Source organism: Toxotes jaculatrix, chromosome 16, assembly GCF_017976425.1.
Source record: "Toxotes jaculatrix isolate fToxJac2 chromosome 16, fToxJac2.pri, whole genome shotgun sequence".
NCBI lineage: Eukaryota > Metazoa > Chordata > Actinopteri > Toxotidae > Toxotes > Toxotes jaculatrix.
In genome coordinates, this window is record NC_054409.1 from 7607298 (window position 1) to 7895655 (window position 288358).

The 288358-nt window shown below is 40.4% G+C and overlaps 12 protein-coding genes across 18 annotated transcripts; 5 read left to right on the plus strand and 7 right to left on the minus strand.

Annotated features, from left to right (window-relative positions):
- Positions 1-87077: 87077 nt before the first annotated feature.
- LOC121196006 (gastrula zinc finger protein XlCGF26.1-like) lies at positions 87078-91374 on the minus strand. 3 transcript variants are annotated; one of them, XM_041059772.1, is made up of 5 exons: positions 91104-91373; positions 89996-90925; positions 89685-89871; positions 89508-89573; positions 87078-89375 (listed from the first exon to the last, which is right to left on the minus strand). In XM_041059772.1, the coding sequence occupies exons 2-5, from the start codon at positions 90227-90229 to the stop codon at positions 88078-88080; spliced, it is 1785 nt and encodes a 594-aa protein (XP_040915706.1). In that variant the 5' UTR covers positions 90230-90925; positions 91104-91373; the 3' UTR covers positions 87078-88077. The 3 variants fall into 3 exon arrangements, with proteins under 3 accessions (XP_040915706.1, XP_040915707.1, XP_040915705.1); XM_041059773.1 differs by having other exon boundaries at positions 89508-89567; positions 89996-91374; XM_041059771.1 differs by having other exon boundaries at positions 89996-91373.
- An 8983-nt stretch (positions 91375-100357) lies between these two features.
- On the plus strand, positions 100358-102901 carry LOC121195721. 2 transcript variants are annotated; one of them, XM_041059358.1, is made up of 4 exons: positions 100358-100765; positions 101382-101597; positions 101810-101920; positions 102592-102901. In XM_041059358.1, exons 1-4 carry the CDS (start codon positions 100460-100462, stop codon positions 102628-102630), a joined length of 672 nt encoding a protein of 223 aa, XP_040915292.1. In that variant the 5' UTR covers positions 100358-100459; the 3' UTR covers positions 102631-102901. The 2 variants fall into 2 exon arrangements, with proteins under 2 accessions (XP_040915292.1, XP_040915293.1); XM_041059359.1 differs by having other exon boundaries at positions 101397-101597.
- A 3398-nt stretch (positions 102902-106299) lies between these two features.
- Positions 106300-119582, plus strand: pip5k1ba (phosphatidylinositol-4-phosphate 5-kinase, type I, beta a). Of its 2 annotated transcripts, XM_041059375.1 has the most exons (15): positions 106300-106437; positions 109218-109386; positions 110355-110485; positions 110568-110685; positions 110816-110968; positions 112086-112382; positions 113792-113976; positions 114462-114542; positions 114939-114987; positions 115104-115188; positions 115281-115421; positions 115530-115619; positions 116077-116173; positions 116792-116863; positions 118494-119582. In XM_041059375.1, exons 2-15 carry the CDS (start codon positions 109321-109323, stop codon positions 118504-118506), a joined length of 1578 nt encoding a protein of 525 aa, XP_040915309.1. In that variant the 5' UTR covers positions 106300-106437; positions 109218-109320; the 3' UTR covers positions 118507-119582. The 2 variants fall into 2 exon arrangements, with proteins under 2 accessions (XP_040915309.1, XP_040915311.1); XM_041059377.1 differs by lacking the exon at positions 116792-116863 and having other exon boundaries at positions 115530-115620.
- A 1850-nt stretch (positions 119583-121432) lies between these two features.
- tjp2a (tight junction protein 2a (zona occludens 2)) lies at positions 121433-180296 on the plus strand. Of its 2 annotated transcripts, XM_041058700.1 has the most exons (25): positions 121433-121606; positions 129718-129847; positions 136418-136471; positions 139600-139724; positions 140309-140411; positions 141040-141832; positions 142374-142477; positions 142768-142921; positions 144193-144304; positions 144824-144954; positions 145042-145126; positions 145218-145368; positions 174259-174367; positions 174833-175052; positions 175152-175339; positions 175462-175557; positions 175672-175751; positions 175841-176051; positions 176213-176313; positions 176563-176787; positions 176993-177097; positions 177356-177559; positions 177979-178056; positions 178232-178317; positions 178432-180296. In XM_041058700.1, the coding sequence occupies exons 2-25, from the start codon at positions 129842-129844 to the stop codon at positions 178586-178588; spliced, it is 3678 nt and encodes a 1225-aa protein (XP_040914634.1). In that variant the 5' UTR covers positions 121433-121606; positions 129718-129841; the 3' UTR covers positions 178589-180296. The 2 variants fall into 2 exon arrangements, with proteins under 2 accessions (XP_040914634.1, XP_040914633.1); XM_041058699.1 differs by lacking the exons at positions 121433-121606; positions 129718-129847 and adding an exon at positions 132099-132377.
- A 134-nt stretch (positions 180297-180430) lies between these two features.
- Positions 180431-196641, minus strand: LOC121195304 (amyloid-beta A4 precursor protein-binding family A member 1-like). The gene is made up of 13 exons (XM_041058701.1): positions 196543-196641; positions 190764-192744; positions 189117-189500; positions 188676-188715; positions 188247-188392; positions 185772-185804; positions 185287-185373; positions 184823-185023; positions 183242-183421; positions 182312-182524; positions 181360-181479; positions 181017-181157; positions 180431-180908 (listed from the first exon to the last, which is right to left on the minus strand). The coding sequence occupies exons 2-13, from the start codon at positions 192666-192668 to the stop codon at positions 180837-180839; spliced, it is 3522 nt and encodes a 1173-aa protein (XP_040914635.1). The 5' UTR covers positions 192669-192744; positions 196543-196641; the 3' UTR covers positions 180431-180836.
- Positions 196642-201227: 4586 nt separating this feature from the next.
- LOC121195017 (MAM domain-containing protein 2-like) lies at positions 201228-212665 on the plus strand. Its single transcript, XM_041058167.1, has 15 exons — positions 201228-201416; positions 201555-201665; positions 203977-204266; positions 205409-205493; positions 205736-205873; positions 206191-206468; positions 207355-207448; positions 208239-208385; positions 208872-208991; positions 209147-209295; positions 210209-210305; positions 210404-210562; positions 210663-210916; positions 212080-212164; positions 212285-212665. The coding sequence occupies exons 1-15, from the start codon at positions 201326-201328 to the stop codon at positions 212329-212331; spliced, it is 2145 nt and encodes a 714-aa protein (XP_040914101.1). The 5' UTR covers positions 201228-201325; the 3' UTR covers positions 212332-212665.
- Positions 212666-213541: 876 nt separating this feature from the next.
- slc30a5 (solute carrier family 30 member 5) lies at positions 213542-220062 on the minus strand. The gene is made up of 16 exons (XM_041059589.1): positions 219538-220062; positions 218878-219000; positions 218677-218743; positions 218353-218438; positions 218094-218181; positions 217881-217968; positions 217679-217755; positions 217392-217562; positions 216442-216730; positions 216089-216297; positions 215719-215876; positions 215453-215582; positions 214922-215156; positions 214596-214822; positions 214005-214133; positions 213542-213814 (listed from the first exon to the last, which is right to left on the minus strand). Exons 1-16 carry the CDS (start codon positions 219606-219608, stop codon positions 213644-213646), a joined length of 2319 nt encoding a protein of 772 aa, XP_040915523.1. The 5' UTR covers positions 219609-220062; the 3' UTR covers positions 213542-213643.
- A 14109-nt stretch (positions 220063-234171) lies between these two features.
- LOC121195744 (annexin A1-like) lies at positions 234172-239698 on the minus strand. Of its 2 annotated transcripts, none has more exons than XM_041059402.1 (12): positions 239552-239698; positions 239345-239423; positions 238907-239012; positions 238702-238796; positions 238249-238362; positions 237668-237758; positions 237239-237375; positions 236757-236850; positions 236116-236211; positions 235435-235493; positions 234750-234872; positions 234172-234595 (listed from the first exon to the last, which is right to left on the minus strand). In XM_041059402.1, the coding sequence occupies exons 2-12, from the start codon at positions 239411-239413 to the stop codon at positions 234539-234541; spliced, it is 1041 nt and encodes a 346-aa protein (XP_040915336.1). In that variant the 5' UTR covers positions 239414-239423; positions 239552-239698; the 3' UTR covers positions 234172-234538. The 2 variants fall into 2 exon arrangements, with proteins under 2 accessions (XP_040915336.1, XP_040915335.1); XM_041059401.1 differs by having other exon boundaries at positions 239345-239447; positions 239552-239695.
- A 514-nt stretch (positions 239699-240212) lies between these two features.
- Positions 240213-248740, minus strand: tmc2a (transmembrane channel-like 2a). The gene is made up of 20 exons (XM_041059466.1): positions 248704-248740; positions 247767-247805; positions 247208-247661; positions 246908-247060; positions 246636-246726; positions 246464-246545; positions 246260-246366; positions 245957-246055; positions 245339-245481; positions 244972-245119; positions 244667-244855; positions 244393-244572; positions 244007-244165; positions 243499-243627; positions 243003-243070; positions 242397-242636; positions 242157-242282; positions 241990-242068; positions 241606-241726; positions 240213-241357 (listed from the first exon to the last, which is right to left on the minus strand). The coding sequence occupies exons 1-20, from the start codon at positions 248738-248740 to the stop codon at positions 241158-241160; spliced, it is 2844 nt and encodes a 947-aa protein (XP_040915400.1). The 3' UTR covers positions 240213-241157.
- Positions 248741-253604: 4864 nt separating this feature from the next.
- Positions 253605-258792, minus strand: LOC121195824 (AN1-type zinc finger protein 5-like). The gene is made up of 6 exons (XM_041059492.1): positions 258573-258792; positions 255201-255385; positions 254909-255056; positions 254422-254525; positions 254091-254219; positions 253605-253886 (listed from the first exon to the last, which is right to left on the minus strand). Exons 2-6 carry the CDS (start codon positions 255355-255357, stop codon positions 253738-253740), a joined length of 687 nt encoding a protein of 228 aa, XP_040915426.1. The 5' UTR covers positions 255358-255385; positions 258573-258792; the 3' UTR covers positions 253605-253737.
- A 1714-nt stretch (positions 258793-260506) lies between these two features.
- ccnb1 (cyclin B1) lies at positions 260507-263934 on the plus strand. The gene is made up of 9 exons (XM_041059751.1): positions 260507-260591; positions 260848-260976; positions 261433-261549; positions 261652-261840; positions 261946-262104; positions 262203-262439; positions 262546-262686; positions 262809-262919; positions 263102-263934. The coding sequence occupies exons 1-9, from the start codon at positions 260571-260573 to the stop codon at positions 263204-263206; spliced, it is 1209 nt and encodes a 402-aa protein (XP_040915685.1). The 5' UTR covers positions 260507-260570; the 3' UTR covers positions 263207-263934.
- Positions 263935-281375: 17441 nt separating this feature from the next.
- pmchl (pro-melanin-concentrating hormone, like) lies at positions 281376-281783 on the minus strand. The gene has a single exon (XM_041059246.1). The coding sequence runs from the start codon at positions 281781-281783 to the stop codon at positions 281376-281378; it is 408 nt and encodes a 135-aa protein (XP_040915180.1).
- Positions 281784-288358: the final 6575 nt, after the last annotated feature.

A 288358-nucleotide genomic window follows, 5' to 3' on the forward strand; every position in this document is an offset into this window, starting at 1 on the left:
AATGCAAATGAACAGATTTTATGAATTTATTACAAATGTATTACTCTTCCATTGTTCGTGCCTTCAGCTGTATTTCTACTACTGTGTTTTTAGCCGGAAGAAAATGCCCTGAAACCGGTGTGTATGACAACTATCTGAGCTGGCAGTGTTTTCTCTTGCTTTGGGGTAAACAATATTTCCTTTACTGCAATAATGAGCCAAGAATAGCCCCGCATTTTATTGTCAGCACAAAAAAAGCCAAGCAGCTTTCATATTCTCAGCATTTTTATTGGCCACACATTCATCTAACAGACATAAAACTTTGTCTCCCGCCGGTTTCAGAGCTGCAGATCTGCAGTGTGCTGTGCAGTCGTTTGGGTTCATGGCTCAGTGCGCCACATAGTGGCTGTCATGGGAAAGCCGTCATATTTGTCTGAGGATCCACATTGTGTCTTTTGTGGGAATTCAATACACTGCTCGTTAAAGAAGAGGCAGCTTTAACTGTTCCTCTGCTGGGTGGTAAAATTTAAAAACAAAAAAAAAGTGTGGAGATTGTCAATTAGTGAGTCAGTGCAGAGACACACAGAGCTCAGCCTGATGGTTGAACTAATCCTCCTCGTAACAACCGTACCACTGAGGAAGCTGGCCTGGGCTCCAACAGGAGGACCGTAAACTTTACTGAGACACTGAACAGTCTCCTCAGACGCCGGCTTCTGTTCACAAACAGCCTGATTTATTCCACCTGAACAGGCACGATGAACTCCATCTTGCCTCTTTAAGAGTTTCTCGCCATCCTTTTGGCCCCTGATACCCCAGCGTCGTGCACCTACTTTAAAACTGCTGGGTCTCTCAGAGCACAAAATGAAATAGCTTTTATAAAAGCAACAGTTAAAGGGACGAGTAGGAATACTTTTTCACACGATGGGTGTTTTTTTTTTGTTTTGTTTTTAAATTTAACCAGGATACAAGCTCTGAGGTGAGCGCCTGCAAAATGAAAATGAATGAATGAAAAGTGAAATAGAAAGGGCACTGGGTTGATATCACATCAAATGCTTTATATATATATCATATCAATGCTTTATTTCCTGTGACTGAGCAGCACAGTGGCTAAGAGGTGCTTCAGCGGGTTTGTATCCAACAAGGACTTATAGAGTTTAAATGTGCAGCTGTTGCACGTTCAGGCTTTTTAGTTGCTAGATGTTTGCTAACTATGCGTGATCAGGTAGTGTACAGTGAGTTCATCGTAGCTTGATTCTTTGTTAATATGAAAAAAAAAAAAGGACTCGTGGAGTTTAACAGATCCATAAATGTGTTATGGTGAAAAAAAGTGTTTGTTGTCAATAAAAGCTAAGGGGTGTTTCATAAAGCTGGACCAGAAACGCAGGGTTTATTGTGAAAACATTAACAAACCGAAGCAGGATTAAACAGCTTTGTTAAGAGCTGATGAGATCAGGGTGCGTCTGGTTCATTTCATGACTTTGAAACACAAGCCTGAACCATGAAGCACTGATCAAATCCATACATAGAGAAATAAAATGGACATGTAAAACCTGTGATGTTCACTGCCCCAGAGAAACACACATTAAACATATAATATGAAGAGTAGCGTATTTAAGATTGTTCAATTTACAAAAGTGAAGTTTTAGTGGATTGTGTAAATCAACAGTGAGCTCAGTCGTGACAGTTTAGTTGATGTGAAGCTAAGCCTGAAAACTAGCAATATGAACCCAAAGTCAACAGCATCACAATCATCTTCCAGCGGGCTCTGTTTTTCTTTTTCTTTTTCAAACGGTAAATCCACCATACACCGTGTTTGTTTGGGTGTCATGATGAGGTCTTTGTGCGTGTGCGTGCATATGTGTGTTCTGTAAATGTATTTATGTGTATATACAACCCTGCAGGTCTGAGGGTTTTGCATGTGGGCTTGTGAGTGCATGCTTCTTTTGTGCAAGTGTGTGTGTGTGTGTGTGTGTGTGTGTGCACATCAGACCGATCATCCGCCTCACACAGGCAGACTAATCCACGAGCTATAATCACCTCATCTCACCAGCTAAAGTGTCTGTCCTACTTCGTTTATGCCTGATATATGTCTCTGTCCCCCAAGACAATGGAGTCATTATAAATTAGGGTCAGTGGGGCTGCCAGCACAACACACACAGCCATGCATTCTAATGTTTCTCATGGCCTTATGAGTCCAATGTCACACACAAGGAGGAACGAGAGCTCTATATGAAGAGTCTATCATGAGCAGAGTGAGAGCCGCAACAAGAGCTGCAGGTTGTTCTGACCCCCCCCCCCCCCCCCCCCCCCCCCCACACACACACACACTTTGTTGTTTATGAATGCAATCTGTAATACAGCAGCACCATCAAAGTACCACTGAGTGTTTATGTTGTGGCACAGGCATTACAACCTCTCAGTCCTCTTCCATTAGCAGTTGGTAAACAGACTGTAATGACGTTCGGCTCTGCAAAGAAAATCCATTTCAATATTCCTACCTTGTACCGAGTACAAAACAAATTGTTTCTTTTTCTACAAACACCAGTTAAATATCTGTTGTGACCACTTTAGTTGTTCATATTATGTGGATTAATTTGAGGGCTGTCAAGATTTCACCCAGAGATTTTTTGTTTTTTTAGTGTTCCACTTGGTATTGTAATATGATGTGCAGAAATCATTCTCTGTCCAAAGACCAGATACTGCTCACTGCAGGTTCAGGTGGGGAAATCAGGAGATCTCATTGTTTAAACAGTACAGAGGATGAACAGAGTCAAGTGGAAAAGGATAACGAAACGAATAAATCCAAGAATATTTTCTTAAAATATATCATACTTGAGTGCTTTTTTTCTAAATTTTGATTTGGAAAATCAATAATAATAATAATGAAGAATTAAGAGCTGGGACCTGAATGGCGCTTAAAAATTTCTGTGGCACTCTCCCAGAAGTTGTGACCTCCATCAAGGAAGTTGTGTTTTCACCCGTGCCTGTTTGTTGGGTTTGTTTGTGTGTGTGTCAGCAGGATTACACAAAAAACTACTGAACTGATTTGCACCAAACTTGGTGGAGGGATGGGACATGGGCCAGCAAAGACCCCATTAAATTTTGGAGTGGATCCAATTAAAGGGGCAGATCTGTTTTCTGAGTATAATAGAAAAATACTAATAAATACTAAGTATTTGGAAGTTGTTTTTTATTACTTCGACTAAATAAAAGTTTTTTTCCCCACATTTTAAAATTGTTAATAATTTAGTTTAGTCTCTTGCTTAGAATTTATAACTGAACCGACCAAATGTTTAATCAAAATTTGCCCCACATAATACTAAATATCCATAACACTTCCAAATTAATCGATCAAATACATCATTTTCCATTCCCTTTAGAGCAACATGTAGAAGAGGTTTCTGATCTAATGTCGATATCAGCAAGCAGACATGGCTTCCCTGTGTCATATGCTGGGTCATGGGGGCTGCAGATGAAGCATGCACCTTTAATCATGTGATTACAGACAACAGCATACCTCACCCTGTCTCCTAAAAAAGAATTTTAATTTGCAACTAACAAAAGATCTTTTTTTTTTATTTGGTTCTGTTTGAGGAAACTCAAAGCACCTGGTTAAAAAAAAGTAGGCTAGCTTAAAAAGTCAGCGCCGACATGATGAATGAGACATGACGTGTTTACTTTTTCAGTGTTTAACTAAAACCACCATCCTTCTCCAACCAGAGTGTTTTTGTAGCCTAAACCAAATCACATGCACATCATCCCAGTCTGTGGTGTTAAAGGCCTGTGCTTCATACACCCACCATCCAGGGAACATTAATGCTGTCTGGCTTGTTTTTTTTTATCCTAGTGAACGTTATTCTGTTCTGTCTGATCACCACTTGTTTTGATGTTGCAAACACCTTGTGAGCAAAGCACTATGTTGATTCATTATCACTTCCTTCCATTCCAAAAAAAAAAGAAGAAAAAACATAAGTGAACTCTATTCACATGTATTACATTAACACATTTTAGTATACAGCCATAATGAGCATCTCCATAACCACATCACTCACTAATTATTTAGCTCTAAATGTAAAATATACATTTGTAAATGTAACTTCACTGAAAGCTCATAGAGAGTGCTGGTAAAGTTTCTATTGACTAATGTTTCTGGTGCTTATCAGATGTAAAAAATTGCAATCAATCTCTGCAGTGTCTGATGAGATCAGGCCAAATTGATATTTCAGTTTATCATTTAAAACCAATCATAGCTGGCCCTGTTTCTTGTCTCTTGTTCAAAGCCCACAGTGTGTTCTGCTAACCTACCCGAACAGCAGATTAATGCCAGGTAGTGGTTATGGTCACTTAACATTCTACAATCCCTGCTCTGCTAGTCTTCAAAAGGTTTTTGTAAAAAAAAAAAAAAAAAAAAAAAAGTCAGGTCAGGCACTGTTATTGAAATATACTGTGCATTAGATACAGACTGATGAGTCATGTACTTCCCTCTCCATCTGACTCTTCTACTCTCACCATCCATTTGACTTCGCTTTACTTCCTTCTCTTTCTTTCGTTTCCAACTGCGTGTAATGCTATCACCATCCCCTCATGGAAAAGTAAATGTTTATCTCTCCCCCGAGGGAGCGATCTATTCCTCTCTCTCCGTCTTCATCGCTCTGTCTAAAACTCCAGTGTGAACCTTCCCAGCTGGCCTTGTATTCAACCCTGTACAGGACGTAGGTGTTGAGGTTTGAAGAAGAATAGCTCCTAATAAAAGATTTGGCCGTGATGAAAAATATACAAATTAAAGTGAAATAGGAGTTGAGAAAGGGGGGTGGGGGTGTGTGTGAGGAAGACGCACGATGACAAGCCGATGCAGACGTGGGAGGTCTGAGTTATTCCTGTTGGATCTGCACTTGTAGGTCTGTGTGTGGCACCTGGTCGAACTCTTTTTGTATACATGACCTCTGCAAACACAAATACGCAAGCTCACACTTGCACACAAAAGCCTGAGAGTGTGTGGAGGCTCACACAGACACGCACGTATACACTTTCATGGAGGAAAAAAAAAACCCCTCCTCTCTATCCATGTTTTCATAGTGATGTTTCCTTGCATGTAGGTAAGTAATGTCTGTGACCCACGGAGCCTGCCCTGCTTAAAGTCATTCAAACTGAGGGCTGCTGACACTGGAATGCTAACTATGTTAGTGGGGGGAGGTTCTCACCAGATTTGTACATTTATACCAGTGGCGTGCTCAGAGGGTGGTGGTGGGATGAAGTGGCCCCTCTTTGTAGCCTTTATATTCCACAGCAAATGGCTTTGTCCTAATGGAACAGTTTCATGCTTCATTTTTGACCTATTGTCGTACCAAAAGTGTTCTTGGGTTGCCCCAAATGCCTTTCTGATTCACCGGGGAGCAACTCTGCTCTACCAATTACCCCCAAGTTCCCCTTTATTTGCCCCAAGTACCGATCCTGTCACACAAAGTACCCCTGTGATCAACAAAAGGGCCTTGAAGTGCACCTGTGGCCTGCCTTCCGCTCAGTCCAAACGCCCCTAAATACAAGTCTCCCTGTGGTCAGTCAAGTTGCTCGTCTCTGGTTGACCAACATTTCCCCTCAAAAACACCTCTGGTAAACACAAGCGCCCTCTAGTCAGCCAAAGTTCCCCTGTGGTTATCTCACAGGCATTTTTGTGACAACGACACAAAACAAGAAAAAAGAGAAGTGCCCCTTTATAATTCCTCCCTTGGACCTCACAAAATTTGTGCACAGCAGTGATTCGTACAGTTCATGGGGAGGTGAGCAGGGCTGACCCAGGATCAGATCTCTGCAGCCTCAATCGAAAGCCAGGAAGAGACATAGCTGTGGGTGACCGCCTCAAAGACTAAATGACAGGGTGTCATCCGAATCAAAGCCAAATCTGCCTCAGGGAGTCACACACTGTGGAGCTGAAGGTCCAGAGCTCATCTGCTCATTGATTGGCCCTTATTGCCCTTTCAATCAATCCACTCACTCCCATTCTCATAACACAATTTTGTCAGCCTGAAATTAGCTTATTTCTAAAACCGCAGGAGTCCAGATTAGATTTGGGGGAGAGGAATAAAGACAGAATGGAAAATTGCATGAGAGATTTACATATACAGAGCCGTATTTTGTCCCAGTGCCCGGGCCTCAGCCCCTCTTGAAAAACAGAAAAACATCCTGTACAGTATGTGGGATCTGTAAACAAAAGCAGAACTAGACTTGGCAAGAAATGACCCTTTGAAGTAGCTCTTTGAGTTAATCTCTATCAAAGAGATTAATCATACATGCAGCACTCACACCTTTTAGTTCATGGAATGAAAAGGGCTGGAAATTAGCTTAGCCAGCTTTTATTCATTAGCCTTTGATCTGAGGCATTTTAAGCTGAAGTGGGTACTTGATCATAACAGGACATTGGGGAGCCGTGAATCGGCCTGGTAGAGCAAAATCGCTCCAAGCACTGTAAAATTGATCTGAAGCCAATGATCGAAAGGACTCATGTGTCTCTGTGGGATGAATGAGGCGGCGGGATCATGCGTTGGCAGGTCAAGATCTCGACCTGACAGGGTCCTGGGAGGGGCGGGGGCTGGTGGGCTATGGCAGGGTAGGAGGGAATACATTGTCTGGCTCTGCTTCCGACAGATATCTGATCCCCCTCTGGGAAGGTCTGTGTGAAAATGAAACAGACACTTTTCAATAAAGCTGGTGGCCTTTAACACAGGTTTCGAAAATAAATGACTTGTGCTTCGGTCAGCTTGAGGAAGAGCCCCCCACCCCCCCAAAAAAAACAAATTAAAATAAAAACATCTTATACTTTGAGGAACAATTTCAGAGAAGAGCATGCAAAAACACTCAATAATACAAATAAATTACTGAGCTATGGTGTGTTGATGTAAGTACATGATATTTTTAATATAAATGACATGAGATTTAAACATAAGTAGGCCAGCCACTGGGAAACTGATTGTCCTTACAAGAATTCGTTGCTCCGGGGCTGCAACCAGGATTTATTTTCATTATCTGTTCATCTCATTATTACTTCCTCCATTAATTTGGTCTATAAAAGTAAAAAATGAAAATTAGAAAGTTGTGGTAAAGCACCAGTCCCAGTTTTCTGAAGCCCAAGCAGACATTTTCAAACTGTTTGTGTGCTTTAACAATCCAAAACCCAAAAGTAAGGAACACAACAAATATTTACGTTCTAGGACTACTTTTCTGTACAGCAAGTAATTGGAATAATGCTTTTCAAATAAAATGACAAAAGATTCAAACATCAGAGCGGAAACCAGCCTAAAAATGAGACATGTCAAAACATACTTTATTTAACTGTAATTGAAAATTAATTAATTGTATTTGCGAACCAATAATTTAAGTTCCCTGGATTTTTCGTACATGTTTTAGTCAGTGCCTCTAAGAAAACACCTGCTTTGTACAGAAATTCACACTAAGAAATATACTGGACACCCCTTTTCACCTGCTTTAATAAACTTTTGGTCTAGGGCTGTTTTTCATTATTTGGGATTCTCAGTTGGGATTCTCAGGGACAACAGCATGCTTCCAACTTTTGGAAAAGTTTGCATTTGTCAGTTTTCCATTTCAACACAACAGTGCCCCCACTTACAAAGCCAGGTCCATAAAGACTGGCCTGCACTGAGTCCTGATCTGAAACCCTTTGAGATGAACTGGAACAGAAATTGCAAGCCAGGCCTTATCACCCAACAACAACAGTGAATGGCCTCACTATAGGACTTGGGGCTTAATGGAAGCAAATCCCTGCACCCAGGTAAAAAAAAAATGCAGTGGAAGACCTTCTCAGAAGAGTGGAGGTTGTTATAGCAGCATATTAATGAGGAAGAGCGGTTTTGGAATTCTATCGTATGTGGGTGTAGTGTCCACATACTTTTGACTATGTAGTGTAAGCGAAGCCCTGAAGTATTGATGACTCTGTTTCACCTGCAGTGAGGAGAAGTGTGAGTGTCAGAAGCTGATACTGGAGCTGTAGCATCACATCATAACCTACATAATGATGTCAGGAGCCCAGTGTCCTGCATCGCTATCAATGCTGAAAGCACACATCGAAAAGAAGCTGACCAATTAGCATCCAGCTGATCCTGAACAGCAACTTGCAGTGTCACGTACACACACTGCATGTTGCCTTAGAGGAAAATATATCGATTTAAAAAAAATGCTCATGTAGTTCATATATAACACACAGCTGACTAGCCCTAATGTGGTTTGAAACACGATCTGTGGCTCTCAGAGTTTGGCCCGGCATCAAGAATCCATGCACAGCATCCTGCGATTCAATCAAATCATCATGAAACTGTCAAACGGCCAACAGCAACCAGCTGACAGGTGTAGCGATGGTGACATTTCAGCAATTGGTGAGACATGTGGTAACACCAGTGTGTGGGCGACACAGATGATGTCACTCCAAAGATCACCTGAAAGCAGTCGTCAACGTTTACTGACATTTCTCTGCTCTGCGGGGAAATGCACTGATTTGTGGCAGGAGGTGTGTTGACATGCCCACTTGTGTCCACTCCTCATACAAAAACACAGCCTCATGTGCATAAAATTTACAAATATGTGATGTATGTCTTATATGCAATGGTTCTTGGACCCCGAAAAGAGTTTTAGAAATTAACATAATTTGGCATCTTCTTCGTGGCTTTCAGCTCAAGTTATCTGCTAGATTAAACTTTTACATTTAATTTTAATTGTGTGCTTTTTTTTTTTTTTCTCCAGTGGAAGTTATGTCTTTTTTGGACAAAACTTTTGATATAACGGCATATTTAAACATCCCCTCACTGGGCTAAATCTAAAATATCACTGCTCCATGTTGAGCGCACATGCATAACTTGTAGATGTTATTACACCGCAGCTACTTCACAACTCTCTGCTTCTCCTAATTAGCAGACAGCCTGCAGAGAAGCGTGGGGCTGAGGTGACTCTGCATTGGCTGTGGCTGGTAATGATGGATCACAGCTGCTCTGCTGGGCTGGCGTCTCTGCCAGCCCAGCAGAGCAGCACAGCCAGGACTCAGTGGAGAGAGCTGCAAAATATCTGCATGTTAGCTACTGATTCTATCTTGTAGTGGGTCAAGGAATCTCCGTAGCTATCCTAGACTTTTAAAGGGAGAAATCTGAATGCAAGAAACATACAGGATGTTATTGTTTCCAATATATACAAACACACACACATGTATGGATATAAATGGATATGAAGGACTGCATATCCTGTCAGACAGACTCCTGGAGAGAGTTCATAGACCATCTGTATGATAGATCTTGTAGCTGGCCATTGATCTAAAATCTGCAGGTTCAGAACTTTCTGCAAATCATGCCTCATGTGGACCTGTTTTGATCAAAGCATCAGATTATAAAATCTTTGTGCTGGTCTTGTACAACCAGAAACTTTCAAAGACACACATTATGTATGTTGGCTCCTCTGGATTTGGTAATTTTCTGTTATACAGTGCAATGTTACATTGTACGAGCAGGCACTTACTGCCTTAATTAGTGTCTGAACACTAATAGCACTATTTTCCAATTACCTCCAACAATGTGTGAAACCAAATCTAAGTATTGTTAGATTTTTATTCTTGTAGCATTTGAATGCCTGTAATCACCCTGTCATTCATATGAAGCAGAATGTAGTTTGCTGGAACAAGTTATGTTTCTTTGTTTATTTCTCCAAGTTATGCTTCAGAATATTTAATCAGCGCAAAAAAGTCCTGTTAAGACAAAAGCAAACGATTCCAACTCAATGTCGACCTGTGAGGGGGCCTGTGAAGGCAGACTGTTGCTAAACTCCCACAGGAAATGTGTTTTGAGTCTCTACAGTGGACAATACTGGGGAAAAGAAACTAAAAAAAAAGTGATACAGGTATGTGTGACTGTGAAAACAAATAAGCTTAGACAAGAAGGACAACAGAAGGTGCGGAAGGCCGGGCAACTATTCTGTTTGCCTCAAGCCTCCAAAACATACTTTCTTAACGGTCATAAAGTCCTCAACGGCAAAATTATCTTTACTTTTCAACTCAACGCTCCCCCTGGAGGTCCAGATGCCAAGGTACGGGCACTCTTTTATTCATTTCACTGTTATTTTCCAGGGTTTCAGAGCACTTTACAAAGCCAAATAAAGACTTTGTTTTCATAAATTGCCCAAGAAAGGTCATGCAAACCCGAGGAGTGGAAGCCCCTGGCAGCAAATCACAGTTTTTTTTCAGGTTTTGCTCAAGGACACTTCAACAGTGAGTGACACATCGATTGCTGTAAAGATGAAATGTGTGATTTCCAAGTCACAGGATGCCCTCAGTAGCTATCAGATCACCCTGCTGTCACAAACGGACACCTTGGTCTCATTCATGGTCTTTATTTCCCTGCACAGAGACTCATCTCTCACCGGTCTCCTTGAAGAGAGATTTAGCCTCCAAAGGTGATGTATTTGTTTAGTTAATCTCCTTTACAATCCTGAAAGCCCTCGCCGGTGAATTGTCAGCAAGGATTATTGGGTAAATCTGTGAGGGGCTGCTCGAAGTGAAAGCAGGGGTCACATTTTTTCGAGGAGGAGGTGGTCTCTTCACCACAATCTTGACGATTTTATCTTTCATGCTTAAACTGGACAATTACAATCAAGAGTACAAAACATTTTCACCACCTTTGTGCTCCAGAAAGCACTGACATTGACATTTACTTGACAGCAGGAATCCACAAAGTGTGTAAATTCCTCTCAGTGCCTGGTTTGTGTCACACAATGGATGCAGCTGAAGAGATTCATGTGAGGTTGAATGGGAGCAGCGGTGATAGCTCAAGGTAATCAGCAATTCACTGACTGAGGTGCCTGGTTATTGTAACCCTGTCATGAAAAAACAAAAGATTCTCATAATGGGCTGAACTGAGCTGGGTTACGGTGAACAGAACTCAATCTATCTCATCTACAAAGGAAGGTGAGCTGTGTGAAAATATCAGAGCAGCAACTTTTTGTGCTTCCAGAGTGAAAGCTTTTTTTTTTTTTTTTTTTTTTTTTTTTTGTGGAGTGATGAGGATGAGGTCAAGGCACGACCCAGCGGTGATGATGATGATTAAACTGACTGGAATTACTCTCTTTTGTCACCTTTGTGGAAACAAAGGACCAAATTAGTCCTCTTTCCTGGCACAGCTTCACATGTATTATTTGTCTTTATGCATAAGCTGTGGTACGTTCTTTGTCTGTCTGTAACTGGAGGACCCAGCTGTGTCTCCATTGCACCCTTTTTCACAGTAAAGAAACTGCAGTAGGGCTGAATGACTGTTGGTCTTTCTATTGAAATTTCAGAGAGTGTTGAAGCGGCTAAAGTGCTGCACTCTAATCCATATCACACATTAGTCAGCCCTATATCAAATCAATCAAGTTTTACTGAAGATGATTTTTATATATATATTTTTAATGCCCATTGAAAAGACTTTCAAAAGACTTTATTTCACAGTGTCACTTTTCATAATACAACACATTCAGCCCTGTGTTGTAGTGTAGTATTTAGGGCTGTAACAAATTATTATATAGAATATCCAATTTTGTTTTGAATATTTTTTAATACATAACAACATATTGACAAAAAAAAAGCCCATCACAAGTATCTAGAACCCAAGAAGACATCTTCAAATGATAAAGTAACTGACACAGTTTCATGATTTGTAGTGTCAGTGTACACTCTGAAAATCACTGGGTAAAAACTGAACCAATCTGAACCACAGTGCTGGGTTAACTTAACCAAGTACCCATTGGTTAGAAAGCAACCCAAGCCATGGAGCTGTTAAGACCCAGAGTTAGTGTTAATTTTCATATTACTGTTTCTTTGGTTATTTAACTAAAGATATGATATGGTTAAAGATACGGTATGGTTACACACTATTATGTACTGTAACTGTATCATTATTTGTGAATGATTGTTAGGAAAATGTGTATCCTTTACAGTTTTGACAAGAAATGTGTGAATAATGACCATGAACCATGAGAATGATCTTTCCTGAACCCAAACTAAGTAGTTTTAGTAACATAAGCTTACCCACACTTTAGCCATTAAGGAGGCTGAAAGGTTGACATGGACTGTTGTTCAGTCACACAGATGGTTTTTGAAGGCATGTCTGAGAACTTTATGCAACTTTTCAGGAGGTAAAATTACACTGAGACGCAAAATAGTTTTGAATTGTTTTTTTTCTGGGCTTGTGGTGTTTATCTAGTACTTATGAGACCATGAAAACATTAAATTCAAGAAAAAAAAAAAAACACCCAAGCTGGATTTCACAACATTTCATCTATCAGGATAATTCTATGATTTTCTGCAAACATTAAAGCCAGTTCTCAGCAATAGTGTGTCCTTGAGAGTCTATTACAGCAGTGAAACAATAAGCCCTGCTGCGCTAACAGAGCCATTAGCTTTGTACTGCCTCTGCCTCTTATTGCCACTTTATGAATATGGCTTGTATTTCATCTGCCAATTTGATCAATGAATAAAATTACAATAAGCAGTTTTATTGTTTCTCTGCCTCCCGACAAACTGTGATGGAACGCGACTGCTCTGATCTCCATCAGGCTGGGTGATGGTACATGGTCACATTATTTTATTTATTTATTTATTTTTTCTGTAACATTATGGCCTCATCATGTTGTAAGTGTGTGCATGGATATGATCATGAATACACACATTCATTGTTTTTTTATGATAATATGACCATTACATTGTCATGTGGCTCCTCTGTTATTACATCTGATGGTATCACTGGTACTGAAATGATCCTTCACTTGCCCCACTGGCAGGTCCAACTGCTGTGTCAGCAGCACTAATGAGGCCGTTACTGGGGATTCAGTGTACATGGTACATGACACAGCAGGGTGGATTCTTGTAGGTGTCTAAAAATACAGAGGAATAATTCCAAGTTGTGTATTATTGTTTATACAGAATAAATTAGGTCGTTTGGATACGGACTGCATTTATTTAGCGCTTTTATCCGCTTTTGATTTTTGTGGCAGCAGCAGTAAAGCTGTGTCTATGCAGGCTGTGTAGTGACAGCAGAGGCAGCAACCTCAGTCCTCTGTCACAGTGTCTACACAAGATGTGTTCAGATGCAGTGCTTAAAAAAACACCTTAGTGTCGGGACAGATTCAAATCTATTCTGTGCACGTGCATGAGATGGATGACTGAAAAACACAGCTGAAATGTCTCTTATGTAGACATTTGTGGCAACAGCAGTAGCAGCGGTTGTAATATCAGTAGTAGTAGTATTAGTAGTCGTGTCATGGTCATCGTGGTTGTCACTGTCCTGCTGATTAGTTGCTGAACATCAAGAAGGCGGGTCTTATCGAATATGAGCCAGTCAGAGGCAGACGCTGCGAGAGATGAAGGAAGGAAAAACACCAACACAAGAAAGTTGACAGGCTGCTGAGTAGCAAGAGACTCCTTTTATCAAGACTGTGATTGACAATGAATAATAACCATCAGCCCAAGGGAAGCGACGCCGCAGGAGATAAGTCTAACTCAACCAGGGTTCTGGTAAGACCTCCGCATCCTTTCTTTGGCATCAGTGGCACTCAGAGCCATCATAGGATGAGTGCAGGAGGAAGCTGAGAGTTTGAAATGGTGATATCACCACACAGCAGTGGTGGTTATGTCAAAATTATAACTACAGTATCAATTATTGATATTAGTATTAACAGTAGTGGGTTGGTACATATTGTATAAGGGTTTTAATTAGTGTCTTGTGTGTTGCTTGTGTGTATGTTGTTTGTATTCAAGACAGAATGCCAGCATGTTTTCACAACCTGGCATTAGCATGTCATCCTATTAGGTACGGCTTTAATTCAACAAAGAGTTTCAAAAATAGGAAGCGACTGGTTCAGAGATGAGTCAACTAATCTGTTTTTGCCTCTGTGACTCTGCATCACTCTGTGAAGCTTTTTCTATTGCCACCTTCTCTTCGACCATTTTCCTGTTTAAGGGTGACAGATAAGAGAGGAGCAAATGAAAGATGATGATGATTAAAATAATACGCCTCTTATCGCAGAGGAGAAAGTCTCTCTGTGGCCACTGAAGAGCCTGTTTCAGATGGTCGATATTGCCTCTGTGTTAAAAATGAAAAGTATTGATCGTTTTTTACCTCAAGCCGCTCAGCTGATTGAGCCTGAGAAAATCTGTATCAGCTGCCAACCCTCACAAGCAGGCCCGAGAATGATAAACCAGACGAAACGCCTCGGAGTTCATCTGAGGGAACCGCATTTCCTGTCAATATGATTTCAGGGAGCAGAGCTGAGTCGCTTGTCCCGTCCAGTCCTGTAAGTCACACTGATAACAGCTTTATCTCTGAGACGCCTCTGTCCTCAGTCACACCTGGACATCCTCCAGGTTTCAGATAGACTTACGCTGTGCGATGTGTTTGGGAGGGCAAGCGTGACCTCTTGTTTACTCTTACACGCCTAACTGGAGCTGCTGAGGTGTCTAAACTGAAGCAAAGGTTGCTCACTCCCACAGCAATCAGTCTGGGAAACAGCCACGAGCTATCAGAGTCAGCCCAGACACAGCTTGTCATTGAGCAAAAGGTAACGTGTTGACAGACTGAGGTCTGTGTTCACCAGGACTACAGTCTCTCTCATAAACACCTGCTCACTGAGCTCACAGCTGGATGATTAGATTAGTGTGACCTGTAATCCAATGAAGGGTCCGGTGACACACACACACACAGACACACACACATAAACAAACACACCGCAGTGGGTGATTTCTGCCCTTTCCCTCTATATCACAACATCACATGCACATACCAGCACACTCAAATATGTCGGATGAAGCTGGAGCATGAACACAAACACAGATCTCCTCAGTGAATACTTCCCATCACTGTGTCCATGAGCTTGCTCATACTGACAATACTGAAAATAAAAAAAGATGTGTGTGGGGGACGGGGGGTGAGACAGACAGGCAGAGATCACCTGCTCCATACTAATGAGGGACACTGATCGCAGAATGCTACTTTTGATCTGTTAGCAGCTGACTGATTTGGATCCAAAATGAGATGATCTGCCATGATTTGTCAAATAGTCCTTTTCCAAGCACAAAACTGCTGTTGGTGGCTTCAAGTTCTCAAACGTGGGAATACCAGTGAAAGATAGTGTAAGTTCCAAAATTCCAAATTTCAAAAAGCACACGTTAACACCGCTATAATAAGGCAAACCGCTCGCTTTCAGAAGGCATGACATTTTGTTTTATGTTCTCATCCCATTTGCTTTTAAGTAGGTGTTTTCAACAGACACTTAAATGATGACAGATTGAGCATTAATACATGTGGTCTGATTACGTGGGGAAAAGAGGGGGAAGAAAACAAGGCGCAAGTGACAGAGAATCATTACTGTTGAGAGAGGATGAGGAATTGAAATGAGAAGGAGCAGCAAGAGGTGAGAGAGTTAAGAAGGGGGTGAGGGGAAGGGAGTATAGGGAGGGGAATGGGTATAGACAAAGGAGGAGAAGGTTAAACGGAGAAAGAGGAGAAGCACCAGAAGGTGGAAAAGAAAGAGATTTTGCGAAATCTGAGGAGCAGGAGGACAAAGACATGTCAGAGTAAGAGGAGGACAAGGAACATGAGAACGAAAAGCAAAAGATAGATGGAAAAAGCAAGGTGCTCAAGTAGGAGGAGGTGAATGAGGGTAGAAGAGAAGGATGAGGAGGAGATGACTGACAAGGAGTAGGAGGAGTATCTGACTGGCACTGAGGGTCCAGGCTGCATCGGCAGGCCTGCCTGCAGGTCATGAAGGCCACAGCTGAATCCACAGATGTTCCTCAGTCAGGAGGATCTGATGGTGACCTCCTCCATGAAAGAGGAGGTGATTTATCATTTAGGCCATAAATCAGCATGTCTGAACTCCCCTGCACACAGTTCACGCCCTGGACTGTTTGCTCTGCCGCCCCAGCTATCCATTATGTGGCAACTGTCAAATTCAGCAGCAGCAGACACACTGATGATACACTGGTCAGAGTCATCCTGAGATAGACTGCTTTGTGTGCCACGCACTCTGAGAGGACAGGAGGACTACAATGTGAAGCTATAACTCTGTCTCCTAAGAATTAGGTTGTCAAAAACAATGCCAAAAATGCTGGCAACGAATTATCTGTGTGGGTGAGAGAGCACTGATCTGTATGTGTGAGAGAGCAGCATCAGTTACAGCCTGTGAACACAGAAAAACTTTTGTCCCACTCATAGTTCATGAATACAAGTAATTCATGTGCTGAGTCAGCATTTACTTTTCTGAAAAATAAAAAAAATGTCCCAGTCTGAACACGACATGTTGAACTGACTGTGTTCTATGTTCATGTTTCCTTGACTATGTGCTGCTGTCTTTGTATGTCACTGGAGGATTCCCCTCTCTGTCTCTGCTGGTGTCCCACTGTGTGAGTTTAGATAAGCTAACCTCACACACTTAAATTAATCAACCTTAATTATCTGCAAACTGGAGAATGTTAACAGTGACTTATCTCATGGCTGAAGGTGGACTGGGTTTGCTTTCAGGTTGTGATTTTGTGTCCCTGCTATCACCAGTAAACACTCCTCAGCTTTTACACAACAGAATAATCAAGATGTTAGAAATCATGTTTCACCCCTCAGTGTTTTCCCTTGTGGCTTATGGAGGGATTAAGATATTCATTTTGTTCCATGCATCAATTTATTGTATTTTATTTTCAAAAGCTGCTACTACACAGCGAAATCTGTCTAATGTGACCCATATTCAGAACCACGTTGGAATACTTGGTGCCAACACCATACAGCATCAGATGTCAGTCAATCAAACAAAATTCATTCTCCACCTACATAATGATTTAGTTCAGCCTTTGTTATTGTTCTTTACTCTTGTACATTACAAATTTTAAAAGTTCAAGTTTTTCCATTTTAAGTTTCTACTCAGTTGACTTAAGACTTGCTCAAGAATGTAATTTACACTGAAGGGTCGTGTTAGATTTCACACAATTTAGCAAGATTTGTCAGCCTCCTTTACAGTATAAAGTATCTCAGTATTACAGTACAGTATTTTTCACCTGTTGCTTCGACAGATTTTTTTTAAAGCTCTGTTCGTTATCTGATGTTCTGACAAGCTGCATATTAAAGTGCTTAGAGAATGACTCCAGCTGACAAATGCCCCTCGGATTATCATTTTTAGATTATCATTAAAGTGCTTTTCTGTGAGGTGTTTACACTGTTTAGCTTTCCCCTGTAATTTCATGCAGCTAACTGTACTGTATTTATTTTACTTTTTTCCAGTAGTAGAGCATAGCATCTATAATTCTGTCACTGTTTTTTTAATCTATTTATTTTCTATTTATTTTCAATATTTCATGGGACATTGAGAATGGATATCATTATTTGTCATTTTTGTCTTAAAATTGTGAGCCTGGTCAAATGTCTGAGCCTCCTGTGTGTGACCATGTGCAATAATTGCCATGTGACTGTTTGTGTTGTCCCCAGGTGGTAATATACTGTGTGCTTTTTTTTTTCTTTTTCAGCTAAGCCGAGCTTGTCAGGAGTTCAGTCTCTAGGTTTTCACATTCAAATGCTCTTTCTCAGAGGCCACGGTGTCATTGTTCTCCTCTTAGTTTGTTCCCTTCGGTTTCATTAACCAGGAAATGACCTCTAATTTGCATACTCTAACAGTATTTAACTGTTTCTGCTTCAGCTACAATCACTGGAAGCGTCAGGGCATGTAAATGTCATGAAGATGACCACGTAACATGTTCATGCCTCATAGCTCTGTTAGATGATGATAAAATCCTCTGCTCATGACATGTGTTACAAGATAATAACAGTGGACAGCGAAGACCGTTTATATCTATAATTTCCCTCAGAGCCATGTGAGCTCTCAAATAACAACAGAACTTATGGACAGTTGGCATCATATTAACCACAACGGAAGTAATAGAGCCCATATGACCTGTAGCACCTCCTGGTGCCTGAATGTCGGCAGCACAGGGTGGTATGAGTTCACAGGAAGATGAACTGTAATCAAATAACCACGATGAGATACTTGGAATCCAGTTAGTTCATATCAGCACAGGCAGATAGCAGCCACATTCAGGTGGAGAAAATTAAATCATAACCATACGAGGTCTGCAACTGCACATGTGGGTGCATCCAGCCACGCGTGCACTCCCTCCACACAAATGTACACATGAAAATAAGTACGCAGACATACATGAACAGAGTGCACTAGCTTTATGATGCAGTTTTTATGATCACGTACTTTACAACCACAACTTCAATCAAGCTCTTGTCCCGGTTAAAAGAAAACCAAAAACCCTGAAGCTCATACAAGCCAAGAGAGATTGTGTTGTTCATTGCACCCTTCAGTGCAAATGTGTTTGTATATAACAAGAAAAATGCAGCTGGTTTTTACAGTTTGTAATGCTGGCACCATGCATAGAAAATCCATGGGAGGATTGAAATTTAAAAAGTGTATTGCCTCAGAAGCATCTTCCCTTTGATCATGAAAATTTTAAGTGTCTGAAAACTTGGTTTAAAATCTTAAGCAGTTCTCTTTAACATTAAAAATCCATAACTAAATAAGCAACAGTTACAGCTGGGTAAAAAAAAAACACCTGAGTTTAAGCTCAGCTAATCTGCTTCATTAGGACTGCATGGGTCTGGTCTGATAAAATCTGATCAACCACCAACTGCCATCAGATACAGATTCAAATGTTTCCCACTTCTGATTTGTGCAAAGATGTTTACGATATCACCTTTTCCCCATTTTCTAACTGAGCCCCACCCTCTTAACAAACTCAAATAGTAAGAATTTAGGGTCTGTTTTCTGTATATGGGCATATATATATTTGTTGCAGCACTCCTTACAGCTGTTTTTAATGAGCTAAACCCTTAACTGGATTCGCCGACACATACACACCCACTAAATGCCTGAAGTGCAGTGTGTAATGTAATGTAATGTCACCTTATCCTGCATCACGAGAGCTTGTGGTGCTATCTTCTCCCAGGGCACATGAGTAATCCACATTCCACAGACCTAGCTGTCCTCGGACATTCAGACAGGGGTCCTCATTAGCAATGACCTCGCTGTTAATAGCTCTTAATTTCACATGAGCGTGGCGACCTATAGCACACCGGGGTCAGAGGTCGTGGCCTGGCTCTCGTTAGCTCCGTGAGAGGACACTGGTTACATTTTATATCCTGGTGATTGAACCCAAGGATGTGGCTCCTTGTGTTCAATCGTCCCCATTTCAAAAGAGCCTATTCTCCCTGTGAGTTTACCCAACCCTAACACTCTGCTCTGTTTAAAGCCAAAGAGCTTTCAGAGAGAGGGATGTGACCCCACACCTAAACTGGGCGCCTTGAAGAAATTGAAACAGAGCAACTGACAAAAGAAAATGCAAATGAATGTGCATTTCCATCCATCCATCCTCCCCAGAGGAAAAAAAAAGGATAAATTAACAAAAAATATATTCCTAAAATAAAAATAAATATCTTTTTTGTAAATGCAATGGTGACATATCATCACCTTTTAAGCTGATATGTTCAACTTGGTAGCAAACAGTCATTTCTTTACGCATCCATCAGATAATGAGCTACGTGATCATTTATTTGGACTTGTGTTTCTGGCCACCTCCAATATTAACTCTTCTTTTAGCTCTCTTTTTGGTCTCCACCAACTCCTGGGGGACATATCAGGTTGTTTACTGGCTAACCACTAACTGTCTCTGTCTGCTGTGGTTTCTATAGTCTTTTCACTGAAAAAGTCTCCCCTCCTACCGCTGGAAACAAAGCTATGAGAGGAATGAGAATGAACCTAAAAAGGTTGCAGGGAAAAAGAACAGCACAACAGTTCATGTTGTATGTTTTAAAGAGGATGTCATTCTTGAGCCAGGGTTTTTTAGTAAGTTCATGAATGAATTCCATATCTCTTCACAGTACTTCAGAGTACCCTGAATTTTTTTTTCTTCAGTATACTCACTTCTTTTAACATCCTTTTTCAGTCTTTTTTTATTGTGTCTTATGATTATGTTTATTAGTGGGGTTTTTTGTATTACAGGTTATTCATTAAATCGGGCTATTTCTATCTTCGTTTTTGTTAAGACATTTGTAACCTTGTTTTGAAAAGTGCTATATACAGTATATGAGGTGAATCATTATCGTTATTATTTTTACTATATAGAAAAAGTTTTTTTTTGCAGTTCTGTTTTTTTGTTTTTTCCATGAACAGAAATTATGTTTTTGGCACACGAAAAAAAAAAAAAATCCCAACAGACTACAAACTTTAACCTGCCAAAAAAGGCTAGAGACACTGAGGGATGAAACTCTTTAACCCTGAGGTACATTTTCTCATCAAGGCTGATGAGCCCTCAGCTTCAGTGAGAGATCTGATCTGTGCTGCTGCACACCCTTGTGTTGTTGACTGTTAAGAAAATCCTGAGATGAGTATTCACTGGATGATGCCATTATTTGGGAAGCTAGTTGGGATTTTTCCACTTGAGGTCACCACAAAGGCTCATGGGTGTAACGGCAGAATCTGCAAAGGTGGAGACCAGACCAAACAGAGCTTTTTACAACCAAGTAGTACAAAGAATGTAAATGCAAAGATTGAGTTACTGAAAACAAGCAAGCAGCACGGCACAGGCTTTTGTAAAATAAACCTTTCCTTGGAATTTATTAATGTTTCTGCTGTGATTTGATTTTTAAAAAAATGGCAGATTGAGTTCAGCAGGGAGAGAGAAGAGAACGACAATATCAAGTTGAGTCAAACTTGATTATACTGGTCCTTTGATAAAGTGACTTTACATACCAAGACGAGACAAGAGACAAGATTGTAAAATGCAAGAGGGAAAGAAAATATCAGTCCAGTGGAACTAAGTGCAGCACCCAAATCCTGCCATTCAGTTATATGTACTTGAGTTAAATATTCATAGGTTTACTATGCAGAAGGTCTTGCAATTAAAGACCTTTGGGTTGTTTAGTTTTTTAATATTAATTAAATATGATTAAATGCGATTAAATAAAGGATTAAATATGAAACTCTGGGTAGTTCCATTTCTCCTCCCTACCAGACCTTGTTTAGAAAAATTTTGAATCAAAGATAAAAGAAGAAAACGGCTAAAAAGGAACTCAAGGGTAATAAAAGAGAAAAGAGTAAATTAGTATTATAATCAAAAGGATCTGGCATTTAATCACAAATGAGCATTCCTTTAATTTCCCTGCTTTCTACATAACATCTTTTTATTATTGAATTTATTATTATTATCTTCTTATCCTGTCTTTTCTTATTGTCTTACTATACTCTTACTCACTTTCTTGTCAAGAGTTAAATGAAAAGACTGACACCTCTCTAATGTTTGCACGGTAAATGTGAAGAATGTGAAAATACTGCAGGCAGCCAGTTAGCTGTCATTTAGAGCAGCATAAGGACCCAGAATTGGGGGAAACAGCAATATAAGCCTACTAGCACCTCTAAAACTCACTAATGAGCATGCCATTTCTCATTTGAAAATGTTAATTCACCTTCTTACAGGGGGGTTATGTGAAGGACTATTTCTTGGCTGGGGCCAGTTGCCAGGTAACCAGCGGAGACTCCAGGAAGTCACTCTGAGCAAAAAAAAAATGGTATAGTTATATAATGAGTCCAATATTCTCTTTAGGTACCTACATGCAACACTGTACAGCATAACTGGCCCTTTTTAGTGTATTCAAGTGGAAAAAAGCAAGCAAGATGGTCATGTTTACCCTGCAATGGCTTGGGCTTGAGAGAAACTGTTTACTAAAGGCAGATAAAAACCACAATATGAAATCATTTCTTAATTATGTACCATCTAAGTCTAGACCAATGGAGTGAATCATACAACATAATGTCGAGCAAGGTCATTTTGTAAGGCTGAATTTTTGGTTATTCAGATTATTACAATGTCAGTGTGGGTCTGAATGAGGTTTTCCTTCCCTGAAACAGAAACAAATATGGTTCTGGTTTAATTTTTTTTCTCTCTGTTGGTGATTAAAAACAAAGACTGAAAAGCAGATTGAGAGGGAGTGGGTAGATGATGTCTAACTACAAATGTACACAAATACTAAAACAACATCACATCGATCACCCTGAGGTGATCGGTGTGATGTTGATGTCACAGCAAACATAAGCTGTTTTCACATATGTAAACATATATGGATATTGTTCATAGGAACATGTGAATAATGTCAGGAGAATCAGGTCCAGACATTGTCTGGTGTTGCCCTTTCACACATGCAGCACACAACTGGAGACACTGTGTGCGTGTGTGTGGAAATACTCTGTTTGGTTGAAGCGAGGGTTGGCTGCTGGGTAGAGCATACAGGAGGCAGGATAAAAACATCAACACGCACCACTCGCTTGCTGTGAATTCTCCGGACAGTGACCTGCTCTATTCACACATCGGCTCAGTCTTCTTTGTGCTGGGGAGCTGGCAGGTTAAAGTCTGTTTAATGTCCGGTCCTACTGATTCAGACATTTGCGTTCTCACATACAGCTCCTCTGGGTAATGTCTAGAAAAGTTCAGGGTTGTAGTGCATGTGTGAAAGCAGCTTTATTGAGTTCTCTACCAAGGCCTAATGATAAACAAAGGCTTACACACACACACACAGTGAGACTTGGGGATTGATGCTGACAGTGGATGTGAGTCTCAGCTGGTGGTGTGAAGAGAGACAACACACTGTTCAGAGACAGATAGAGAACATGGTTTTGCATACTCACTAGTGATATTAGGCAGCGTCTCCTAACACCTCAGCACAGCAGGCAAATAACACCACTAATGATTTTTGCAAATGCAAGTGGCAAAAATCATTAAATATTGTGACAAATAATGTTTGTTCTATTTAATGCGTATGCATCAGATATTATTGTTATTATTTTTAGGAATTGTTTTCGCCTCAAACTGTTTTTGGGATGAGAAAGATAATGGGATCAGATGATTTGTAATTAATGAGATTGCAATCACAGTTAAATACACTGGACTGGTGATATCAGGTTGATACTAATGATTAATTTGTAACAGGTAAGAAATAAACAGGGAAGCGTGAAGACTCCAAAAAATGGAGAGTCACCCCTTTCATCAAGAATGAGAGCAGGAAAGACAACTGCTGGAGCCGTTTTCTAAAATCATCCATTTTGTCTTGCTAACAGGGTCTGACATTCTGTCCGTTTATCCATCTAACACATTGCCCATGTTTCCTTGAACTTATGTTTATATTATACATAACTAATTTCCAACCTCAAATATGTTTGATGAAACCATTATGGTGTGATGATACTAATAATAATAATAAGCCAAGCTTTATTATGTTGCCACTTTAATAATGTAGAAGCACTTTAATAATTAAAGAAATTATTATTTCATATTTAGGATAAGCAATCCTGTGCAAATGAAGGAGAGTAGGGAATAAAACAGCACGTGGAACATTTAGCACTGTAGTCGTCTCTCTCCAACTGCGGACCAACTTCCTGTTCCTGTCAGATTCACCTGGAGAAAGACACGAGTGGTCCAGTGTTTCTTGCTCAGAGGCTCTACTTTTATTTCACAGGTCAGTACTTGCTTAAAATGAACGCAGGTGAAAGCGTGAAGTTAGTAAAACCACTGTACTAGCTAACGAAGATGTTGTGATAATTTGAGTAGTTTGAAGCTGGTTTGGAAGAAGTTAAGTCGCGGCAGGTATTAGCGGCTAGCCGAGTCGCGAGTAATCTCGTCGTTATCGCGAGACTCCCGCTGTTTATTTCATCGTAACGTTTTGTGATAAGCTCATGTATTCCGTGTATGTTGCGCCCATTAATTTTGAAAGCCTCCTGATATGTAGTTATGAGTGTTTTGAGAACACAAAATGCAGTATTGTTGTCCGGTTAGCTCAGTTGGTAGAGCATGAGCCTCAACCTCTCAGGGTCGTGGGTTTGAATCCCACTCCGGGTGACACCACCTCCCATGGGCTCACCACCCGTGTAGTTGCCATGGGACTTCGGTGCATTGTGAATTGGGTGGGAGCTGCCCCCGCGACCTGGGCCTGGACCCAGATAAGTGGCAGATGATGACATGACAAAATGCAGTATTAGTTTTATAAAAGTTGGAAGTACTGTAATGTTGATAAGAGTGAGAGTATTATATATATTCTTTTGTTATGGTTTTGCACAAGAACGCTAAAGATAATTCATACACATTCTAAGGTGCTAAGTCCCAGCTGAAGTGATGCAGATACATCTTTTTTTTTTTTTTTTTCTAAGTCTATATTGTATGGTGGACAATGAGTGCACTGGATGTAAACTTGTAAATATTTTAAAAGAATTTAAAGAGATGCAACAGAGGCTCAGAGGCGCCACTTTTATTTCACAGGTTATTATTTTTGATATTTGCGGTCTCCGAACCAAGGGCCTGTAACAATGGCACCCATATGACATTTCCTATTGAGGGAATATTGTTAATTTATGTATTTGGTAAGTTGCAAAACTTAAAACTGACAATCTGTATGAAGTTTGACAAAGTCCGACAAAGTATAAAGTTTATTTATATTCTGACAAAATATCTGCTCTTTCAATTCAGTATACAGAATTATCCATCTTTTATGGTTGTGTTTAGGGACTCACAGCAGTTAGTAAAAGTTAGTAAAATTTTGGTTGATTACAGAAAAGTAAAAAATTCCCAGTACTTTTGTTGCCTAAACCTAAACCTAACCACAAAGACTGGCAGAGAGTCCTGCCTTTCACCATCCACTCCAACCATGTCCCTGTGACTTTTACATGATGTCGAAAATTTAGCATGTCGTTCACTCAAAACGAATGAAAACACACATATAAGTGCTATATATATAAGTGCTGTGGATATTCAGTTGACAGAGGACAAGTTGTAAGGATTTCTGTGACCCCTTAATATTTCTGTCTTTTTAAATTTTGTGGTTCAGGTCCTGTCAACAGAACAGGAATTATTTTGTCTCAGTCAGTGGCTATGTATCCCAGCAGATCAACATGTTTGGAGTTCACCAAGACTGTATGAACAGCCAAATCTTTATCATGTTCTTCTCGTATCTTTCTTATTTATGTATTTATATTTATTTTTCACTGTATCTCAGCAAACCAAAATATCTTATTGCACGCAGGTTTTGATGTACACTGAAGATATTTTTATGTTTTGATTTGACATTTTGTCAGTTTTAATGGCCTGAGATAAATATTTCCGTCAGCTGAATTTTCTGATGGTTGAAATGACGTATAAGCACAAAGTTTAAACTTGATTTAATGATTATTGTGAAAAAACAATAATAATGGAAAAGAAGACATAAAGGCAAGAGAGCCAAGTGAGTAAATTATTTCCATCTCAGACCAATGACAGCATTCATTTACCCACCATTGTGTTGTAATGATTAAAATTACTCTGCATCTACTGGCAACACAATAAAAACATGTTTTCTCCTCTTTGTAAGTGTTTCCAACCATTATGCAAAATAATGTCAGTGTGGTCTTTAAAGGAAGTTGGAACATCATATGACTGATTACAGCTGTGCTGCAGGGAAATACCCGAGCAAAGGAAAGCAGAAAAGCACATGAGCTCAGGAATTCTTTCACAAGTAGAACAACGGCTTTGGGATTTACTGTGGGCACAAAACACCACTGCAAATCTTTCCTTCTTTGTGAGGCACTCAACATAGTTTTGGGTCAAACCATTTTATAAGTAAAGAGGAAAAACGGTAATGACAGTAGAAAATTTCATGTGAACCCAACGTCGTGGAGGCTTTAGAACTAAGTAATCATGACCAAGTTTGAAATTTCCGCCACTTATCGGCCAGCATACACACCAATACAGATATGATCTACACACACACGTGCCCAATTCCCATGATATACACACATGCTCGGATCGAAATATATGAAGCTGGTTAGACAGTCGACAAAGTTAAGGCACTGTTTACAGCTAGTCAGACACAAACACCGATTCCAAACTGTGAAAGACCGCTCACCCTGGCTCTATTGCTGTGAAAGTTGAGAGCACTTGCCCCATGTTTTAGATTTAAAGCTGCAAATGTGAACCTGATTAGTTGCTAGACTAGACTAGGTGCTAGCTAGATTGTGAAACGACACCTTCGGACAGTACTCTAACTGACAGTAAATCAGTGTCACTCTTTATTACAGCCACATGAGCCCTTGTACCATATAAAGGTGTATACATCATAAAAAAATAATCATTCTAGCAGAGGAAATTATAAAAATGTACTCATTTTCAGAGGGAGAAATCATAACAACGCAAAAAACATCTCATCCTGCTGCATCTCTTATAGTGTATCTGGACAGTTTTTCGCATTCCACCCACTAGAGTTTGCTCTGTCCCTGCATGTTAAGAAGAGGTGTAATAAAGCTACCTTTACGGAGTGACTCGCCACAGGTGTGGACTGACTCCATAAAGGAAGACAGCATGTGTCCTGATTACTGAGGCAATAATCCAAATCTTACCTTATTTCTCGTCATTCTCTAAATTTAATCTTCCAGACATTCAATATGTCATATGTTTGAAATTAAAACTAAAGGCAAATTATTAGTCGACAAGCTCCACCATGTGTCAGGATGTCAGGAAATAAAACTGACGTGGTGAATAACAAAAACACAGTGAGCACACTCTACAGTCATTTATGTATTTTCAGGTGTGTGTGTATGTGTGTGTGTGTATGTATATGGTTTCTGACATGCTTGTGCAAATATACCTTTGCCTGCTGTTAACACCATCATCACAGTGTAACTTAATGATATCACATGTATGTGCATTTATAAATACACGTGTGTACATAATGCATGTAAGACTAATGAGCAAGGAGAAAGGATGCTGTATGCATACATGTACCTGTGTGTACTTCTGTGCAGGTCTGTGTGTGCGTGCACATGTGTAATGAATGACCTCCACCTCACAGCTGTCAGCAGATTTTCTTATTGATAATCCTGCTGTTTCTCCACAGGCCCCCCTCTGCAGGTGCACAGGGATTTAGAGCCGGCTCTGTTGAGTGTGCTCCAATGTTTCTCACATGCTTCATGCCTGGGAGTATCCTCAGGCCAGCCTGCATGTAAACCAGGGCAGGTATGTGTTTACACTCCATAATCCCTACAGTGCACCCACACCTAGAGCTCACCAGCTACAACCTCACATTTCAGCTTCAGGCATGTACGTTTTCAGCTGCTTATTTTTTATTTAAAGCTCCACTAAACAATGTTTTCATATGCAGAATGGATCAAAACACTATATGTCAAATGAATTACTTGAAGTAGCAAGAGAATTTTCACCCACTCTGCAGGTCTGCTGAACTTTTTAGCCTTTTTTATGTCATAGTTTTGTTTTTACAGGACATTTACTGTATAGCTTAGTTTCAGCACTCTCACTGACTTTATTTCCAACAACAGCACTCAGCTGTTTTCAGTAAATAAACTCTAATAAAAACTGAAAGTTACTTACATGCAGCCTAGAGCTTGTGCCAGCCTTCAGGATCTGGTGGAAACAGACATAAAGGGAGAGTGAATATTGGATTTACATTTGTCAGGTGGTCTGAAACAAATTAAAGCTAATTTTGGTGTTTAAATAGACAGTTGTTTGCCAACATGTTAGCCATTTTACATTATACTGTTATAAAGCAATGGTTTGTAAGCTTGTTATTAAGCCAATGTTAGTAACTAAGCACAGCTTTAAATACAGCATCTTCTATCTTCCATGTGCCATGTAGATATTATTCAATTGTACATATTTAGACTAATATCCACAGCCTCTGGGTCATAAACACATTCTTGTGTGCCATAAGATCCTGTCCTTCCACCTTGTGTGACATTATTATACTCTGTGAAGCCCTATTCGGTTTCAGGTCTTTGCCAGTACAAACTCTTAAACAGTTTTTGATGGCTGAAGCAATTCTGACCATCATAATATCACGTTCCCTGAGGGAAAACAAAGAGAACTTGATCTTTCTTTTTTGGCCACTTTGTTTTATTATCAAGGGCTCTATTCATTTTTAGAAGTACTGACTGTTAAAACACACACGGTGTACTGAAAGAGATATGTTGGTTAGGGAATATTACTTCTGTCCTGAGTCAAACAAAGTCCTGACTGCCTTTTCTTAAGTCTTCATTTCCTTTAAAGGTATGAGATTAGCAATCAGCTAGATTTGTGTAGGCTTGGACAACTGGCTGTATGGATGGTCGGACTAAGCTGCTCTTTTCCTTAGACTTTAGACTTTATTCCACGATGACCCCTCCAGTTGGTACAGTGCATGTGTAAGAAAAACAAAAGAAACGGAAACAGCGGAGGTGGACGTTGTGCCGAGCAGCACGACCATTTGTGTTTGACAAGCCGTTCAATTGAAGCATACTGGTGCCTTTGTGGCTTAAAAACACAAAGCAGCTCTCTGCCTTTAAGTCTGGAAACCCGCACTGAATCTTTGAGACCATCCATCTATTGTGAAGAGGAAACAAGTTAGTTAGCTAACAAACTTTAGATGTCTGCCAAACAAAAGCTGTGCAGAACACCTCCGACTCTCTGAAAGCAATTATTAAAAGGTCTGTCCTGCTGCCAGAAATGTGACAGCTATCCCTTTCAGACTTTATTCAATACACACACTTCCTTGTTATACTCTAGCGGGGTCAGCTCACATGGTTGATTATTCTGTAAAGCCGCGGGAACAGGTCAGGCTCCGTGTTTTGCTGAAGGACAGAGACAAAGACAGGGTCAACGCTGTGATTTTGGAGCGATGGGACGCTCTCTCAAACTGCCAGGACACCCTCCTGCATATTTTCGTCAGCCAAGTCTCCATTCTTCACTGCCGCAACTGTGTTCTTGACCCCTGGTCATGTCCTTGTTGATGTTCAGTGTGAGCCATGTTTGCAGAGGTATTTTGTCTTTGTTTTAGAATGAAAACCGCTGCATTCACATGACAACTGACCTTCGGATGATTGTTCTATTTGGCCCTCCATCCCATCCAGACTTTTTTTTTTTTTTTACCTCTTCTCTCCCTGGTGCCCCTCCCTTGAATTGTGACTCCACTGGCCTCACTGTCCCAGAAGCCCCGACGAGGAAGGCAATCAAATCCTGAACAGGAAACCAGTCAGCCTGTTATTGCTGGCAGCCAATGGAGCGGCTGTGTTTTAATATTTATCCACCAAACCCCTCGTACCACATAAATGAGGGGTGTAGAGGGGCAATACTAGACCTTACCCACTGTTACAAAAACCACAAACGTCCTAGGACAGGAGGAAAAGGTAAATAGTTGAGCAGACTGGCGGACAGGAAGGGATCAGCAGTGGCAACATGGAAATGGAGTTGGTACATTGATAAATAAGGAAAGAGAAATTAAGAACTTTCCTGTACAAGAAAAATTAAGATAAAGATGTTCTGTTCTCGATTAAGACTAATCAGAATGACATTTTCTTCAAGTCCCAAGGATAATAAATGACAACAGTTTGCCTTCATGACATTCTAGCAGACATAAAGACAGCTGACTATACATAAATTATATGTAATTATTCAACATAAACATCTGCCAGTACGTGCAGGTTTCCTGATACGTCAAGCTATGAAGAAATATGGTTTTGCTTGGAAATAATTTGATCTATTCATTTGTTTTGGGGATTTTATAGCATTTCACTTGTCATATGACATACAGCATAACTAATGTGTTTCTGTGTAAGTTCCTCTTGTGAGCCTCACATAGTGTACATAATCACATTTCAACAAACGGGCCAGGCTGAAAAGGCAGCCAGGAGCAACATTCCCAGAGGAGGTTCGGGGTTCAGCTTTTAGTTCACTGAAACTCTGGCTGTTGTTGGATTCAAACCTGTGAACTTCTGGGTGTCACAGTTACACAGCGTGATAGCAGGATAAAGCCGCAGTGGAATAAATCTTGATTAATTAATCATCAGTCATTATCTGCGGTGCGTCCTCACCCAAGTCCACCTCATCATCTGACTCCCAGGCTGAAACTGACAGCTGGATTCTGTCCGTCACTCCCAAAGCCAAGGCCAAAATCCAGAGCAGGCGCGTAGTTAATCCGGCTGGGCTAACAAATTGGCTCTTATCTCTCCTCCGAGGAATCAACTTGTCAGATCTCGCAGATAGTGCTTGTGCAATGAAATGGTACTGTGCACACCGTTAAAACACATAAAGCCATTAGCGTGTCATGTTGGAACTTTGCAGGTCCCTGGGTCCTATAAACCCAGTTTCAGTCAGGCATAGGGATCAGCGGCCTTGGACGCATAAACCGGCGCCCCGACATGGATCCTGTCACCAGCTAATATGTCAGTCGTCGTTTTTTTAATCCCACACTTAACACGAGGGAAAACACTCAAGCCATTCAATTCTGACAGACCCTCAAGAAGGTGCTTTTTCTGCAGAAACAGCCAGATCTCCAGTTCAGAGCGAGGCCAGCATATCAGAAAATCCCCAGAAGCACACAAATATTGTGTTACACAGCATAATTGACAAAAGGTACAGGCTTTATACGTTTTCAGTTTTGCTCTTATATACATCGTAATTTTACTTAGGAGCAGGGACGAAGGTGTGCGGAAACACGGTTCAGATTTCCCTCATAAACTCTCGGCTTGGTGAACACCAGGACATTCGTGCATATCTCAGCCAATGGAAAAGCTCAAAGTTGTTTCTAGGTGTCCTTAAAGCCCAGTGTCAAGGGGAGTATCTGGTGTCAGGTACGCGGCACATGCTCAGCTCTCCTCCCTTTTATAGAAAGCCCAGATGTTTATAAGAAGATTTATAAGCAGTTGAACTGCAGCGTGGAGCTGATGTGCTGTGTAGCAGAGCATAGCTTTTAGCCTGGCTCTCTGTTATTGCAGGTTGCTAATTCATTCAGGAGCGTGCAGTTTGAAGAGGAGGTATACGGGGCTGAGAAAAGTAACAGCACCCAAGGGGCTGATAAAGTCAAAAGCAGCCTTGATCAAACCTGCACTGAGACACTGGGAGTCTTTTTTTTTTTTAGTTTGTTGTTTGTTCTGAAGTAGGAACATGAGGTATTCAATATGTTGCTAGTTTGCCTGCTTCTTCATCTGTGTGTGAACAGGCAACCTCTTGAGGACTTTTATCTGTGTAATTTTGTTAGCAAAAGCAAGATATAAAGAAACAGAGCAGACGAGAAAAGCAGAGATTAACCGACACTGTAGATACGAGGAGAGGAAGGAGAAACGATACGTTTACACCCCGTAAACACAAAAATATACTAATGTAATATTATTTATTTATATAGACAAGGGCGTATCTGAATGACAGCTCTCCCCTGACATTTTTGAGGACTGCATTGACCATGTGAATTCATATTTAAAAGAACAGTCTGTGCCTATCACAAGTTTATGTGAATATTGTGATTAGAACAACTAATGCTGCAGTTGAACACACCAGATTATTCCAGTGGTTTGTTTTAAACCACTGGCATCTCTTCGTGGTTCTGTCTCTATATTCCTGTATCCCTTACTGTATATCCTGAAATCAATTTAACACGTAGCGTTGAAATAACTGCATCTTTTCACCAGGAAATCAATGGTTGCAGTTACATGGACACCGTACTCTGATCTTAATCAGACACAGGGGTGGACAACACCAGTTTTTCATGAAACATAAAACAGCTCAAGACAAGCTAACACAAGCAAATTTTCTAACACAGTCTCTTCTTAACCTTGTTTTGTATCAGCAGGACACTTGCTCATTTTTGCTTGTCAGCTGTTAAATGTTTCATGGCAAAACTGGTGTTGTACACTCATATCTTAATCTGATTACGACTGGAGTATTGCTGTCCATGTAAGTGTAGTCATTCACACAAGATGCAGTTATCCTATAGTCCATTACTAAGAGACTTGCACTTGGCTCTCTGTGTGCTCTACTAAATTCCATTATAGTTTATATTCCACTTTCTCACCTGATCGTTTCCATCTCCGGAGCACGTCCTTGTGTGGCCACTGCTTTCAGCCTCTCTCTCTCTCTCTCTCTCTCTCTCTCTCTCTCTCTCTCTCTCTCTCTCTCTCTCTCTCTCTCTCTCTCTCTCTTCCTGGCTCTCCGTGTTGCCTGCGTTGTGACCAGATACCTTTATTATTCTACCAGAGGAACAATGACTGAGCTTGATTTAACGTTTGGCATTTTAATTTGATTGTTCTGCTTGTATTACTAGTTTGACTTACTTTTACTGTTACCATGCTGTTTTCTCAGCAGATCCTTTATCTAAGTAAAAGTACTATTACAACAGTGTAAAAAATACTCTGTTACAATTACTGCATGAAAAATCACAAGTATTGGAAGCAAAATGTAGTTAAAGTATTAAAGTGAAAAGTACTGGTTGGGTCCCCCTGACTGATATAGTATTAGGCCTATATCAGATGATCATTAGCTGATTAATAGCGAAGCTTGTTACTGTTGTAGCTGCTGAACTAGTTTGAACTACTTTATATACAGTTTTATAAACAGGGACACCAGATAAACCTGAGGGGCTGTGAGATAATTAATGGGAGAGGAAATGAAAAAAAAAATCAAAATTCTGATTCACTGATTTGTTTTCAGGTTTTTTGATTTTTTTTTTTCCTCTGACCTTTGATGAGATATTGGATCATTTGAACAGTTATTGAAATTAAACCGTGTGAGAAGTTTAGTGGGAAAAATCACTGTTTGGTGTTTAACAACTGTTAACAACTCATAGACATTAGATGTGACCTGACTACACACTGTACTTGGTAAGAAGTCAAAAAGGCTAGAAAACTTTAACAGCTTGTTACATTATCCATTGTGCCAAATCTAGTAAGTAACCAATAACTAAAGCAAATAAAAGTAGAGGAGAAGAAAGTAAAATATTTCCCTCTGAAATGTACAGGTACCTGAAACGGGAGCTATTGCCTTATTTACTTGGCTAATGTTACTTATTCAGCTGTCTGGCTACGTACTGTCTGCCGGTCCTTCTTTCTACGTTTTTCAGCCGTTATTTCCTCCAGTTGTTCGCCTCCGCTGACTGACTGAATGTAAAGATCCGTCAAATTACCACCACAGGACAAATCAACGTGCTAAACCAGATAACCGAGTTGTCGGTGCTAGCTAGCTAACCATGCCAGCTAACTTGGGCACAGCCAAGTGCTCATTGGGAGGGGGGAGTCATACACTTCTGATTTCCTTAGCAAACAGAGATTAATTGATAAAAGGGAAATGACAAACAAGCAATAGAGTCACACACAGAACAGAACAAAGAGCTATATACAGTACAACAATTTACACCACTGCACATTAATATACTTATGTTACTAATAACATTAATAATGGCCCTATTTTATTTATGTGTCCCATGATAAGTGTAAGCCATGACACTGAGTCAAGTCTCACAACAGTCAAGTCTTAAGTCTCAAATCCACTTCACTTGTTTCACTTGTGTTTTTCACACCTTAAACCACATCTACCCATATATGAATTTATCTTTTCATATGCATATAAATTTCATGTCATATGAATATATTTACCCCATGATAAATTCACATGTGCTTTTGTAGAAGTTATGTCCATCTATCTATGTTTATATCTATCTAGACAACATAATTCAGAAAAGATACAAAAGAGAGGAGAATAGAGAAGAGATAAAGAAGGAGAGAGCTGGACCAGGAGACAAAAAGAGAGCAACTGGAGGAGGACAGAAGAGTCATTCTGGTCTCATTCACTATGAGACCAGTTATTAAGTCTCTAGGTCTGATATTGTCCTTTATTGTCCCTCATGTCCCTTTTGTCTTTTTAAATACTGAAAAAGTTGACAGGTCAAATTAAAATGTGAAAAGTTTAGATTACATGTTATTCATCAGGGTTTGAGGCATGAGTCCATATCCATAGCTCCAGACAAAATAAATCTTTAAAATTTCTTAATTATTTGAATTTTCATGTTTCTTTGTTATTCAGTTAAACTGTTCACATATATTCAGTTATAAAGATAATAAATATGATCTCCCAACATGAAACACTGTTTCGAAGCTTTTGCCAAACAGGAAGATACCAAATCCTTCAATTATGTACTTGTTTGATGGCTGAAATGTAGTCAAATTTAAAAAATAAAAAAAATAGAAGGGTATTACTGATGTGTCAGATGGTGAATATGACACCAGAATGGGCCTAACTATACTTCTGATTCAGCGGGCTGCCCCTAGTCCAAAGCTAGCCCCAGTGCTGCAAACTCGAGCAGATTCTTGACCCAGTTTGCCTCATGTCCCAAAACCAAGCCAAATCTTACCACAATCTTTGGGCTAAAGAGCTGAAAAACTGCTGTTAGTGACTGAAACCTAAATAACAATGTAGACTGCACAGTATTACCAACCCTTTCACATAACAGGGAGGCATTTCAATCAGGGCCTGTGCCAAAATATAATATTGTGGACATTTAATAATCAAGTACGTAAGGGTAAAGCAGAGTTATCTAAGGCTTTTATGCTAAAAAAAAATATCTGACAGATTCTGAATATTTCAATGTCAAGTGGCCATTTATTCTGCTCCATGTCTCCAGTACATAACAATCAAACCTTGCCATCATGGAAACTTCAAGTTCAGGTTCAAATTTCTTCCATCCCTGCACTTTCTCCCTGCTTTGTCACCAAATGAAACTGCTTTTAACAGCTTTATCTTTTGTCCGACTCATTCACACCACTGCTCTTTGTCGTCCCCTCCAATCTCTGTTCACATCGGCCCTTTCCCTTCTCGACTCCTTCTCCAAAGTTCAGTTGCATTCCCCCTATCCCATTATCAAAACCATTTTACCATGCAGAGGCAGCTTGCTGCTTCCTCCCTGAGACGAAGAGCCTGCCTTTCATAGAAAGGTGCTCTCTCTCCCATGAATACATGGTAATAATAGCATCTCCCTAGCATGCAGCTTTCACTGCAGTCTCACAAATGGAAATGTTTTGTAGGAAGGTGTACTTCTCAAAAAAATCTCTCAAAAGGAGTCAGAGTAAGTGCCACACCACTGGCACTATTTTTTTTTTTTAGGCTATGGCTGAATTATTGATCACATTAGTCAAAAAGACTGGCAGCTCACTGATCAATAGCGAGCCCTTAAGGTTCCATTAGCTCCATTGTTCAATAACGACTGGTTCTTTTGCAATGCATTTAACTGGCAGTAATGCCTCCTCAGAAGCCACATTCCCCATTAACTCCATTCAACCTATATGAGTCCCTGTCCAACGCAGAGGCATGACATATGACACAATGGCCAGGCTGGTGCCAACAGCTTCTAGCAGTCGATTGAATTTCAGCTTTATTGAATAGACATGGTATATTTAGGTCGTTTGATGTGGCAAAAAGCAAAACCAGCTGACAGCCACACATCACATTATAAATGTGTTAAAACTAACATGTTATAATAAAAGAAAATTGTATTTAGATATGCAGTCAGGGGCCTCGTGCATCCAATTTTTCAGAGGGGGTACAGACTCAACAGGAACAGTTCCACCTCACCACGAAGCTCATCATTTATCATAGATGATAAAACATCTAATATTTATCTGGGTGGCCTGGCCCCACATATATATATTTATTTTTTTCTGTTTAAATTAAGCCTGTGCCATTTAAGGAGACACTAAACATAACCACTCTCTAATAAACAGCAGCAATAGTAATAATACAGCATTCTACTGTACCATAAGTTACTTACACTGCTGCTCATTATGCACAGAGAGGAATTTATGCTAAGCTGATGTTTTTGTTCCTCAAATACACTGCAGCCTGTGTTTGAAGGGTCAGTTCACTCAAATTTCCAATAAAGAAATCTCTGACAGATGTAATCATCATTTAAAAGTTATTAACACACACAGTAAAAACAAAGGAAAGGATTTAAATGAAGACATCAGTGCCACTCTCTCCTAAAACATTTCCTATAGCATTACGTGACAACATCATAAAGTCTTGTATTTCCTGTTTACTGTTTCTGTTTTAATTAACATTGCATTGTGTGGTTACACTGAACTGACATTGATTTGACTGGTCTATTTAAATGCTGCTTTACAGAAGGAAGAAAAAAGAAAACAAAAAAACATGAAATGGACTCTTGAACAATTTTCTGTCTATTTAGTTTTAGATTACTGAAAATGAGATTTGATTGTGTTTTTATGTTTGATTTTCCTCTCCCACATGAAGATAGACGACTCTTTCTTACACCCACTCACTCTTAATCTCTTTGAAGTTAGGTTTTTCCCCAACCTTACTGTCATGTTTGTGGGTCCTTTGGAATAATGAACCCTAAAGCATTAAAAAAAAAGTTGTTTTTTTACCACAGAAAAGACAAAACATGATTTTCGTTCCATATTTGTTTTTATTTTGTTAATTTATGAGTAAGTTTGGAGGAAAACAAAGCCAAATACAAGTTTGTTTTATTTTGTGGAGGCAACAACTCAAACTGCTTTGAAGCAGCAGACGCTATAAGGACAAACTAAAGCACCTCACATATACAGTAATCTGTGGGAAAAAAATTGACTCTTTTTTGTGTGTGTTTGCTTGTTTGTTTTTTGCATTATAGGTGCCCTGTAGTACCCAAACTAAGTCATGTTTACGCCATATCACAGTGTGTGTATCCTTCAGGCCTAACACACATTCCTCAAGAAACATTTACAAATCTGATTTTTAAAGATACTTTAATGCTTGCATTGTTTACACCCATGTTTTGTGACAGTGCTCTTCTTCACTACCTTTGCATGCATACTGCAACACACTTCATTGAGCATTTCTGCCTTGGCCACCGGCCCATACAGGTACACGCCCATGCACAATACAAACAAAACAGAGACCCACACATACAAGCATTGCTCTGCAGCAGTACTAAACTACACAGTGTTTCTTTAATCTAGAATTTTAAAACTGCGCCGTCACAAGCTATGTGATTAAAAAAGAAAATGAAATAAGGAAGACAACTAGCAACCGTGATTATTGTCATAAGGATAATGTAAATTTAATAGCTTCATCCATTCGAATAAGTGCTAAAAGAAGGACAGATTCCAGTGTTTGTGACTTGTAAGTTCTCTCAACATTGGATCACAAGATGGTTGTGTGATTGCAGAGGTGTTTGAGTGAGGGTTAAATAAATACTGTGCAATGACAATGAAGCTCTATATCCAATAAACTTGGGTTAAATTAACTGTGGGGTTTTTGCTGATGTGAGGAATCATTATTTCTTTGTTGGACACATAAGAGCCTAAAGAAAAGTCAGTCATGACCTGGATGTTTATTTGAACAGACTTTACAAGTTAAAAACTGGTAATTAGAACATTAGAGCACTGACAGCACCAGAAGGAAATAGTTCACACAAGATTCATGGCTCTTTGTGCTTTTGTGAAAAATGTGGTGTTAACAAATACTGATCTGGACAGTGGTCCAATCTGGACACTGAGATTTATTTTATTACTCCTATTATTAGAAGGAGACCAGCAGGATATTCAGTTGTCAGAATGACACCCTCATTTAGTAGGTGCTGTGATTTCCAGGAGGCTCCTAATTTAAGTGTCAGGCTTGCCTCTGTCTGAGAGTGATCAGTGAGCTCTACAGGTAGGGGTACAGGTAGAGAAGTATCTACCTTTATTCTTGTTGGTCACATGACTTCTTTGGACTGACACCTGGCAATCGACTGCTACCTGTTCTTGTAACATCACACATGATGATTTCTATCCATGACCAGTGTGGTGTTTCTTTACCCCTCTAGCAACTGCATACTGTTTATGGGTGTTTTTTTTTTCATATTGTGTCCATTCATAAACTTTTTTTATTTTTAACATGACATTCCAGTTACACTCTGTAATCACATTTAATGGGCTGCACTGATGATTTTTTTGCAGCAGAACTACTTCACCCTTTTCCATGGACCACTGACTGTGACTATCACAGTAGCCGGAAAATCTTCAGGGTTGTAATGAGCTAAAAACTAACAGAGAAGGGGCAGCAGATATGGTGTCACCATGGTCTGTGGCTTTAGCTCGGTCTCCAGTTCAAATCCCTCAGCCATGGTGAGGACATCTTTGGCTAGTAAGCAGGTTATTTAGAACCACAACGGACCACCACTACCAGAGGAAAGTCCTGTACCTCAAAAAAATCATGGAAAAAACTCTGGTTTTGTAGCATTGACCTGCACAGTAATGCATGACCCATTTGCCCCATCATTTATCTTTTCCTTTTTTTTGAGAGTATCCCTCTCTTTGGTTAGAGAATAATAAAAAAAGGATTTGGGGGCTCAGGTGCTCCAGCTGCACATTGACTGAAACACAAAGCATCAGTCCAACAAGGCATGAGTGCAGAACGCATCTCATCATGTCTGTGTGTGTGCCACCTTAATTGCGTGAATGGATAACATTTTTCTTAAATGGGCGCAAGAAAACAAACCCCCGTTTCTGATTTCATATTTGTGGCTGACATTTGTTCAGGAATAGTCCTTCAGTGTATTTGCATTCTGTAAAGTAATCATGTTTTTATTTAGTAGGTTTCCTTGTTATTAGAATCCATCTTTGTCTGGGTCCAGAGAGGATGCGCCCCAGTACTGTTGTTCTCCATGCAGGTATATATGAAACAAGCTAGCTGACTTCCTGTTGGCTCCCCACACACATGAAAGGATTTAATCATATGACTTGCCTAGATTTTCTTAACATTATTGGACAGAATGGGTCAGAGTTTGCGTGGCTTGTGATGCCACTGGTTCACTGTTGCTGATTTTCCAGTGATTGTGTTTGGGAAAAATGCATTTTGGGCCAGTCAGTCTCGTGTGATGAATGTGAAACTTGTAGAAAACTGGTCTGGCAACTATGCCAAAATCATTCCACGGCCCAGCTCTGTTCTTGGGGGACTTGGCCTCCACCCACACCTCCTTTGTGCTGTTAGATCAGGAGGCGCACAAGGGAGTGAATGAATAAATAAGATCTCCACACTTTTAACCAAAGTTTTAGCCAGTGGATATCTAAGTACACACCTCTGCATGTGAGTCATTGACCCTCTCAGTCATCATGTGAGTAGTTAGGATTACATGAGTCACGGTGTGAATGGGTGTTAAGTTGGCTGGGGAGGGATCTCTGCATTGTGAGTGGCTGATGAGTGGTCCTCTCTGGCCAAAATGTGAACATTGCTGTCCTCAGATAAGTGTTCCTTGTCCTTCAGATTAAGGTGGACTGCTGAGTCCTGACCTGAGGAGATGGCTCTCCTGTGCTGTGCCATGCACTTGTGAAGCGGTTGTTTTTTCCCCTCATATACAAGTCTGTGTTTTCCTCACTGCATTGAACTGCACAGACTACATTGCTCTAATTATATCTTTTGTCCTTGGGGTGGACAGTCATCTGCCTCAGTGTGTCGTCCTTTCCCTTTCTGTCTGTTCTGTGTCTTTTTGTGGTTTTGGGTAACCCCACATTTTAAGTGCTTCCCCAATGTGACTTTGCTCCTTCTCCTCCCCCTCTGTCTTTGTGGGCAAGTTCTGAGCCAAGTTCAGTCACCACCATAAAGCACTTACAGGAGTTTTACAGGAAGATAATATAGAGGAATTTAGACATTAAAACTGTCAACAATTATTAACTTTTTAACACATCTTTGGTATAAACAAGAGACAACTGACAAATTAACACAGCTACAGGGACTTGGAAAAAGTTTTGAAGATTTAACTTTAAATCTCAAAAACTGTTAAATTAAAATTACTGGACCAGACTTGAGCATGGTTGTTCCTTCTTAACCTTGGGACTAATATATGTTATAAAATAATCTAAAATCAAGGTTCACTAAATGTCTTTGTCAGAGCATGTATGTATAACAGACCTGTGCCAGTTAGTACGTGAGCCTTGAGTCCTAAATACAAGGGTTTGGACCAAATAGGTCACCAACAGGTGTTGAAACTGAACTAACTGAACAACTTTTAAATACATATAAGAAATTATACACTGCATAACATCATAACATATTCAGAACAGAAATCTCCAAGCTCTTCCTCCTTCCAGCGCTTCTGACCCTATTAAATATCTATGTATAGTAAAGATTTCCTGAAATGAAGGAATAAGAGCAATAATTCTGCTTGTATTTCAGCAATAAATGTTTAATAGAAAAGCATAAGGACACGTGAAGGAAAACAGACAGGAAATGACTTGCAGAGGAATAGAGAAGCTAAAGGAATAAAAGATTGGATAAAGGGTAAGGAGAAAAAAAAACCAGGAGCAAATAAACAAGTGAAGGTCATTTTATAAGAGAGGGCACTTAGAAGGCAAAACCTGGGAGACAAAACAGTTAAAAGCATGAATGTGTGTGTAGTTCTCCCAGCCAGGCAGCAGGTGCTGGTTTGGTCCCTGCTCCAGTGAGCTGTGTCTGGGTGTCTGGGTGGCTCCACTCCCAGCTGGGGCACAAGTTTTGGAGACTGTGTGTGTGTGTGTGTGTGAGAGAGAGAGATGAGGTGAGGGGACGTGAGCTGCCATGTGGAGGACGTGATTAGATTAGCAGCATCTGAGACCCGGGTGCTTCGCCGGGTGTCTGTCAGAGGGTCAGGGCTCGTCTCTCACTGTACTTTCAGCCGCTCTGTGATTAGCCACTGATGGGCGAAGTCACCCAAAACTTACACCGGAGCCAACTTTTCTTCTTGGTAAACAAGTAAACAAGGTGACTGTGTTCCACATTTGCCAACGTGTCTCTGCTTATCGAAAATTAATGAGCTCGCAGCTGTGGGTTTCTTGGCTGATGATGATATATCAGTTATGTGTACACACAGAAAGACTGGACGGTCAGCTGGCAATTTGCTGTGATTCATCTGCAGATTTGTTTTTTCTTTTTTTACATTTGTGCTGATTATGACTATTTTTGACCCCATACAGACAGGTACTAAAATTAAGTTCACTGATGGTTCATTCATTTTGTTTTACAACTTGTGAAAAGGAAAATTAGGCAAAATGAATCAAAGGCAGATTAAAAAGCGGTGGCTCGGTTTGAAAGGAAGGCACACACAGAGGTGGCAGGAAGTTCACCTGCTGCTTCACATTAAAAGGTTTCTGCTGATAAGCCAGCGTGAGGATTTTATGTGAAGTGGTTATGGGAAATGCTGAGTAATTGTCACTTCACAGAACAATTGTTAGTCAAACTATTCTTTGATAACAAATTGGTCCAAACCAATTGGTCAGCAGATCAGGTCTGAATATTCCAGGGGGGGGGGGTAAAAGAAGAAATAGCCAGATGACAATGGGGAAAAAATGCAGAATACATTGTGATTACTAATATTTTTATGAACTGGACCCAAATGCAGAAACCAGAATCCAAAGACTGGTAACTGTTCAAAAGTTTATTCACAAAATAATAGGGAATGTGTCAGTCGAGTCCAGGTGGGAGTCTCCACAGTCAAAGGTGCTGAACAGAGCGTGAGGGGATTAGGCAGATCAGGAATCAGATAATCCAGGGGTAGGGAGAGGTGGCTGATGATCCTTCAAACACAGCGGGAAAAGACGTGAGTTTCTCGTAAGAAACCAGGTTTGAGTTATCTGTACAGCAACTGCAAAAATCAACACTACATTGTTCCAGTACATGAACTGAACCGACAAGTAGTCGAGAGCAGGACTGGTCTGATGTAGTCACAGTGGCAGGTGGCGTGATGATTGGATTAATAGTGGGTGTGGTGTGCAGGTAGGTAGGCGGGAAGAGAAGTGCCCCCACGCACTGTCCAAACCAAGACAAAGACACAGACGCACATAGACAAACAGGGACAAACCACACACACCATGAAGGGGAAACACAGGAGACAAGGGGAGGGTCCCTGCCTAAGCCTGACAAGACATGATAAGACAAGACAACAGCAGCCATTATGTTTTTCTTTATAAATTTCTGAATGAAGGTGTGATATTTGAGTAGGTGGTGGACAGGAGACATGCGTCTCTTAATTTATATGTTTGAAGACCGAACACAAGCTTGTTTAAGTTGTATGGTTATTGTTTGTGTTCCACAAGGTTCTGATCAGTGGTGATGATTAAATGTGGTCAGACCCACTGTGGTGACGTCTGAGATGTTTTCATGTTGTTGTGCTGTTTGTAATGTGGGTGCACATGGTTTGTTCGATCAGGAAAAGTGAAAACAGGCGTGCATTATTCAGTCCTCTTGGCAGTGAGGGACTGGACTATGAAGTTGTGGGAGGAAGGGTAAAGTTGCAGTGAATGAGTGAATTCATTAAAAGTTAGTGCACTCACAGATGTCCATGTGAGCCTATAGGTAAACTCTAACATTCAGCAGTAATTGAGGAATCTTAAAGTCATGCCTCTCTTTTTGCCACTGGTCAGTAGTAAGGGAGGATGTGGTAATATTCTGTGAGGCTGTAGGTTCTGCTCATTTTGTCCTGAGCTTTAAAGGTTCTACGTGTAACATGCAGAAAACCCCTGCTACTAATGACACCTGTAAAGAATAAACTTTATGTCTGCAGATTCAGTTTCTAAGCTAACAATAACTAGTGTTGCACACTGTTTGCGCAGTAGGGGAGCAGTAGGTAAGGCACTTAGGTACGAATGTAAATATCACATCCTGTGGATTTTCCCAGAAAATTCACCCCAAGTTGTTTACATAGAAATCAGTCCACAGGCTGTTATAGGCAGGAGAGGTGTCATTTTTTAGTTACAGTACGTTACAGTCTGTTCCAACACTGGCAATTCAAAAACAATTCATACATATAAATTGTTTCAAATTCTTACACATAGTACGTTTAAGATTTGTTTGTCTCCATGCTGGTGGCGTGGCTCTAGAGTTGGCAGTGTAAATCGATTCACCGTATCAGTCCAGAAAAAAACTTCCGAATTGCCATGGAATTTCGTAGAGGTTCATGTCCTCCACAGTGTGAATCCTTGTAACTTTGGTGATTTCCTTGACTTGTCCTCTAGCCCCATTATGAGGTTATCATTGTTGTTTTTATGAACTGTCTCAGCTTTTTAGTGTATTTCAATTAAATGTGGTTCATACATGTCTTCTCTCACCTCCCACTCAGGTTGAATTATACAGTTCAGAGATCCCTCTTAACAAGTCATGTTATCTTCATGTCACTCATTGTCATGAGTCTTTAAATCAATTCAGTTTCACTTATAAAATTAAATCAGCCAGTTAACTTTGCTTTAAACCGAGAGTAACTTGAAATGAGGTGCATTACTTCACTTAACAATGAAAAATGCTTTACTGGTTTCTCTTATTACAGTTAAATAGCTCATAAAATCCAGATGTAAGTTTTTACAATATGCAGCAAAGATGTGCTCGTCCAGTCCAAAGCTACAGAGGTAATCAGTGGTGCATCTGGATTCATTAACAGCAGTCATCTTTCTTGCTGATAAACAACCATGACACGAAAGCAACATGCGGCTCAGACAGCAACATACTGTAGTTATCAAAATGGATTTTCAGAAAACACATGGATGGAGACACAAGAGAGACGAGGCCTTTAGTACCAATTATTACTAATTTCCCCTGTTTTATGAGCACATTGTATTATATTATGGTAAAAGGCCGCCCTCTCTTCTGATCCGCTCCTGGTTTGCTGATGCAAACTCAACGCTCCCTCCGTGTTTTACTAAATTAAGTATAATGGACATTTCCACAGCACTAATGCCATCAGTACAACAACAGAGTCATTGCCATCGCCACCACTCTGCTGCTCCCAGTTCATTTTTGTTTTGTGTCACTAATTATTTCCGGTCACTTCCATTTTGCTGTTCTTCACTTAGCGTCAGTAACTTTAAAGTATTGCAAAGGGTCAAAGAGCAAAACCCATCTCAAACAGTGTATGTTTCATGTATGAAAAATGCCTCTGGAAAACATTTTTTCTGTGAAAAATAAACTCAGTACAGCAGAGTAGTGAGTATAACATGATAAAACTAATTTTCCCATGTCAAAAAACATTCTCTGCCCTTTACATGGGGCAGCAGGACCACACATCTCTATTATAATGGTGGTCTACTGGGAAAATCTATCAGGGATCTTTTGCTGCAAAACCACAGTTTGCAACTGAGACAAAATGGCAGCAAGGGTGATACCCCCCACCATGTCCAGCTGTTTTAATACATCCACTTTTGCAGACTCCACCCTGATTGTTCCATCAGAAAGCCCTCTAAGTTGAATTAAGTGTCTGAATGCTGAAAGCTGTAGCAGTAGAGCTGTCTGCGTACACCAATCACTAAGGCTTACTGACTAGATTTACAGAATATTCCTTTAATCCTACAATCTGTGCCAAAAAGCTTTGTGGCTTGTGACCAAATTCCCCCCTCAAACAAACTTTTCTCCTATGTCCTTTTTCTGTCTTTGGTTTGTTGCTGCATATGCATCGCCTGCAAATCGCCTCTTATTAGGCAGGTTTCACCTTACAAGCTACTTAAGTCTGACTGTCTGTCACACATCCATATTCAACGTCCTCCATCCATCTTCAGTAATCTCTTTTGAACCTCAGCCTCTCTGAGCGATGCTCGTCTCTCTGTCCCTCTCCTTGGCACTCGGTTTGGCTGGTGCGGCTGGTGCAGTCAGGGTACCCAGGTGTGGTGCTAGGGGTACCCAGCTGTGAGGCCACCAGCCCAGGCATGACTCGTAACAGCGTCCCCCTGTCATCCTGTCAGTCACGGCTGACAGAGGCCTCAGCAGGACACACAGCATGGAGGGTGACAGGGTGTCTGATGGCAAGTTTGAAATGTGAGAGGCCATGTGATTTTTGTATATGTGTGTGTGTGTGTGTGTGTGTGTGTGTGTGTGTGTGTGTGTGTGTGTGTGTGTGTGTGTGTGTGTGTGTGCGTGCGTGCGTGTGTGCGTGTGTGCGTGTGTGTGGCTTTGGCTGTGGTCCAAAAGGTACATTCAGGATGTCTTGTGCGTGACTCAGTGCAGAAGTGTGGCATCACTGTCCGTAGAGGTGTGTGTCTCCAGACCTGCAGTGCATTAGGCCTCATGGTTGTGAAGTACACAATTGATGCGTAACCAGGGATGGAGAGAAATTGTCTGGTCACTCTCAGCATGAACAGTTCTGTCTCCTGCTCTTGTCCTCCTACTGTTTCAGCACAGCAGAGCTCACGTGTGTTCAGTATTTTAGGAGGATAACTCTGTGCTCAGTAGTCTAAGGCGACAGGTTTGACAGCATAAAACTGAATTTTACTGTAATATATAAACCTCCGGCTCATTACAAAACAGCTGCATTAGTTACCATGGAGTCAGTTTGATGTTGCAAGTTTGTTTTTTTGAGAAATCTTGTTTTATTTCTTGCCTGTTTATCTCGTGAATTTGTCAGATACGATGGTTTATTTAAACTAATGACATTTCTATCATCTCCAACATAAACATTTAGCTGATGTTAGCATGCTAACAACATAACATGTCCCTCAGAAAAAACAATAGTAGGTTTGTCGAACCACAAAAAATTGATTAGCAAGATTTTGATAATCATTTGATTGTTAAATTAAGTATTAAATAAAGGTTTGATTTGTAAGTCGGTGCTCAGGCTGTCACTGACTTACCTGATTTCAACCATTTTATAATCTAAATAAATATTTGAACAATTTAATCAAAATGTTTAGAAAATAAACTTAAAATAATGGGCTTTGCATAAAACTAAAGTTTTAACATCCATTTAATGTGCTTGCCTGACCCTTGTGTTTTCTTTCTTTACCATCATCCTTCCACTGCTCCTCCACCTATATCACACCCTCTCTGTCTCATTCATTGTGTCCAGCCATGTGGAAGTGATGATCTGTGAGCCCAGCTCTAAATGCATGTACTGTGGGAATGACCCATTATTCCACGCTCGGGCAAGCAGCACGAGACCGTATGAATAAAAGACTTATCCCACTGACACCAGAGGTTCACACCTCCTCCTCTCTTCACCTCTTTATTTCCTGGTCCCCAACCACCTCCTCTCATTCTTACCACTCTTCCAGAACAACACCACAGAAATCCCTCTTAAGGAGTCATGCATTGTTCATGTTACTCATGGTCATGAGTCTTTACATGAATGTAATTTCACTTATAAAATTAACTCAGCCAATTAACTTTTCTCTAGACATCTAGACACAAAGTAATTTGTAATTAGATGTATTGCTTCATTTAACAATAAAAGATCCTTTGCTGGCTGCTCTGATTACAGTTGAATAGCTCTTAAAATCCAGATGTAAGTTTTTACAATACGCAGCAAAGATGTGGTTGTCCAGTCCAAAGCCACAGAGGTAATAAGAGGTGCTTTTGGATTCATTACCATAAGTGATCTTTGGTGCAAATAAACTACCATGAAACAAAAGCAACATCTGACTCAGACAACAACATACTGTAGTTATCAAAATGGATTTTCAGAGAACTAAAAAATTAATGATTTGGTAAAAATAGAGACACAGACTTTAGTACTAATTATTACTCGTACTTATCTTTTCCTGTACTAATTATTAGTACAGGAAATAGTTATTCTGCTCTCTGTTTCTCTTTGACAAAAACCATTTTCATTCAGTATTTCTTTCAAATGCCTTTCATTTTACCATTATGCGATCACTGTCATATGCTGTCAATGAAACTAAACACTTCTGTCAGAGAAATACCACCTTAAAAACCTTCCAGCAGCTCAAAGAGCATAATCTTGTTCCTTGTAGGCTTTTATCAGTAGTGGTAGGAGTATTCATATGCTTTACTTAACAGTAGTGATACCACATGGTAAAATCATCTGTTAGAAGTAAAAGTCCTGTGTTCTACTTGAACAGAAGTAGGAGTGCTGTTGTGATCATTTTTGTTTGATTCATTTTTTTTTCTTTTTAGTGTCTTTTCTGTTTTATTTTGAAGTTGCAGTACTTCTGTATCAGTTGTTGTGTTACTTCCTGTCTTTGTGTTTTCCCACCTTTGTGATTGTCTGCCCCGCCCTGATGTGATTCACCTGTTCCCTATTACCTTTGTCTCCGTTGTGTATTTAAGTCTCTGTGTTCCCTTCTTCTGTATTTGTTCACCCTCGTTTCTGTGCATTTGCCTCCCTCGTAGTTTTGTTCATGAAGGAGTTAGGACGCCACACATAGGCTGACAGCACGCTCACCATGAATATTAGGATTTACGACAACAAGCAGTTACAGGGATTTGGGCTATTAGCACAAAATGTTAATCTAATTACGGTTGCCCATTATCTACCAGGTAATCCAAGAGCAAACCCGTCCCCAACTGTGAGAAGCCACAGACGGCACAGTGCACAAGAAAATAAGGTTTCAAGAGGCTTCTTTGTTAAGTGCACTGCTTGTTGCATCTGGAGAGGCTGTTTGGAAAAAGAAATTATAATCCTGAGGTGGGTTTGGAGGATATGAATTTGCACAAGATACTTTCCTCCTATTTTTTTTTTTCTTACTTGAGGCCTCATAGACAGGAAAATTAATTATGAGTAGAAGGTTGTGCCTGCTCATTGCACTTTGATTTTATTGTCCTACAGAGCCCCATTACAGATAGACGGATGGATTCTTGGATTTGCAGATGGAAAACAAGGTTTCCACATTTAGAAAGGAAAAAAAACCACACACACATGCATGCCTGTGTTACTATATTTTTGGGGACCCAGCATTGACCTAATGCATTTCCTAGCCCTTTACCCTAGCCTTATACATTACAACTGAATGCCTAACCCCAACTCTTACTCTAACCCACCTAAACTGTATTCTAACCTGAAACCTAACATGAGGTGTTAACCTTCAAACAGTCCTCTAAAGTTGTGGGGCTCAGCATTTTGGTCCCTACAAAACTGGCAAAACTCCTCCTGCTCCTGGGAGGCTTTTAATATGAAACATCATCTGAAACCGCCTCTTCTCTGCCTTTTGATGGCACACATTGCGTGTTAAAGCAAAAATGTCCACTGTGTGTCGTTCCAACCAGCTCAAACTCCACCTTCTGAGTGTGCCATTAGGCCTGTGTGACTGCAATATCTTTCACCACAACAACAGCTTTGGGGCGCCATGTTACCACATACCACATGATCACATAGTGCACAGCTCCATTCATAGCCATCATCCTTTGTTTTGCCAAATAATAATGTGATGGTGATCGACAGATGAACTTGTATTTTGCTTGTCTGTTTGTTGCTCCCTTGTGCCACAGATGCTGTGGACTTTACATTACACTGAATGCTACTAAATTTAGCTTGTCGCACTCATGGACTGTGTAAATTTATATATTCTGAACTATATACAGCAGAGGTAGAGTAGATCTTCATATGAAACCGTGCAGAGCGGCCCACCTCGGTTTTGGTAAAAGGTTGTTGAGAAAGCAGTTAAACCTCTAATCTGACACAGCTCCAACCAACAAAAACACTGAAACGCTTTCCAGTTTATCAACACCCGCACTCCTTAGTCACGCTCTGCTTCTTCCTGCCCTCACAGAACCAGCTGGATCTACCCAATGGTGAATATTTATTTTGGAACATTAGTTTTGGTTTTTCAGGTTTTTTTTTTTAGTTTTCAGTTCTTGCCATTTTAATTGCTAAGTGTTAGAGCCTTTAGCCTATCCCAGATGCAACAAACGAATAGCATCCTGCTCCAGTGTGGGACATAACCACTGAGTGTGTTTGAATGTAAAGTTAGAATGCAAACCACAGTATCGACCTAATGCAGTACTAGCCCACCAGGATTCCTCTGGATCCTGCAGACTGCTGTGCCTTTCTTCTTTTTGCTCTGTTGCCAAAGTGTATGCTGTAGCACAGAGTACTGCTAAGAAGCTACACTGCTCTGTCCCCTGTAACCTTTTGTACTTTTCAGCAGGAACAGCTGGGAAACCTCAGATGTGTTAAGAAATACTTTTTATTGTTGTTGTTGTTTTGGTTGTGCGGTTGTTATGGTAACTTATCTATTGCCATGATGTATATATGAATAATGTTCCCATTGTAGTTCGGAAAGGTCAGCGTGCCATACTTTTCAAGTTCTGCACATCAGCTGTCATCCTCTGACTGCTGGAGCAGTATTTGTAGAAGTGGAGGGGGGAGGAGGGGGGAGGAGGGGGGAGAAAGGGGGATCTTAGTGTACAGGAAGATGTTTGAGAGAGGTCTCTCTCTCTCTCTCTCTCTCTCTCTCTCTCTCTCTCTCTCTCTCTCTCTCTCTCTCTCTCTCTTTCAATACACATCTCAACCTGGAATCAGTAATTTGATGCACTTAAGATACATCTCAATCAATGATCAATACCAGTGAATTCATATCCGTGTCAATGAAAAATTGTGTGTGTGTGTGTGTGTGTGTGCAATTCAATCATACAAATCCCAAGATGGAATCTACAGAAAAACTGTATCTGCACTGCAAATTTGAAAACACAAATTTAGCACCCTTAGAGTTGAAATTAACACTTAGTCAGAGTTTATATGGGAACCACTAGTACCGTGTAACACTTTTAAAAATGTTACATTATTAACACTATGACAGTGTTACCACTCCTGTAGTGTTATTTGACAAACTCATATGGTATCAAATATTAACACCGATGTAGAAAAAACAAAAGACACCAATTAACACTGCAGGACTGATCAGTAACATTTTGTAGTGTAAAATGTACAACTAACTGGTGTTTACTGTGCTTTTGAAAAATAAAAATGACATGGCCCACTGGTATTGAACCTCTGAGAGTTAAAATGTACAGCGTGCTACAACCATCTACCACTGTGCAATATTCACTCCAACAATTACTGTATCAAAAAGTTTTATTTTTCCTTTAACAAGGAACATTGAATTTCATAACATGCAGGGTACACAACAGCTTATGATCTGCAATGGCCTTGTATAATACTGCTTACAACATGAATGCCGCTTACCTTATACAATACAGCTGTCTGGCACAACATAGAAGAATGAGTCTGTACCATAAGACATGTGGACATCAAAAGGCTTGACGTGTCTCAAGTCATGAGGTGTAGCAACTGAAACATTATGCACATTAACATGAAATGCATGGAAATGCTCTACAAACGTAGTCTCCTTTTCAGATACTGAAAACCAGACTTTATTTCTAAGAAAGATGCAAACAATCTTATTAAACACTGGCACCTCATTAGCAAAGACCAGTGTGATATTCAATACCATTATGTTTAACACAAGATGTCACACTTATTTCACTTGACATATCAATCTGAAAATGCTCAGAAAAAAAAAAAAAATTGGCATTCTCGACATCAGACAGTAATTTCAGTGTTACAGGCTCAGACTCAATACATTTTGCAGACAATGATAGGCAACCGCAATTTGGTGTTTCTTCGCAAGTTTTTTTATGCTGGACTTCAAAAATTGTGTTTTGCTTCATAACTCAGAGTCCAAACATGAACTAAAGAACCAATTTGGTCATTTACATACACATAGCTATGTTTATATATGTACCATGGCTCTGGTCATTTTCTGTTTTCTGGTTGAGTGGAGGATGACCAGTCATTTTGTTGTTGGCATGTTTAAGTTTTTCGAAATGATCTTAAATCCCTAACAGGTCAACACTTGTAGATTGTAGCTGTTTAGTGCATTTGTCTGTTCTGTCCCATCTTGTACATGGACCATATAGAATTTGGTTTTCTATGTGGTGAAGGGACACATGACATGAATCTCCAATTCACAGAAATCTCCATCAGTATTTCATCTGTGGTTCCCTCGTAGCTTTAGGCTCATTCATAAGACTGGAGTCAATACAGCTTTATCTCAGACGTTAAGCCTGGTGCGTCAATTCAAATCAGTGAGTCATTACACTCCTAGATCATAGCAAAGCAGCAACAAAATATAATATGACCATCTTTAGATTCAGAGGATCGGTGAAAAGAGAAGTCCTAGGATAGAGTGATCTGTTGGCGTATTTGTGACAGTTTGGGCTCACCATCTTCTTACAACATTCTTGGCCATGCGACAGATAACTGTTTCATTTTTGCACTAAAACTATTGGCACATTCCTCTTTTATTTTTAGAAGCAAACTGTAAAGCAAGAATCTGAAAAACACTGTAGATTACAGTGAACTGGACTGAGAGGAAACTCAAAAGCATAAAACCTCAACGTCAAGCTACTCGCTTTTCTCTGAGCTTTGACCCACACCTCATGGCCTTCCTCAGTGGACAGAGCTTACTCAATTCAACTCCAACTCCTTGACCTAGTAATGTAAAGGCTAGGCTGTAATGCAACAACCACTATTTGCTCTATTATTTGATGTTTTGTCCTTAAACATAAGACGAACCAAACATTTTCAAACAATTTCCAGAAAAAAATGTTTTATAGTCGTTAGGCTACTTATGCCACTTTGTTGCATTCATTTGAAGCTGCCGTCATCCAAATGCCAAATGTCAATAGCATATGGATATTTTTATCAGACTGCTGAGATCAATAAAGTTTGAGACTCTGAGTGTCTCTCACTTTGAACTTCAGTCCCCAGTAAGACCAGAGCCAATGGGATTTTTTTATTTTATTCTTTTTACTGATGTATTTCTTTTCAGAGGACTGACAAACCGTCCTCAAAGTCAGACTGTGGATGACGTGAGCTACCAGCTCTGTGCATTCATGTCTCTGTTAAAGTGTATGGTAATATGTAACATATATATCTATATATACTATATATATTATTAGTTTTGCAAGCTTTTAAATGTGCTACAGCGCTGTAGCTGGCTGAAAAACTAACTAGCAAGCTCACATTTGCCCACTGAATGTTTTCTGTGAGACATTAGTTAGGATGTTCGTGTGTCCTGCAGTTCAGTGCGTGGCTCTTGTGCGTCATATTGCAGGCTGGTATATGTAAAGAAAGGATGTGCTGTCGTGAGAGACCTTCAAATATATATATATTTTTTTTTTTTCTCTCAAAATACAACAGTGCATGTAATTAACAGACATTTATCCTGTAGCAGGAGAACAAACTTAAACAAAGGCTTTAAAATGATTTTCTGGTTTGGACAAAGATTTATGAGGAAGGATGTTGTTGATTTATGAACACTGTTGAAATAAGGGCAGTGATTTGTTAGTTCTTGGGAGGTTGTTTCCCTGTGACAGGGCGCTGTCTGTGTGTTCTCTCCTAACCACGATGGCACTGACATGTTGTATCTGACAGGGACAGAAATCTGTGTTTGTTTGAAAATCTGGTGATGATCATAGTGTGTGGGAATTTTGGCAGAGATTTGGGTTGCTAATGAAAGTCATCTGTTGGACTGAGATAACCCCTCCAAATGTCTGTGGCTGCCTCTACATGAGAAATAGAGAGAAGGCTGTGGAATAAGTGAGCGTATGACAAAGAAAAAAAGACTTAATCGAGTTTAAATTCATGCCTTGAGCTGGAAAAAAAGTGTCATGTTGTTGTGTGACTCTTGACAGTACTGACACTCTCTGCATGTTTGCAGTGTGAGTTGTTTTCTTCCAGTATTGTAGCTCACATTTACCAAATTACTCTTATCATGTAAAAGTCTAAAACAGTTTCAGAGCAGCAGTGCACTTTCACCGTGTAACACACTTACCAGCAGTGTGTGCTGCAGTACAGAATGTCAACACGTGATGGTGAAGACGCACTGAACGCATTGCATCAAAGTTCGTTTCCCATAGGATGCAAGTAAGTTGCCGCTCAAAGCATTGTGGGATAGCAGGCAACAAAAAAGGGATGTGCGAACAGAAATTCACCTTGAAGCTTTTTAATAATTAAAAAAAAAATGAAAAAGAATAAGTAGTGTAACAGGAAGGTTAAGTTTTACCAGGCGTAGACAAATACTGTTTACTGGTTTCTCTGATCTCCCTTAAGATTACAGAGAAAAAAGTTAATGAGGTGCTGTTCGGCACAACGTCACATAAATTGCTGGATAAAGTCGTAGGTTGTTTATTTACACAACGTTTGAAACAAGCTCGCCAACCACCCACAGTAACACGGGAGAAGTGGCAGAGGTGATGCCACATGATTTATTTGCTTCCAGTGAGCTATAAAATGCTGTGTTTTATAGTATTATATTTTACAGTATCATAATGCCTTTCAGATAATTCTGGAGGAAAACAGTGCTGTTTGCTGCAGTGGCTTGTTTCATCCTACCCGTAAGTTGGAAACACTCCACATAGTTTCTATTGAATTTTCTTTATAAAACCCAGAATTGTGACAGTTACAGAATTAAAAAAAAAAAAAAAAGTTTATGCTCCATTTTAGTAAAGATGGGAATTGCTGTTCTCATCACTTGGTTGCTTGTAACAGAAACTTGTAACTGTTACTGTGTTGACTTTGGTCTTTAAAGAAAAGGTACCTGACATGAATCCAATGCACCACTTCAAAGCAGAAGGTAGAGCAATAAAACCCCTCCAGCAAAGAGCAGCTGAGAATAATAATCTGTGAGTTGCCTCTCCACAGATTTGTGTGAGACTGGTATCATCCATGCGCAGGAGAACCGAGTCTGTCATCAAAAACAAAGACATACAAAATATTAAAAATAATAATAATAATAAAAGAATGGAAGCTCACTGATGAATTTAGGTCTTTGATGTGGACCTTTCATTGCAGTTTAATTGGTCAAACATTTCTGTTTTTCAAATTAAATGGCTTCATTCTTTGTTTTAAAAGAAAGAAAATAATTTTAAATGGACAGGATTTGTGATTACTATATACAGTATCTCAGCAATATTAACCAGGGGTGTGCTCAGTGTTGCTGTATACTGTAAGTTGGTGCAACAGGCTGCTCAACCTCAAAGTGTATTACTTGAAAGCAGAAAAAGCTGAGGTACAGTAGCTGGGAGGCAGATGCATCGCCTGCATGCTGTTTGCTCATCATGTAACAGTTGAACAGTTGCCTTTCTTTAGTTTGGGGTGTGAAAAGTGGGACCAGGTGTGGCCAAGAATTGTCACTGTATGGAGCCAATTTCTGCCTGCTCTTGTGGCTTTTGCTGTGCCGTCCTTTTCCTGACTCAGGTGTTTGTCGCGCTCTCAAAACCACACGGCGGTTTTCACTTTGCTTCCTTCTGTTCTCTAGTAAGCGTAGGAGGATGTGTTTTTCTGTTCAGAAATCAATTTGTCCACTGCTGCAATCTTCCCATCCCCCTGCTGTCCTCATTAAACCCTGCTTTTACTGTGGAGCAGTTAATAGTTGTAATTAAGCCATTTTTGTGAGCAGAAAGAAAAGTAGAGTTTGGGATGAAAATTCTCAGGCGTGGAAGTGGTTTTAAAAATGACCATAAAAGGTGCTCATACCAGGAAGAGGAAAAAAAAAAAAATCCTCAGTGATTTGCATTTCTTGTTCCCGTGCATGTCACTATCTTTTGTTTCACTGCCTTAAGCTAATCTTTAAATGAGAAAATAAACTATGAAATCACAGTGAGCTGTTACACATGCAGTATTCAGAGATTTTCAGGTTAGAGGAAAAGCCTTTGGCAAACATCTGGCTTTCTGCACGGATCTTTAAAGCTTGAAAGCACGGGGAGTTATTCAAATAAGACCTGCACTCTGTGTTTCTGGCAGCGGAGGGTTGGGGGGGGGGCGCGGCAGAGGAGCAGCCTCCGTCTTTGTGCTGCGACTGAATGTGAGCCGTACTGTCATTAGAAAGCACTCACCTCCTCATCATCGTTCGAGGACGGAGCCACCCCTGCAGCTGAAGGCGACACACGGGTCCATCTTTGACATTCCCGTGGACGCTCTGTGCCCCCTAGTTCTAGAGACAAGATGGAGGAAAGGTAGCGCCGGGTAACATCAGAAGGAATTACTGAAGGGAAGAGCCACAGAGGTGGAGTGTCACCTTATTATAACCTGACCCTAGGGCACTGGATTCCTACCAGCAAGAGCTCATGAGCTGGTCACTCTGTAGTCTAATACTCACACATGCGCACACGCAAAATACATGAATCTGTGAACGAGAGAGGAAAACCTGTTTGGGAAAAATAAAAAAGTGAGCTGCTCTTAAGCAAGGCACTGAACTCCAGGCTGTTGAAAGTTAGAGGAAGGATTCGAAATGCTGTGAATGTAAAGTGAAGGAGGTGAAGGAGGACAGGCCCAAAAATCAGTAATTCCCAATTAAAATTCCCTGTAAGTTACTAATACCTCCTGTCGTTTTTTCCCTGGGTACTTTAGTACTTTACCTCAAGTAGTTAATTTGATGATTACTCTTACTTCAAACTGAGAACTTGTTTTTTTTTTTTTTTGCCGTATTAATGTCCTGCAAGGACATCAGCTAAAAATAATAAATGAAAAGGCAGTGCTCCAAGTAACAAAAGCTGCACAAGGACTTTTGAAAGGTGAAATTATCTTTGATTATATGAGTGTGGAGCAGGCTTTAAGAATAGAATGACATTCATCGGTCTGGAGAGCAACGCTGAATGAAGAATGAGAGAAACTCTGAGCGAGAGCGCTGAGTGCAAATCCCTCAAAATACCTGAAAACCCTCCTTTTTCTCTCCTCTCTAATCTCTGGTTCTTCTCCTTAAACAACAATAACTTGTAACCACCGAATCACACACAGACACACACAACAACAACATGTGTCGACACTCAAAAGACACTGTAAATGCATGGACACATACAAGCACAATTTCCTATCACTTAGCCGCGTTTCTTGCTATTAATCTTAGCCCTGCATGCCTCATCGTTCCCTCCAGCCCCCGTGTCTGAATGACAACCAGCTCGTGTGCCGCAATAAGACCGAGGCTTTGAGCCCAGAGGCCCCTGAGCTTTATCTCTGGTCTGAGAGAGACTCAGGCAGCAGTGCTGATAAACCCAGACCTTAAAAAGCGTGCATGTGCACACAGATCTGCACACAAACAGATCTAACACGTGCACGCTCACAGAAACATAATGGAATAAATTCACCATGGCTGTGCAGGGTGAAATTATGAAGTAACATGCATGGCCCAGTGCATAGCTACAATGGAAAGATAATAGCGCATTTCTTCTTCTTCTTCTTCTTCTTCTTCTCTGCTGGTGATTTACGATCACGCTGGGGACTCTCTCAGGGCTGCCGAGGGCCAAGGCATGTTTGTTTGACAATGCTGTTTTATTTTCATTAGACTGTCAAAACCGAAGAGGACTCCGGACATGTGTTCACACACACACACACACAGAATACCAACAACGGGCAAACATTCATTTCCGTAAAAGAAAACCCGGGTGTGCACCGTGTTTGACATGATGATGAATTGCAGATGAAATGGCCATGCTGCCGTTTCCAGTTCACCGGCACCCATCAGATGAGGTAAACTCTGGATGGGAAATTCACATTCTGTCCACTCATGCACTAACACCAGAGTCCATATGAATAGTTGCACTGAAATGAGAAAAGGGAAAGTTGCATTTGGAGGAAAATAGCAGTTGCTCTCATTTCTTCCGTAAGCGTCACATGTCATCAACCCGTTTGAATATATTTCTTCACCCAGAGAAAGCAGTCAGGAGAAATTACAACACCAGGGCTGTCTTTTCTACTTCTACATATCCTGAGGTGCATGTAGGTAATTGCAACTCTTGTTCCTGCTTTTATGTGAGTAATAAGAGACTCAAGTAATTTCTTTTCCGCTCTTGCTCCCTGACTCTAACGCGCAGTCATGAGGGATACGGCAGCTCCTTGTCATTAGTCATGTAATCTGCCTGAAAGGCTGACGGAAACGGAGCAGACTCTGTGGTTTCAGGGAGGACCCAGTGGACAGCAGGACCGGCCAACACCAGCAGGATGTGGAACCTGGTTCATGAGGTGTTGCTGGACGGGGACAACAGGCCTCTGCTCATGAGGTCACCCCCCTCCCCCTGATCACAACTGTGTCCTCAGCGGTCGGGCTGAGAAATCTTGGCGATGGGTTTGTGGTTACAAGTGGTCCCGGTCTTGGAAATGGGTGCATACATGACTTTTCCACCTTGCTGGTATTTCATGATTAAGCTGAAATGGTCCCCTGAGGTACATGTGGGAGTCTTTTTTTTTTTACCATAAAGGAACCTCAGCCTCTAAATCACCCAGTAAAGCAGGGGTGGTTGTACAGGGGGGACATGAGCAGCAGCCACCCTTACTACGAAGGGGTCTGCCCCTTCCAGCTCAGCACTGCACCAAACGTGCACAGTGGAGGTGAAGTCAGAGTTTCTCAAACCTCTTCAGGAGCTCATGTGACTGTGATTAGCTGGAGTCAATATGTGAATTATCATAAAATATTAAGTTTATTACATCTCAGTAATGTTGAGGAAATGCTGAGGTTGACATGTCATTCTTATGGAGTAGGGTTTGGTAAAGGTTTTGTCAGGGTTGCTGTAGATAAGATTGGATAGAGAAGACATATTGTTTGGTTGCAGCTTCTTTTATATCTTGACTGTTAAAATGGCCAGTCCAGAGAAGAGTGTGAATCTTGAGCAAAAGTGCCAATAAAGGTCAAGCTTTGGAGACACAATCTTGAAGACTGGGAAGGAGGAAGAGCTGGTGGAAGAGGTGGAGAAGCTCAGAGCAAGAGGCAGGAGAGACAAGAAGCAAGGACGGCAGATGACAAACTCATAGAGGGAAGAGACAAGGAAAGGAGAGAAGGAGAAGAGGGAGATAGAAAAGAACCGAAAATGAGGGAGGAAGAACTGGGTGAGGAAGATGGGAGAGAATCTGTATCGGATTTCATTTACTTTCTTTGATCTGTTTTTATTTAGGTATTTTAAAACTTCCTTATGATGAATGAATGTACACAGAGTGAGAGAATCTGATGGAAAACAAGCTGAACCACTGAAGTTCCTGGTAATGTTTCAGCCTCAGTTTTGACTCTGGGCTATTAAACAGAGAGTTGCTGTGAGTTATTAGACTAAGGCCTGATTTGTCACGAACATGTGCAATTTGTAGCTAATAAACACCGAGTGGAAAAAGGCTTCAGCGGACAATTTTATGATTTATGATTCAGTCTGAAAGCACCTCAAATACAGAAGCTTCGCTCAAAAAGCACAAATCATTTTTAAAAGTTATGTCTATTCTTTTTTTACCATACAAATTGCTTAATGGTCCTTTAAAAAAAAAAAAAACTCTTTGCAAACAAAAGAAAAGTCTTCCGTCAGCAGGTGTCTCATAGGCCGCGGCGCTGTGTTATGACATAATGTACTGTATGTATACGTCTCCGTCCTAATCTTGTGTCATTGTTCTCCTGCTCTACAATGACATTTCAGTACAAAGAAGGTTGTCACTCCGCTCTGAACGCTGAAAACGTCTCAAAGACTTTCCATCCGAGTTGTGACATTTTTTTTGCTGCATAAACGCTGCAAACAAATACGCTTTTGTCTTCGAAATGAAAATAAACAGTAACATAAAACAAAAGGGAGAATTCCAGCCTGCACAAAAGTCAATAAAAGAGACGCTGAATAAAACATGAGTGAGGAAAAACAATGTGGGTTTGTGACAGCAGTCACTGAAAAGTAAATCAAAGGAAATTATTATTAGTATTATTATTATTTGGTAATATGTTTTGTCAGACGACATTGTCACGAAGCATCAAAAAACAGCCACTCGGGCGACAATCAAATCCCTCAGCATGTGCCACAGAAACCCATTTCCCTAATAAGTTACCAGCCCATAAAACAGCAGAGAGATCGAAGAGCAAGAAACATGAAGAGCCAGGGCTCTTTTTTTTATGATAATAGCTATTGTGAGAGACAGTTATACGAGACAAAGAAGAATACCACATCTGCAGTGTATTCAAAGGTCCCCAGGAGTGTCCAATTAGACAAATATGAAGCTGAGCGTGTTTAGAGGTAACAGTCTGTGACACTCAGCCACCTTCTGTCTTGTGAAAATGAGAAAAAAGGTGTGAAACAAACAGCCAATTAATTTAATTGGATCTTTTACACTGTCAGGTGCAAACGGCCTAATTTATCCCTTTTTTTTTTGACTGAGATACAAGTGTGAAAACTAAAGTACTGGAATCAAATCAAATACGATTTGTATGTTTTAAATACAATAGCGAAGTATTGAACAGTCACCTTTAATATGAACAAAGTGTTTGGCTGTGGAACCGTGTGAAATTCAAGTGTCTGTCAGATTTTTATTATGTTACAAGACAGACATGTTTGCATTGTAGTGTGTTTCCTCCACGTTCCCTTAATACGCTTCAACTAAGTAATCCACTTAGTCACAAACCACAAAAAGAATATATGCCAATCAGTCTGTGAGTGGTCCTGACTTCTTGTGAATTTTACATCTAAAACTTCTGTTTTTAGTTGATAAACATATTTACTGAAATACATTCAAAGCTTCCTGAGTAGAAGCAAAACATTTTATTGGATATTTCCTGATAATGATATTGATGGATATAGATTTACATGCTTATTTTTTTTCCCTTGTGTTTTAGTTGTCACTTTTGAGATGAGAGAAAGTAGTAAGATATCAAAGCTTTCAGTTTTCTGTAAGGTCAGTGCACAGCACAGTAATACTCTGTTAAAGTGCTGACACAGGATGAGTTTTTTAGATGAAATGTTTGGACCAGAGTTCTTTTATTAACCTTTATGGGTCAGATACGTGAATCAGTAATGAAACAGAGAAACGCTGAGTTGATTAAATCAAACAGCGGGACGCAGCTGTCAAGTCGTATCATTTCCTATGGATCTGAATACACAGGGGAAATCACTGCCGGTGTGTCCACTGTCTCTCTATGTGGGTAAAAACCATGTAGAAAGAACAAGCAAAGAAAATAAATAAAAATAAGATGTGTGTTTCATGACCTTCAGATGTCAAAACAAACCTTGATAACTGAAGAATAATTCTGAAAAGACGCTGTGGACTGTGTGAAGGCAGAATTAGAGTGAATGTCTTTAGAGAGTGCAGACCTCTGAGGGGAGCCTCAGTGTCTTCGAAGAATCTCCAACAGTAACAGGCGAGCCGGAGTCGGTCAGAGAGCAATGCCAACGCAAAGCTTGGTGGGTTTACTTAAAAAGAATAATTTATTAGCTCAGCTAAAACTGTAACCAGAGAACTGCTTCATTTGATTACACAAAGTCTATATAATGCGTTTATTTTATTATGATCTTTTTTTTTTATTTTGCCCTTTTTGTTCCACCAACAAATGTCACATTGAATTACTCTTGTTCCATCACTCTCATTACAAAGAGGCGAAATCCATCCCCGTGACTACGCTAGGTAAGACTGTGGTTAACACAAGAACCAGCACAGGTTCCTGTAAAATCAACCTCTGGGCTTGGAATCTCTCTCCTAACCAACCCGATGGTGCAGCATCTCACTGTTATTTTAAGGCTGCATTATCAAGATAGTAAACACAGGCCGGCGCACAGCGCACGCACACTTTGCTTGTTACACACACACGGAGACATGAGGCACAAAAACATGCAAAGGATTCTTACAACTTGGCAAACCCACCATTATAATATCATTCCACCAAGGTGCTAGCACACCTGGCTTCTAATAGGAGATGGAACTCAGATTGGATTATTGCACGTTGAGCCCACAACACACCCACGGTTAATTAAGAGACTAAGTACGACCTTCTTGAACCATGCACCTGGAGCTGTGTTACACTTGCTGTAAATGTACTTGCTCCATGTGCTTTAGAACATGTGCTTAGGTTGATAAAATAAATCCATTAATCTTGTTTCCATCCTAAACGTAGTTAAATCCTGTAGATACTTGTTCAGTTTATCCAGGATTGTGATATACAGTATGATGATCCTGGATCAGAGACAGTCTCCTTGCAGATTCTTTTTTTTTTTAACAAGAAATGTGCATGTTGCCTGAAAACCTTTGAATGATTAGTACTTCTGCTCTGCTGATATCCTCCAGGATGTTCATCCAAGGTCAGCGTGCTCTGTGCAGCTCCTCTCCTCCTGCTCACGCTGTCAGCTTCTGCATGGATACAGACAAAAACACCCAGACAAACGCTGCGATGCCTGTGCAGATCAATTTAACAGTCAACATGTGGTCCAGATAGAGCCGCTGATAGACACGCATGGTTCAGTGGAGACTGAGAAGAAGGTGATTTGGTTTGATATAAGACTGATAATGTGCCAAAGTGGAGATGGAGCCCTATCAATCAGAGCCTTTGCCCTTAAATTGCCTGTCATACCTCGATCCCAGTGACACAGAGGAGGCTACTGAAGTTTTGGTTTCAGATCCCAGATCAGTTGTTGCCCAGTTGCAGACACAGTTACAGTCTTGCATGATGCATGGACGTCTTTAACTTCTGGCCGCTGATCAGTGGTTTTACTTACTGTAGCTGTTGTTTCTGCTGCACCCTGGGCAGAGTAAAATGAGGCCAATTGGGATCACTATGGAGCTCTAAAGTCCAGGAAAATATAGATTTTTCCGCTCAAACCCTTCACCTTTGGCTTTTATTTTACTTGCTTGACATTACCCTTTGAAATCACTACTTATTACATGTGATGAAAGTTTAATGTAGCCCGAGGGGGAAACTGAGAGAGAAGGAAAGTGACACATCATTTCCTGCCACTGTGATCGGGAGAAAACTGAGGAGAAGATGATTGCTTAGAGAAAAAAAAAAGAATTAAGTATGGAATAATATGGATCCAAAGACAATATTTAAAGAATATCACTTTATAATGACCATTCAGCTAAGCTATTAGCTGGCCTCATTTGAATCAGCTAATACTTTAGATGAAGAAGGTTAATATATTTCTATAGTTTTGGTGGGTCAGCCCATTTATACTTTTCCATTTTATACTATTCCAATAAGTTGAGCTCCTGTACAACCTGTTTCACTGAATTCTTGAATCAAAATGAAAAATACCCCTGGACACAGTTTCACTCACTGCGGGAGGTTTTTCATTTTTATTCAAGTTGTGCTTTCCTCTAATGTGCCTGTCACTCATCCAGGTGCGCAGATATTTTTTTTTTGACGTTTTGAAAATATATGAAAAATGAATGCAATGCAATGAAAATCATCAGTCATCAAAATGCCATTTCAAAGATTATAATTTAGAAAAAATGTTCACCTTTTGCCAAATTTAGCCCATTTGTTTCACCAAAACCACAACTATGTGATGCAACAATTTAAAAAAAAAAAAAAAAAAAGACAGAATCTGTGTGCACAAGCCTGAAATCATTTTCCCCTGAAATTCATCTTCTCACATTGCATCTAAAGCCAGGCTCTGTAAATGTGCCCGTGCCAAAATCTCAAATTTACAACTTTGTGTGTTTCAGATATATTTCATCTGATTACAACTTAAGATATTATGGCTTATAAATTCTATTCATTATCGAGTGATGCCAGCTTTCGAGCAGTTTTTGGAAAAGCATCTGCAAAGTCTGTCGTTCTGTGCCGCAATAAACAAAATAAAATTCTGCAATACCCTCGAGGTCCTATTAAATCACGACAAACAGTATCACCACTTTCTGCTTGTCTCCCAAAATATTCTTTCATACAGAAAATAAAGATGCAAGCATGCTGCCTGTGAGATTTTTTTTTTTTTTCTGTAGTGTTACACCCCAGCAGATACCTCTCTTGGTTTCTGCAGCATGAACATGACAGTTATAAGTTTATTAATATGAACGTAAAAGGCTTCAGCAACATTAACCAGCTTGCCGATCACCTGTACTGTACATTACACGTGTGTCTTTGACTATTCAGCAGCGGAGATAATTTCTATCCGTTTCTATTTCTGTACCCACAGAAATACAGTTATCACCGTATCAGTCTTTTAATTAGGGATGTCCTTGCCACAGGCATAGATTTGGTATGGATAAGGACATGGCCCTGCTGATATCAAGCTGCTAGTGAATTATCTTTGTCAGTATTTTTAACAATCTCAATCTTGTCAGTGTAGCACAGGGTTAAACCCACAGGTTTGGGTGTTATCTTGACCTGATGATCTGACTGTGAACTTCTGTCAAGCTGCTCTTTCAGGAAGTAGTAACCATGAGATGAACCAACATTTGGCTGTTGGCATTCCTGGTTTGAAAACTTACACATCACAGAATTCAAACTGATGTCTTCACTGGACTTCTTTATGAAGTCACTAACATTAGATAGTTGTCTTCAGTTTTAATAATAGCTGATCTCATCATTTTCAACAGCAGTTTAAAGTTGTCTGAGTGCTGTGCCAATGTGTTAATGTGTGATTAAAGTTAAAAAAAAATAATGAACTTGTAATAATGATAGAAAATAATAATGAAAGAAAACCATTTTCAAAGAGTGCAGCACTCAAAAAATGTTCCAGTGGTTATGTATCATAGCTGTAGCGGTGCTGTGATGCCTCTGGAGGGGTTCATTGCTGCACCAGCAGGCAGTTTGACGAGGATGCCCTTTATAACTAACAAGCCGCCCCAAAACGTTGCAGGAGGATAGGGACACAACTCATCACATGCATAAATTCTGTTGTTGAGACTTGACTTTAATATGAAGAATTCCCAGGCATCACGGCAAAGTCTGGCCCTCACATCCAGACAATGTCTCCCCTGCCTAGTAGCACCGCCGACAGCACACTTTCACCTCCCTGACTTCGCTTTTTGCTTGTTTACAGAAACTCAAACACACAACAGGGTGAGAAGGCAAGTGGGACATATTAAGGGGATTGTTAGAGATGCAGCTGGCATCTGATGGGAAGTAACAACACTTCACTTTGACCCATTACTTCCTACACAACTCCAAAGACCTGGGCAATGTAATGAGAGCAACATGGAGCAACATTGAGACCTCACGCTGTATTTATGAGCAGATCTGCGAAACCAATGAGCAACTGTCATTACCATAGATGGCAAAAGGCAGTTCTGCTTTACTCGCCTAATGGCAAAAGCCAATGTGATGTTACATTAGTGTTCAATTTTATGAGGAAGAGTTGTTGAAAGCGTTGCCATGTGCCAATTACTTCAAGGCCTGCTGGTCAGCTCACTGTAATTGAAAGTAATTTTCCAGCCTTCGGGGACAATCAGGAAGTGCAAACTACCATTGGACCTCTCTAGATTACAGTCTCCATCTACCCAATTTGACAACATGTCCTGTAATTCACTTTCTTCGACTTTTCTGTGTTTGGACCAGCTCCCCATGCTTTTTTTCAGCCCAAACTAAAACAAAATTGGACACTAGCTGTACACGTGGGAGCCCTGTGAGAGCGCAATGTGACGTAAAACGGGGGAATTAAGCTCCACAGTGGTCCGTGGTCCATTTCTGTCTTGCAAATTATGCTCTCTGCTTGACTCTTCCTGCTCTTGCATCCATCTCTCCATCACTGTAATTTCTCCCATAATGTTTTCTTCACCCCTTTTCTTTGCTTCTGCCCATGCCTCTATTCTTCTTTCTGTCCTCTCTTTATTTCCCCTCCTACACGACAGCAGCCTCTCACAGACCCCCCCATTCCTCCTCCTTTCTCTCCCACTGTCTTGCTCTTTCAACAATCCAGTATCCGTTTCTCCTCCTTTCTTTCCTCTTGCCCCCAATCCCCTCATTTCTGCTTCTCCTTACGTTCCCTCCCTTCTTTAACTAAGAGCTGACATATCACTTCCTGCTGATGGACCCTAATTACAGTGTCCACTCCGGACGTGTGGCCCTGCCTGATCATCAGAAGAGGCACATAATGAGGGATGTATTTAAAGAACAGATCTGTGCACCAGAACTGAGCTGCCCCAAATGAGTTCCAGTATCCCAGGGTCTTGCTTGTGAGTGTTGGTTAAGGAGGATTGTGAAGTCAACAGACAGTAACACCGATGTTAAACCAGTCTGTCAAGGTGAAAAGGACGAATTTGTATGAATCCCAACCTCTTGATTTACAGGGCGTTATACGTTACAGCCTTCACCTGTGATCTTTCTTTAATGAAAAAAACAACAAGATCACAGCTACAAGGGGCTGAAATAAGTTTCCATCACCTCGTGGCAGGGCTCACCAGGGATGGGATGAGGAACTCAGACAATCTGAATGGAGCTAAATGCGCTGCATGCTCATTCATTCTCACTCATGCTTGTTGAAGGAAGTCGGGCATCTAATTAGTGTACTTCCCTGTGGAGGCATTCCAGGTGTGTCCAACTGGAAGCAGACCTCCTAGTACAGGCCCAAAACACACTGAGGGTATTATATATCCTGTGTGTTCTGGTAGTGCCTTGAGGTCCCTCAGGAGGAGCTGGAGGAAGACTGGGCTACTTTGCTTACACTGATACCACCACCTGGACTTGGATAAGCACCAGAGAATAGATGTGTGGTTGGATGGATGGATGGATGGATGGAGCTGTAGCAACCACAATAGCTGAGTGTTTAGGCCTGTAACACCTGTCAATCAAGCGAAGAAGCCCCAAAACATAACGCTGTTTTTTAGGTTATTTTTCTGACATTTTTGCTATTATAAGACTGGCAGCAGAGAGTGACGGGAACAAGTGAGTCAGAGGGATGACATCGAACAAAAGTCCCCAGAAAGAAACTGTACCAGGAAAAAAAAAACATTTTTATACCAGTAAAAACATTTCCAGCGTCACATCCTTTGTTCTGTCTGTTTTCACACTTGCCATTTACAGATAGCGACAGTATTACTAACGGCCACTCGCTCGTGGCGTCATCTTTTCATTCCTTGATCAACAGAGGATGTGATGAGCCTTCTGCGCCTGTCATGATTTCTAAAAATACTGGATGTCTTAAAACACTCGTTTAGTTAGAAAACACTCAGTTATCGCTGAAACTTTATGTTGTAAACCTTGATCTTGCAGAGGTAATCCCTCTCAACTCAGTTTCTACAAGAAAAAACACAAGACCCAAAATAGGTCAGATTATTCTACCTTCAGCCAAAAGAAAAAGTATACTACCCTCCTCAAGTTCTGACCCCCTCAGTAATTTTGGTACAGTCCCTTAGGTTTTGGGTAATGTGGTGGGAGTGGATAAGATATATTTTACATGGCATGTATTAGAGTACATATAATACATCTTTATGTGCTTTAAAAGAAATAAACACAGGGTTAAATCAAGGCCAGTGAAGAAAGTATGAATGTGGACACAGCAGGTGAAAATCTGCTCAGGATATGAAGCTTCCAGCGGCCACCACCTCTTTCAGGTGACCAAAAAAAAAAAAAAAAAAAACAACAGCCTGAACCTTGAAGATCTGCAGCTTTCATTTCTCTGAAGAGTCAGTCAGACCAGAAATATCCAGACCAGCCCCACATGTTCAGGCATCAGCTCAGGGGATCATGTATTCAGATCACTTGTGTTAATCCAAAACCAAGAGATAACTTCACATGAATGAATGTTTGGATCTTTAGCTTGAAAAATGACCATAAAGTAGCTGCAGATTCATTTTCTGTTGATCAATATTCAGTTAATCAACTGCTCGATGCAGCTTGAATGGGAATTTGAGTCAAAGTTAGCTCTGTAATTTTTGTTAATAATATCTGTGGGCCTCAGCATGTAAATGACCCTGTAAGCTCTGAATTCAAGAAAACCACAGAAAAGGAAATTCAAAGTTAGATTCCACAATGACAGCAGAATAACATCTGCTGTCCATTTCACTCTTTGTGTTTGGAGATGAAAGGTCAGTTCACGCTGGTTTTAGCCTTGAAGCTATTGTGCGGTCCAGCACACTTTAAACTGCGTCCCTCCAGCAGAGACCTCAGTGTCGAACAGCATTATTTGCACTGCAAGGCCAACCGAATGCTGTGACTTTTTTTTTTTTGAGGGACTCCATTGCAGGAGGCGGCGTTAAATGGGAAAAGTAGAGTGCAGCGAGCGACACCGGTGTGCAGGCCCCAAGGATTGAACGATTTCTATTCCTCATAGGCCCGTGGGAGGGCTGTTATGTATGGGGGACGTATTTTGGCTTTTATTGTTGTATTTGAATGGATTCACAAAGAGATTGGAAGTCTTGAAAGAGGGATTCTCCCCTCAGAAAAAAAATGCTTTCAGCGCCTCGCAGGTTTTGGTGTTCTGAGAGAAATGGCTGCATCGATTTAACCAGGCCTGACTGAATTCAGGGGACAGTCCCAGTGGTCTGTCCTTCTACCGCTGCTTTCATGTGCATTTTCTCTCTCCGGCTGCATCTGCATGCTTTCTGACTGAAATTAGCCCAATGTGACGACTGATGTGCCACTGGGACCCCGCTGATAGCTGCCAACCACTTCACCTAGAAGCAAACTGCCGAGACGGGAAGCAGCAGGCTTCCTTCCCAGCAGATAAAAACACAAACATGAATTGTTATTATTATTATCCTATCTCCCGTCTCTCAATTCGGTCCTGAATATTCAGCCACCCTTCCCCTGTGGGTTGTCAATAGAGGAGCCAAGAGCCTGCAAATCTGTCTGTTTATATACATCACATCAAGAGCAAATATTAATGCTCAATTTCCTAGCAGTGGGCCATCCTATAATGCATTTATCCTCTGCAAATAGCAATGTCACGCCAACTCTAGGGAGAGGCGTCAGCTGAAATGTTATGAATAACTTGATCAAATTACACAGTCAGAGCAAGAGGGGAATAATAAGGCTGGTGCTGTGGTGCTTGGCAGCCCTAAAGGGCCCAGCCAGGTTAAGGCTCCCAGCCAGACACCATGCCTGGAACTAAATGAAGCTGTTAGGAAATGCTACAGGTCACTCAGAGGTGCACACTGTGCTCCCTCAGGGGCTCGCCATATGCTGACACATGAAATACCAGGAGCAAAAAACAAAAAAAGTACTTTAACACTTTTAAAGAGAAGTTGGACGTTTAGGTCCTTTTTACCTTTTTACTGGCGATTGAACTTTAACAAGGGGTAAAATATTTTTGTTCTTGTGTAAATTAATTCTTAGTTTCTTTCTTTACATTTTATAATGAGTTTTTTTCTCCAGACAATTGAACAAAAATTGAACACATTTTTGTTCACCTCTGCTCAGAGTCAGTTCCTTCCTCATCCAACCCTGACTTCAAACCAAATGTCCAAAAATACTGTGTCCAAAAGTATGTGGACGTCCCCACCCAAATATTTTTGTGTACCTTTGGTTTGGCCCCTTAACAGGTGCTCAGACTGAAAACAGCCCCAACTTACAATAATGTAAGGGGCCGCATCAGTGGGCATGTGCAGCTTCAGTTACACAGTTAGACACTGAAATGCAATGACAGATATTCAGTTGCTTTTTGCACAATGTTCCAGTGGCTATGTATCCTAACATTATTATGTTGTAGATGTAATTCTACATGGATTAAATTGCCACTTTTCTCATCAGTCTACACTCAATTACCCATGATGAAAAAATGAAAACATGTTTTTAGGAATGTTTGCAAATTTACAAAAAAAAAAAAAAACCTGAGCACTCATTTACAAAAGTATTCAAACCCTTAATTCAGTATTTTGGCCCCTTTGGCAACAATTACAGAGTCTCTGCAAGTTTTACACTCTTGGATTTAAGCAGTTCATCCAGTTCTCTCCAGCCGATCCTCTCAAACTCTGTCTAGACTGGATGGGAAACATCTGTGAACTCCACAGATGTTCTCTGAGGTTCAAGTCTGGGTTTTGGCTGAGACACTCAAGGACAGTAGGAGACTTGTCCTGAAGCCACTCCAGCATTGTCCTGGCTGTATGCTTCAGGTCACTGTTGAGCTGAGAGGTGAACCATCTTTTGACCATGAAGTGAAGCAGAAGAAACAGTGAATGATATGAGTAATGGGTAATAAATGCCTTCACTGCAAAATAAACAAACAACCTAATACTAATAAAAATAAATGTCTATAACAATAATGCAATGAAATACTTGTTTTGAAAAATGGCTTATAATATATTATAATAGCCTAGATGCAATGACTAAGGGCTAAAAAGTCAAGAAGGAACAATAAATAAGTGTTGAATATAATATGACCTTTTATTTTGACATCACCACATTTCAGTCATGTGAAACCAGAAAGATGTCCACAGGCAAAGCTTAATAAGTACTGTAGTGATTTTTCCCTGAAATTGAAAAGAAAAAATGTGTGTGTGTGTGTGTGTGTGTGTGTGTGTGTGTGTGTGTGTGTGTGTGTGTGTGTGTGTGTGTGTGTGTGTGTGTGTGTGTGTGTGTGTGTGTGTGTGTGTGTGTGGTGTTGGGGGGGGGGGCACTAAATCATTATGTTTCAGCAAAATAGTTCCCTTAAACTTTTTTTTTTCCTCACACTAATTCAATTATAAATCCAATATCTTTTCTCCCTATGCCAAATGTCAAGCTGTGCCTGAGTTATTCCTGACTACGTGCAGAATCAGTTGGTTTTGGCCAGAAAGATGTGAACTGAGGCATGCTGGGATACGGCTGGCCCAGCTGTGTTTCTGCAGGCAGATTGATAAAGAGATTATCAACCCCCTGCATCTGACCTGAAACAAGGTCATCCAGGGCAGATACCGTACTGTACATGAACTGTCATCATCATCTGCATGTCCTCTCACAGTCTATAAGATCCCTGAATGATTATGAACAGAAAACATACAGCTCGTGTGTTTAGAATTACTCCCCTGGAATGAGCGCTGGCAAAAATAATATTTAGAGTAGAAAATCAAAAGATGTTTTTTTTAAAAAAGTGTTCCCGAGGTTGCTGGCCACGTACAAAAGGAATGCTCTGTTTTGAAGCAGCTCCAAACGCCTGTTAGTAAGGCTTCAAAGGGGAGTGGTCAGTGAGCTCGGTTGTCAAAGGCCTCTTTAATTTCCTCTGAGTCATCACTGGACAAATGTGCAGCCGTGTCTATCACACCATCAAAGATATTTGCAGAGGATTTGAGTCATTGACTGGGTTGTACCTCACTAATCTCTGTCATATTTATATCACAAAGTGGGTGATGTGAGGCTGAAAATTGTTCTGAGGTGACTTTGGACCTTTGCAACTTGGTTTTTATATATTTGACATGTGCATTGGCAATACATGTTCACTGAAATCTGAAGGATGACACAGTAAAATATGTATAAAAATAACCTCACAACTATAAAACTTTCATTCAGATTAAATTTTCAAAGTGGGATGGAAGATCTTGTGAGATGATGATGGTTAGGGAGACTCAGGTGTCTTAGGCAGAAGCATTTATTGATTGATCAAGGAGAAAAGCCTCTCAATTTTGAAGGATTCCTCCCTGCTAAATCATATTTAATACATCAAACCTACTACATGTCCAAATTAGGTTATTCTTTATGGAACCACATCAACAATATTCATGTGTGAAGACTCTGTTTGGGAACCTACAATAATCCTAAACAAGGAATAATGTTTACCTAAGTCACGTTGTGTATAACTATGAAACACTTACATCCTTCTCAGAGAGGATGTGTGTGTAATTCATGACCCTGAGGGGTGTTATGGTTATGGGGTATTAGAGCTATTCCCCCGGAGGTTCTCTCATGCCCTATCTCTGAGAGTCTGTGTTCAACCTTTGTTGCTATGGTGACTGCCAATGGAGATTAGGCCAAATGGACACTATCAGCTATGCAAGAAATAAAAAAATGAACCATTGCTTACAGTAAGACTGAACCTAAGAGAGGGAAAATACTTAAAGAAAGAAAAACTCCTCCACAAAAACAAAAGGAATTTTGTGTACATGTATTAGGTCATGTCTAAAGACATAACAGCACCTGCAAACTTAATTGTTCAGTTGTAATGACTCCATTTGTAAAAGTCAAGTCAAAAACCCTAGATTTCTTGGTTTGTCTTCGAGATTCATTTATGTGACTTCCTCAGTCCAGACTGCAGTCAGACAAGAAGTCTAGTTCCTCTGACTCAGCCTCTAGATATCATGTATACCTAATACGCTGTTAAAAGTCTGCTATCTCATTTTCCTCTGCAATGTTTTCTACAGGCTCTTTCTTGTGGCTCCTGATGATACTGGATATATAGGCAGGATCTTAAAGGCCACAAGCCTTGATGGGTAAAAATCTATTCATAGCCCCAATTCAAAAAGAGCTCAGAACGAATCCCCTAGAAGTACCTGATGAAGCATCCAGTACATGCCAAAAGCCACATGTCAGAAGTGTGGAGTAGCAGTTCCCCTGCAGCTCCTGACACAGCACATCAAGTCTTGCCCTGTCATGGATGATAACCTGGCTAATGTGGATAGTGGTGAGCCAGAAGAGAGAACATGTTTAAGCTTTTGTTTAGCATGTTATATGGTGTTAGACAACAGAAGGAATTCAGAAACAGTTGTTTGAAAACAAGTTTAATTCAGAGACCCAAAAAAAAGTCATATACACAATTTCTACAAAAAAAAAAAAAAAAAAAAAAAAAACAGTGATAGAAATTCAGTGGCTTTTAAATTTCAAAATCTGTTGAGACAGATTTGCTTCCATGAGGTCCATGAAGAAAAATCATACCTCAGGGACCAAAACACTTAACCTGGTCCTACAATCTAAAATTAATTAACTTGACAAGATCAGAAATATGAAATGAAGTATCAAATAAAAGTTTAAATATGTTTAATTTATTATCTTTTGTATAATTTATTTGTTCTGATTATTTTTGCTACATGTGCTGTTACATTTTATGCCCCTGCAGCCCTGTTTTTAATTAGTGTCTCTTAATCTCATTTATCCAGTTTTATTATTTTGAAATTTCTCTGGAGAGGAAGAACACTAATGAAGAACTGCCAATGAAGAAATCAGTTCTGTGATGTTACAGCTGAAGTGTGAGCAATAACACCTGATCAATAACACCTGATCAAATCTGAGATCTGAGATCCTTTAATCCCACAAGATCAGGTGCAACACCGACTATGACCTCTTGACCTCTTCATTCAGCCAATAGTGGGCTGACTCTGTTAATGATCTGTGTACGTGTGTGAGGAACAGAAAAGACAAATGATGGAGTCACATAAAGGCTTCCTTCCCTTCCCCATTGTTTAAGACTCTGTCACCCTGATTATGTCCTGCTCCTCATTGTTATTCATGAGCTGTCTCGACACGTGTGAGGATGCTTTATTGCTACTCTGCCATTCTGGCTGCAATGACTCTGTGATGAGGCTGTGTAGCCTGTAGTCAAGTTCAAAGAGTAATTTGCCTGAGTGTTATTTCAATGGAGTGAAATGGCTTCTCATCACAGGCCTTTTCCCTCCCAATAATGCCAGGCCGGCAAGCTGCAGCACTGCTAGGCACGCGCCTGTACCTCAAAGAATCATGATGAGGTGGCTGTTTAACACACATGAACACACACACATGCAAAGGGTTTAGGCAGGCTGGAACAAGCACAGATGAAACCCAGGTGCCTTGTTGATGTGTTGCATCTTCACAAGCAATGTACATTCAATGTACACAGCAGTAACATTACTCACACGAAGCTCCATTCCTGCAAATTTTAGACGTGACATTTATAAGATGTGGATTCTGTGGAGAGAGAGATTACTCTAGGGGTGAGTTGGTGAACTCCTGATCATGGCGAGCTAGCAGGGCAGGACATGCTGGCGGTAGTCTGCAGCTAGTCTATAGTCTACAGGATTCTTCCATTGGCCTCTATCTTCCTGTCACGATGTCTTGCTGTTGGCTGCAAGTAGTTCAGGGGTGAAGCCAGTCACCCCCACAAGCTAACCCACTAACTGGTATAGTGGTGTGACCAGGCCTTTAGGCTTCAATCACACTGGATGACTGCATGCGTTTTTGATCAGCTGATGAGCTTTAATGGTTCAGCTTGTTTGAAGCGAATCAGGTTGTACAACCACAACCAATGGCAAAAGTGTTTATGCTGGTTCCCAATGGCCACACATAAAGGTGGCATGAAAAACCTGCCATCGTAGCTTCCTCCCGGCTGCATCCCACTGCCGTCCGTATTTCTGTCTTTTATCTGTCTTTGTAGTCTCAACATGATTAACCGTGCAAAAAGGGATCTCCTGGAAAGCCTTCATGGTGTTGCATTTGGTTGTACACTGTAGCTTTAGGCTAACTGCTCTTAAAGAAACAGTCCTTTCAAAGTCTACTGTTTGACTACAAAACCTTTGTGTACTGTAGATAAAAAGTCCACTCCTTCTGCATAATTCACACAAGTGAATTTCTCACATGTAACAAATGATAAACATTCACTGTACACTGTTTACAGGTTATCTGATTGTGCTGCAGTAATGATTAGAAAAGTTTTTTGGACAATTTGATCTTTGTTTCCTCTAGTTGTGTCCCTGAGATAGTAGGTCACCATGGAAACATTTAACAAAACTTTTATGCTGTTTTCATGTCGTATTGGCAGACTGGGATAAGGAGGGAGACACCAAGCAGACCAGACCTCAAGGTCTTCACCCTAACTGTCCTCAACTTTTTCCAATAAACCTGTGTTTGCACTGGTGAAATAACCCTAAAGCATGTAATTATCGATTTATTCCTTTAAGGTTTCTAAATGTGCGTGAAAGGGCCTAATGAGGTCAGTTTCACTGTCAGCTGCAGGTCAACACGCAAACAGACAGACGACCTTTCACCTACTGCCGACGCACCAGGATCACGACCAGCGAAGGAGTAATAGTGTGTCCTCCCTGACCATCCAACCTGTCAGGATATAAATAAAGCTGAAATCAGACGGAGAGGTGGCAGGAAAAAAACAAAACCCAGCGAGGCAGAAAGTCGAAAGAAAGCGAGAAAGAAAAGGGAAAGCATGTCTATGAAATCGCATAATTGCACCGCGGGGAATTTTAATCAATTAGAACTGCAGAGCTAATTAAAGGCGGCATTGTGTTTACTGACTCAGAGCAGAGAGCTCAGGGGGGAACGAACGCAGCAAACAAACACACACACACACACACACACACACACACACAAACACACTTCCTGTTGACTCAGATGTCCCAACATACTGAACCATGCACTTATATGTCATGGGCTCAATTCTGACTCACTCCATTTTGTCATTTCTGCCCCCATCTTTCCGTTCGAGATTGTATCCAAAGGTTTTAAAAATGTTTAAAAGCACGCAATAGGAAAGTGAGGGGGAGCACACACACACACCTGCATGGCCATGGGCGGTTGGATCCATTCATGAGCACAAAGCCTAGCCGCGCTTTATCTGTCAGTGTTGAGCTAAGAGAGTTGACCCTCTCGAGCAGCCGGGCGCTGAATGTCTAATGGTGTCTGACAGTGTCCAAATGGACTCCCATACAGTTCAGAGAAGGTCATTTACATCATTTAGTGCTACTGATGAGATGAATAATAAATGAATTACTGCCCTGATGTATGAGCAGAAAAAAAAATGAGTTGATTGAGAAAGGAAGCTCTGCCGTTGGCTGTGAATTAAGGCGAAGCAAACAGGTGCTGTGTTTACCGTGTATGTAACATTTTCCTGACATCCTCCAGAGTGATGGTAATTTCATTACCCAGCATCCAAACTCTACATGCTTCACTAGTGGAGGGGAGAAAGGAAATCAATAGACACCATTACCATGGTTCTCAGTTGAGGTGTAATGGATATGCACATGGCCAGTTTGTGTGTGAGTGCGTTTTTGTCATAGTGTGTGTGTTGCAGTGTAAAACAAACCTCATTTACTGTTGACTAATGAAGATTTAAGAACCTACTGCCTGTCTTTTTGTGAGCAGCTGTCAGGGGTTGATTACATCTTCACATCACGGAGGAGTCCTCGCCCAAGAATAACAGCGTCGTCTTACGTTTCACGCTTGTCTCCTCTGCCCAGGTCCCCGGGATGAAGGATGGGGCCCCGACCGCGACCCCGTGACCCCGCAGGTTGACGGCAGAGAGGAGGAGGTGTTGAGGGAGGAAGTGAAGGAGTCAGACAGGTCAGTGAAGTGAATCTCGCTATGACGGGCCACCAGACTCCTCCATCTGCTATCAGAACTACGCCTGTCTGCTTGATAATTAAAATTAATTACCAAAAATTAACTGCAGGCCTGCTTTCCCTCTGCCACAGCCTCCTCACACACATGCAGCGCGACATGCACACACACAAACCAAATAATGTGCCACTGGCACATCTCAGAAAGTTATGACACCGTCTTTGATAGACACCATGTCTGCTACCTCATTTGTTATCCATGCAGCTCATCATCATGAGCGAGTGGTGCCGTCGTTGTTTTGTTTAACAGGCTTATCTAGCTCCTGCTAAGGCGCAGACAATTTATCTTTTAATTCTGAGACAACATCACTTTGCATGTCTCATTTCAGAGACAGTGGGAGACTGTCGTTACCTCTCCTGATGCTAGCACCCGTCTTCGTGTCCCACTGTGATGTATGGATTAGCAAAAGCCATCCTGACAGTCAGCAGAACGACAGAGCGAGCAAACATGCTCATATATCCACTCACCACATGCTGGCCTTTGTGTAAAAACAAAGAAAAAAAAAAAAACAATCTCCATAAAGTTCTGCCATTTGGGAGAAATAACTGAGTTATCTTCAAAGTGGCTTGAGTAAAATTATTTTACTTCAGTTGCAGTGTCATAAAAAAGAAAAAGTGTTTTTGTTTTTTACAGCCCTGGATTTATTTTCTTTAATTTTTTGTGCTGATAACGTCTTAACTTCTTTACTGATCAGATCTGGATGTGAGGGCGTACTTTAGAGTAAATCTCAGGTTTCACCATATTATTCCAACCAACTTAGATATATAATATATTTTTCCACTGAACTGTAAAACTGCTTGCAGTGCAGGGATGCAACTAATAAGTGTTTTCATAATTGATCAATCTATTGATTATAATTTAGTGTTAAGTTCATAAGATGTCAGAAAACAAGACAAATGCCTTTGCAGGTTCCCAGAGTCCAAGTACATCCACAATCACAGGAGATTCAATTTGACAGAGCTATGAAACAAAGAAAGGCTTAGTTTGAGCAACAGGAACCAGTTAATGTGGCATTTTAACTTAATTAAATTACTGAAATAAAGTAATAAATTGTTTAAATTCATTAAGTGATTAATGCAGTTTGAAATTCCAGAGAATACAGCAGGTCAAAGTTGAGCTAAGAACTAGGTCAGCAAAAAAAATATCACTTTAACGCTCATCAGTTGAATTTACACAAACTGATATCAGTAACACAACTGTCAGTAATTACTCTTAAACTCAGACGACTGGACAGCACATCTGACCTGCAACTCATGATAAACGTTTACAAAAGAATTACTTTTGGTACCAAAGGTAAAATATTTAAAACCAAATCTAACTTTACACCTTAAAAGTTAATCAAGGATGATAGTTACCTGCTTCTGTTCTCACTTACTGTTTCAGCTTACAGTAGCAGAGGGAAAGAGCTTCATCTTGGCAAACAGTTTTCTCTGTGAATCAGCTCAGACGACATCAAATAAATCCACTTCGACAGCAATCTGTGTTGTGACCTCAGTGTCTTGTGCCTCTGCCGTGATTCAGATGTTGGCACATTTGTCTCAAAAAGGACAAACATTCATCACATTACTTCGAGGATGGTTGACAGTCAGTACTAAGCAGAGCATCTGTTGTCCAGTTAATTAAAACATATTTATGGAAACATTTGGAGGGAAGAAGAAGAATGATCAACAGCTCACTTTATAAGATATGCGTTGTGCAGACTGTTGTGTATACTTCACTCTTTTCTTTAACAGTTGATGGTCAGCATTTTTGTTCCTGCAGCATGTTTACATTCAGCAGTTATGTGTGGGAGTAGCCATTCCCACACTGTGATGCAGATTGTCTAATTAAGCACAAGGGATTCAAGATAAAATGTTGCATGTATATAATCCAGCACAATTTGTATTTCACTGACAACAGCCACATTGTTTAGTGTCCTTCTCTTTGCAAATAGAACATCCTACTGCTGCTGCTTCACATTTAAAGCTTTTTACAATGTGCATGTGAAGCAGCCACAACCAGAGGGAATGCAGTGTGTTTGTCACCATGGTTAGCACTGACCACAACTGACCTGACAAAAATGAGTAAGAAGAAGACAATCATTTTTGACTTTTTTTTTTTTTTTTTGTCAGCAAATAATCTCAAATCTTTGTATGTTATTAATGGAACATGAAGGAGCAGCCAATGCCAATGTGAGTTTGTTAGTTGAACTACAAACAGATGCAATCAATCGAGACTGAAATCTTAAGAATTAAAACTTTAAAGCCTGTGTGTTTAAGATCTAGGAGAAAGCACAGCACCATTTGATATACATTGGGTCCATTCAGATGTGCAAAACGAGACCCTACCCAACCTGACTAAACTGAGTAGAATCTGTACCTGGCCTGGAGTCTTTGGTTCCTCAAAACCAAGTGGATCACTGTCTTGAAGGTCAGAGGTTCAAGAACTATACCAAAGCAGGACTGACAGTGCTAAACCAAAAATGTTATAGCTCCACAGGGAATACAATTCTTGCACCATCTATTTTCTTAATCTATTTTCATGTAACAGATTTCTTAGAATCCTGAGTAGATACTGGTTAAATCCAAGCTCAAGCTTGGTCCTGTTTAAAAAAAAAAAAAAAATGAAGCTTTTTCTTAACTATTCCAAGCCCTGGTTGGTCTTGGACTTACTGTAGGTCAGGTCTTGACTTCGGTTCTAAAACTAAAGGAACAGTTGGCTTGGGCTCCAGTATTTATTTGAGCCAATCTATGAAACATCTGGAAAAAGGTAAAGTTTGCCTTCCCTTAGTAATGACTGTGCATTTAAAAATATGAATTAAAACTGTGTGAGTAATTGTATTCACAGTATTAGTAAGTATCCTTGCATGTGCTAATGTGTGCTCACAAGTTCAATAGTGCTCTTGGAAGTGGTAAGTTATTTACAGGAATTACAAATGAATTCTTCTGAATGAATCATCCCTGCTTTGCAATCAGTAGAACATGATGTTAAACAAACAAATGATGTTCAATGATTGTAAAGGTTAATAAGCATTTAAGCTTTATCCATGTGGCTCACGACTGCAGTCCCAGAGAAGAAACCTACCTAAATACAATGTAAACTCATAAATCTTTCTACTCTTCGCTGTTCGTCCCTGTGCTGTTAACCAAGACTCAAGGCTGCTGACAGCTTCGCCCCGCAGTCTGAATCAATACAACAGGTTCTTTGAGAATCACGCACACATACACACAGTTGCAGCTAAGGGATAACCTTCAGACAGACCCCACAGTGGTGCGGAAGAATGAGTGGAAAGTGGGAGGAAAAGGGAAAATACGTGCAAGTGTGTGTGTGTGTGTGTGAGAGAGAGAGAGAGAGAGAGAGAGAGAGAGTTTGGGAAAGACACAAGGGAGGCAGAGAGAGGAACGGCTTTCCCTCCCGTCCGCCTGCTCTCCAGGCTACAGAGCGTTTCTTTACAACAGCTGGTCGATTGTGACTGGGGAGAATCCTGCAGATACTAATGAAGCAGAGGAGGATCTGAGTGTAGAGTGAAGTGCAGAAAAACAACACTGAGCGTCTACAGTCAGTATTTGGACACAGCAGCTGTGTGTGCAGTTAAATGCTAACATCAGCCTGCTAACATGCAGACAGTGACAAAGATGTTTAGCAGGTAACATTTACCATGTTCATCATCTCGGTTCAGCGTGTTAGCATGCAAGCATTTGCACTTAACACAAAATACAGCTGAGATGGGATTGTCATTAGTTTGGCAGGTAGCCTATTTGATTGTAAACCAAAGTGTTGGATAAATTCAATTCAATTCAATTAGAGGCAATTAGAGGCTCAAATCAGACATGTAGCAAATTCAATGCTTTATTGTTGAAAATGAAAAACACGACACCTTTACTGATTTCATCTAACACCGATTCAAGATTTGAGAGTGAACTGATAAACTGCTGAATATTTAATCATGTTTCTACAAAGCTTCAGGTGGTTAACAGTGCACACAACAGAATAAAAGCTCTGTGATAGGATGTGTTACACTGACATGCTGCTTGGAGTCATAATTACCTTCTTTCCTCAAGTTTTCATGTACACAGACTTTTCATCTTCTGTATTAATGATTCACCCAGCAGAGTTTCATCTCCATCCAAACCTTGAGTTGCTCCAACTGCCAGTCACCTAATATTGTCCATGTAGAAAATGCACAGGATTTTATTTACAGAATACAGTTAACAAATAAAGTAGGACATATTTATAGTAATAGATCATCCTCAACCAAGTTTCAACCAAGTCTCTGCAAGCTGAGTTTCACAAGATGAAGCTACTGGACTGAACCTGAGGCAGAAATTCTGACTCTAATTCTCAGAAACATCCCTAATAGATGGAGAGAGGAGAAACAGAGAGAGAGAGAGAAAGAGAGATTTCCTGCATGCTGAAATCGAGGGTTCTGGTTGTCCATGAAGAGAGTGTCTTAATTGTTTCCTTGGAGATGAGCAGAAACTGCCCTTGAGTTCAGGCTCTGACATCCACGCTTTTCTCATTAACAGAGTACCTGACATTCTGAACAGCAAAAAAGGAAAACAACACTCTCCAGTGACTCTCTCTCTCACCTCCAGAACTGGTCGAAAGTCAGACCGACAGGCAGAAACATCTTCTTCTTTATCCTTTCAGGATTCTTTGTTCGCCGACCGAGTCAACAGTATTAACCTCTCCACGCTATTGTGGATGCTTCTTGTGTCTAAAAGTTTGTGCTATTATGTCAACCAACCCCCGCACATCTGTTGACATTTCGTGTAACTTTTTTGACAACAGAATACAGATGTCATTCTCAGCACCAACACATTTTACTCACTGGATAAGACATTATAGTGGCGCTGCTGCCCATTTGGCATAGGATGTGTAGAAAAACATCCATGGTTACCAAAAGCTGTTATATTCTATATTTATAAAGAGAAAAAAACTGTTATATGACGCTGATTGTTGTTTAGAGACCTCAGTCTGGTTCAAATGAAGTGCTTGCTGGATCATCTTAGAACATCTGAGACCACCTTTCAAAAAAGAGTTGGAGCTAGAACCTACAGTTTTTGTTACTGTGCTTTCCGGTGTAGAAGTAGGCAAGGTTTGAATTTTGTCTGATGAGCTCGCTCTGTCACTGCTCTTACAATTACATCCATCATGTGAACAACTCAGCGCAACATCATGAACGTCTTTGAGGGTGTGATGATTATTCCTTAATCATCAGCCTTTAGACGTGATTGAACGTGATTTTAGTAATAGACAACATTGTGAGATCAGCCAATCATGCCGATTGGCTGATGGAGGTCATGAGTTTTGTATAACAGTTAAATCCTGTTTCGTTTACATGTAAACACCCTACATCAAAACGTTAAAAGTACAGTGTCTGTGTTTTTTACAGAGAACATGGTTTCACCATCAAAACTTTTTTTGTCCTTTTAGTTCTGACTGGGCCAGACATATATAAATTCTGTTCGCACTTTCAGGTCAGCTATTTGTCTTGTTCCGTCGCTGAAGATAAAACCGTGCAACACTCAACCTCAATATTCCAGTGTGAAATCACTGGTGCCTCACCACTCTCCTCCGCCAGCCTCCACGTGTCCATGGCAACATTTTAGTTTAGTATTGATTTTACCATTTGAACACTTTGCAGATCTTGTTATGCCTTATTATTGCCGGAGTGAAATGTCCTTCTTCAGCCACTGGACTGTGCTTTTGGTTTAGAGCCACGCAGGTTCCATTAAGAGCAGGCCTCAGCCTATTTGGACCCCAATGAAACACTCTAATGATGCCATTAGAGCAGGTAGATCAGTCACGCATGCAGGCAAGTTACACGTTCGTTCTGTAAGTGCAGTAAAAAAAAAAGAAAAGAAGAGAAGAGAAAGAAAAGGAGAGAAAATGTGAGAGAAATTCCTGAGAAAGTCCTGACTGTAAGGTTTCAGATAAAATGTCATCACGCCTTGATATGACTTGTATATGATGATGAACCTGACAAGACTGTGATTAAGCAAAGGCACTGCTAATAAGCGAGTCTGTGGTAATTGAACAGTAGTGGCAGAGGAAACAAATAACAAAAACAAGAGGAAGAAGAAGAGGAGGAACTATATTAGCATCACTATAGATAGAGACATAAATAAATGAAGACAGGTCTTAGGAAGTGATTTAGGAGATGATAGGGATTCTGCAAGCCTCTGCTCCTCTGGGAGATCCCTCTAAGAGCAGGGTAACTGAGGGCAAAAAGCCAAACCTGCTTTCATTTTCTGTCTATTTTTAGAAGCGACTTGTGATTTGCGCAGGTGTACAGACTCCATGGACGAAACGGGCCTGAACATCGAAGGTCAATCAGCATTAGGAGACGAGGATTACAGTACAGCAAGGGTTATGTCAGCTAGCTCAATAGAGGGGCCCTTACAAATAATGCCAGTATGTCCAGGTGTGATTTTCATGCTTTTACTGGAAGACATTTAGGGGGTCAAAGAATATATGGGCGTCATAAGAAACAACTCTCATGTAAGCTTTCTGTTAACCAGCCATTAAATCTCAAATGTTCACTTCTGTGTAAACAAAGCCTGGTGGGTGTTAAATTAATTAATGTGTTACTATTACTGTCTGCTAATCATGTTCTCTCATTTAAATAATTCTAGAGTACAAATCACTATTTCACTCTCTTCTTTTAATTGTGCCCTTGAATTACTAAATTATGATCTCAAACTGCTGGAGTAATTTCCTCAGAGTATTAGCTTATAGTACGTTGTGCTTTATGCTTTGCTTTGCAGTTTCATTTCATTTTTGACTACAAAAAGTCGATGCATTTAATGTTATGTTATGTTATGCTGTTAAACATTCTGTATCTTTAACATCCTCAAAGATAACTACACTGATGACTTCAAGGGTGCAATTTTTTTTTTTTTTTTGAGGAAGGATTGAGGGAGTAACATAAATAAACTCAACAGACAAAATTGTAATTTGAGGTCAAGTAAATCAGTTGGCAGAGTTGTTCAGTCAACCATCATAATTAGGTATTAAATGGAAGGGAACTGGGGGAATGAAGTAACTATGCTCAATACACAAATTAATGATTGGGCCCTTTAATATGCTTACCCATCCCCTAATACCTACCAGGCTCAGTAGACTGGAGGTCAGAACATACTGTGAACCATGTTCTTATACTATATTATCCAGTGCATCAAATATTTAATGAAATTGTTAAAAAAAAAATATGCATGTTATTTTTTTATGTATTAATCCTATAAGATGTTATTGTTCCAGTAAATAGATTTTGAGTACCATTTCCTACTCACTACTTTATTATTCTTCTGTAAAATTTCAACATCCAAGATTTAAAAACACAGCAGCAGATTTTTTTTTTTTTTTATTTCTGCAATGAGGCCTTCCCCCAGTCATGAATAATATTTTTGTGTTTGCTTGCATAATAGATGAAATGTCTTCCACAGGTAAGAGGAAATGTAAGCCAAGTGGGAAATCACCTAAATGACAGTCAGAATGTCAGACTTGATCCCTCTCCAGCTCTCGTCTCTGAGTGAGCTTCATTTTTTTTTCTTCTTCTCCTGTCAATAGTGCAGCTGGGTCTCTGTTCCCCATAGGCTCCATTTAGAGGCCTTGTTTTGATTTCTTCACATGAAATATCACTCCATCTTTAAAGGCCCAGGGGTGGCATTCCCCGACTCTGACCTTTCCCTGTCAGTCAATAAAATGAACCCTCCTTTCATCAGAAGGACCCACAGGAAAAATTAATGCATCATTTGCTGCTGCAATTTGCTATAAAACCATTGATTCTGGGCCATTTCACCACCGGTGTTTGGTTATTATTGGATTTATGCAGCCCATGAAAATGCAGTTTAAAGAAGACAAGTTCAGTGACAGTGTGTGTTTGTTAAATACTGCAGGAGAAGAAATGTCTGCTCAGGGTTCTGATGGCAAATCGTAAGTTAATTTTTGCATTGAGTTTTTGACAAGTAAAGCAAATATACACTCATTTTGTTCAACAACAACACGACCATTCGCAGCTGATATTGGTCTGATAGCTGCAGTTATTGGTTAAACCTTCAGGTAAAAAAAAAACATCCTTCTTTCAGCTCAGAGTCTGTCTTCCTTTGTTTTATCCTCTTTTCCCTCTTTATTGCCTCCTTTTATCCTTTCTCTCCTTCTTCAACTAATCAGGAAACATGAAAATCCCTTAAACTCCCCCCTTCTTCACTATCAGTGTTTGCTTTTTATACTTAGGCACATGTTATGATATTACTTATTGACTTAAATATATGGATGGATTACAGCACAGGCTTACAAGGGTCCAGGGACCCAAAGAGTCAGAGGGGCCCTAAGCCAGAGAGACATGAACACATTTCTCTGTGGTAAGTCACAGGACCCAGGCAAACAGGATGACCTGAACCTGTTAATTTCACTCTATCACAATCCCATTCCCTTATTATGGGATATCCATTCTGATCTGTCTGATCTGCCATTTATTTTTATTATATTTAATTTTAATTTTTTTCTTATATAGCTGTTTTATTTTAGATAACTGCATAGTGCATATTTCAGCTACATTAAAATAATTAAAGCAATTTGAATATATTTGATAGCAAATGACTCAGATTTAATAAAATGCATCCTTTATCAAAGGCTTTCTTTGTTTGTTTTCTGTAACATTTAAAAGGCCCATAGTATCAGTTGTAGTAAATTATTTTTCAGGTTTATGTGAACCTCAGGCTTTGCTTTGTGCATGAACCTAAAGCCATGTCTGAAAAGCCATCCTGGTTTTCAGACTACCATCTGTAAGGCTTTATTGTGGCAGCCCCACATTTGATTGATTTTCTCACTTCCTGCAGACTCAGCATTGATTTAATGTGTGTGAGCTGTGAGTCCACATCATCACTGACACCAGTTCAGCTCTGAGCTCGGCCTGCTGTTTACAATTCGAACCGCATATGTTTGATAATATTGCATAATGCAGTGATGTTAACGCGCTGAACGCTTACATTATTCTGCTCACTGCTGACAGCCAGCTGCTGCTGCTGCTGCTGACTGATGGGCCGTCCACATGAGGGGGGGTGGGGGGCGGGGGGCGTTAGCGAGTGATAAAGAGCTCGACAGAGTTTTAATTAATGGCGTCTATCCAAGGTCAGAGTCATCATGTCAGTGAGCTGTGGCCCCCCACAATTGATTGATCACACGTTCTTACACTGTCACATGCACAGTCAGGTGACTCACATTGATCTGGGGCTGTGGCCTGCCAGCACTCCAGATACATCCATCCATTATCAATCCACTGATTCCTTATCCATCCCTTCTTTGACCAATTTTACCATTCATCGGTCCATATTTCCATTTATCTCACCCTCTTGTACTCATTCTACTATTCATCACCCTATTTATCCATCCATCCACCCAGTCACCCATCGTTCATCTAAAATAGTTAAATAACACAACATTTCTTAGAAGGCTGCACTAATTTCTAAAAGTGAGTTTCTAGAAGAGGCTTAAAGAAGAAACATTATTTGCAGACAGGTCCCTCCAGTGTCCAGGAGCTCTGCCAGTGAAGGTATGATTACCTGTGTGATTAAATCTGGACCTTGGATCGAACGATTTGAGGGAAAGCACCTCTGCATGCTGATTACCTGTCCTCTGTCCATACAGTTCATCCCTCTGCAGTCAGTGAAATTCTGTTAGTACACAGCTCTAGCTGACCGTCAAGGTACTGACCCCCTGAAGCTGTTGAGAGTGTTGAGCTTGTATTAACAGGGTGATACAGTAACTTTAAAAGGGCAAATAGAAGCAGATTGACAAGGCTTCGTACTAAAATATCATCAATTATAATTAGAAATAAAGGCCTGTTACCTTCTGAAGCTCAGGGTAAAGCCCCCGGTCACTATATGAGCAAACAGTAATCACAGTTAGACAACACACACAGGGAACCATAGTTGACAAGGAATGAAAGTTGCCAGAGGTCAACCTGGCATGCAACAGCAGGTACTGAAGCTGTTGATGTTTCTGAACTGAACTAAAGCATCTGACTTTGTGCAGACAGGTCAATGGTGCAATGTAGTCGCCTCTAGCAATCAAAGGCCCCAGGAACAGGCAATTTTGGCATAGTGGCAGTTCACAGTTGGTATGGCAGTACAAGTGACACCTACTGGCTGACTCCACACACAATTATAACAAAAGAAAGCGTTGTCAAATGATAAATTAATTCTTCCTTCAAAAAATTTGAACCACTGGGCAAATGCGAGTCCTATATTCACTCTTTTAGCTTTGTCGTTGGACTTTTGATTGAACTTTTTATGCACTTTTTTGGGCGGGACTTTTGTTTTGTTTTGTTGAGTATTCTTCATGATTTTGTTGAGATTTCTTCTTCAGTATTTCCTGTTTTATTTTTAAGTCCTGTTCCTTGCCTATCTGTTCTTAGTTTACTTCCTGTCTTTGTCTGTTTCCAGCCTTGTTGATTGTCTGCCCCGCCCTAATGCGGATCACCTGTTGCCAGGTTACTGCAGTGTATTTAAGTCTCGTTTCTGTTGGTCAGTTTGTTTGTGTTCTTCTTTGAGTCTGTCCCTGCTGTTGTTATGTCCCAGTTTGTACTTGCTGTCATCATCCCAAAGGTGCAGACAGGAGCTTCCTCCTTGTAAGGACTTTTGAGCTTTTTTCTTGTATTTCTGGTGTTTTTTTCTCCCTTGTGGGTGATTCTCAGTTGCCTGAGTTCTTTTGGTTTCCTGGCCATGTCCTGCAGGACAAAGGACAAAATCAATATCTGTCTCCCTGGTGTAACTGCATTTTGGTCCTACCCTCGTGTTCCTGGCCACAGCTGCCATTGTAACAGAGACTGAATCAAAACAGTAACAGAAAACCAAAACAATGAGCTCAAAGATCCTATAAAGCTGCAGAGTTTATCACTACAAGTGGCCCCTTCTATATGCAAGTGGTTTTATAATCCATTGTTACTTTAGACAGCTTTAGCAAAAGCTATGGCAGCTTTAACAATGTGAAGTTTTCACATGTTAAATGTAAATCTAAACACAAGTGTAAAAATCAGGAAATGTCTGATTGAATAATATATAAACAAAATAAACACAACCAAAAATCTCACCAGACATTTGATGCCAGTTTTCAGCTCCAAACCTGCCTTTTTTATCCTTTTCTTTTAAAAGGCTTGAGCATTCATTATTCAGTTAAAATAACAATGCAAAAAAAAACTAATACTACTAATAATTCCTCTTTATCTCAGCAAAGTTTGACAAAATGCAGGCATCAAATAAAGAATTTCTCATTTAAATTTGGTGAGGGGCTGTTGCATCGTGACTGTCATGAAAAATTCACAACATGTTGTTGATATGCTTCACACCGTTGCTGATGTGACTGTTAGTGTGACCAGTCGTACCATGAAACAATACATGGCAAACTCCATTAAAAACAGAACAAGCAAGGATGAGGACTGACAAACAACTGTGGTTGTCAGTCTTCATCTTCTCCTGACATTTATTTGCCATCCTGTCTTTATGTGATTATTCTTTAGTTGTTCTAATAATAAATGAAATGTTGAATAATCTTTTGTGTGTCTTACAGATGGAGCTGTTTCAGAAGGGGCTTCCTGCAAAGAGAACCTCACCTCAGTGTGAGTTTAATCTCCATAAAAACACAGAATTCCTTGCAGCATTATGCACAGCTGGCTTAAAGGTTATACTAAATGCAATAAACTGGCATTAGAAGTGTGTGACCTGCTTAGCTCAGCCTGAGACACAAACAACACTGAGCTCAACACTGAGTAAGTTTCATATGAGGACAAAGGTTTAATTTCAGTTTTCTAGAGCTCAAGCTGACTTTATATCTTAAAGACTATGGATCACATATAGTCCAGTTGCAAAGGTTCTTACAAAATGTTTTTTTAAGGGATCTTTTTTTATTCTTTTCTTTTACTTTCAGTTTGAAAAGCTTGAAAAAAGAGGGACCATGTTGGACATATCTTTCTGAAGGTAAAAGTTGATGAATGAATGAATGAACGCATGAATGAAACAAACATGATAAATACCTTTAAATTCTGGTAACTCCAATCTTCTCCCATTCAAATCTCCTACCACCTGTTGATCAAAACAGGGAATAAAGTCTCTCATTATCATCCCCCTGAAAAGCGAATAACACAGCAGTATAGGTTTCATAAATTTCCCTGTGAGATATGTCGCAGGTGAGTCTAAAATAAAGAGTGACAGTCAGTGTTCATCCCTGCTGATAAAATACATCTCTGAGGTATCATCCTGTTGCACCGATGGGACCTGAGGTGAATGTAGTTTCACGTGTGCTGATCCTTTACCACCATCTAGTGGATGATTTATCAGAGCTTTAAAGTCTTGGCTGGAATCACGGCCAATTAAAAACCTCTGATTATGCAAACATTCTTGCCTGTGCATGATCAAAACAGAGGCTGATGATCATAAAGATAAGTGAAGACGAGGTGAAGCACTGTACATTTATGTGTCAGTGAAAATGTGAAAGGTTCAGGGATCTAAACATTCAGGGAGTGTTTCTCTAATGTATTTCAAACCCGCTGTAACACACAGCTGACATTTGAAGTGACCAAGACAAAGACAACGTACAGTTTTCTACTGCTTCCATCTTTGTCTTTATTCCAATCTTGTGAAATCCATCCATTACATGTTTAACTACTGTTTTCATGAAACATCATCAAACTGTAGCTGTATTTGTGACCACAGCTTCTGCCAAAGTCCCACTCCTTCTCTTAAGTCAGTGTCTTTCTCCCCAGTAGTTTTATAGAAGGTCTCAGGCTCTGATGAAGTGATAATTACCTCAGGAGATCTGCTTATTTTATTGACCTCATTTACCCCCTCCCACCCCTTCTTTTGTTTAATGACAAAGGAAATTACCCACATGTAAGTAATTTGTGTGATTCCAGTAAAACCAATCAAGTGGGAAAGAAAACATTAAACAGTAAATAAAGACAAGCACTGTTTTAAGAAGGAGAGCTGTAAAGTCAACAGATCCTAATGAAGACAGCAGTGAACAAACTTCTAAGACATGTTAAACTTTTTTATTAGTTAATCCACAAAATATTGGTTTTCTCAGTTTGGCGTGGAAGAACTTGATTTGTGGAAAGAAGCCATCACTTGTTATTGATGTTTCTGTTTGTGTGGCTGCATTCAGGATATTATAATAACTTTGTGTTGGGACCACACAGCTTATAGTACCAGACATAGTAAAAAATGTGGATAATGTAAAAATACTGTGCTGTGACAAAGATATGTGCTGAAATCACAGTACTTTACACAGATGAATCATAAAGGTTTTGCTAACACACTGTGTTCACCTGCAGCAGTGTGGGTGGAAACAGTCGGCTGGTCGTCACGACGACACTGATTATTAACACAGTGCAGTGACTTTCTAGCTTCTCTGTTCCTCAGCTGGTTTCATCATCTCCACGTACTGTATGTAATTTTTATATTTAAAAAATGCTCTAGAAACTCAAATGAGAAAGTAAATAATCATTAATAATCACATCTGAAATCATTTTGTCTCACAGTATGAATTGTCACATTGCCCAGCTGTGTGTAAATATATATCAGTCTATATCAGTGCTCAGTACAATAAGTGAATATTTTAGATTTTTACTGCAGACTGTCCATCTCCTGGTTGCTCCGGCAGGTGACACCTCTGATGTTTCTTGAGGTCGCCGCTGTGCATGAACCCTTTCCCGCAGACCACACAGCAATACGGCCTCTCTCCCGTGTGGATCCGTCTGTGCAGCTTGAGGCTGCTGGACTGAGTGAACCTCCTGCCGCAGATGTTGCAGCCGTACATCTTCTCCCCTGAGTGAATTGTCATGTGTAACTTCAGATTGCTGGGGTTGCTGAACTTTTTATCACACTGATCGCAGGTATAAGGCTTCTCCCCCGTGTGGATGCTCATGTGATATTTGAGATTGACCATGCAGGATAATTTCTTCCCACACACGGTGCAGACCGGCTGCTGCCCCGGTTTCTTCCCTGTGTGTATCCTCATGTGGTTCTGAAGCGCACTGGCGTGGCCGCAGCGTTTGCCGCAGGTCTCGCAGACGTACGGCCTCTCCCCCGTGTGCGTGAGCATGTGGTGCTTCAGGGCGCTCTGGTGACTGCAACCTTTACCGCAAACCTCGCAGGGGAAAAGTTTTTCTCCCGTGTGTTTGCTCAGGTGATTTTTAAGGACGCTCACGTCGCTGCATCCGACGCCGAGCAGGTCGCAGCAGTTTTCCTTTTGCATGTGAGTCACCCGGTGAGTGGCCAGAGATGAGGACGAAAAGAAACTCTCACCGCACATTTCACAGACAAAATCTCTGTCTCCTGAATGTAGGTTCTCGTGATCGGCCAAACTCTTTCTGCACTCAAATGTCTCTGGACAAAGAGAGCAGACGAAGGTCTTTTTCAGGGCACAACACCTGTGCCGCTGAAGCGCCAACGCCCCGGTGAACTGATTCTCACACAGCGTGCATACGTGGGTGTTTGGTTTCTTCAGACTGTGCTGACGCATGTGTCTCTTGAAGGTATACTTGTAAGCAAACTCTGTCCCGCAGTCTGGGCATTTGTACAGCTTCTCACCGGTGTGACGACGCGAATGCGCCATGAGCCCCTGGAGTCCGGCAAAACGTTTGCCACACTCGGAGCAAAGGTGAGGCTTGGAGTGAGTGAGGTAGTGCCTGTCCATCAAACATTTAAGAGCAAATGTTTTGTCACAAGAAGGACATTTGAAAGGGCCTGTAGTCTTCTTCTTCCTGATCTTGGATGTGGTAGTTGAAGTGCCTGTGTCCTCCTGGTTGACAGCAGAGGCCGGCTCAGGGGCAGACTCTGACATGGATTCTGTTAACAAGGCTGGAGGTTCAGACGGGGATCCAGAGTTACTCTGTTCATGTGTGGCTACATCAGCTGAAAGAAAAGGAAAGCTCTGTTAGGAGACTTGAAACAAAGTGGGACAAACACAATTCTAGTATGTATTTCAGTAAAAATCTTATCACACAGAAGCTATGCATTGGTAATGTATATAGTCATTCTCCTCACTTTTTGCTGGTTTAAGTCCTCCCTCTATTTTCTTTCTCCTCTGACGAAAGCCTCTGGCTGCTGATTCTGTAATTTAACAAGAGCATAAAAGCTTGTTTATTTAATACACAAAAACATGCCCCGTGTGTGAACATTAAAAAGCCTCTCCACAGCCACTGGAGCTGTCAGCAGACTTACTCTTTTTGAGCCTGGCCCCTTGACCAGCTTTCTGCTTCACACTCATCTGTTTGGTCTTGTCATTCGGTCCGGCTCTCTGCTCTGCAGCAGGGCCATCCTCAGCTTCACACATGGACACTCTCAACATCAGAGCTATTTTCTCCACTGCACCTTTGGTCCATGCTCCCATGAGCACTGCAAACTGGTTCTGCAAAGGCAGGGGCAAGAAGGAAGGAAGGGCAACAAGATATGAGTTATGAGTAATGCTTAAACAATTAGTCAGTTAACTGATTTGTTCAGCCGCAGGAATTTTTTTTTAGAATTATTATTACCGTTATAGCTTTATTAAACTGCTGTCTCTCCTCCGGTGCAGGCTCCTCGCTCTCCTCCTCCTCCTCTTCGTGCTTCACAGCCGTCAGTGCAGCCGGAGCTGAGCGGCGCTGGGCGGGAGCCATACCGTTAGCCCAGTGCCCCTCCAGCAGCCTGCTGAGCTCCGCCACCGCCGCCTCCACCAGGCTCTCCATCACAGCACATATCTGGCTCTGAAAAGTCTCCACGCTGAACATGTCTGTGAGTGATCTAATTTAGTTTTTAGTTAAAAACTTCCTCTCTGCACTGGGCAAGTTGTTTGACTGTCATGTTGTTGTTGTTCCTCTTTCTGCTTCTTCTGCTTCTTCTGCTTCTTCTTCGTGTGATTTACCGAGTCTAAAGGCATTTTGGGAAAACTTCCGCCCTCTACAAGACATGAAGTGGTTCAGCATCTTAACAGCAGGATTGTCCTGCAGCCCCCTACATTTTATTTCTCAACTTTCATTTGGAAAAACAAATAAATAAATAAACTTTAAAAACGACAGAGCTCTGAAAATTTAGAAAGCGGTTTGTGAATGGTTTGTGGATTTAAATCCTGGTTCCTTTAATATATACCTTGTCTCTTGAACGTTTTCTCCTCCCGTGTTCATGCGTGCAGTCCCGGGGACAGCATATTTAAATCCCTGCTTTAACTAAATAATGTTCAACGAATTCACATTTATGGAAATACATTTTAATATTTATTAATTTGTTAAAAATCTAATGAATCTCTTGTTTTTGTTCTTTGTTGATTTGATAGTGTTAGCTTTATTTCTGTTGGTCAGGTCTATTTTTATTACATCCCTGTTTGAACTGTTTACACTGTTTGAAGTATGATTAGGTTTTTTCCATAGTGCAGAGTTGTTTACCTCTTATGTGGTGTGTGTGTGTAATTGATAGTTCCTCACTGGGACCTGTAGAGGGCAGCAAACACCCATGAATCAAGTCTACTCCAGTACACAGATTTTGGCCCTTTAGTTTCAACTGCATATGGTAAAAAAAAAAAAATACTAACAGACAATCTTATAATATAGATGTTAATCCTGTACTTGTACCAAAACCACCCTTAAATAATAGTAAACATACATAAACCTTGTGAAACTGGTGAAAACAAATCCTTCTCCTCTCCAGTCATGCCATGTGAACTCCTCTCTTCTTGCATGCCACAAGTTCACTGTACTTTTCCCCCTCGGGGTGTCTCCACAGATAATCTGCTCCATATTAATGACATAATGTTGTGTGTTGACTAGACTCCTGTTCCTGCTGAACTGAGCCAGTGTGTTGGATCGAACTGCTGTCAGTTCAGAAGGCACAAGAGGCCAGATGTTTCCTCAGAGTAATGTCAAAACCGTGGTGAAGAGACTGCACGTGGCGTGTGGGAATTTAATTTCTGTGTAATACACATTTGCTTTATTGTAATTACTTGCAGGCAACAGTCGTTATATTTCCAATTAACTTTATTTTGCATTATGATTGCAGTTTATCTCTTAACATCAGCCCTAAGGGAAAGTAAACACAATTAATATAATATTGTAATTGTTGAAGGGGGAAAAAAAAGGTCAGCTGGCAACGCTGCAAATTCTCACTCATTCTGCCCAACAAAGGAGAGAAGTTACAAAACCTCAGATAAACGTCTGACGAATCTAATTGTTTATCTTCTCCAAGAAAAGAAAAGCTACATGTAGCCACAGAGGTAGACAAGGCACACAAATATATGACAGTACGTTTTTCATCTTTTTATAGTAGTAACAAGCTCATCCATAGCTTCGAAATTGAAGACCAAGCTATTCATATAAGTATGTGACATTTTGACTCATAGCTTTTTTTTCAGCAATAACTGATGGACTGTTTGTTTGTTTGTTTTGTGTTTGTGTTGTTTTGTTTTTCCTCTCCATCTGTGGTTGATTCTGAGCTTAAATACTGAGAATATGTTGAGAATTTTTTTTTAGGTGTGCTTCACTCAGGTCCCCATCTATAGACAGATCTTACAATAGCTCAGGATTTACTCTACACCCTCTCCATTACAGAGTATTAAGCCTTTAAGGACGTTTAACCTGGTTTAACCTGATCATGGTTGTTGTTGAATGAAGAGGGTGTTACATGACAGTTAGGACTACTTAAAAGACAAGGCTGGTGTTATTCTATATTAAGTTTATTGTCAAGAAATCACACAGAAAGACCAAAACCACCAATGTGTTAGTCAGTCTCTCAGTATTCTCTGACTTCCTCCGCCTGTCTGTGGCACTCAGCCTCAAGCCCTTTGGTTCCTATTGAGGATCTTTAAAAATGGCTATTTAAAAAAGAAAGTGGGGGGGCTCAGTAATTTCCTAACACAGTTGGGCACTGTAGTTTCTAGCAAACGTGACTCAAACAGGAAGAAATTGTGCATTCTCTGGGGACTATTTTCAGTTGTGGAATAATCCACATTTAGTGCTCCGGTGAGTATTTACAGCAGCAGGATGGTCTATATGGGAATGAGTCAGAATAAACTAAAATATCGCTCACTGATGTGGTTTTGAGAATTTTGGGGGCAACAGTGGAACCCTGTGGCACAGATGAATAAAATATACTATTACTACTATATACTACTATCAGGTTTTGGCTACACAGACAACATATTAGTAGGATTTGTTTACAATAAGAAAAATACAGATTTAACAACAACAAGGTTATAATCACTAATTGGTTTAAAGATTTCTATATGCTAAAGGAAAGTAGTTTGAATCTTCTGATTCTATTAGTTTTATACACATAAAGATTTTAAGTTTTTCCTAATAGACTGTATGATACGATTATATACAGCTTTAGTGAGTAAGGAACTACAAATTCTTTGTCATACATCCCCCTTATCTCTGTGCAAGTGAAGAACTTAGCCACTGTGAACAAATTGCTAAGACTCCCTGTTCAGCAGTCGACTAAGCTCTGCACCTGATCAGAAACAGCAGATGCACACGTGACACAAGACAAAAACACTAATCCTCTGATCTTGCCTCAGAAAAGTTCTTCTTTCAGCCGTGATCCACAGACTGGCAGCTTGAAGAACTCCCCTCTCAGAAATGTTTAAAAAAGAACAGGCAGGCAGGCAGGCAGAAAAAAGTCTGATACTCCTCTGGTATGGAAAAAAAAAAAAAAAACAAGTACCTTCGTTTAGTCCTCCAGCTCCAGGAGCAGACACCATAGCAGTGTAGTAATCCCTGGCAATGTGATTTTTGTTTTCTGTCTCAAATCATCATGCCAGAGACCCACACAGCCACAGCAAAGATACGACTCTCTGTCCTTTAGGAAAACCCACGACTCTGCCAATTCCTGTCATCTCTCTCCTTTCTCCTGCTACTTCTCTTTTTTTTTTTCTCACGTTCCGCTCTCTCCAGTCCTCCCTCCCCCACTCTACCCTCTCAGGCTCCCATGCTCGGTTTAACTTTGGGTATTTCCCTCATTAACTGCTACGCCTATATCAGGAACTCCGGAGAGGCCCGAGGAAGTCTGGCTCTGAAATAAAATGACAGCATGCTCCTCTGATAGTAACGAATGATAATCACCTCCGTGCTCCGCTGGGTTGGTAGGTCTCATGGCAGGTGTGAGGGCATTCTGGGACACAAGCTTAAACAGTCATTGATTACACGAAATGAAAGAAAAAAACCCTGTCTGCCTCCATCTGTTGTCTCGTTTACTGTTTTAATGCAGTCAGATGAATACTTAAAAGAGAAACGTTAAAGGAATAGTTCCTTGAAAAATAGTTCCTTGTTTTGAGCATCAAACACTCAGGAAAGGGGAAGAAAGAGGTTAATGGGGGTGCCGTTCAGATTACCTGTAGCACAGGTTTTGATTCAGAGTCAGGTTTCACCCATTGATGGTGCCACCACAATGCATGGTGTATCATATGTAATCAGGATGCATCATGCTTTAATTACATTCCCCACAATAACTGTGCTCACTGTGTTTTTAAAGAACTGGAGTTATATCCATGTAACTACTACTCTATTTTACTTTCTTCTATTCACAGAGAGCAAGATCACGGCCTTCACTCTCAACACTGGAAGCTTGTACTGTTCTCATCACTATTCTTTCAGTCTCCACGTGATATTTTCATGGCCCCCTAAGCTTTGACGTGTAGCTACATTTTTGAGGAGCTGTACATCAACTACAACATCCCCCAGCGCAGCAAAGCAACATAGCCAACAGCACTCGGCACCTACATGCTGTACGTGATCTCCATACCTACACCTTCACCCTCTAACATCCAACTATAACTCAATCTCTTAACAAATCCAGAGTTTCATCACCATCAGTTTCATCATCATCCATCTGTGCCTCCTCCAGTGTGAGGAGAGAGGCAGTGTGACCTGTCAGCGAGTCCCTGGCTCTCATCACAGCCTTTTATTGGTCCCAACAGGGGACTCACGGTGCAAGGGAGCCATACCTACTCCACCCAAAGAGAAATATCCTTGTGGCAACACATATCCCTGTCAAGAGGTTACTCCAGGCTGTACTCTGAGGGAAAGAGAAGAAGAAGAATCATCAATAACTTTTCTATGAGGCAGTGGCGTGCAGTGACTTTTACAGATAGGCCAGGCGGAGAACCAACTAACCCCCCCCCCCGAGTTGGTTAATTCCTTTCACACTTCAGACTAATTCCTTTCAGACTTCTAAATAGTGTGTGACCTGGATTTGCATGGAATTGCTCTTATAGCAGTGGCTTGCCATCAGGACGAGCAAGGCTAGCAGAACATGACAAGTTAACGCTAAAAATGGACATCTATTAGAACCATACAGTGGAAGCAATATCTTTACTTACATCTCAGAGCAGCGTTGTGTGCCATGCAGGATCTAATACTGCCTGTTTGAATTCCTCCTGTTGCCCTCACATGGTCCCAGTAGCCTATAGTTTCTGTCATTTTCGTGGTCATGACCGCGTCCCATTGACAAAGGCTGGGGACCTGTCAAGCAGAAGGGCGAACAGCATTTTTTGGACGTATTGTGGATAATCCTGGGATCTTTGACGGGTGACTACCTATGCCTTGCTACAGACACGTGTGCTTGTCAAACTTGTAAGCTTCCACTGCTCTGAGATCAGTTATGATGAAGTGGCAAATGAATAACACTCTTCTGTGACAAAATCCAACCTAATAAGAGATGAGATTCGGAATCATATTATCACTTTGATCCTGAAGCTAAATATCTGACGTTATACAAAATAAGATCAGCAGATTAACGTTCACATTGTTGTTGGACTACTTTTGTTTTGATGTGAAGGTACAGTATGAAAGCATATGCATGGATGTAAAGACTAGTGAAAGACAGTGCCAGCAGTGAATAAATTATCTCCTCAGCTAATCAGTGATGATTTATGGTTCGTGGCTGCACTCCACAACTGCCTCTTAAACCTGCCACTCATACCAGTTTCTCTTGTCAGGTAAATGATTTTCATAATAAATTCTCCGCTCTTACCCAATCCCTGCGAGACATTGTGCTCAGCTAAAAGTGAACACAACATGCTCAGGCTCATGCTAAACTATATGATCCTGCTGTATGCTGAATGGGTAGCAATGCGTGCGACTGCTGGAGCTTACTTAATGGGAATCACACTACAATAACACACTCCAACCTTCTTGCTGGGGTTTCAGTTTTTACATGTTTGATCCACAGAGGCATGACATACCAAGCATGATCTTGGCATGTGACCCCCGCCAGCTGTTCAGCCACCCAACCCCTGACCTCCAAACCCCTGGGAGTCAAAGTCAGATCATGCTTGACTTGGTGGAGCCTCTGTGACCGAGAGATTGTATTGGAAGCATTAGAGCAACTTGGTGGAAGAAGAGGTTGAAATTCCTGAATTTCCAGACCACAAGCCACAGGTATTAATACGTTTACGGTTAAAAGCCACAATAGACAGTTATTTCTTAATTAATAATATATATAAAAACATGATGCCGCATGTAGTCAGAAAAAAATTGTATGACATCTCCTGTCAATTTTTTTTCATTACTGTTTGTATTTATTTATTTGTTTTATTTCAGAGCTCAGTTTACTGACCTGACTTGCAGTACATTTTGGTACGTGTCTATGTTATTGTTCAATGATGCTTTTAAAATGTACTAATTTTGACATTCATAGTTGTTTCTTGACCACGGAAGCAGCAGTTGAGGAAACAAATATCATGATTTGATGACAACTCCCTCTGCTGATGAATTTCATGGGGTGTTATCAAAAGCTCCAGATCATATTACATACATTTATACATTTATACATACATTTATTTATTTAGGGCTCATTTGTCAGTGACCATGTACAAAAACAAAAAACAAAAACTTTTTTTGATAAAGCTGTTTCCCCCTGCATCCAGTCTTAATGCAAAGCTAAGCTAACAACCTTCTGACTTTAGACTTAGCTTTGAGAGTAGTGCAGATCTTCTTATTAAACTCAAAACAAGAAAGCAGATAAGAGCAATTCCCTTAGCACACAATGAATTCCATACTCACATTCTTATCACATGCCCAGCCCCACACAAACATAGGTACACCCCACCCCCAAACCGTGGCCATAACTTTAACCCTTGTTGTGTCCTATTTTTATGTGGGTTGAGAATCATATATGCTCAGTGTCAAGGTAACAGCCATGAAATAACATGTGGCACACGCCCTTTTGTCAGTCTACCAGTCACTAATTTCTCTTGTCATTTCAGAATCAGCTCCCAAGTACATGTACCTGCCTCTCAGCGTGCATGCAAGCTGGCCTCACTGCTCCGTGCTCCATCTCACTCAGGTGTGTCACTCACTCAACACACATCGAATTCACACTCATTCAAACACACACACCAATGGATATATTCAAACATCAGGATATACACACGTGTATATCCTGAGCAGTATTCATGCACATACGTATACGCGCCTTCTAAAGAATCACAAATTAAGCAACACTTCCTGTGTGGCTAACTCACTCAATTAATCCACTTCCCATGCTCTAGTTTCCAAAGCTCAATGAGTCTGCAAAACTCCAGTCAGGGATGTCTGTAAACAGATCATCCTCACTGCTGCATGTCAACATTTCTCCCATGATTCCTGATGCTCAAGCCTTCCTATTTAAAGCTGCATCTTTTGATAATTTGGCCACTCTCTCATTAGCTGCTAAATGCTGCACTTTCTTCACCTGATAGTCACTTAACTTTGCACATCTGCTTTTTGGTGCTGGGTATGTAGGCAGGGGTTGCTTGCTAACAACAGCCGCCTGCTGCTGCTGCTGCTGCTGTCCATGAGGTTGATGAGAGGGCTGACACCACAGCAAACAGTATTTAAGCTGTAAAACCAAGACTCATCATTACAAGTGAACCCAGTCACAATACACAGTCATTGCTAATCCCACCTCATGTGATTGAGAAGCATTATATTGTTTTTCCCGGGTTGTTTTGCTTGTGAGGATGGTAGAAATGACAGAAGTACATCAGAAAACATGCAGAGACAACACAATAACATTAAAGAAACTTTCTCTGTTTCAAGACAAAGTCATTTTCACTTACAGCAAAGTGTCAGTCACAGTCTCCAGATGTTGCTCTTCATGCTCTGCACTGCTCCTCCCTACTGACTCACTACTGGCTCAGAGAGGCAAAAAAGTTATGGTTCAACCCACCCACACCAGCCCCTCTGAACCAGCTCCCTTTTTTTCCATTCTTCACATAGTTGACTTACATCATGTACACAACAGAGAGCAGTAAAAGTGTTCACCATTATCCACATTCAGACAGTTGATCACATCTCACTTGTCTTCTCGCGTCTCACGTCTTTGAAAACAGGTTTAAACACCTTTGCCCGCAAACACAGTTGGACAAGACATTGTATGAACTAGTTTGTTTGCAGCACGCAAAGAAGTCTTGCTGGGGGCGGGGCATAAATACTGTATGTCAGCTATACAGTCCACCTGTGAGTCACTTCAACCAAATTCTGCCAAGAAATTTACAGAAGATATTCATGGTCCCCTCTGATTCTGTGTACTCAGTGGTCAAAATGTCAACATCTCTCAAAAGCCTTTAATTTTCCTGTGCGCATTCATGCTCATCAGAGGATGAACCCTTTTTGATTACAACAACCCCATGATCCTTCTCCCTAACCCTTAATAAGTTTAGTTCAACAGGCACATCTCTAAAAATAGCAGATTTATGTGCCTGAGGTGGCCACAACTGGAGCTTTTGACCTTATTTCCATGAAGGAACAGTTCAGCATTTTGGGAAATTCACATATTCTATTTTTTCCCAAAAGTTTGGTGAGAAGATTGATATCACTCTTGTATACAGTACTGAAGGCGGGAGGCAGACAGCCATGCTTGGCATAAAGACCAGAACCAGGGGAAACAGCTAGCCATGGTGCCGAGAAATACATAGCCATAGTATGCAATGTCAGACCGATCCTGGCTATTTTTTTTTTTTTGTTTTGTTTTGTTTTGTTTTTTGGACTTATTGCGTATTCTTAGGTTTAGTCATACATTTTAATCAAGCTGAAAGTTTAAGACATTTTTTGAGGATGCTTTGGTTTAGTACACCACCTACAACTTTCAGTGGATACAACAGAAAACAATGCAAAGTCATCTGTATGAGTAAATCCAAGTTGTCTTTCTTAGGTTTTGAAAGGGTAAATTATATTTTGGAGATGCAAGGTCTGCATCTGATAACAATGACTGGATTGTCTTGAAAGAAAAATTGCCTTACATAAATTACTCTTTTTAATCCTTCCCAGAAATGATTCAGATTTCTCTTAAAAGTACAAAAGCATGTTGACTTACTGTATGTCATGGTCCGTCCCCTCTCTCCTGCAGTGACCCAGTGACACTGCCTTCCTGTGGCTTTCTTATGTATCCTGAATGCCAGGAGGAAGGAGTGGGCTGAGACTGACGCCTTTCTCTCTTTTATAAATCAGGCTTTATGAGTTGACATAGTGTCGCTTGTGCATTAAGCCTGCCTCAACTCCAAAACAATTCAAAGAACAGTTTGTTGGTCTGTCCCTCTGTGGCACAAAGCAGCTCATTCAGCCTGAGTCTGAGTGGAGGAAGTCATGTACCCCAATTCAGTTTAACAAAGCTTTATTGGCACGACAGTTTAATATATAAAAAAAAAAGCATCTTTATTGGAAACAATAAATAAGTACATAATAAATAACTTCTACAAAGGACATGGGATGAGACATTAATTACTAATAATGAAATGAAATAATAAACAGAGTGAGAAACAACCTTGGATAAAATGAAGATGAAAAATCAGTGTATAAAAAAATATTTTTAAATTATATCATTTTGAAAAGCTGTTGTGCTGATACACACACACACACACACTGCTTTCAGCAGTAACAGTCAGCTGACAAACTGAAAAACCCACTGTATGCCACCTACACAGCACTAAATAGCAGACAAACAAAGTCTGAAACAAGCTACAAACAACACTGACATATTATCACATTTTAGGTTCATATGGTGAACCTGTTAGCAAACTGTTATTATATATATGGGGCAACATTATTATTCATTTGGGATTGTGTTTCTGTCCACCAGATGAATGTAAGTCCAACATTCAGTGTCCTTTTAGCTCTGGTTTGCTCTCCACCAACTCCTGGGGGACATGTCTGGCTTTTTAGAAGATAAATGCTCCACTGTGTTCACCAGCTGGTCTCTAACCCTGTCTGTCTGCTCTTTGATGCTGAAAAAAAAACATAGAATTGAATATAATTAACCATAACCTTGACTTGAAGGAGGACTGAATTTAACAAGAAATCCTTAATACTCCAAACATTTCCAGAACAAGACATAAGCTTGTTGCAGTTCCTCAAACACCCAGCAGATGCCACTCTTGGTTTACTGTAATGTCTAAATGTAACACAGGTTCATTTGCCTGAGGAGAAAGCAAAGCGCTAACTGCTACAAATCTGCAGCTTTCACTTCAAATCATATGCTTTATTAGCATTTTAGTAACAGAGGAATTTGTTAAACCTTTCAACAGGAATCATAATATTAATCAATACTGTTTTGTGTGTATAAAGTATGTGGTATATGTGAAATAAAGGAACTAGTTGCACATGTATTAATTATTCAACATCCAAATATTTACACTTTTAAATAGAATAGAATCATTATCCCAGTTGTGATTTTTAATACACTGTTCAGAAATCAAGTGAACTTTTCCTATTTTATAATTCATACGTCAGCCTGGGAACTCCCCCCTCGTCTCTGTCTGCCTCTCCTCCCTCTCCTCATCCCTCTATCCCTCACCATTCTGAGCTCCAGACCTCAGGGAACATCTGAGGCACATCAGGACACTAGAAGCCCAGCAGATGTGGACTCATCTCTTCACGACTGCTGAGCTATTAGGCAGCCACTGCCTGAAGAGATAGATCTGGTGTGTGATGAGATCTGGTCCTAGGTGCTCAGGATTTAGGATCTAGATCTTTTGACCTGAGAGTCTCCACCTGATGAAATCCTGGAGTATGAGGGTGAGCCGAGTGTTGCAGGTGTCCACTTTGCTGCTGGTACTCTTTCAGGTCCACCATGCCCTGCCAACAGACGATGCCTCCACATCACAGGAGGCAGGTATGGTCCCCGTGTCCCAGTTGAGGATGCTCTCGCTGGGACTGGCTCACCTGCTGCATGGGGTGGAGGAGAACGCAGAGCAGCTGGAGCAGCAGGGAGAGCAGGTGGCAGCCGACCTGGATGGGGCCACCAGGAGTCTGGAGAGCCTTCATAAGCGGAGTTTACAGACAGGACGGACTCACAGGCAGGTGAGGAGGAATCACATTTTACAGCCAAAAACTTGATCAGCTATATTTTTGAAAGCTCTTGTGGCTGAAAATAAAATTCAATTTCATTAACAACTCATACTATTTTCTTGAATAATTTATCATTTTTTGGGTCTAAAGTGTCCCAAAAAAAAAAAAAGAAAAATACATCAAATTCTCTCATTGAGAAACGAGAACTGAGGAATGTTTGGTATTTTTGTCGATTATCACGGTGGTTGCTGATTATCTTTCTGTTGATCCATTAATCTCTGTAGAAGTAGGTAACATTTTCTGCAGTAACTTCAAATATTAATGTCTTTTGAATCCAAAAGGTTGAAAATGATCGGTGTAACATACAATACACTGAATTCAGTGTTTTGTCTTATTTAAGTACTTTGTTTCAGCTCTGTCCTCTGCATGTTGAATAAAATATTCAAATAGTTATATTACCTTTGGTGCAACACCAGAAATTCTAAACTTAGGGAGGATCCTTTTTTTACATATGGTATTTCCCTGAACCTGCAATCCAGCCTATGTGATGCTGTTGGAAATTTTAGGATCCCTTAATATTTGAAATAAATTTCTGCTGATTTGAACCTTTATGAATAATGCAGCATAGTGTGCTGTCCTCCAGGTGAGGAAGGACCTGCAGATGGTGAGTGCCAGGGGGGACAGGCAGTGGAGGGTGGTCAAAGAGCTGCAGAAGGGGCTGGAGGATCTGGAGACAGAGCAGAAATCCATGCAGTGCCGGATGAACAGGATCCTCCAAACAGTAAAGAGCCTTACCGAACCAAGGTCAAGGGGTCAGAGTCAGCTGGATATTAGCTCCATAAAGGTTAGTAAAAGCCAAGAACTGCTCCTATAAACCAACAGGGATTTGTTTTTGTACTATCTATCAAATATAGACGATCAAATTTAAAATACTGGTGGATTCTTTTGTTTGTTTGTTTTTTTGTTTTGTTGCTGTGATTTAATAGATATGTTCGTCAGTGTCAGAAGTGTCAGATCTGACTGTTTTTGCTCTTTGATTTCTTTGCTGTGTTGTAGGTCATCATGGATAAACAGGCCAAACGGCTTTCCAGTCTGACCTCAAAGGTTTCAGCCCAAGACAGACTGATCAACAGACGCCTGCAGCGCATTGAACATCTGGAGAAACTGGTACGTAACTCTGGGGTTGGACACTTCTATTCTCTGCCTTCAGATGTATAATTGAAGTATTCAATCAATAAGGAAAACAAGCTCAAAACATTTTTAGAGGAAAGTCTTGCACAGTCTCACATTATTACTGTTATTATTGTTAGTTGTAGTAGTATTGGTTGTAAAAGAATTAATTATTATATATACATTTACATTATATATACTATTCATGTTGCGTTATAAAAAATATGTATAAAAAGACAAATGCTCAAGCAAGGAATATTAAAAACAAAGCAAGAAACACATTTAAAAGGACGCAACCAATAAAAGATATTTAAAAAAGAGTTAACAGTGAATGAGTAACAAAAATTACTGTGGACGACATAATTACATAGTAAAAGTTTCAGAGTAAAAGCAAGTTTGATAAGATGAGTTTTAAAGTTAAAAGTGAGATGCACATTCTCTGCAGAGAGGCTGTTTCAGAGTCTGAGGATGTAGAGTGTGAACTAAACGTAGCATCACTGTAGGTGTTGGTCCTGCATAAACGGTGAGAAGGTCACTGATGTGGTCTGGAGTAAGGCCATGTGGTTTAAAGAACACCCAAAGATGAGTCTTATAGTTTCTATGGTTGAACAATAATGCATCTCTTTATTTCCGACCTCTGTGTGTGTGTGTGTGTGTGTTTGTTTTAGCTGTCCCAGCATAGACGCAGCACTCAGGGCAGATTCTGACTCCAGCTGTGTCTCGTGAGCACAGCTGCATCAACACAGACACTCGAAATGAATTGAAGCCTCGGTGAAGAGGATTTTTCAAAGCCTTCAAAATGAACAGCTCTGATACTCACAAAAAGCTTCGTCACCATCAACCAACTTTAGATAAATACACATTTGGGTGACTTTCCAACACAATCTGTCAATTACAACAACAAAAAAATGTGTTACAGTGCAGATTGAGATGAAAACTGTTGTGACTACTAGTATGTGTACTGTCCTCAACAAGACACACCCCTGTTTGTAAAGGGTTCAGAAATAAAAACTTCCCTGTACTTGAGTCATTGTGTTGTGGCTCCGACTTCCACAATATTGTGGTTGACGATGGTGGTGAAATGCCGTGTGAAGATAGTTTGCTCAGACACACCCAAATAAACAGACGAAACCTTCACACTACCAAACACAGCTTAGAGTTTCATCATCTAAAAATAAATCATCTAATCGAGTTATTCGTAGGAACATACAACCACCATGTTTCAGACTTTACACAAAATCATATCGTGTTTGGGAGCTGAAATTGTCATTGGGATACTCTGCAGGATTATTGGAAGTAAAAGCATAATCAAAAGCAGAGCTTGTTTCTGTTTTGTAATAAATTCAGTTTGATGGGCTGCACACGCAGATCATATGTACCATGAAAGAACATGGTAATAGAAACTATGAAAGGCGTCTGCAGAAATGTGTTTGGTAATTTCTAGTAAAGACAGTGGGATCATCTCCATCAGCCTCAGTTGTACTTTGTGTTTAGTGCTACTTAGCAATTAGCACACTAACGTGTCAGCATGCTAACATGTAAAACTCGACGAAGATGGTACATATCACACCTGTGCAGCATCAGCATCACAACAAAATGTTAGCATTGTTGTTGTGATGATTTTAGAGGCTTCACATGATAAAAAGCAGTCTGAGATGCATCATGGTCCTAAACCAATGGGACATTTACAGACAAGCAGCAGTGATGTAAACTCTGGAAGTCAGTGCATCAGATGTAAGGACTGGCATTATGTCCATCATTGTTAGGACCTCACAATGATTAAATAATTATCAGTATCAGTTTATGTTCTAGCCATGGCCTTACATAATGAGAAATGCTTATGTTCTTTAATCACCGTGGGCTCTTTAGTAAGTGCTGAACCCCCGACCCAGACAGTCAAGTGTGATTCTGAGAGATACTGTGTATAAGTGGGGGGCAAACAGGAAATCACATTGTATCACATCTGAACCACCGTCTCTGCACCTTCACCGCTGTCTCTCAGCCAAGTGTGACAAAGGTTGTGTACTGCATCTTGGAGGACTGAGCTGATATCTGATGGCCTCGTGTCACTGTCTTGACAGCCAACTTGCAGGCAGTCTGTCCCCTCTGGTGTTCCCAAACAAACCTCCAACAACTTGAACTCTGGCCCACTTAGAGGACAGAAGACAAAGAGACAGGGGGAGGGGAAAAAAAGAGGAAGAAAGACGGACAGAGAGGGTGAGAGAGAGACAATTGTTCTCTGGAGTAACTAATAGCAATACAATAACAAGTGCAGAAAATGAGAGAGGAACTAAAAGAACAAAGGGAGGGAAGAAAAAATGAAAGTATAGAAATGTGAATTCACAGACAGGAAACAGGAACATGGTGCACAGCACTTCAGATTATTACAGATCATTATTGTACTGCAGGGTTACTGGACACAGCAGAAGATAAAATGATCCCTCTGAAACTGGAAGGTTTTGCAGGTGTGTCGGAGCTGCAACAGCACCCCCGAGAGGTCAGAGTGAAACACTGACATTTTTATTCGTAAAATTAGTGTTTTCCTTTGATTTTTCCTTAATTTCATTATCATCATCATTATTATTATTATATAATTTCTCTCATCCTCTGACCTTTGCTGACTGATACTTTAATGAAAGTAACAAAGGAGTGACTGAGTGAATGAGTGAGTGACCTAAAATAGTAACTACGAAGCCAAAAGTTGTGAAAATAATTTGTCCCTGCTGTTCTGGAAAAGAGTGGACACCTAAGAGAACATATTTGTTGATTTGATGTGTAGCTACCACCACCACCTTTCACAGATGTGTGCTGAAAGTTACATTAATAGCATCATTTTGACAGTTATGTCTGCTGACTGGCATGTTGTGGTTTAAAAGCTAAAGATTGTGGCTGGAGGCTGTGAACAACAAGTAAAGGTCTAACGTCTCTGCACTTTGCATCTACACTCTTTTTTTTTATATTCACACCTTTCTGACCCACATGCTTTCACAATGAAGCCTGTTCATTGGTTCATCCGGTAAAGTTCATTTCAGTCTGAGACACTTATGCCAAGCAAGTGACCATTTATAGCAGGATGAATATTGTGCAGTTAGATTTGCCAGCAAAGTATCTGCTGCATGAATGTGACTGAACGAGACTACTCAGCTGGTAGCCGCACAGCTTGTGATGCTGATTCTAGGAATCAAACGGCTCGTGCCAATCACCCAGTGCAAGCACAGGTTCGGTGGCCTGCCTGAAATCATGACTTGATCTGTTCAAGTTAGGAATAGTGCACTGGTTGCTGGGTGCATTGCATCCTATATTTAGTCCAGGTGCTGAATATGTAATTCACTGCATGTTGTATTAATAAACAAAAAAAAGAAAATACCCCAATAAGAGTTTTTATCACATTTTGGATTGTTTATAGAAATATATTGATAAGCAGGATTTCATCGTTGTAGCTGGCTGTGGAGGAGCTCGTTTTAACTGCTTCATGTACAGTTACTTTACTGCCCTGGTTCACAACCTTACTCTGAGGGTTTGTAAGAGGATAAACTACAGAAGTTTTTCCAAACAACTCTGGATTAAATTTTTGGACTATTCCCTAAACCTTTTTTGTGTGTGTGTGAAATATTGGATAAATTGACTTCCTGGGCTGTTTTTAAATGGTTTTTATTTTGATTTGAGTTTAGAGCAGAATCCCTAACAGACATCTGAACTGGGCCCCCAACTACACAACTTTGTTTTTCCACAAAGGTTGGGAACCACTGATTTAATCTTTAACAACATGTCGTATTCCAGAGTCTTAAAATCTGATTCTAAAACAGATCCAGTAAGTACAGCTGTCAGATAAACGTAGTGGAGTAAAAATTTCCCTCTGAAATGCAGTGTAGAATTAAAAAAAACAAAAAAACAAAATAAAATACCTATGATGTGAGTGCCTTATGCCACTGGTTGAAGTTCAGTTGCGGAACTTTGTTGCATGTCAATTCGGATCTCGATCCATTGCCTCATTTCCTGTGGTTTATTTATTGTCCTCTGTCCTTTAGAGGTGTCAAAATGGCGTCCAAAATGGCCTACAAATTATAAAGGGTTCCTCAACATCTTCCAACTATTCAGTATCATCAAACATGATTCATATAGTTAAAGTATAAAGCTTCCACATGCTTAAAAGGTAACATCACAATAGCAACACAAGAAAATTAAAATAAATAAATAAAGCCCTCTGTACATAGTGACATTTTTGCCACATATCTCTATATGCAATACTAATAACAACAACTCATTCTAAGTCATAGGTAGTGTGGAATAATACAGCAGGTAGGAGGAGAAAGAGAGAGAAAGAGAGAGAGAGAGAGAGTGAGAGGAAGTGGTGAGGATGCTCTACAGCCGGAGCAGCACTTCATCTCATCTCACCACAGTCAGTCAGTCAGTCAGTCTGCTGGAGAGTTTCTATCACACAGCGTCAGCTCATCATCGATGTTTCACTGACCTGTTTCACTCACCACAGTCTGTATAGGACCATGTCTGTTCAGGTAAGAAGGCAGACAGTGTTTTGTCTTGTTTTCTGCTGTGCTTCCTGTCAACTTTGTTATTAAGGGAGGATGGAGCCAACTTTTATTTCTGGTCCAGCATCAGTTACTCTCAGCTTTCAGGGCTGTCATTTATCTCCTGTTGTTGGTAATAATGAGGGTGTCACTTGGCCTCTAAGCCATTTGTGTGTCGCTCAGGAGGAAGATGAGCTGATGATAGTATCACAAGAGGAAATGAGCTCCACTTCCCTTCACTTGAGTCAGAAAGAGAAAATAAAATGTCGGCAGTGAGCTGGAAAGGGTTCTCATCGTTTTCATGTATGCAAAAGAGCTACAGGGTGCATGTTGTGAGAGTGTGCGACTATTCACACGAGCCTGAAGTACATGCTGCATGTATTGACTATCCCTAACTAAAACTGATGCAGTCCAATACAACAGCCCTGCAGTAAATCCTTATGATGTTCGGTTTTTGTTGAAACTGTTTTTGTGATGTGTTGATTTTTGTCTGATGCTCCAAGTACTTGTAAAACTAATGGAATTCCCATCAGCCTCAGCTCTACTTTGTCTTTAGAGCTAACTGGCTACACTATGATTGTAAGCATGGCAAGCGTTATATTTGCTGAGCATCAGCATGTTAGAATTGTCACTGTGAGCATATTAACATGCTGACATTAGCATTTAGCTCAAAGTGCCGCTGTGCCTGAGAACATCCTGGCTGAGGTGTTGTATGTTAAATGTAACGACTGTATTTTTATGTTTAGTCTTCATTTTAAACTTTTATTTAATAAAGATCCAATCTGAGTAATACTCAGATACATTATACATTATAGTAATATACTATAACATATTAAACCCAGGAATAGTAATTGCTTTTGTAGGATACCGTGTGCTGACACCCCTTCAGTCTGTGTGTGGGTCCAGGTTAAATCCATGTATTCAGATACACATAGAAATATAGAAGTAGTTGTCGGTGATTGGACAGTTTCTTGCAAAACATCTTGCCGTTCTGAATTCACAACAATTACCCTAAGTGAGAGTCAGACACTTAACCCTCCAGTCCTGCACGCTGCCAAACACCACCTGTTTTACATTCCCAGTCAAATGCTTTAGTGTTTTATGTAACTTGAATTAGCATTGTGATTTATTTATAGTTTTACTGCAAGTGGGCGGATTTAGAGTTTACTGTTGTCATTGTTGTGAATGGAAAGCTTTGCATCTAATCTCTCTGAGTATGCAGAACATGAACCAGTGTACGTACAAACACTTTATCCAACATGTTTTCACCCACATTGTGCTGTTACGTCACTCGGTGAGTGTGAAGCAGTGCAGAGGAAACCTGAAATGAACCGCCAAAGACTCCGTGTAAATATAGTTAACCTCATTCACTATTCAAACCGCTAATCGCTAAGTCTTTAAAAGAAATGATCTTTGGCAAGTTTTCTTGATCTCTTCAGCCTCCGATTCAAACATGCAAACAACCTGGAGAACTGCGGGGCAGATCCTTGAGAAACCAGCTTTCTCACTGTGACCCTCCTGAAACCGTTTCATTCCCCTTGACCACAATACCACATCCTGAGGCAGTGCTTAAAATAAACAGGGGCTGGTAGGATCTGCGCTTCATTTTGCAGGTTCGCTCAGACAGTAAATAGCTAATGATCTGCATTTATATGGTGCTTTTCTAGTCTTATCTACCACTCATAACAGTCTGCAGGCCACATTCACACACACATTTATTCAGCACTTCTCTATCATTCACAATCTCACATACTGGTGATACATCGGAGGCAGTTTGGGGTTCAGTATCTTGCCCAAGGACACTTCAACACGCAGATGAGGATCAAACCACCAGCCTTCTGATTAGTGGACGCACTGCTCTACCTCTACCTCAAGAAACTAAAACAAAGTTGTTTTTTTCCAAAATGTTTTATTGTTTACAGACAGTGATGAGTTAGAAAATCCCTTCTAGTTTTAACTGTGCTCTTCCTCTGTAGACAAAGTGTACATAATAAGTAATTTATTGATTTTAAAGACCAATCCACCAGCATTTTGGGCACTAATGTTGCCTTTGTGGAGTCTTTTATCATCTAAGTGCTGATTGCCAAACGTCTTGTAGCTGACAATTACTGCACATTTGAACACATCATTGTAGGAGGGTTTGATTCATGACTTAATGTACACAATGTAAAAATGCAGCTGATGCTGATTCAATCATGATACAGTTACTATGATGATGTTAATGTTAAATTACATCCATTTTTGGTAGACAGTAAATGTACCGTGATCATTTTTACATCACTCACTGTCACCACACCTACTCCTTCATTATATACTTGTTCTTGTTTCAGTCATCACTGTCTCCTTTTAGGAAGTTGAGGGCCACACATGTATGTGACAAAGCAGTGAGTCTCCTTTGCATACTGTTATAAAACAGAGGAATTTGGTACGTAATGGTTTTCCAATCCTTCTTAACTGGGATCAAAGGTTGTTGTGAAGGATTCTGGAGTTAAAGACTCACACAAACACTGGTGGTCCCTTAGAACGTGGTAGAACCTCCAGTCGGACAGGTCAGCACATTGTAAGAGTCTGTGAGTTATACCAGGGATTCGAAATAGACAAACAGTTGATGTTTTTGAAGGTTTTTGCTTTAAGTCCTTAGACTCTTATGTAACTTGTGTAATTGGTAATATCTATGCAGTTTTTCACACGCTGACATGTGCTTTGCATTGACATTCATGCAAATACCTCACATTGTATAACTCCGCTTCTCTCTACTTCATCTACAGGAGAGGTGCACCTGGAAAATGCAGTTTCGGTAAAGCCCATTCAAGAAAAAGGAACTCACGTTTGGCGGAGCTTCCCTCTAATCAAGTTCTCTCTGTCTAAAAGATGTCAACTGCCAACAGTGTAGGAGGAGGAACCAAAGCCTCTAAAGTGTCAAAAGATCATAAAAAGGTAAGAGGATGCATTATTCATCGTCATATTCTTTTCAGTGAAGGAAAGACTCAAACATCCCACGTCTGCAAGGAAGTTACACCCACTAGTACAAAAATAACAGTCCACAGTTTATTAGACCAGACTCATGAAAACAAAGACTTCCTGGTTGTGACATTCCATGGTCAAGATTAGATTTGTTATTGTTGTTTAAAATCATAATGTGTTTCAGTGTTTCATCTAGTATTTTAGTACAAACAGAAAAAAAAACCTCTGACTCCTCTGTTAATCTGTGAGAAATTAAGGTTTCAAGAGCCCATAGGTCATAAAAATTAATGATCTTACATGATTTTTTCTTTGTTGTTGTTAGTCGGCTGCGTTATGTTTGGTGATAGAGGGAACAGAGCAGTGGTGAACTTCAGCTTCAGTTCAGAAGTGGCACTGTGGCATTTCTGATTAATTATTCTCTGTTATAAATAAACAAACAAAAAAAGAAGTGATAATGATAATGACAATGAAGTGGAACACATTTCCACATATACTCACACATGCTGAATGTGAAATTTTACACTGACTTTATGTTGCATTTGTACAGTGAGGCCGTGTGACGTTTTCATTTGTCTGGACAAGTCTGTGTGTGCTGGGCTATTTAACAGGCCTACATGGAGGATCATTTAGTTGTCTGTGTTTTCACAGTCAGACCTAAAGATGAGAGAGTTTGATGGATGAGAACACTTTCATATTATAAGCAGGCTTACTTTCTTTACCACGAAGGCTCTGTTTGCTGCTTGGTTTGTATGTTTGTTACACATGAGATCAAAACTTGACTGAGAGTCTAGCAGCTCTGTGAGGCTGCACCAGGGCACAGCAATTCTTCTGTGAGCTAAATGATAACGTGAACTCACATGCTCACTGATAATGCTATGATAAATATAATATTAATTAATATTATTCCTTTCTTTTTTTTTTAACAAATGATGTTTTGTTAGCCCACGGCAGCCACCCTGAAAGGAGCCATCCAGCTGGGGATCAGTTATGCTGTGGGAAACCTCAGCTCCAAACCTGACAGAGATGTGCTCATGCAGGACTTCTCTGTGGTGGAGAGCGTCTTCCTGCCCAGGTACACACTAATTTATACATTGTGTGTACACTCTCTTCTTTTTTCCACACAATAACTTAAATACATTTTGTTTGTTCTCTAGTGAGGGCAGCAACCTGACCCCAGCACATCACTTCCCAGATTTCCGGCTGAAAACGTACGCCCCGCTGGCCTTTCGCTACTTCAGAGAGCTGTTTGGTATCAAACCAGATGACTATCTGGTGAGTGAGGACACTCTGAAAGACAGTGAAATTCATAACATCATTCTGATTCAGCACAGTGTGGTGGAAGTTTCCATTGAGGTGATTGCTAAACTGCAAGTCTTGCATCATTCTGCATCATTCATTTCAGTACTCCATCTGCAACGAGCCTCTGATCGAGCTGTCCAACCCCGGCGCCAGCAGTTCCTGGTTCTACCTCACCAGCGATGATGAGTTCATCATTAAAACAGTGCAGCACAAAGAAGCAGAGTTCCTTCAGAAGCTGCTGCCTGGTTACTACATGGTGAGCTGCTCCCACAAACACAAACACTCCCTATGATTACATGGACAACAAGGCACATACTTAACATACTTACACTGCTTAAGGTGATACTTTTGACTTAAAGGTTCCCTGAGGAGTTATAAGGGATAAGGAGTATTTGGTTTCTCATAAAACATCTGCAACGCTGTTTTTATTTTTTTTGCATTGTTGACATCCTAGTTTACATGTTAGTAGTCATCTAGTTTCTGGCTTTTGCTGACACATCGCCACGTTTCTTGTGTTTTACTGTTGCCAGTTTTCAGTCAGCAGAATAGTATGAGACTGGTAATATACTATGTTGCATGTGGGCTGCATGTGCAAGCCCACATGCTTGCACATGCACATTTATACATCCTCGAACGTAAAGTGAAACAAGATAGAGGAGAACTCAAACCACATTGCTCCACAGCACCGCCGCTGGTGAAAACCTGACACGAGACCTTTAAATCCCTTTTACTTCTACATCATCGAAAATAAAGCCTTTTTTTTTTAATCAACTTTCATTTCCATTTCATGTTAATTGCTACTAGAGGTTTCAGCTCTTCTGTCAGTTTAGTGAGTCTCTTGATAAATGTGTCTTGTTCTTCACTTCCAGTGAAAAAAAGTTTTTACTACTTGGTTCTTACACTTTTTACACTGACACTTTCTTTCTGGTTCTCACACTTTAAGTTGGCATTTGTTGGTGTTAGTCTTAGAAGTCTGAGAAACAATGCCCAGCCTACTGAGAATCATCAGGATGTGGCAATATTTCTGCATTTACATGCACTGCAGTAACCTGAAGTTTACCCTGAAGCTTGCATTTACATGCAGCTGGTCCGTGAACACATTTCTTTTCTATCCACCGTGTTATTTTTGGGCAGTTCCTGTGGAGACAGCACACAGTTTTTCTTGCATGTGCAAGTCTTTGAGGGCCACTACTCAGCTGTGGCCCTTTAGGGGATTTTTTCTTTAAGTTGCAAATATTTTGTTTTCAGAAGTTTTTCATGGACCTACGCACACCTGATAACTATGTTAACAAACCTTTTAAGTTTATCAAGAATTTAAGTTTCAAGTATCTGAGACTCTGAGGTAATAAAAAAAATTGTCTTTTTTATTGCAGAATCTGAATCAGAATCCAAGGACATTGCTGCCCAAGTTCTACGGTCTTTACTGCATCCAGTGCGGCGGTGTCACCATCCGTGTGGTGGTGATGAACAACGTGCTGCCGCGAGCCATGAAGATGCACTACAAGTACGACCTGAAAGGTTCCTCGTACAAACGCCGTGCCTCACGCAAAGAGCGCGCCAAGGGCTCACCCACGTTCAAAGACCTGGACTTCCAGGAGATGCACGAGGGCCTGTACTTTGACATGGACACCTACAACGCCCTGATGAAGACTCTGCAGAGGGACTGTCGGGTGTGTTCACCTAAAGATCTTATCTCCATGAGCACAGAACCTGTTCTGCTAAAAATATGATCATATTAAGCAATAGTTAAGGGTAAAAGATCATGTTAACATTTTTACTTCCTTGTTTATTTCACAGGCAAAATCCTACATTTCAACCTTTCATAACATTTGTTTAACAAGAACAAAAGTCTAAAGATTATAATGTTAGTTATAGCAGAAACGCTCAATTTCTGCCTCTTCAAGTATGAAATATCTTCATGTTTGAAACAAAAGTTCAATGAGTATCAAAAGCAAATTTTATTGAAATCTAGCTCTGCGTTTCAGGACCATTTAGTATCAACCACACTGCTGGTCAAGGGAAAGTTTTTGCCTGATGCCTGGACAAAAGGTGATTAGGATTAGAAATAAAAATCATTAGGATTAAATTTACTGACGCCATCGTATTTTGACCTCTTGGGACACATGCTTTGCCAAAAATGTGAAACAATTCTTGCTGACAGTTAGATGAAAAGATCCATACTGCTCTCAGGTCTGTACACTAAAATACCAGCTGGTTACCTGAGGCAGCACAGAACTCAAGTTAAAATCCTCACATTGGAACCGAAGAATGTTTGGAATTTTTGCTTGATAAATCACTTTACCGATAAATCGCTAATCAAAATTGTTGCTGATTATTTTTCACCACTTTGTCTAATCAAGTAATCAACCTATTGTTTCAGCACTAAGAACTCTCACCGCCTGATCACCCCGCAGCTTCACCCATGCGATGACATTATGCAACCACAGCGAGCCCCATCCCCCCCCCTTCGTTCAGGCTCGAGCTGTTGTGATGACCTCATTAGTGCCTGCCTGTTATTTCATTAGTGCGAAACAACAGTGGCCACTTGATGGAGGATTAACCACCAGCAAAGCACCTGACTCACATGATCAGGCTGAGCAGCTGGACTCTGGAGCATAAACTGGCCAGTCTGGGTGTAATGATCTCTTATCGGGCCTCTGAATGTGACCTCAGCAAATGCGTTAGGTAACACAGTGGAAAGAAAGGAGTTCCTTTATGATATCACAGTTTAGTCAGATGTATTGAGGCTTATGATGTACTGTACCTTTGGTTTGTAGATCCAGGTTTAGCCCCTTTAACTGGGACGTGGTTTGGTGTTGGAGGGGTCAACTTGTGTAAAAGTTCAAGGACAAAAGACACAATTCTCTAAAAATAATGGCTGTTTAATATAACTTAACCTTCCACTAGTCTTCCACTGTATTACATGGAGGTCAGAGGTCACGGTTACAAAGCTGTGTCCCCATATACGTACAGGATCAATCAGGGGGCACATCTTCAAACCTGAAGGCCAAAGGAGGAGTAATGCTATGTGCCATACTACATACTTGGTTGCTCATCGTCAGTTTCTGCCTCTCATCAGGTCTTAGAGAGTTTTAAGATCATGGACTACAGTCTCCTGCTGGGGATCCATGTTTTGGACCGGAAGCCGCTGAGCAGAGGAAGCCGATGTGACAGCAGGAGAGGACAGAAAGTCCTCTACTCCACCGCCCTCGAGTCCATCCAAGGGACTGTTAAGGACCCCGAACCTGTGGCTGACGACGACACGTGAGAAAACATTTTGCACTTCCTGTCTTTGTAAATGTTACGTCTACAGTGTGTAAAAATACAGCTTTCAACATCTCATTTTGCAACATGATTTCATACTTTTTTTGCCACATTACCAGAGTTTTCTTATGAAGTGCGCAAAACGGTTACAATGACGTACAAACCGTTATCACACAGTTGATACACAGACTGATTGACTGGTTTTCGAAACAGCTTCAAGGTGTTTTTGTTATAGAAATACTTCATTTAAAATGTGGAGTGATGCCTTTAAAACAACTTTCAAAACTCTTTGCGGTTAAAGTTTATTTGAGCTCTGTCTGCAGTCTTTGCTCTTTTTATTTTGAAAGTCTCTTCTTCTGCTTTTTCTTCTGTCCTCGCACACAAACTCTTTTCCCATCTGAAATATTGTAGTGTATTGTGGTTCAAATGACACATACTATCTAATTAAATTCATTACAATTTTTTTATTTTAACTTTTTTTTCAGATTTGGTGGAATTCCTGCCAAACATAAAGATGAGAGCCTGCTCATCTTTTTAGGAATCATCGACATCCTTCAGTCATACAGGTGAACACACGCACACACATACACACACACACACACACACACACACACACACACACACACACACACAGATTTATTTTCCTTGATATAGCATCCCTTTTCTGTCTTTAAATGATAGATTAAAATTCTAAACTGAATCACATATTTAATTTGAAAAAAAAGCTTTTAATTTTTATTTTTTATCATTCCATTTACTCATGTGTCTGTCTGTCATGATCCATCTCACAGGATGTTTTGTCTCCTGCTTTAGCATTTACCATTTTACAATCAGTTTCACTTACTTTAAATCCATTCATTGATTTTAACACTGAAAAGGTCCAGAGTTATTCTGTTGGCTGGACATTATACATTAGTAGAGTTTGATGTATATTGTCTGACTGTACACATTGATCTTTTCAGGTTCATTAAGAAGGTGGAACACTCTTGGAAAGCTCTTGTGCATGATGGGGTATGTAACTTCACAATCCTGCAGGCAGATACACATTCATGTAAACCTGCACGAATATGTATCTGCACAAGTGTGTGTGTGTATCTGTGTGTGTAACAGCTTTCTTTGCTTTTCAGGACACGGTGTCGGTGCACAGGCCCAGTTTTTACGCAGATAGGTTTCTGAAGTTCATGGGCTCGACTGTGTTTAAAAAGATTCATCGTAAGTTGTTCGACATAACTCCTGCATTCTGTGTCCTGCAGGAACAGTCAGGTTGGGGAGCTTTTTGTCTCAATGCTTTCTTCGTCTCTCAGCTTTAAGAGGAGCATCTTCAAAGAGGAAAAGGGGTTCACTCCATGCAGCAAAGTCGGCCTCTCAGGAGTTTCTGTCCCCACAGAAGGAGGAGAAGAAGGAGGAGAAGAAGGCCCAGAGCATGGACAACCTGGATGGAAACTGTACGCTTAAATGAGTTCATTCAAGATCTTATAGCGGGGGGGCAGCTTGTTTCTTTGTTTTTTTTTTTGTATTTGATTCACTGATGGATGAACTTTTTGTTGCATCAGTTTACAGTTCCTCCAAACAACCTGATCTTCTTCCGAAATCTGCTGTGTCCTTTGAATGTGCACGAAATGATGAAGAGGATCTTGAAAACAGGTAGTACATATGTGCAGCCATGTGACCTAAGCCCTGTATCTTTAAGTCAGCTTTCCAAACAACCTATACAATTGTTTGATAACTTCACAGGAGGAAGTAGAGTGACTGTCATAGCCCCGTAGATTCTCTTAAGGAGGAAGTCGGGGCGGATGGTTGGGCACACAAAATGTCTGACTTTGAATCTGAAGACTGCTGAACCTAACCACACCTTATACATAGAGGTGGCAATTAAAAAATGGTCATATGAATCATTTTTTGTCATATTGTACACGTCATTTTAGAAAGCAAAGATGAGTTTGGAGGGTGTGTTGAAGTTATGAGTGAGTTTCAATCTTTAGCAAAATCATGAATATCATCAAAATTGGAGTTACAGGCAGAAAACAGAAATTTGATGTGCTCTTAGAAATCGATACTAGTTATAAGAATATTTACTGTATTTGTATTTTTCTGTTGTAGTGAAGACAGACGAGCCTCCAGTTCAACAATCGCCCTTGACGATCCTCTGCCGCCCCTCAGCAGAAGCCAGTCAGACTCTGAACTGGACGTCTACTTGGTATGAAGTAAATTTTATACGGTCTGCAAAAAATTACAATTTCAAGGTCCTACAGGATGAGGCTGGTACTATCCTATATTTCTTACCATCAACAAATCCCATGGTAATGCCAAAACAAACATTGTGTTTGTCCGTTTCTTGATATTATCTGATTTTCTTACCTTGTCTGCTTCTCTCATTGCCAAGAAAAGTGTAACATATCATCAGCCTTAATTTTTATAACCCTCCTAATCAGAACTGACATCTCTGACATGAGGCTTCAAAGCTTGGATAATGGTTGATAATGGCTGCCATCTTTTTACTTACCGGAGCCAGGAAAACCAAATTTGGTCAAAGCCTGGGTAGAGGGGATTGGTTTGGTTAAACCTTTCACTAAAGTAGAACGCCCTCACTTTGACAGGTGAGCACACAGACTGCTCTCATCTGTTTACGTACTCCACAAGTTCTCAGGTGGTTAGGTTTCTCAGCCTTTTTTGTAACTTTAACTTTTTTTTCCTCATAAAATTATGACTATATCTCAGACCATTTTCAGCGGCCCTCATGCTTTGTTGTACTGGTGTATTTGGGAACATCATTCAGGATGAACTCAGGGGTCACTGGGTGTCTCTGCATTTTCAGCATCACACAGTCTCACCCAGGCGACCCAGCTGGAGTTGATCAGTCATTTGTGCCCCCATCCATCCATAAACTGTAAGCAGCAAATGACTTCCATAAACTGTTCTGATTTTTTTTTCTCCTCTGGATTTTGTCTTCAACAAAAGGCTCAGAGGTCCTTCTGATGACTCATCATTAACCAATGTAGAAACATGTGGACTAAGTGAATCATAAACTGATCATTATCCAAGAGACCTCACTATCAGCTAAATGTTTACATCCTTCTGCTTATCACTTGCCACTCTCCCAGCATGCAATTTCTCTTATCTTCTAGTAACTTTCTTCTTTGAAGGTGGTAGCATTTGGGTCCCAGAGGCCCCACTAGCATCCTGTAATGTCCAGGACTGTACGACTCAGCTGAGTCCTGTACCCTTTACTCCCACCCCTCAGACCTTACATGTGTGTGTCAGCCTGAGAAACTTCCATGAGTTCCCTTTTCCACCACACTTCTCTTACATAACCACAAAATCCTCATTCAGGCTTATACGGAGCTGTTCTTCAGTCCACAGTAAGCAGTTCTCCTCTGTGTGAAGCCTCCAGACGTCGAGTGGAGTTAATCCAGTCTCAAAGCCTCTGAAAGAAAACAGTGGGATTCATAAACTATAGTGAGGCTGAAAAGGAAATCTAGGCCTTGAATTTATCTGCCAGCCTCCACTTGTCTTCTTAGCACTTAATTTTACCCATTTGCTCAGATAGATGATCTGAATGTTCCCAGCTGTTTTTAACCTTCAACCCCCATATAACATATAAGAGGTGAATGTAAGGGCAATGGTGTTTTTTTTTTTTTACTTTAAAGGATCATAACAGTGTTTATGTATGTTTTACCCAAGTTATTACAAACAATGTGCAGCACATTTTACATGTATGTTTCCTTCCTTCTCTGCAGCCACTGGTTTTCACTCATTTCAGTAAAATATGTGATATGACCACAGATTAGTGTGACTTGCTTGAGCAATATGTGTTGTGGTAACACAGGTCCAGATTTTAGAGGTCAGTCTGTACTAAAAAGTGCAAAAAAAATGAAAATCTTCCGCTGTGATCAGAAGTTCACAAAAACTCCCAATTATCCCAAAAGTAATCCACTATGTGCATAAAAACTGATGGCAATCATCCTAAAATATGTGAAAGTCTATGCGGTATATGTAACACACATCTTAAGAAACACACAGTGAGGGGAAAAATGTGTAAGGGGCTGTCATTATGCTTTATTTTAATGCAATTTGTTAATGTATAATTTTATACATAGGACTTTGATAGTTGAAATGTTGCCTCATGAACTTTACAGAGCTTCATATTTAGCATCCTTACTCTAGTTTTGCACAGGCCTAAAACTGAGACCTGAACCAAGTCGGTACTCTTTAAGACCAGACCCATCTTAATCCAACCGGTACCTGCCAAATTTGCTACTTGTGTTCTGCAGCTGTACCCAGCAGGGATTGTATGTGCACACTATCTTGCTTTAAATAATTGGGCTGCTCTGCTGTGAAAAACTGGGATCTGGTCTTTTAAATTACACAACGTTAAAACACAAGTTCTACACAGACTGGCAAAAAAACCTGTGTTTGAAGTATTATTTAAGCATTAAACTCATACCTGCACCGTAAACACAAACTGTTGTCCTTTGTTACATGAAGGGGAAAAAAATAACTCTATTTTTGTTTTCTAGTGAGGAGAAATGAGTGACGGCTCCTCTCCAGCCAACTGTATTTCTGACCTTTGACCTCCCAGTCCCATGCCATCAAGACATCAGGACCTCGTAACAGTGTAAGCGTGACGCAAACTATCGGCAGTAACGTGCCTCTTTGACTTTCCTTTGCAAGTCAAAACTGCCAAAAATGTGCCAAAACCGCATCAGTAACAGATGTAGAAACAGTCAACTGACACACATTGTGTTTATGTGTTAGCATCGTTGAACCCCTTTGTTCATATAAAACACTATCAAGCTGCCTCTTCTCCTGTTTTTGTGCACTTTGCTGCTACTTTAACAACAGTGCAAACAAACAAAAAAAGAGAGTTTCAGTTTGTCCTTTCCTTTTGGATGTTCTGCATAAATGTTCAAATTTCTCAGCGGCTGGATCCCTGTGGAAATCTTTAATGAATCTTTCCAGAAGTAGTAGAAAAAATATTTTCCTGCTGTTATTTTGAAATACTATATTTATATATAGATGGGTTCTGAGAGCTTTCTGGTCTCATTTCTTTGGATGAAAAATGCCAGTTCATCTCTTAAGATATTCAATTATGCACAACTGATACACAGACAGGCAAACAACATGTGTAACTGATTTTAAAATCCTAATTTGCATCAGACAATCTATCGATATTCTGATACACATTAACTGTGTGTATTTCTGTGTCGGCAAAAAACTTACGTCAAGTTTTTCATGTTATAATGACATAATTTTCTCACAGTAACTATGGCAATACGATGCCATACTACAGGAACTGATAAATGCTTAACAAAATAAATGCTATGATCACATATTTTCCAAACAGTTTTCAGTCCTTGACTTTTCATGTACTCACTGTCATTTCTCTAGAGAATATACATTCTGTATTTTCAGGTATTTAAAAATAAAACTGTTATAAACTGTTATGAATCCTGCAGGTAAATAATGACCATTATGTCAACTGTCTTCTTTTTGCTCATGTGCCTTAAAAAAGTTTTAAAATGTTTGCTTTGAAATGATTGACAGGCCTCCAACTGTATTATAGCAATACTTTGAACTCGTATCAATGACATAAATTAATATTTAATGTCCTTACATTGGTTCTTGTATTCTTTCTTGAAAGTTATAGTTACCATCATTATTATTGTTATCTACACTTCAATAATACAATAAATTACCACAGTAAATACAGAATATTAAATCACATGAAAACAAACAGAGAAACATGCACATGCTGTACATAATAAGTTTAATGAGGACAGGTCACATTCATTTCAATTGTTATATTTTATTTAGACACAAGGGGGCGCAGCAATGCTACAGTCATACACTTGTGTTTAGGGAGGAAATGGGGAGTTTTGTATTGTGTGGCCTGTCCACTACTATAAACTGTGAACAGTAAGATAAAGTTAATCTTTTCTTAACAGCTGAGTTTACAGAGTGATTGCACCATGTTTCTGGATAGTATGAAAATGGAGCGTTGTATTTTGGCCATCCAGTTTTATACAAATGTGATCCTGACTGCTTAAACTCAGTTTAATTTTTTATTATGCAGTGATGTTCTGTGTCAGTGTTCACCCACTGATGTTTTACTGAGCAGAGTGTGAAGCCAACACTGCAGGTTTAGAGGATTTAGGTTAATCTGAGTTGGATGAAAAACATCTGCCAGAGGTGGAAATTAACTAAATGCATTTACTCACACTCTGTTTTCAAGTGTGATTTTACAGTATCTGGCATTTTAGTCTAGAATTTATGTTACGAGAAACTTTAAACTTTACAATATCACTGTCAGCACATATTTAAAATTATATTTGCATTTGTTGTTGTTATATTTGCATTGTAGATGTATCTGTTTCTCCTCTCATCCATTATATTACATCAGCTCTACCTCTGCTGTTACTATTTGTCACATGACTGTTGAGGATCAAAGCTGTGTGTATTCACCTCTCAGCGTTGAGTCAAGTTTCATTCTAAGCACTACAAACTGAAGAGGATTAACAGCCTTTGATAGGCTTTTTCAGTTTTCTAACATCAGACATGCCAGAGGGTCTTAACCTGTACAGGTTCAACCAGTCAGACAAGATTCAAAATCCTTGGGCCACTATCGTGTTATATGTATACTACATGATTAGCAGCAAACAACAGCACTAATTTGTGCAGAGGTGGAATCATGTGGTTCATGAATAACACTGTCACTGTCGGTGAGTAACTACTTTGGTATTCAGATGGATTTGTAAGGAGAAAAAAACACAACATTGACAAAGAGCTTCACATTCACAGACACTATTTTTAAACATTTTACATGATGAATTTCACGATATCAGCATGTGACGGTAATTCACTTGTGAAATGTGAGAAATCACTTGTGAAATGCACTTCACATATAATAAATTCCCCTTATATGGACACGTGGTTTATCACTATCATTATCATCATCACATATCACGTTTATCACTGACTTTTAGGTATTTTTTTTTATAAACTCCATTAAGTTCACCTAATTGATAGTATATTCTAAGCCTTATATTGGCCATTTAAGTATCAACTGATTAAATAACTATTTCATTGATAGTACAGGTAATCCTTGTTTTCATTATTATATATGAATTTGTATAATAATAATAATAGTTATGTGTTTATTACTGGAATTTATAACAGATAAGGTGCATCAGCTCATCATGTCCCATCAGTCTGTGGTGAAACCCTGTGTGCTGAGTTTATTAGTAAAGTGAAACTTTCACATTCATGACCTTTTCCGGTCATCTAATGATTTAAGTTCGTTTCATTCGTCCACCGTGAACTGAGTCATGTCACATTAGGTTACAGGATGAGTGACTCAGGAGTGAAACCACCCTCCGCACCCGCAGGGAGTCACGATGGAGAACCAGCCAGCTCTCCACACAACACACCTACAGTTCTTAAACCACGCCCACATACCTGCGAGAACCAGGAAATCACTTTATCCGGACCAGGCGAGATCAAAATTCTCAATAACAACAAAAAATCTGTCTCGTTAAAACCCTCATCGTCCCCTGCCTCCTTCACGCCTGTCTCTGCCTTCATCATTCTGCGGTGCTCAGGTACAAACAGGAAACAGACGGAGTTTCACCTGGTGAGTAGATCCCACACCTTTCGGCTTGAGTGTCGACATGTTTTCACCGTGTCTCGTTGTTCTCTCTGCCATATTAGGACACCAACTGCTGCCTACGCACACACCGCTGTAGGTTTATCGCAGTTGAAGTAATTTCTTATTTTCTCGTAAAGGCAGCAGTCTGGTATTTTCGCTTTTGTCTCACAGTTTCTTATGAGACAAACGTCAAATGTTATATAAATACAACGTATTCAGGCCTCCTCTTGCCGAGTGTCCTACTTTGTGTTCGTACATGCACCGTACCTGCACCCGGGGCTGTACATACATGAACCTGTGTGTGTTTGTACCGGATACAAACCAGTAGTTTGAGCAACCATATTTAGTTTACTAAAGTGTAAAATAACATATTTAGAGAAACCAGTGGTAAAGTACACTTTTCTGATTAGACCACGTTTTCCTCCATTACATTTCATAATGAGTTATCAGTTCCACAGGCTACACACTCAGTTTCCAGTATACACTCATGTGGCAGTTTATGTACACCTGTCTAATACAGTGCAATGCAGTAAATCTTCAATAACACAATACAATTCAACAGCTCCACATAGTGCAGCTTTCAAAATGACCGTGCAGTTGAATCGACACTTTTCTAAAGCACAAGTGGAACATTTTAACCCTCATACAGGTAGGATTTATTGCAGGGCTGTTTCATTGGACTGCACTAGTTTTATTTAAGTCTTCCTAATAATCTGAAAACTGGCTGGATGAAATTCTGAGCAGTGTTTTTTTTTCCCATTTATATGTTTTTAAGTTGCTGTGTTTGTGTGTCATGTTGGTATGAATGTGCTCAGGCAGGAGGCAGAATCTTAGAAATACTAAGGTCATGATTACAAATTCCTTCACCACAACCCAGTCCTTGCAAAGAAATACCAAAAACCAAAACAGGTACACGTTTTAAACTTTTTTTTCACATTTTATGTACTCGTTTAACTGTTAAGCTGTCTTTTCAGCAAGTATGATGGTATAAATGATTGTGTTTCAAAGCCTTCTCTGCAATAGTCTTTTGACCTTTCATAGTAGGAAATGCACTGGTGTTACTAACAAAAGCAGTGGCTCCTTTCATTTGAAGTGTCCCAGTAAACCATTACATTTTAACAGTAAGCCAGCACGCACAGTATCAGGGACCTTTAGTTGAAGCACCTTAATTGAATTAATCCATCCTCTAATTAAAATTCTCCTCTTGTGACATGTCCAGATGTCCTCTATGAAAAAAGCCTTCTGGTGGGGGCTGTCCTACAGCAGGTAGCGCTTGTCCCCAACTAATAGCAAGGTTTGGTTCTGTGGTCTGGCTTCTCCTGTCCTCATGTCAGTGTCCTTGAGCAAGAACCTCCCAGTGGCCAGGCCAGCTCTCTGAATGGCAGCTCCACTGTCACTGGAGTGAATTTGTAAAGGAGAGAAACAAAGAGACCAAACAGAGAGAGCCAATGTGAAACACTTTGTCCGTTGTTGGGGAATTTTTCAGTTTGCCTCTACAGGGCACTTCATGTTCCCTGATGATCCAGATTATACCTGTAGAGGACACGTGCACCCACTGACTCTCCTCCCCATTTGTCTGTCAGTCTCTCTCTCTCTCTCTCTTCCTCCCTCTCTCTCTCTCTACACTCTCATCACAGATTTGTGAGTGGCATGTGTCCCTCCATCTGGCTCGCACATGAGTTGCATATGGAGATTGCATAATGGCCTTGGGTCTTAGTAATGCAGCATCGCAGCACTACTCCAACACGTGGGGAAGTGACAAGGGGCAGAGAAACAAACTGCTTATGTAAAAGCATTAAGACGACCAAACAACTCCAGCTACATTTGCTCACCCTGCGGAAAAAGAGGAAAAAATAGAAAGCGTTCTCGGAGTTCATTAAATAGTGAAAACATGCAGTGACAAAGGAATTAGCCGGAAGAGTGAATCACTCTCTTCTTCTTCTTCTTCTTCTTTCATAATTAAAATTGGAGCCTTTTTGACAAGTAAAAGCACCAACCTGCAGGTTTGTTGCAGTTCAACCAAGATAAAAAGCTGATGATTGATGATTAATCGTGAAATTTTAAATGAATTTCTTTTGCTGAAACTAAAAAAGGGCACTATACCTGCACTGTAAAACTAATATTACAGATTGCTCCAGATGAACAGGTCAGTGCCTTGGTGGCAGTGTATGTGCTTCAGGAATAATGGAGATAGCTGCAAAATGTCAAAAGATTAAAGTGTTTCATGTTGCAGTTATAAAAATGAGGAGGAGCGGAATCAAAAAAAAAAAAAAGCCAAGAAGCTTAACATGCTGTTCTTGATGAGTAAGACATCAAATCTTGTCCAGGAAGTAACTACGAGTATCCATCATGCAACCATCTGTGCAAATCTAAATTGATGGCAGCGAAGTAGAAGATGTGATTGTTTTTGTTTGTGTATGAATTCATGCAGTGAAGGGTTAAAAAGAGGAAACTATGAATGATATTAGCCTGTCAGGGTTTTTTTTTTTTTAAATCAGGTTTGATGTTCTTGAGAGTGCAGACTGAGGCAGGTGAGTCGGTTGATTTGCTAGTTGTGCAATTCCGGGTGTGTTACCTATTAAATACAAATATCACCATATTAATTTGATGTGGTGAACATGTTAGCAAACAATCCCCTGCCATTACCACAAGCATTACCACATCACTATAGTAATGTGTGCATCCCCCTGATGAATGTAAGTCCAACATTCACTCTCTTTTTAGCTCTGCTTTAGTCTCCAGCAAGTCTCGAGAAAAACATTTAGCTGCTAAATGGACCATTTTTCCAATAACATTATTTTTTTAAATAAAAGAAACAAAATAATGGCCCCTGCAAAACCAGCAAGGTTGAAAAAGACAAAAACAGAAGCGTTATAGATCTATACGTTACTGTATGTGTTTCTTACAGTTTGGTTCATCAAGCACCAGGTTTATGTGTGTGTGTGTGTGTGTGTGTGTGTGTGTGTGTGTGTGTGTGTGTGTGTGTGTGTGTGTGTGTGTGTGTGTGTGTGTGTGTGTGTGTGTGTGGTGTGATATTCCTGTATACCTACACATCCACACTGAATGCATTTTGGGCTGGGTGAGAGTGCTCTGTGAGATTAGTGTAAGGTGTTGGATTATGATAAAACCGCCTGTGAATGTCATGCTGCTGTGTGAATTTTTGCCCAGCTCAGTGGTTTGGTCTCCTCGCTGCTTCCAGCCCAGACAAGGCTCCTGTGACAAAGACGAGACAGGGTGAACTTAAAAACCCCCTCCCCTCCCTTTTCCTCTTCTTCCTTTGTACTGTTGTTACCCAAGGTTTTTTTTTTTTAAAATAGAAGCTTGTTATTTCCCGTGTCTCCCCCGCTGTGCTCCTGGTATTTTCACCCCCCCTCCCCCTCCCCTCCAGCCCCCTCCCTTTGGAGTGCTGAGGGATTTCTGCTGCTCAGTGAAATCTGCAGCAGCTCTCATGGCACGACCCTCCAGAGCCGTAATCCAGACATCCAAGCTGCTGGAATATAAATCCTGTCCAGAGTTTGCATTGGCTGGCAGCTCATCAAGAGGCCGCAGAGATTATTTATTTATTTCTAACCTCTCAGGACATGGCGGCCTGCTGTCAGCTGGTGACTCAGGGATGACACGATACAGACATTTAATCTGCGTGGCAGTGTGACGTGCACGCCGGGGGGTTTGCATCAGCGTAAGAGTGGAGGGCGTACTCCTTGTTCAGGGAAAGTAGTTGTGGATACATAATGAAATTTCATTCATGGCAAAACTAACATGCAAGTACAAAAACAAGTTTAACAGCTATCAGTCTGAAAATCCAGGTTTGAGAGATCAGGATTGACCGGAAGGTGTCATCCTCTCAGACCCTGTCCTCTGCATAACATCAGGATAATTTGTAGTGTATTTTTTTTTATTTTTTTTTTATGTCTTTAAAGCCTGTTGTAAAAATTGCCCTGGTACTGTGCAGAGTCACATTGTGTTGTGGAAAAACTGAGCCAGGTTCAACGTTTTTGGCAGGCCATCACATGTTTTGGCTGGAGCCCTTTGCATCTATACCCCTGCTGTGTTACCTCAGTGACCCTGTTGCAAAGAATTAGCTGGCTGCGGTTTAGATTTTTGTTTATTTGCCCCCATTTTTGTGTTGCTTTGCAATAAATTGAAGTAATATTTAAGAATTGCCGGTCAGCAATTAAAAATGTACTGTCTTTTTATGATACACATCCTGTTCCAAAGCCTGATAGATCTCAGTCCTCTGTGATTTGATGATATGATGTGATTCTCCGTTGTTCTTCAGAACACATCACTGAGCCTCACTGTTAAGCTGGGGGACACGCTCCTCTTGTGTTTGTTTTGAGTCTGGCCCATTTCAGATGAAGTGTACATATAATCGGGACGGGGCTTGTACTCTTGTACGCTTGTGGACCCAAATCTGGAAGCCTAGAGTGGTTACAGCTTAAATTTGTTTAGTAGTAGTTTTGTTATTAATAAACCTCCCTAAGGGGTTAGCCCCGCTGGAGAGGTGTGAGCGCATGTAAGGGTGAAGTAGATGGGTCTCTCTGGGTGTAAATGGTGAGAAGACTAAGCCTGGATGGGGGATTATAGGAGAAGGGGGCGGGGAGTATACATGATCTGTCAGGGCTTAGTACCACAATTATCCCAGCGGCTGCAGCTGTAGCAGCAGCAGCGGTGGTGGTGGCAGAGGCTGTGTTTTCATTAATGTAATATACGGAGATGCTTCAGAATTATGTAAGAGTGACGTGCTGTCATCCCCGCTCGGCCGGCCCACCGCCTGGCAGGAACGTGGCCGTTTGTTTTCCTTTTATCCTCCCTCGCTCAGAAAAGCCAAAAGGACATCTCAGAGTCTGCGGTCTGAGACAGGAATCGTAGTAGTTGCACCACGGGGACCTCGCCGCTCCAGGTGCTGAAGCTGTGGCTCGCATGGAGAAACTGATGCACTGAGGTGGCGAAGGGAAGGGACAAGTTTGTTGTGGAGATGCTGAATCTGCATCTGTTCTTGCACTTTGTAAGAAGATGAGCGATGGAAGTGTAGCAGCAGTCAGAGCAGTGCAGTGTGCGTGACGCTCTCCGTGTTAGAGGAGAATTAGAAGATGAAGTTTAAGAAGTTCATCACAATCATGCAGGCAGCCATGGGGATCGTACCCCTCAACAAAAGGGAGCTCCTGCCACCCGGCAGGAAACTGTGGAGACCCCCGGGGTGAGTTAACTCGCAGTGTGTGTCTGTCATTATCTTTAAGATGTACAGAAGTCTGCTTGTAAATCCTGATGACGTTTCAGAAATATGTTTACCTTTCATTGTCTAGTTCTGGGAAGCAACAGATGAATTTCGGAAGAAGGCAAAAATTATTAAGTGACCTGTAACGCCCTTTTTTAAAGGGTTCACTTGCTAAAAAAAAAATTGACTTCTACTAATATATAGTAAGATGGTTTTCTCACCAACACATTGGTGGTTTATGGTCCTAAAAGCATTGAAAAAGGACATCAACATCAGTGTGTTAGACCTTTGTAAAGAATTTGGACAACACCATATCTTTGAGGCTTCAGTTGTATATTCTGCTGTGGATTGTTTTTCTACAGGTCGAGCTTCCTGAAAGTGACTGCAGTACGTGAAAAGACAAGTCTGATCCATCCATATTTTGATCACATGTTCATATTCCTGGTAGCAGGTGGCTAGTATTATGCTTTTCGTAGTACTCTCAGCCAGGGAAAGTTCTACTTGTCCTGCGATTGGGTGGTGAAATGATAAAGCACTGAAACAGTATAATCTTTTTTTCAAAGCCAGAGTACTTCAGTTACAGTTTAAAGTGCATTTAGTACACACATTAAAGTTTAGTTTGTTTTACTTGAACTTGTTGAACTTGTTTTCACCAATTACTGCACCTTTAGACAAACCAAGTTAGTACCGGCTACAAGGTACTTGACTGATGAACCCTTGCAAGACCTTGCATATCTTTTTTTTTTTTTTAATCAGTCTTTTTAAAATAACACTTGCAAATACACATATAACCTGTTTCAAATAAAGAACTGGAGCTGGAAGCATGTCATCTCATTTATCCATGTATCCCATATTTGTCATTTAGTCTGTTTTTGTAGCAGGTTTTATTTTGTATTAATGTTGAATCTCATATTTTTTTAAATATTGATATACAGTTCATCACAGTACTTTATGGCATGCAAAACAACATATATGATACACAAAACCTTCTTTTCAGACAGTACATAGTAGATACTTGCTTGTTGTTTATACCATACATAACATTGCCACACTCATTTGCATATCGCAGCTTTACTCACCTGTATTGTACATTTTATATGTTGCATACATGTATACTCAGTAGACAGTTGTTAGGTACACCTAGCCAAAACTAATGAAGTCTAATACAGCAGTAAAGCTTCCTGCATGAAGGTTATAATGTTCAGTTACTGTGAAACTGTTTCAGAGAGGTGTTGATTCAACTGTATGGACATTTTGGAAGATGTAGTTTGTGTTGCCATTTAACCGTATTACATTATAAAGAGAGGTGTTTCTGTTATTTAGCCTACGCTCATTGATATAAGTGGGGTGGACAAAATAATAGAAACACCTGTCGTTACAATAAAAAATGTTTCCCCTGCTAACAAGTCAATGCAGCAGTGCCCAGTGGCCACGCCCTGCCACGATCTAAATCTGTCTTTTGTGTTGTGAGTGAAGTGAGTTATGTCTTAGATTACTTCAGTCGTTCCTAAAAGTCTTTGCTTAATATGTAAATAGCAGCAGTTTTAGTCATTCAAGAGACGATCTGCTTTCATGACTCTGGGCACAGTATCACAGCAGTATGTGTGTTGTGTACTATATTCATTCAGTCTATCCGAGTGCATGAGAAATCTCATTTCTGACTCACTGCCATGAATTTGTTTCAGCTTGGCGTAGAATGCCACATGTTCAGACATGTTCGTGATCAGGTCAGAAATATTGCTTTTGAACTGAGACTGCAGATTATAGTATTATAGTTAGTAGTATTTGTGTGAGCGTGGTCTCCTCAGGTGAATCTGGCTTTAGTGAGCCGTACACGGGTGGCTTAGTTCTGGAAAACACGTGGCTTGTTTTACTCACCATTTATAGCCCTGCTTTTTCCCATCTGAGCCTTCAGTCTTTGAAATATTTGGCCTATATTTCCTCGACAATCTTGGTTTTATGTGTCGTTCTGACTGTTGCGCGAGGTGCATGGTTTCTCATCTCACACTGCTTTTTTTAAATATATAAAACATTAGGTAGAGAAAGTCAACAAGGGGTGAAAAATAGTGAGTGAAATTAAATATGACGAGTAAACTAACCCTCTTGTATGAAATCAGTGTACTTTCCCTTTAACCCTGTGAGACCTGAACTATGAAAGAATGGTCAGAAAATTCTAATTTTTCAGATATGAACTCTTTATTTGTCCCTTTGACAAAATGTAAAAAAAAATAATTAAAAAAATAAATTCTAAGTATATTTTATATTTTATACACCGATTTTCTGCTCGATATAACTACTAACTGTAATTATAAAACTGAGTAATACAACGTTTTAAGGACAAACTAACTATTCATTTAAAAAATATTGTAAGTGTTTCAAAGAAATTCTCACCATAAACCATGAAATGATCAACTTTCTTGACCCTGAGAAACACAAATGTGTGCTAGTGCGAGGCAGCCATTTTGAAAGAAAGAAAAAACACATGTCAAAACATTTGGAAAGTGAGGAGTGTCCACCAGGAGTTAGTATACGAGCATAAGAGTTCATCTAAAAGGGTTAAATGCAAAGTTTATGCTTGATGGTGATGCAATGAGTCCCAGAAATGTGGGTATCATATATGATACGTACGGGCTCACAGGGTTAATATTTTCAGAATGTCTCTGCAAATTATTTTCTGTAAGGAGCATCCTTCATTAAAATGACCTGTTTATGAATAATAGTAATCATTTCACTCAGTACATCTCACACTGCTCTCTCTTGGCAAAGATCCTACAGAGTGAACATGATACGTTTTGAATTACCTCGTTGAATTATTGTTCCACTAGTGTGTATTAAAGAGTTGTGAGTTAACAGTGTGTGTTTGTCTGTGTGTGCACAGGGACCAGCCTGGTTCTGACCAGACCAGCACTGACCTGCTCAAGTCCAGCCGCAAGTTCTGCTGGTCCAGAGAAGCCCAGTACTTGTATCTTCGCCGCCTCTCTTCACGCAGCTACTCGGCTATTATGATGGTATGTTGTTTACATGATGCTTAATGTGGGGGGTGCGTTTTCAGAGTGACAGAGTCTGGTTTTGTGCTGACTTTGTCTCCGCACTGTACGTGGGATACTCTTGACCCCTTACTGTGTGTTGCAGTATTTAAGCTCAACGTGTCTACACTCACACTTCACCAGTTTTGAAGAAGTTAATCTGTAGCATTTATTATACTGTAGACTTTTTGGTTTTGAATCCAGTCACATGGAAGCATGAGGCAGCTATATTCATGATATTTGTTGGCATGCATACTGCTTAATGAATTTGTCATTCATCTCTTTCATAGTGAACACACTGTAGGTTGGTCTGTGTGTTGCTGATGTCATTTTAAAACCTCAGATGGATTTAACTGTGGTGATTTTCATTCTGTAACATCACTTGGATGATTGTGTGTGTGTTTCTCCTTTGGTGAGAATTTCATGAATATTAATCTTATGAAACTCTTTCATAATCCCATCATTGGATAAGCTAAAAAATGCATGCATGTTTTTTTTGACTACATCCAAAAATAGTCAGTGAGCTGTAAACAGACGGCTGCTTCTCCCCTGACACGCTGATTATTTGAAGATATGAGGTTTAGTGACTCAGTTTCCCAGACTGTCTTTTCTGGGAGAAACTTCCATGTTTTCTTATTTGAATACAACTATGCTTTAGTGACCCCTCCTGCATTGAGGATAATGATTAACCAGAGAGAAATGGCATGTCCCGGAAGCTTCATTGTTTTAATGACTTGGTCACACAAATTATTCAGGCCAGTGAAGCTGTTTTGCATTAGGACGGCCTATTTTAAGGTCTGTTTCGCATATTTTAGTCACCGTGAAATGTGGTGATTTATTTAACTTGTTCTTAGATTGACCGTAATTGTTCTTAGATTCGTAATTTGTTCTTAGTCTGAAATTGCTTTTCTGAAATTAGAGATATGGATAAAGTTCTGTCCTTCTCACCAGGAGAAAATGTTCTATTATTTGTTTAAATGGTAGATATTGAAAGAAAAAAAAACATTTACTTTGTATTAGGGATTTTGGACATTTTCAGGGCCAGCTGGCATTCTTGTCTGTGATTTGTTTTGTGCTGATAAAATACCAGATTCCAGGACTGGCTTGTATGAATAGAATGGATACCATTACACACACACACACACACACACACACACAGAAACAAACAAACAAAAAAACAATAGGTTATTGTGGGACAGCTGCACATGGTCTTCTAATTTTTCCTGACCTTTGCTTCAGCTGCACATGAGCCCTACATTTTTCACATAGCTGTACAATATATGGCTAACCACATCCATTTGTGTACTTTTTGTCTGGGGCAGAATTCCACTGTTACCATAGAATGGTAATTTTGACAATAGTGTTCTTCCAACTTTGTTCCCCTCTGTGCAAAGGCAGAGGAATGGTTTTCGCCAGCCTGGTGAGTAAGAACTTGACTGACCGGCACAAATCCTTGACCTCTCAGCCCCATTCAACACCTTGGGGATGAACTGGAATGCTCACTGTGAGACAGTCCTCATCACCCAACATCAGTGCTGGACTTCACTAATTCTCTTTGGAGCAAGTCCCTGCAGCTAGGCTCCAACTCTATGGCTGCAAAGTTCAGTTCTCCTCAAACTTTTGGCCATGTTTTATATATTTAACAAAACAAAACCTATAAAGCAATGGTTGTAGAGGTACAAGAAAGGAGAAAAATAAACCATATACTATATACTGTGCCCTCTTAGAGGTTCTGGTGGTTGGTTAGGAGTATAATGTTTAGGTTTCATGTTTTGGAGGCATGTTAGCTGTGTTCTTCAGTTAAGTACAATGCAACTAACATTGCTTTTGCCTTTGGAAAATGCATTTCAAATAAATTATGTCTGCATAGACAGCTACTTTTAAATCGTCTTTTATCTTTCTCAGAATTATAGACAGCAGTATGCCGTATTAAATCTGTTATTGTGCTGTGTGTCTGGGAGCCTCACAGCAGGCTTCCTAAAAATCAATGGGAATTTTGGACTGATCCATCCCAACGGAATTAAAAGTGTAATCCCCCTCCATACAGATATGTGTATATAATGTTGTCAGGTGTTCTTTATTACAGATAACTAAATAGATTGTTTTAAAAATAAACTAGGTTGCGGTTGCATGACATATTTTCTTTACTATGCTGTTATAAATCAGGGCTGCTAAATTAAACTCCCCTCCCCCGTTCTCATTTGGTATAATCTGAGCCTAGATAGGAGTAGTCGGCGCTAATTTTTGCCCTCAAAGTCTACCCTGAGTGTTTTTAGTAAGCAAAGTGCGCCATTTAACGTGAAGAAGACGACCTTTTTACACTTTTTTGACTTAGATTTTTTTTTAAATTTCGTCAGAACTTCGTCCTACATCCGACTGGAAAAATCTAACTCGTCTCAGTTTTTTTTTTTGTAAATCATCAGCACAAGTCCCGGACAGTTCAAAGTGCGTGATGCCAGTAAACGGAGGGGGGCTGCTGTCCCTGAGCAGATATGCCACTCAGTATTTCACCGTAAGTACGAGCATAGTTGATTTCAGATTACTGATAAATAAAAAAAAGTAAAGATAATAGTTGCACTGACATACTCCTTTTACAGTGCTTTGTGTGCAACGTTATACTTTTGAGGAAAACTAGTTATCCATGAAGTTTCCATGAATCCTGTTGCACCTGCTGTTGTATTTGTAAACTAACGGTACATTAACGGAACAAACACGTTCAAAGTTAGTAAACCATGTTTAAAACATAGTTTTCTTCCGGTCACTCCGGCTGATGTATCGACTTTGATCAAAGTTAATTGTTTGGTTTCAGTTACAGTTAACGGTATTTGTCCGGTGATCAAAGCGATTTTGCTTCCTGTTCTTTCTTTTAATTATCCTCTGTACTTTTCTTGAAAGCTTTTAATAACTAACTGCGCTGCGATCTGTAGCGCTTTATAAACTAAAGGCTGCAAATGTCCAAACATATTATAGTGGCTTGATTATTATTATTTAAGTTATTCGTGTACTGAGGTGTTGATGTGTTGTTCTGTTTTTTGTGCCTCACGTTGTATCTCGGCTCTGTCACCAGTAGGGGGCAGACTTATACAACATTTCTCCTACCAGCGGGCTACAGTTCATAGAAACACTGAAACTCTGACTGAACAATGGAGGATTTTTGGGGGGAGTTTTGAGTTTAAAAGACATTTGATTTACAGGTTAAGGACAGACAGTAAATGTCTTCGTAGCCTAGATTTCTAGTTTCACAAGAGCTGGCATTGTTCACAAATATTCTGGAGAAAAGTATTTTTCTTTATTGTACATAGCATGGGAATTTTAGTGACTTTTCCAAAAAAAATTAAGTGTTGTTTTTATAATTCAGCGTCTTATATAGTGCTATACAATTTAAGTACAATTTAATTTTTTTTCTGTACAATCTCACAAAACAGTTTTTTTTGTAAATATATATATATATATATATATTTATCCAGCTGCCTTGTGACTGCTGCTGTTTTTAGTATCTAAAAATATAAAACAGTACCAGCTGTTTTTGATGCAGAGACAAAAACCTGAGTGGTACAGCTGAAACAATTAGTTGAACTATCAATTAGTTGATTGGCAGAAGATTAATTGACAGCGATTTTGGTTGGTCCATTTGTTTTTCAGCACAAATGTGAAACATTCTCTGGTTGCAGTATCTCCTATGTAAGCCTTTGCAGGTTTTCTTTAGTTTTATTGTAAACTGAATATTCTGGGGTTTTGTACTGACAAAACAGGACATTCAAAGATATCACTTTGGTCATTTTTTTTTACACTTTATAGATTAAATGATGAATCAGAAAAATAGTTAATGACTTTTTAAAAAGTATGTGTTAATGGCAGGTCTTCTAAGTACTGAGACCCAAACATCTATCTATTTGGAATAGATATTATAAACATAATACAGAAAAGGAGGGTGGGAGTGAAAAGCAAAACTTTAAATAGACAGGAAAACACATTTGCATAGTGGACAGATGTCTCCTCTCATTCAATAATTCGTATCAAAATTTATCTCCAGCCCTGAGAACCACGTATGCAACCACAGAAAAAGACAACAAATAATGACCAGGATTTTGTATTATATCTGAATTTGAATGCCAACTAAGGAGGCTTTATTCCTAGTTTTAAAATCTACCCACATCTGTGTTCCTGGTCTTTTAAAAGAGTCTACACTGTCTCTAAATAATTTGTTTTCTAAGTCACGTCCTACCAGGATGACCCAGTATTTCAACCCCCCCCTCCCCCCTCCTCATTAGTGGAAATATGGTTGTGTTTTGTTATGTAAGGGCCCAGACTCAGGAGACTACGACTTATCCAGCAGGCCTGCCTGTGAGCAGCCATCACAATCATATCACATTGTACAAGAAGGCAGTCTGATTAAAGCCGGTTTGGCCTTGCCCAAAGCGTTTTCGTCGGCTGCTTCTAATCTTACTTCCATGAGTTAAATGTTTCCTCTATTGACCCTTAGTGGTGTTCTCCTCTGCTGCAGGTTTTTTTTTGGCTTGGGGACAAAGGGATGTCAAAACAAACAAAAATAATAAGCTTCTTTATCAAAAGAACAACTTTCCATCCCAGTTGAGCAAATTCTGTATGTGCTGTTGGTTTTTTATGTCGCTCCCAAATGTAGATTTGTCGCTTTGTCTCTTGTCGCTCTGTGTTGTACGGAGAAAGGTCCTTTCACTTAACAATAATTGTGTGAGAAAAGTCTTTCTCCACTTGCCTAATAAGAGCAATTTAAGATGAAATTCCAGATGGACTTTTCAAATGGCAGAGCCAAAGCAAAAATCCTTTCTGTCCTGTTTTTATTCACCGTGTCCTGTGAGCTCTGTGCAGTGTCTCTGATGCTGTCACGGTCATCTGGTTTTCCCTTGTAGGCCAGAAGATCAAAAAAGTGGGTTATGATGGGTTTCCTGCCAGCCTGAGACGTGCCCCCGTTTCACTAAGCCCGAGCCTGAGATGTCAGCGACTCATAGATTTCTCTTTCCTCTTTAGTTACCAAAAAAACAAACAAACAAAAAAAAACCCCGATCATAGTGAAATCTCAAACATTGTGCTGACAGTGACATGAAGTTGCACTCTGCCCACGTTTGGTGTTGGTTTGTCTTTGCTGATGTGTGAGTCATCTCTAAAACTTTCACGAGCATATGCCATATCTTAACATCTGAGCAGGAATCAAACCCAGAACGTGTGATTTGTCGCTGTGTTTGTGGATGGATGCTCAGGAGTTTAATCACCGTGTGCCTGTGCAGGAGTCGGTGTGTCTGTATGTTTACACTGCAGACGGTGGGATTTGTGCTGAATGTAGGCCAGCAGAATCCCTCTTACGTCAAAGGCAGGCAGGCAGGCAGATGCAGCGAGAGAGCTGCTGGTGGTTGTGCAGCTGTGGCCATGGAGGAGGCTGTGGCGCACATCAGTCTGCCAGTGCACCGCTGGCGGTGAACAGGGAGAGACGCCGATAGGGAAGCATCAGAGAGTGCCTGCAATGAAGACTGTCCTCAGCCTGCACAGGAAATGGGCCCACGCAGTCAAGACCATACGCATCCTGCAGGGACTCGTGAGTGAAATTCTGCTACCATGGCTCAGATTTGATCAGATCTGTGGCTTTGCCAGGCATCTGGACCTGACTGGTTCTGTTATGGATCTGAGTGTTTTTGTTTTGCTTTTTTTTTTTTTTTTATTCCTTTAAATGTTGTCTGTAAAGTTGTCAGGTCGAGTTTTCTTCTAAAATTAGGGATCTGGAATTGCAAAATTATGGTATTTTCAAAGGGTGAAGAGTGACACAAAAGTTTGCCCCAATCAAAACTGACCCGTGGTGCATTTTTAAGAGAGATTGTGATGTGGTCTTTGTTTTTGGATTTTGGAAATCTGCTTTTCACTTGCTCTTAAATGGTGGAATATTTTTTGATAAAAGTTAGTTGGTACTTCATTAGGATTGATTGGCTGATTGGATTAATTGATCCGTCACTTGGCAGGAAACAAGTGCTAATTGTTTGAGTATCTAGAGTTCAAAAACTGAAAAAAATACACTTTTCAGGTTCTGTAATTTAAAGACTCGTTTGTTTTTCTCTGTTTCATGTGATTGTAAGTTTAAGGGAAAAACCAATTTCAAGACACTGGTATTTGGCCCTGGGCTTCTGTTGTTAGTCGTGGTGATTTATCAAAAAAATGTTTGATGATTACTTCGCTGAGTTGTTAGTTTATTGTTTGTTAACTGACCGAAGGTTAACAGATGTGTATCTTACAGTTGATTTTTGTAACCTGTTGGTAGTTTCATTCATTGAACAGTCAGTCAGTTTGTTTTAAAGAAAGCGAGTCGATGTTCAAGTGTGCTCATCGATATTTAATTACCAAGAGTCTGAAGTTTGTTAGTCAAACTTGTTTTTAAACAGAGGCCTGTCATTGTTCCTCTGGGAGCTCCTGGTTGTGTAATGACAGCAAAGGCTAATGAACTGGCTTTGTAGTTACATCACTTAATACATTATTAATCTGTTCAGTGAAACCATACCTACCGTGGTAATCTTTTCTTTGTCTCCACAGAACCCGGTCATGGAGGAGACCGTGTGGGAGCAGTACACTGTGACCCTCCAGAGGGTGAGTCCATCTGCACCGAAACACACCACATCTGCCATATTTACATTAAAGACATAGACCCATGCTGTTATACGCAGAGGTTCACAGGTAGTGCATTTACATGGCTAGTTTCACAGGCTGCAGACAAAAGGGATGAGAACAAAGTGCACCAAGATGAAACACACATTCCCCTGTCTGAATGATCAGCAGTCATGAAAAAAATGAATAGGTGCAGCTTTGGCTCACTGGACCACATGATTTATCCAGAGCCATAGATACTACTGAGGTCACCTATCTCATGTTGTCTCTAATATTTCATGGATGTTGGGTGTTATTACACAATAACACACATGCTACACATGTATTTAAGGCTTTAAACTGATATATTTGTTGGTGAAATATTTTTACATTTTTCTTTTGGCAAAAAACTAATTACATTGAAATAGAGGAGATTAAGTATTCAAAAAGCTGTAAAAACCCACTGTATGCTATTTACTCAGCTCCAAATAGCAGAAAGACAAAGTTAGCAACCAGCTGGTGAACCCAGTGGACACACCAGGGCTCCAACTGAATGTTGCTTTATATTTACTCAATGTTCAGACTGAGCCACTGTTTGCTAACATGTGTGCCATCTTAGTTGTCGAATGTGATAATATGTTAATGTTGATTTTACATTGTCCCCCAATGGACCAAAAAAAGCTCTTCATTCAGGTGTAAATTTTTAAGTATTTTCTTTAGTCAGAAAATTTTGGTGTGAGCTTCTTCAAGGGGAGTCTGGCTTGGAATATTTCTACATTACTGGCTACAGCTTGTATTTTACATGTGGTTCAACTGGTTAATCAGTTAGTCAGTTGACAGAAATTGTGAAAGTTTGTTTTAATCTGCTATTTATTTAGTTAGTTGTTGCATGTTTAGGTTTCAGATGTTAGGATTTTTGGTAGGTTGTTGCAGTTACCTTGTTGTAAAAATGAATGCCACAGTTTAAGTGAGAGGTCATAACCTTAGTTAAAAATTTAGTATCTGGTAATTTGTATATAGGACCTTGTATCATTTGATAATTTTTTTTAGTAATCATACCAAAACAATACGTTTTTCTGTGTCTTATTATTAACATCTTTCTATCAAACCCACTTTTTATTTTACAAAAAATAGCCAAAGGTCTTAAATGTTAGTGAAGCCAGTGCCAGCTTTTGGTAAACAACAGTGTTACTGGTACATTTTAACTGATAGTAGAAATAAACAGTAGCTCCAGCTGTTACAGCTTCTGTAATACTTTAGATATGTTAAATCTGAATATGTCTCATTTGTACCGCATCTCGCCACCAGCCAACTGAACCCGGTTCTAACACTGTTGTTAATGTTAAACACGTGTACGACTGTGTGAGCAGAGCAAACCAGTTGAGCTTAGGTAATCATCCTGATAAGCTCATTGTTTCATGCTGCAGTTCACTGAAGCCAGAAAAGCAGATTTAGAGCAAAAAGGTCCTCTGCTGCAGGCATGTGACCCCCGACTCTCAACCCCACCACAACCAGCTGTTACACACTGCTTTGTAAACATGTCTCTTTAAACATGTCCTCCCTCTGCTGCTGCTGCCTCTGTCCCTTGTTATGTCTCTGAGGACACTGATCTCTCACTTGGTTTAAGGAAAAAGACTTAACATAACATTCATCTGCTCCACAATATAAAACATTGCATATAGCAGACATATTGTCAACAGCTGTTGATGGATACAAGATGAACAGGGAATACGGATGTAACAGATGAATCACAGAGGTCTGAATGTGCTCTCTGAATGAATATGAATCTGTTTAACTAATTTTCAAATGGGTAACACTCAAAGTGTAGGGTTGAATTAACAGTTGAATGTGTTTTGTTTTCATGGTGCAGTCAGGTTACTGAATGCAAAGCAAAACCAAACATGGATCCTTCATGTTTTACATTCAAACACGGGCAGAGATTTGAAAGGCACAGTTTTTGAGATGAGAAGAGTGTTTGTTAACTCGGTCTTTAGTAAAGTCAGATAGGCATTAGTTGCTAAGAGAAGAAATTCAGGATACTGCTGCTGACTGATCGGAAAAATACAGCTAACATCCAACTTTAAAGACACAACCTTTTTTGCGCCATTAAATCCAATCTTCTTTGCCCTAGGGCTGGTAGAAACACTAATGGTACACAGTGGTAGGCTTCCTTGGCTTGACGGTGTCTGCTGTCACATTTAACCCCCTTTTATACCAGTGTGGTGATTTTCCTGGTTTCACCTTAGCTGAAAAACTACGTTACCTCTCTCCTGTTGGGTAGAGAAAATTCTTTGGTCTCTCGGGCTCATAAAACTTTTTCATCAGATGATGTCAAACATGTTTTATTGTCAAACTCAGAACCTGAAAAGTTGACATTTTGGGGACATCTGACGGTAACAATCTGCTTCTCCGTTTTGTTTTGTTTTTGTTTTTTTCAGCCTCTAGAAACAGAAAGACAAAGTAATTAATTTTTAAGGCTATTTTGTCAGAGTGAATGAGGCTGGTTGTGTCTTCCTCCTCTCCCGCGTTCCTTTATTTTGTCTGCGTTTGTCTCTCTGCTCGCACTTTCTCCCTCCCTCTGCCTCCATGGCCATCTGCTAGAAACAGAGGGAAGTGGTGAATATTGTGTGTTTTTTTTTTTTTTTTTTTTTAAGTACAGATGGAAGGGAGGGGATAAAGAGAGGGGGTCATCAAATCTCTGTCTTAATCTCATCTGGGCAAACTGGAGCAGTGGCAGGTAAAATCATTCAGAGCCCAGACACATTCCCAAAGAAGGAATGAGCCTTTAGAAACCAGAGTTATTCATCAGTTAAAATCCCACCTTGAGAAAAGTCTGCAGTAGATGCTAACATGCTCATAAGCACTTGAAACTTGAGAACATTACAAAGCCGAGGATTAGCATCGTTGTTAATCACACACTGTGCACAAAGCTACAGAAGATGGACACAGAGGCTCTGACTCATACGTGACTCCAGTGTACACAGCTGTAATTACAATCAGTGTGAGCGGACACACACCATAGGGATTACAGGACTCACACACACACACACACACACACACACACACAGAAACACACACTGTGACACAGAATAGGCAAACATGACTTACATGTTTAATGTCTTTGTTCTCAGGATCCAAAGATGGGCTTTGGCATCGCAGTGTCAGGGGGGCGGGACAACCCGAATGAGGAGAGTGGCGAGACGTCCATCGTGGTGTCTGACGTCCTGCAAGGAGGACCTGCTGATGGCTTGTTATTGTACGTACTGTTTTGGTCTTAATGTAGTAGTTTTAACATTTAACACCTTTTGTTTTTCCAGATTTATTTGTGTTTATATAACATTTTGTACCAAGTGGAAGCACTTAATCTCATCCCCTTGTAGAGATTTTCTACATTACATTTAAGGAAGTATTTGCAGCTTTAATATCTCTGTATGGATTAGATTATGGGGGACAACAAGAATGTTGAGTGGGACCATTTTATTTATTTTTTATTTTTTTATCAACACTGGATTTAAAGGATTTTGCATCTATATGAGGAGGTACCATTATTTGTCTGGTGTTTAATACACAGGATTTGCCAAAACAGACATTCCTGTCTGGTCAGTTTATCCTTAGTTGTCCAGAACTCACTATTTTACACCAGTACAATATAAATATAATTATATGAACCTATGTGATAGGAGACTGAAACCATTTTGGCCACACTCACCCCTTTAAAAAATCAATCAGTATCATGTTTTTATTTTTGGAATAACGCATTTACATTTATCACCTGAAGAATACCTAAAGCAACTGTCTGAGTTTAGCTTGGTTTTCAAATCTGTGTGTGTTTGTGTTTAGTGAGAATGACCGAGTGATGCAGGTGAACGCCATCCCCATGGAGGGAGCCATCCACTCCTTTGCTGTGCAGACCCTCAGGAAGTGTGGCAAAGTAGCAAAAATAGTAAGTATAACATTGGCTTTGTTTGTCATTTTGTTACTTAGTAAATAATAAAGAGGTGCTGATTTAAGTTACATACCATGTGATTATGATGTTTCTGTTTACTTTTTTTTTTTGTACATTTTCCGCAGAAAAGGTTTTTCCTCTGGGTGGAAAAGTTATTGGTATATCAGTAAAATGCATCACAGCGAGACTTGGGAAATAAATCGTGATGTATGTGAAGCATGTGACTTTAGCATTCAAGAGATGAAAAATTGGACACAAATATCAGATCTGTTTGGAGTGAGGTGAAAAATCAAACCTGTCTCCAACAAGCATAAATGCCGTAATAACATGTTTTCAACATTGTTTAACCATTGTTAACCTGCCACCTGCTCCTAATATTCAGTGGCAGATAGAAAAAAGCACATTAACTAGCATTTTCTTTTGACAGTGTTCTCAAAATTTGGTTGAAATTTGCACTACATTTGGATGGAAACTTGTCTACTTTTTGCTTGGCTTATCAGTCTCTAAACAGTCTACAAACTTTACAGTCTACAGAATAAATTAGGATATATGGATTTGTTTGTTACAGTGACCTCTGACCCTTTTTGTTTTAATAGAAACTTTCTTTGTCTCTGTTTATCTACAGACAGTGAAAAGGCCCAGGAAGGTTCCAGTCAATCTGCTGAACCGTCCCCCGTCACCTGACGACAGAGTCTTCAACAACGACTACAATGATGATTACAACTATGAGCAGGACCGCCGCAGTGTGTACAGCGGTCGGAGCGGCGGCGGGCGGGACCACAGCCTGGATAGGGAGCGAGGCGGTGGAGGCTACATGGATTCTGGCTACCACACACATGAGCGTGACTATGACAGGGACTATGACCGGCGGGAACGTGGCAGAAGCACGGAGAGGGACCTCAGCCCAGACCGGCAGTACAGGAGGGACGGCAGCAGAGGTCGCACTTTAGACAGAGAGCGCAGCCCGGATCGCCGCTACAGGAGCGACAACATGCTGGACCGTGACTACAGCCCGGACAGAAGGTACCGCAGCGAGCGAGCACTGGACCGAGAGCACAGCCCAGATCGCCGCTACCGCAGCGAACGAGCCCTCGACCGGGAGTACAGCCCAGAGAGACGCTACCGCAGTGAACGCACGCTGGACCGCACCAACAGCCCCGACCTGCGCTACAGGCCTGACAGCCACAGCCCCGGACGGGGCCATGGGCGCGACCACAGCTTTGATCGAGGCCGGGAACGCATCCCCAGTGACCCGAGGAAGTACGAGGAACCGATGAAGCGGAGCGGAAGCAGGGATCGCCTGGACCGCTCACCATCCCCTGCCGCCATGCCCATCCCTCTGCCCCGCCCTACCCGGGACCTGGGGCCGCTGGAAAAACCACTGAGTGTGCTGCTGCAGAAGAACCGTCCCAACGAAGGTGAGAAAGAAACAGACCTTGTTACTGATGTTAGGCTGTCAGCCTCCATTCTGATGATGATTATGATTAACAGAACTAGGTGTTGTTTGAACTTTCTCAAACGTCTTTAAACTTTGAAATTTGACTTTTGGAACCAGTCTTTGCATCACGGAAACTCATTCTACATTTACCAATTGAAAGCACCATCACACAGCTACCATTTTGAAATAGGTGATACCAGTAAGAGCTCAACAACAAGCAAAGACTCTCTTTTTAAAGGATGGTGAGTTACATCCTGAGCTAACATATAGCAGCAGATAATGTTGTATGTTGTATAAGCATAGACTTATAAAACTTAAAAGCATAGAATTTGAATATAAGTGAAACGGATTTTAGACACCTTTTCCAAAATATACATGTTGTTTTGAAAATTACCTTAAGAATGTGGAAATGAGACTAGAGTCAGAAATACAAAACATAGGTTGTATAACATGTAACATGCATTTATACAACACCAAATAATATGCTTTGTTTTGTTTTATTTTTTTACCATCCTTTCCAGAGTATGGCCTTCGTCTGGGCAGTCAGCTCTTCATCAAGGAGATGACCAGCACAGGACTTGCCAGCAGAGATGGGAACCTTCAGGAAGGGGACATTATACTGAAGGTAGCGTCAATGTGGTTCTTTTGTAGAGTAGTGAAAAATACTTGATCAATAATAAGAGATTATTTCAAGAAGCTTAAGATGTCTGACCAATAGTCCAAAACTCAAAGATGTTCTATTTACACTGATATAAAATAGAATAAAGCGACAAATCCTGACATTTAAATGCAGCAAATAGTTTGTTTTTCTTGATAAATGACTCGACTCACCAAAATTGTTTTCAGTAAATTTCCATCATTTTTTTACTTGCTGAGCCTCTGACCATCTCCTTACCTGCTCTGTCTCTCTGTCAGATTAACGGTACGGTGACCGAAAACCTGTCTCTCAGCGACGCGGGGAAGCTGATTGAGAAATCCCGCGGGAAGCTGCAGCTGGTGGTGCAGAGAGACAAACGGCAGGTGCTGATCCGAGTCCCCCCGATGGTCGACAGTGACTCGGAGCTCGATGGTGAGAGACAATCGAAACTGAAAAGCAGCAGGTCCTATCCAGTGTAAAGGCAAACCTGGCTAGTGGCCATCATCCTCACATACTGTGTACACCCACTGCATATGAACTTCATATTAATCAAACTGTGGAAATGTTGTTGCTGTTGCTGTCTGTATTTGTCCATCAAAACTGTTTTCCCTTCATAAATAAAGGTTTTACTCACACATCAGTTTTTAGTTTTATTTAAACATTATTTAATGTGTGCAAATATTTTACAAAGCAGGAAAAAGCACAGAGCTAAGCAATGATTCACCAGACAATCACTTTTTTTTTATTCCTCCACCGTCATGATCACTCATTCTTTTATACCTGTTTTTAATGTCACATGACTAGATGGTGTGCTGTGATTGGTCGGAACCAATCTAGATAAGTGGTGTGAGTGGATTGTTCACTGACCAAATGTTTGCAGGGAGGGGGGTAATAGCCGGAAGAATTGTGACCCATTTTGTCTGGTTTTGGGACTGTGTGTGTGTGTGTGTGTGTGTGTGTGTGTGTGTGTGTGTGAGAGAGAGAGAGAGAGAGAGAGTGTGTGTGTGTGTGTGTGTCTGTATGTGTGAAAGTGCCCACTTGCCTTTGGCTGGGTGATCTAATCCCCCATCATAATCCTGCTATTGGATATGACAGAATTTCATTATGTTAAGGTTTGCACTGCAGCAGCCGTCTGTTTTCTGCCGTCCAAGATCCCTCTCTGTAAAGATCTCTGAGAACAATCAGGACTGACTGTGTGTGTGTGTGAGGATTTTCAGCTCTGTCAAATCACCTGAAGTGCATCTCCTCCATTTGTCTCTGTAATGGTGTGGCAATGCTTCATCACTCCTGTCATGCTACAGTGCATAGGAATGCAACCAAGCCTTTTTATTTTCCTAAGTGTCAAAGCTGAAGCTGAACCTGTTGAGTTTTAGTGTTCTTTGTAAACGATCACGTTCCTTGGAGCTGGTAATGTATATAATTAGGGGCATACTCAAATGTGAGTAGTGATCTGACCTTCATCTGTCTGACACTTGTGAGTTTTTCTGCTTTCATGACCTGTGGGCAGCTTGAAAAGCCACATTATGTAATTAAAAAAAAAAATACAAGCACATGAAGGAGAAATTAGGCATTTTTCTCTTCCACATATTTTTTTTAGTCTTTATTACCTGAACCTGAAGATCTAACACGACCAATAGATCCCCACAGACACTTCTATTTTATTGGTTCAGAACAGTTACGATATTGTTGTTGTTGTGTTGCAGATATCTCAGAGATCGAGTCCTACCGCTCCTACTCGCCACAGGATGACAGGCGGGGCCACCACTCAGACCTGTCCTCCCACTCCTCCAATGAGAGGCTCAAAGAGAAGCCCAGGTAAGCTTTGGTTAAATGTTCAGTCAACTGAGCTTAACTGCTTGACTTTGATCTTATGACTTTGTGGTAATTTTGTAAACTGAAGATCATAGTATGTTGATTTTGTTTTGCTTAACTTTCAGCATTATCTTTAGATCATGAACGCCACAACAGACATGAGTCCAGCTTTAGTGAGATGTCCCCAGTGATTTTATTATGTGCATATTGTTAAATACAGCAGAAAAAAAATCAGGATAATGCAGGATTATGCTGATTTATGCTGCATGAAGCTTAGCCAGTCCATCATATCAAATTAAATCAGAAGAATTCCTGTGATGATAATTATGCATTTTTTTCCCTAAACTTGAATTTACAAATGACGCAGACTTGCTCTCTAGTGATTGGGGCTGGGGTTTGAGGATATGGGCAGTGTTGAGGGATGACATGCAGCAAAGGTCCCCAGCTGAACTGACATTGGTCTCCTGGATGTTCCATTAGAAATGAGACATATTCTGATACTTGTATTTGTGATACTACCAGAGAGGACCCGCCCAGCAGGCTGGCAAAGATGGGCGCCATGCCAACACCATTCAGAGGTCCTGACCGAGCCATAGAGGACACACCTCCTTTGCAGGCAGAGAGGGAGGAGTCACCACCAGACACACCACCAGGTAAACGCATTTCTCGTTCTGAATAAATAAAGCTTCAGAAATACACCAGTTGAAACAGTAATGTTAGTTTCTGTTCTGTTTCTGTAGTACCACCAGTCACTGCAGCCTCAAAGGTTCATGCTCCTCCTAAGGTGCCACTAAAGCCAAGCATAGAGGACCAGGAAGTATATGGGTCAGTACATACTCACCCACTAAAATTTTATATTCTTTCCTTTTTTCCTTATTCTGTGACTGCATGATGAAATCTCACTTTTATCGTTCAGACCAAACACAGTGATGGTGCGTTTCCAGAAAGGTGACAGCGTGGGTCTGAGGCTGGCAGGAGGAAATGATGTTGGCATCTTCATCGCCGGTGTTCAGGAAGACAGCGCGGCCGAGCAGGAGGGTCTCCGCACAGGAGATCAGATTGTGAAGGTGAGGCTTCTTTAATCTCACATTCAAAACGTGCATGTGAAATATTTAGGGCCCGAGCACGAAACTCGTGCGAGGCCCTATTGGTATGATTCTTCTTCTTCTTATTATTATTATTATTATTTTGCCGCTTTGCGGTCAATTTTGACCCCCTCAACATGTCCAAAAAGTCACCAAATTTTGCTCAAAATTGTCTGACAAAAATTTTCGTTTGACACTGTCCGTGTGATCGGGCGTGGCCAAACAGCTCTACAGCGCCCCCTAAAGTGTGAAAATATTCATCATAAGACCTACGGACTTGAAAATCCGTACTCTTCCTCAGGACATCAACTGGACAAGACTCTCCCCACTTTCATTCAGATAGTGGATTGCACCGTTCTTTACCTCACGCATTACTTTTAGCACATTCACACTTTTACAGAGCACGAAATTCGTGCGAAGCCCTGTTGTAACTGAAGGGATTATTATTAGTCCCTTTTTTTATTTTTCTTCGGCCGCTTTTTGAGCGAACATGCTCAAAAAGTCAAAATTGTCCCACGATGAAAATTCTTGTTTGACACTGCCCGTGCGACCGGGTGTGGCCAAACGGCTCTGCAGCGCCCCCTATAGTGGGAAAATATTCACCGTCAGACCCATGGACTTGAAAATCGGTACACAGATATACTATGACGTTTTTTGACACATTTTGAGGCCATACTAAAGTATGACTTTTTTTAGCCGGTTTTGAAGCCTTATTATACTATGACGTTTTTTGGCACATTTTGAGGTCATACTAAAGTATGACTTTTTTTGGCCGATTTTGATGCCTTACTATACTATGACGTTTTTTATGACATTTTGAGGTCATACTAAAGTATGACTTTTTTTGGCCGATTTTGATGCCTTAATATACTATGACGTTTTTCATGACATTTTGAGGTCAAAAAATTTTTTGACTTTTTTTGGCCGATTTTGACGCCTTACTATACTATGACGTTTTTTATGACATTTTGAGGTCAAATTTTTTTTTGACTTTTTTTGGCTGATTTTGATGCCTTACTATACTATGACACTTTGAGGTCGAAAAGAATTTTGACTATTTTTGCCTGAAAAAACGCCTTACTATACTATGACATTTTTTATGAAATTTTGAGGTCGAAAAAAATTTTGACTATTTTTGCCCGAAAAAAAATGCCTTACTATACTATGACGTTTTTTATGACATTTTGAGGTAAAAAAAAATTTTTGACTTTTTTTGCCCAAAAAAAAAAACGCCTTGAGGTCAAAAAAAATGTTTACTTTTTTTGGCCGATTTTGACGCCTTACTATACTATGACGTTTTTTATGACATTTTGAGGTAAAAAAAAATTGTGACTTTTTTTGCCCGAAAAAAACGCCTTATTATACTATGACACTTTGAGGTCGAAAAGAATTTTGACTATTTTTGCCTGAAAAAACGCCTTACTATACTATGACATTTTTTATGAAATTTTCAGGTTGAAAAAATTTTTGACTTTTTTTGGACGATTTTGACGCCTTACTATACTATGACGTTTTTTAAGACATTTTGAGGTCAAAAAAATTTTTGACTTTTTTTGCCCGAAAAAAACGCTTTACTATACTATGACGTTTTTTATGACATTTTGAGGACAAATTTTTTTTTGACTTTTTTTGGCCGATTTTGACGCCTTACTATACTATGACATTTTGAGGCCTAAAAAAATTTTGACTTTTTTTGCCCGAAAAAAACGCCTTACTATACTATGACGTTTTTTATGACATTTTGAGGTCGAAAACATTTTTGAATCTTTTTGGCCGAAAAAAACGCCATACTATACTATGACGTTTTTTATGACATTTTGAGGTCGAAAAAATCTTTGACTTTTTTTGGCCGAAAAAAACGCCATACTATACTATGACGTTTTTTATGACATTTTGAGGTCGAAAAAATTTTTGACTTTTTTTGGCCGAAAAAAACGCCATACTATACTATGACTTTTTTTATGACATTTTGAGGTATAATTTTTTTTTTACTTTTTTTGGCCGATTTTAACGCCTTACTATATAGTATGCCGAAAAAAACGGCATACTATACTATGACTTTTTTTATGACATTTTGAGGTAAAATTTTTTTTTTACTTTTTTTGGCCGATTTTAACGCCTTACTATACTATGACGTTTTTTATGACATTTTGAGGTCGAAAAAAATTTTGACTATTTTTGCCCGAAAAAAACGCCATACTATACTATGACGTTTTTTATGACATTTTGAGGTCGAAAAATTTTTTGACTCTTTTTGGCCGAAAAAAACGCCATACTATACTATGACTTTTTTTATGACATTTTGAGGTCGAAAAAATTTTTGACTTTTTTTGCCCGAAAAATCGCCATACTATACTATGACGTTTTTTATGACTTTTTGGGGTCGAAAAAAATTTTGACTATTTTAGGCCGAAAAAAAACGGTATACTATACTATGACTTTTTTTATGACATTTTGAGGTCGAAAAAAATTTTGACTATTTTTGCCCGAAAAAAACGGCATACTATACTATGACGTTTTTTATGACATTTTGAGGTCGAAAAAATTTTTGACTCTTTTTGGCCGAAAAAAACGCCATACTATACTATGATGTTTTTTATGACATTTTGAGGTCGAAAAAATTTTTGACTCTTTTTGGCCGAAAAAAACGCCATACTATACTATGATGTTTTTTATGACATTTTGAGGTCGAAAAAATTTTTGACTCTTTTTGACCGAAAAAAACGCCATACTATACTATGACGTTTTTTATGACATTTTGAGGTCAAAAAAAATTTTGACTTACTTTGGCTGATTTTGACGTCTTACTATACTATGACGTTTTTTATGACATTTTGAGGTTGAAAAAAATTTTGATTTTTGCCCGAAAAAAACGCCACACTATACTATGACGTTTTTTATGACTTTTTGAGGTCGAAAAAAATTTTGACTTTTTTTGCCCGAAAAATCGCCATACTATACTATGACGTTTTTTATGACATTTTGAGGTGGAAAAAAATTTTGACTATTTTTGCCCGAAAAAAAACGCCATACTATACTATGACGTTTTTTATGACATTTTGAGGTCGAAAAATTTTTTGACTCTTTTTGGCCGAAAAAAACGCCATACTATACTATGATGTTTTTTATGACATTTTGAGGTCGAAAAAATTTTTGACTCTTTTTGGCGGGAAAAAACGCCATACTATACTATTACGTTTTTTATGACATTTTGAGGTCTAAAAAATCTTTGACTTTTTTTGGCCGAAAAAAACGCCTTACTATACTATGACGTTTTTTATGACATTTTGAGGTCGAAAAAAAATTTTTTGACTTTTTTTCCCCGAAAAAAACGCCATACTATACTATGACGTTTCTTATGACATTTTGAGGTCGAAAACAATTTTGACTCTTTTTGCCCAAAAAAAACGCCATACTATACTATGACTTTTTTTATGACATTTTGAGTTCAAAAAAATTTTTGACTCTTTTTGGCGGAAAAAAACGCCATACTATACTATGACGTTTTTTATGACATTTTGAGGTCTAAAAAATCTTTGACTTTTTTTGGCCGAAAAAAACGCCTTACTATACTATGACGTTTTTTATGACATTTTGAGGTCGAAAAAAATTTTGACTCTTTTTGCCCGAAAAAAAACGGCATACTAAACTATGACTTTTTTTATGACATTTTGAGGTCGAAAAAATTTTTGACTATTTTTGCCCGAAAAATACGCATTACTATACTATGACGTTTTTTTATGACATTTTGGGGTCAAAAAAAAAATTTGAATTTTTTTGGCCGAAAAAAACGCCATACAATACTATGACGTTTTTTATGACCTTTTGAGGTCGAAAAAATTTTTGACTCTTTTTGGCCGAAAAAAACGCCATACTATACTATGACGTTTTTTATGACATTTTGAGGTCGAAAAAATTTTTGAATCTTTTTGGCCGAATAAAACGCCATACTATACTATGACTTTTTTTATGACATTTTGAGGTCGAAAAAATTTTTGACTATTTTTGGCCGAAAAAAACGCCATACTATACTATGACTTTTTTTATGACATTTTGAGTTCGAAAAAATTTTTGACTATTTTTGCCCGAAAAAAACGCCATACTATACAATGACGTTTTTTATGACATTTTGAGGTCTAAAAATTTTTGACTTTTTTTGGCCGAAAAAAACGCCATACTATACTATGACGTTTTTTATGACATTTTGAGGTCGAAAATTTTTTTGACTTTTTTTCCCCGAAAAAAACGCCATACTATACTATGACGTTTTTTATGACATTTTGAGGTCAAAAATTTTTTTGACTTACTTTGGCTGATTTTGACGTCTTACTATACTATGACGTTTTTTATGACATTTTGAGGTCGAAAAAAATTTTGACTATTTTTGCCCGAAAAAAACGCCATACTATACTATGACGTTTTTTATGACATTTTGAGGTCGAAAAAAATTTTGACTATTTTTGCCCGAAAAAAACGCTATACTGTACTATGACGTTTTTTATGACATTTTGAGGTCGAAAAAATTTTTGACTCTTTTTGGCCGAAAAAAACGCCATACTATACTATGATGTTTTTTATGACATTTTGAGGTCGAAAAAATTTTTGACTCTTTTTGGCCGAAAAAAACGCCATACTATACTATGACGTTTTTTATGACATTTTGAGGTCAAAAAAAATTTTGACTTACTTTGGCTGATTTTGACGTCTTACTATACTATGACGTTTTTTATGACATTTTGAGGTTGAAAAAAATTTTGATTTTTGCCCGAAAAAAACGCCACACTATACTATGACGTTTTTTATGACTTTTTGAGGTCGAAAAAAATTTTGACTTTTTTTGCCCGAAAAATCGCCATACTATACTATGACGTTTTTTATGACATTTTGAGGTGGAAAAAAATTTTGACTATTTTTGCCCGAAAAAAAACGGCATACTATACTATGACGTTTTTTATGACATTTTGAGGTCGAAAAATTTTTTGACTCTTTTTGGCCGAAAAAAACGCCATACTATACTATGATGTTTTTTATGACATTTTGAGGTCGAAAAAATTTTTGACTCTTTTTGGCGGAAAAAAACGCCATACTATACTATTACGTTTTTTATGACATTTGAGTTCGAAAAAATTTTTGACTTTTTTTGGCCGAAAAAAACGCCATACTATACTATGACGTTTTTTATGACATTTTGAGGTCGAAAATTTTTTTGACTTTTTTTCCCCGAAAAAAACGCCATACTATACTATGACGTTTTTTATGACATTTTGAGGTCAAAACATTTTTTGACTTACTTTGGCTGATTTTGACGTCTTACTATACTATGACGTTTTTTATGACATTTTGAGGTCGAAAAAAATTTTGACTATTTTTGCCCGAAAAAAACGCCATACTATACTATGACGTTTTTTATGACATTTTGAGGTCGAAAAAAATTTTGACTCTTTTTGCCCGAAAAAAAACGGCATACTAAACTATGACTTTTTTTATGACATTTTGAGGTCGAAAAAATTTTTGACTATTTTTGCCCGAAAAATACGCATTACTATACTATGACGTTTTTTTATGACATTTTGGGGTCAAAAAAAAAATTTGAATTTTTTTGGCCGAAAAAAACGCCATACAATACTATGACGTTTTTTATGACCTTTTGAGGTCGAAAAAATTTTTGACTCTTTTTGGCCGAAAAAAACGCCATACTATACTATGACGTTTTTTATGACATTTTGAGGTCGAAAAAATTTTTGAATCTTTTTGGCCGAATAAAACGCCATACTATACTATGACTTTTTTTATGACATTTTGAGGTCGAAAAAATTTTTGACTATTTTTGGCCGAAAAAAACGCCATACTATACTATGACTTTTTTTATGACATTTTGAGTTCGAAAAAATTTTTGACTATTTTTGCCCGAAAAAAACGCCATACTATACAATGACGTTTTTTATGACATTTTGAGGTCTAAAAATTTTTGACTTTTTTTGGCCGAAAAAAACGCCATACTATACTATGACGTTTTTTATGACATTTTGAGGTCGAAAATTTTTTTGACTTTTTTTCCCCGAAAAAAACGCCATACTATACTATGACGTTTTTTATGACATTTTGAGGTCAAAAAAATTTTTGACTTACTTTGGCTGATTTTGACGTCTTACTATACTATGACGTTTTTTATGACATTTTGAGGTCGAAAAAAATTTTGACTATTTTTGCCCGAAAAAAACGCCATACTATACTATGACGTTTTTTATGACATTTTGAGGTCGAAAAAAATTTTGACTATTTTTGCCCGAAAAAAACGCTATACTGTACTATGACGTTTTTTATGACATTTTGAGGTCAAAAAAAAATTTGACTTTTTTTGGCCGAAAAAAACGCCCTACTATACTATGACGTTTTTTATGACATTTTGAGGTCGAAAAAAATTTTGACTCTTTTTGCCCGAAAAAAACGGCATACTATACTATGACGTTTTTTTATGACATTTTGGGGTCAAAAAAAAAATTTGAATTTTTTTGGCCAAAAAAACGCCATACAATACTATGACCTTTTTTATGACATTTTGAGGTCGAAAAAATTTTTGACTCTTTTTGGCCGAAAAAAAAAACCGCCATGCTATACTATGACGTTTTTTATGACATTTTGAGGTCTAAAAAATTTTTGACTCTTTTTGCCCGAAAAAACGCCATACTATACTATGACTTTTTTTATGACATTTTGAGGTCGAAAAAATTTTTGACTATTTTTGGCCGAAAAAAACGCCATACTATACTATGACGTTTTTTATGACATTTTGAGGTCTAAAAAATTTTTGACTTTTTTTGGCCGAAAAAAACGCCATACTATACTATGACGTTTTTTATGACATTTTGAGGTCGAAAAAATTTTTTTTGACTTTTTTTCCCCGAAAAAAACGCCATACTATACTATGACGTTTTTTTATGACACTTTGAGGTCGAAAAAAATTTTGACTCTTTTTGCCCGAAAAAAACGGCATACTATACTATGACGTTTTTTATGACATTTTGAGGTCGAAAAAAATTTTTACTCTTTTTGCCCGAAAAAAACGCCATACTATACTATGACTTTTTTTATGACATTTTGAGGTCGAAAAAATTTTTGACTATTTTTGCCCGAAAAAAACGGCATACTATACTATGACGTTTTTTATGACATTTTGAGGTCGAAAAAAATTTTGACTCTTTTTCCCCGAAAAAAACTGCATACTATACTATGACGTTTTTTATGACATTTTGAGGTCTAAAAAATTTTTGACTTTTTTTGGCCGAAAAAAACGGCATACTATACTATGACGTTTTTTATGACATTTTGAGGTCGAAAAAATTTTTGACTCTTTTTGGCCGAAAAAAACGCCATACTATACTATGACGTTTTTTATGACATTTTGAGGTCGAAAAAATTTTTGACTCTTTTTGGCGGAAAAAAACGCCATACTATACTATTACGTTTTTTATGACATTTTGAGGTCTAAAAAATCTTTGACTTTTTTTGGCCGAAAAAAACGCCATACTATACTATGACTTTTTTTATGACATTTTGAGTTCGAAAAAATTTTTGACTATTTTTGCCCGAAAAAAACGCCATACTATACTATGACTTTTTTTATGACATTTTGAGTTCGAAAAAATTTTTGACTATTTTTGCCCGAAAAAAACGCCATACTATACTATGACGTTTTTTATGACATTTTGAGGTCTAAAAAATTTTTGACTTTTTTTGGCCGAAAAAAACGCCATACTATACTATGACGTTTTTTATGACATTTTGAGGTCGAAAAAGATTTTTTTGACTTTTTTTCCCCGAAAAAAACGCCATACTATACTATGATGTTTTTTTATGACATTTTGAGGTCGAAAAAAATTTTGACTCTTTTTGCCCGAAAAAAACGGCATACTATACTATGACGTTTTTTATGACATTTTGAGGTCGAAAAAAATGTTTACTCTTTTTGCCCGAAAAAAACGCCATACTATACTATGACTTTTTTTATGACATTTTGAGGTCGAAAAAATTTTTGACTCTTTTTGCCCGAAAAAAACGCCATACTATACTATGACGTTTTTTATGACATTTTGAGGTCTAAAAAATTTTTGACTCTTTTTGGCGGAAAAAAACGCCATACTATACTATTACGTTTTTTATGACATTTTGAGGTCTAAAAAATCTTTGACTTTTTTTGGCGGAAAAAAATGCCTTACTATACTATGACGTTTTTTATGACATTTTGAGGTCGAAAAAAATTTTTTTGACTTTTTTTCCCCGAAAAAAACGCCATACTATACTATGACTTTTTTTATGACATTTTGAAGTCGAAAAAATTTTTGACTATTTTTGCCCGAAAAAAACGGCATACTATACTATGACGTTTTTTATGACATTTTGAGGTCGAAAAAAATTTTGACTCTTTTTGCCCGAAAAAAACTGCATACTATACTATGACGTTTTTTATGACATTTTGAGGTCTAAAAAATTTTTGACTCTTTTTGGCGGAAAAAAACGCCATACTATACTATTACGTTTTTTATGACATTTTGAGGTCTAAAAAATCTTTGACTTTTTTTGGCGGAAAAAAATGCCTTACTATACTATGACGTTTTTTATGACATTTTGAGGCCGAAAAAATTTTTTTTGACTTTTTTTCCCCGAAAAAAACGGCATACTATACTATGACGTTTCTTATGACATTTTGAGGTCGAAAAAAATTTTGACTCTTTTTGCCCAAAAAAAACGCCATACTATACTATGACTTTTTTTATGACATTTTGAGTTCGAAAAAATTTTTGACTCTTTTTGGCGGAAAAAAACGCCATACTATACTATGACGTTTTTTATGACATTTTGAGGTCTAAAAAATTTTTGACTCTTTTTGGCGGAAAAAAACGCCATACTATACTATGACGTTTTTTATGACATTTTGAGGTCTAAAAAATCTTTGACTATTTTTGCCCGAAAAAAACGCCATACTATACAATGACGTTTTTTATGACATTTTGAGGTCTAAAAATTTTTGACTTTTTTTGGCCGAAAAAAACGCCATACTATACTATGACGTTTTTTATGACATTTTGAGGTCGAAAAATTTTTTGACTTTTTTTCCCCGAAAAAAACGCCATACTATACTATGACGTTTTTTATGACATTTTGAGGTCGAAAAAAATTTTGACTCTTTTTGCCCGAAAAAAACGGCATACTATACTATGACGTTTTTTATGACATTTTGAGGTCGAAAAAAATTTTGACTCTTTTTGCCCGAAAAAAACGGCATACTATACTATGACGTTTTTTATGACATTTTGAGGTCGAAAAAAATTTTGACTCTTCTTGCCCGAAAAAAACGGCATACTATACTATGACTTTTTTTATGACATTTTGAGGTCGAAAAAATTTTTGACTATTTTTGCCCGAAAAAAACGCCATACTATACTATGACTTTTTTTATGACATTTTGGGGTCAAAAAAAAAATTTGAATTTTTTTGGCCGAAAAAAACGCCATACAATACTATGACGTTTTTTATGACATTTTGAGGTCGAAAAAATTTTTGACTCCTTTTGCCCGAAAAAAACGGCATACTAAACTATGACTTTTTTTATGACATTTTGAGGTCGAAAAAATTTTTGACTATTTTTGCCCGAAAAATACGCATTACTATACTATGACGTTTTTTTTATGACATTTTGGGGTCAAAAAAAAAATTTGAATTTTTTTGGCCGAAAAAAACGCCATACAATACTATGACGTTTTTTATGACATTTTGAGGTCGAAAAAATTTTTGACTCTTTTTGGCCGAAAAAAACGCCATACTATACTATGACGTTTTTTATGACATTTTGAGGTCGAAAAAATTTTTGAATCTTTTTGGCCGAATAAAACGCCATACTATACTATGACTTTTTTTATGACATTTTGAGGTCGAAAAAATTTTTGACTATTTTTGGCCGAAAAAAACGCCATACTATACTATGACTTTTTTTATGACATTTTGAGTTCGAAAAAATTTTTGACTATTTTTGCCCGAAAAAAACGCCATACTATACAATGACGTTTTTTATGACATTTTGAGGTCGAAAAATTTTTGACTTTTTTTGGCCGAAAAAAACGCCATACTATACTATGACGTTTTTTATGACATTTTGAGGTCGAAAAAAATTTTGACTTTTTGCCCGAAAAAAACGGCATACTATACTATGACGTTTTTTATGACATTTTGAGGTCGAAAAAAATTTTGACTCTTTTTGCCCGAAAAAAACGGCATACTATACTATGACGTTTTTTATGACATTTTGAGGTCGAAAAAAATTTTGACTCCACTTGCCCGAAAAAAACGGCATACTATACTATGACTTTTTTTATGACATTTTGAGGTCGAAAAAATTTTTGACTATTTTTGCCCGAAAAAAACGCCATACTATACTATGACTTTTTTTATGACATTTTGGGGTCAAAAAAAAAATTTGAATTTTTTTGGCCGAAAAAAACACCATACAATACTATGATGTTTTTTATGACATTTTGAGGTCGAAAAAATTTTTGACTCCTTTTGGCCGAAAAAAACGCCATACTATACTATGACGTTTTTTATGACATTTTGAGGTCGAAAAAATTTTTGACTCCTTTTGGCCGAAAAAAACGCCATACTATACTATGACGTTTTTTATGACATTTTGAGGTCGAAAAATTTTTTGACTTTTTTTCCCCGAAAAAAACGGCATACTATACTATGACGTTTTTTATGACATTTTGAGGTCTAAAAAATTTTTGACTTTTTTTGCCCGAAAAAAACGGCACACTATACTATGACGTTTTTTATGACATTTTGAGGTCGAAAAAAATTTTGACTCTTTTTGGCCGAAAAAAACGCCATACTATACTATGACGTTTTTTATGACATTTTGAGGTCGAAAAAATTTTTGACTCTTTTTGGCCGAAAAAAACGCCATACTATACTATGACGTTTTTTATTACATTTTGAGGTCGAAAAAAAATTTGACTTTTTTTGCCCGAAAAAAACGCCTTACTATACTATGACGTTTTTTATGACATTTTGAGGTCGAAAAAAAATTTGACTTTTTTTGGCCGAAAAAAACGCCTTACTATACTTTGACGTTTTTTATGACATTTTGAGGTCGAAAAAAATTTTGACTCTTTTTGGCCGAAAAAAACGCCATACTATACTATGACTTTTTTTATGACATTTTGAGGTCAAAAAAAATTTTGTCTATTTTTGCCTGAAAAAAAAACGCCATACTATACTATGACGTTTTTTATGACATTTTGAGGTCAAAAAATTTTTTGACTTTTTTTGGCCGAAAAAAACGCCTTACTATACTATGACGTTTTTTTATGACATTTTGGGGTCAAAAAAAAATTTGAATTTTTTTGGCCGAAAAAAACGCCTTACTATACTATGACGTTTTTTATGACATTTTGAGGTCGAAAAAATTTTTGACTCTTTTTGGCCGAAAAAAACGCCATACTATACTATGACGTTTTTTATGACATTTTGAGGTTTAAAAAATTTTTGACTATTTTTGGCCGAAAAAAACGCCATACTATACTATGACGTTTTTTATGACATTTTGAGGTCTAAATAATTTTTGACTATTTTTGCCCGAAAAAAACGCCATACTATACTATGACTTTTTTTATGACATTTTGAGGTCGAAAAAATTTTTGACTATTTTTGCCCGAAAAAAACGCCATACTATACTATGACGTTTTTTATTATATTTTGAGGTCTAAAAAATTTTTGACTTTTTTTGGCCGAAAAAAACGCCATACTATACTATGATGTTTTTTATGACATTTTGAGGTCGAAAAAATTTTTGACTCTTTTTGGCGGAAAAAAAACGCCATACTATACTATGACGTTTTTTATGACATTTTGAGGTCTAAAAAATTTTTGACTTTTTTTGCCCGAAAAAAACGCCATACAATACTATGACCTTTTTTATGACATTTTGAGGTCAAAAAATTTTTTGACTCTTTTTGGCCGAAAAAAACGGCATACTATACTATGACGTTTCTTATTACATTTTGAGGTCGAAAAAAAATTTGACTTTTTTTGGCCGAAAAAAACGCCATACAATACTATGACCTTTTTTATGATATTTTGGGGTCAAAAAAAAATTTGAATTTTTTTGGCCGAAAAAAACGCCTTACTATACTATGACGTTTTTTATGACATTTTGAGGTCGAAAAAATTTTTGACTATTTTTGCCCGAAAAAAACGGCATACTATACTATGCTGTTTTTTATGACATTTTGAGGTCGAAAAAAATTTTGACTCTTTTTGCCCGAAAAAAACGGCATACTATACTATGACGTTTTTTATGACATTTTGAGGTCTAAAAAATTTTTGACTTTTTTTGCCCGAAAAAAACGGCATACTATACTATGACGTTTTTTATGACATTTTGAGGTCGAAAAAAATTTTGACTCTTTTTGGCCGAAAAAAACGCCATACTATACTATGACGTTTTTTATGACATTTTGAGGTCGAAAAAATTTTTGACTCTTTTTGGCCGAAAAAAACGCCATACTATACTATGACGTTTTTTATGACATTTTGAGGTCTAAAAAAATTTTGACTTTTTTTGGCCGAAAAAAACGGCATACTATACTATGACGTTTCTTATTACATTTTGAGGTCGAAAAAAAATTTGACTTTTTTTGCCCGAAAAAAACGCCATACAATACTATGACCTTTTTTATGACATTTTGAGGTCAAAAAATTTTTTGACTTTTTTTGGCCGAAAAAAACGCCTTACTATACTATGACGTTTTTTATGACATTTTGAGGTCGAAAAAAAATTTGACTTTTTTTGGCCGAAAAAAACGCCTTACTATACTTTGACGTTTTTTATGACATTTTGAGGTCGAAAAAAATTTTGACTCTTTTTGGCCGAAAAAAACGCCATACTATACTATGACTTTTTTTATGACATTTTGAGGTCAAAAAAATTTTTTGACTTTTTCTGGCCGAAAAAAACGCCTTACTATACTATGACGTTTTTTTATGACATTTTGGGGTCAAAAAAAAATTTGAATTTTTTTGGCCGAAAAAAACGCCATACTATACTATGACGTTTTTTATGACATTTTGAGGTCTAAAAAATTTTTGACTCTTTTTGGCCGAAAAAAACGCCATACTATACTATGACGTTTTTTATGACATTTTGAGGTTTAAAAAATTTTTGACTATTTTTGGCCGAAAAAAACGCCATACTATACTATGACGTTTTTTATGACATTTTGAGGTCTAAATAATTTTTGATTTTTTTTGGCCGAAAAAAACGCCATACTATACTATGACGTTTTTTATGACATTTTGAGGTCTAAAAAATTTTTGACTTTTTTTGCCCGAAAAAAACGCCATACTATACTATGACGTTTTTTATGACATTTTGAGGTCTAAAAAATTTTTGACTCTTTTTGGCCGAAAAAAACGCCATACTATACTATGACTTTTTTTTATGACATTTTGAGGTCGAAAAAATTTTTGACTATTTTTGCCCGAAAAAAACGGCATACTATACTATGCTGTTTTTTATGACATTTTGAGGTCGAAAAAAATTTTGACTCTTTTTGCCCGAAAAAAACGGCATACTATACTATGACGTTTTTTATGACATTTTGAGGTCTAAAAAATTTTTGACTTTTTTTGGCCGAAAAAAACGGCATACTATACTATGACGTTTTTTATGACATTTTGAGGTCGAAAAAAATTTTGACTCTTTTTGGCCGAAAAAAACGCCATACTATACTATGACGTTTTTTATGACATTTTGAGGTCGAAAAAATTTTTGACTCTTTTTGGCCGAAAAAAAACGCCATACTATACTATGACGTTTTTTATGACATTTTGAGGTCTAAAAAAATTTTGACTTTTTTTGGCCGAAAAAAACGGCATACTATACTATGACGTTTCTTATTACATTTTGAGGTCGAAAAAAAATTTGACTTTTTTTGCCCGAAAAAAACGCCATACAATACTATGACCTTTTTTATGACATTTTGAGGTCAAAAAATTTTTTGACTTTTTTTGGCCGAAAAAAACGCCTTACTATACTATGACGTTTTTTATGACATTTTGAGGTCGAAAAAAAATTTGACTTTTTTTGGCCGAAAAAAACGCCTTACTATACTTTGACGTTTTTTATGACATTTTGAGGTCGAAAAAAATTTTGACTCTTTTTGGCCGAAAAAAACGCCATACTATACTATGACTTTTTTTATGACATTTTGAGGTCAAAAAATTTTTTTGACTTTTTCTGGCCGAAAAAAACGCCTTACTATACTATGACGTTTTTTTATGACATTTTGGGGTCAAAAAAAAATTTGAATTTTTTTGGCCGAAAAAAACGCCATACTATACTATGACGTTTTTTATGACATTTTGAGGTCGAAAAAATTTTTGACTCTTTTTGGCCGAAAAAAACGCCATACTATACTATGACGTTTTTTATGACATTTTGAGGTTTAAAAAATTTTTGACTATTTTTGGCCGAAAAAAACGCCATACTATACTATGACGTTTTTTATGACATTTTGAGGTCGAAATAATTTTTGACTCTTTTTGGCCGAAAAAAACGCCATACTATACTATGACGTTTTTTATGACATTTTGAGGTCTAAAAAATTTTTGACTTTTTTTGCCCGAAAAAAACGCCTTACTATACTATGACGTTTTTTATGACATTTTGAGGTCTAAAAAATTTTTGACTCTTTTTGGCCGAAAAAAACGCCATACTATACTATGACTTTTTTTTATGACATTTTGAGGTCGAAAAAAATTTTGACTCTTTTTGGCCGAAAAAAACGCCATACTATACTATGACTTTTTTTATGACATTTTGAGGCCGAAAAAATTTTTGACTATTTTTGCCCGAAAAAAACGCCATGCTATACTATGACGTTTTTTATGACATTTTGAGGTCGAAAAAATTTTTGACTATTTTTACCCGAAAAAAAACGCCATACTATACTATGACGTTTTTGAGGTCGAATAATATTTTGACTCTTTTTGCTCGAAAAAAACGCCATACTATACTATGACTTTTTTTATGACATTTTGAGGTCGAAAAAATTTTTGACTCTTTTTGGCCGAAAAAAACACCATACTATACTATGACTTTTTTTATGACATTTTGAGGTCTAAAAAATTTTTGACTCTTTTTGGCCGAAAAAAACGCCATACTATACTATGACGTTTTTTATGACATTTTGAGGTCGAAAAAATTTTTGACTCTTTTTGGCCGAAAAAAACGCCATACTATACTATGACGTTTTTTATGACATTTTGAGGTCGAAAAAAAATTTGACTTTTTTTACCCGAAAAAAACGCCATACTATACTATTACGTTTTTTATGACATTTTGAGGTAAAATTTTTTTTTTACTTTTTTTGGCCGATTTTAATGCCTTACTATACTATGACGTTTTTTATGACATTTTGAGGTTGAAAAAAATTGTGACTTTTTTTTCCCCTAAAAAAACGCCTTACTATACTATGACGTTTTTTGGCACATTTTGAGGTCATACTAAAGTATGACTGTTTTTGGCCGATTTTGATGCCTTACTATACTATGATGTTTTTTTGCACATTTTGAGGTCATACTAAAGTATGACTCATTTTGACCGATTTTGATGCCTTACTATACTATGACGTTTTTTGGCACATTTTGAGGTCATACTAAAGTATGACTTTTTTTGGCCCATTTTGAAGTCTTACTATACTATGACGTTTTTTATGACATTTCAGAATCAGAATCAGAATTAGAAAAACTTTATTAATCCACATAGGGAAATTCTTGTTACGTACAAACTCCCAAATGAAATTGAAGTAGAAAATTGCACAGAAAATGTGTACACCAAGTGAGAAAAATTTTTCTAATATTAAGATATACATATATTCCAATATCAAAAAGAAAATATAGTAAAACAGAAAACATAAAGACATCTTCATATTTGCATTATATACATGAGGTATGTGGTTTAACCGTTTAAAAATGATGAATACACAGTATACATGAGTCTTTTTTTTTTAGAGTTCTGAATTATACATCTTGATTGCGACAGGCAGGAATGATTTCCTCTGTCGCTCTGTTGTGCAGCGTGGAACAATGAGTCTGTTGCTGAACGAGCTTCAGTGACTGATCAGCACACGGTGGAGAGGGTGTGAAGGAGAGTCCAATATTTTCCTCACTTTAGACAACATTCTTCTCTCCAACACTGTATTCAGTGAGTCCAGTTCCTCCCCCACAACGTGGCTGTCCTTCTCGATGATCTTATTGAGTCTGTTAGTGTCCTTTACCCTCAGACTGCAACCCCAGCAGTCAACAGCGTACAGGATGGCACTGGCCACCACAGACTCATAGAACATCCGCAGCATTGTCCAGCAGATGTTGAAGGACCTTAGCCGTCTCAGAAAATAAAGACGGCTCTGGCACTTTTAGTACACACTGTTCACGTTTTTGGACCAGTCAAAACATCATAGTATAGTAAGGCATCAAAATCGGCCAAAAAAAAGTCATACTTTAGTATGACCTCAAAATGTCATAAAAAACGTCATACTATAGTAAGGCATCAAAATCGGCCAAAAAAAGTCATACTTTAGTATGGCCTCAAAATATGCCAAAAGACGTCATAGTATAGTAAGGCATCAAAATCGGCCAAAAAAAGTCTTACTTTAGTATGACCTCAAAATGTCATGAAAACGTCATAGTATAGTAAAGCATCAAAATCGGCCAATAGTATGGCGTTTTTTTCGGTCAAAAAAAGTCAAAATTTTTTTCGGCCTCAAGTGTCATAAAAAACGTCATAGTATAGTAAGGCGTCAAAATCGGCCAAAAAAAGTCAAAATTTTTTTTGACCTCAAAATGTCGTGAAAAAACGTCATAGTATAGTATGGTGTTTTTTTCGGCCAAAAAGAGTCAAAAATTTTTTCGACCTCAAAATGTCATAAAAAACGTCATAGTATAGTATGCCGTTTTTTTCGGGCAAAAATAGTCAAAATTTTTTTCGACCTCAAAATGTCATGAAAAAGGTCACAGTATAGTATGGCGTTTTTTTCGGGCAAAAAAGTCACAATTTTTTTCAACCTCAAAATGTCATAAAAAACGTCATAGTATAGTAAGGCGTTAAAATTGGCCAAAAAAAGTCAAAAAAAAAATTAACCTCAAAATGTCTTAAAAAACGTCATAGTATAGTATGGCGTTTTTTTCGGCCAAAAAAGTCAAATTTTTTTTTTTTACCTCAAAATGTCATAAAAAACGTCATAGTATAGTAAGGCGTCAAAATCAGCCAAAAAAAGTCAAAAAAATTTTCGACCTCAAAATGTCTTAAAAAAACGTCATAGTATATTAAGGAGTCAAAATCGGCCAAAAAAAATTAAAAAATTTTTTGACCTCAAAATGTCATAAAAAACGTCATAGTATAGTATGGCGTCAAAATCGGCCAAAAAAAGTCAAAAAAAAATTTAACCTCAAAATGTCATAAAAAAGTCATAGTATTATAGTATGGCATTTTTTTCGGCCAAAAAAAGTCAAAAAATTTTTCGACCTCAAAATGTCATAAAAAACGTCATAGTATAGTATGTTGTTTTTTTCGGCCAAAAAGAGTCAAAAAATTTTTCGACCTCAAAATGTCATAAAAAACGTCCTAGTATAGTATGGCGATTTTTTGGACAAAAAAAGTCAAAAATTTTTTCGACCTCAAAATGTCATGAAAAAACGTCATAGTATAGTATGGTGTTTTTTTCGGCCAAAAAGAGTCAAAAATTTTTTCGACCTCAAAATGTCATAAAAAACGTCATAGTATAGTATGCCGTTTTTTTCGGGCAAAAATAGTCAAAAATTTTTTCGACCTCAAAATGTCATGAAAAACGTCATAGTATAGTAAGGCGTTAAAATTGGCCAAAAAAAGTCAAAAAAAAATTTAACCTCAAAATGTCTTAAAAAACGTCATAGTATAGTATGGCGTTTTTTTCGGCCAAAAAAGTCAAAATTTTTTTTTACCTCAAAATGTCATAAAATACGTCATAGTATAGTATGGCGTTTTTTTCGGCCAAAAAAAGTCAAATTTTTTTTTGACCTCAAAATGTCATAAAAAAGGTCATAGTATAGTAAGGCGTCAAAATCAGCCAAAAAAAGTCAAAAAATTTTTTGACCTCAAAATGTCTTAAAAAAACGTCATAGTATAGTAAGGAGTCAAAATAGGCCAAAAAAAATTAAAAAATTTTTTGACCTCAAAATGTCATAAAAAACGTCATAGTATAGTATGGCGTTTTTTTCGGGCAAAAAAAGTCACAATTTTTTTCAACCTCAAAATGTCATAAAAAACGTCATAGTATAGTAAGGCATTAAAATCGGCCAAAAAAAGTCAAAAAAAAATTTAACCTCAAAATGTCATAAAAAAGTCATAGTATTATAGTATGGCGTTTTTTTCGGCCAAAAAAAGTCAAAAAATTTTTCGACCTCAAAATGTCATAAAAAACGTCATAGTATAGTATGGCGTTTTTTTCGGCCAAAAAGAGTCAAAAAATTTTTCGACCTCAAAATGTCATAAAAAACGTCATAGTATAGTATGGCGTTTTTTTCGGGGAAAAAAAGTCAAAAAAATTTTTGACCTCCAAAAGTCATAAAAAACGTCATAGTATAGTAAGGCGTTTTTTTCGGTCAAAAAAACTCAAAAATTTTTTTTGACCTCAAAATGTCATAAAAAACGTCATAGTATAGTATGGCGTCAAAATCGGCCAAAAAAAGTCAAAAAAAAATTTAACCTCAAAATGTCATAAAAAAGTCATAGTATTATAGTATGGCGTTTTTTTCGGCCAAAAAAAGTCAAAAAATTTTTCGACCTCAAAATGTCATAAAAAACGTCATAGTATAGTATGTTGTTTTTTTCGGCCAAAAAGAGTCAAAAAATTTTTCGACCTCAAAATGTCATAAAAAACGTCCTAGTATAGTATGGCGATTTTTTGGACAAAAAAAGTCAAAATTTTTTTCGACCTCAAAATGTCATGAAAAAACGTCATAGTATAGTATGGCGTTTTTTTCGGCCAAAAAAAGTCAAATTTTTTTTTGACCTCAAAATGTCATAAAAAAGGTCATAGTATAATAAGGCGTCAAAATCAGCCAAAAAAAGTCAAAAATTTTTTTGACCTCAAAATGTCTTAAAAAAACGTCATAGTATATTAAGGAGTCAAAATCGGCCAAAAAAAATTAAAAATTTTTTTGACCTCAAAATGTCATAAAAAACGTCATAGTATAGTATGGCGTTTTTTTCGGGCAAAAAAAGTCACAATTTTTTTCAATCTCAAAATGTCATAAAAAACGTCATAGTATAGTAAGGCATTAAAATCGGCCAAAAAAAGTCAAAAAAAAATTTAACCTCAAAATGTCATAAAAAAGGTCATAGTATTATAGTATGGCGTTTTTTTCGGCCAAAAAAAGTCAAAAAATTTTTCGACCTCAAAATGTCATAAAAAACGTCATAGTATAGTATGGCGTTTTTTTCGGCCAAAAAGAGTCAAAAAATTTTTCGACCTCAAAATGTCATAAAAAACGTCATAGTATAGTATGGCGTTTTTTTCGGGCAAAAAAAGTCACAATTTTTTTCAATCTCAAAATGTCATAAAAAACGTCATAGTATAGTAAGGCATTAAAATCGGCCAAAAAAAGTCAAAAAAAAATTTAACCTCAAAATGTCATAAAAAAGTCATAGTATTATAGTATGGCGTTTTTTTTCGGCCAAAAAAAGTCAAAAAATTTTTCGACCTCAAAATGTCATAAAAAACGTCATAGTATAGTATGGCGTTTTTTTCGGCCAAAAAGAGTCAAAAAATTTTTCGACCTCAAAATGTCATAAAAAACGTCATAGTATAGTATGGCGTTTTTTTCGGGCAAAAATAGTCAAAATTTTTTTCGACCTCAAAATGTCATAAAAAACGTCATAGTATAGTATGGCGTTTTTTTCGGGCAAAAAAAGTACAAATTTTTTTTGACCTCCAAAAGTCATAAAAAACGTCATAGTATAGTATGGCGTTTTTTTCGGGCAAAAATAGTCAAAATTTTTTTCGACCTCAAAATGTCATAAAAAACGTCATAGTATAGTATGGCGTTTTTTTCGGGCAGAAAAAGTCAAATTTTTTTTGACCTCAAAATGTCATAAAAAACGTCATAGTATAGTAAGGCGTTTTTTTCGGGCAAAAAAAGTCAAAAATTTTTTTGACCTCAAAATGTCATAAAAAACGTCATAGTATAGTATGGCGTTTTTTTCGGGCAGAAAAAGTCAAATTTTTTTTTGACCTCAAAATGTCATAAAAAACGTCATAGTATAGTATGGCGTCAAAATCGGCCAAAAAAAGTCAAAAAATTTTTCGACCTCAAAATGTCATAAAAAACGTCATAGTATAGTATGGCGTTTTTTTCGGGCAAAAAAAGTCACAATTTTTTTCGACCTCAAAATGTCATAAAAAACGTCATAGTATAGTAAGGCGTTAAAATTGGCCAAAGAAAGTAAAAAAAAATGTAACCTCAAAATGTCATAAAAAACGTCATAGTATAGTAAGGCGTTAAAATTGGCCAAAGAAAGTCAAAAAAAATGTAACCTCAAAATGTCATAAAAAACGTCATAGTATAGTATGGCGTTTTTTTCGGCCAAAAAGAGTCAAAAAATGTTTCGACCTCAAAATGTCATAAAAAACGTCATAGTATAGTATGGCGTTTTTTTCGGGCAAAAATAGTCAAAATTTTTTTCGACCTCAAAATGTCATAAAAAACGTCATAGTATAGTATGGCGTTTTTTTCGGCCAAAAAAAGTAAAAAAATTTTTTGACCTCCAAAAGTCATAAAAAACGTCATAGTATAGTATGGCGTTTTTTTCGGGCAAAAATAGTCAAAATTTTTTTCGACCTCAAAATGTCATAAAAAACGTCATAGTATAGTATGGCGTTTTTTTCGGGCAGAAAAAGTCAAATTTTTTTTTGACCTCAAAATGTCATAAAAAACGTCATAGTATAGTAAGGCGTTTTTTTCGGGCAAAAAAAGTCAAAAATTTTTTTGACCTCAAAATGTCATAAAAAACGTCATAGTATAGTATGGCGTTTTTTTTCGGGCAGAAAAAGTCAAATTTTTTTTTGACCTCAAAATGTCATAAAAAACGTCCGTATAGTATGGCGTTTTTTTCGGCCAAAAAAAGTCAAATTTTTTTTGACCTCAAAATGTCATAAAAAACGTCATAGTATAGTAAGGCGTCAAAATCAGCCAAAAAAAGTCAAAAAATTTTTTGACCTCAAAATGTCTTAAAAAAACGTCATACTATAGTAAGGAGTCAAAATCGGCCAAAAAAAATTAAAAATTTTTTTGACCTCAAAATGTCATAAAAAACGTCATAGTATAGTATGGCGTTTTTTTCGGGCAAAAGTCACAATTTTTTTCAACCTCAAAATGTCATAAAAAACGTCATAGTATAGTAAGGCATTAAAATCGGCCAAAAAAAGTCAAAAAAAAATTTAACCTCAAAATGTCATAAAAAACGTCATAGTATAGTATGGCGTTTTTTTCGGCCAAAAAAAGTAAAAAAATGTTTTGACCTCCAAAAGTCATAAAAAACGTCATAGTATAGTATGGCGTTTTTTTTCGGTCAAAAAAAGTCAAAATTTTTTTCGGCCTCAAAATGTCATAAAAAACGTCATAGTATAGTAAGGCGTCAAAATCGGCCAAAAAAAGTCAATATTTTTTTTGACCTCAAAATGTCATAAAAAACGTCATAGTATAGTATGGCGTCAAAATCGGCCAAAAAAAGTCAAAATTTTTTTCGACCTCAAAATGTCATGAAAAAACGTCATAGTATAGTATGGCGTTTTTTTTTCGGCCAAAAAAAGTCAAAAAATTTTTCGACCTCAAAATGTCATAAAAAACGTCATAGTATAGTATGGCGTTTTTTTCGGGCAAAAAAAGTCACAATTTTTTTCGACCTCAAAATGTCATAAAAAACGTCATAGTATAGTAAGGCGTTAAAATTGGCCAAAGAAAGTCAAAAAAAATGTAACCTCAAAATGTCTTAAAAAACGTCATAGTATAGTATGGCGTTTTTTTCGGCCAAAAAAGTCAAAAATTTTTTAGACCTCAAAATGTGCCAAAAAACGTCATAGTATAGTAAGGCGTCAAAATCGGCCAAAAAATGTCAAAAAATTTTTCGAACTCAAAATGTCATAAAAAACGTCATACTATAGTAAGGTATCAAAATCGGCCAAAAAAAGTCACACTTTAGTATGATCTCAAAATGTGCCAAAAAACGTCATAGTATAGTAAGGCGTCAAAATCGGCAAAAAAAAGTCAAAAATTTTTTTGACCTCAAAATGTCGTAAAAAAAAGTCATAGTATAGTAAGGCGTTTTTTCAGACAAAAAAAGTCAAGATTCTTTTCGTCCTCAAAATGTCATAAAAAACGCCATAGTATAGTAAGGCGTCAAAATCGGCCAAAAAAAATTTAAATTTTTTTTTACCTCAAAATGTCATAAAAAACGTCATAGTATAGTATGGCGTTTTTTTCGGGAAAAAAAAGGCACAATTTTTTTCAACCTCAAAATGTGCCAAAAAACGTCATAGTATAGTAAGGCATCAAAATCGGCCAAAAAAAGTCATACTTTAGTATGACCTCAAAATGTGCCAAAAAACGTCATAGTATAGTGAGGCGTCAAAATCGGCCAAAAAATGTCAAAAATTTTTTTGACCTCAAAATGTCATAAAAAACGTCATAGTATAGCAAGGCGTCAAAATCGTCCAAAAAAAGTCATACTTTAGTATGACCTCAAAATGTGCCAAAAAACGTCATACTATAGTAAGGTATCAAAATCGGCCAAAAAAAGTCACACTTTACTATGATCTCAAAATGTGCCAAAAAACGTCATACTATAGTAAGGCATCAAAATCGGCCAAAAAAAGTCACACTTTAGTATGATCTCAAAATGTGCCAAAAAACGTCATAGTATAGTAAGGCGTCAAAATCGGCAAAAAAAAGTCAAAAATTTTTTTGACCTCAAAATGTCTTAAAAAAACGTCATAGTATAGTAAGGCGTTTTTTCAGACAAAAAAAGTCAAGATTCTTTTCGTCCTCAAAATGTCATAAAAAACGTCATAGTATAGTAAGGCGTCAAAATCGGCCAAAAAAAATTTAAATTTTTTTTTACCTCAAAATGTCATAAAAAACGTATAGTATAGTATGGCGTTTTTTTCGGGAAAAAAAGTCAAAATTTTTTTCAACCTCAAAATGTCATAAAAAACATCATAGTATAGTAAGGCATCAAAATCGGCCAAAAAAAGTCAATATTTTTTTTGACCTCAAAATGTCATAAAAAACGTCATAGTATAGTAAGGCATCAAATTCGGCCAAAAAAGGTCATACTTTAGTATGACCTCAAAATGTGCCAAAAAACGTCATAGTATAGTAAGGCATCAAAATCGGCCAAACAAAGTCATACTTTAGTATGACCTCAAAATGTGCCAAAAAACGTCATAGTATAGTAAGGCTTCAAAATCGGCCAAAAAATGTCAAAAATTTTTTTGACCTCAAAATGTCATAAAAAACGTCATAGTATAGTAAGGCGTCAAAATCGGCCAAAAAAAGTCATACTTTAGTATGACCTCAAAATGTGCCAAAAAACGTCATACTATAGTAAGGCATCAAAATCGGCCAAAAAAAGTCACACTTTAGTATGATCTCAAAATGTGCCAAAAAACGTCATAGTATAGTAAGGCATCAAAATCGGCCAAAAAAAGTCATACTTTGGTATGACCTCAAAATGTCATAAAAAACGTCATAGTTTAGTAAGGCATCTAAATCGGCCAAAAAAAGTCATACTTTAGTATAACCTCAAAATGTGCCAAAAAACGTCATACTATAGTAAGGCATCAAAATCGGCCAAAAAAAGTCAAAATTTTTTTTGACCTCAAAATGTCATAAAAAACGTCATAGTATAGTAAGGCGTTTTTTTCGGGCAAAAATAGTCAAAATTTTTTTCGACCTCAAAATGTCATAAAAAACGTCATAGTATAGTATGGCGTTTTTTTCGGGCAGAAAAAGTCAAATTTTTTTTGACCTCAAAATGTCATAAAAAACGTCATAGTATAGTAAGGCGTTTTTTTCGGGCAAAAAAAGTCAAAAATTTTTTTGACCTCAAAATGTCATAAAAAACGTCATAGTATAGTATGGCGTTTTTTTCGGGCAGAAAAAGTCAAATTTTTTTTTGACCTCAAAATGTCATAAAAAACGTCATAGTATAGTATGGCGTCAAAATCGGCCAAAAAAAGTCAAAAAATTTTTCGACCTCAAAATGTCATAAAAAACGTCATAGTATAGTATGGCGTTTTTTTCGGGCAAAAAAAGTCACAATTTTTTTCGACCTCAAAATGTCATAAAAAACGTCATAGTATAGTAAGGCGTTAAAATTGGCCAAAGAAAGTCAAAAAAAATGTAACCTCAAAATGTCATAAAAAACGTCATAGTATAGTAAGGCGTTAAAATTGGCCAAAGAAAGTCAAAAAAAATGTAACCTCAAAATGTCATAAAAAACGTCATAGTATAGTATGGCGTTTTTTTTCGGCCAAAAAGAGTCAAAAAATGTTTCGACCTCAAAATGTCATAAAAAACGTCATAGTATAGTATGGCGTTTTTTTCGGGCAAAAATAGTCAAAATTTTTTTCGACCTCAAAATGTCATAAAAAACGTCATAGTATAGTATGGCGTTTTTTTCGGCCAAAAAAAGTAAAAAATTTTTTTGACCTCCAAAAGTCATAAAAAACGTCATAGTATAGTATGGCGTTTTTTTTCGGGCAAAAATAGTCAAAATTTTTTTCGACCTCAAAATGTCATAAAAAACGTCATAGTATAGTATGGCGTTTTTTTCGGGCAGAAAAAGTCAAATTTTTTTTTGACCTCAAAATGTCATAAAAAACGTCATAGTATAGTAAGGCGTTTTTTTCGGGCAAAAAAAGTCAAAAATTTTTTTGACCTCAAAATGTCATAAAAAACGTCATAGTATAGTATGGCGTTTTTTTCGGGCAGAAAAAGTCAAATTTTTTTTTGACCTCAAAATGTCATAAAAAACGTCCGTATAGTATGGCGTTTTTTTCGGCCAAAAAAAGTCAAATTTTTTTTGACCTCAAAATGTCATAAAAAACGTCATAGTATAGTAAGGCGTCAAAATCAGCCAAAAAAAGTCAAAAAATTTTTTGACCTCAAAATGTCTTAAAAAAACGTCATTCTATAGTAAGGAGTCAAAATCGGCCAAAAAAAATTAAAACTTTTTTTGACCTCAAAATGTCATAAAAAACGTCATAGTATAGTATGGCGTTTTTTTCGGGCAAAAGTCACAATTTTTTTCAACCTCAAAATGTCATAAAAAACGTCATAGTATAGTAAGGCATTAAAATCGGCCAAAAAAAGTCAAAAAAAAATTTAACCTCAAAATGTCATAAAAAACGTCATAGTATAGTATGGCGTTTTTTTCGGCCAAAAAAAGTAAAAAAATTTTTTGACCTCCAAAAGTCATAAAAAACGTCATAGTATAGTATGGCGTTTTTTTCGGTCAAAAAAAGTCAAAATTTTTTTCGGCCTCAAAATGTCATAAAAAACGTCATAGTATAGTAAGGCGTCAAAATCGGCCAAAAAAAGTCAATATTTTTTTTGACCTCAAAATGTCATAAAAAACGTCATAGTATAGTATGGCGTCAAAATCGGCCAAAAAAAGTCAAAATTTTTTTCGACCTCAAAATGTCATGAAAAAACGTCATAGTATAGTATGGCGTTTTTTTTTTTCGGCCAAAAAAAGTCAAAAAATTTTTCGACCTCAAAATGTCATAAAAAACGTCATAGTATAGTATGGCGTTTTTTTCGGGCAAAAAAAGTCACAATTTTTTTCGACCTCAAAATGTCATAAAAAACGTCATAGTATAGTAAGGCGTTAAAATTGGCCAAAGAAAGTCAAAAAAAATGTAACCTCAAAATGTCTTAAAAAACGTCATAGTATAGTATGGCGTTTTTTTCGGCCAAAAAAGTCAAAAATTTTTTAGACCTCAAAATGTGCCAAAAAACGTCATAGTATAGTAAGGCGTCAAAATCGGCCAAAAAATGTCAAAAAAATTTTCGAACTCAAAATGTCATAAAAAACGTCATACTATAGTAAGGTATCAAAATCGGCCAAAAAAAGTCACACTTTAGTATGATCTCAAAATGTGCCAAAAAACGTCATAGTATAGTAAGGCGTCAAAATCGGCAAAAAAAAGTCAAAAATTTTTTTGACCTCAAAATGTCGTAAAAAAAAGTCATAGTATAGTAAGGCGTTTTTTCAGACAAAAAAAGTCAAGATTCTTTTCGTCCTCAAAATGTCATAAAAAACGTCATAGTATAGTAAGGCGTCAAAATCGGCCAAAAAAAATTTAAATTTTTTTTTACCTCAAAATGTCATAAAAAACGTCATAGTATAGTATGGCGTTTTTTTCGGGAAAAAAAAGGCACAATTTTTTTCAACCTCAAAATGTGCCAAAAAACGTCATAGTATAGTAAGGCATCAAAATCGGCCAAAAAAAGTCATACTTTAGTATGACCTCAAAATGTGCCAAAAAACGTCATAGTATAGTGAGGCGTCAAAATCGGCCAAAAAATGTCAAAAATTTTTTTGACCTCAAAATGTCATAAAAAACATCATAGTATAGCAAGGCGTCAAAATCGTCCAAAAAAAGTCATACTTTAGTATGACCTCAAAATGTGCCAAAAAACGTCATACTATAGTAAGGTATCAAAATCGGCCAAAAAAAGTCACACTTTACTATGATCTCAAAATGTGCCAAAAAACGTCATACTATAGTAAGGCATCAAAATCGGCCAAAAAAAGTCACACTTTAGTATGATCTCAAAATGTGCCAAAAAACGTCATAGTATAGTAAGGCGTCAAAATCGGCAAAAAAAAGTCAAAAATTTTTTTGACCTCAAAATGTCTTAAAAAAACGTCATAGTATAGTAAGGCGTTTTTTCAGACAAAAAAAGTCAAGATTCTTTTCGTCCTCAAAATGTCATAAAAAACGTCATAGTATAGTAAGGCGTCAAAATCGGCCAAAAAAAATTTAAATTTTTTTTTACCTCAAAATGTCATAAAAAACGTATAGTATAGTATGGCGTTTTTTTCGGGAAAAAAAGGCACAATTTTTTTCAACCTCAAAATGTGCCAAAAAACGTCATAGTATAGTAAGGCATCAAAATCGGCCAAAAAAAGTCATACTTTAGTATGACCTCAAAATGTGCCAAAAAACGTCATAGTATAGTAAGGCATCAAAATCGGGCCAAAAAAAGTCATACTTTAGTATGACCTCAAAATGTGCTTAAAAAACGTCATACTATAGTAAGGCATCAAAATCGGCCAAAAAAAGTCAAATTTTTTTTTTGACCTCAAAATGTCATAAAAAACGTCATAGTATAGTATGGCGTTTTTTTTTCGGTCAAAAAAGTCAAAATTTTTTTCAACCTCAAAATGTCATAAAAAACATCATAGTATAGTAAGGCATCAAAATCGGCCAAAAAAAGTCAATATTTTTTTTGACCTCAAAATGTCATAAAAAACGTCATAGTATAGTAAGGCATCAAATTCGGCCAAAAAAGGTCATACTTTAGTATGACCTCAAAATGTGCCAAAAAACGTCATAGTATAGTAAGGCATCAAAATCGGCCAAACAAAGTCATACTTTAGTATGACCTCAAAATGTGCCAAAAAACGTCATAGTATAGTAAGGCTTCAAAATCGGCCAAAAAATGTCAAAAATTTTTTTGACCTCAAAATGTCATAAAAAACGTCATAGTATAGTAAGGCGTCAAAATCGGCCAAAAAAAGTCATACTTTAGTATGACCTCAAAATGTGCCAAAAAACGTCATACTATAGTAAGGCATCAAAATCGGCCAAAAAAAGTCACACTTTAGTATGATCTCAAAATGTGCCAAAAAACGTCATAGTATAGTAAGGCATCAAAATCGGCCAAAAAAAGTCATACTTTGGTATGACCTCAAAATGTCATAAAAAACGTCATAGTTTAGTAAGGCATCTAAATCGGCCAAAAAAAGTCATACTTTAGTATAACCTCAAAATGTGCCAAAAAACGTCATACTATAGTAAGGCATCAAAATCGGCCAAAAAAAGTCAAAATTTTTTTTGACCTCAAAATGTCATAAAAAACGTCATAGTATAGTAAGGCATTTTTTTCGGCCAAAAAAAGTCAAAAATTTTTTTGACCTCAAAATGTCATAAAAAACGTCATAGTATAGTAAGGCGTCAAAATCGGCCAAAAAATGTCAAAAAATTTTTTGACCTCAAAATGTCATAAAAAACGTCATAGTATAGTAAGGCGTCAAAATCGGCCAAAAAAAGTCATACTTTAGTATGACCTCAAAATGTCATAAAAAACGTCATAGTATAGTAAGGCATCTAAATCGGCCAAAAAAAGTCATACTTTAGTATAACCTCAAAATGTGCCAAAAAACGTCATACTATAGTAAGGCATCAAAATCGGCCAAAAAAAGTCATACTTTAGTATGACCTCAAAATGTGCCAAAAAACGTCATAGTATAGTAAGGCATCAAAATCGGCCAAAAAAAGTCATACTTTAGTATGACCTCAAAATGTGTCAAAAAACGTCATAGTATAGTAAGGCATCAAAATCGGCCAAAACTACTACTAAAGTATGATTACTAAAGTATGACTTTTTTTGGCCGATTTTGATGCCTTACTATACTATGACATTTTAAGGCCATACTAAAGTATCACTCTTTCTAATGGTATTTATTGTTGTCTGTTTTATGTGATTCAGGTGAACAACATAGACTTCAGAGGCATGGTGCGTGAGGATGCTGTTCTCTACCTCCTGGAGATTCCCAAAGGGGAGGATGTAACCATTCTCGCTCAGAGTAAACCTGAAGGTACTCCACTTTATAAGTGAAAGCTGCTGATAAAACTAATACAAATACTTCTTTCTGTTAACAGCAAAAAGTTAATACAGCAAAACTTTTGCTGTGCTAAAATATTCCCGCTGCACACTAAAGGGGACAAACACTTGTGTGTGTATGTATTTAACAATTTAAAGGTGAAATTAATTCAAAGCCTTTTGCAGTTGTATATCAAATAAAGTCATTGGATGACAGCTGTATAGCAATTTAAAAAAAATTAATGCCAGATTTTTGGATAAATTTACAGAGATTCACCGTAGAGATAAGCAATATCAGTGTAGCCCTGTGGTATACAAAGTCCACTTCATGCTGTGAAGCTGAGTTGGTTATGCTTATTTAGTTTTAGTTCTGAGTTTAGTTTTGTGGTCTTTAATAAGATGAATTATGCCTTGTGGCCCACAACGATACCAGCTTGTTTACTTTTGCTTTCTCTTTCAGTGTACAAGGACATTTTAGCGTCGGGCAGAGGTGACTCTTTCTTCATCAGGACCCACTTTGAGTATGAGAAGGAGGCTCCTCAGAGCCTTCCTTTCTCCAGAGGAGAGATCTTCAAAGTGACGGACACGCTTTATGATGGGAAGCTGGGCAACTGGCTGGCAATCCGCAGTGACAAAGACAACCAGCTGCTGGAGAAAGGAATCATTCCCAACAAGAGCAGGTGTGTGTGTGTGTCCTAAAAAGTTGGCATCACTCCAGCGGTGCTACATTTAAAAAAGCATGGCAGTGTTTGAAGTTCCTTCTTATTTTTGTCTTACAGAGCAGAGCAAATGGCCAACGTCCAGAATGCTGCTCGAGCCGCATCAGGCAACGACAGAGGAGACTTCTGGAGGCTGAGAGGTCAAAGGGCAGCAAAGAAGAAAGATCTCCGCAAGAGCCGAGAGGACCTGAGTGCTGCTCCAGTCACCACACGGTTTCCTGCCTACGAGAGAGTGGTCTTACGTGAAGGTACCAGATAAAAGTTATCCATTGGCCACTTTGCAGTTTCACAAGAAGTATACTGTTGCTGTTCCTGTGTTTTTCCTGTATGTCTGCGACTGAAATTGTATCCTGCTTAATGTTTCGTTCAGCTGGATTCAAGAGGCCTGTGGTGATATTTGGGCCCATTTCGGATGCAGTAAACGAAAAACTGGCCAATGACATGCCAGACGAGTTCATCATCGCCAGTAAGAGTTTACATCTTCATCACTTCGTTGCAAATTTTTAAATTTGGTGTCAATAAAAACAGATTCTTGCACGTGTTCCATTCTTGTTTGGGAATAATTTCCTTCCTCTTTCAGAAACGGAGCCCAAGGATGCAGGAACTGAGAAATCCTCCGGTGTGGTGAGACTTAACACCATTCGACAGATCATCGAACAGGTATGGTACACGAGAAAAAAGATGTAGCTTAATGAAAATAATGTTACACCATCTGACATTTCACCACTTCTCCCCCTCCATTTCTTCAGGACCGCCACGCTCTTCTGGATGTGACTCCCAAAGCTGTGGACACTTTGAACTATACCCAGTGGTATCCCATCGTCATCTTCCTGAACCCAGACAGCAAGCAGGGCGTCAAGACCATGAGGAACCGCCTGGTGCCGGGATCCAGCCGCAGCACACGCAAACTGTACGAGCAGGCCGTCAAGCTGAGGAAGACCTGCTCACACCTTTTCACTGGTCAGTAGCTGGTTCTCCGCACCTATAATGATTTTATACATATATGCAGCATCTTTCAAAACAGAGTTACAAGTCCAGATTATAAGATGTTAGATCTGGCCTTCAGTTACTGAAGCAGTGTTGACTTGATCAAACCTGTGTTGTTTTATGTGCATGTTTAGATACCATTGACCTGAACTCAGCCAATGACGCGTGGTACGGCAGCGTGAAAGATTCTATTAGGGAACAGCAGGACAGAGCTGTGTGGGTGTGTGAGGGCAAGGTGAGTGGTATTACCTGTGTGACGGACACACTGATGCTAAGAGATGGGACAGGTTACTTTTACAGTCCACTTTTCTGGATTTTGTACACTCATTTATGTCCTAAATGGCATTTTCATATGTAAATCTAATGGGCTCTAGGAATAGAGTGTATTAATATGAGCTTGGCTGTGACAGATCAGTTTGTATTGCTGAGTATTACTACATCCAGTGTTGTATTGTCACAGTCATCTCTCACCTCGTCTTTTCAGCTGGATGGTACAGAAGAGGACCTGGATCTCCATGACGACCGCATGTCCTACCTGTCAGCAATGAGCGCTGACTACCTGAGCATGGACAGCCGCCTGACCAGCGACTACGAAGACACAGCCGATGAGGGCGGCGCTTACACCGACAATGAGCTGGACGAGCCACTGGATGAGCCCCAGCCCGTGTCGGCCATCAGTCGATCCTCAGAGCCCGTCCTGCCAGACGAGGTGGGAACGTCAACTGATACGAGCTGATGCTGTATGAAACACACAGACAGTGTATACACAGGAGCAGGAGATTCACCCTTTTGACAGTCACCCCTCTAATTCTCACCACTGACTCATCGTTGGTTTGAAAACATGTGCGTGTTCATAATGTGACCCTGACATCCCTCCTCTGTGTATGTTTGTGTATTTGTGTGTGTGTGTATAGAGGCTTCACCCTGAACCCCGGGCTCGTATGAGGAGGTCAGGGAGCAGAGAGATGCTTAACAGAGAGCCCAGCCCTCCCCCTTCTTTTGTCCCCGAACCCCCAAAGGTGAGAATCCTCCCCCTCCTTCCTCCTCAAAAACTCTTCATCCATCACTCTGTTTGCACTCAACTGTAATGAGTAATACCAAAATGTGTCAGTCTGAATCTCTGGACTATCCTTGAACATTAAGCTATAACTGCAGGAGCAGCAGCTCATAGGTCAGCGTATGACTTTTAATTTGAAGTAGCAGAAGAAACCAACCAGCAGCCAAATAAAGGTTTCAAATGGACCAAAATATCCTGACCAGTCCTCTCCTCTTGACAGGTGCGGACACAGACTCGGACTGACTCATCTCGGAGCTTTGACTCACGCTCCAGTAGCACCATCAGCAGCGACGCGGCGGGCGGAAACAAGCCGCTTCCCCCTCCCGTGGCCCTGAAGCCCACCGTCGCCCGTCTGAACCAGCCCACGGAGGAGCACAGCCCGGAGAAGGAGGAGGACCCTGCCAGCAAATCCTTCCTCGGAAAGGTTAGATTTATTATTTCTTTATTTATTGTATCTTTAGATCAACAAAGAAACTCACTTGTGCAACTCTCAGATTTTCTGACATTTTTTGGGCTTCTCCAGCATTTAGATTTGTCTTTGACTCAGTTATTAAATAACTTCTATTTTATTTCCTTCCCTTTTGACTTTAATTGCTTCTAATGTGAAATAGAAAATGGGTGACCAGGTAACTGAACATGTCTGTGCTGGTCTTGAATGTTTGGAGTCCTCATTTCAAATTTATCACTCACTCACTCATCCATAATACCTGTGTGCTGTCATCTTCATTTCATAACATAAGTTTCATTTGACAGTCACTTCCTCGTAAATCATGTGGATGTAGATTTTATTATTTAACCAACAAAAATGGAACATTAGTTCACGTTTATTTGTTTTTCTCCCAGATTCAAGCGTTTGAGAAGATGGACCACCTGGCCCGAGCTCAGAGGATGCTGGAGCTGCAAGAGGCAGAGAATGCTCGAGTCAGTGCTGTTGTTTTTAATGTTACTGTTATTAATTCAGTGGTTTTTGATCCTGACCCTTCACATTGACTGTGGATGCAGAACAAAAATGTCAGATAAAAGACAGTCACAAAAAAATTGTTTATGTCTTAATTTTAAGTTTGTACCAGCTCTGACATATCTCTTCTCTTCACAGTTGGAAATCGCCCAGAAGCATCCAGACATCTACGCCATCCCAGTGAAGCTGCCAAAACCCAACCTCAGCCGTCCTCAGCCAATAGGGTGAGAGCATGACTCTTCTCTCTGACAAGATAAAAATCACATTTCTTCATTCATTAGTTTTATAAAAAGGAAAAGCTGAACTGCTGGATTGTTGCTCTGTTCGTGTGTGTTCAGTTCAAGCTCCAAACCTGAGCCCCAGACTCCATCCAGGCCACCGTACTCAGAGAGAGGATACGATGACGACGATGAGGCCGACTACCGCAGACAGCTGGCCGACCAGACCAAGAGAGGATACTACAATCCTCAGAAATACAAAGACACCGAGCTGTAGGCCTGGAAACCAGGATGTGACACCATCACCACACGCCAACCGATTCCTCCCACGTCATCGCTACAAGAGGTCACAGCTCGTCGCCTTGGTAACAGCTTATGCAGCTTTACCTTAGTGTAAAGTCTGTGAACTTTTTCTTGGTAGTCAGATTCCTGGAAAGACGTTTTCACTTTCACTGTCGACTCACTGCATGTTCTACTTCACACACGTTTGTACAAAAAGTACCTTCACACCTGTCCTGTTTTTTTTGTTTTTACATGTGACGTCTCAGTGTGTGTACATATGAATATATATTTTGTTCTTATGTGTCTGAAAAGGTTTTTGTTACAAGTGAGTCTAGATTTTACCCCAGTTTGTGCCTCTCACCCATCACCGTTACATTGAAGTCACAGAGCAAAGCATCAGAAAAAGAAAACACTTTTCTGCCATTCTGAGTGTTTTTCCAGAATCCATGAAGACATTTGTGACCATTGAGGTGGAAAAAAAAAAGTCTTTGAATTTTCTGGAAATGTCCTCAGAACATCATCAAGTGTTGTTTAACAGTCCTCTAAATGTTTCAAAGATCATCATAGATTCATCTTACAGGAAGACAGATGATCAGCTCTGTTACCAGGACGTAAAGGTGAAACGTGAGATGCAGAAACTGTAGCTAACACCATGCTGCACCCAAACCACTGATAGGATACTAATTTTTTTTTTTTTTTTTTTTTTTTGATGCCTCTACATTCCTAGTTGTATAAACACAACGTTCTGGGGTGCAGCACATTTTAAAGTGCCTTGCAGCTCTGATTTCAGTTTGGAAAGAACCAAAAAAAAAAAAAAAAAAAGTTACTGACAGCAGGAGGTTACTAAACTAACTAAACAACCTGAAGCTCAGTCCAAATAAGGTGCATGGTGATTTTCTGTTCATTTCACACTACCAGTGTTTTCACCAGCACACTGTTGTCAAAATACGAAAAGTTGTAGATTTAAAGATGATGGCGTGAAGAATTTTTAAGGCTTGGATTTAGAGGGTGCAGCACAGCATAAAGCGGACGTTCCTGACAATCACATTTTTATCATGTGTAATGTTTTTATATTGTGGCTAAACTCAGTCAAGTCTTTGTTCATGGGAGTCTGGGGAACGTGGTGACGACAATCATGTTGGTTGATCAGTTTCTTTTAAATGTCTGATTTTCTTTTTTTTTTTAAGTTTGTGATCTCCTGAGTGTTACAGGAAATTCAGTAAATAAATCTCTTTTTTTTTTTTTTTAAACATTGTGTCTTCTTAGAAATTTCAGGTTGCACTTTTAGTTACTGGAGGAGTTTGGAGAGGTTGAAGTTTAGGCTGTGCTCCAAACAAATTGTATTATCCAAACTATGAACTAACTGTTCAAGTGGGTTAAAGGGCACACACATGTCCAGACAGTCCATTCACAAAGGCCTTGAGAGAGAATTTCAAACCTCAAATCTAATCTCTAACCTCTAAATCAAATTTGCTGTGAATTCTGGGTAAAACAGTTAAAATTAATAGAAAAGTTCGGCTTTGATTCAGAAAATATGTTAAAAGATAGTGGCTGAGTTTGAAGTGTTTCTTGTGTACCTCCATGGAGTAATGTCTCGTCTTGCTCTTGAACCGGAACTGAATTCATATTCTGAATCAACAGCTGACTGCATGCTATGGAAACCCTGAGAGGCAAAAAAAAAAAAGAGGAGACAAAACAATTTAGATCAAACCTAAAAAAAAATAACAAATCATCAGACTTTTTCTCACTTGCCTTTCAGGGCTTGTGCAGACCTTCAGTTCAAATCCTGTTGAATAAAACAAATCACTGTTTCACCGACCTTTTCTTTAGCGTTTATTCAGCAGAACTGTACATGCATTCCTCGATCGCTTCAGTGTAGAAGTTCTTTATCACTTGGGGTCGCCCTGACAACTTATAGGTCCAACATGATTAGAGTACATTCAGATATTACAGCTATTTAACCAAAGGTAATATTTACTCTGTTTTCCACCTAAATATGCACAATAAAATCCACAATTTCTCTTTGGTCAAACATAAAACGTCACACTAACACTCGGCCTCGTGAGATAATCTGCCTTCTGCTGTCATACTGTACATGTACATGTTTACATGACAGTGCACTGTACAGATTAAGGCAAGTCAAGTGATATCAAACAGGACACAGACGGGAGAAGGGTATCAAACAACTCAAAGATGGTTGGACAGTAGTGAAGATAGACTGAGTGACGTGGTGAGGTGTGTGTTCAGATGTAGACAGGTTGTTCCTGTGCTGTGAGCAGACGGTACATGGCTGCAGGCATCGTCTTCATGTGGATCTGGAGCAGAAAGAAACCAGATTGTGAGGGTTTTTTTTTTTTTTTTCATCATTTCTTACATTTTTTAAAAAGTTAATTTCAGAAAGAGACAGCGAGAATTCCCGTTACCTCTCCCATGGCATTAGACAGGATCTGAACGATCTTCTCGTGAGGCGTCGCCACGACGCTCTGGCTGTTGATCTCGATGATGCGGTGGCCAACACGAACCCCTCCTCTCTCAGCAATGCCTCCCCTCATCAGGCTGCAGATCTGCATACACACACAAACACAGGAAGTGACAGTAACTGTGAGATTCAAACCATGAGCGTGTCCTTGAGCATCAGCTAAACAATCACTGCTCCATGTCTGTTGCTAAGAAACTGTTACCAAAATAAAAGCTCTTCTCGATTATATAATCAGAGAGGACACAGTTCAGCCGCAGCCTCCGTGTCTGATCCCTCCTGATACTCACGATGCCATTCTGGACGCTGAAGCCCAGCTGGTATCTGAGGTCCGGCCTGCGAATGAGCACCATGGTGACGGGAGGACACCTGACGATGTTCATCTTGATCCTGGACTGAGACTTTAGACCCTGAAGACAGACAGAGTCAGGTTAGTTACCAGAGAATCTGTGGTGCAGATGAGAAAGTTAAAAACATGAAGTGTTTCAGGGAACTATGTGTCTGTGTTTGAGAGTCTTTACCTCAAACATACAACATCTGCAAATCAAAGCTAATTTCTTTTAAGTGAAGACGTTACATAAAACAATGTGTCAGCTGAGCTGCTCTTAATCTGGAAACCACCAGCTATTAGTGAGGAGTCCTGCCTCCTACTCATTGTTTCTGTGCTGTTCAAAAATTTGTTTTTTTTATATGCTACAGTTAAAAATTCACAATCACATGAAGACATTCTGAATTAAAAGTAAAATACAGATACATTTATAAAATGTCTGATTTAACCCCTGAAATTTTCCTTGGGATTTTCCATAAAGACTTGTCCAGAAACTTTATACTTAAAAGATTTTTCTTGTAGTTGCTCCTCTGCTGCGTTCACAGGACCTGTTCTCCTCTGTGATAACGCCGCAGCTCACATTTATAAAACACGGAGCATATAGTTTGTAAATCTGTTGCTTTTCATTAATTATCTGATCTTGATCACTTTAATGATTAAGAAAAGGATGTTAGAGAAACAGACCAATAAAGAGAATGACACTATTCCTGCAATTAACTATTATTTTAACTACTGAAACATCTGTTGATTATTATTTCAATGTTTGGACCAACAGTCCAAAACCTTAAGAAATTCTGTTTAAATATAAATAAATTTTAAAAAAGCAAACTGACAAACTGAAACCAGAGAAATCAGCTTGATAAATTCATTAAAGATTCAGATTCTTCACACATTTAAAGTCCTTGATGACGTACCTTGATGATGCTCTGGCAGGTGCTGAGCGGTAAACCCACCAGACTTGTCCCGTTGATGGTCATGATCTGGTCTCCAATGTTGAGTCGACCAGACTTTTCTGCCGGACCAGCATGCATCATGCTGGCGATGATGACGGTGGGGAGGATAGACCCCCAGCCCGACTCCACTATCACCACACCCAGGATCTCTCCTTTCTGCTTCTCGATGTAAACCTGTGGGGCAACAAGTCAAGCTTTATTTCAGGAAAACAGGATGAGCTCTCACTCATTACAGTCTTATCTGAACAGGATTTCTTTTTTCTGCAGAGTGTATGGAGACGTAACATTTACAAATTCAAATTGCTGAAACTTCTCCTGGTCAAGTAACATAACAGGAACAATGCACCCAGGTTGAGCTTCTCGCAGCCAAATGCACGATTGTGAAAAATGCGAGACGACAGCAGGCGTTCAGAGCAGCTAGAGGAGGGAGGAGGGTCTGAGGTCGGACCAGGTTGAGCGTCTCAAATTCACCTTCATGCTGAGGTTATGGACTTTTTTTTTTTTCTATTTTTTTTTTTTTTTTTTTTTTAAACCAAAAGACCTTTCCAGGACAACTGTCACACAGCTAAGACAAAACCAGATGCTCATTTGAAACCACTGGAAGGCAAACAGAGCAGACTGAGCAGAAAAATAATGGCACTGGCTCATTTGAGTTCAAATACTGACCTAAACTGGAGGCTGCTGTTGTTCCACATGGACAAAAGTTGAAAAGCTCAACACATGCAACACATTAAGATCCATCAATATGTTATGTGGAATAATCTTTTAAATTCCAGCAGAATTTATTTTCTGTAGGTAAAAATGTTCTCAGTGATGAACCACACTCAGTTTAAGCTCGAGCAGTGAATGAAATCCTCCTGTGACTGTGCTGCCACCTGCTGCCTGACTTACATCTCTGCAGTTCTCTGACTTGGAGAAGTGGATGAGATCGTCGTTGTACATGTCCTGAGTGTTGAGCAGGTCGCTGTACTCCCTCTGGCTCAGGTCCTCGGGGTCAATGCCATTGGCTCTGAGGAACTCCTGGTAGGCGACGCTGAAAGACTGACCAATGGACTGAGCTATCAGCTGAGCCTGAGAGAGAGAGAGAGAGAGACCAAGATCAGGACCAGAGCTTGTGAGTGACACTAACTTTTATACTTCCTCTGGGAGTTCTGTCAGCACGGACAAACTGAGAACAGAACTCATGTTTAAAAGGCTTATTTACATCCCTATAAAACATTCACACACTCACATTGTACTGTAACTGTGAGGACACACACTGACACGATGATTAATTCAAACCCAATAACCAAGTCTGAAAGGATAATTCTGGTTTATTAGACATTTTCACTGACTGCTTATATTTCTTGCCCCCTTTGAATTTCTTTTTAGCAAAGTCACCATGTTGCAGGCTCTTTTTTTTTATTTTTAAAGATTATTTTCTGGCTGTTTGCCTTTATTCAACAGCCAGTGTAGACAGACAGGAAGCACGGAGGAGAGAGAGGTGTATGACGCATCACGGGCCAAGAGTCGAGCCATGGATGTTGCAGTAATGTGGCACATGCCCTCACCATTAGTCCGCAGGGACGCCTGAATATTATGTTATTATTACTGACAGGAATGACACAAAGCGCTTGAAAGGTTATGTTTCTGTGTTTTTAGAACAGAGGTATCTCTGGTGTATTTTAGCCTAGCTTAGCACAAACACTGGAAGCAGGTGGAAACTGTTAGCTTTGGTGCTATTTAATAACCATTAACTGCTGGAATTAACTGCATGATGATGATGTCAATCCTCTCATCGACCTCCCAGAAAGCCAATAAACGAGTTACTTCCCTGAATGAAATGTGTCACAGTCAGCTATGGTGGCTCTGTTTACTCAACCCACCCATTTTGGCCAAATTCCAAATATTCAGATTTCACTAACTATCAGAACAACATTGCACAGTAAACACTAATATTATAATAATTTATTCAAAACAGTGTGTGATTTATGTGCTAATGCTGAATTTCTGCAGGGTTCAACAAGTTGAGCAGCAGAAAATGGATGGATGGATTCACAGGCAAAAAATGTATTTATTCATTTACCTGCCTTTAAGTTTCTGCTAAAATCAGCACTCGCCCTGTTACGAGTCAGTGAGCTTCTTAGCTACTGTAGCTGGCAGCAGTGACAGTGTTTGCTACAGGTCTGATGATGTTGACTGAAGCTGCACTAAATAGGATTAAACAGCCTCCTACACACACAATGCACTGTCAAAACAATCCCACCTATAGGTGTGTAATATCTCCCAACAGCCCGCAACTGGACAGGAAAACATTTTATAACTATCTTTACTATTTACAGCAGGCAAGAGAAAATATCTGAGACTTTTGAAAATTAAATGTAGAACTTTTTAATACCTTCTAAGGCCTTAGGAAAAAATAGATTTGACCTTCACATTTCCTATAATAGATTTATTCTAAGTTATCCCAACAGCGAACAATCAGTGACTCACATCTTCAGACTCAAAGACGTGGCAGATCATCCTGTACAGCCGTCTGTCGTCATGGGTCATGGTGGTTTGCTCAGCTGCGTGGTCCAGGTTTTCCTGTGCGCTGTGGGACCGGATCATCTTCCCCCGGGCCATCAGCACCACCATGTTACCGATGTCAGCTATGTAGGAGATTGTCCTCAGCGGCAGGTCCATTAAAGACTCCTGGTGATCCAAACAAGACACAAAGTACTCGCATGAGGCACGCAATTAATGGTTTTCTGTGAGTGCTACTGTGTCTAGCTACTGTGATGTTAAACAGAGAAAATTTTCAATGAGGTTTGGTGGGTGCTGCAGGGAGAACTTGTTGAAGAAATGAATGTTGAAGAAATCTAACCAGTCATTTTTCTTTCATGAGACTATCTCCGTCTGTACAATGAGTATTTATAGTCAAAGTAAAGTCAAGAATGTATATCATCATTTCATACCTGAGTGTCTGCATTGAGGACTTTGATCCTCTGTGTGGACATGAACAGATCGACCTCAGCAGTGGACGGAGCCTCGCTGTCGGGGCTCTGCACAGCCAGAGAGAAGTAACAAGAAAGACAAGAAGTGGACAGAAAGAGGCAACAGGCTGATTAACAGCAGTGAAGAAGGAGAGCAGAGCAGGTGTTACAACTGTCAGAGAGCATCAAATCTAACAGGAACAGAGGAAACAAAACGCAAAAGTCTCGTATCTACAGCATGCAGCAAAAAGAAAAAAGAAAATAATCACACTGGATGTAAAAATGGAGAGAAGACACCATAAAAATACTTCGGCATAAAAGGTTTTTCATATAAAGACAGAGAAATGTCAAAATCAGAAACAGTTCATTAGCAATCTGCAAACCTGTGGAAGTTATCTTTGTCGAAGTAAAATCATCGTTTACATGAACCTTTAAAATGACAGAGAGCAGAAACAAAAAGAACGTACCTTTTTCCTGTTCTTTGCCTGTTTCTGAGCAGCCTGCAGTGACCAGAGAGCAGAAATCGGACTTAGAAAGACACAAATCAAGGCAACAGCATTTCCAGTGAACACAACAAAAACACAATCGCCTCATTCACCGCAGACTGTCTCCATTCCAAATGCCAAATTAATGGACAAAAGGACCTTAAAGGTGTATGCTGTGTATGTGTGTGCATGTGTGTGTGTGTGTGTGTGGGAGGACAGTGATGTTGCTGTCTATCACATCTGACAACAGCAGACTCCCAGAGGCCTTTGCAGCAAACATTATCAAAAGTTTTCTCTTTATCAATGTGACACAAACGACCCTGAAGAGAGAAAAGCGACCTCGTGTCTCTGGCAGCCGCCTCGTCACAGCTCGGGGTTTGTGTTTCCACATGTTGGCATGTGCCACTATTTCCTCTCTAAAATGTGCATCTGCGTTGTTTCAAGGTTTAAAATCCAAACCTGCCTGTGCACCTTCATCAGAGGAGATGCAATTAGAGTGGATTTAATCTGTGAAATCGAAAGAGGATCGTAGCTTTTACCTCGATTCATTCATTCATTCATTTCATTTCAACAGATGTGGCGCTAATATCTTGTTCACTTTGTGTGACGCTACATTTAGGGATGAACAGCTTGTTATTTTAAAATTGCTTTACAAAGGCAACCGGTTTCACGTTAGCAGCTTGTAGCTGTCGAGTGTTAAACTGCAGACAGTGGCAGGAAGAGAACAGCAGGTGGAATCTGTCAGTTAAACTGGGATAAGATTATTGTAGATGTTTAATATTGGGTAGACCACAAATACAGGGCTGGAGTTTACAGAAGATAAACACAATTTAAGTTTCATCAGTTAGGATGAGGGTTAGTTCAGCCCGAACTATATTTAGAGAAACTGTGCAGTCACGATGCATTTACATTAGGTTTTAGCATTTTTAGTAATGGCTATTAAAGAGTCAGTTAAAAGGTCACTCAAATCAAGTCACCCAGATTTCTTTTTCTCACTATTTTTTTTATTTGATGTTATTAAATGTGTTTTCCTGTCATGATTAGAGACTGTACTGTTAAAACTCTAAAAACAGATGGACTGGAGGTTATGGCAATGGTATGATTAACTGTGATTAATAAAACTGATGATTAAGAATAAAACCCTGATCAAGGCTCTGTGCTCGACAGCATTTATTTACTGTGGTAACAAAAAAAAAAAAAAAAAAACACCCTCTTGGAGCGAACACGAGTCCGTCTCATTTCACCCACGCTGCTCGGAGGCTCTGCATCACAGCATCATAAGTCTGACTCCTGACCTGTGGTGGACGTCACCGTGTATCATTTTGTTGAGAACAATCGCGTCACCTCCAGAATTTCATTTTGTAGTTGGCAGACAACTCGTGTAATAATCAGCGTCCGTCTTTCATTAAATACTTTTGCTGCTGTGATGCACAACAGTGACTGACTGTTAATCACAGATGCTCAGTGCTGTGTCTAAACGATAGTGTACGGCAAACTGACGTGAAATTACAGCCTAATATTAATTTTAATCAGCTTCACACTGAGGTTAACGGATTTAAAGAAGTCTAAAAAAAGAGCACTGAGATCAGATCAGTTCTCTGGATCAGCCTGAGTCAGATCAGTGAATCCCAACAAGTGAAATGTCAGCTCGTCTGTCAGACAGCGAACCTCCTGTCTTTCTTTTCCATTCCAAAAAAAAAAAAAAAAGACTTATACCCCTTATCATTACACAGTCTCCCTCCCTCTCCATCCCTGCAGGTTTCTCAGACCTTAACGAAGGCGATGTCCTGGAACTGTCAGTCAACCGTCCAGAAAGCAGAGTTCGCCTCAGCTCCTGTCCTTTTCCTGCCACTGACTTTCTTCGCTCCTCTCTCCAAAATGGCAACGTCTATGCTGCTCGTCTCTCACGCTCAGACAGTCCTACGTTTGAATGCCAAGCTGTCACTGTAAGACATCTTTGGCACTAACTCCCTCACGCAGGCTGCCCTCAACTGACTCGAAATAAGTTCACACAGGCAGCGCAATTCTGTATGATTCTGTATAATTCATATATGATACAAGCCACATTTATATGTACTGGCGTACTCTGATTACTGTGAGCTAAAGTAAAAGTATCTTGCGTTTGCGTGATGTGCGTTCTTGAGTCCCCAGGGCGTCACAGCCTTGAACAGCAGTTTATATAACATCCAGTGGAGCTGAGGAGAGAAGCCTATATGACTGTGGATCAGGAGCAGTGATCTGTGGATGATGCGTTGTGCACAAACCCGGGGACTTCTCAGCCGCTGGCCGTGTCGCCTGCTGAGGATTTCTGACTTTAAAAGAGCCAAATATGAAGCGAACCTCAGTTACATCACTAATGATGTGTCCGAGTGTGTTAGAAAATGTACTGTATCTCCAAACCAAGGAGCTGAGGCTACGATATAAATTAAAATCAAATAATCTGTAGCTTGCTCTCACCCGGACTCTGCTCATGGCCTCCTGTGCCTGCTGCATGCGGGCGCTCTTTGTGGGCGTCCGCTCCGACAGCAGGTGGGTGCAGCCCAGGTAGGTCGCTGCAAAGATGATGCCGTCAATGAGGTCCTCTGGGTCACATGGTCCCGGGACTGCGTGAACCGAATGCACTCGTTAGGCACACGCACACACACACATACATGCTACAGATTAAAACGTGAAGATATTCTAATTATATGGCAAAACTACATCCAGCATCTACAACATCTGTACATGTTTGAAATAAGAGCACACAGCCAGGCATAAAAAAATACACAAAACTAAACATATCGTCAAATGGAATATGTTCAAGGATTCATCTTGATCTCATCAGATGAAAACAAAAGAGGTGGAGCTGAGAACAAAATTATGATTTTCATATGCGAGTCCACTCACCATCCACGAATGTGGGGAAGGGGGGAAGAGATCTGCGAATCTGAGAAGACAAAAAAAAAAAAAACATCAACCATCCTTATTATTTCTACTCACATACTCCAGGTCTCTCCTAACTCATTTAAATTCTGCAGGACTTTTACTGCTGTCAGCCATTTAGCGTCTGGCAGATAAACATGCTGCCTGCCTGTGCAGGATTTACCATCATATCTGATTTAATGATATAATTTTTAGATACCCTCACTATAGATTTTTTTTTTAAAGATTTGTCTATAGATTTCAAAAGGGCTTCACAGGACTGAGCGTCAGAAAACTATTTGTACTCAAGAACAAACAGGAACCTCCACTTGCCAGATTAGCAGGTAGAGGTTCCTGATTACTTTTATACTGAAGAAAACTTAAAAATGTGAGAAATATCAGGCAAATTCTGGAGTTATGTCCCACCTCCTGGACAGACGGCTGCTGTGGAGGCGACTGCGGCTGAACCTGTGGCCTCAGCTGTTGAGGCGGAAGCGACTGATGCTGTTGTTGATGTTGAATCTGTTGTTGGTGCTGACGTTGTTGATGCTTATTAGGCGGCACATGTGCATACGACTGCGGCGGCGTGTATGTTTGTGCCGGCCTCGCAGCGTCCCTCTGCTGCGACTGGTGGCTTTGGTGGTGATGGTGGTGGTGGTGGTTGTGCTGGGGCTGCTGTTGGTGGTAATGTTGGGCATGAAGAGCTCTGGATGACTCAGCTCTCCGCGGACTGACCGGGTCTCGAACTGGAACTGAGGGGTAGCAGGATGGAGACTCAGATACTGACTGAGAGGGGGAGTGAGGAGAAGACTGAGGGAAAGAAACAGAGAGAAAGAAGAAAAAAAAAGCAGTTTTTAAATCACTCCAATGAAAGTGCAGTGCAGAAACTCAAGCTGACCCTTATTCTGGGGATACATGATTCAGGATTTGGGCATTAATCCAAGTAACACGAAATGAAATGAAAGGCGAGGATGTAAATCTTGTTCTAAAACTTCCTGGAAGCAATAAAGTCCAATTTAATTATTGCAGCACTGCAGACCAAACTCCTTGGGCAGAGTCACTCATCAGTACAGCCTTAAAGGAACAGGTCAGTATTTTAGAAAAAAAAAAAAGAAAAAAAGAAATAGCACCAAAACTATCAAGAAATAACTCTAAAATGTAACCCTAAAATAATTTAATTATGTTGTTTGTTAAACTTTTACTTTTGTGATTGTATATGTTAAACAATGACGATGCAACAAAATAAAAAACGCTTTTGTACAAATTTTTTCGCCCTGGACAGAGCAAGGCCGCACGTTTCCCTCTGCTGTCAGTCTTCATGCCAAGCTATGCTAAATGACTCCTGCTCCATACTTGATAAATATTGATCTTCTCATCTCGCTCTTGGAAAGAAAGTGAATATTTCCGAAAATGCTGAACTATTCCTTTAATTCTTGCCCGACGTACGGTCTACACAACTAAAACAATTAGCAGTGCCACTAGTAGCACAGCTATTTTATTTGCTTTTTTTTTAAGTCTGGAAATTCACAGGAATGTATTCTGAATAGTAAAAAAAAAAAAAAAAACATCCTTAACAGCACAAAAGATCTGCAGTTTTCTCCCCATTTACTGTTCAGTTTCCTTTTTTTTTTAACCTTCTTCTGGACTGCCATCAACACAAAACTGTAAAACTGTAAATTTTGCTGGAAAACACAAACTAACTGGATACTAACTAGATCATACACAACTGGTCAAAGTCAAAGTTTAAAATAATATATTTCTTTTAAATAATTTGGGTGTGAAAACACGTGCACATCTATCATGTTCAGGTGCTGAGTTCTGTTACTTTGTTTCTCCAAAAGGACTTTCCACCACACTACTCCCATTTTCAGGTTTCTTATATATATTATGTTATATATGTACAGTATATATTACTCACTGAAGAAAACTGAAGCATTTGTCAATTTGGGCTTGAAACACTGAACTTTTCTTCATGTAATTAAGATATTTTTACAGCAGCCTTTGGGAAACACATTTTTCAGTACAAAAAGAACAGAAACAATAAAGATTAATAATAAGTGAAGTCATACTAACGTGGCTAGTTGTGGTCTGCAGCGGGTATACATCCTCTGTGGGGCTGACCTCTTGCCTCATCACCCATATCGGCTCCACAGGCTGGTCAGGTGTGTAGGGGGAGCGTACTGTCTTAGTCTTCACCTCCTCTATCGCCTCCTTGATGTCTTTAATTGCCAGGCTGATGGCGTCTCCTGAGCCCCTCGAACCTTCCTCCAGTGGGAGACCCACCGTATTCCCCTCCTCCTGGGCCTCACCTGAGCTGCTCTGCCCAGATGAGGGGCTCTTGTCCTGGGTTTCCGCTCGTCTGGGTGCCTGCCTACGACTTTTGGACACAGGGCTCTGATTGCCGCTGTTTCCCTCGCCGTCAGACTGTCCATCATAATGGTGCAGCCGACAGCCAACAGAGCGGTCCAGAGGGGAGTGATGTGAGCTGCGGTGTCTGGCCTGCCTTGGTGCATGATGGGAGCCCTTGGTGGGGGAGGCTGGAGCCACTTTTTGCACATTTTCCTCTCTCTGGCTGGTAAAGGGCTGTCGGTGGGGCTCATGCTGGGCCTCATTAGGCTCAGTCCTCCGATTAGGTTGCCTGCAAGGTTCTCTGTGTAGCTCAGGGTAGGAGGTCTTAAGAGGCTCAGGAAAAGAGTTAGGATGGGATTTTGGCTCTGAGTAGGACTCGTAGACAGGCTCCGGGTAAGACTTTTGGTGGGACTCTGTATAAAAGTCTGCATAGGTTTTTGGATACGATTCGGAGCAGGAAGTGGAGTGGGACAGTGAGCATGATTCAGAGCAGTCCTCCTCATCATCATCATCATCTTCAGGTAGGTCATTGTCAGGTATGGGGCTCATACTGGTGTCCTCACTGAAGTGGTCCAGCTGGGGGAAAGGTGGAACATCGGGAGACGAAGGAGGAGTTGGGGACTGGAGCGGCGGCGGGCTGTGGAGAGGTCCATCCATACTGAGTGAAGCGGCGCTCTCCGTGTCGGAACAGGGATCAGTGATTTCACTTCCCTGAGCAGCAATGTCCTCCACTACATCATCCATCACTTCCTCCTGATCCTCCTCCACCCTCTCTGCACATTCCTCTGCTCCACCATCGACTGTCTGCGCGTCGTCACGGCTGCAGCTGGACTGGCCTGTGGTTGAGTGGCGGTCTCCATCAGCCTCTGCCTGTTCTTGTTCTTCCTCCTTCTCTTTAACTTCCTCTGATTCCTCTTCACACTCCACATTGTGGTCCTGGAGGTCCTCTTCTGCCTCAGCAGGTGGAGTGTGTTGGGGGTGAGGCTGCACGTTATGGGTTGCTGGACCAGGTGAGAGGTGGGTGGGGGTGACAACAGCAACAGGAGTCTGGTAAGGAGATCCCTTGTCCTGCAACTGGTCTGTTACAGGATTATCTGATGAGCGTTGCTGCACCTGAGCCTCTGGTGGACTTTCCCTCTCATCCACACCATGTGACAAATCTTGCATCTCTCTGATTGGCTGCCTCTGTCTGTGACCTCTGAGCCTGGGGTTAGGGTCGCCATGACGACGGTAGCGGGTGACAGCAGGGCGGTGTTGCTGGACAGGTTGGACAGGAGGCTCAGCGTCCCGATTCTCTCCCCCATCCGGACTGGAAGAAGCCACTGCTGGGACCACTCCAGGACTCTGAGCCTGGCTTTGACCCTGCCCTGACGGCGGGCGCCGGCGATGTCGAGGAGGTCCACGACCTGTGGGTGGGTGATGGTGGTGATGAGGAGGGTGATGATGATGATGATGATGGTGATGATGGGGATTCAGTTCCCCATCCTGGTTGAGCATCTGACATGGCCTCCAGGACCGTCGTACGGGAGGTTCCCCACGTGTCGTCCCGTTGGGCTGCCTGTTCCTCGGGGGTACCTTGTGCTCCTCGTCTGCTCCCCCCGTCGTCTCACCAGGATACTTGTGGCTCATGGCTGGGACGTGATCCAACTCAGATTTTCAGAACATGCTTCTCTTGTCTCCAAGGACACCCCGCTCATAACACAGCCTGGGAGAGAAGGAGAAAGGATATAAACAGAAAAACTCAAATCACAGAAATAACAGATCCAAGGAGCGATTAAAAGATAATGTACGACAGAAGTGTTATTAGAGCTGGATATCAAACATCAATACTCCTTCAGACATTTTCATAGCAACGAGTATGGGAGAGAAGCGTTTAAAAGCGTAGATTCTCAGTCTTGCTTCTTTCTCTTTGATCCGATATTTTAGGATTTCAATCACAATTTTTGACTGAATTTCATGTTGGAAAACTCCATGTACATTTACTTTGTGTTAAGACAAGTAGGGTTTCAACTAATCATGATTATGATTATTGATTAATCAGTTTTTTACTTGTCTGATCAAACATTCTGTTGAAAAAATGTGAAAAAATTAACAACTTGAGTGAGAATTTCCTCCTGTTTTATATCGATGTAAATATTTATCTTTGGGTTTGTGCGGCTGTTGATGGCATACTGAGGCGTCAGTACGCTTCACACACTTTAAAAACCTCTCATTTGTCCCATGTGCTGTTTAAATTGGTATAAAATCTACAAAAGACAGAGAATTCTCTCAGCTAAGATCAGGGAGGTATTAGGATGCAGTCAGGAAGAGGCAGCTCATCTACTGAGTGGGCACTGAGAACAGCTTTGGCTTATTCTCAGAAAACAGAGCTCAGTATCTTAATTATCAATCTCTCTGGAAATGGATATATATACACATAATCAGCAACGCTAGTTCGACAATGACTCTACATAGACATAAACACGCAGGCTTGGGACTCCCTGTCTCTATACTGCTAATAGCAAAAACCTAAATCCTCTGGGATTCATCTGGGTGTCCAGAGCACTTTAATCTGCACCACATTCATCCATCCAGCAGCAGCTGGCAGATGGTACAGGACGGAAGGAGAGAACAGGACACGAAGGAGGAGGAGGAGGAGGAGGAGGAGGCAGGGCAGGAGGACAAGGAGGGACATCTCTCTGGTATCAGATAAGACCTGACTGAGAGGAGTGGACAGTGCAGCGGCCTGAATAATAAATGCCCTCTGTGAATGAGAAGAGCCCGGTTTTGATATTTTTTTAATATGACGAGGCAGTCAGGGCATCCATCAGCTATCTCCTATCACAGGCTTCTCTGTGCCTGAGGTCAACAAGCAGGGAATGAAAACAGAACGTAACCCTCCTCAATATTTTAGGAATAAAGAGATGCCAGAGAAGATCACCCACAGAGGAAAAAACGTACAGTATGATTTAAAGGAGGAAAAGGTGTACAGCTTGTTTAGGAAGGGCTTTATGAAAGCATTTCTCATTATTGATACTCCATGTGTTTCACTGGAGCTGCTCTCATAAGTTATTTATCTGACCATAATGATCAGACGAATCCATAAATGTGTGACTGTATGCATGAAATGACAAGTTTTTCCTCCTTAAGATTCCTCAGTCTACCTAAGATTAATCATCTTTAAGATTCCTGGCATCAGCAATGTACTTAGTAAGGGGTTGTGAGAAACATCTTACCGACAGGAAGTTCAAGGTGATCTTGATTTAAGTACAATTCATTATTAATCTAAATTGAATGGGACCAAACTGAACTGAGGAGCAAAGTCTTGTGTTAACATATTTTCCCAAGCCGTACATCTTACAATCCTGTTGTGCAATGGAAAACTGACCTTAGATTTGCAATAACATTTTCTTAGCCATATGGGGGCAGCACAGCAAAGCGGCTAAAACTCTGTTTTTGGTCTCTACCAACTCCTGAGGGAAATCTCTTTAGCTGCTAAATCCACCATGTTTAACAGCTTGTCACTAAACTGTGTCTGTTTGCTGTTTGGTGCTAAGCAGTTAGTGTCCAGTGGGTTTTTAGAGCAAACTCTTGCATAAACACATCTGATACTGAATTAAAGGTAACAGAAGGTTTACTGACGTGTCTGTCATCTTATATGTACAGATAAATTCTATACTAAAATCGAACGTGGCTGACAGAGAGAAGACACAGAGGGCAAAGGGTAATTTTGATGCTGTAATCTGAGCGCAAACCCCAGCTGTCATGGAGGAAACATGAAGGGACGCAGCAGGAGTGAGGGCAGGCTCCCCGGGTGGCTTACGCCTCTTTCGGCCTGAAGTTTCAGACTGGACGGCGGAGGATGGGTGACTTGCAGGGGGAAGACAGAAAGGAGGGGTTGCCCGGGTCACAGATGGCCTTGGCAGCGCGGCAGTGAGTCGGACCAGGCCCACAGAGCTCTGAGCTGAGCGCTGAACTTCCATCTGTCAGGCTGCAGTGAAAGCTGCGGGGTGGGGGATTTACTAGCCCATTAACTCGTCGATCTTATACTGACAACAGCACATGGCCTATATGTACCTGCAAGAACCTTCAATGATTACATCTACGCACTAGCTATTAAGTCTGTTCACTACAGGCCTAATATTAGGGCTTAATGATGGTGACATATAAATATCACTGTATTTCTAACTGAATTAAGGCTACAACTAATATTTTTTTTCCATTATTGATGTACCAGTTGATTAATTTATTAATTAATTTCTTAACTGACGGATTAGTTACTCAGCCTAGTTTATTGTGAAAAACAATCAACTCTGGTAAAAATGAATAAGATGGCCAAAAGGCAGAGATATCAACTGTTCATTTCACTCACCATCGTCATCATCAAATAAACTCTGACACTGTCAGAGAGCAAAATATGACTCTTTAGTTTCCTGCTTGTTTATTAGAGACCATATAAAATTAAAACTGCACTTGAGTTAGCTTTACTCAATCAGCAGAAAATTACACAACAGCAATTTTAATAGATTTATGAATTTCAAGCAACAATGGCAAAGACTACCTTACCCAGTCCCAGCTTCTGAATTGTGGATTTTGTTTTTTTAAAATTATGTAACAGTAAACAGAAACCACAACTCTTTAGGTTTTGATTATTGGTCAAACACAACATGTATTTTTGAAGACGTCACCTTGGGCTCTGAGAAAGTAGATCAGGCATTTTTTTCACTATTTTCTGACATTTTATGGACTAAACCATCAATTAGGAAAATAACTGGCAGATTAATCGAACATGAAAATAATCGTTAGCTGCATCTGTCCTCACTTTGGGGGATTCTCCTCATCTATGTGCTCTCCAGTCCATGATTCATCCTCGCCTTCTCTCTCTCATACACACCTACACACACACACACACACAAAATACAGGACCCACTCACTCTACAAGAATAAGGTCCTTGTTTGGATGCATCAATAGTTGTATTACTTACACTGTGTTTACATGTGGACTATGTCAATGCTCCGGGGGGAGAAGATTAATCCGTGAACAAGTGCCAAACTGGCAAGTGCTTTTATTTTGAAGGCTGCTGGCTTCTTAAATCCCCTCCCGTGGCCTTCAGCGACTTTATTTCAATAAAAGGGGCTAAAACTCTACATTTGGGACTGGTGCTTATTATCAATTAGTCATCTTTGAGATGCGTTTACAATTCAGGATCCAAATCCTAAATGATCGTGGTGTTATTGTGGATCTGATGGACGTATATCCTGGGAATTACATACAGTCTCTTAATGAATCCCAATGCCTCAAACGCCTGATGTCTATTTGGATAAAAATTTAAATGTACAGCAGACTGTCAGCTGTCTAAACGCTCCAATCTGTCCCTGCTGACAGTCCCAGATTAAATCTCCATAGGTGTCAGATCCGCCATCAGCGGAAAAAAAAAAAACCCTGAACACATTCTCATTCCGCCGTCCTGCCCCACACAGGACCCGGCCTCCCTGCTGCCGGACGTGACATTCACTCATTTACCTGCATGTCAGCAAAGGAGAGGCCCGGGTCCGGCTGCTGCTGATGCCGCTGCGGCTGCGGTAAACATCGTCCCCCGTATCCCCGCGCCCGATCGCTCGGCTCGGCTTGGTTTGGCTCTCGCTGGTCCCTCCAGACAACTTGCTCGGATTAAAGCGGAGAGCTCAGCCCCTCCTCCTGCACCGTGACATCAGAGCGGATTAGCGATGCACAAAGCGCCTTTACAAACACTGCTGATGCTGGTGGCTCGGACACAAACAGCTCTGTATGGCCGTGAGCGGAGCCTCGTCCCACCTACTTCATCAGCAGCAGCAGCAGCCTGCAACGAGCTGCTGAGGCTCTGTCCGCCTGCTGCACCACCGTTTGCCGTCATGTTGCCACGGTCTGCCGGTGGTGTCGCTGTGATCTGAATGTTCCAGATGCTGCTGATAAAACTCATAAAACACCTGTAAAGGCAGGACAGGTGGGAAACAGTGTTATCTGACCAGCTGCAGTTTGTGCCCATAGGTTTTAAACCGAATTCTTACCTGTCAGCTTGCTCACCTTTAACCCAGGTTAACTGTGTTCACGGTCAGATGACCATTATTCTCCACCTGAAACAAAAAAAAGTATTGCTCCTCCCACCGCACCTGTAGTCAATCCTGCTAATCAAAGATGGCGGATGTTCTTTCCAGGAAAAAGATAAACAGGCTGTCAGTGATCCACTGCTCAAAGGCTACTCAGTCTCTGAGCTCCAACAATAAGAAATGTTTATGTGTAATTTGCCAACTTTAGGATTTATTTAAGGAGATCTAAGTAAATTAACAATTTTTAAAATTTTAATTGTTTTAACACCTAATAAAGAAATCCCTACAAATTTGTTACTTCTGTCACCCTTTCCAAAAAGTAAGATGATAATAAGATGAGTTAGGAGCAACCACAGGCTTCCATCTTTGTTTGGCCGAACGAGGGAGTGGCAACTTGGGAAACATAAATCTTTATTGTGCTTTAAGTGGGTTATTTTCCCTTCAATCTGGACAGAGGAGTCATTCAGGAACTTCTGAGAGAAGTAATATGGCCCTCCATTTCCTTAAGTCATCCAGATATCCACAGTCTTCAACTGACCCTTCATGCATATTTGGCAATTTGGCAATTTGAAATGTCTTAAAGTACAGACAAAACAAACATGCCAGACAGTTATTACAAAAAAACCCTCATTATAACATATATTTAATTCATTTCATGAGTGAAAAGTATTTGTTTTCATCATGGGAGCACATTTTAGTGTGGGGTGGGGGACAGAGCAATAAAACCTGTGTCTACACGTTCTTGAAGTCCTGTAACACACACACACACACCGGAGTCACGTGCACCCTTCCGCCCGGAGCAGCTGTTACCGTGACAACAATATGTGACGGAGGACGGTGATGGTGTGGAGTAGTAACCATGGCATCCAATCTGTTATTGCCCTCTCTCTCACTGCTGCCACACATTTTCCTATCCCACACAAACAGCCTGCACGCTTGTGTAAAGTACAGGCTGCGAACGTTTGGCTGAATGTGGAGGCGTGTATGACACATTTCTAAGACCAAGAACCAATCAAAGCGCTCCAAAATATAGAGTGCAACATGCAGAATCAGGTCATCAGAGTGTATCTGAGGTAACATTATCGCTCTGCTGCTGGCATTAACTCATGTCACACATCCCACATATATTTTACGCTCTGAGTCCGGCTCTCTCTCCTGTTCTATTTCTGGAGAAACATCAATAATTTGTGGGCCTGTATCTCTGCATACATGGATGAAGGGTATACTGTACATGTTCTGTCAGTAGTTGTATAGCATGCAGTGAGCGCAGAATGAATCCATTACTGGAATTAACGCACATGAATGTTTAATCGTTTCCCGTAACACAGTTATCTCTTATCACGCAGAAAAACCAGTGACCTCGATTAAATGCACACAGCAGGTTCCAATATGTTCACGAGACAGTCAGGAACCATGTTCACCTGCCCACTGCACATGTTTTCAGCCAGTCTGCAGGTGGCACTCTGCAGCAGGATGGGAGGGAACCCTTCACTGTCACTATTTATCCTTTATTTATCTAAATAGTTGATAATCTTACAGTCCAGGCACTGGGTAGCTCTACTGGACCAGCTGGGGGTTAAGGGCCTTACTCATGGGCACTTCAGTGGTGGTAATGAAAGAAGGGGAAGTGCTGCTCTTTCACTTTACCCAGCCAGATTTCTCCTGCTGGTCCACAAATCAAACTGGCAGCCTCCTGGTCACAAGCCTGCTTCTCTAGCCTTTAGGCCACCACTGACTTTTACAGTTGATCAGTCAATTAACTTTTATAATCATCAACTAATGACATGCACATCAGCCACACATTATCTATGTACATTTCTTAAAAGGGTAATATCTATTATTTTATTTATTTTACGATGAAGTCTACCCTGACTTTTCCTGTAGAACCACGAGGTTCATATTTTTGACTTGTAATAAAATGTCTTGACAACTTTTGGATGGACCACCATGAAATTTAGTACCGATACCCATGGTGCCCCGAGGATGAATCCCAGTGACTTTATTTGTTGTGTTGAACTAGTTGGGCCTCCAGAGTAAATGACTTAGACAGTATGAGATCATTATTATAAACTGTTACTCATGCTCCCCACAGCAGAGTAAAAACAAGACAAGTTCGTTCTGTAAAAACAGATTTCTGTCCATGTTTCCTTTTACAGTGTGGATGGATGAATAACAACAATGAATGAAATTGTTTAAAGGTCACTCCCACCCAGTGTTTGATGATTAAAATCGAGATTTCTGTTACAATCAGACATTTTCACACAGGAAAAAAAATCTGTATAAAATCTATAATAATAACTATTCTAAGTTGCTTGTTCAGTTTTTGGGCTGAGCCAGTGGTCTCAGAGGAAGGGTGGAGGGCCAGAGGGGATGCAACCTGCTGATTCCTCTGGCCGGCAAGTCACATACTGAGGAGAACATGTCATAACTGTATCATCATGCAAACAACAAGCTCTGCATGCACTGCGCATAACACATTCTGATACCGCTCACTTAGTTATTAAAGCTCAGTACTGTTGTTGATACAGACAGGGGGAACCAGGAAATGAAACAGATTACTGATGGTTTGTGAGGATGGAAATTTAAACCAAAAATTGTCTTTGGAACTGAATAAATGCCAAAATCCCTGGATACAGGCAAGAATATTCTCTCCGCTCTCTGTTCTTGACAAAACAGATTGTTATTGTTTGCAGTTACATTTGAAAAATGACCATTTTATGAGTCATTTTCTCTCTGAGATTAAAAAAAAAAAAACGCTGATGACTGAAGTCATGCCTTATGGACAAAATCAGGGGAGAATTCACTTCCCCATCTGGTCTGAAAAGTGTACACAGTGTCCACAGTACCTCATTAGAATGCTGGAAGCCAAAGGAGCGAGGAGTGAGGAGAGAATGGAAGATTGACCGTGTACAATACAACTGCAGAAAGGCAGAAAACAGAGAGGCACAGAAAGCAAGTCTGACAGATGGATCACAAATGTGGATGAGAGTCTTCCTTTGGAAAAAAAAACAAAAAACAGCAAAGTCTAATCTCCCAAATCCAACATGGTACATTCTGGTACACTCTCTTCCCTTCTACCTCTCATAGTCACTCCCTTCTGCAATGTCGCTCAAGTGAAGGTGTCCAGAATTCAGATTAAACGTTCTATTTTATTTTATTTTTATTAAACTTTTGTTAGGTGCACATGCAGGATCGTGGCTTTTACCGCATGTTCACATTCAAAGATACAAAGTGCCTGAAAGCTGACGAAGGCTGAAAGCCAGGACAAATACTTCAGATGATTGCAAAATGTTTTGATTCTCAACTGGTTTGTAAAACACAGGTTAGATCATTTGTGTACTCAGGCCTCTCCTAAAAACAGTGAAGCCCTGTTGTGCTACTTCCAGGCGGGTCCTAAAGGCATGTTTTCATGCAGTTTTAGCATACAATGTACAAAACATCTGATCATATACTGTACAGTGTTTGGGCAAAATGATCAGAGCATTCGACTCCTAAGTCATTTTAGTTACAGCTACCAAGGTTTACTGTTAGTAGGAGACAGGAAACAAAGCGTGGTCTCCTTTGTCAAAGTCAACTTCTCAACTTCTTCTATGAGATAGTGGACATGTAACAACATTACACTCCTTCTGTCTTTGTGTTTTTTCAAATGAGAGCAGTGATTTTCTCGTGGTTAATCAAGTCTCAGCTAGAAAGTGGAAATTCAGTCCCCAGGCTGGCAAAATAAAGTTTTATTCTCCTTTGCTCCTCTTCCTGATATATAAGATTTTATTGTTTCTGGTGCTGACGAAGAGCTTTTGTTCTCCACCAATTTACAGTAACTATTCTCACAACCACAAGAAAGCTGCTCGCAAAAATTGTAAACATAAATTAAGTGTTGTTGTGTTTCTCATCAAGACATTTTAACAGAAATCACTCCCTCCCCTCTCCTCTTCATTGCACTTTATCTTTCATCCTTTTCTTCTTTAACCTCTCTCTTCTCACTTTGTTCTCTTCTCTTCTCCCTCCCACCAACACATCACTCACCTTTTTTCTCCACCTCCTTCTCTCCCTCCTCTGGCTTTCTCCTCCTCCTCCCTCTGCTCTGCTGTCCAGACACACACTCTGGAGAGTCTGCAGTGTGCTGCCGGTCTGTGAGCTGGAGAGACACTCAGGCAACACAGACAGGAGAAGTCTTCAAAACCAAACTTTGTTGCAACTTCTTGTATTTTTCCAACTTGTGGATGCAGGACCTAAGTTTCTTATTTCCTCCAAGAATCGAGTTAATTCCACAGAAAGCTGCAATGCTTCCATTCTACCTCCTGACTTTTGTTGGTGAGTACATTTTTAGCGGTTGCTGCCAGTGCTGGTGCATGAGGGCATGTTTCTGTTAATGCCAGTTGCCATGATTCATACTTACCATTCCCTCTCTTTAATGTGTTTCTCCTCTCTTTTTTCTCTCTGTGCTCAAAGCCACCATCCAAGCCCACAACCAGCAGCTGCCAGGCTCCTGCAAATTTGAATCCAGTACCTGCGAATACACGTCAGATGCTGACTTTACAAGCTGGACTCTGCACACAGATGGTACTGGAAGACTTTAATAAATCTCACACTCTATCTTCAATCCTCTGTTTCTTTAAACCTGTTTAGTTTAATGGCTTGTAATGAGTGTAGGCTGTATTATGGATCTTTTTGTAGCCGTCACAGGTTTAGCTGTGATGATTCAGTTGTTTTGGTGCTGATTTTGGTCATACCTCTAGAACTCACTGGTGAAAAGAAGCCCATCTGGTCTTCATTGACTCCAGCATCTCGGTCTGAACATCTGGAGTGAGTGAAATAACACATTTAGGCATTCTCGATGGGTTGGTGCTGAAGCTGATACGGATGAGTACTGAACACGCCCATGTCTAAATTATGTCGGTCTCAATTTATGTGAAGTGATCAAAGCCAATAGATGAATCAGACAATTTGTACCATTTCATTCGTGTTGTTACCCTGTTGCAGAAACAACACAGCTTCTCTAACGTTCTCATTTGCTGATTTAACACACATGCAGACTCTTTTGTGGAGAGCAAAGAGTTTGCAGGAAATCCTGAAATGGGTCTGACTGCAGCCCTCTTGTGGCACTTGCAGCAGGATCCCTTCACATTCACTGTGACATGAAATGGGGCCTGTTTTAAAAAGGTGGGGGTTATGCTGATGTTACAGAGTACTCTCCCAGATCTTTAACCCAGTCTTAATCATACAAAACCTATTCCTAAATTTAACCATCTTTCACCTAATACACCTAAATTTGGCAGGTTTGTCATCCTAGACTTACAGTGAATGATAAACTAGAATTGGTTCAAGTACTGGTCTGATTCCAGGTGCCAACACTGGCCCAAAGCTGGCCTTGGTTCTGCTAACTGGATTTGATTCTCCACATAAATTGGCCTACATCCACACTCTCATATCTTAGTCAAATCAGGCAGCCATATTCGGGCAAGAGCTGGGATATATTTAGTCCTCCAGCGCCAGAAAAGATCTGAGTACACCAAGCCAACTTCCACATCTCTAAACCAACACCAAAATCCTTAGTATTTTTAACCTAGTAGCCAGTGTTTTACTGTGCATTAACACCGGAAATGAAGTCAGGAGGTGACTGACCTAACTTAGCATGAAGACTGGAAGCAGGAGGATACAGCTAGATTGTTCCAACACGTCACTCCACTTAAAGCCACAAAGTGGAGCCAGCAATGATATATACAAACTGAAATCATTAAAAGATTGTCAAATCCTCCTACTTGAGAAGCTCAAACAATCAAATGACTGATTTTTTTTTTCTTTTGGCATTAAATACATTTGATGAGTGTGGACCAATCACTTCACTGACTTTGAGCTCTATTGAGAGGTACAACCTCTCGCTTGGAGATAATCTGCACTATGGTTCTCAGGTCTAGCCAACCTACGGCAGACCTCATCCAAGAATGACACTGCCATGGTGCTTCAGTAACCACTGTGTTTGCAGCCAGACTCTGTTGGAAAAACAGGCTTATTAAGACTTTTTTTTTTCTTTTCCACAGTTCCTTGCTCGTACTTGTCTGAAAATTGCTCTGCTGTTGCAGCCTGTCTCACTGTCCGTCTTTCCCCCGGGATACTTCAACCACTCTCTCTTTTCCTGTTTCCATCCTTGTTGCTACTGCCGCCGGCTTGTTAAAAAGGTCAGGGTAGTTGGTACCTGCTCATTTACTCTCCTCTCTTAATCCTCCTTTCCCTTTCTGTGCTCAGTGCCTCATGACTGAAGTGAAGTCAAGTCATAGATATTTGTATTTTATTCACTTTTGCCCTTTTCTGAATCCAAATAAGGCATTAAGACTAATTCAATCAAGGAAACATATCAGTTTGAGTGTGAGTCAAGTAGGTTTAAATGTTAATTTAGCGTGTAAACACAAACGTGCAACCAACAGCACCTTATTGGTAAAAAAAGAAGACAAGACATCTTGAACTGACCAAACTGAAGGTGAAATGAGCTCAGCCCCGTGAGTGTCAGTGTGTTTGAATACACATTGAATACACATGTGTTTGTCAGGATATAGGAGCCCTGGGGCAGCAGGGCATTCCACAGGGACAAATAATAAATGACAGGCCAGCGAGGAGAGCACAGAGCCCCGGGGAGCAGAAGAGAAGCTAAGAGCTGCTGTTACGGTGAGAGCTGAGGGTGGATTTTATGTAGCACTGAGTATTTTGATGTTAAGTATGTCCTGGAAGACAAAACATTTTTAAGGTTCTCTGTTGTATAGAAAATCTCTGATCTCTGGCACTGTTAAATAAAGAGATGTTGACAAAATTTTGCTTATTTTTCTTAACATTCACAACTAAAAAAAAAAAAAATATCCCACGCACCTTTTTCTTTCAGGCCATTTTGTCGCAGTGGACACAGTCATGAACGACGACCAGGACGAAGAGGTAGGTGCAGATGACAGGCCGCAGAGAGAGACCACAGGGGTCCTCTTGAGTCCGGTTCTGGAACACAGCGAGTGGAGCTGCCTGAGGCTCGTCTACCAGATCACAGGATCAGGAAGCCTGGAGGTCCTGCAGCGAATGGAGGGAAGAAGCTTTGACAAGCCACTGTGGAGCAGCCAGGCACCCTCTGACAGCTGGGTCATCTCAAGCATGGACCTGCAGAACAACACTGAGCCTTACAGGGTAAAATATTTAACAGTGTTTAATCTTTATTTCAAGTTTAAAATACCAGTTTAAAATAAAAATAAGGCTGAAGCTCCTCTAATAGTCCCTGAGGGCTTTTTATGTTTATTTTACTCCATGATATGAAAATGTTGGATGGAACAAACAGCATACAGACAGTTTAACTATTTTTACAGTCACTAGTGGCGTTGGTTTGTGCTGACGATAGAGCCAAAGAAAAGGTCATTCACACTGAATACAAACAGCAAGTCTGAGGCAAATCCAGCTGTTAGTTTTGTAGATATCATTGACGAAAGTGGATAAAAACTCACTAAAATTGTTGGGAATCATGCACCAAAAACACTGACGCATTAAGAGACAAAGTCCTTGCAAAGATTAGAAGTGTTCTTCATCTCAGCAGCTGCAAACTCACTGTTCCTGACGTCCCAGCCCTCTCAGTGAAAAAGCCACAGCAGAGCTTCAGAAAACAACATTTCATGCTGTTGTTGAAAGGAAGACAGATATAGGTTGACATTACACATGCAGGCCCAAATCGAGGCCAGTATGAAGTGCGCTGAGACACACACATACCTATGCCGACACACATTATCTAAACACTGTGTGGGAATAGCACAGCACGTTTATATTATGTGCAGAGGCAGAGTCGGCTCTGACAGGGTCACGACCTACATGATGGTGAGCCAGGCCTGTGCTACGTGAGGGCCCCTCGGTGCATAAACACATTTCAGTCCAGAGTTAGGTGGAAAAATTAATTTGTCAGAGGTTCAAAGTTCACATTGCCTTCTTAAATTTACTTAAGATTTACTCTCAATCAACACAACCCCCAAAATGACTGCTCTGCGTTTCAAATATCAAATTACCGTCACAGAAAATGATCATGGTTAAAACTGCATGAATCATTTGCACACCAGCTCACACATACAAAGCCCTGACCTTGAGTTATAACAAGTGTGTTTCTTCCTGGTCATTTTACAGCAAACCTGCCGCTCACAAGAGCTCTGAAAGTAAATTAGATTTCCCTGTGTTTCGTGCATGCCCTCCCTCTGACCCTCCACACTTCAGCTCTCTGTCTATGATGTCATTTTGCGTGTCGCTCCATATCACAGATTGCAGGGTGTTACTGAACATGTGTTGTTGATTAGATTGTCATTGAAGGTAAACCTGAACAGAGCGCTGGGAGCAGCGTGGCCATCTTTGAGATCCACATCAGCCCCGGATACTGCCTGGGTCGGTGACTTCACACGGGCATCACTCACACATCCATCATAAAACGAAAATAAATAAATAATCCACAGATGTATGGCTGGATAAAGACCATCTGTGCTCTGCTCCTTAAATTCAGGCAGACACACATGAGCATATTTGGTACATTATAAAGTTACAACAGCACAAGAGCCTTTTGCACCCACACCCATAACAGCAGTTGCTAATTTCTCTGTTTGGGGTTTTTTTTTTTTCTCTCCATATAGAGTGTGATTTTGAAGAGTCTCACCTGTGTGGATACAACAACCAGTGGAACGCCAACGTAAATTGGTATGTTGGAGGTGGTGGGGTCCAGCTCCCTCACAACAGCATGCCGAATGACCACACATACAACAACAGGACAGGTGAGTGAGGTTTCCATCATCCAAAGGTGATTTTAACCTGCGAGTCAGAGCCCTGCAGGTTTTTATTTTGGACAAAATCAGTCTGATACTCTCTTCAGAGGCCAAATGAACACAATGAACAACTGTGTAAACAACTTGACTATGTTAAAACATGTAATGAGGACCTGCTTCAGATTTAAATATATTGAAATAATACTTATAAGTGATCCAGACTTTCAGAATTGATTTAGATGTAGACATCTGTTGACCCACAAATCCTTAAATCAGTGCTGACTGGGTGTGAGTACAGTCTGACTCCTATCTAAACTCCCTCTCAGGTCACTACATGTACGTGGACTCCGTCTACGCGAAGACCTTCAAAGAAGTGGCCAAGCTGGTGTCTCCTATGACGACAGTGCCGCTATCTGGCTGCCTGAGTTTTCAGTACCAGCGAAGCGAAGAGAGAGGGAACCTCTTCTCTGTTTTCACCCGGGACCGGCTGGGCCAGTACCAGGAGCTGTGGAGGGCGGGTTCAGAAAACCAGAGTAACTGGAGCAAGACACTTGGAGAGTGGATACCTGTGCAGGTGGACCTGAAGGCTCCATACTCTGTACAGGTCAGCATGGACATGTTACAGGGAATCAGATGTATGTACATAACATATCATTTTAAAGCTCTGTGTCATGACTTTTACATAAACAGATCCCAAAGTGAGATGACATAGCTTTGAAAGAGTACACAACAGAGTATTGAAAAACAGAATTAATTAAACTCACACTTGCAGAACACTGAGGGGTTTTGCTGCTACAGACAATTATAGTAAATATGGGAAATTCCACTGTGCCATTCCCTTGTAACTGACACTTGAGGCCAAAGGCAGCTGTTACACAGTCTTGCTGATTTCTCTCTGACTCTTCAGGATTCAGCATTTATCTCTTTACAGTCTGATCGATGTTCTGCAACCTCAACTGGTACAAACTTGCTGCACAGGAAGTCATTTATAAGAGAACAAATATGACGACAACAATGTTGTTGCAATTCTGCGTGTTTCTCAACTTATTATCGTGACCTGTTTATCTAATATCACTGAAAGTGGAGGAAACTACAGCTGGGAGTTTTGACCCTCTGTGTAGGATGTTGCTGTTGTGCTGAGATAATACACAGAGCTTTAACACTAACACTTTATTTGTTAGTTTTGTTTACTTATATTTTATGTAATTTTTGAGGAAAAGGAGACAAAGCTTCAGACAGTCAGCAGTAGTTGTGTTTTGTGAGCCCATTCTAAGTTAACTTTTGTTTCCACTTTACTGATAAATGCTCTTTGCTCTTCATTTTGTTTGAAAAAAGTTGTATGGGTTTATTTTTATGCTTTTAACCCACCTGGTTAAATCAAATAAATAGATAAACTAAAAAAATGTACATACTTACATTTACATCTGTGTGTGTTTGCATCTGTGTGCTGTTTCGTTTATGACCGTCTGTCTCCATGTGTCCGTCTTTAGGTGGTCTTTGAAGTGGCGTTTAACAGTCCAAGGGGCGGACGAGTTGCACTTGATGACATTTCCTTTTCTCCTGAGTTTTGCAGCACAGACACTGGTGAGCTACAGTCACAGTCACTCCTTAATTCTAAACAGGCCCATTTTAATGTCGCCACAAAAACAGTCATATTCACGATATAATGCTTTCAGGGTGAAAAACTAAAATTCCAAAGAATCAACAAGTTCTGACTGAAGGGGATAAACAAATAGAGAGGGAAGAAAGTCAGAGGGGGGAAGAGGGGGCACAGGAAGAAAAAGAACATAGGATGAATAGAAGAGAGTGAGTGTGGGAAATAAAAGCAAAGAAGCAGAGATGGATGAAATTAAAGAATGAAGGAAGGCAGGTAGGAAGGGAGTGAGTGAGTGAGGAAGGAGAGAACAAATGAATGAATTAATGAAAGAACAAAGAAATGAAGGGAAGAATAAAGGAATAAATAAGCAAACGTGAATGCAGAGAGGAAGGAGGGGAGAGAGAGATAAAGGAAAAATAAACAAACATCAGGGAAGGAAGGAAGGAAGGAGGGAAGGAAGGAAGGGACAAAGAATAACCTCGAGATCTTTCACATGATGTGGGGATTAAAATGTCAGGTTTGTCCTGAGGGTAGTTAAAAAGGACATCGTGGGCATCAAGGGGTCAAACAAAAGGTTACATCCCTGAGCATGAATGAGCACCTTAAATTCCACAGCCACGTATGTCGCAGCCAGGGGAGAGGTCGGCGGGGGGGCAGGGGTGTTGCTCACAGTTGTCGAGACATCTTGCTGTGAATCAAAGCACAATATGATGTCATTTAACATGAAAATCACCGTAGAGCCACAAAAGAGTTGATTCTATACATGTTGTCCCGCAGAGCCGACCTTCGACCCCTCCATCGCCAACTGTGATTTTGAGTCAGGTTACTGCCACTACACCCAGGACCAGGTGACGGGCTCGTTGTGGAGGAGAGTGTCTGTGAAGCCCAACATATTTAGGAATGGAGACCACACCACAGGGGCAGGTGGGACTACAACACACTGAGAATGGATTCTGTAGCATTTGAACCGTGATTATAAGCAGCTATAATCAATATTTTTGCAATATGAAAACAATGAGACGATGCAAAAGGGGTTGTGCCAGTTCATTTTGTCAGGGGTTGGTCTAATATTGGACTTATATTCATCAGATGGACACAAAACCAACTCTAGTGGTACAAACTGATTTGTAAGCTAGATATAAGGTGTTGGCTTGTTGTTTGTTTTTGTTTTTTTCTTCTGCCCCCATGTGATAAAAAGAGGCTTTAAAAACAGTGAGAACATTGGATGCAAATGGGGGTAAATCAAAGCAGGATTTGGAGCTGAAACACATTTGAAAACAGTTGAAGTTAATATGAATAACAGGCGTGAGTGGTGATGGGAACATTCATGGCAAGTAAATTCTCTGGAAGCGCAAGTTTCTTGAGAAAATTAAAAAAAAAAGAATAAAATAAATTGTTCTCACCTTCCAGGGTCTTTCCTGTTGGCTCACTCCCGGCTGAGCCCACGCTCCGGCTACGTTAGTCGTCTGATCGGTCCAACTCTGCCGGGGAACATGAAGTTCTGCCTGAGATTTTACTTCTCTCTGAGGGGTGAGGGGCACCCCAACACTCTCCTGATTGAGGGATGTTTGTTAAGAGTTTTTTTTTTTTTCTTCCTGTGTGGTGGCGTTTGAGTCTATGTGTGAATCCTTTGCTGAGATTTATCTCACTGACTCACCAACCAAAAATAACTCTGGCAACCACAGGTTTCAACCAGACGGACCAGGCTCTGGCTGTGTATCTGCAGCAGCAGCAGCAGAGCAGCAGCCAGGAGAAGATCTGGACTCAGGCAGAGAAATCCAGAGGAATCTGGGTCGCAACGGACGTCACCTTCCAAACATCTCAGCCTGCCAAGGTCAGAGGACAGGAAGCGGGAACATCACTTCACATTGCACATTGGCACATTGACAATGGAGGATCACCACACATTTTCTGGTGATCCTCCATTGACAATGGAGGATCACCAGAAAATGTGTGGAAAAATAAGGGGATACATAAAACAAGGGGATAAACGAACAGAGAGGGAGTAAAAAAAAAAAAAGAAGGAAGGAAGGAAGGAATGAGTGAAGAAAAGGAAAGGAATGAAGGAGGGAGGGAAAGATCAGGAAAAATAAGGATGTGCAGAAGAGAAAAAGCTGGAGAGATGACAAGAGACAAGGAATGAAAGAAGAAAGGAAGGGCATGAGGAACTAATTAAGGAACAAACAAGCAAATAAGGGAACAAACAAATGAGAAAAAAGTAAAAGCAGAGTAATAAAGGAACTGTTCCAGGATAAAGGAAAGCATTTTAAAGTTTTAAAGTATTTAAGGAATAAAACGATAAGGAGAGAAAAAATAAAGCATGGAAGAAGGAAAGTAAAGAAAAATGCAGGGCAGAAACAGTTTAGAAGGAAATAACACATTCAAAAACAAATTACGAATATTTCATTTACAAACTTAACTTTCTGCTCTGGTGTTTGAGTCTTCACAGCTGTTGTTAGAGGACACATCATCATCATCATGTGCTCTGCGTGATGAGAATTAATTCATGCCGATGCCGAAACGCTCAAAGGCTTTCCCCACGCTGACTTTTATTGGAAACGCTCAGCATTTGATCAGTGGCTCTTTTCCTTCCTCAGAGTCTCACACAAACATCTGAGCAGAAAGAAACAACCACAACAAAGTGTCCTGTGGCTTTGGTTCTCATCGAAGCTAAATCTATAAACGATTCCTAGTTAGTAAAACTGCTGAGGTTCCACCGGTATGGAGCAGCTCTGTTCTCTGTTCAGGTGGTTTTCGTCAGCACCTGCAGGAGCTTCTGGGATTGCGGCTCTGTGGCTCTGGACGACATCAGTGTGAGCCTCGGAGACTGTGAGCTGACGGCAGGTATCAACTGCTGAATTATTTTAAAAAAAAAAATCCACATGTCGCTAAGCAGTCAAACGTTACACATGGTTTAACACAAACACATTTTCCTGTTGCAGGTTTGTTGTCGTCACCTCTGCCAGGACACTGTGGCTTTGAAGCAGGCCTGTGTGGTTACACTCAGGACAAGCACACTGATGCTGCTGACTGGGAGTGGAGGAGAGGACCCACCCCGACCTCGTACACAGGGCCCAGAGGGGACCACACCACGGGACTCGGTGAGTTGTCTCTTCCACTTCAACTCCTCCTCCTCTCGCTGCCAGGAAACGACAATGGATTTATTTTAATCAGATAAACCTGATGACTTTTGATTGACAGGCTACTACCTGCACATGGAGGCGTCGCCCATGCTGCCCGGTCAGAGTGTCCGGCTGCTCTCCCGTCCTCTGAGGGGCTCCAGGGGGCCTCAGTGTCTGCGTTTCTTCTACCACATGTACGGCTCCGGCACGGGCCAGCTCAGCGTTTATCTCGACCAGGACGGAGAGGACGTGTTGCTGTGGCAACGGAGCGGCGAGCAGAGCATTGCCTGGCTGAGGGCCAGAGTAGAGTATCAGTGTGGCCGCCAGCACCAGGCAAGAGTGGCACAAAGTCTCTCCAAGTTTTTTTTTTTTTTTTTTTTTTTGTTTTAAATCATAGACAAATTTATATATGCACATGGGTAACTTTGACTTGTGCAGTGGTTGTGCAGCCCATAATCACAGCTCACACACTGACCGCAGACTATCAGGTAGCAAACACCACAACTACAGCACACAGCCTGGACCAATGGCATGAAATCAATAGCTTAGGCAACAAATGTGTCTTATAAATCAGTTATTGAGTTTTCTTGGAGCCTCTAGTGACTTTTAGTGGAACCACAGCTTTAGCTTAAGATAGGAAGCATATTGGGTGCTTTCCATTTGGCCTTCACAGAATCTAATCTGACAGAAGTCGCATACATACACAGTTAAAATTAGTTAGTTATAAATGAAAGCCACTATGAATATTCCAAAGAAAATCAACATTGTCTGTGAGAGACTGCAGGTAGAGTAAGTGTGATTATTTTTTGGCTCAGGCTGGATTTTATAGGAATAATAACAACCACAACTTTGCTGCTGTTTTGGACAAATATCTGGACCAAATTGTTCCTGGATGAGCTGAGACAAATTTGGAGCCAAAAAAAAAAAAGAAAAAAAATTAAGCCTTCTGTGAAGCAAAATTGGACAAAGTAGCAAAAATCTCCTTAAGATTTATTAATGCTGTGGAAAACACACACATTTAAGAATTTTTATCTTATGAATCAAGAGGATGAAGAACCGTAGAGCCACTCTCAGTGCTCTTAGTCCTTGTCAGTGTTTTAGTTTCCACAGAAATCTGGCCACTTGTTTTACTGTCTGATCATTTCAGCAGACAAGTCACTAACACAGTTTCTGTGTTCCAGTCTGGTTAAAAAAAAAAAAATCATCTGCACAGGATACACCTGTCGTTGCTTCTCGATCAGTTTCTGAGTCAGAGGATGAGGATGGAGGCGTGAGGATGGGAAGAAGGGGGGAAAGCAGCCTCTTAGCCTTGTTTTGACGGATCAAATAAGATGTTGCCACAACAAGGGCTGTTCAATGACAGACAGGCTAGAAAATGTAATTGTTGGATAAGCGAGGGACAAATTGTGAGGGACAAAAAATGATTTTCTATCCCATAAAACATCCAACAACATCTAAAATTATCTAAATTATTATTGTTTATCTCGTTGTCCCAGATTGTGTTTGAAGCAACCAGGGGTTCATCAGTAAGGAGCGACATCGCCATCGATGACATCGTCTTGGACAGTGGACCTTGCCCAGGTAAAGTACCGATTCATTAAACACACCGCTGAAGACTGAACATCCTGCAGAGACAGAAATACACAGGAAGTTATTTCAAGATCTATAGCAGCGTCCTGATTTCTTTACCTCTCCCTACAGAGATGGAGATCCGGGCCACCGTGGGAACCTCCAACGAGATCGAGTAGAAGAGGAAAACAGCGGTGTAGGATGCATGAACCTTGGTTTTTTTGTTTTGTTTGTTCTCTTTTGCACATTACAGACAACTCACAGTGTTGTCGACTCCTGACTCCTACATGTCAATCTGAACTAGTATGAATGAATGTGGGTTAAAGAAAAAAAAAAGAAACTTTTCATGTAGTTTTGTCTTCATGGAGCAACACATATCAGTTGAGTCATAGTCAGCATTTCTCTCTGCACTGTAGCAACAGAGAACCGTTGCTGAACTGTTTAACTGTGTTTGTCTTCACATTTATATGCATTAGATTAATGCTCATTGCTCAAATAAAGTGAGACAGTTATTCAACATGTTGTTTTTTTTTTGCTTTGTTTTGTGGAATTCAGATCCAGGAAATGCTTGAGTGGGAACACAGCCTGATCTCATTTGGAAATTCTCGTAGTATCTTTTGACATTTCTGTGGAAATTTTTTTTTTTCATTACATCAGTCTGTACACACTGTCACACACGCTGAGGAAGAACACGATTAAAGGATTAGTTCAACCTCAGGACACTTTGGTACCAATCAAAATGTGTCTGTATCAGAGTATTGAAAACTATCATAGCTGGGATCATATGGTTCGACTCAGATCAGACAGTTTCTGATTTCATTTTTAATTTGGCCCATGTAGAAAAGGTTCTTTTGTGGTTGCTTGTGTTAAGATATCATTTATCACTTTGGTGCAAACACTGAAAAAAAAAAAAAAACACTTTGGACCAAATAAGGATGAAAATGACTCAGAACAGAACATATTTTAAACTATAAAGATAACAACAGTAATTATTATTTTAAAAAAAACATAGATAAAACAAAAAAAAAATGAATTTGGTCAGAACTCACCATTTAGCTGATGTGATCGTATCCAAGTATTTTCAGGCCGACGATGTGGGAAATGATAACTGCAATCCCCACAGGCTGGGGCTGTGCTTGAGAAAGTACAGATACATAAAGCATGAAAAAGAACAGATGCTGATTGGATAGAACATTTAAATAACACAATAAATCATTTCAAGACGAGAAGCAGTTTCATAGTGACCAAAAGCCATTTTCTTTGTTGTAACATATACTGCTCAGGTGAAAATGATTAAAAAGCAAATAGTTATGTCGATTAACCCGCGGGATGTTTAAGGAGGGAGACATTTAGAGGACTTATTCTGCACAAAAATACACAATAACACTATGATAAAACCAATATATTCAGATTTATTTAAAGCACATACATACACTGTACATTTCAAAAAAGAAGAATCACTAAAGTTTCATTTGGTCCCACAGATGGACGCTACATGATGCACGTCCCATCTTTCAGATACTTCATGGACTCCATCTGCTGCGTCATTGCCAGAACCTCATGAAATCCGGTGCTGAGTCCAGACATGTGCTGGAAGTACGCCTCCTTCTCAACCTGGACCGACAGATTATTCACCCCCGCGTCTTTCAAAATGGCTGTCACCTACGAACGAAGGGGAATCACACAGTCACAGACAAATCAGAACTATCTGTCTGAGTATCAGCACAATAAGACTTTCCTTGCGAACCAGTCACAACTTTGGTTAGAATACGGTCAGCGTGTCACTGGTCCTCAGATTCGGACCCTGCAGTGAAACATGAGTATGAACCGTGACGCCACTGTTTGCACCCACCTGCTGTATGATCCTCTGCTCCACCACATCTGACATGATCTGAAGGTGGATGGTCCCTGCGATCATGTTGGCTGAATGCCTCCAGAAATGAGGGTCTCTGTATGACAACACTCCTTCAATCTTCTCGACCTGGAATAACACTCGGGAAAATGAACCTCAGAAAAGCTTTAAATATCAGCAGGCTTTTTTTTTTTTTTTTTACCAAAGTTAATGATAATTAAAGATAATTAAATAATCAAGAACTTGAGCAGTGTGATTGACTATTTTAATAGACTGCCACATCAAGCTGAAATCTGGAAAATAGGATAAACATTTGAGCTAGAATTCCCTTGTGTCATAATCTACATTATAAAAGAACACATTATGATCACAGTATGAGTAGCTTGTCATCAAGAAAGCCTACAGAAAAAAAATAAGAGTTTTACCAAATTAATATGAAAAAGCACTGTATCATTTGCTACACACAAATGTTTTTCAGTCTGTAATCATCACGCAACAGTGAAAACCTGCATATGTCTGCATAGAAAGCATCTGCATACGCATTTACGGTCTGATGGGCAGTAAATCCACCCTCTGTGTGTGACCTCTCACCTTCTCCAGTGCACCGTTCAGGTCCTTCTCGTGTTCTGGGGGAGTTCGCAGAAGAAGAACCTCACAGGCGTCTTTGAGCAGAGGGATGACGCTGAGAAAAATGAGCGTGGCGATGAAGAGCGAGCAAATAGGGTCAGCGATCAACCAGCCGAACTGCCGGATGAGGATGGTGGAGATGATCACACCAACGCTGCCTAAAGTATCAGCCAGGACATGAAGGAAAACACCTGGAAGGAAAAAAAACAACAATAACAACATAAGGACTATACTTGGCTAACATTTCATTTCCACTGGGTTTGTTTCTGTGCATTGCTCAGAACACACACCTCTCATGTTAGCGTTCATGCCTCCACCCGCAGAGCTGTGGGAGTGCCCGTGTCCGCCGTGCCCGTGTCCTCCATGAGAGTGGCCGTGACCTCCGTGGCTATGCTCGCTGTGGGAGTGGCCGTGGTGCGAGTGGCCGTGGTCATGTGATGAGCAGCTTTTGCCGCCGTGGGAGTGAGCGTGACTGAAAGCGCAGATACCCACCAGGTTGACCAGTAAGCCTCCGACAGACACCGGCTGCAGGACACAAAAAATAGCACACACAGTTCAGACGGAGTGATGTGTAGTCATGTGATGAAAAATCACATATATTAATGTTATGGATGTTTCAAAGCTAATCGAGTACATTCATGGGTACAAATGGTGGAGTGCTCCTTTAACTTAATTTATATTATTATGTAGGACTGGGCAGGACTGAAGGCAAATACATGATCAGGACATGCTGAATATAAGTAACTGAGATACATCAACACAAAGCAAACGCACATTCAGGCACAAGACTTCATGTGAAATGATAGAAGCATTTTACTCACAGTCAGCATGTCTGTGTTTATATTAGGAGGATCCAACAAACGGGTGACCGACTCCACAAAGACAAAGAAAGCAATGACCATCAGGAACAGGCCGTTGATGAATCCAGAAAGAATTTCAACACGACCATACCTACAAAAAAAAAAAAGAAAAAAAACAAGAAAAAAACAAGACGTCATTCTCAAACATCCAGATGGTTTTGAAATACGTATAAATGATTCCAATATCTCCTATCAAAGCCCTTTCACATGTTCTTGATGGACTTTACCCATAGGAAAAGATCCTGGTAGCTTTCCAGCGGGTCATGAGGGCAGCAAACAGGCCCAGGACTAAAGCAGAGCAGTCAAATAGCATGTGGAAGCCATCAGAGATCAACCCCAGGCTGTTTGTCCAAACACCATAAAACAGCTCCACAAAGGTAAAAGCCTGAAACATGCAGAGAGACAAATCTTTCTAAATGGTAACAGATTAGGAGAAGTCCAATCCAACATTACACACCATTCCCAAGTGTAAAGAGGACTGTCACGAATATTTTCTGAAAACAAAGATGAAATTTACATCTTAGATTAGAATTTGCTCCCGCTACGGTGAACTTAAACCTGATGGTCTGTTGTGAGTTATGTCTTCTTCACACGTACCAGGTTGAGACACAGGAAGTAGAAGATTTGTCTGGAGTCGTATTCCTCCAGGATTTGTTTCAGTGAATCTTTGATGAACCGTGGCAGAGACTGCGATGTGTGCTGCAGGGCGTCGCCCATGAAGTTGTACAGAGGAGTCCCTTCAGGTGAGTAACCTACCAAGGTGCCCTTCTGACCTTTCTTTGAGGGAGACGAGAGAATACTGGACGCTGCAGAGAGAGAGAGAGAGAGAGAGAGAGAGAGAGAGAGAGAGAGAGAGAGAGAGAGAGAGAGAGAGACGAGGGCGGAGAGAAAATGAGGAGAAATCAGGGTTGATACACATCAACTCATCGTGCTGACTCCCATCTACTTACACATGATGAAGAAGATGGCGCTGACTAGCACTCCTCCAGAGAGCACGTGCTCCGTGCTGACCTGCTGAGGCGGCTTGCTCATGGAACGCAGCTGATCCGTCAGCGGGTGAGTCCAGAAGTTGGCCAGCAGCAGGGCACTGAGGAAGAGGGCGATGGTGCCATAGCGGGCGCACCTCGGCATCTCCATCTTTGCATTGCAGATGGCCTCCACGTAAAACTCCAGGATCATCACGGAGAAGATGATCATCCCGAAAGGCAGGATGAGGGACGACCAAGATTCAACTTTACTCTGGAGTTGAGACAGAGTGAAAATACAGTCAGTGGAGAGGTCACAGACAAAGGTCATAAGACCTGACTATAGCACCTCTGTGAGGCTTTACTGCTAATCTGCTCATAAAGACAATGCTAACAATGATGTTTAGCAAGTACAATGTTCACCATGTTCACCCTCTCAGTTTAGCGTGTTAGCATGTGAACATTCGATAACTAACAGGAAACACAAAGTACAGCTGAGGCTGATGGGAATGTTGGTAGTTTTGCAGATATGTAGTCATAGCTAAGCAATGGACAGAGTGAATTTTTGACCTGCTGATGGTGCTAGATGAACAGTTAACAGTTTACCAAAGTTACTGGCTTTCTTCCTGAGGCCAACATGAATGTGTGTACCAAATGTCATGGCAATCCATCCAATAGCTGGTGAGACATTTCACTCAAAGCCACAAATGCCAACCTCACGGTCGTGGTAGATGTCTGTTTAAAACTTCACGGCAATCCATCAAGTAAATGTTGAGTTATTTCAGTCTTGTACACAGGACTGGACTAAATGACCAACAGACAGACAGACATTGCCATTCCTACACAGCTAAAAGTCTGGATAACAGGCCTGAGGCTGTATGCATGTAAACATTTAGTAAAGATTTGTAATTTTGTCACCTGGTCTGTGCACTTACCTCCGTGGTTGCTGAGAGCACGATGACCCAGGGAAGCAGCACCATGGCAGAAACCAGGTTGTCAAGGGCATAGAGGCGTTTTGCACCACCAATTTCCACTGATAACTTCCTGGAGGCCGTGTGGAAGCCCACCTTCAGACACAGGGAGACCACCAGCAGCACAACACCACCCTGACAGGATGAACGGGAAAACAGAGGGTGGGAATTAATTCGGAAATCAAAACTAATAGCTTTCCTTTAGGCGGCAGTAAACGTAAAATTTCATGTGGGACATGAGCCTCACTTACTTTATGATCCGCAACCCCTAAAAATGCAATGGCAGTGTAGAGGAAATGAGTGAGCGCGCTGTCATGGTGTCCCTCAGCTTTAATAAGATGAGTCAAGACAAACGCAATACAAACAGAGACAGATGATAGTGAACAACACAGAGAGATCAATAAACAATGGAAACAGGTGTAACTGTTGCCCTTTATAAAGAGCAAAGGATACGGTGCTCAGCCATCTTTGCCATGAGATCATCGTTGTCAAAGAGGAGGAGGCAGATCACAGCAATGATGAAGAAAGCAGCGCCTCTGGTCTGCACAGAGTCAAGGAGAAACCAAAAGAACTGGACGTAAGGGAAAAATACACCTGGAAAGTACATATTTTTAGACATAAGAGCTTCTGATTACAAACTAGTTGCATGAATTGGTGTCGTCCTACCTTGGATGGTCCCCCTCCTGAGCTGGTGAACAGGACACCAAGGAGAGCAATGACCACCACATCACTGTGCTCAAAAAGTAACAATGTCCTGTGAAAGAAACGAGCCAGGATTTAAGTATGAACACAACAGTGTCTGAACACACACAGTTAAAACTACACAAACAACATGTATACACTCACAACCACAGTACAGATCTTTTAACCACTATGAGAAAAAAAACAGTCAATACAAATTCATGGTTATATCAAAACATTTCACCTTAGAGGTCCACAGAGAGTTAGACCAAAGAATCCCAGGAGAGATATGACGCAGCTGAGAACTGCATGCTTTAGTAACTTTATCCACTACAAAGAAAACAGAGTTACAGAGGCATTAATGCAACGTACATCATGATTATAAAGCTCAACCTTAACACTTATTTAAACATTACAGACAAAAGGACAGCACTTATAGGTGAGTAGGAGGCTTAAGCAACATTTACAAGATCCTCTTATGTTAAATAATAGAGAAAATTAGAATTTATTTTTAAACAAAACAGGAGCCTCATTTCTCACAAACTGAGGACAAAGAAATCCAACAAACCTGTCTTTTTGATATAACTTTCCCTGAAGAGAAAGGCTTTTGAAAGAAAAGTAGAATAACAGCAGTCCTGAGAAAGGAGAAGAATCTCTGTCAGCATGTTGTCATCATTCATAAACTCAATGTAACACTAAAAAACAAGAGCAATTTCAATACAATGCATGAAACAACGCCTCAGCAAGTAATAAGCTCAGGAGTACTTACCCTAATTTTAGTACGAAGATGAATTGGACAATGTGAACAACTTTTAGGATATCATATGATTCAAAGATCCCAAGAGCCTTGAGGACCTTGGAGACGACCAGTAAAACTATATACCTGGTTAATCTGAAGAGGAGAAGGACACAGATACACATGTGGATGATACAGGAAACTCGTCCTGTTAAACACTGTCTTAGCCTTGAGCTTTGGCACAGTTTTTGCTCTGTTATACTAAATATGTGCCAAAACAATAAGCCAGCTAATGGAGCAGTCAGCAAAACCCATACATCATTCAAATCATTAATCAAGCAAACATTGCACATCCTCTCAATTAGTACACCGCATCATCAAATGAGAGGATGAGCTTCTTTTATAGCTGTAAACTGTATATATATAACAACCAAATTAAAAACACCCTGCACGCTGGGAACTGGGTAATTGTGCTTGACATTTATCACTATTTTAGAAGTTTTATAGTCTAAAGAACTGATTAAAAAATGAATCATTTAGTTTCAGCTGGTGCTGGGGACCAAATTTAACAAAGTCTATCATATGGGCCACAGGTACAGTCACGTGACCTGACTGACTTCCTGGGCAAAAAAAAATGCAATCGATAACTCACACCAGTTGGATAAGATTCAAGTAAGATGTACATAGACATACCTGGAATTGGGCACTTCGACCATGCCCAGTTTCCCCCCTGAGAGTACGTTGCTGCTGTATTTGTCTTCCATTTTTCACGTCCCCCAAACTCGACCAGTTTAAGTCCAGTTCCAGTACTTATGTCCCCGTTACCTTCTCATCGCTGCTACTTGGAATAGCGAAATTAAACCAAAGCCCTTTCACAGCTGAAGAAAACGAACAGAGTTCTTCTGGTCCTCACACATCCTCCCGTTTTAAATCAACTAAATCTGTAAACTGAATTGGAAACAAACACAAACCAACAGTCAGCTGGCAGGCTCTTAGCCTGTTAGCTAGCTAGCTAGCTAGCTATCTGGCATGCCAGTTAGATTTCTATCCAAAGTTTCTAGCAACGACACGCCCCCTGTGTACGATGTACGTCAAATGAACACATGTGGCCGCTTAGCTAGAACAAAATAATTTACAAGTTTTAGGTCGATCTGACCACAGTTAACGCTGAAGTCCGTCTTGGAAGAAACACTGAGCTGGCCAAACAGCTGCAGCACTTCCGGACACGGTAAACGTTCCACGTCACGCATGCGTGCTCGTGAGCGTCGCCGCTGCGCAGGTTAGGGTCCTGCGCATCTACGCATCATGGAGGAGATGGTGGTATAATGAGGGTACCTCATTCCGGTGAGCTTAGTCGAGAAGTGCTCACGCTGAAGTTTAACGTTACAGCACAGACAGTCTCTAAAACAGCTCCCCCCTAGGCTGAGTTCTGTTTCACCAGCTTTCATCACCCATAACATTTGCCTTATATTTATATAAGGCATATATAAGATAAGAGAAATGTTTATTATTATTTATTACACATTCTCAAGCAAATTAGCAGATTTGCAGTGTTTTCCCCTTTAGTCTCCGGTTTGCAGGTGTTTGATTTCTGCAAACGGTGAATGTAAAGTTACAGCCAAAAGGTTGCTTCACTCTAAAATGTCCGGTCAAGTATGGACGTGGAGAAGAAGAGCAGCCATCACAGGAAAATGGAAATTACTTATTACATTATCTAGAAGGCTTACACTGACATCAGACCTCCCCATCCCACATTTATGTTCTTTTTGTTTTCCTTTTCTTTTCTAACTCTACTCCTTTTGCTGGTGACTGACTTTTTGGCTCCAAGTTTGGCACAAGTGTCTAAAGCAATGCAATATATTTTTTGTGGTTATGGCTTGTTCTAATATAATGAACTGTCTACATGGAGCGACCCTGAGGATCCCAGTGTTCCAATGGCAAACTATATCCTCTTAATTTTAATATCATGCTGACGTTCTTTACTTTTCCTAGTTGTGTCATGAACTGCATTTGACTGAATTTCTGCATGTAGCACATTGATTGATTCAATATGATTATATGATATTAAAATCAAACACATTCATTTATGAGTTTATCTTTTCTTTTATTTGAAGCATAAATTGATTTTAGTGGAAAACTGTTAGCTTACACAGTGATTTTAAGGACATTTATCCATTTATTAAGATCAATGAGGCAATTTAAGTCAATTGGTCTTTTACTCAAATGGACAATATCAAGTTTTCAACACATTAGATTCATCACATCACTTCTCTTTTCTCATCTCTCCTTCATTTGCTGTCTTCTCCTCTTTCTAAGAAAAAAAACCAAATGCAGAAAAAGAGGAACAGTTAAATCTGATAACAGAATAATGATATGACATAACGATATAACATAAACTGATATCTACCTTTTTGATTGAGAGGTTTCTCTCTGTATAATGCCCTCCGCCCCCCTCTCCTCTCCGCTCCTCCTCCACTCCTCTTCTCCCCCCTCCTCCTCCTCCTCCTCCTTTTCCTCTCCACCCCTCCTCCTTTTCTTCATTCTCTCCTCTCCTCCTACACCTCCTCTCCACTAGTAGAAGGGGAGCAGAGGAGGGGAGAGGGGTGGTGGAGGTGGTGTGTCCTGGATGTCAGCCTGCTGTGGTGAGAGAGTGAGAGTAAAAACATCACCTGTCTGAACAGATTATTCATTTACATTATTTACATCATAGGAAATAAAGTGATATCTACCTGTTTGATTGACCGGGTTCTCTCTTCATGGTCCCTCCTCCACAGGAGATGGAAGAAGAACACTAGGGGGAGTAGAAGGGGAGTAGAAGAAGAACAAAGAGGAAGAGAAGAGGGGGAGGAGGAAGAGGAAGAAGAGAAGGAGAGGGAGGGAGAGAAGTGGGGATAAGGAGGAGGGGATGGGGAGAAGAGGTGAGGAAGATGAGAGTGAGATGAGAGGAGGGAGAGAGGGAGAGGAAGAGGAGGGGGGGGAGAAGGGTGATGGAGGTGGCTGCCTCTCCTTATTCCTGTCCTTCTCCCTTCCCAAACCTCTCCCCTCCGCCTCCTCCATTACTCCTCTCTCCCCTCCACCTCTCCTCTCCTCCTCCTCCACCTCTCCTCTCACCTCCACTTCCCACTCCAACCCCCCCAGCCCCATCGCCCATGGGAGGCAAGAGGAGAGCGGAGGGAGAGGAAAGGAGGGGCAGAAGGAAAGAAGGAAGAAGAGGCTGAAGAAGGAGCAGGAGAGGGTGGTGAGAGGAAGAAGAGAAGGAGGGGGAGTAGAAAGGGAGGAGAAGAGGGGAGAGGGGTGGTGGAGGTGGTGTGTCCTGGATGCCAGTCTGCTGTGGTGAGAGAGTGAGAGTAAAAACATCACCTGTCTGAACAGATTATTCATTTACATTATTTACATCATAGGAAATAAAGTGATATCTACCTGTTTGATTGACCGGGTTCTCTCTTCATGGTCCCTCCCGCCTCCTCCTCTCTCCCCACTCCCCCTCCTCTTCTTTTTCCTTTTTCCTCCTGCTCTTCTTCCCCTCTCTCCTTCTCCTTCTCCATCTCCTCCTATTCTTTTCCCCTCCTCCTCCTCTCCCTCCAGGAAAGGTGGAGGGGAAGAGAATAGGAGGGGAGGAAAAGGAGGTGTGGGAAAGGAAGAGGAGAAGAATAAGGTGAGGCTGCCACCTCCATCACCCCTCTCCTCTCCTCCTATTCTACTCCCTCTTCACTCCCCCCCCCCCATCCCCACCCCCTCTCCCTTCAGGAGCAGGAGAAGGTGGGGAGAGGAAGAAGAGAAGGGGAGGAGAAGAGGGGAGAGGGGTGGTGGAGGTGGTGTGTCCTGGATGTCAGTCTGCTGTGGTGAGAGAGTGAGAGTAAAAACATCACCTGTCTGAACAGATTATTCATTTACATTATTTACATCATAGGAAATAAAGTGATATCTACCTGTTTGATTGACCGGGTTCTCTCTTCATGGTCCCTCCTCCACAGGAGATGGAAGAAGAACACTAGGGGGAGTAGAAGGGGAGTAGAAGAGGAAAAAAGAGGAAGAGAAGAGGGGAGGAGGAAGAGGAAGAGGAGAAGGAGAGGGAGGGAGAGAAGCAGGGATAAGGAGGAGGGGATGGGGAGAAGAGGTGAGGAAGATGAGAGGAGGGGGTGGAGGGGAGGAGGAAGAGGTAGAGGGGGAGAGGAGAGTGAGATGAGAGGAGGGAGAGAGGGAGAGGAAGAGGAGGGGGGGAGAAGGGTGATGGAGGTGGCTGCCTCCCCTTATTCCTGTCCTTCTCCCTTCCCAAACCTCTCCCCTCCGCCTCTTCCATTACTCCTCTCTCCCCTCCACCTCTCCTCTCACCTCCACTCCCACCCCAACCCCCGCACCCCATCCCCCATGGGAGGCAAGAGGAGAGCGGAGGGAGAGGAAAGGAGGGGAAGAGGGAAAGAAGGAAGAAGAGGCTGAAGAAGGAGCAGGAGAGGGTGGGGAGAGGAAGAAGAGTAGGAGGGGGAGTAGAAGGGGAGCAGAGGAGGGGAGAGGGGTGGTGGAGGTGGTGTGTCCTGGATGTCAGCCTGCTGTGGTGAGAGAGTGAGAGTAAAAACATCACCTGTCTGAACAGATTATTCATTTACATTATTTACATCATAGGAAATAAAGTGATATCTACCTGTTTGATTGACCGGGTTCTCTCTTCATGGTCCCTCCTCCACAGGAGATGGAAGAAGAACACTAGGGGGAGTAGAAGGGGAGTAGAAGAAGAACAAAGAGGAAGAGAAGAGGGGGAGGAGGAAGAGGAAGAAGAGAAGGAGAGGGAGGGAGAGAAGTGGGGATAAGGAGGAGGGGATGGGGAGAAGAGGTGAGGAAGATGAGAGTGAGATGAGAGGAGGGAGAGAGGGAGAGGAAGAGGAGGGGGGGGAGAAGGGTGATGGAGGTGGCTGCCTCCCCTTATTCCTGTCCTTCTCCCTTCCCAAACCTCTCCCCTCTGCCTCCTCCATTACTCCTCTCTCCCCTCCACCTCTCCTCTCCTCCTCCTCCACCTCTCCTCTCACCTCCACTTCCCACTCCAACCCCCCCAGCCCCATCGCCCATGGGAGGCAAGAGGAGAGCGGAGGGAGAGGAAAGGAGGGGCAGAAGGAAAGAAGGAAGAAGAGGCTGAAGAAGGAGCAGGAGAGGGTGGGGAGAGGAAGAAGAGAAGGAGGGGGAGTAGAAAGGGAGGAGAGGAAAGGAGAGGGGTGGTGGAGGTGGTGTGTCCTGGATGCCAGTCTGCTGTGGTGAGAGAGTGAGAGTAAAAACATCACCTGTCTGAACAGATTATTCATTTACATTATTTACATCATAGGAAATAAAGTGATATCTACCTGTTTGATTGACCGGGTTCTCTCTTCATGGTCCCTCCCGCCTCCTCCTCTCTCCCCACTCCCCCTCCTCTTCTTTTTCCTTTTTCCTCCTGCTCTTCTTCCCCTCTCTCCTTCTCCTTCTCCATCTCCTCCTATTCTTTTCCCCTCCTCCTCCTCTCCCTCCAGGAAAGGTGGAGGGGAAGAGAATAGGAGGGGAGGAAAAGGAGGTGTGGGAAAGGAAGAGGAGAAGAATAAGGTGAGGCTGCCACCTCCATCACCCCTCTCCTCTCCTCCTATTCTACTCCCTCTTCACTCCCCCCCCTCCATCCCCACCCCCTCTCCCTTCAGGAGCAGGAGAAGGTGGGGAGAGGAAGAAGAGAAGGGGAGGAGAAGAGGGGAGAGGGGTGGTGGAGGTGGTGTGTCCTGGATGTCAGTCTGCTGTGGTGAGAGAGTGAGAGTAAAAACATCACCTGTCTGAACAGATTATTCATTTACATTATTTACATCATAGGAAATAAAGTGATATCTACCTGTTTGATTGACCGGGTTCTCTCTTCATGGTCCCTCCTCCACAGGAGATGGAAGAAGAACACTAGGGGGAGTAGAAGGGGAGTAGAAGAGGAAAAAAGAGGAAGAGAAGAGGGGAGGAGGAAGAGGAAGAGGAGAAGGAGAGGGAGGGAGAGAAGCAGGGATAAGGAGGAGGGGATGGGGAGAAGAGGTGAGGAAGATGAGAGGAGGGGGTGGAGGGGAGGAGGAAGAGGTAGAGGGGGAGAGGAGAGTGAGATGAGAGGAGGGAGAGAGGGAGAGGAAGAGGAGGGGGGGAGAAGGGTGATGGAGGTGGCTGCCTCCCCTTATTCCTGTCCTTCTCCCTTCCCAAACCTCTCCCCTCCGCCTCTTCCATTACTCCTCTCTCCCCTCCACCTCTCCTCTCACCTCCACTCCCACCCCAACCCCCCCACCCCATCCCCCATGGGAGGCAAGAGGAGAGCGGAGGGAGAGGAAAGGAGGGGCAGAGGGAAAGAAGGAAGAAGAGGCTGAAGAAGGAGCAGGAGAGGGTGGGGAGAGGAAGAAGAGTAGGAGGGGGAGTAGAAGGGGAGCAGAGGAGGGGAGAGGGGTGGTGGAGGTGGTGTGTCCTGGATGTCAGTCTGCTGTGGTGAGAGAGTGAGAGTAAAAACATCACCTGTCTGAACAGATTATTCATTTACATTATTTACATCATAGGAAATAAAGTGATATCTACCTGTTTGATTGACCGGGTTCTCTCTTCATGGTCCCTCCTCCACAGGAGATGGAAGAAGAACACTAGGGGGAGTAGAAGGGGAGTAGAAGAGGAAAAAAGAGGAAGAGAAGAGGGGAGGTGGAAGAGGAAGAGGAGAAGGAGAGGGAGGGAGAGAAGCAGGGATAAGGAGGAGGGGATGGGGAGAAGAGGTGAGGAAGATGAGAGTGAGATGAGAGGAGGGAGAGAGGGAGAGGAAGAGGAGGGGGGGGGAGAAGGGTGATGGAGGTGGCTGCCTCCCCTTATTCCTGTCCTTCTCCCTTCCCAAACCTCTCCCCTCCGCCTCCTCCATTACTCCTCTCTCCCCTCCACCTCTCCTCTCCTCCTCCTCCACCTCTCCTCTCACCTCCACTTCCCACTCCAACCCCCCCAGCCCCATCGCCCATGGGAGGCAAGAGGAGAGCAGAGGGAGAGGAAAGGAGGGGCAGAAGGAAAGAAGGAAGAAGAGGCTGAAGAAGGAGCAGGAGAGGGTGGGGAGAGGAAGAAGAGAAGGAGGGGGAGTAGAAAGGGAGGAGAGGAAAGGAGAGGGGTGGTGGAGGTGGTGTGTCCTGGATGCCAGTCTGCTGTGGTGAGAGAGTGAGAGTAAAAACATCACCTGTCTGAACAGATTATTCATTTACATTATTTACATCATAGGAAATAAAGTGATATCTACCTGTTTGATTGACCGGGTTCTCTCTTCATGGTCCCTCCTCCACAGGAGATGGAAGAAGAACACTAGGGGGAGTAGAAGGGGAGTAGAAGAGGAAAAAAGAGGAAGAGAAGAGGGGAGGTGGAAGAGGAAGAGGAGAAGGAGAGGGAGGGAGAGAAGCAGGGATAAGGAGGAGGGGATGGGGAGAAGAGGTGAGGAAGATGAGAGGAGGGGGTGGAGGGGAGGAGGAAGAGGTAGAGGGGGAGAGGAGAGTGAGATGAGAGGAGGGAGAGAGGGAGAGGAAGAGGAGGGGGGGAGAAGGGTGATGGAGGTGGCTGCCTCCCCTTATTCCTGTCCTTCTCCCTTCCCAAACCTCTCCCCTCCGCCTCTTCCATTACTCCTCTCTCCCCTCCACCTCTCCTCTCACCTCCACTCCCACCCCAACCCCCGCACCCCATCCCCCATGGGAGGCAAGAGGAGAGCGGAGGGAGAGGAAAGGAGGGGAAGAGGGAAAGAAGGAAGAAGAGGCTGAAGAAGGAGCAGGAGAGGGTGGGGAGAGGAAGAAGAGTAGGAGGGGGAGTAGAAGGGGAGCAGAGGAGGGGAGAGGGGTGGTGGAGGTGGTGTGTCCTGGATGCCAGTCTGCTGTGGTGAGAGAGTGAGAGTAAAAACATCACCTGTCTGAACAGATTATTCATTTACATTATTTACATCATAGGAAATAAAGTGATATCTACCTGTTTGATTGACCGGGTTCTCTCTTCATGGTCCCTCCTCCACAGGAGATGGAAGAAGAACACTAGGGGGAGTAGAAGGGGAGTAGAAGAAGAACAAAGAGGAAGAGAAGAGGGGGAGGAGGAAGAGGAAGAAGAGAAGGAGAGGGAGGGAGAGAAGTGGGGATAAGGAGGAGGGGATGGGGAGAAGAGGTGAGGAAGATGAGAGTGAGATGAGAGGAGGGAGAGAGGGAGAGGAAGAGGAGGGGGGGAGAAGGGTGATGGAGGTGGCTGCCTCCCCTTATTCCTGTCCTTCTCCCTTCCCAAACCTCTCCCCTCCGCCTCCTCCATTACTCCTCTCTCCCCTCCACCTCTCCTCTCCTCCTCCTCCACCTCTCCTCTCACCTCCACTTCCCACTCCAACCCCCCCAGCCCCATCGCCCATGGGAGGCAAGAGGAGAGCGGAGGGAGAGGAAAGGAGGGGCAGAAGGAAAGAAGGAAGAAGAGGCTGAAGAAGGAGCAGGAGAGGGTGGGGAGAGGAAGAAGAGAAGGAGGGGGAGTAGAAAGGGAGGAGAAGAGGGGAGAGGGGTGGTGGAGGTGGTGTGTCCTGGATGCCAGTCTGCTGTGGTGAGAGAGTGAGAGTAAAAACATCACCTGTCTGAACAGATTATTCATTTACATTATTTACATCATAGGAAATAAAGTGATATCTACCTGTTTGATTGACCGGGTTCTCTCTTCATGGTCCCTCCTCCACAGGAGATGGAAGAAGAACACTAGGGGGAGTAGAAGGGGAGTAGAAGAGGAAAAAAGAGGAAGAGAAGAGGGGAGGAGGAAGAGGAAGAGGAGAAGGAGAGGGAGGGAGAGAAGTAGGGATAAGGAGGAGGGGATGGGGAGAAAAGGTGAGGAAGATGAGAAGAGGGGGTGGAGGGGAGGAGGAAGAGGTAGAGGGGGAGAGGAGAGTGAGATGAGAGGAGGGAGAGAGGGAGAGGAAGAGGAGGGGGGGAGAAGGGTGATGGAGGTGGCTGCCTCCCCTTATTCCTGTCCTTCTCCCTTCCCAAACCTCTCCCCTCCGCCTCTTCCATTACTCCTCTCTCCCCTCCACCTCTCCTCTCACCTCCACTCCCACCCCAACCCCCCCACCCCATCCCCCATGGGAGGCAAGAGGAGAGCGGAGGGAGAGGAAAGGAGGGGCAGAGGGAAAGAAGGAAGAAGAGGCTGAAGAAGGAGCAGGAGAGGGTGGGGAGAGGAAGAAGAGTAGGAGGGGGAGTAGAAGGGGAGCAGAGGAGGGGAGAGGGGTGGTGGAGGTGGTGTGTCCTGGATGCCAGTCTGCTGTGGTGAGAGAGTGAGAGTAAAAACATCACCTGTCTGAACAGATTATTCATTTACATTATTTACATCATAGGAAATAAAGTGATATCTACCTGTTTGATTGACCGGGTTCTCTCTTCATGGTCCCTCCTCCACAGGAGATGGAAGAAGAACACTAGGGGGAGTAGAAGAGGAAAAAAGAGGAAGAGAAGAGGGGAGGAGGAAGAGGAAGAGGAGAAGGAGAGGGAGGGAGAGAAGCAGGGATAAGGAGGAGGGGATGGGGAGAAGAGGTGAGGAAGATGAGAGGAGGGGGTGGAGGGGAGGAGGAAGAGGTAGAGGGGGAGAGGAGAGTGAGATGAGAGGAGGGAGAGAGGGAGAGGAAGAGGAGGGGGGGAGAAGGGTGATGGAGGTGGCTGCCTCCCCTTATTCCTGTCCTTCTCCCTTCCCAAACCTCTCCCCTCCGCCTCTTCCATTACTCCTCTCTCCCCTCCACCTCTCCTCTCACCTCCCCGACCCCCCCACCCCCTCTCCCTTCAGGAGCAGGAGAAGGTGGGGAGAGGAAGAAGAGAAGGGGAGGAGAAGAGGGGAGAGGGGTGGTGGAGGTGGTGTGTCCTGGATGTCAGCCTGCTGTGGTGAGAGAGTGAGAGTAAAAACATCACCTGTCTGAACAGATTATTCATTTACATTATTTACATCATAGGAAATAAAGTGATATCTACCTGTTTGATTGACCGGGTTCTCTCTTCATGGTCCCTCCTCCTCTCCCTCCAGGAAAGGTGGAGGGGAAGAGAATAGGAGGGGAGGAAAAGGAGGTGTGGGAAAAGAAGAGGAGAAGAATAAGGTGAGGCTGCCACCTCCATCACCCCTCTCCTCTCCTCCTATTCTACTCCCTCTTCACTCTTCTCCCCCCCCCCCACCCCCCCCACCCCCATCTCCTCTCCCTTCAGGAGCAGGAGAAGGTGGGGAGAAGAAGAAGAGAAGGTGGGGAGTAGAAGGGGAGGAGAAGAGGGGAGAGGGGTGGTGTGTCCTGGATGCCAGTCTGCTGTGGTGAGAGAGTGAGAGTAAAAACATCACCTGTCTGAACAGATTATTCATTTACATTATTTACATCAAAGGAAATAAAGTGATATCTACCTGTTTGATTGACCGGGTTCTCTCTTGAGAGGAGGAGGAGATGGAGGGAGAGGAGGGGGGTGAGCCTCTCCCTCTCATTCTCCTCCTCTTCCCCTCCCCCAGGAGGACAGGGGGAAAGGAGTAGGAGCAGATGGAGAAGGAGAAGGAGAGGGAGAGTAGAAAAGGAAAAAGAGGACAATCTTAAAGGACTGTTGCACGGTTAATTCACCACAACACAACTAGTAAGTAAGTTATTTATTCAAAGAAATTCAAAGATTCAAAGAAATAAATTTAATTCAAATAAATTCAAATAAATTTGATTCAAATAGTTATTGATTCAACTAAATCAATTAAATTCAAAGAAATTCAAAGAAATTTGACTCAAATTGGTATTGATTCAAATAAATTCAAAGAAATATAATTCAAATTAACTCATAGATTCAAAGAAATCAATTAAATTCAAATAAATTCAAAGAAATATGATTCAAATAAACTCAAAGATTCAAAGAAATCAATTAAATTCAAAGAAATATGATTCAAATAAAGTCAGAGATTGAAAGAAATCCAATTAATTCAACTCAAAGAAACCCAAAGTGATTCAAAGAAAATTAACTTAAATTCATTTCTACATCTCCATTCAAAATAAATAACGACACCTGTATTCAGTGGGTCGGAAGCGCTTACTTGGAGACTCACCTCCAGGTTCAATAACCCTTTTGCGGCCCATGGAGTCAAAGGGTTCTCTCCTCTCCATAACAAGCCGCACGTTCCTCGCCCACTCCGGTTCCGGCCGGTCTCCAAACAACCCGGGCTGGTTGACCTCTGGGGTGGGGTATCTGTGGGGAGAGCTCAAGCCAGAGCGAGAGACAGACCTAGAAGGGGAGCTAGAAGAGGAGGAGCTGGAAGAGGAGCTAGAAGAGGAGGAGCTGGAAGAGGAGCTAGAAGAGGAGCGAGAGGAGGAGCTAGAAGAGGAGCGAGAGGAGCAGCTAGAAGAGGAGCGAGAGGAGGAGCTAGAAGAGGAGCGAGAGGAGCAGCTAGAAGAGGAGCGAGAGGAGCAGCTAGAAGAGGAGCGAGAGGAGCAGCTAGAGGAGGAGCGAGAGGAGCAGCTAGAGGAGGAGCAAGAGCAGCAAGAGGAGCAAGAGGAACAAGAGGAGCAAGAGGAGCAAGAGCGGCAAGAGCAGCAAGAACAGCAAGAACGGCAAGAGGAGCGAGAGGGGCGTGAGGGGGAGTTACAAAAAGACCCAGGCATTTCTGCTGATAAGGTACCGTGGGAGGCTGGAGTTGGGGCCCTCTGGAGGACGCGCTGTGGGCTGGTCAGCTGGCTGGGGTATCTAAAGGTGGAAACAAATTACAGCCTTTAGACCTCTGCTCCACATCACATGAACAAACCATAAACTGTTTTACTATAATAACTTCACATAAAAGTCATCACATCATTGAATTAAAAGTATCACAATGCAGTATTGTCCCAATAAAACACTAAAAAAACATACTGTACATTAAATTATACTTAACACAAAGTACATGAGAATTTGCAGTAAATACAAATAGGTAGGTGTTACTAATGAAAGAGGACTTTATACACAGTATGGACACCAATGAAGTGTACAAAATAGTGATTGTTGTAACATCACTGAATACAGGTTATTGGCAAACTAAGCAAATGTAATCAGAAGGACCCCAAGACAATGTTATGCCATCATAAATACTGTGTGGCTGCAACCAACAATTATTTTTATCATGAATAAACGTGACAATTATTTTTCTTTAATAATCAGTTGATTGGTCTGTGCATGGAATGTCAGAAAACAGTAATAAATAAATAAATAAAATCCCTGAAGCCCAGGTTATCCATATTCTGATTTCTTATTTATTTATTTATTTTTATCAGACCAAAAGTCAAAAATCCAAACATGAAACTATAGGGAAAACTAGCAAATATTCAGAGGTGCAAGCGTTTTTTGCCTGGGGAAATAAAAACTGCAATGTGTTGTGAGGTTGATCCAGCCTGCATCGGCCCACATACTGATACAGACGCCTATATATTCTGAGCGAAATTTTCGCCAGACATCGTTTAAAGACATGCCATTTTAAAGTTCCCCGACTGACTGATAAACAAACACACCTCATACAACACCATTTTTGACAATTTTTCAAATAATGGAAAAGGTTTTGCAAATCGGCACTAAATCACATTTAAAAATTGTTATTTGTAAGCATAGAGGCCTTAAAAATGCTCTTTTCACTACATGTAGTACTTTCGGTGTATATCGCCAAGAAGTTGGAAGACATGAAAGCATTGTTTATTGTAGGCTCAGCATTTAATTTAATCGTTTAGGTTTAATCGTTTAAGGTGATTTCGTGGGGGACATTCAAAGCAAGGAAACAACTTTTGTTTTCAGCGTCAGTCAAAAAAGTCAAACATCAGTCTATCAGGCTCATTTACATTGCTAAATGAAAATATTGTCAATATTGGGAGCTACATGGTTCGAAGGTTTTGAAGGCCTCTATGGCAAAATACATTGAAAACAACATGAGTATAAAATGTGGAAAAATCTCACATTTTTCAAGAAGGAAGTCTGTATGTCAGTCACAGCAGGTCGTCGGAAGATGTCAAGATGCAAAAGGCCGCAGGTTAATGTCTCTGTCTCGGAGAAACTGGACAATTAGAAAGAGAAAATTGTTTTTCTGCTCGACGGACGGTCGTTTATTTTCAAATGAAGAACTGGTCGAAAAGATGCACCTGGAGACGAAGCGTGGCAACCGTGGAGTCTTCAGGTGAGTTCTAAGAACGCGCGTGTTATACTATAAAGACTTTTACAATCTTGTTGCGTTTATAAACCATAATAATCTGCATTGAACTGTCAGTGTTTGTCCAGATTAACACGAAGATGATGCGCAAATACATAAAAAGTTACCCTTGTATTATTATTATTATTTTTTAATTTATTTATTTTTTTAATTTTTTCCAGTCATGAAAATTTGACTGCTTTTCCTCTCCAGGGAGGGTGCAAATCTGTGTTGTTACACACAGAGCAGTCAAGGATTATTAGACGTTAAATTAGTGGGTTAAGTATAACTACACTAGTTAAAAATGTTAACAGTTCCCTATTAAACGCAATTTAATATTTGTCTCTCTTTGTATTTTTTTTTCAGCCAGCTTAACATTTAACTGTCCTGGCTGTGAGTCTTCTGAGCTGAGGACTGACCTTGATAATTTAAAGGTCTGCTGCACAATGTGCACAGCTACACCTGTGCAACGGTAGACGTGGGCAGCAAAGGAACACAACTTGATATTAGCTTTAAACCTATAAGATGATTTAAAGGATTTTAAAGGATGGGACAATATCAAAATCTTGTTTTGTGTTTTATCATCTGTAATCTTTATCTCAGCTTTATGTTTCTTTTCGGCAGTGCAGTGCTGTGCATGAACGTGTTTGAACACGTTCATATTTTTGTGAACGCATCATTTTTCCAACTGTGAGTGGAGACGTGAGTTTTGCTATATCTGGAGGGAAATAATGACGTTCCTCCATAGACTGTATAAGACATGGACGTTGCTCCCATTGGTTTCGGGGAGTCGGTTTTGTGACCAAACCATGGGCATTTGAGCTGTGCCATCTCGGATTTTAGTGGGGGTGTACTTTCTATCTTTGGCGGAGAGGCGGTTACTCTACGGGTCAGCCGGGGTCAGCCGGCCGAGAACCCACCCACTTAGCTCGGAGCAGTATTGAATATTTACCAGCTTTCACCGCTGCCTCCATCCACTATCCACTTGCAGTTACAGCAGCACACAAACCGCAGCAGCCGCTTACTGACGGAACTGCTCTGCCCATGCAATGTCTGACTTTTTAAACAGAAAAATGAGACGAAATAAAACTGTAGCCTAGTATTCCCGCAATAAACGGACTCTGAGAGCACGGAACACACCGCAACAGCGGTCCTAACATTAGCTGCTCCGGTCCTGTATGTGTATCAGCAGCGACCATAAATCGGCAATTAAGTCATAAGCTAGCGGCAAAATATGCTAATACATGCTAATTAGCAAACATCCAGGTAAAAAAGTGAGAAATTTACTTACTGAAAAAACTGCAACTCAGACTCCGTTGACGGTCGGTTAGTACAGTCTACACTACAACAAGCCATATTGTCACAAAAACCTATCCGAACAGTGGCAAACAAACACGAACACTGCAGCCCCTGTCAACCTCTGGAGGTAGCCGGAGGCCTCTGGATGTAGCCGCCTAGCCCTGCCGATGCTTTAGCTAAGAGCTAACGGCCAGTGCCTGTCTATGGAGCTGTCACTCAACATAATCACGCCCTAATTTATGTAAGAATTTTAAGCCTAAATAACACTAAAACGGTTGTGGTACAAAAAAATTCACCCCTTTCATCATATTAATTACTGGTTTGCAGCCGTCCAAGCGTGTGTCCTCAAGAAGACAGATACACAGCTGAACAAGGCATTCAAGTTCACACATTAAGTGATAAAACATATACCTGCTTTTTCTTGACTTTTAATAGTAATCTCTTTCTATGATTCTATAGTAGTGTACAGTACAGTGCATTTAGTTTGGGAAGTGAGTGGAGGCAATAATTGAGGGCTGGGGATGGATAGGCAGGTCAGTCAGAGATTCTATTGAACAAGAATAGCTCGAAGCTGCTCATTAAAAAAAAAAAAAAAAGGAAAAATTAATGCTGTTCATTTTAAGTTCTGTTCAAACTTAAAGTAGTTCAAATTTTAAAAAATGTAAACTATGAACTTGAACTAGTTCACTTTAATCTGTACAAACTGAACTTTGAACTAGTTCTTGTTTAGTTTGAATTTGCACAATACTGTTGATATTTATACCTTAGCCTAATGGGTTTTTAAAATCACTGTCTTGTTAGTATTTGCAACTGATGAAGGAAACTTATCACTCATGTATGTGCAAACATAGATTTTGATAAAGACACAGTAAAGAAACAGGACCACACTAAGATTTCACAAACTTTAAACATATTAGAGCATGAACAGTTTGTTGAGATATATGTTTTAAAGCTGACAAGAAAAAGAATACTCTTTTAAATTAGTTTTGCATATAATATATTAAAGGAGTTACCACAATTTACTCCCCAAAGAAAAAATTATTTCTGGGGACGTGAAAAAAGCTGTTATTACTTCAGGTGGTGAGGGTATGAGATCGTTTTGTTAATGTTACTGGGATAAGAGCTTTATTAGAGCATCAATTCAAAAAGACAGTTGGGTCAGGTTACTCCAAATGATTTAGAAAGATGAGAGATTTCAGTGGCATTTGGTGGACGGCGTAGCCTTGAGTTCCTGTACAGTGGCAATGACAGAAATTCAGTGGGGTCCACACAGTCCAAGCAGGACGCTCTGATAATGTCCCTTAGTATCTTTCTGTGAAACACAGACAATGTTATGGCCGTTATTATTATTATTATTATTATTATTTTTTTTTTTTTTTTTACTTAATAGCAGTGGAAATAAAAGAAAATATAAAAGGATCCAGGAAACTGGGAAACTGTGATACTTAATAGGCATATGTTCTTACCAATATGTGTTCCTGGAGGCTAATGTCATACATGGCCTTGTATTCCTCCACAATCTTCTTCAGGTCGACCTCAGAGCGGCTCACCAGCACTCTGATCAGCGTGTCCTCACATGTGCCATAGCCCTGTGACGACAGAGCAGAGCCTCGGTCACTGAACAGATCATCCCCACCCTGCGCTTTCACTACACAATGTGTTCACGTCAGTGTTTTCATTCTGTACTTATATGAAAAAATGATGCACCATTGCGACGCACTACATCTTTGTATTTTCAGCTGCATAACCGCACTGCAGTTAAGCAGTGTTTTTCAGAGGCTGAAAATATTTGTGGTGGTCACAGCTCTGATATCGTTTGGGTGGGGGAAATTTATTGGAATGGACTATCCATTCACAAATCTTCACAAACACTGGATCCTACGCTTCCCACAATGCAATGCAATTGGCATGTTTCATTTGCCCTGCCTTCTGAATGCCCACTTCACTCGCAAACTCCACAGCTCCAAGGTTTGAGTCACTGTACAATTATGAAAATTAAAAACAAAATATCAAGGTTGTTAAGCAATCAATTAGTTTAGGTAGAGATTATCGTTTTGGACAAATTATGTAAGTGTAAATTTAGCAGAGAATGTCACACGCACACTCACACACACTCACATACAGTACACACTCAGAGATATTCATACACACCTTCATGGCCAGATGGAGTTTCTCAGCAAAGAAAGCCGGTGTGTTCCAGGCACATTTCACTAAACATCAAAGAGACACAAACTCACGATCACACAACTGAAAATGTCAAGCAGCGTCCAGATGCACAGCTCACAGTGTTTCTTCATTTGCTCATCTTGTAGAGTTTTATGTTCAGGCTAAAGTAGGCCATACAACATTTTAGATGCTCCCTGATCTCACAGCATGTGAGGCCATTGTGCTTCCATTCATCAGAAAATATCTTGACAACCACTGTCCAGATTACCATTAATTTTACTATGGATATTCAGGGTCCTATTGATTTTAATGACCTCCTGATCTTTCCCTTAGTACACAGGAAATATCCATCATGTTGATATGAAATTTACTGTTAGTGCTTGTGCCAAAACAAGAGCTTGAAGGTTCCTGAAAATGTGGTTTCAGTATTTCTCTAATCTAAATAACCTAAATAATTACCAACTTTGGCAGACAATGTTGTTGTCTTAATGTGGGACAACACCACCGCTCAGATTGAGAAGCCAACTGAGAAAATAATTTACCTGGTCTTTAAAATTTGTTCTACATGTACCACAAAACTCTGCAAAATGTAAAGTAAGTCCCTGCTTCAGTCCTCCAGTGACACCTGCTCATGCCATATGAGGAAAGATAGGACATCAACCTTACCAATGTCAATAAGACAGTCTTCAATGTCTCCCCTCAGCTTCATGTCCAGGGCTTTAGGTAATGTGATGTCGCTGACGGAGGCGTACTGCTGGAATGCTAGCAGGTAAACAGACAAACAAAGATGTATTTATGGGTAAATGGGCTATTGTAGTTGTCAGACAGAAACCAGATGTGCCTCCAAAAATTTATTGTAGTCAAGGTCTGAGATTGTTGCATACACCCGAAGCATTTCTGGAATTTAAAAAAAAACCTATAGACATGAACATCCAGAAATCATGAGCTCATGAACTACAAAAGACAAATGACAACAATTTTGCAGTTAGAAGACAGCTACTGAACACAGCGACAGCTCAACAGCCAGGGTAGAGTAGTTTTTCATTTTCCTTAAAATATGGAACCCACAGACTCCATGAATGTAGAAGAAAGAGTTTAACTAATAATTATTTTTTAAAAACCACACTGACTTTGCTCTGTGTTGTTTCTACACTCCTGGGTGTGTTCCACATCATATCTGGAAGACTGTGGTTCCACCTGTTTGTCTGGAGGTGTGTGTCTTCACTTTGAAACAAAGGTTTTGGCTGTTTCAGCATCTGATGAGTCAAACCTAACAGCTGAAGCGTTCACATGTTTCAGACACTCACTCTTAGAGAGCTGCGGCCCATTCCGCGTGGTCAGGATGTCGATGAAGGTGTCCACGTTGACTCCTGTGGCGTTCTCACCTGCCTCAAACAGAGTCTACAGACAGAAAACAGCAACACTGTCAGTCAGCCACACTGTTACACTGGGTGATATGTTCATTTCATTACCATACACACACACACACTGTAGTTTATTTTAAGTCAGTCCCACATACACCATCCTGCTGCCAGAAAGACTCACTAAAGCACACAATGTGCATTAATCTGCCACCAAAAACAGTCCCCAACAAATACAATACACAATTTATTGTATTGCTGTTAAAAACTACAGTGCCCAGCTACTGTAGAAAATTACAGCACCATTAAAAAATGTATCAAAATATCTGTTACATCTTCAGTAGGAACCAACAGGCTTGTAACTCAATGCTACAGTCAGGACATAGAAGTCAGAAAGTCTTTAAAATCAACTATTTTCCTGATTTTACCTCTGCGTCCTTCTGGGCCAGAGCCATGTTGACCTCAGTGGTCTCATTTTTGTTTGCTTTCAACATGGCCAGAAGGGCCTTGGTGAAGTCGCCGCTGGTCTCATCCTTAATAACATCTTCCAGCTCCTGTTTGTACTCTGAGGGGGCAAGAACATTTTAGCACAAAGATGTCACACTGAAATAATAGGTTGAAATAAGGTATAACTGCAGTGTTTATAGCTTTTGTTTAGAGGCTTACAATAATTATGACTGGGTGATTACAGTGCAGCACTGTCTAGGAATTCAGTGTTGTTACACTGATCTACTGAAGACACCAAAGAGTGTCACTTACATACCTGAGATGTTACATAAGACATGACAACCTTTCAGGAGCTCAGAGCTCAATTACACCAACAAATAACACAGCAACTGCACCGAATCAGGGCAAACCTTCTTTAAAGACCCTCTTGATCTCTAGAATCTCTTTGTTTGACCTGGTTGCCAGAACCTCCACCAGGACGTCCTCAGATGTGCCCAGACCCTGTTGGAACGGAGCAAGTGCCAGAAGAGAGGGACAAAATTTAAAATGGCAAGAATTAATATCTACAGAAGGAAAAAGAACCAACAAATGTGCCTAGAAATGCCAGATACAGCTTCAAGATATTTTTTTTAACTGGCTTTAAGTGTTTTATGTGAAGTACTCCTGACAGGCAGGATAGGTCTTTCCAGGAAAATGAATCTGCAGTTTGCCATGCTTCATTATCATCACTTAAGTGCCCTTGAGCAAGACACAAAACCAGTGACTGCTGCAGACAGTGTCCAAGAGTCCAGTAAAACACAGCAGAGACTTTTTTCAACCTTTTATAGTAAAAAAATAGGTAGAAACCATGTAGAGGCCGAATCAGAGAGGAACTCCCTGCTGATTGAACAAAACAGTACAACAAAGAGTAACAGAGAGAGAGAGAGAGAGAGAGAGAGAGACATGGAAATATTCTCCTCTGATATTTAGCACATAAACCACTGATATTTACCTTTGTGGCTTTCCTGAGCAGGTGGGCATCAAAGCGCGCAGGAGTCATGAGCAGAGCCAGAGAGACATCCTCTAGATGTGAGTGGAGAACAGCCTTCAGAGCTGCGTCCAGCTTCTGCAACACACAGGGAGCAGCCACACGAAGACATGAGGGAGCTACTGTTCAATAAAATCATGGCATTTTAAAAGAGACTGCATCTGCTGCAGAAAATCATGTGCTGATTTATTCCAAAGTGGCAAATGTTCATATTCTAGTCACAGCTGCCACCATCACGACTCATAGTAATTACAGGATAGTAGCTCAGTAAATTCCAAAACTGCATCAGGGTGATGGTTTACATTTAAACTTTTTATTTTTTTCAAGACTTAAGTTTTGGTTTCTGTTCGACCTGTTTCTGAATCTTGATTATTTGACCATGTGTGACTGTGTCTTCAGATGATAGAAATGACTCACCTTCCCAGTGGACGCTTCATAAACCGCTTTGATCTTCTGCCTCTGCTCGTTGTCCCTCTTCACCAGGACTGCAACGATCACATCCTCATCCACTCCTGTGAGGGACAAGTTGCACTTTACCTTAGTTTCTTTAAACCACCGGAGGTGGAACTTTACAGGCTTGAGGTCATTTTTAAACATTTTTAACATGAGTGAGCGCACGCACCTTTACTCTTAATGGCGCTCTCAAGAACTGAAGCGTCACTGCTGGCGTTGAAGTTTGGATACGGGGTGACTGTTCCATAATACTTGGGCTTCAGCTTACCCTTCACCTGAAAGAACAACCAGAGACACAGGTGTTTTACAAACTCTGGCTGCTGCAAACCACCAGGAATTCAGAACTGCAGATAATTTTCATGCCAGTTTCATCACAAGTCACAGGCGGGATGGAGGAGAGGCTGATGAGGTGACAGCAAAAAGACAGTTGTCAGGTAATTTGACTGAAATCCAATAATTAATTTAAGTGTCAGCTCTTAAGAAAACAGGAAGTCTCTCATTAAGAACTGGATTTCACACCAGAATCACACAGTATTTATCAACACTGCAGTTAGTCAACAGCAGGGCGTACTCCTGGTTGCTCCTGTACAGGTGATCTGAAACTCACTTTAACAGTGTCATCCTCAGGGTCTCTTTTATGGATGACATTTTTGAAGAATCTCTTGAAGATGGACATCTTTACTTGGCTGGAAGGAAAAAAGAAACAAAGGCTATAGAGGGGAGAAGGTTAAAAAAAAAGGAGAAAAAACTGAAGGTTATGGTGATTTAAAATTTTTTGTCTTCTTTTTCATGTTTAAAAATCGTTATAGCTCACCTGTGCTACTGGAGACCGTCCTCACACCTTAGACTATTGATCTCTGGAAGTTACTGACAGTACTCAGCTCACTCTGCACTGTCTCCACCCTGCACAGATGATTTTCAGGCAGGTTTGTTTCCACCTGCAGAGGATCAGCCAATCGTCTGCCGTCTATTCAAAGACAGCATTCCTGCAGGGTGACAGTCTGAGATTTGGACACCTCTGACAAGTTGGGTTACTCCTCTGTTCGGGCCCTGTGTTTTAAATTCGTTAGCGTTTCACCCTTTAATCAAACAACTTACTATTCATGCAAACATGCAGCAAACAGTGTCGGCACAGGTAAAGATGACTGTAGTTCAGAATTTAAAGAAGCTGGTGATGTAAGCTCACCTGAGATGACACATTGTCGCTGCAGTGTAATTGTTGCACAATTACATTACAGAACCTGATGCTCCACATTTTTCTCTTGGGCTGTTAAAACGAAACTCAACTTATCTCATTCATCAAAGCCTGTTTACAGGTCTTGGGAAGCACGGCTGCAAAAAGTTTTATGAGGCCTTTTGGGAGCTGTGTGAAGTCTGATGGATTTCCCCAAGGATATAAACTGAACTGATACAAAGTTGTTATTAAAAGATTTTGAACTTTATTGCAAAGTCAGATTCTTAGCATGAATTACAAAGTCAGTGTAAACATTAGAGAAAACATAAAAGCCTCAGGCAAAGATGTGTTGAAAATCAACAACTGAGACATCAGACATGATCACACTGTGTTTAAATACATGAACAAACTGAGTGGTGGGGGGCGGATGAGATAGTGAGGCCAGTATCTCCAGAATCATCACAATATAACAGCATGAAAATATGCTTAACTGACATTAACTGACATTAAAGATCATCATCTGAACAGTGTTTGGGGCGTCCTGATATTATGATTTCGACTAGCCAGCCAATCCATTCCTGTGGCTTTTGTACAGGTAAACAATTATGGATGTGTTGTGATCATATACAAAAATAAGGAATGGTCCACCTACTCACCTGTTCCCAGTTCCCTGGTCAGTTCCTGTGTATATATGAGCCCATTTCCACAAATTCTCTGCCCATTTTTAGATTTTGCCTTCTTTTGGCCAATTTATTTGCCTGCATGTTGCTGACCGCCTCCCCCCCCCCCCCCCCCCCCCCCACAGCCTGACTCAACCTGCTGCTGGTCTCTGCCTGCTTTTGTTTCCTGGTGTCTCTGAGTCGCGAAACTGAATCCTCTCGATCCTGAGCCACGTCACGAATCAATCACACAAATATTTTACGTCGCCATATTATTAGTAGTATTATTAAATCTGGACTCTAGCCAATGATGTCCCATGTTAACTCACATGGAAAGCAGCAGATATCTCACTGGGGTCCACTTTGGTCCCATTAGATCCACAGGGCAGAGACACAGACCAATGTAGTCCTTCTTCATGAATTATAAGTTGCACAAGACAAGACTGAGGTTTTTACAGCAACTGTACTGTAGGTTACAAGTTTCAAAAATTACCTCCAATGAACTTCAAACTGTCGCTGATGTGAGTAAGGAAATGTGAAAGGAAATGAAGGTTCTTGTGAACACAACCTGCAGGGAAGCGGTTTTCTCAGACTGGAGGACGCCCTCTCCCTCGGCCTCGGCCCGGTCCTGCACCTGGACCCGGCACTGGTCCTCTTGGCCCTGGTGCCCGACTCACAGGCCTTTGAACGTTAGGGTTGGGTGATGCCAAAGCCACATCTTTCTGCAGGTTAACACCTTTACCGGGCTTCGTCTTAGTTGGCTTTGGTTCCGGCTCTGGGGTTTTTTCTGTTTAGACAGAGAAAGTGATAAATCTGTTGTATATCTCTAGATTAAAGTTGTTTCATAACCTCTGTACCTCAATGGATGCAACATTAAACATCTGCATTTAACACAAACCCAAGAATGACATATTAGTGTTCCACATACAGATAAAATTGTACTTTTACATTATGGCATAGAGGAAACAAGCTTGGATCAGTGACAGATTCACAGGTACAGCATGTATAAATATTCCTTGGTAGGATTTTACTGACCAGGCTCTGGTGGAGGAGCAGGGGGGATGAGGGAACGGTTTGGCAGCAGGTCCTCCAGGTCTTTCATGACCTGATTGGTGCTGTCTGTGTTGTTTCTCCGATTCTTCTCTTCATCCCGAGCCTGGACAGGGAGAGATGGAGGGATACAGATGAAGACAAAGACAGGTGGAGGACAGAAAAAAGAGTTGTGTTATTTAAATTAAAGACATGTTAAGAAGGTGCTTAAAGGATAAAACCGATGATGTTCCATATTTTTGTTATTGTTAATAAATCCAGGCCACTATAAAGACCAAAACAACAACAGGTTAGTCTGTCTGCAATTCTGTGGTAACACCCTGTACGTGTACAGACTGTACAGTGTGCTCTACATTTATCTCTGTTTACCATCTGCATCTTCTTCTTCAGCTCCATGTTGGAGTTTTTGTAGGCCTCAGACACTGAGTTCAGATAGTAGATGGCCAGTCTGTACAGAGAGATGACAGGATTAGGTTTGTGTGTGCATGCGTGTGTATGTGTGTGTGTGTGATGCCATGTGCTTCCTCTACACTCACACCATGAGCAGTACAGCTGGTATGATGAGGCCGGGGTTAGCTGCGTAACTGAAGAGCGTCCCCATGAAGGCCGGCAGGTCCAGATCGATCGTCTCCATGATCACATCAAACATCTTTGCTTTCCCGCTGCAAACATCAACATGGTCAATATATGAGTGTGTGTCCTTCATATTTGCACATCCTTATTCCTAAGATCTTATAAATACATTTTTTAAGGATTTTTTTCATGTGTGTTGTTACCTAAAGGGTCCACAGTCAAACGAAGGTGGCAGGGTCATGATGGTGTAGACGACAGGTAACAGACTGAGGAAGAGGATGAGGAGCAGCAGACCCATGTAGAAGTTGTTGGACTTGGAGGCCTTGAAGACTCTCTCGTGGGGGACGTTGGTGGCCATCACAGCCCAACACTGATAGTACATGGAGCTGAGGAGGCGGAGCACGTTGATGCCGACCAGCCCGGGAGCATAAAAGGCACCCATCCTAACAAGTAATGTCCCAAACAGTAATGTAAACACATTTAAATATGATGTAATATAAATAATGATATAATGAGAAAAAAATATGAATATATAAAAAATACTACACATTTACATATAAACTACATATAACTGCTGATGGTCAGTTCCATTCAGAGTGCTGTTGATAATGCATGCGGAGCGGCTCCATGGCAACCTGAAGCCCAGACACTGACAGTGCCCTGGATGTTATCTATTCATTTAGTGATACTGGATACATGTAACATGCAACTGCACATTTAAACTCACACTCATATAAAAACACCGGACTACAAACTACACTGGTGACTAAGTGTGTGTGTGTGTGTCTGTATAAAAATAAAGTTTGTACCAGATCATTCCTTGATTGAAGACTAATCCAAGAACATTTCCGCTGATGTCAAACTCTCCGTATGATGGCTAAAAGTGAACAGAGACAATTAATAACAAAGCTTTGCTGACAATAATGTGTAGGTTTTGCAGTTAACTTAAGAAGTATAACAGTTATGGGAAAAGTTGGTCTACACAAAAAAATGTGATGAAAAGGTGGAAAAATCCCTCAAAGGGGTTTGATCAGCGCACTCCTCAATGCATATGTTAAAAACTTAAAAAAGAAAGAAGAAAAAACATCAAAAAGATGGGAAGAGAAAAGACAACACATGATAGCAGACATCCAAAATAATGAAGACACAAAAAAAATTCAAATAAAGATTTACTCTTTACTCTTTACTTATTTTTCTCCTTTGGAAAACTTCCTGTGCTGTTCACCACTCACAGAACTATGGACTACTTTTTTTTAGAAACACCCTGTGTAAGCAGTTTAGTTCAATGGTGAACCAAAAACTTACAAATCCAGCCTCCAGGTCCCAGCACCAGCAGTAGTTAAGGAAACGGACGATGACAGCTCTGGCAAAGTCACCAATCAGGATGGTCAGGTAGGTCACCTGGATGTCTGACACTGTCAGTTTTACAAACTCCTGGAAATTAGGGACAGCAGAGAGTTGAGTTTCAAATTCATTTGAATGATCTGATATGAATTACACCTTTAAAAGGAGAACGTCTCTGAGCACACAGGGTTTTCAACACATTGTATTCGTTCCAAAACCAGAAGATTCTTTCTTTGAGAAGTGGTTCCTAAAATATTATTTTCCAGTTTTTTGGGAGAATTTATTGAAAGAATAACAATATGGATCTTAACTGATGAGATGTAACTTTTAAATTATCTGATGTTGAAACTGAAAAAAAGAAGGGAAAAAAACATCAAAAAGATTAGAAGACAGAGAAATGTTTAAGAATAACTGGTAATAAAATCCAGATGTACACTGTCAGTGTAAAAGAGCTTTTTATTTTTATTACTATGCCGACAGCTGTTTCCCAGCAGGGTCCTCTGATGATGTCAGCGGGGTCCATGGGGGGCGGCGTAGCCTCTGTGTCGTTCACCATACGTGAGTAGTTGGCGTAGTACTCCTTCATGGCCCAGATGGAGGCGTTCTTAATGGACTGCTCTTCCTCCAGCTGAGAGGCACAAAGGAGCCAATAAGTCAGACGGTTATTTTACTCATAGGTTGTTTTCTCATGTGAATGTCTGTGGGATCAGCCATTAAAAGACAAGATGAAAACTGTTCCAGACAAAGCCATAAAAGTGGTACATTTACAAAACTAAAATATTCATTATTTTATAAGAGCAGGATCTCATTGGATCTTGGAAAGTTGTGGTAAAACGAACACACTGGTGCCAGTACCTTGGTGTTGACCTCATCAAACAGGGCAAACAGAAAGGTGTAGAGGTTTCCCAGGAAGAGGGCAAAGATGCGCCCCAGCTGCCACTTGAGGGCGATTCGTGGATGGTAGTCCTCCAGCTCAGCGATGGTCTCAAACAGAGGAGGACACACCAGACCCAGCAGAGACATGATGATCTCCAACTGGACCAAAACAGGTCAAAATCACCACTGACATCGTCATATATCAAATTATTACCATTTTTAATTTTATTAAAAGCCATGTGACCATCATTACCTCGTTCTTCTCGTACCAGCTGAGGTCGTCCCTGGTGGCAAACTCCTGAGACCTCTTCACCACAAAGTAGATGAGGTATCCGCTGCCGCCAAGGCTGCAGGTGATCAGGAAGTTGGCCAGGACCCTGAGGAACCTCCGCAGGTGAATGTTCTCATCCTTCTGGTTCTCTTGCTCGTCCACAATGGACTCCTGTTCTTGGCAGAACACGAACAGACAGGATTTACAGTCAGTGGGGAAGGCGTCCTGTAAAATAAAATACACATGTATGTATATTTGTTTTCTAGTAAAGCGGTTGCCATGGTTACCTTGAAGCTGGTGGTGATGGAGGCGTATTTGTTGTCAGCCGTCTCTGCGTTGCCAATGAGGTAATCCCAGCTGGTGAACATCTTCCAGGCAAACGTAAACTCTCCCTCCTCTCCGTCTCCACCGCCGACATCTGCGTTCTTGGCCATTCTGGAAAATAAAACAAACTCTAGTCTTTATGGGCACATAGGCAGACAAGCCTGGACATCCTCCAAATAAATCTTTATATATTTAACAGACAGTTTACTTATTCACAGTTGTTTTGTCTTGATTGCTCAGGGACATGCTGTTTGGAAAGTTTCTGGAAGTGTTTGGCCGTAAATATTCATTTAAAAAAAGTCTCTGAGCTTTATCCTGCTGCAGACTCACGTGCGGATCACGACCATCAGGCTGTAGCCGAAGGTGCCGATCCCGACCATGAGGTAGGACAGAGGCAGCCTGAACTTCAGCAAGCCGATGGTCCTCTGGTCGTTGTAATATCCATAGAACAGGACTGAATACTTGCAGTAACCCTGCGAAAAGATGTCAATAAAAGAAGGTGTCATTTTCCTTTATCATTGGTTGTCTGTTAGATGTCTGTGTTGGTTTGTGTAGCACAGTTACGCTGCCATGTTAGCCAGGATGCTTTCAGAAAGATTTGAATCTCAGAGAGTTAAATAAAGGTCAAATACAAACTAATACTAAGGTACTTCATGAGTGTCAACAAAGTCTGTCAAATCAGATGGACTTTAATGTTATGGTTTAATGGTTATGGTTATTTGATGGTACTTAGAAATGAATGAATTTCACTGTAGACATGAAAATATGATTATGTAAGTTATGAACACATTTTCATACCCATTGTAACATTGTTTGAATATGTATGCACTCAGTTCAGGTTCTATTTTATATTACTTTGTGGTGTCTTGAAGGTACAGTGAGGCTCAGGCATATTTATATATGACATGATGATAAATGATTTTTTAAAAAATCCTATGTCAGGCTCACATTGAAGTCCATGAGGACAGAGTAGTCCTGAGCGGTGGCCTGCTCTGCTCTGGGTACAGTTTTCCTGGGAATGGATCCATAGGGAAGGCCCATCAGAACCTGCAAAATAAAGACATAAATGTGTAAAGTTTTACTTGTTTGTTGTACGAAATCATTTATTTTCTTCATTTCTATTTGAACTCACATGTTAATGCTAATAAATTAATGAGAAATAATTGAACGTAAAGTTTGATTTTGAAAAGTGCTCTGTGACTACATTTTTATTACAGTTTTTACAGCAGAAACAGGACTGCATCACTTCACCTCCGGGATGACCACCAGTCCAAAAGTGAAACCGAAAAGGACGAGGTTCATGCCGTACATCCAGCGCAGGAAGATAAAGTAAGACGCCACAGATGACCCAAAGTGACCTGAGGACATTGAGAAGATTTTTAAATTCAACATCTGTCCACAAGGAGTCGCTGTTCATCTGGTAAACACTACAGCTGCTCTGTAAGCAAAACTTACTTTCCACCTCTTTGATTTTCCTCTCCCAGGGGATACAGGCTGTTCTGAAATTCTCAAAATCCCTTTGAAACTTGATCCATTTCTGAGAGTAATTAAAAAAGATGGAAAATTAAAGCACGCACCCAAAAAGCAGAAAGAAGCAGACAAAGTACGTTTGAACTTTGTGCCTAACCTTTGTCATCATCACTTTGTAGGCATACCACTTCCTGCCTTTTCCTTTGCCCAAAGCACCTTCAAACTTGTCCACAAATTCTTGAGCCTCCCTGTGAAGAGACAAAGCCACATGAGAGACAAACGCTCATCAAAATGAGCTGCATTTCTGTTTTTCCACATTCATTTACATCTAGATTCACAAATATTATTTATATTTGAGAATGACAAGTGCAGATGGAAAGCTGCGTCACATGTAAGAAACCTCATGTAAAGTTCAAAGCAGAAAATTACTTCAGGTGCATGAGCCTTCGCTGCATCCTCCACGGCTTGTTCCTGATGTTGGCGATCAGCTTCTTCTTCTCCTCCACCTCCTCCATCAGCCGGGCCATCTCTCCCTCCGACATGGACTCCTCCTCTTCAGAGTCTGAGTTGGAATCAGATGAACTGGGCGAGAAAGGGCAGAAGAGACAGAGTGAGGGAGTTTGAGAGACTGTAGTAATAGTAATGTGGATCCTGATTTAAAGAGTTAAAATGAAGACATTAGGTGAACATCTGAGTCCTTGCTGGTAGTTTTTGTTTCCTCTTGCTTACCTGTCATCCTTTTTCTTCTTCTTCTTCTTGTCTTTGTCATCATCCTTGTCCTTCCCCTTGTCCTTCCCTTTGTCCTTCCCTTTGGCATCCCCCTTCTTACCCTTGCTGTCCTCCTCCTTCCCTCCTTTCTTCCCTCCTCCCTTCTTTCCCTTCTTTCCTTTTCCATCATCACTGTCCTCCTCATCACTGTCCTGAGCTTTGCCTCCTTTCTTCTTATTGGCTGCTCCTCCTCGTTTCCTCTTGGGAGCTTCGTCCTCACTCTCATCATCATCACCGCCACGTTTCTTTGCAGGCTTCTTCTTGTTTGCACCTCGGCGTCTCCTGGGAGCGTCATCTTCCTCTTCATCCTCCTCATCCTCGTCCTCGCTGGCAGGTTTTTTGCCCCGGCCTCTTCCCTTCGCACCTCCTCTTCCAGCTGCCTGCCTCCGGTTCGTTCTACTCTGGGTGGCACCGTCTGCATCAAGACCAAATAAAAACACACAAATTACCACATGTGGTATTAGATTAGACTCTAAACTAAAAAAAATCAGGACCATGAAATCCTTTTTTATCCACTCACCATCACTGTCGGTCAATTCTGTGTCTATCTCAACGCCAACTGAGGAAAAATTAAAAAAAAAAAAAACAGCACAATCAAACTCTCAATAGACTATGAACACATCCATTTGCAAAGCCAATAATTATAACTCTGTTCTTGAGATGTATTGAGCTGTATAAATGAGATTTTTTTTTTCAAAACAATCCAAATTTCCTTTGTATCTTTAGCAGCTATGCTACTGCTGTAGCTTAAGGGATAGCAACATGAGTCCGTCTGCTAAAGTTTGGTGGACACTGGTGGTTTTGAGTGAAGTACCTCAACAGTTACATACATGATGAATTGTAATGACTCGTAATCCATTAGCTTTTCATCTACCACCATCATCAAGTCACAATTATAATTTGTCAAAAGTAACATACAGCAAATGGCATTTACAAAAATATTTGTGGTACCACAAGAATAAATACCAGAAACAAATAACTCCACTTTGAGTTATGATCAAGTTATTCAAGTCAGAAAGAGCCAATGAAATTACAAATCCTGAGAGTCATTGATCATTAAGCCTTTTTTCATTCAGTTCCAGGAACTCACGCCCAACTTCAGGTGGAGAACAGTGGAAACATTAGCACAAACTGTGACAATGGCTACATGTTATGTCATGCTTCGTTAAAGCCCTGCTTGTGGAAGAGGGCCAAAGTCACATGACTTGAATCCACACATTAGCATCGTGGCTTTCGATTAAAGCATTTAATGTTGTATAAAGTTTGTAGGTAAGTGGTCATTAAGGAGTATGACACACAAAAAAATCTGTGTTGAATCAGTTAATAAAATGTACAAATTAGGAAAATGTTTTTCCCCTTTGAAACAACCCAGCTGCATCTCACAGCATTATAACCAACACAACTTATATCACTGTACAAAACAAATGAATCCTCCAGTCCTCCCAATCTGTACTCACCTTCATCCAATTTAGCCACATCACTTTTTTTTGGCATGATGGCAAATAAAAAAACGTCTGTCCTCTGTGTCGTCTGTGTCCTCTGCAGCGTTTGACCAGTCTACACCCCCAAGAGGTTGGCTGTCCTCTGCCTCGGCTCCCCGCCAGCACCCAACTCAGGTATCTGACAGTGCCGTCACTATGACGACTGCTGCATGTGACCCACTCTCAACAGGTGTTCTTTGAAGGTGCAGTGAATTCTGGAAACCAAAGGTGATCCACTGTGGTTTATCGAGCAGAAAGGCTTTGTCATTACAGTATTACTACACAGAGGTGATGATGCACAGCCGTGGGTCACACCAGTGGCTCATGTCCGGCACATACTGATGCTTAGAAATGAGACAGCAGTCAGAGAGACTCTGCTGCATTTAGCTGTCCTGCTTTGTGTTTCCTAAGTGGTCAAAGGACCACATTTTCTAAAGCACCTAGACACACTCTCACTCATCACGTTATTGGAGACCACACACACACACACGCACACACTCCCACAGGAGAAGACCAGACATCCTAAAGTTTTAATGAAGGTTTAGGTTTCTTTGTGCGAGGCTCATTAGGTAAGCAGTAAATACCCTGAGATGACCTTGCAACTGGAGTATTTTTTTGTTTTGTTTTGAGTTTTACAGCACAAATACAGCAGGTATGACAGTCAGCCAGCCTGAAGTAAAGGCTGACAGCAGCTACCTGTGTGTGCAGAGCTGTAAACTGTGCAGAGAAACACCCCAGGGCCTCATTAAATAATAGAGAGGAGCTCATTTTTCACATCCATAATGATTCTATTACACGGTCATCAGTTCCCACAGGTGAGATGTGGATCGTATCCTTTCAGACGATATTGATGTTTGATATTGATCGGTGCTGATGTGTGTGGACACACACATTCCTGCCCACCTTGTTAGAGAGTATAGACACAGGTGCTCCATGTGTTAAGAAACTGTATGTGACAGATAGTTGTTGGTATTTTTCCTTTTCGCTCCACCTTTGTGCTGCTATGTAGATATTTATCAATAAAAATACATAAACCTTTGCATTTTCTTTTTTTAAAGATAGTTTTGACATTTCTGTCTTCATTCATTTTTGACAGCAACAGTGGAGAATGACTGGAAAGGCAAGGGGAGAAAGAGCAAAGGGTCTGAGCTGGACTCAGCCTTCATAAACAGTGCAACCCCCTACTGAGTCAATTAATACCAATATAATTAAAATTAATGGTTACCAAAAAAAAAGGACACTGCTCATCACAGTGAAACCAAAGTAATGTCCCAAATCCGCTTAATGAAAATGACCAGCAGCCAAAACACTATTAAATTGACAGCAGAGTGATGCTCAACACACATCAGCAAACATTTCAAAGCCTTTGTGACCAGAATATATTTAATATATTTAGGGTTTAGACTTAGACAAACAACAGAAATTCACCACATCCCCTTCAAATCTGGACACGTTTGTGGCCCTGACGCAAATTTTGAAACATCTTCTTGTCTTAAAAAAAAAAAAAAAAAAAAAAAAAAAAAGATCAAAATCAATATTTCATGGCTGATCACCATGAAACATGCATGAGCAATTAAAAGTTAATGGATCAGGTCTACAGGGTGCTTTAATATTACTGCGCATCTGTGACAGCGTATGTATGTGTGTATGACAGAAGGACCAAAAAATAAAAAGATATTCAAATTCAACTTTAAACTTAACTTCAAAACCGTGAGCACATCTTTGGATTTATAATCACAGCGTCAAACCAAAGAGTTTACTGAAAGTTTCCTGTTTTAATTTACTATTGTGAATTAATTTTTCCTAGTATTTGGCTAATAAGACTTATACATAGGCCTACAGTAGTTCACTGTCTATCTTAAGGATAGCTGTGAAGATATTGATAGGGTCCAGCTGGCTCACTTCCCACTGACAGTTGCCATAACAACCAAGGTCATAATGGTATCATGGACTGAGACTCTGGTCTAAGGAGGGAGTAGTCATAACACAGGGGCCCTTCAGCTCAGGGACAGACTGTCTTCACATGAGCCCTTCAACAACATGACTTAGGTGAATGTAATTCATTGTTTGTCCTGCAGGGAGGACAACCCTCTGAACACTGTCCCAACTTGTATGGCTCATCTCTTTTTTCCTTGATCGATCAAGCGTCACTAAATGTTCTGCGTCCAGGCCTCCTGCAACTTCTTCCATCAGCTCACGAGATTTTAAGGTTCACGTCTCAGTGGTCTTTATTTATGAAGTTATTTTTATATTTTTATGTTTTTTCATTCAAACTGTACAATATGTTTGAGAGGTTAACATTCATTTTTAGTGTTCGTGTTGTTAGTCAGGTTCTATGGATGGTATATATGGCTGTTACGCCACCTAGTGGTTATACACCAACAAAAAAAAATCTACTGGATGTTCATTAACCCACAGCTGCTGCAGCATAAGTGTGTGTAACTGAATAAATGAGGTGTTACAAATACTGAGAGGTCACATTTGTTTCTGTATAGTTTCTTACAATCATAGAAAGAAACGACTGATGAGTAACACATGTCGCACGAGTACAGGTGTGAAACTGAATGATCTGAAAGTGAAATATGAGATCAAATAAGGGTCATTAAGATTTTGAATTTGTGAAAGGATGAAGTCTGTGGTTATCACCCTTTGTACAACTGTGACTTGTGGGGTTTTTCCCTTTCATCTACCAACAGTGGTCTGTGGAGGGGCAAACCAGTGTCGAGGGATGTGCTGGAACAATTCTGATCTGTGGCAGCACCATATCACAGTTTACAGGACTTAAAGGTCCCAAAGAGATCCTGAGTACATGCCTCAGCTGTAGGAGCTGAACATCTTTTCACAAGCTGGAAATTGATTTGGGACCTTTCACATTTTGTGCTCATGTGGTATTCAGTAGTCATTAATATGTGTGATTGTTTGAATCTAACAATTTGAGCTTCTACAAGTGATAGAAGCTCCAGGTGGTCAGTGTTTACTTCTGCAGAGACAGAAGATTATTTGGGGAACCACTTCTACTAATCCTCAGGGAGCGGGGGGGAGGGGAGGAGACTGGCTGAGGAACAGAAGTGCTCCTGGCACCATGTGCTTCTTGTGCTGATGAATGAGTACACGTGTGTTTGCGTGTGTGCGCGTGCATCAAAACATACAGGCCTCATGGCGAGGCAGGGGAGCGGGTGTCATAGCGTGACCCGTAGCCACAGTCGCTGCAGCAGATCCTGTTTCCCCTGCAGAGACATGAGTCATATGGAAACACGGAGCTGTGGCAGATAAACTGACAGACAGCAGCCTGTAAATGTCAGCTGGATGCTGTGCTCAATGACTGAACAAGGAAAATATGGTTTATGCATCATTAATAACTGTAGCTGTATGCCACTTTTACCAAGGTCAATTTTTTCAAAGGACACTGTAAAATAGCTTTATATAAAGATAAGAGGTCAAAAGGCCAGGATTCCTTCCTGGCAGACACCAAGCTTCTGATTTTCATCTTGAAACAAATCAGGAGTCTTGATTCTATATTTTTGAACATAATTTATTTACATCATACAATTTATTCCGTATTATTGGAAGATTACGCGCACTGCAGTATATAAATAAAGATGTTTGTACAAACTTGCATAACTAAAGGGTAAAAAAAACAAACCACACACACACACAATAAGCAGCCAGACCAAAAATCATCGAAAAAAAAACAGAAAATTATTAATAACCTACGCCCACAGCTCTCACTAGTCACCGCGGCACACAACCACTTAGCCTCACACGATACTCGCACACCACAGCCAACCCAACACATCTACTCCCACAAACACACACTTGTGTTTGATAACACAGCATGCAGCCGTCCAACACTCCCCATCTTGTGAATCTGTCAGCTCACATTAAAAATAGAAGAAAACATTCAATAGTGAAGTAAAAGGTGAAAATATTAGTGGAGCTAAACCCTTCCAAAGGCAAAACTTAATACAAGTGTAGGCTACTTGTCATACAACAACACACAGCATACACACCACTTTTATGGAAAACAACAACCAAAAAGAAAAAGAAAATAAACATCACAGTCAGGTGACATGTCTTGTCATGTGACTTCAGTGGATGGTTTTAAGGACCTGAAAAGCAGAATCCCGCCTGCCTGCCCTCCAGATCCCAGACAGAGTCAGCCACATCATTCAGTCCAAGATCAGTGGTGGGGGGAGAGAAAATACACAGTCAAATAACATTGTGTTTCTAGCGCCGCACACACAGCAGGAGGGAAGGAATACGAGCCAGGAAGAAAAGGTTTACCACAAAGTCTCTTTTTCCAAAGTCTTTTTTAGCAACATGCCTGAGCTGTGTGTTTCAGGCGGGGCAGAGTGGACGAGATTCCGGCGGCACAGAGAAGCATTTCAGGGTGATAATAAGTTATCAGGACGCAAGTCTGACAAGTCGGGGGGTGGGGGGGCTCAACTCTGACCTCACAGAGTTCGGTGAAGGTCAAAAAGAAAAAGGAAAAAAAGAGAGACAGAGAAAGATATCCATTTTGCTACTCAAGCCAGCAGAGAGCAAGCACGGCTGAGATGGTGCCGTCAGCCAACAGCAGTAACAGTCTGAGAGTCCAGACGAAAGCCCGAAAATGTCTGAGTGCTTTCCAGGCAGAGTTCGAGTGATCTCAGGAGGATCACAAAACAGGCCGGAGAGATATCAACAGTATTTTCTAAAAGGGCAATGACCTTTTCTTCAGTCACTTCCCACGATACAGAACCCCCACCCGCACCCCATCCTCATACACACTGTTTGTTTGTTGAATACAACCGTTTAAAAGTGTTAGGACTCACACCCAAACAAGAACAAAGCTGAAAATATTTGTGAACTTTCATGCATTGGGGAAAAATGTCCTGAATGTGTAACAAACCAGAAAAGAAAAAGTGGTCTTTCACAAAGAAGGCTGGACTCAAGTCTTTTTTTGTTTCTTGTTTTTTTTTTTTTTTAAATCCGATTGCTCCCGGGATTCAAAGTCAAACTGAGTCTTCTTCATATTCTCTGGATCTTGTCAGCAACGACCACGGGGTTCTCTTTACGAATCTTGGCAGCGGCTTCGGCTTTGTAGTCGTACGGACAGTTGTGCTTATCGGAGTAACGGTGAAGTCCGCAGAACAGATTCCCACAGCGGCAGTCAAAACCTGAAATGCCACGGCAGAGGACACACCGAGTCAGATCAGTAACAAGGGCTCAAAATTAAATGCAGACACGCGGACACCTTAAAAACTCATCACCACACGACGCGATCAACTCCTGTTCAGAAGTGGTGTGTGACGGCACATTTACAGGACCCGTGACTGGCTGTTCCTGATGACATTAAACGGTTAAGCAGCGTCATTTCTCACCTGTAAGGCCAACCTTTTTACGGCACATAAAGCAGCGATTCTTTTTGGGTTTCGGGGGCTCTGGGGTTTTGGAGTCATCACTGCCAGCAGTGGAGGGATGAGAGGCTGAGACTGTGGGCTGACTCACCACTGAAGACACACAAGAAAAACACTTAACTCACGAAAGCATCTCTCTTACTAACCCACGCAGAGGTGTAACAATACCTCCCTTTAAAACAAAGGAGAACATATAACATAATGTTTCTTGTAAGACTTTGTATTGGCCAATATTACTCTGTACTCAATAAACTATTAACCCAGTTTATATCCTCTGTGTATTTTTTGCACCAACCTGGCTCTGTGAGCTCTGCTTTACTCCCTGATGCTCCTTTCTCCTCACAGGACACACTCATCTCAGTCATCTTTTGTGTTACAGAAATGACCGTTGAAACCCCACTGTGAAGGATGAATGGATAAATCGAATTTTTTAAAAAAATATTACAGAAGAGAAAATTAATTTGATGACCATATTTATCATATATCCAGCTGTCTTTATGTGCTGAAGAGACACTGATGATATACAACTAAACGTGTAACATGCATAATGAGAAGAGTTCACATGAATGACTCACTGATGTGATGATTCAGGACTTTGTAAATCTACATTTCCTAATAGTACTGAGTTCACAAATCAAGGCATTTTCTCTAGGATTAGCAACATGGTACTCATGACTTAAATGGCAGGCATATTGTGTACTCAGCTTCCAGTTTCAAACCTGGGAGGGACCTCAAGCTTTGTTTGAAGGTAGCATGAGTGTGCGTCTGGCGGATCCCCTCACCTGAGAGCCTCAGTGGCAACAGCCTCAGCAGATGCGGCGGCCTCAGCTGCCACCTCAGCAGCAGCGACTGCAGCAGCTGCAGCATTATTCAAGGTGGCCTCTAACCTCTGGATGGCAGAAGCCTCGGCTGTGGGCCCGCTGCTGCTGCCTGAGGGAAACAAATTCACCACATGTTACAGTCGGACACTGAGGACAAAGGCGGTGCACCTGCAGACAGGGGTTTGGACTTTTCTCCTGTGTGCACATTGAACAAAAGGAAAGAAAAAACTGTGACAGACACAGCAGGTCTTACCCACAGAACTCAAAGAACTAACTCCTCCATTGTTCTGTCTTGACAGGTGCTCCTTGTGGCACACAGAGCACATGCCATTAGTCCTAGGGTTGCCATAGAAACCACAGCCAGTGGCACAGAGCATAGGAACTGGGCTCTGATTGGTCTCCTGGGCCATAGCGATGTCTGCCACCTAGCGAGCTGACCTGGAGACACAAACAAAGACGTGCAGTGGAATGATGAGTGAGTGTGTGTGTAGGAAACCACAGGAACAGAAATAGAAATAATCCAGAATTAAGCTGTTCTGTGCAGGGCACTCTACACAGGCAAATCATTCCCAAAAGGCCACTCAAAGGTAAATGGACAAATAAAATCTATTTTTCCAACACTACAGTCAAACTACAGTCCAGATTTGCCAACAGTTTTCATAACCAATAATCCACTATTTCTCAAACAAAAACATCATTTCAGACTTCAGCTTCTCAAATTCGAGATTTGCTGCTTTTTCCATTTTATATACTTGCAACTTGTAACCCAGATGTTCAGCCCAAAACAACACTGTTAATAAACTACACGCACAACGTTTTGACAACAGGTATTATCAGGAATCCTGGGTACTGTGATACTGTGATTCAGCTGAACAGTTAGCAATACACAATAAGATGTGCCAAAAGTTGGCTGAGCACTGGGTGAGTATTCATGTTAAATGATGTTCTGACCTATCACTGGGCCCTGCAGTGAGTATCAGACTGTGCTGTCACAACACAGCAGTGTAATTTCACCCCTGGCCGTTGTCTGTCTGCTTAACTATATCACACCCGCTTCTGGTTCAGCTCAACACAGTCATACCACGTTATTCATCACTAAGTAGCAATTATTAATAGGTTTAGCGACAGCTCATTATCACTCACAGTCATTGACATATACTCACATCTGACTTTGGCTTGTTCAGCTGCTGAGCTACTTAATGTGATTAACACAGCATTATATTCTAATTTGCACATGGTTACCAAACAACATTGTGAAAGGGCAGACTATCACTCATCACTGCTGACAGTCAGCCATTCCTTCACCGGCTGTGGATCACATGGCCAAAGTGTGTGTTGAAGAACATAAAGTCTGTTTAAAGCCCTGGAGCTAGTAAGCTAGTTAGCTAATAAGCTAGTAAAGCTAGTAAGTGGACTCTGAGTTGAGATTACTTTGCCAGACAAATTTTAGATTAGGCAAAACTCACGTACTGGTGTTTAGACAACAATTAAGATTTGAAAGCTTTGGCTTCCTTTATTAAATATATATATATATATATAGTATATATATATATAATATATATAGTATATTTTGTAAAAAAGGAAAAAAAACATGTATGTTGATCAAAGTCTTAAAAAAATTATATATATATATACTAATTTTGCTATCAGCACTGAAATTCAGTAATTGTTTATACTCCATGAGTACTAAAAACAGCCAGGCTAGTATGATTAAATTAAATCTTGACTATAAAAGCTTCTGCACTTATTTTGTCTGTAGATTATACCACATAAAGTCCTAAAAAGGAAGCAATCTGCTAATATTAACATAATGACCTGCTTATTTCAATTCAAAAAAGTGTAAGTCAGAGAAAACAGAGTCCCCTCTTCTCTAGCCAGAGTTACTCAGGTAAACATGAATTTGCATCAGCCTCATGATGACTTGTATTTAAAAGGAAGTTGTCAGGGTATCACTTAAAGGAAGAAAAGCCGTTTATAGTCACTGGTAAAAGAAATGGGGGAACGAAAAGGGGAAGTATTCACATCACTAAGTTCTTGTTTCGGTTAACTGCAGATCAGAGGCTTCCTCCTCTCCCCCAGAAATGTCACCGCTACATCAGTGCAACCTGCACCTTCACGTGTGTGTGCCTGCAGACTGCAGAGCTCCAAGCAGCTCCAGGCTCACATGGACCTGTGTATGGTGGCTTTCCTCTGTCACAGGAAAGCAATGTGACACTGATCTCAAAGGCGCACATGCACGCACACACACAGGCTCACGAGTTGCCTCAATACAGTAAGACTGTGAACACATCTATTTTTAGACAACCTCGAAAGTCCTGCGATCAGATCTGGTACCATGCCGAGATTTGTATCCTCCTCAGAGTAGGTTTCCCTTCAACAATATCATCAGCTTCCAAACCCAAGGGAGGAAGCACGTTTTTAAGACAGGGGCTGCCAAATCCCACACCGGCTGGGCACGAAAGTAGTTATAAGAGTGTGTCATGGATCCAAAATTCAGCACAACACCTGTAGGTCTTTTAAGGAGCCGAGCAGGGTTATCACCGAGACAAAAGATTAAATCCCTACCTGACCCCAGCACGTAGTGCTACTTGCATCATGCTAACACAACCACGAGACTCAATAAGATACATAGCTCCATTTCTGTTAAGTTATCCTCAAAAGAGTCACCCAAACAATCAATATCATTTATCTAGGCTGCAGTCCTCGGTTGCTTCCTGGCAAACACCGGGCCACAGTCGTGTCACTTCTACAAATCCACTGAGTCATGCTAGCAAGCTAATGGCTGCTGCTAGCGCATTTCTCTCAAAAACTTCGTAATATGGCAGCAGGCAACATGGACACTGTTACCTCTCGGTCGAGTTATAGAAGTCTCCTGTTAAAACACACAACTAAAGCTCAGATCAGCGCTACTTGGTTTAGTCCAATTGCTTGTTAGCTAACGAATGTTAGCCACAACAACCGTGAGCAGATTCTCGTGATCACGATAATGATAGCATGCTAGAGGTTAGCAACAACAGAAAAGTGTTAGCGCTGATGTTGCCTTTGCTTTGTCTGTTCTTTGTTTTTGTACCCACCACAGGCGAACTGTATATGCTGACATTAACTTGCAAAAAATACTGCCTTTACAACCACTGCCATGGGAAATACGTGCGTGCATCAAAACTGTTAAGCAGACACACGAAAATATCTGTTAATGGTAAAATCTTGATATAACACAACAACATCCCGTTAACTTGAGCAAGTCCACATATGCTGGTGGTAATGCTAGCAGATTAACGTTGGCCTAATTAAATAAAAACTGTATTTGGTTTTGTTTTGGTTTGTATTGAAAAAAACTATGACATTTAACTTAGGTTTAGTAGCTAGCAGTCACACGTTGAATTTGATTTACAACCTCGCAGTTGGATGAGAAAAGTTTTCAGCGACACGTGTTAACCAAACGGAGCACCCTTTAATCCTCGCCAGTTTAGTAAGCCAATTTTACATTCACGTCGAGGCTAATCACCGTAAGCTAGAATGTGACTTAAAGGCTGTTCGCGTTAACACCACCGTTTCGCTGTTCACATCACAAACTTCCTCAACAACCACTTGTGCTAGCTGGCGATGTTTCAACGAGTGAACTTACCTTCTATGTCAGAGAAACGCCTTTTCTTCAAACTTTATGGGTTGACTGAATAACTACTTTAACCTTGGTTGGAACTAACTAACTAGGGCCGTCTAGGAAAGTGGTCGTCCGTGGCTGTCTTTTCAGTCTTCTCACACAAACGTGAAGTCCACTCCGCCCGGGGAGTACTGCTGACTGCTTTCGTTGACGTCCTCTGTCGCTGATTTGTGGTGGCATCTGTTTTGTTTTACGTGCTGCGTTTGCGTCCTCTCTCTTTCCGGTGGACGTCACGGAAATTGTGATCCTGTGATTGGAGGGCAGGGGTGTTGGCGTGCATCCACTAAAAGATTTCAGGGTATTACAGGGCATTTAAACCTGCATCCTCTACCGCGCAGACAGACAATAGCTTCGATCCGGTTGTCGCTGAGTTAAAAATCAATGTTCATGTAGTCAGTGAAGAGGCGACGCAGCCTTAATGTCCGTAGAAAAAACATGTTGGAGACGAGGTGTTGCCTTCAAAGGCTCCACGTAAGATCCAGGTTCCCCGGGACTTTCAGTACCTTCCCTGCCCAGCTTTCACTTTTAGTTTCCTGTATCAAACCTTATTCGTTGGCCATGTAACCTGTGTCTCTATAAAATGAACAGCCTATAGGACCATCGTGAATAAGCATGGGTCAGGGTGTGTCTTTGAAGTGACTGCTAGTATTTCTTCTCAGAAAGTAAAATCATGATCATTTCTTTTGAGTTCTTACAATACAAAGTTTGATCTGATATTTATCTTTATTACAGTTTGTCATGTTCATGGCATGTGGCAATGCCCCATACCACAGCCTTTATAGCCTAAGCTCGTTCAAAATGCCTATCATCAGGGCTTTACACAACACTCAACAAGAAAATACATACAAAACAGCATCAAATGGTGAAAGCATCACACGTTCATACAGAATGCATGATGCTTTCATGCTCCAGGTCTTGAGGAGGCCTGCCCAGGCTCAGTTCGGCCACTGCTTCTCTGTGTTGCTGGAGGTCCTCAGACCACCTAAGACTGTGTGAAATGCAATTGCTTTCCACCCACTAATGCTTAACCTCTTACTCTGCTCTCCAAGCACCAATCTTGTACCCAAGATCAGTTACTTTATGCTCCTCCCTCACATGACTGGACTGTAATAAATACAAAAACTCTAGACTGTAATAATTATTTCCACAGAGGTCTTTTTTAGATTATGGATTGACCAATTTGTTCAATCTCAACTTAAAAAAAAGACACTACTGTATATAGGCCTATGTAGAAAGGCTCTATCAGTTGGCAGTAGTCCACACATAGAAGTTAAGAAGGGTTTCCAAGCTGTTATCTATATACGTTCTAGTTTTTCTAAAGCATTCCTCACAACATATCACAGTCCCGAGTGATGTTCAAGCATTTTGTCAATCGCTTTGGGTTGATACAGAACACAGTAATTCACATGAGACACAAGAGGTTGTGGTCCTCAGAGTCAGCGATATGCTTTCCATATTTCCTCGTACGAACTGATCAAGTACAGGGCATTAAGGCCTTATGTCAGTGTGTACATATGAGTGTGTGTTTTAGGTGGGCGGAGGGATAAGTAATCATAAAGCAAAGTTGAAGTCTTGGTCCGACTGATTACAGCAGATTACTCTATAAACTGTATGTAATCTGGAGTTAAACATGTCACATGTAAACGCATCATCATCCGATTTAAAAAGCATGTAAGCACAACAAAATGTGATTTTAAAAAACATGAGCAGATCGCAACAGGAAAAGGAAATGAGCAAAAAAAAAAAAAAAAAATTTTTTCAACATCACGTGACCACTGGTTGTCCGGGGAACGCATTTGCAGCAGATGCGCTCGACCAATCATATGCTCGGAGGATCCGGGGCACAGCGAATCAGCTCGTAGCGTGCGAGGATTTAAACCAAGACGCTGAAGCTTAAGACTACACCGCATCATTCTCCATTTCGATTCTCCAGCTTTTGGTCGAAGTGACGAACATTTCGAAATGGCTCTTCGAGTAACCAGAGTAAGTCCTCGGAGTCTTTTTTTGGTTTTCCCTGATCTGTTGTTCGTGAATTTAAACCAGTTTACAAAAAAATGTAGCTTTATTGAATTTGATTTTTTTTATTTTTTAATTACCGTTAAATGCCCTCGTGCGTCGCGGTGGTGTGTGCTCTCGTGCATCCGATCTATATTAACAATAGGAATGCGACCAAATTCTCAGCATCCTAAAATACATCTGCAACATGCAACACAACTTTATTGCTTTTACTCTCCTTCAGAACCGCTTGGCTTCTACCAGGACTGACCTCGGTGGCAAGGCCTGCTCGGTGACCGGGCCCACACAGAAGACTCGAGCGGCGCTGGGCGAAATCGGAAACATCGCAGTTAACAAAGAAGTACAGAAAAAGGTAAAAAAAAAATCGGTATTGATAATAAAAACGCATGGGTGTTATTATCTAAGATTCAAAGCTCTTTATCAGCTTTGCAGGCTGATGCATTACCTGAAGGAAGCTCCATTATATGTAGTGGAATCCTCATGTCTCACAAGCTGGGCCATATATGCCTAATGAAGTAGCTTCTGTACTCAGTCAAAGCATGAATGGTGGAATAAAAGGGTGTCAAGTCCAGTGCTACAACCTTTTTAAAATGCATGCACTTGCATTTAAGTAGTTAAAAATTAATTCTGAATAACCAACATTCAGACCTAGGCCATTTAACATCCACAGAAGACAAGTCAGAAAATCTTCAGTTTAAGAAAGTTAAAATGTTTTTTTTTTTTTTTTCCTTTTGGTTGGGGAAATTGTGAACTAGTTTCCTTTTTAAGATTTCAGCTCAGACTTCACTAACCCTTCTTTGATTTTTAGAGCATCAAGACAGAGGCCACTAAGAAGACCAGAGCCACTAAAGTTGAAAAGGCACCAGTAGTTGAACCACCAAAACCTAAGAATGTTGTTGCTGTTAAGCCTGAGCCTGAGGTACAGGTGAGTTACATGCCACCAGCTATCTGGCTATTAAAACACAAATGGCTGCTGGGTGTGGTGCATCTATTTGTTTGAACTCATGTTGGGATTTCCACTGTTCAGGTTCTGCCTGAACCAGCATCCCCCACGCCAATGGAGACTTCTGGCTGTGAACCTGCTGACCTCTGTCAAGCATTTTCAGATGTCATGCTTCATACTGCCGTCAGGGATGTGGATGCAGATGACTATGACAACCCCATGCTCTGCAGTGAATACGTGAAAGACATCTACAAGTACCTCCGACAGCTTGAGGTAAGCAACATTTTAATTTTTAGATTTGATTTCATGTTCAATGTGTCTGGTCCCCCTCTTTCCAACATGTCTTTTGGGTTTTAATGTGGTTTCTTGTCTCCTCAGGTTGAGCAGAATGTTAGGCCCAGTTATCTGCAGGGTCAGGAGGTGACTGGTAACATGCGAGCCATTCTCATTGACTGGCTGGTTCAAGTGAGCCTGAAGTTCCGTCTACTGCAGGAAACAATGTACATGACTGTGGGAATCATTGACCGCTTTCTTCAGGTGAGTGACCCATCTGTCACTTTGTATTATAAATGGCCTTCTACCAACATGCTGTACTTGTTTTTCTAAGCTCTACATGTGATCAAATCTCCAAACAGGACCACCCAGTCCCCAAGAAGCAGCTGCAGCTGGTTGGCGTGACAGCCATGTTCCTTGCTTCCAAATATGAGGAGATGTATCCCCCAGAGATCTCGGACTTTGCCTATGTGACAGACAGGGCATACACCACTGCCCAGATCAGAGACATGGAGATGACCATCCTGCGTGTGCTCAAGTTCCAACTAGGCCGCCCTCTCCCCCTGCAGTTCCTCAGACGAGCCTCAAAGATTTACGAGGTTGTGTCAGCGTCACAGTCCTGCAGAAACTAAATTCAGTGACAGAATTGGGTACTTTTGTGTGGCCATTTACCAGCCACTAATGTGTCTTGGTGTCTCACCTCAGGTAACTGCTGACCAGCACACCCTCGCGAAATACCTCCTGGAGCTCACCATGGTCGACTATGAGATGGTTCACTTCCCGCCTTCCATGATGGCCAGTGCTGCTTTGGCTCTTACACTCAAGATCTTGGATGCTGGAGAATGGGTGAGTGTGGTGGCTTTGTTAAAATCTTCACTACTTCTTTTTTTTTTTTTTTTTTTTTTTTTAAATCTGTCCTCTTTTTCCCTACAACTGAATTCTGAACATGTTCTGAAATCTCTCCTCAGGATGCGACACTGCAGTACTACATGGACTACACAGCAGAGAGTTTGATTCCTGTAATGGCACACATTGCCAAGAACGTTGTGAAAGTGAATGAGGGGCTGACCAAGCACATGGTAAGTTCTAACAGTATCACAACTTTCATGTGATTTCACTGAACTTGAGCCAGATGGGACCCACATTACGTGGTGTCTGGTTTAAATGGGAGTCTTAGGACTCTTGGCCACATTATTGGTGAACCTTAATCTCAGTGAAACGATTGCTATATTTCTAACTCTTAATCTTTGCTTTGTTGCAGGCCATCAAAGGTAAATACTCAACTTCCAAGCAGATGAGGATTGCCACAATCTCACAGCTCAAATCTTCATTTGTGAAGGACCTTGCAAAGCAGCTCACCCAGTGAGATGACCAAGTGTTTTAGGCACCATGTGCTGATTTGTACAGTTGTAACTTAAACTTTTTAACGTGACTGAAGGATCAGTACGCTAAGGACCATGTCAGTGGTTTGCATGTTTAACCCAGATTGTTTACTTTTACTGACCCATTTTCCAAAGCATGCTACAGGTTTAGGTTCCACTCTGAACTCCTAGGCCACACAAAAGGCAGTTCAGTCTTACCAGACTATGAAAACGGACTTGTTCTTCTGTGACGTGAACCAGGTCACCTTATTGGACAAAGTTACACCACATGAGCTTCAGTCTGCCAACAGTGACAACTGTAATGCCACCAATTCACTATTTTCACCACGTCTGTTTACAACATGGATCGTTAATGCACTACTTAATGTTGCCGGACTGAAATCTTGAATGTGGTGTTTCCTTGAACACATCATTTAACACTTCTGCACTCGTAAACAAAGTCACTATTGAGCATTTTCAAGTTATTTTTATGGCTTAATTGCTGCCAGGCTGTTAGAAATCCAAAGGGGGAAAAAAACTTGTTGCATGCTTTCAGAATGGTCAGCCATGTAACGGTCCAGTGGGCCGGTGTGGCCCTTCCAGCTTTTTTTTTTTTTTTAATGGTATTATTTTCTTAATGTGTGGCAGTGAGTGTGTAAAATGTACAGCAATACTTTTTAAAATGATTTTACTTTCTTAAATGTCTTGTTCTTAAAGCATCTATTAAATGGCTCTGACCAGACATTTGCTCCCTTGTCATGTATTTTAATCACCACTAGAGGCTGCTGTAAGGCTAAACTTGTTTGCCTCTGTAAGTTCCAGTTTTGTGCCTCCATCTGTCAACTTGAGCTTCAAAGGCACTGATGTGAATTCAGGATTACAAACTCAATAACTCTGGATTGTGTTGTGACAGTTGCTCTTTAAAGTTACACTATGCAGTGGTTTCTTATTTCCCAGTCTTTCACTAAAGGTGACTAGATGTACTGTTAACTTGTGAAATTTAACTCTAATCCTTACACCTGAATTTTCTGATTGCTCTGGTTAATGCTACAGTATTCCTTGGGTGTCAATGCTCAGCAACATGCTGACAAGATACATTTCAGTACAGAATTTATGCAGTGACTCAGTGGTTCATGCTGCCCCTTTAGAGGCCCAAATATCATGCCACCCTCCCCACCCCCTACAGACCGAGCACAAGGCCATCCCACTGTATTGACAGTGAGCTCAGGGCTAAGAGACTGAAGTGTTGGAAGAGCTTTGCCTGTTTTGTGTTAAATCTTGTGCTTCATATTTTTGCTGTCTGAAGAAACCTGAATATCTTGATAACCCTCCTATCATGTTTATTATTCCATGTTAATCAAGCTTTAGATGAACAATTTTACAGCCTTCCTCTAATGACGCTGTGCCTAACAGTCTGAGAACTATCACTCCAGTGGTTTTCCAAACAGATATGGGCCAAAGATGGCTCTGTGCAGATGTCGCAGGGCTTGAGACGTAGCAAGGTGCAGAACAGAAATGTCAAAAATGTTTGAGGTCACTTCTTTCACACAGCTTCTTTAATTACATAGCTTGTCCACCAGAGAGCACTGACGAGTTTATTTTTTCAGTATCAGCCTGAGATTCAGTGTTTAGTAGGCTGTACTGTCCAGTCCTTAAAGATCTGTGTAATAGGGCATTAATTGTATGCAGTGTTGCAAAGCAGGAGGCCACTGACACAGAACAGACAGAGGGGAAAACACAGGTCTTTCTAATAATGTTAACAATGGCTGAGTTCTATTCAAGCGCACAATACCAGAACCCCAAAACCAAATCCAAAAATGGAATTCAGCAGAAATGAAAAAGATTTACTCCTGCCTTTCATTTTATGGCATATCTAAATGTTTTATGTGAGAAAAGGCCAAAGAGCAAGGTTCCTTTATGGTGATTCTTGAGTTGAGGGTTTTATTTTTCCTTAAAAATCACATACCTTGATTTCGCTTTCAGGTCAATTTAAATTCCAGTGAAACTGACTATATCTGGAGGTGCTGTGGTACAATCCACCGCCCACCCTGTCATTTGGGTCATAGTCTTTAATATTTGTAAGACACATGGAGATCTCATGTAAAGCTGCAGATGCAAAGGCTCCTCACAGCTTCAATTACATCACATCAAGCCACAAGTATTTAAAGCTAATGGACAAAGCAGAGTGGGAGCTATTATCACTTTAACCCATTCACAGCTGAGACCCTGGGGGAACCAGAACCCCCCCTCCATCCATCCTCATACTCCTCCGGGGGGACACCCAGAGAGCTTTGCTGTATAAGACCACCTGCTATCTGCAGGACGTGAGTCACTGTGTACATCATCGGGGTCATAAGGCCATGGCTCCTATGGGCCTTCTGGATAACACTTGACTACATCTACTGCTGCAGAGGCAGAGACCAGAAATCATGTGCTGCTGAAAGGGGAAAAACATTATTTGGCACACTGGGAGTTTGGGTTTATTGAAGTTCATGCACAGAGTTCATAGAGTGAAATATGAGATGTAAGTTCCACATAAAAGATCAGTGGTGCATACACTGTCTTGTGAGGTAGAAACACAGCCAAACCATGCTTTGATAGGTTCAGAAGTTATATAATGCTAAATCGCTCGACACAACAGTCATCTGAGATTCTTTGCTGTGCATCTGTTACCTGACATAATGACACATATGGCAGTAATGCTGACACCTTGAGAGCACATCCCTTTCATCCATCCAGCCCTCCCTCTGTTGTTTTCCACAGAGACACATGATAATTAGTCTCAGTTATCGTGGAAAGCCGGGCTTTTAAACCCACAAATCATACTGAGAATTCATACTTGGAGGCTGAGGTCATGACTGAGCAGCCATATCGGTTTACAAGAGAGATTCCTCCTGTGCGGGGCTCCAAACCATACACTTGCAGCTGCCTGGAACCCTATTTGGCCTTTCTGACAGGGATTCAGCTGTGTGACATTTGTTATGATGGAAAACTGAACATAGTGGCTGTGCAGCTCGATACAAGTCAGCAACTCAACACTGAAACACCTTATTTGCTAGTAATCCTAAAATGCTTGAAGGGTAAGTTCACCCAAATTACAAAAAAAAAAAAACTGGCAGCATGCTAATGTGCCACCTATTGTTGAGCAGCCACGTGCAAAATGAGCAGTGGTGCATGTCATTTTTCCTGTAGTTTACAGGCCTGCCTCAAAAAGTGTGTCACTCTCCTGTGAAGGGAATGAAACACCAAGTGATCTGAGCCGCTCTTACATCTACAAGACCTAGTGTATCACAACCAGGCCTTATTTGACTGTATATTACCCAGATCAACTCCTGGGCTAGGTCTTAGGTTGAGCTTGGAGACTGTAACTCTTTAACCGAAAACCTACTGACTTTGTTGATCCCCTGACTTTTCATCTAGCACCACCTGCAAGTACACAAAATCTCAACACATTTGTGGTTTCCAGACAAAGTCCAAATGACTTTGGTGATCCCCTAACATGTTATCTAACGCCACCATGAGGTTGTCATTTTTGTTAGATGAATTTTAATCACTGTGGTGATCTGATCATCTTTGCTCTAGTGCCACTATCAGGTCAAATTGTCAACACCTGATCTTCGAATGAAACTTCAGTCACATGCACATGATGGCAGGTGGTTGTATATATAGAGAGGGAGATGGTAACTCCTGTCTCTGGTCTCTCTGTGTTTTCCCACTAACTCCTGGTCAGTGACCCATTCTCAGTCAATGTTGTGACCACTTTTGTTCTGTAGATGTGCCTTGCCTCCACTGCTCAGTCGATTAATATGGTTTTTATGGGAACTGTTGAGACATTGTTTGATTTATCTTCATTGTTGTTCCATTCACCTCCGTTGTACTGGCTTCATCAGAAGGAGATATCTGAAAATCTATGTATGCAAATAAAACCAAAACTATCTGTGTGGCTAGAAACCACTAAAACTGAGTGATAAAATATGTCGGGTGAACCGACCACTTAAATGACAGCAATGTACAATCAAGCAAACTTGATGGCCGTTTATGTATTTTTGCACATTTCAGTGTCCTTAAAGCCCAAATGCTTCTGTCCTTTTCCATGTTTATTCAAGCTCTCCCCATTAAGTGAATTTGCGAGTCAGCACTGAGGTCCAGGAAGAATGCAAAGCCTGGCTTCAGACCGCTCAGTATTTCTGCAACACAGATCTCACCCGCAAGCATCGTCCAAGACCAGAGTCAAAAGTTTGGAACTCCGTCCCAGTCTAAACATCATCCAAGATGGCCAGAGATTTAACAAGTGCACCCTTCAAAATGAGTCAATGCCCATTCTTACCTCCCGTCCACCAAGTCTGCGTGTCTCAATTCAATAATGACAAAGTCAAACAAACAGCCGGCCCGTGGCGGCACTGTTAGGGTTTCTGTGGGGCGCTAATAGGTTGGCAGCTGGCATGCAGAGTGAGGCCTCTGGGTTTGAGAGTGGAGTGAAGCACAAATAAACACAGGGGCATTCATTTTCACAATTTATGGATTTTCAAATAAAAATCATGTGCTTCCTGAACTTCACTGACCTTTGACGCTCAATGTCACACGGAGGAAATAAAGGCTGCCATTGTGGCCTGAACAGAGGAGTGTTTGAACCAGGTGTGAATAGGATTTTCTCCAGACCAACTTAACCTCTCTGTGTGCACGCTTTGAACGGCGAGCAGGAAATCATCTTCTCCTCACGATCAAGGTTACACTTACATGTTTGTTGAATCGCCGCAGACGGGAGCGTGCGTGTATGTTTTCTTTTCAAAGACACTGCATAGCAAGAGCACTTCGGAGGGAGGGGGAGACGGCTTTTACATCACAAAGCAGAATTCAAAGATGATTTAAGCAAAATCAGACTAAACTGAATATTGAAAATGAAAACCTACGTACATACAGGTGAAGACGTGTTCACTGCTTTTTCTCTGAGTGACTATAACTGACGTACCATGAGGCCTCTTATGTGTCCTGTCCTTTATGTTTGGTGTTGTACATCATTTAACGAAACTGTTTATACTGCTATTTTCAAGCTTTTAGTCACATAACATGGTCTTCGTCAGCAGATTTAAGGCCACATGGACAAGAAGTAAAATGACTTATGGCTTATTAAAATAAAATAAAAATAAAATGAAATGGGAATTTAAACATCTACAATTCCATAACAACTGGGTCAACTCCATCTGCTAATGAAGATCATGTGATTCGATTGAAGGTTTCAGAACAGCTGCCAGATGAGTGAAGCCATGAAAACAAGACCAAAGCTGTCATAAATTGGATTTATTCTTTAAATCAGCAAACCATCCCACGGCACATGTTCTAAACAACAGCCTGGTTACACAAACTCTGACATAAAGTCAAATTATGCAGAATAAAGCCACTGTAGAAATCCCAAATTTTATTACATGCATGTTTTGGCAGGGGATGTTGTTGTGGGGGGAGACAAAAAGAAGTTATTATCTTGTTTCAGCACTCAGAGATTATTTTTGGCTACCGAGCCGCTCGACTGGACCAGTTTGGAGTACCATGTGGTTGGAGAGAGACGAGGACTCTTGGTTTTTCAGTTCTCCAACAGATTTTTCCATTGGCCTTCTCTACACAAGTTCTGGGGATTAACAGGTCTGGTCCAATGACTTTAAAGTGCCAGTATGATGGCATCCTTTTCAAAGGCAGGAGCAGTTTCTTGCTGGGTCTCAATATAAGAAGCAACGCAAAGCTTCACGCGTGAATGATGTTGAGGTCAAATGTTTGTTTTTTTTTCACCTGTGGATCTAACAGTTGGAATTTGAACTTGTTGAGGACTGTTGTTGCACCAGGTAATGCACTTATGATGGGATGGTGATATTTTTTGTGTCCTGAATCTCAGATTTGTTCAGCAGTTGAAAAATTAAGGTGTTGTGCCCTTTCATGGCTGTTTTCCCTGGTTGGAGAAAATGGTTTTAAAATGTAAAGGCTGTTTAGCTTAATGGTAGATCTTACAGAGGAGGCCTGTGGTTTAAAATAATGTTTCAAAAAATGTCTGAAACACAGTTTGTGGCCTTTTGAGTATTGGGAAATTTCATTAAGATCTCATCGGGGTTAGATTTTTCTCAAGTCTGTTTTCAAGTAATACTCACTCATCCCTATGAACAATGAGGGGACCTATTTGTGGCTGTGATGATTCCTCCCATCCATACCGGCTGTGAAGAAATGGCTCCTCGGTGCTAGTGTAGGAGGAACAAAATCCACTCACTCACTGTGTGCAGAAACTCATTTTAAAGTTCACCTGAAGCTAATACGAGGATTTGGCAGGATGAGTTACTCAAATCAAGTGGGGATCTTCCAAAGTTATTGGCTTTTAAGGAGGAAATTCTGCTTTGATGTCACTAATGTGTTGTCTAACACAATCTGAGGAAACCATAAGATATGTTGTCGAGTGAATAAACAGAAACATAATGTTCTGGGAAAACTGGCAGACTTACACAATATTGCTTTCAGTAACTAATATAAGAATAAAACAAGTCTTAATATTGTCTTTGAACACTTCCTCTTGAGTTTTGAGTTATCCGGCTCACAAAATGCAGCTTACTAACTTCCTCACCAGTGGTCACGTACGCTATATCTCCAGGTTCACATTACATCATACTGACTGAAGCACCAGTAGTTTGTACTTGTCAAACTGTTCCCTGCTTTTTAACGTAACCTCATTGTGCAACATAATAATCACTAAAGTGCTATTAAGTTAATACTGCCACGCACCGTGACTATCAGAGGTCACATCACACTGTTGTGCTCAGAGGGGAACTGTGCCAGTGTTTGTGTTTTGATTTACGAGATCAGTAATAATGAGAACAAGACTGCGAATGGATCCTGTGCTTGGTGCTGCGATTACTCTTTTTGTGATTATTCCTTTCTTATGTGATAACAAGTGCTGCAGGCCGGTTTATGAGCCTTGTAATGTAGCACAGCAGTTTTTAAGGTTTACTTTGTTTTATTATGTTTTTAAACATTTACGTCACAAAAACTTGAAAAAGAATCATTTATTATCATTAATAATCTTGCATTCACAGACAAAAATGGCCTTTATCGATGTTGTGTAATGTCTGATTGTTTTGTTTCCCCACACCAAGTATCACTGGCACCCGTTCTTTCTTGGATTTAAAACTAACGTAAGCAGCCAGCATGGCTGGTCTTTAAAGATGTCTCCTGGTATCTACAGTACGCCGTAATCTGACCTGTTTGGTGAGTCAGGCTGCGTCACCTCTGAGCTGTGATAAATCCTCAGTGTGTTGGGAGGAGGGGAGGAGAGCTCCTGCTGCTCCTGCTGACACATTGTAAATCAACCTCTCGGGTCACTTGGCCATCTCCTTTGTTGTCTGCATGCGACACAGAGATTGACAGAGACCGTCCACCGCTGGACCTTGGCACCTCCACAGCTTCTTATCAGAACCTACTCGTAAACTCTACTGACCCTACTCGTCAAAAATCATTCATTTACTGTTTTCTTTGTTCATTTCAGTGTATTAACTTAAACTTAACATAGAATATATACTATAACAACTTTTCAAATTCACTCTCACTCTTCACCTTGAGATGTTTAGATGAGGATTTTGATGCCTGTATTAACAGTTTGCCAACTGTGCTGTGACTAAACCTGTAGACAGGACTGAATAGACACACATGATTTTAGTAGGACAACTAAAACTAAATTTTAGCACACTATTTGTTTGTGTATTTGTTTGTGTACATGTATATTGTTACTCTGCAAACAGTAATTTTGTGTTGTGCAAAATGGATTTAGAAGTCTTTTGGAAATACCGTCAAAACAGTAGTAAGACTTTCTTTGACAGTGAAGATCAGCAAAGATTTATTCATTTATGCTTGAATGGAAAAAAAAATTACAAAGAAGAAACTACAACATGAAACACTAAAAAAAAAAATCCAGCCTATTCAGCCTCATACCAACACACAGCAAACACATAAAGTAAAACATATCATGTCCTGAGAGCAAACAACAATATCATATAATCAGAACTACAGAAAAAAAAAATCCATATCCACAAAACTAAACTGCTTCTAAGAATAACCACTGTGTGAAAACATATTAAATTACTGTATATTATTCAGTGTTCCATCATCAGCTGCATGGTTGGATTGTGCCTCAGATCGAGTCTTGGTGTCACCAAATCAGTTCAGATTTTTCTGTTGTTTATTTCTAACAGTGTTAATAACATTTTTCTCTTCAGGCTTCACGTCATGAGGGTGAGCTCTTCCTCTGAGTGAACATATTGAGGACTCTTATCTCACTAAAGAGGCCTGAGGTAATTACACCATTTGTCACGTTGCGAAATGACTCTGAATTTCCTTGATCACAGAGCTCTTTTCCTTATAACTGGTCACCTCAGACAGATGATGCACGTTGTCTGAGGAGTTTCTTTGCCTTGCCGTTGGGAAATTATGTCTCTTATTGTTACAGATGGCTCCTCACTTAACAAATGTCCAAAAAAAAAAAAAAAAAAAAAAAAGAATGAATGAAATTGCTCAAATTATTCATCAGCTGTTTGCTTCGAGACAACATCTGCTCATCATTTCGCAGAGAATCAGGGATAAAACAATTTTCCTCAAACCGTAATTACATGAGGTTACTTTTTTGTCGTTCTCATGAGTGTTTTCTGGTAGTTTGGTCCATCATCCCACACACACAGGAACCTCCAGGGAGTCAACAGCCAACAGAAGCACAGTTATTGATTATATTAGTCAATAAAAGCTAGTTTCCTCCCGGACTATTATACTAATGCACTTAGGGTGAATGTCCCGGCTAGCCTTGCAGGCCAGGTTATAAAGTGCACCAGAGCTCCTAAATTATTCACAAGGCCCCTTCACCAGCTCCAGGCCTCCATTAGAGACAGCAGGGGAAGAGCGGAGAGGGGGGTGACGATGATGTCACCCGGCCCCATGGAGCCAGACAAGGACACCAGGGACTGAATGATGGAGTCAGCTGTGGAGGACCACAGCGCTGCCGGAAAAGTCTGTCTAAGGAGACGAGTGTTCTGCCTCTGCAGGTCACTTCACCAGCAGACCCCGGTGGTCAAGAGGGAACTCTGCGAATACAGCGTGTGTGTGTGTCTGTCAATAAAAGCTTATGTAACCACGGTTCACAACGACTGACGGCTGCTGAAGGAGAATAGAAGTTGCTGAAAACTTAAAAAATGGTGAGCTGTATTTGACAAGAAGGAGAGGCCCTAGTTCTATTCACCAAAGCAAAGTGTTTTTCTGCCACAGGTCTCCTCATTTTGTTATTTTAAAAATCTCTGGACTGGAGGGATGAACTTGATTCTTACAAAAAAAAAATCTGTCTATCTTTTGACGTTTTGATCATGGTGGTGTAGAGCATTGTCCAATACATCAACCACCTAATTGACCCCTGAACCTACAATCTTCTAAAGGACCACTGGAACCACACTACTGGACACTAGATCCTGCAGGGCCCAAGAACCTCCTCGCTGACCTCTGGGACCATCTACAGACTCTCTACAACCTCTAAACTAAAACCTGCTAAAATAACCACTGTGACAGCAAAAAGGACCCCTATAATGTCCTTAAGGCAAGCTAGAACCTCTCTGCTGACCATTAGAAACACCTACAGAACTCCTAGAACCTAATCAGTCAGTACTAGAACGACCACTACAAGATTAGTTCACTAATAGGCTTTTAAAATGTACTCAACTACATCTTAACTCTCCACAAAACTGAAAGTTGAACTGGGTTTAGTGATGCAGTGACTGACGCAGTGTCGGTTTGAACAAAACCCACTCAGTCCACACTCAAATGAACAAGACGTTTTTACACGTAGAGCAAATGTCCCTGTGAACATGGCCTCATGCGCCACTGTGTCACTCTGGCTTCTGAATAACAACACCGCTGAGTGAGATGTGAGATGTGAGAGAGGAGAGAGAGGTAGAGGAACGTCTGATTGAATTCACTCAGCTGAGAGTTCTTCTGTCAGCGCATACAGTCGTTAACTGGTCTCTACAGGAAGACGACATGTTATCGTCCTGCGCCAATGACGTGTATCAGTGAGTTATTGCTTTATATCATCCTCCACACACACACCACTTGTCTTCAGATGTGTGCCCACTGCATTCCTACTTGTGACACTGTGAACTCGGAGAACCCCTCGCGACCGGCTATGAAAATTAAAGAAAAAAAAAAAACAACGGCAATTGAACTTGGGCAATAAGAAAACACAGGCCATATTGGGTCGCTAATCAAAATTTTTTACAGCACATGAAATCAGCCATGCAAGTTTTCAGCGTAGTGTGAGGTATTTCCAGTCTCCTGCTGATCTGCTTCTGTCTCATTTCTGGGAAGTGCACAGTATCAGCTCATAATACGCACAGCAAAAACACTAAAACGCTGTGGAAAATCAACACACTCAGCAACAAAGTCAAGACAGAAGAAAGGAACCCAGCTGCCAAGAGTCATCTTTCTCCCTCTCTCTCTCTCTCTCTCTCTCTCTCTCTCTCTCTCTCTCTCACTCTGTCTGTCTTCCTGCCAATCTCTGTCTCTTGCCCTCTGGGCAAGGGGCTTCACGAGGCCTGGAAAGTGGCTTCAAATCACTGCCACAAGCTAACATATGGTGTCACAGCTCTGATATCTGTGGGATTTAGAGCGAGGATGGAGGATGAATGAAGTGCCGGGGCAAAAAAGGGCCAGTGCCCAGGGGGCCTCTGACTACAGGGGGCTTCACCAGATGATGAGACCCCCAGGTGGTCAGAAGCATCTCACTGAAATCACAAATCTAAACTCTGTGTATGAATATGAGTATGTGTTAATAAAACCATAGCACAATGTGAAATAAATCAGGAAATGTTATCAGGGTCTCTGGCTGCCATAGTGAACGAGCTGTCCTTACTGATTCCAGTGTGGATTAAAAATTAGGAAAGAACTTTCAACAAATAATGAGTCTCATTTAGCAACTGGTAATCTTCTTGGAAAAAAAAAAAAAAAGTCTCCATCCAAGCTGGCAGCACCGTGAGGCTGTACTGTACATAATTACTGATGCAGCCAGCTGAAAGGAGGACCCAAAGGCCGACACACCGGCAGGCAGGAACAGATTTTAATGGTAAATCTGATGATGAGAGCAAAAGCTCACAGGCAAGCAGGCAACAGAACAGGATGACAACAGAAACATGCTGCTATCTGACAGCAAACACGTGGGAACAGGCAGGAATAAATACTGGCTGGATAATTGGGAAACTGGGAACAGGTGTGTGAATGGGAGAGGAAGGTCAGGTGACTGGGACAGGAGGGAAAGTCTGATGGCATCTGGTGGACGGCTGAGGGATGACAGAGGTGCAATACAGTGACGTGCATGTTACTGATTCAGTCAGTGACAACTGCACTTTGAACATCGTGCGTTTCAGATTCATGAGTAAATTGACTGAAGCAGACAGTGGAGGTGCCGTTGCTGCGTGAGTGTGTGTGCGAATGAGAGGTGAAGAGTTTATGCTGGTAGAAAAAAAATGGATAGTTTCCTCCTGAGCGTTTGAGCATTCAAACATCTTTCAAATTCTCTAAAGCCATCAGAGCTGCACTTAGCATTTTATCTGATGCCTCTGATCTCTGGTGACTAACAGCTAGTCAGGCTTGAACATGTCGAGCTGTTACAGCGATTATTTAAACTGACTGAGGGGAATTCAATTAGAACTGGATGTCAAAGAGCCCTTTGGCGCCATATGCATTGTAACTGGGTGACCAAACTATTAGACTGATCGTATTAGGGAACAAAGAATTGCAATGCCTAATTAGATTTCAATATCAGGTTTCATTCATATAGGCAGTCACTGTCACTGCACTTAATGCAATAAATCTAGACATAAATACAATGTTTATGGCTTGAGACAGATGGTAGAGCAGATGTTCACTTCAAAATAAAATGGACACGATCTGAACTAATGCAGCTTTTTCACTAAAAATAATTTCTGGTGATAAAGTGTAATTTGAATGAATGCCAACATATGCCCCTTGTTGCTTAATAAACAAAATGTTTCACAAACTTGTGAAACATTTTATTTTTGTACCAACAACATTGTATGAATAAATTTCAAATGGGAAATCAAATAAAAAGAGAAACACAGATAAATTGTCTGTACAGAAGTTTATCACTGTAGAATTTTAACTAGTAAAAACACATTTTTAATAAGGATGCTATACACTGAGTTCTGAATAAACTGAATTGTACATTACATTACTGTACATATGTTTAGCAGACAGTTTTGCCCATTCAGAAGTCTGGAAGCAGGCTATAATCAGACTGGAGACTCGCTGTGAATGATCTGTGACTCACTTCCTGTTTGCCCCGAGTGTTTTTCGCTGCAGCAATCGTCAGACTAATAGCTGACTCTCCCACTGTGGAGTCCCTGTGGTCCAAACAACCCCCGTCCTCTGTGCGCTCACCCTCCATAGAGAAAGGGAACATATTTCCTCCTCAGGGATCAATAAAGTGTGGCAGAGGAAAACGGTAGGATGACCACAGTTTTCCACTGTGGCCTGCTGCGAGTGTCCAGGGTTAACTCCAGCTGGACTAAGATTTTGCCTAAATTAAGCAGCAGGTGCCTTATATCTTTAAACATATAAGGCACCAGCCTTCACATTATTATAACGTAATAATATGGGGACTGATATGACACTGTATTTCAAAGAGGAAGTTTTAGTGAGAGGTTTTCTGATGTGCTCCTGTTTTAATTTGTTGGTGTGAAGCCAAAACTTTACTCCATGCTTTCCTGTTGTCACATTAAAGTTCTTCTCATTGTCCAAAGGGCACAGTCCTTCTTTTAAGGCTCTTAAGGAACGACAGACAGGAAGTGTTCAGTTTTGGAGAGGAGAAGCTGCTGGTGTATTGATAGAATTAGAGCTGTGGAAATGTACATTTGAGGAGCTGCACATTCTGGTTCAGCAATCCAAGCAGGCACCTCTGCCTCAAAACATCTTTATATACTTGATGAAGTTTATCAACTTAACTGAAGTTTTTTTTTTTTTTTTTTTTAAATGTTGTTGAAGACTTCCTGCTGAATCCGTGCTTCAGTATGAGGCGTGGCGCACGGTTTTATACAGTTCCACAAGTAAGCTAGACATTATATTTCAGGCATAAAGAAAAAAAAATCATCAAAAATATCACCATTGCAATTTGGTAAAACAACATGCTGATTTTTATCTTGACAGCCCAGACAGAATAATCTCTTAGCCAAAAATGGGTTCCACATGTTCATTTTTTTCCCAAGGTACCCCATTGAGGCTGAGAGCCATTTGTTGTAAACTGTGCAAAACGAACACTGTTGAACAAACAAAAATGTGGAGAAACCACACACACGCACACACACACACAACTTTCTTGCTATAATTAGCCTTCATGCGTTCACCTCCTTTCACTGTGTCAGCTGTTTCAGCCATTTCAGACAAATGCAGGCCTTTGCTGCCACAGCTTGAATAGTCTCACGCAGTCCAAAGCATTAGCATGTTAAAACCATCTTTCTCTCCTTTGTAACTGTAAAACACAGCTAATTCTGCTTTGTACATCAGAGAGCCATATCAGGAGCAGGTCAATGTTTAAAAAGGTGCTGCAGATGCAAAATTAAAAAAAAAAAAAAATGACAGAAATAGCCATTTAAAATTAGAATGAAATGCTTACTTTTTCCATTATACTAAAGAACTAAAAATAGAATAAATTCAAAAATGAAAATAAAATATAACAATGATGCAATAATGTCACAATGATGCACACACAAATACTGAATGAAGTGAGAAAAAGGTTATATTCATAGTAATGCTGCTTAAACAGCAGCTTGGTGGTACAGTCTTTACTACTTACAAAGCTTTCCAACATCCTGATTCTTTGCCTCACACTACACAGCTCAGTCACAGTTTACCTAATGATTATGTAATGACAGCAGTAGACAGATAGACACTGTGTTTACTGTGTCCAATCTCTACCCTGTGTCTACAGACACTGCTGCCTCTGTTTAGGTGTGTGGAGATGAACATCAGCGTAAAGCAGACAGATGGAATCAAAGACATCCAGTCTCCATTCAGTGTCCTGTTACAGGAAGCCGTGGAAAATGTTCTGGGTTTCTTTAAGTCAACACTTTGGGTTAAGTCGTTTACTGTTGATTAAGTGCTAATGTCCTTTGTCTTACTGAGTATGTTGCCTCACTGTAACCGTGTCTGCAATTAATAAATGATTCATAACTCATGACGAGTCAAATTATAATCATTTATTTAAGCCCTGATGCATTAATGACATGCAAAGTTCACATCTACAGGGTATTGTTTATCGTGCCCTGTACATCATGTTACAGCTGCAGCACATAAGCAGAGACAGTTTGTTTCTACAGCCCCTGAATCTAATTTCTGTGCATTTATTGTTTTCTAAACTCGCAATAATTCTAATTCTTTCTTTTAAATCCCCCTTTGAGAAGAGTCCCACTCATTAAATCCCTATTCAACTGTCCAGAGGTTTCTTAAAAGTCTCATTGTCTTAAATGGGATTGTTCTGGGGGAAAGAGGGACTGAGTAGCGTGTAGCATGAAGCAGACAGCAAAGCTGTGCTTGCCACCCTTTGATAATGAAGTCCAAGACAGTTTCAATGGATAGCTAACCTTTCCCCTGCTGTTTCTCAGCTATTAATAGTGCTATTCTTCCTGAAGAAAAGACAGGCAAGGCAAGCAAGCTTTACAATGTCTCCTTGCAGAGGACACAAAGTGCCATAACTGTAGCAGTTATGGACCAAGGATTTAAGTATAATATAAAAACTTAATAGGAAATCACCAATAATTAGTGGCTTAGACAGAGGCATTTGCTGTGATTATGTCATAATTAGAGTTTTAATGTCAGGTTTACTGTAGTTTAACTTTAGTTGTTGGTATCTCAGTGCTGAAGATATATTTTTTACTGAGTAAAAGCAGCTATGCTACTGAAGAAAGGTTCACCTTTCAAGCAAAACCAAAGCAACACAGTGAAATTGATTTTTTTCTGTTTGACTCATCAGTATATCCTGGTGTGAACCCGTTACTTTACAAGCAAGTACGATGAGGCAGAGCTCTGCTTGGCTGTTTGAACAATGCTGTGACACAACATGTCACTGAAACAGGTTTGCATATGTGGTTTTATGCTTCGGTTACAGCAGCTCTACTCTCACAGGCAATGTTGTAAACAATATCAAAGCTCAAAAAACAAAGAAAACAGGATTCTTTGTCTTTGTATAGCACTATCATAGCACCTGTGTTTTATAATATGGTGAGCACAGGGAAGTGAGGAGGTTGGAGTAGAAGAATATTTATTGCAGGGTTAAAGAGATGGGACAAGGAGGGCAGAGGGGATGCCTGAGAGCGTGGGGACTGGGCTGGTGGCTAGGTGTAATGAGCAGGGGGGAAAGCCAGGGCTGAGCTGAGCAGAGTGGATAGATGAGCTGAGCGGGGTCCAGGGCAGAGGAGCATGGTTGACAGGCTTTGGAGGCGGGGGCCAGAACAGACCAGACAGGGCAACAGGAAGAGGAGACCAGGTTAAAAAAAAAAAAGCAAGCAACGAGCAAAATATATCTTAGAATGGTTTGAATTCAGACTGACTGAGCAGGTATGGTGATCTGGAAGGGTGGTGGTGGCAGATCAGGGTAGTTATAGAAGTCTTGATTACAGGATGTGATGCAGCTGGTGGAGCTCTGCTCTGACACCAGCACACCTGTCTCCACTGAGATACTCAGGCTTAGAGACTGCAGGCTAAGCAGAAGGGGGGGGGGGGGGGGGGGGAGGTGACAGCCTGTAGTACAGAAAATGCATTTATACACCTATAGTGATATACTGCAAATACAGTAATGTAGTCCTGCTTGTCTATTGGTTGAGACCAACATTAAAAAACATTGAAATCTACACATAAACCCTCTTGTATAACAGTTTCCAGATGTTGCTTTGCACAGTTATCTGTAAAACAAAACACCTTCCCATAAAACGTTTATCTGGATTGCGTACTCTTATGAGGTATGTAAATGCCAAAAGGCTACCCTTGTAATTTGTCATAATTTTAAAGGGCTTTTACTTTTAAAGCCAAGGACTTGAAGCGTTGGAGCACGACAAACAGGAAAATACACAACAGGGTAGGTATTTCTATCTGCTGGAAATTGTTTATTTAGCATTAATTCCACCAACACTAGATTACTAAATCTTCCCGACATTATGACTCATTAATCGCCTTTTAAGATCCATTAACATTGGTAAAGTCCACATGCTAAAACCATTTGTGAGTCTACAGCAATGCTAGACTGTTTTTTCTCACTGTAAAGAAAAGTAATATGATGTTAAAGTTCAAAATCAGTTTTTAGCCCTTAAATGTCTTGACAATGTATCTAATAATTGTTAAGACATTTTGCTTTAATCCAAAAACGTCCAACTAATAGCGGCTCTACAGGAACAGTTAAATCACCAAAGTCAGTAGCATTAATCTTCTGGGGACCATGATTGTCTGTACCAAATCATTTTGAGTAGCTGTGGAGATGTTTCAGTCTGGAGAAACGAGGTGGACCGACAAACAGACCAACCAGCACTGCCATCTACAGGGCCATGGCACTTCTGTTCTCATGGCCTAAAAAACCATTATCTAATATTTGTCATTTAAAAGTTATTCAAATTAAAGGATTTACTTTGCAAAAACTGCTCTCATGTTGTCAAACAGGGCAATAAATAGTCTAATATAATTTACAAAGTACGACAGTTTTCCAAATCGTGGCCCATGAGTCATTTGGTCAGAGTAGGCATTACATTTTTCACATGCTGGATATCTGCCGATGTCTTCAGCCTAATTGTTTTTCCGACCAGAAGCTTACTCCCTAATTCCAAAAAGGTGCAGACATTCCCAGAAGCACATCCTCCTTTCTGCTGACTCACTGCTCTCACTCTGTAGTTTGTGAGGAATGTTCTGCAGTTGTTGGCTGAGCCACTTTAACAGACCCTCGACAATCAAGTATCAGAAGCCTTACTATTTTTTTTTTTTTTCTTTTTCCACTTTTAACCAGTGTTTCCCGGTAGGGAAGAATTCACAAGTCAGCTCTGGACCACACATGCACAACTGGACACGCTTAGTTCACAGTGTGAACACATCCACAACCATTCTGTACTGAACAGCATGTTACTACACCTAATGGGTTATTCACATGGACTTAAATTATGAGCATTATTAGCCGAAACACTAAAGGACCAAGGTCACAAATAATGACAGACAAGGTGGAAAGAATTTTTCCCCAAATGTCATTAAAACCAGGTGACACTCATCATTATCAGCTGCATTTGGCAAAGCAGCTGTAATGAACCAAACCATCCATAATTAATTTTTTTTTATCAAAGTTCAGGAAGCTTGATTCCCGTCCTGATTGACTGAAAGGGCAATTTCTATTAAATCCTGACTCTGCGGTGCAGGACACATCTGCAAAGCTCAGGAAATCACTTAGCTTAAGGCTCTGGTATTATTATTACAATACGCACCTCAATTTTTGTGGATGATGAGTTCCTGTAAGATCGCAAATACTCTCCCAAGAGTTTGCGTTACTGTGCTGGCAGGGAGCCACCAACACATGTGAGACACAGGTCATTTACCAGTATGCAGGATCTGATGTAACAAACTCTTATGTGAAAATCTGTCTGTGATTTTAGAAGAAAGGGGAGATTCGGAGCGACTCTTCCCATCACAGATGTTTTTGTTGAATCAGATCTACAATCCCTCCAGGAGAAGCCAAACTACAGCCTACATTATACTCTACATCACCTACTACTGCTACTTTAAGAGCTAATGAAGGAAAGACATTTAGAAGCATTTTGAATGGATCCTGCTTCTGAAATACACTTTTTTACTTTCTTTTCCGAGAGTCAGACGAGAAGATTGATACCATTCTGATGTCTGAATATAAGTAAACTGCCACTGGGAGGTGATAAGCCTATCTTGTAGTAAAGAGTGTTGGCAGAGAGAAGTCAAATAAAAGTCAAATAAAATCTCAGTAATCTCCAAAGAGATATCAAACATGCACAAGATATGAGGCAGAATCGATTGGTTTTTATTCTCAGATCTGCAATAACTTCAACATAGATACACAGAATTTTGGATAATGGTACAACTCAGTATGAGCTGCAAACTGTCCTAGACTTCCCAGCATGGTCTGTACACCCGTCCCACCATGCACCTCATGTTGTCCCTCCTCAGGATGGGGATGCTCACGTCCTGGCCGACATCTTTGTGCTCGATGGCCTGGCTGTTGTAGTTAGCTTTCCGCTTGTAGAGGGAAAGTCCGCTGTTCAGCTCCCTCAGATCCCTCCACAGACTCGGATCTGCGACGATGATCACCCTCGGCCCTCTGGTCTTCCCTGCAGCGCCCAGTTCAGCATCGCTGAGGCTGTTTTCCGTCGCCTCATCACTCAGCAGTGACGCAAAGGTGTCCTGCTCCAAGGAGCCATCCTCAGTCTTGGCCATGGGTAATGCCCCCAGCAGTGCATAGCACCTGAATAAGAGTGCTGCGGCGAAGATGACGGACATGAGTGACTGTCTCATGGTGAAGATCTTCTGGGAGGTGTAAGGCGTCGGCTTTCGTGGATGAATTTCTTTCAGGAGCTCTTGCTTCGCTCTTCTGATTCTGAGATCGTATCATAGTCTTTTTATACTGTTTCGGACACACTGGATTGGCCACGTTAAATTGTTTTTTTTTCATCATAACTTCTCCTGTTGTGTTCAGGAAATTAGCCAAAAGCACTAAAAGGCAGTTGAGTAGAACTCTTACAGTGTTCAAGTGTGTTGTTTTGCCCGAAAGTTAATTAAAATCATCTCCAGCGTGGTGGCTGATATTAGACTCTAGATGATAAAACAGTGGGAATTCTTTGAACTGGTGACACCAAGAAAAACATTAATCCTAAATTGCTGCCCTTTAAAACAACAAGAATGGATTACCCACCCGTGAAGCTCTTTGTGATGTCAGATACTCCTTGATGAAAGCTGTCCTCTCGTGGCATTGTTGCAACAATGTTCAATAAGGGATTTATCCTTGGATTACTGAAAACCAAAAACAAAGATTCCGGATGTGTGTGTTTGCGGCAGCAACTCCTCGTTGACGTGTCAAAGATAAAGTGAAGTTGGGAAATGTTTCTTTGAGGACAGCATACCTTGCCTTGGCTCCCAAGGCCCTGAGGTGGAAGATGGTTTGATCTCATGTCGGACTGCAGCATAATTACAATCCTACCTAATTATGGTTGCCAGATGGATGCCATGGAGCTGTGCACACCTGTGCCTGAATATGATCCATATGAAATTAGTTAATGTAATTTATGCAGGTGACATTTGAGTTAGATCAAAGGTGTTGACAATTTGACAAAGTTTTTATTTGGGATTTGGTAAATTTCATGTCATCTGCTGTTTGATCTTTTCTGTGGATGGATCTAGATCTTTTAGATCAGAGGTGTCAAACCTGTTCCACAAAGGGCCGTGTGGCTGCAGGTTTTTGTTCCAACCAAGCAGCAGCACACCAGACTTGACTCATTTAATCAACTCAGTCTTCAGACAGTTGATTGATCAAACTGTGTATTCTTGATTGGTTGGAACAAAAACCTGCAGCCACACGGCCCTTTGTGGAACAGGTTTGACACCTATGTTTTAGATCTTTGGTGCAGAGGCTGCAAATAATCTTATGAGCACTAAAAGCTTATTAGATTTAATGCTATTGAAAACAGCAGTTTAACAGAGAATGGATTTGAGATTTTACTGACATGATTTGCAGCACATTACGAAACTTTGATGGCCAGACTTATAATTTGGTGTCATTAAATTGTTAAGGTTATTTTAGATTTCATAATGTGCAGCTGGGCAGTTGAAATGGGAAGTGCTGTGGACCTTTTCTTATTGAAAACCATGTCTGTGGTTTCTGAAAAGTCTGGCATTTGAGAATTATCTACACCCTGTTTTTATGAGTGTCTGAAAGGCCCTGTGTGGTTTTCTGGAGACAGACGGTTTTGTTTAAATCTTATCTTTCATTCCTAGATGTCAGATATTCATAAGGACAATTGATGGGACTGGTGGAGCACTCCCAGTGCATTAGGTGTTAATGGTGCAAAAGAAAATGTCCCCGTGTTTGATAAAAACCATATGGATGTGTGAAGCCGAGGTGTTTTTGCCAACACTTCAAATCCACTTGGTAAGGCTGCCAGTTACAGGACCCAGTTGAATGGCACTCAGAAGAACGCCAACTTCTGCCAAGGCACAAAATGCCCCATTTTGCAATGTTAAGGAAAGTGATGAAAATTACTGGATCTGCCCTGTTAGCCGGATCCACTCAAAAACTGAATGGACAGCTTGACACTCCACAATGCTACTGGCAAAATGTTTTGTGGACTGTTGAAACTAAGGTTGAACTGTTTGGCAGTGCCAACCAACATGAAAACATCCTGCTAACGGTGGAAGGAGCATTGTGAACTGGGGCTTTGCTGCCTCTGGGCCTGGGCTGCTTGCAGCCATTGAGGGGAAAATTAATTCCCAAGTTTCATTGAGGTGTCTTACAGGAGAATGTCAGCTACACCTGCCTGCAAACCACTGCATGTTCTCTCGGACACATTGTTCCATGTGTGTTAATAAAATAACCCAGTCATTTTCCTTACATTCCAGAAAAACAGAGGAGCAAAGGCAGGAAACATTTTCCATGTTTGCCCCCAGGTGTGAAGGCACAACCTCGTCAAGAAGAAGAAGGACAGAGGGATTTCTGAAAGCAAGAGGCTAAGATGTGCTGACCAGCTGCAGTCAGCTGATGGCCGCCAACCAAAACACAAAGCCTCGGCTTAGAAGTTGAAAGGAAGCGTAAAAAGACCCAACCGTGTGCTGAAGGAAGACAGTGTCTCTCACATAACGCCGGCACCTTCAGGACACAGTGGCGCTTCTCTTTATTATGATTCTGAGCGGCGGGCTACACGGCTTAGGCTCAAGTGTTATTCCAGCTAGGTAAATACAGGAGACAGATCTAACGGCAGTGAATGTCTTAACAGGCATAAATTGAATTATATTGTTGAAATTCCAACGCAGTGCGTCCTGCCAGCCCATTCTGAGGTCTGACCAATTGAAATCTGTTTTCATTCGCTCACAGACAGGTTAAGGATTCCTGCACCGCAACATGTACAGAGAACTTCCTTTACAGGGGCAGGAAGTTCTTTTGGAAATTCACTGGATGTTCTGAAATAAGCAACTAGAAAGTTCTGCTTTAACACGAAGGCAGCAGTGGAAAAAAGAAAAACGTAATTACACACTCAACTTCTACAACTTATATTTTGTTTAAGACTTAATACTTCTACTTAGCAATATTTCAGAGGGAAATGTTACCAAAGAGCAGGAATTTCTAAAGGCAAGAGGCTACATGGCGCTACCTGTAGCATCAATTTGGAGACACGTTTCTGCCCACCTGATGAAGATAAGTCCAGTTCTCTCTCCTTTTAGTTTTGTTTTGGTCTCCACCAGGTCTTGAAGAAAAATTACTTGCAAATTTTGTTTGCCGTTTTGTGCTGGACAGGTGGTGTACAGTGGTTTTATCTGTAATATTTAGGTGGAAACAGCACCCTACTGCTGCTAGAAACAAGGTAAAACTAAAAGGCTGAATGTGATAACCAGCCTCATCTCCAACATTTGACCAGTCATAGTTTAGTAGAATGAGAATGTAGTTTGCATGTAGCAAAACAAAACAAAAATAAAACTCTGTAGTGTGAACATGATGTGATGCTGAATGAATGTGGTGCAGCAAAATGGTAATTCTGCCCTATTGCCATTGTTACTATACATTTTTTTTTTTTATCACTGGTGGTGATAAATAACTAAAGGACTTTGGTACTTCCTCTGCTACTGCATGAAAAGAAGATATTACACTAGACAATTTCCCTTCGGGAAATCGCGAGAGTGGTGCATTGCACTGCTAGTAATGTTGTGTGCTTCGCAAAACCCAGTATTGACTATTGTGTGTGTGTGTCTGTGTGCCTCTGTGTGTGTGTGTGTGTGTGTGTCTGTGTTTGTGTTTGTCTGTGTGTGCCTGAGTGGGTCTGTGTCAATACTGGGTTGTGCTTCGCACAACCCAGTATTGACTATTGTGTGTGTGTGTGTGTGTGTGTGTGCCTGAGTGGGTCTGAGTCAATACTGGGTTGTGCTTCGCACAACCCAGTATTGACTATTGTGTGTGTGTGTCTGTGTGCCTCTGTAAATATTGTGCGGTGCTCCCGCACCGCACAATATTGACTGTGGGTGTGTGTGTTTGTCTGTGTGTGCCTGAGTGGGTCTGAGTCAATACTGGGTTGTGCTTCGCACAATATTGACCGCACAATATTGACTTTGTGTGTGTCAGTCTGTCTATGTGTGCCTGAGTGGGTCTGTGTCAATACTGGGTTGTGCTTCGCACAACCCAGTATTGACTATTGTGTGTGTGTGTCTGTATTTGTGTGTCTGTGTCTGTGTGTGCCTGAGTGGGTCTGTGTCAATACTGGGTTGTGCTTCGCACAACCCAGTATTGACTATTGTGTGTTTGTGCGTGTCTGTGTTTGTGTGCCTCTGTCCTGTGTGTGTCTGTGTGTGTGTGTGTGTGTGTTTGTGTGTCAGTGTCTGTGTGTGCCTGAGTGGGTCTGTGTCAATACTGGGTTGTGCTTCGCACAACCCAGTATTGACTTTTGTGTGTGTGTGTGTGTGTGTTTGTGAGCCTCTGTCAATATTGCGCGGTGCTAGCGCACCGCACAATATTGACTTTGTGTGTGTCAGTCTGTCTATGTGTGCCTGAGTGGGTCTGTGTCAATACTGGGTTGTGCGAAGCACAACCCAGTATTGACTATTGTGTGTGTGTCAGTCTGTCTATGTGTGTGTCTGTGTCAAAAGTGTCCTTTTGACCCCTATAGTTCTGCTATAGTTTTAATTACAAAGACAGAGAGACATAGAGTTGTTACAGGGAGAGAGAGAGCCACAGCTCTTGCAGTCACGGTTGCCATGGGGATGAGCTTTCCCGCCGCTGAGGCAGCTCACAGGTGCTCTGACGAGCTCATTTTCGGCCGAATCGGGCCTGCCGAACAACTGCTATCCATGGAAAAACAAAACATGGTATCGCTAAACAAACGGCACCGTCAAAGAGACAAGACTTTAAGGAAGACCTGAATCTATTTTTTATGGTCCTACTGTCTAAAATGTGGATTTTACAGCAAGTTTCAAAAAAGGGGATTTTCTGCTTTTCTCCAAAAATCCTCTGCTCGATTAACATTGGAGTCAATGGAGCAGTTGAGAGCTCCTCTTGTCGCTAAAAGGCCCGCCAAAGAAAAACCGTAAATCCTACAGAAAAAATGAACACATTGTGAGAGAGAGGACAAGTGTGGCTACAAGTGTGGAGAATTTCACTGCTCTAGAGTAAAATTTGTGGCCGTAGTCATCGTGTAAATAAAAAATTTCAGAGAGTTTTTTGAAAGCCTCTCCACTCTAACCTCCCACTCTAGCCCGGAACATTCCGCAATACACACTCATTGTAAACCCTGATTTTTTCCAAATTCACTGCTGATCAATTAGGGCTCACAGTTCAAAAACTACACAACTTTTGAAAAAGTTGAATACACCCCGAATACACGAGACTTGTGTCTACATTTTACAGTTTGAATGGTGTTTCTAGGTGAAAGTATGCCAGAGGAGATACTGTTTGAAAAAGGGGAGAATTTGCGACTTTTTTGAAAATTTCCCAGCCATTCCCTATGGGAAAATTTCGGCCGGTTTTTCGCAAATTTCTTCGCGAAACGTGAATATTCTGGAGAACAAAATACAAGCACACCGAGTCCGATCGAGCCGCACGTTTTGATGTATCATTTGTTGATGTGCGCTCAACGGTGTGGGACGAGTTACGAACCGAAAGTCGACACGGAAGAAGAAGAAGAAAAACGGGAAGAACAGTAGTGTGCATTGCTTTGCATTGCACACTAGGTACCTCTATAGCTTTGCTATAGAGGTGCCTAGTGTGCATGCATAGCAATGCACCACTAATTACTGCTTCTTCTAACTTCCATCTCTTTGCTCAGCCAGAGGTTTGACACACCCAGTGGTGCATATACACAACATACAGTGGGGCAAAAAAGTATTTAGTCAGCCACCGACTGTGCAAGTTCTCCCGCTTAAAATGATGACAGAGGTCTGTAATTGTCATCATAGGTACACTTCAACTGTGAGAGACAGAATGTGGAAAAAAAGTCCAGGAAATCACATTGTAGGATTTTTAAAGAATTTATTTATAAATTACTGCATAAAATAAGTATTTGGTCAATAACAAAAGTTCAACTAAATACTTTGTAACATAACCTTTGCTGATGAATGACAGAGGTCAAACGTTTCCTGTAGGTCTTCACCAGGTTTGCACACACTGTAGCTGGTATTTTGGCCCATTCTTCCATGCAGATCTCCTCTAGAGCAGTGATGTTTTGGGGCTGTCACTGGGCAACACGGGCTTTCAACTCCCTCCACAGATTTTCTATTGGGTTGAGGTCTGGAGACTGGCTAGGCCACTCCAGGACCTTGAAATGCTTCTTACGGAGCCATTCCTTCGTTGCCCGGGTGGTGTGTTTGGGGTCATTGTCATGCTGGAAGACCCAGCCACGTCTCATCTTCAATGCTCTCGCTGATGGAAGGAGGTTTTTGCTCAAAATCTCACAATACATGGCCCCATTCATTCTTTCCTTAACACGGATCAGTCGTCCTGTCCCCTTTGCAGAAAAACAGCCCCAAAGCATGATGTTTCCACCCCCATGCTTCACAGTGGGTATGGTGTTCTTGGGATCCAACTCAGCATTCTTCTTCCTCCAAACACAACAAGTTGAGTTTTTACCAAAAATTTCTATTTTTGTCTCATGACCATGTGTTTTAAACAAACAAATTTTAGACGGACCTGGACATGTGCTGGCTTAAGCAGGGGGACACGTCTGGCACTGCAGGATTTGATTCCCTGTCAGCGTAGCGTGTTACTGATGGTAACCTTTGTTGCTTTGGTCCCAGCTCTCTGCAGGTCATTCACCCCACGGGATGAGATCTTGCGTGGAGCCCCAGATCGAGGGAGATTATCAATGACCTTGTATGTCTCCCATTTTCTAATAATTGCT

Coding starts and splice junctions, on each gene's coding strand:
- LOC121195744 (XM_041059402.1), bottom strand. CDS start 239,413: ATGTCCATCTTCAAGAGATTCTTCAAAAATGTCATCCATAAAAGAGAC. Junction 239,013..239,344: donor CTGAGGATGACACTGTTAAA/GTGAGTTTCAGA, acceptor TTGTTCTTTCAG/GTGAAGGGTAAGCTGAAGCC. Junction 238,797..238,906: donor GAGCGCCATTAAGAGTAAAG/GTGCGTGCGCTC, acceptor TGTCCCTCACAG/GAGTGGATGAGGATGTGATC.
- tjp2a (XM_041058699.1), top strand. CDS start 132,318: ATGCCAGTAAACGGAGGGGGGCTGCTGTCCCTGAGCAGATATGCCACT. Junction 142,478..142,767: donor AAGGGGACATTATACTGAAG/GTAGCGTCAATG, acceptor TCTCTCTGTCAG/ATTAACGGTACGGTGACCGA. Junction 142,922..144,192: donor CAGTGACTCGGAGCTCGATG/GTGAGAGACAAT, acceptor GTTGTGTTGCAG/ATATCTCAGAGATCGAGTCC.
- LOC121196006 (XM_041059772.1), bottom strand. CDS start 90,229: ATGTTCAGCGTGGAGACTTTTCAGAGCCAGATATGTGCTGTGATGGAG. Junction 89,872..89,995: donor AGTTTAATAAAGCTATAACG/GTAATAATAATT, acceptor CTGCCTTTGCAG/AACCAGTTTGCAGTGCTCAT. Junction 89,376..89,507: donor AGGACTTAAACCAGCAAAAA/GTGAGGAGAATG, acceptor CTTTTCTTTCAG/CTGATGTAGCCACACATGAA.
- LOC121195824 (XM_041059492.1), bottom strand. CDS start 255,357: ATGGCCCAGGAGACCAATCAGAGCCCAGTTCCTATGCTCTGTGCCACT. Junction 255,057..255,200: donor TAGTTCTTTGAGTTCTGTGG/GTAAGACCTGCT, acceptor TGTTTCCCTCAG/GCAGCAGCAGCGGGCCCACA. Junction 254,220..254,421: donor AGCAGAGCTCACAGAGCCAG/GTTGGTGCAAAA, acceptor GTGTGTCTTCAG/TGGTGAGTCAGCCCACAGTC.
- pmchl (XM_041059246.1), bottom strand. CDS start 281,783: ATGAGACAGTCACTCATGTCCGTCATCTTCGCCGCAGCACTCTTATTC.
- LOC121195721 (XM_041059358.1), top strand. CDS start 100,460: ATGAAATCCTGGAGTATGAGGGTGAGCCGAGTGTTGCAGGTGTCCACT. Junction 100,766..101,381: donor CAGGACGGACTCACAGGCAG/GTGAGGAGGAAT, acceptor AATGCAGCATAG/TGTGCTGTCCTCCAGGTGAG. Junction 101,598..101,809: donor TGGATATTAGCTCCATAAAG/GTTAGTAAAAGC, acceptor GCTGTGTTGTAG/GTCATCATGGATAAACAGGC.
- tmc2a (XM_041059466.1), bottom strand. CDS start 248,740: ATGCCAAAAAAAAGTGATGTGGCTAAATTGGATGAAG. Junction 246,546..246,635: donor ACAAAGTGATGATGACAAAG/GTTAGGCACAAA, acceptor AATTACTCTCAG/AAATGGATCAAGTTTCAAAG. Junction 244,573..244,666: donor GCTGGTACGAGAAGAACGAG/GTAATGATGGTC, acceptor GTTTTGGTCCAG/TTGGAGATCATCATGTCTCT.
- LOC121195304 (XM_041058701.1), bottom strand. CDS start 192,668: ATGAGCCACAAGTATCCTGGTGAGACGACGGGGGGAGCAGACGAGGAG. Junction 185,374..185,771: donor AGGCAAAGAACAGGAAAAAG/GTACGTTCTTTT, acceptor CTGGCTGTGCAG/AGCCCCGACAGCGAGGCTCC. Junction 181,158..181,359: donor TCAGCGTCCAGAATGGCATC/GTGAGTATCAGG, acceptor GTGTGTATGCAG/ATCTGCAGCCTGATGAGGGG.
- ccnb1 (XM_041059751.1), top strand. CDS start 260,571: ATGGCTCTTCGAGTAACCAGA. Junction 261,550..261,651: donor AGCCTGAGCCTGAGGTACAG/GTGAGTTACATG, acceptor TCCACTGTTCAG/GTTCTGCCTGAACCAGCATC. Junction 262,105..262,202: donor TCATTGACCGCTTTCTTCAG/GTGAGTGACCCA, acceptor ATCTCCAAACAG/GACCACCCAGTCCCCAAGAA.
- slc30a5 (XM_041059589.1), bottom strand. CDS start 219,608: ATGGAAGACAAATACAGCAGCAACGTACTCTCAGGGGGGAAACTGGGC. Junction 217,563..217,678: donor TAGGGGTTGCGGATCATAAA/GTAAGTGAGGCT, acceptor TCATCCTGTCAG/GGTGGTGTTGTGCTGCTGGT. Junction 214,823..214,921: donor CATGAACGCTAACATGAGAG/GTGTGTGTTCTG, acceptor TTTTCCTTCCAG/GTGTTTTCCTTCATGTCCTG.
- pip5k1ba (XM_041059375.1), top strand. CDS start 109,321: ATGTCAACTGCCAACAGTGTAGGAGGAGGAACCAAAGCCTCTAAAGTG. Junction 112,383..113,791: donor CTCTGCAGAGGGACTGTCGG/GTGTGTTCACCT, acceptor GCCTCTCATCAG/GTCTTAGAGAGTTTTAAGAT. Junction 116,174..116,791: donor CTGAACTGGACGTCTACTTG/GTATGAAGTAAA, acceptor CTGCATTTTCAG/CATCACACAGTCTCACCCAG.
- LOC121195017 (XM_041058167.1), top strand. CDS start 201,326: ATGCAGGACCTAAGTTTCTTATTTCCTCCAAGAATCGAGTTAATTCCA. Junction 204,267..205,408: donor ACAACACTGAGCCTTACAGG/GTAAAATATTTA, acceptor GTTGTTGATTAG/ATTGTCATTGAAGGTAAACC. Junction 208,386..208,871: donor AGACCACACCACAGGGGCAG/GTGGGACTACAA, acceptor CTCACCTTCCAG/GGTCTTTCCTGTTGGCTCAC.